Consider the following 288,358-nt stretch of genomic DNA (forward strand, 5'->3'; position numbering starts at 1 on the left):
ATCTAATTGGCTTGATTCAAGGATTCATGAATCAGGCAGCATACCATCTAGCAAATAGAAGGGAGCTCCAAGGAGTTGTACAAAATGGAAGGTTTTTACAGGCAGAGGGAGGGTGGGACAAGGAAGTTAAAAGAGCGGATTATTTCAGGCAAGGTTATCTTCCCTTAGGAGAAGGCAGGGGGTCTTGTCAGGCAGATTACCTCATTAGTGCTGACCAGGAAATTCCAGACTGATTGGCTTAAAATTCCACTCCTGGGAGAGGCTGAAACTGCAATTAGGTTAGGTATTAAGTTTTACTGGGACTTAGCAAAAGTGACTCCATTTTGAGCCTGTTGGGTTTTTTTTTGTAACACAATGATGCTCTAAACTGACAGGCTGGGTTCACCTAGCAAAGCAACACACAGCCTCTATCGCTAAAATATAAAGTTAGGTAAAATAAAATAAATTCTACCTCACCAGGTACCTCAATAGAATTCCTTATGTCCAGAAAATATGTGTGTATGTACTGTCTGTTGGCCAACACCAAGTTCAGGGTTTTTTTTGGGTTTTTTTTGTTTTTTTTTTTAATACAAATGCCTTTAGGAAGGATGTATGCACTCCAATTCTCCACAGGATCCACCTAAACATGGAAGCTCAGCTTTCTGCCTGGCCTCTATAGACATTTGAGTTTGAGCACTCTGCTTTATGAGTCTACATGATTAGCTATACCCCTGAAGGTATAGGGGATAAAGACACACACACACACACACACACACACACACACACACACAAACATGAGACCCCATGAGGTGAGAGAAAGCATAACCTTCCTAATATTTGTATGTTTCTATTGTTGATCCTAGAGCTATTTTCAGCAACTTGTCCTCTGAACAACCACAGGTAAAGGGATGGAAATTGAAGATAATCTAGGTAGGAAGAAAAGACACTACAATCACCCCCAGGAGCGAGGCTTTCCCCAGTCCTGCATGTTACTGTGATGGTCAGATTGTCTATCGAATGGTTAAAAAAAATTTTACTCTACAGGCTTGTTTTGAAGTAAGTCAACCATTGTCCTGTGGGTGTCCACAGGGTCCATCCACAAGAGATGGGGTGTGCTGGGGGGTGAGGAAGAAGGGGAGCCTGACTCCACCACCACCAGGTACCCTCTTCAAGGAAGGAAGGTGTTTTCATCTGTTTGACCTATTGGTGGTCTCACTAGGAGAAAATGAAGCAGTTGAGAAAAGATTGAGAAAATCACTGGGATACGTTAAAATAATTTTTTAAAAAGTCCTCTTTTCAGAGAACTCTACACTTTATTTTTCTTAAGAGAAGTTGAAGAGTAGTGGTTCTCAACCGTGTATGTGCGTTAAGATCATTTGGGGGAGGTTTAAAAATACCGATGCCTGGGTTCAACCTTCAGGGATTCTGATTTAAAATTTGTCTGGGGCGTGACCTGAGCATTGAGTTTTTTGTAAAGCTCCTGGCAGATTCTAGTGTGCAACCAGGGTTGAGAATTCCTGCAAGAGAGAGAGAAGGCTAGATTTTGGTTTCAGGGAGGTAGGATGGACTCCTAATTCATCTCTGTCTGTAATGCAAGCTAATCACATAAAATCCAGATCCTCTGTGTTATGCATCTATACATTTGGAAAAACTTATGAATATGTATGTTGTTGCTCATTTGCACCTTTTTTTTGCCCTCAAAATAGTTTCATGTGCCTTAAAGAAATGCAGGTAGGATAGCAAGGAAATTGTGAAAAAGAAAAAGGAAGTTACAGTAGACTATTCCCCACAGGTTATTAGACCTCTACACTTCCTGGAGCTTCTTGAGGTCATGGCACAATGTGATAAAATCCTCAAAAGCCACAGTAAAAACAGTAAGGATCTCTATAGGACTGGGCTTCAGTTTCCTACACCTATAACATGGGGACCATAACAGACACTGCTAATACTTAGTCCGTAACCGGTCTCACCTTCCTCCTTAACAACAGAACGTTGTTTTTTTGGGGGGCAACAAAGTGCCCAGGTAAGAAGAAAGAGGAGGAAGATGATGAAAGGGTGAAGAAGGAGGAAAAAGAAGAGGAAGAAGAGACAGAAGAGGAAGAAAAAGAGCAAGACGTAGGAGCAGAATGAGCCCTTTCCTCCATTTGCTTGCAAATAGTGGTAGTCAATGGGATGGAAATAGAATGTCTTAAAGACAATTATTTTCAAGGAAATCTCTTTAAATGGGGCTACTCTAGGCAGAAAAAGTGTTCTTGTTCTTGTTACTTTCCCACTTAAAACAAGGATGTGATGGTTAGAGCTGCAGCAGCCACTATGGAGACACAAGGAAAAGCAGACAGACTTGCAGATATCTTGGTCCTGAACAAACAACATCTCAACTATAGCCAGTGACACTGGACTCCAGATTACATGAGGTGCTAAAATTACACCTTATCATTTACAGTCAGATTTCAACAACTTGCAACCAAATTCAGTTCTTAACAAATTCAGGGACAACTATATCTTACATATTCTTGTGAGACTGAAATTAACATAGGCTGTATTTCTGGCATTTCTTAGTGATAATTATATTCTTCCATTCCATCAGAATGTATGAAATGCCTACCCTATGCCCAGCATCATTCTTAGTGCTGAAGAACATGACCCAAACTTCATGGAGATTATTTTACTAAAACATTCCTGCTCTTTGCCCAAATGTTTCCTTTTATCTCCATATACATTTTTGAAAACTTTTTGGCTTGTGCAAAATCAGGATTTATACATCACCACTTTCTACAACCCATTTCTAGCAATAGAGTCACACATCTATCTATTGGTCAAATAGGATTTGAATGTACGTGTGTGTATTTGCTTTGCAGGTACCAAATATATCTAAAAAACAGTTGCTGCTCAGTCAGTTAAGCATCCACTCTTGGCTCAGGGCATGATCTCACAGTTCATGAGTTCGAGCCCATATCAAGCTCTGTGCTGACAGTGCAGACCCTGCTTGGGATTCTCTCTCTCCCTCTGTCTATGCACCCCAGCCCTGTTCTCTCTCTCTCTCTCTCTCTCTCTCTCTCAAAATAAATAAATGAACTTAATTTTGTTTTAAATAAATAAAAATAAAAAACAGTCACTGCTCTCAAGAATCATGAATTTCTTTTTTTTTTTTTTTTAATTAACGTTTATTTATTTTTGAGACAGAGAGAGACAGAGCATGAACGGGGGAGGGTCAGAGAGAGAGGGAGACACAGAATCGGAAGCAGGCTCCAGGCTCTGAGCCATCAGCCCAGAGCCTGACGCGGGGCTCGAACTCACAGACCGCGAGATCGTGACCTGAGCTGAAGTCGGACGCTTAACCGACTGAGCCACCTAGGCACCCCAAGAATCATGAATTTCTACTAGGAGAGATAACAAAAGCCAGTTAGGCCAGACAGACTATATGCTCGTAACTAGCATCTACTGATCTAACTTATGTACCATGCGTTTTCAAGCACATCACAGCACGTATCTCATTTATTCCCCGCATCTCTTAAGAGAGACTAATATTATCTTCCTTTGTACCCTGAGCAAACTGCCCCAAATCACACAACTCCTAAGTGGTAGTTCCAGAATTCAAACCCACCGAGTCCAAAACCACAGCCCACGTACTTCATGACTACTCGAAACCAACCCCCGGTAAGTGACAGATGCCAAGGAACGGCAATGGCAGCCGTCAATGGAGACGTTTGTTTAAAAACTATTCGTGCAGCACCTTCTATATGCCAAACATTGATTGGGACACAACAACTCCATAAGTAAACAAGCAAGGAAAACTGTCCACCAGAGGAGTCATGACTTACATTGTCATGGTATCAGTAATCACTGTGACTGAGGGAAAGGTTCTGAGAGGTCAGGAACAAGGTGAGATACTTTTGGTATTGTTTTAAGCACTTTCAATACCTGCAAAGAAACCAGACTACGTTCCTCAGTAAACCACACCAGTCAGCAGGACATCTCACTGTGAGTGACTCCGTTCCCCTGCTCTCCCCAAGCCACTTGTGGAACAATTAGGCTTCTATTCTCTTTCTCTCTCTCCCTGCCCAGTGATGACTGACATTTTTTAAATCTCCTTTCCCTGCCCCCTTAAAAAAATAGGTGTCAAAATGAGAGTCTGCGAGAGTTTGCCCAAATTTGGTGACATGTGAGAGGCAGTGATTAGCATAACAAACTAAAATGGTATTTCAAGGATGGCCCTGCTGGGAAGGAATTATTTGCAGAGAGTGTGGTCACTAATGAGAGAAGGTCCCACAAACATCCCCAGTAGAAACCCACAGACACAAGCTACGATCATGCTTTTAATCCTGACAGCTCTTTGTTTTCACAAACTGCAGTAAGCCAAGTCAAAACAGGTTCCATTTGTCTTTGAGAGTAGTCTTTTTTTTTAAATCAATTTACTTATTTTTGAGAGAGAGAGAGAGAGAGAGAGAGAGAGAGAGAGCACAAGCAAGGGAAGGGTAGAGAGAGGGAGAGAGAGAAGAGAAAATCCCAAGCAGGCTCCGCACTGTCAGTGCAGAGCTCAATGCAGGGTTTAAACTCATGAACTGGGAGATCACGACCTGAGCCGAAACCAAGACTGGGACTCTTAACCCACTGAGCCACCCAGGTGCCCAAGAGTAAATGAAGTAAGTTTACTTCAGTATCCATTACAAATAACAAGTATCGTTGGGAGGCATTTACTTCTGTTGTGTGCTCAATGTTCCACAAGCATTTTCTCCTTGACTCTCTACAACAATCCTAGGAGGTGGGGTCTTTTGTGTACCCCATTTCATAGATGACAGGAGTGAGACTTATGAGCTGGGAAAGCAGTTTGGTGGTTCATGAAAAAGCTAAACACAGAATTACCTTATAACCCAGGAATTTCACTACTAGATATATACCCCATAGACTTGAACATGGATACGGAAACGAATCTATGCACACAAATGGCTATAGCAGCATTACTCAAAACAGTTTTTGGAAATAACCCAGATTTCCATCAATCAATAAATGGATAAACAAAATGTGGTGTAACCGTATAATGGAATATTATTCAGCCATAAAAATGTACAAAGTACTAACACATGCTCCAAAAACATTATGCTAAACAAACTGGATACAAAACATCACATATTGTATGATTCCATTTGTATAAAATGCCCATAATGAGAAAACCCATAAAGACAGAAAGTACATTAGTCGTTGCCAGGGACTAGGAGGGAGGGGAAATGGGGAGAAACCGTTTAATAGGTACAGGGTCTCCTTTGTGGGGGATGAAAACATTTTGGAATGAGATAGAGGTGATGGTTGCACAACATTGTGAATGTACTAAATACCGCTAAATTATACACTTTAAAATGGTTAATTACATGCTAGGTGAAATTCACCTCAATTTTAAAAGTTTTTAAATTGTAAATGAGACCAGATCTGGGGTGGCCATGGAGGTACGCCACTCAGGCCTCGCTTCAAGAGCGCTGGCTGCAAGGAAGGTGGCCGGCTGACAGCCTCCAGCCGCCAAACTGCTGGCTCCTCTCCCCCAGTCCCCCGAACACGGTATTTATGCCCCAGTGCCCTGCTCTCTGTGATCTCTGTGAGTTGTTCCCAGTCAGTGATGGAGCACTGCAGGGCCCCCAGGGCTGTCTGCCCCTGCCCAGCTCTGGATTCACCCAGCAGGCATCTCTGCTTTCGACTGAACGGCAAACTTCACTCCACTTTCCTTTCTTCTTTCCCACGTCAGCCTTGTATTTCACTCCCCCCTCCACCCACCTTCTTCACCTCCTCGTTACTTTATCGGTCCCAGACATCTGCCTCCAGTAGATCCCCGGCACAGCTAACCGTGTCTGCTTCTTAGGGAACCCAAACTGACACAAAGCCCAATAAATTGCCCATTGTTACACAGACAGTTGGGGGCAAAGCCAGAACTCAGTAGCTCTATTACTAACTTTCTGAACGTAAGTACAAAATCACATTTATTTGATGATGAGAGCTACCTTAATAGGGTTTTCGTGTATTCCTGGTAGAGTGGCTCTGATTAGCTCATTAAATAGCTGTGATTTTGAGCAAACTGCTTACTGTTAGTATTTCTGTTTTCAAAAATGTAAAAATGAAAGTTTGCCAACTTACAACTTGTCAATCCCTTCTCCCTCATGTGTCCACGGCTGACCTCATTGACCTACCCTCAGTCCTTCTTCACCCTAAGAGACCAGGCAGACATTGTAATAGATCAGAGTATATATATATATATATATATATATATATATATATATATATATAAACTGATTTGCTTCCTATCTGTCAGAGTCCACTCTGGCAGCTCAGCCTCACGTGATTAAATTATCACACTTTTTTTTTTGCCTATTTTTTTAATATGAAATTTATTGTCAAATTGGTTTCCATACAACACCCAGTGCTCACCCCAACAGGTGCCCTCCTCCATGCCCATCACCCACCTTCCCCTCTCCCCCACCCCGCATCAACCCTCAGTTTGTTCTCCGTATTTAAGAGTCTTTTATGGTTTTCCTTCCTCCTTCTCTAACTTTGCTTTTCCTTCCCCTCCCCCTTGGTCTTCTTTCTGGTAAGTTTCTCAGGATCCACATAAGAGTGAAAACATATGGTATCTTTCTCTGTATGACTTATTTCACTTAGCAGAACACTCTCCAGTTCCATCACGTTGCTACAAAAAGCCATATTTCATTCTTTCTCATTGCCAAGTAGTATTCCATTGTATCACACTCTTTTTGACCATGGCACCACCCAGAGCACTGAGTTATCCAAGCAAGACACCCACTCCTTCCTGTGCAGCATCCTTACCACCATAATCAGCCTAAACCAGAACATCGGGATGAATTGAATTTATCTGAATTTCATATTTATATCAGTCAACACTAGATGCCCCAACTCCCAGGTCATCCTTCATCACCCTAGAGTTCTTCACACTGTCTTCTCTGACCCCCATCTCCCATTCCTCACCATGAGCCTTCTAGAATGTATGGTCCATTGTCAGTAAAACTCTCCCTTTATCACCATTCCTTTCCGTTTCTCTGACTTCAAAGCTAACTGAAATCTAGCTTTGTGCTGAAGACGCTAGATGGCTTAAGCTCTCTTAACTAATGGTTTCTTTCTTTCCCTTATCCCTTATACCACTGAACCTAGAGGTAGGGTGCCATCCTTGTACATCCTAGTCATTTCTAGATCATTGTCTCTTTCACTGAAACTACCAGCTTGGAACTTAACTCAATTAGACTATACCTACCAGTACGACCCTCCTTCTTAATCTAGCCCTTAGTCACTCCTCATTTCTTACTAAATGTAGCACCTGGCTCATTATTACTCTCTAGTATTAATTCTGTCATGATTCTTGGCGAGCTGTAACATCCATGGGAACTCTTATCACTCTGGCCTCTTGGTGGGAAGCTTCTTGATCTCCTCCCTCCATGATGCTGTCTACTCAACATCAGCCAACCAATCCTCCAGACATTTCCTGAACTTTTTCATCACCATAATCTAATCTCCATTTTAAGTATCTTCACTTCATACCACACCCCCATTTTGTACAGCTCACTCACTCTTGTTTCCTGACTCAACATTAATAAACCCCACAGGGTCTATAAACCTCATTGCCAGCACTCACACTTCTCTTGTTCTCATCTCATTCCATACCCAACTTGGACTCCATGGCTCCTTGCAAATAGGCTAACATCCCTTCCTCTCTCTTCCTTCATCGTGATTCCCTGATTAACTTAATTTTCCACTTTCTCTGTGCCTGCACCAGGGTACTTGAACTTAGATGGAAAAAAAAAAAGCCATACACAAATGGGGGCTCATCCACGTCACTCAAAACCATTACCACGGCTCTCAGGAGGGTCTTTGAACCTGCTGGACAATCTTCCTACCATTCCCAATCTGTTTTCTCTCCCATGATTTGAGGTGAGAATTTCTTATCTTTCCTTTAAAATTCCAGCACCCCCTGCCTCCTCCTCACTCCCCCCAGAGAAGTCACTTCCAAGTGCACTGAAAAAATAGAAATAATGAGAAAAGAACTTCCTTGAGAGGCCACTGTCGTGTTTCCCCCTCCTCATTTATTTTATCCCATGTTTTCTTACTAGCCCTTACCCCACCCCAGACCTACTATTTATGCAATCAATTCTTTATTGGTTTGTCATCCATTTTCCCCTGCAGAATCTAATTTCCAAGATAGTAAAGATTTGTCTTTGTTCATTGCTATATCCCGTGCAGTGCCTGGCATGTAGTAGCATTCGATAAATATTTGCTAATTGTGTATCTATTATGGTGTACAGGCACAACTCACAGTTTGCAATCACAAAGTAATCCTACTCTGTCTCCTTTGTCCCTTTAAAACTGTTCTCATGCTGCTAGTTTTGCCAGGAACTTCTGCCGGATTCTTGGTTTTTCTCGTCATCCTTCAGTATACAAAGAGTTTTTTCTTGTCCTCGTGAGTCACAAAACACTGCTTCAATTCAGTGATTAAAATGTGTAGTTCCATGTAAAATATATTTCAATTGAAATGAAAGCTTCTCTCTCTCCTCCAGCTCACACTGCTCCGAAAGAAAGAAAGAAAGAAAGAAAGAAAGAAAGAAAGAAAGAAAGAAACCGAAACCTTTGGTCAGAAGGTGTTAGACTGACCTCATCCCTTTCCCAACCTTTTTTCCCTCTTCTGCAATTTGCAATTCAAAGCTTCTTTTTTCTTTTAATTTTTTTAATGTTTATTTATTATTTTTGAAGGAGAGAGAGAGAGAGAGAAAGAGAGAGAGCAGGGGAGGGGAGGTGCAGAGAGAGAGAGGGAGACACAGAATCCAAAGCAGGCTCCAGGCTCCAAGTTCCCAGCACAGAGCCCGATGCGGGGCTTGAGCTCACGAACAGTGAGATCATGACCTGAGCTGAAGTCGGACGCTTAACCGACTGAGCCACCCATGCACTCCGCAATTCAAAGTTTCTGATGGCTTCCCCCAAACCCAATGTCAAGGAAAATGAGAGAAGAGAGTAAAGGGAGAAAGACATTTATTAGCTGACACTACCTTGTTGATTTTATCATTGACTTTTTCTGCAGTTGTCAGATGTTCACAAGTGACTCTTCTGTGATGCTTTCAAGGGTTATTTGATGTCCTTCCATCACCATGGGCCTCGCCTGCAATTTCATAGACAAGGTGACTGTGTCTCTGTTTTAGCTGACTCTTACTCCTTTCCTCCAGTCCTGGGAGTCCAGCAGTATCTCCAGCGGCTCTCTGCTTAGATCTGCTCACCTCTTTAGGACATGATCTAAGACCATTCCATGCAGGTCTCTCTTGTGTGTAGCCACATGAATTCCTAGGAACTACTCATTCTTCCTTTACTCTGACAAACTCTTTTTTATTTTATTTTATTTTATTTTATTTCATTTCATTTTATTTGAGAGAGAGAGAGAGTGTGTGTGTGTGTGTGTGCGTGTGTGTGTGTGATGGGGGACAGGGGCAAAGGAAGAGAGAGAGAGAGAGACAGAGAGAGAGAGAGAGAGAGAGAGAGAGAGAATCTTAACCATGCTCCACGCTCAGCGCAGAGCCCCACATGAGGCTTAATACCACCACCCCGGAATCATGAGCTGAGCTGAAATGGAGTCGGAGACTTAACTGACTGAGCCACCCAGGTGCCCCTGCTCTGGCAAACTCTTATGTGCCTATTGCCCAGTGCAGCAAGCTTGACTTTGTTCTAGCAGTTGAGCATTCAGCCAGCCAGCCCATCCCCACTGTAACTTCACAGCAAACCTGAGTCTCCAAAAAGCCACGTCATAATAGGTAACACTTATTTTGGCACTTAATATATGTGCTTAAAATATATTAATTTACTTAATCCTCAAACAGCCTTTAGAAGTATATACTATAATCACTTCCATCTTACAGATGGGGAACTGAGACACCCCCATTATTGCAAGTCCCCAGTGATGGGTTCTAGCCACACACTTTGGGATGTGGTTTCTGTTATCTTTAGCCTCAGCCAAAGCAACTGAAGTCATTAGCTAATAAGTACAGAGTAGATAATTTTTAAGGTCTTTTCCAGTACTTATAATTTTGACATTTAAAATTATATTACTGTCCCATCCATCCATGGCAAAGCATAGGAATGGTGGTGGTGGAGGATGTAGAAGATTGGAAATGGCCTTTTCTGGCCTAAATCCCCAGGGGTTCCCCCCATGTGATTCTAGCTACAACTTTGTAGTTCAGCAGGACACTAGCAAAACTAGTCTAGATGGTATGTACTCATGGAACCGTGAAGTTATAACTCTTCCCTGGTCCTATTAGCAGATGTTTAATTGACCATTCAGACTTGCACCAAATTGCATGCAGCAAATGAAAGCATAGTGCCAGAGAACTGGACATGAAGACCTGTGTTGTTGTTGTTTTCTTTTTTTTTTTTTTAAGTATATATTTAGAAACCAAATTCCCAACTGTTTATCTCTGCTCCCATATAATTCCAACATTCTTTTATTGAAAAGATCTCAGAAGAGTGGGAAGCAAAATTAACTCCATGATAACTAGTTGGAGGTTTTCTGATATGGGGAAAAAAAGGCAACAGACATGAATTTTATGGCGGTATTTTGGTACTCCCTGCTGAGGTATCTCTTGCTCAGAAAGGGAAAGAGCTGGGGACTCATCTATGAGTTCAGAGGATATTTAAAATGGCTTCCTCATCTGGGGTCTGTGATCATCATGGAGTTTTGGTACCATTTGTTAACATCCAGCTGAAGAACACAACCATGATGTAGGAATGAGTACAGCAAGGGAATATTAAGCATTAGAAGGCTCTTCAGCCTCATGTCTTGGATTTTGAAGGCTCTGCAGCACACCTGGAGGGCAGGAGTCCCCTGTCTGCCAGTCTGCCAATGCGACTGGGGAGGCATCTGTGAGCCCAGAATTAAAAGCCAAGGAGAATCCATAAAAGTAAGTATGTAATAATAAGGTGGATATAGAAAGAAAATGATGCCAGGCCCTTGCCTCTCTATCCCTTCTATAGTTATCTTTATTTCATTCCATCATAGTTATCTCTTAACTCTTTTCTTTGCCTTTAGACTTTCCTGCTCCTATCCAAACTCAACTTCACAGCCAGAGTCATATTTCTAAAATGCAAATCTGATCGTGTCACTTCTCTGCTCAAAAGCTGTTGCTCCCCACTGCCTACAGGCTAGAGTCCAAACTCATTAAAATGGAAGTCAATGCCCTTGAAAGGCTGGCACTGACCCACCTTCTGGCCTCATTTCTCAATGTAATATTTCTAAACCCATCATGATCTCTCCTTTCTCTCTGTGAGCCTTTGCACATGCAGCCCTCCTGTCTAGAAGTCCCTGCAGTTAGGAGGGGATCCATGGTAAGTAACAGAAAACTCAGCTTAAATGGGCTTTAACAATGAAGCTGATGTATTGGTTCACAGATTGGAAAGTCAAGAGGTTGACAGGATCCATATTTGATTGAACCAATGGACGCTGGCATTATCAATGGCCTGCTTTCATGCCATCTCTGTTCTCTGTTTTCTGCAGTGTCCATTCCAATATCTGGGAGGCTCATGTTGGGGTAATAGGATGACTGACGATCAGCAGTAAACAGGTCTTCATGGGAGGGAGCATACACACTTTGAGGAAAGAGTGGTTCTCAGGGAAAAATCTGGATGCTAAAAAGTGAAATAGAGGAATAAAGTTATAGGACATATTTCAGTCTAAATGATTTTTAGACATCTTTCCAGTCCAGTTCAGGTGTTCCATGAGCTGTGGAGAACACCCCTTTCCCTCACACTAGGTTAACAGTTTGTTCTTTCAAGCTTATCTTTCACCTTATGCACAGCTCTTCCATTAATACTCTTACAAGTCATGGGGCACCTGGGTGGCTCAGTAGGTTGAGCATCTGACTCTTGATTTTGGCTCAGGTCATGATCTCATGGTTCATGTGTTCAAGCTCCACATTGGGCTCTGCACTGATAGTTTGGAGCCTGCTTGGGATTCTCTCTCTTCCTCTCTTTCTGCCTCTCTCCTGCCCATTCATTCTCTCTCTCTCTCTCTCTCTTTCTCAAAAATAAACACTTATTTTTTTTTTAATTTTTTTTTTCAACGTTTATTTATTTTTTTTGGGACAGAGAGAGACAGAGCATGAACGAGGGAGGGGCAGAGAGAGAGGGAGACACAGAATCGGAAACAGGCTCCAGGCTCTGAGCCATCAGCCCAGAGCCTGACGCGGGGCTCGAACTCACGGACCGCGAGATCGTGACCTGGCTGAAGTCGGACGCTTAACCGACTGCGCCACCCAGGCGCCCTTCAAAAATAAACATTTAAAAAAATACTCCTAAAAGTCCTAAAATTTTTCATATTGGCCTACTATGTGCTGACTATCTGATATACATTAATTTACTTAACACCAACAGTAAAACTTTGAAATAGATATTTGATATCCATGTTTTATTTGTGAGGAAACTGTGATGAGAAGTTAAGTAACTCTCCCATGGTAACACAGTTAGCAAAACTCTCTAACGTATGCATTCATATTGCTTGCTCTGTACTATGTAAATGAAAACACATCACAAAATATCCACTCGATCACAGTCACCAGAAAGATATGTTGGATGGGTCATAGTACTTATCACACGGTCTTGTATTTATGGGTCTCCCTTCCACACCAGCTATAAAACTCTTATAAAAAGGGATTGTATTCTATTTCCATTGAGAGCCCTGGAGTGTCATGATTAGACATTGTAGAGACAAACCTAGCCAGTCTGTCTCTACCTGACATCCTCCACTTCCTGGGAGACTGTGGGCAAATTTTTTAACCTTCCTATATCCAAGTCCCCTCATCGATAAAATGGGGATAATAATAGTACATCACAGAGTCATTATAAGGATTGAATAAGGTACAGAAAAAGCCCAAACACATATGCCTGAAACATTGAAAGCCCTTGACCAATTTTACATAAAAATGATTGTTGTGTACCTTTCATCCCCTTAGGATAGTGCCTGAAACAAGGCAAGATAGTCAATGAAATATGATCAGTCATGGGTAAGATCCTTAATCCTGCAGAATACTTAACTTTTCCTCGAGTTTTCCCCACTGTTTTCTAGTTCTATGGACACAGAAATGTTTTGTGTGCCTGAAAAGCAAGCAGGACCTGGTTAGCACAGAACAGTGACCTTTTGGTGTCCTGGATGGGACACACGGAAGAGGAAAAAAAAAGTCATATGATAGTGAGGGGGAAATTAAAGACGGTCAAGGAATCAGGAGATTTTGGTTTCTAAAGCTGTTCTTAACTGTGTGGGACATTGGAATGATATCAACAGGACTTGATAACATCTAAATGTGTGGATTGAGTAAGAAAGAGAAATTCAGGGATCTATTCTGCTATTGGCCAAACATGTCAGTGCAATAGGCCTTGATCTTCCACCTGTGAAATGGGGAATAGCATCATTAGCCTTTCTCACTGCATTGCTCTAAAGATCAAATGAGCTTCCCATTTAATGACTAACACTCTACGAGAAAGAGCCAACACAACCATTCAAGCTGAAGAAAAAGCAGCAGCTGGTGCAGGTGTCCAAGGAGGTAGTGTCTCATACTTCATTTTAAGGACTTGGGACTTCATCCTAATGAGGGGGGGGAGCGCTGAAGAGCTGGTCAGTAGAGTGGCATTATATTTGCATTTTAGAAACATTTCTCTGATTATAGTTTAGGTAAAAATTGTGGGAAAGCGAAGCTTGCAAAACCAGTAAGGGGTTATTGCAGGAATGTAGACAAGGATTAATGGGAGACTGGGCTGGGGTTGCAGCTATGGGAAAGAAGAAAGTGCAGGAATTAAACATGTTCAGTAGAACTTGGTGATGGACTTAATGTGGACCTTAATGAAGAAAGAGGAATTGAGGATATTTCCCAGATTTTCTGATTTATCCAACAGGGTGAAGGCAGTGTCACTTTTTAAAATGAGAAAAGTAGTAGATCAAAGTTAAAAATAATCATTCTTTTCAGAAATTAAAACAAGACACAGAAGAGATTCTTACCTGTGACCTATTATAATGTAGACTCATGGATTTCATTAGAATGATTTTATACCGATTATTATAGCATCTAGTCTAGAGAATAAATATGTGGAATTAAAGGAAATGACAAGAGAAGAATTTGTCAAGTCCATTTATTCATTCAGCCAGTATGTCAGGTACTATTCTAACAACTTTTTAACAATAGTAAAGAAGAGAGAAGGTCCTTGCCCTTTGGAAGTTGATGTTCTAGTGGGGGCAAAATATATAATAAACAAACAAATAGGAAAAATCATATAGCAATGAGGATTACTCAGAACATTAAGATAACTTGACATGATGGGAAGGCCAGGGGATTTTTTTTAGGGGCAATAGGAAGAGGTCACTCTGACAGAGAAAACACTGAAGCTGACGCTTAAATAATAAGAAGAGGAGTCAGTGACCCTTATAATCAAGGGAAAAGGCCTGCCAAATAGAGGGAACAGCCAGTGCAAAGGCCCTGTGGCAGGGCATGTTGTTCAGGCCAACCACAGAGAGTTATGAAGAGAGTGGCACAAGAAGTTGGAGCCGTGAGCAGTGCATTGTAAACTGGGGCTTAGAGTCACATTTTATTGCACATGTAAAGGGAGGCCATAAAAGAGGTTAAATCATTTTGCATGTTTAAAGGTACCCTCTTTACTGTGTGGAAAATGGGTGTGGGAGCCAGGAGGCAAATTTGGGCCCAAGTAAGAAATGTTTGGTGCTTGGTGATTAAGGATCTGCAATTGTTTTCAGTAATACCATTGACATAGCGAGGGAAGGATCCCTGCGCAGAGAAACTTACAATGACTTACAATGACAAAGGGAAGCATGCACAGCACAGTGAGGGGGAGAAGGTCAGTGGCAGAAAGGCCGCCCACACTGAAGTTAAGAAGGGCCCCATGCCTCCCGGGAAGCAGGGAGAGTGCCAGGTTCCCACTGGGCAAAGAAAATTGGCAACCATTTGGGGGAGGAAAGGGAAAAAAGGGGGAGTCAGAGAATCTACGAAGAGCACATGTTAATTTAAGGATATATTTATATTTGGCTTCATTTTGAAATATATATGAGCCTTGTTAATAAATCTTTTATTTTGAATTATGTGTAATGAGTGCTAGGTACCGGGACGCCATTATCTTTGAGAATGTAGTATAAAGTCTCCGAAGGTCTGAATTTATCTGAGAAGTGAACATGCCAAGTCATCACAAGAGACGAGGGGGAAAATAAAAAGAAGACACATGACAGGCTTTGTTGGGGGTTGGAGCACAAGGGAAGGGAGCTTGAAATAAAGAAGTAGAAGAAGCTCAAGACACAAAAGGAAAAACACGCCGCCTCCTTGACAATGAAGCAAATTTTAGTCTTGGAAAAGTCAATTTGTGCAAAATGCCCAGAAAAAGAAAAGAAAAATTAGGAGGGACACTCAGAATGGTTGGAGGGACGTGTTAATAATGTCAGAAGAAGAAGAAGAAGAAGAAGAAGAAGAAGAAGAAGAAGAAGAAGGAAAAGAAGGGGGGGGAAGGGGAGGGGGAGGGGAAGGGAAGGAGGAGAAAGAAAAGAAAGAAAGAAAGAAAGAAAGAAACTAAAACAAAAATACCCTAAACACAGATGAAGTAATACACTCAGGGAAAAGTGTCCACATACTTGACATAACGGAGAAAGAAAGACAAGAATGAGAGTATTTTCAAGAAAGACACTGAGTCGAGGCATCCTACATTCTAGAGGCAGGTATGAACCCAGATGCTGCTTCTTTTTCACAGTGTCAGACAATGACAAGTTCCTTTAAATTTTCTGAGCCTCATTTCCTTTATCTTACAGATAGGGAAGATGGAAAGAGAAAGTGACAATATGTATATGGGAAGGTTTATAAGCACTAAGAAATGACAGTAGAGAAATAAATTCCGGAGAAGTCTTGAATAACACATGCACACATATATCCACACAGATACATCCACCTGTGCGCGCGCACACACACACACACACACACACACACACACAACACTTTATAGATCACCTCAGCATCTGGGTGGTGAATAATTTGAACAGGATATGAAACTAGAGAGACCTGGTTAAAAAGAGTGTGAAAGCAGAGGCACAGAGTAGAGAGCCCAGAATCAGACCCATTGCATATATGGAAATTTGATGAATGAGTCGATGCTGCAGGTTGATGAGAAAAGGGAGGACTATCCAACAAGAGGTGCCGGGGAAACTGGTTATCTATATGGGAAGAAATAAAAACAATTGTGTACCTTAGACCATATGCAGAAATTTGTATAAAGAACTATTGAAAACTTTAAAAATTACATAGAAAAACATTCTCACTTTTAAGGGAAGATTTTTAAAATAAGACATGAGGTAAACAACCTATAGAAAAAGGAATGATAAATCTGACTATTGAAGTTATAAACTTTAGTTCATCAGAAGAATTCTCAAATAAGAGGAAAGATAAATCACAAACTTGAATAAGATACACACACACACACACACTCACACATGCACACACACACATACATCCTTGACTGCCTCTACCCCCTACCAAGAAAACCACTATTCTGTAATTTGTTAATTATCCCCTTGTTTTTTCTTTATAGTTTTATCACATATGTATGTTTATGCATATATAGTTTTGCTTGGTTTTGAAATTTAAACAAATGGAATCGTAATATTTTCTTTGGGGCCATGAAAACCATAGTATTATGGTTTCTAGCTCTATTCTTGTTGATTTAGGTAGCTACTTCATTATCATAGTTGTATTGTATTTCATGGAACAAATATACCACAGTACAGTTATTTATTTCTCCTATTGTTCACCTTTGAATTGTTTCAAGGGTTTTACTCTTATGAACAAAGTTGTTGTGAACATTCTTGTACGTGCCTCCCGATGCTCACAGGAGAGATCTCTTCACAGCAGGGGTTAGCAAACATTTTCCACAAAGAACCTGATATTAACTATTTTAGGCTTTGCAGACAATATGGTATCACTTGCAATTATTCAATGCCATTTAGCATGAAAGCAGCAATAGATAATATGGCTTTAAATAAAACTTTATTTTAAAAGTTTTAAATAAAACTTTATTTATATAAACAGACAGTAGGCCAGATTTGGAACATGAGCTATAGTTTGCCAACCCTTGGTATAGATAATAATCTTTACAATAATCAAAAATATTAATACTGAGGAACAGAGCAAGCTGCAATAAAACATGTTATAATTCTGTTTGTTTACATTTTGGAACCTAGAAAATTATAACATATCATCATATAATTTGGAGATATTTATATGAGTGGCAAAACTACAGAAAGCAAGAGGTCATTAACAACATGCAGGGTGGTGGTTTTCTCTGGGGATGGGGATGAACGCAATCAAGGACTCTTCACAAATTTTGGTAATATCCTAAGGTTTAAACGGATTAGTGGAGGGGCGCCTGGGTGGCTCAGTCAGTTGGGCGGCCAACTACAGCTCAGGTCATGATCTCACGGTCTGTGAGTTCGAGCCCTGCATCGGGCTCTGTGCTGACAGCTCAGAGCCTGGAGCCTGCTTCCGATTCTGTGTCTCCCTCTCTCTCTGCCCCTTCCCTGCTTGCTCTCTGTCTCTCTCTCTCAAAAATAATAAACATTAAAAAAAATTTTTTTTAACTGATTAGTGGATAAAAGGAAGTCATTTTGTTATTATTTTTTAAAAAACACTTTTAAGTCCTCTAGACTCCTCTATTATATAAAATGAAATATGTGTGCATGTGCCCATGTGTGTATGTATGTGTACATTTTATTTCACAATAAAAACAAAGAATTTTTTTTTTTAATTTTTTTTTCCAACGTTTATTTATTTTTGGGACAGAGAGAGACAGAGCATGAACGGGGGAGGGGCAGAGAGAGAGAGGGAGACACAGAATCGGAAACAGGCTCCAGGCTCTGAGCCATCAGCCCAGAGCCCGACGCGGGGCTCGAACTCACGGACCGCGAGATCGTGACCTGGCTGAAGTCGGACGCTTAACCGACTGCGCCACCCAGGCGCCCCTAAAAACAAAGAATTTTTAAAAAAACTACTATAGTGGTCCAAGTGATGGTGGCTTGCTCCAAGCTAGTGGAGACTAAGACATGGGTTTAGATTTATAATACATTTGGAATCCAAAATGACAGGACTTTGTGACTATTTGCATGTGAGTATCGGCAAGGGGTTGAGAGGGGTACTCAGAGGTGACTCCTGCGTATTTGCATCTGGACTGGGTAGACACGCCATTATTTCTTGACGTGGGCGGACTTGAGTGAGGTGAAACAGAGTTCAGTCTTGAGTGAACTGGTGATCACAGGTGGGATACATGACAGGGGTCAGCCCTAGGCAGCTGAGTGGACAGGTCTTGCTCAGGAGAGGCTGAGACTGAGACTTAGTAGGGAGTAATCAGCCCCAAGATGGCATTTCACGCTGTGGGAGTGGTTGGGATATGCCGGGTACTGAGCACAGAGGAAGAGCGTATGTTTGGTGGTGAACGCTTTTGTCTCAGAGTCAGATCAGTACTTGGCCACCCACCAGCCAAAATGACTTGGGGAAGTTACTAAACCTTCACTGCTTTAGTTTCTTCATTATGTGAAGATGAATGCAATTAAGGTACAAGGTCCTAGCATGTAGTAGGTGCTTGATAAAAGATAGCTCTTAACTAATATCAAGGTCACAGAAAATGTTGACCTGGTGAATGGGCAGAGAGACATGAGAAAGATTATCTATTCAATTTTGCCCTTTTTATTCTTTCTGGGGAGAAATATCCACCCTTCTACCAAAACTGTATCTTTTATTCCCAGCCTGAGGCAAGTGGAAAGCAGTGGGGAGAAACCAAGGAAGGAGGAAGAAGCAAGGGAACACTGGCTTACCAGATTATATTGCATTTTAACACAACATAAATCTCCCCGAACTTGTTTCCTGCCCATTAGCATCACATCCTGCGCTCTCTCTAAGTAGTCTGCCCAAGTCCCTAAATGTATCTGGACCATGCATAAACTTCATTTTCCCTTCCTCTTTTCTCTACTTTTCATTAAGCTCATCCACCCACATCATTTTTCCCTCGATGAAAGCCACCAGGCTCATCTGGAAAAACATTAAGCTCTCAGTTTTGTCTGTCACTGGGAAACATTTTCAGATATTTGGTATGAAGGTTGCTGAAGAAAAACAAATTGTGTTCTCCCCTACCTGCCAGCATTGGCTGCTGCTATACCAAATTTAATGAAAGATTGCCATCAGGTGTCTAAATGCTTAAGCGACCCGAAGGTCAGAGGATGTCTTCTCTGCTGTTGTACAACCCAATGTGAGTCACAGACTCCTACTGCTGATGCAGGGAAGGAAATAACAGATATAATCACGAAACTCTTTTTCCATTGTCTTGTCCAGAATTTTAGGCAAAAAAATATATATTAAAATATTAAATGATTTAAAATATGCTCAATGAGAAAATGTGAAATTGAAAACTCACCTTTTCCATAAATCACTGCTACATGTTGTTACATCCTCTGAAATTCCAATAGTTTTCCCCAAAATTATTAGAAATGATCCCTTTAATTGTGAACTGGTTAACCAAAAATATCAGTCCTTCTCAGTGAAAGTGACATGATATGAAATACTGAGTGGTCTCAACGTTCAGAAAATGGCAAAGCTATACTTCAGTTTCAAGCATAATAATCTATTCATTTATACAGCCACTGTTTAATGAGCACCTACTAAGTGGCAGAGACTGTGCCAGACTCCAGGAAGAAGCAGTAGAAGAAAATAGATGAGGTCCCTACCTAGTTTGCATTACAGTTAGAGGTGTGAATTTGAAACAGATTGACGATAAACAAAGAAAAACAAATCTGATTACAGGGCAGAAGAGCTATGAAGAAACAGGGTGGGGTCCTAAAGGACCCTGAAAGCAGAGTGTTGGGGAAACGGGGCAACCCCTCTAGGGAGGTGATATGGGCACTGATGTCAAAAAGGTAGGAGTCAGCCATTCAGGTGGTGATGGTGGGGAAGCCTGGACATGTGGGAGTCTCCCAGGCAGTGAGATTTGCAAAGGCAAAGGTCCTGGCTGGGAAAGAATTTGGCTTGTTCATGGATCACAAAGGAAGCCGCTGAGGGCTTCATAGAAGGAAGTGAGTGTAAGAGCACATTTGTGAAGTTATGGGCCATAAGAGGATTATATACAGTCTTTGGACTCAGGCATCCTTACCCGCTTGTGCTCAGTCTCAGCGAAAAATGGCTCTGAGTCTGGTAGCTATTTTGATTTCTCTTTCTTTGTTAGCCATGTTCTATCATTGATCAGGTTTGCTTATGCAATGTTTTACAAATCGCCAGTCACAGCTCCTGGCCTATTTTTTAAGCCCTTGATCTATTAAACCTGGCCCATTGAAGAAGCCCCACCCCCACCCCAGGCCCTGGATTCCCACTGCCTCCCTCTCCTCCTTCAGCCTAAAGTTTTTCCACTCTGCTGCACAGTTAGCTTGTTAAAACCTTCAACCAGGCTGCTCCATGTTCGACAACTTCAGAAGCTCTCCACTGCTCAGCCCACTGAACTGCAGAACACAACTGAAGGGCCCTCACCATCTAGCCTCAATTTACACTCCTGATTCACTGTTGTATTGGCTTCCTAGAGCTGCCCGAACGAAGTACCACAGACTGGATGGCTTACACATCAGAAATCTATTTTCTCTCAGTTCTGAAGGCTAGAAGTCCAAAGTCAAGGTGTTGACAAGGTTGGCTCCTTTTGAGGGCCATGAGAGGTGGATCTGTTTCAGAACTCTCCTTGGCTGATAGCTGGCTGCCTTTTTCCTGTGTCTCTTTGTATTATCTTCTATTTGTGTCTGTGTCCATATCTCCTTATAAGGACACAAGTTATAGTTGTCCTTATAGGGCCTGCCCTAATGGCCTCATTTTAACTTGATTATTCTAAGGGTGCCTGGGTGGCTCAGTCAGTTGAGTGTCTGACTCTTGATTCCAACGCAGGTCATGACCCCAGGGTTGTGGGATCAAGCCCCATGTCAAGCTCCACACTGAGTGGGGAGCCTGATAGAGGTTCTCTTTCTCTCTCTCTCTCTCTCTCTCTCTCTCTGTCTCTCTCTCTCCCTCTGCCTGTCTCCCACTCACTCGCATGCATGCACACTCTCTCTCTCTGGTAAAAATAAATAAAATAACCTGAGTACTCTATAAAGACCCCATCTCCAAGTAAGGTCACATTCTGAGATCTGGGAGATTAGGATTTCAGCATAAACATTTTATAAGTGACACAGTTCAACCCAGAGCACCTCCCATACCGCATCCAACACTCATCCTATGCTCTGATGGCATTTAACACTGTGTCCCCCATATCATCCCTGAATCTTTGAGGCCACCAGGTATTCCCTCCTTCTTTTCCAAACTCTGTAGATGGAAGTCCCTTCATGTCTTACTCAATTTGGTAAAATCTTACTCACCAAAAAAGACAATCTCAAAAGTTATGACCTCTGTAAATCCCTCAGCCCCACACTCATACAGTTGGAAGAAATGGCCTCACTCTTGTTTTTTTGTACCAATTTGTTTATAACTGGACAGGTCTTGTGATGCATTCTATTATTTAGTTTGGGGCATGCCCATCTCCACAGGTAGAGGGTGACAAGCTGTTGCATGCCCTGCCTGCAACAGACTCTCAACAAATTATTAGTGGACCATGCTTACATGGCCCTGCTTCCGCTCTCAGTCTGTTGGTTTTTCTTTTTAGAAACATTTTTGTTGGAGACCTTTGACAATGACAAATGGTATTATCAGAATAATGATGGAGACGATGGAATGGATCATGTTGTCAGATTCTGCAGTTTCTTTTCTACATGAAGTATTGACCAGCTACGTGATTGAAGGAAAATAAAAGTATTACCCATTGGATGAGTGGTTGGACTTGACAACCTTTAAGCTGTCTTCCATCTCTCAGGAGTGTAACAGAACTTTCAGCTGCTTCAACTCCCATCCCCCACTTCATAAAGAATCCTTTATTACCCAGATTCTAAAGGTGCATTAGAATGAATAATAATCCAAAGAATAAAGGTGTCCCATGGTCAAATGAGTTTGTCTGAAGCTAACTTCCAAATCTCACTCTTGAAGATGACAATGATGTCAACATATTAAAGATTCTGGGCGTGCCTGGGTGGCTCAGTCGGTTAAGCATCTGACTCTTAATTTCAGCTCAGGTCCTGATCTCATGGTTCATGAGTTGGAGCCTCACACTGGGCTCTGCACTGGGCATGGAGTCTGCTTGGGATTCTCTCTCTCTCTCTCTCTCTCTCTCTCTCTCTCTCTCCTTCTATCCCTGTTCCCTGCTCACTCTTTCTCTCTTAAAATAAATACATATTTTTTTAAAAAAGATTCTGAAAAATCAACCAGCAAAGACTTTTTAAATTTGTTCCAACATTTCTCCCATGCAGTTGATTACAGAAACTTGTATACATATAAATATATATACACACACCTATAATGCATAAATTTATAAAATAGTTATTTGCATATAAAAGTATATACATATATTTACATGTTATTATATATATATATATATATATATATATATAAATGCCGATAGATATATAGATAACAACAGTGCAAATAGGCATTTTATCCTAAGAAACATGCCTCAGTTGGTTGAATGTCTGACTCTTGGTTTCGGCTCAGGTCATGATCTCATAGTTTCATGGGTTCGAGCTCCACATTGGACTCTACACTGGCAGCATGGAGCCTGCTTGGGATCCTCTCTCTCCCCATCTCTCTGCCATTCCCCTGCTCACATACACTCTCTCTCTCTCTCTCAAAAATAAACATCAAAAGAAAATAAAAACAAAGCTAATGTCCTGTATAATCTGTGTTAGGAATGACAAACCCAGTAACATTCACTGGACCTAGTAACAAAGGAGAAGCATTTACATTTCTTATATTTTTTAATATTATATACTTATATTTTTCTCTTACTCTACACACATGGATTGGAGGGAGCAATATAAAACTCATTTCTCCACCTAATTCCTCCCTAAAGACATAATAGCAGTGAGCCCTGAACTTCCGAAGACATGGTAAACCCAGTGATTATCATTTCAAGGTAAAATTGTTAGCACTTTAGGTAACAGATTCTCGAAATATTTGTTCAACAGACGTCTGTGATTTTGGAAAAGCTCTACATTAGGTCTCTGACTCATGAGGATTTTGCAAATGATGATTGTGATGATCGGTTTTATGTGTCAATTTGGCTGATGCTTGCCTGAGGTTATTCAATCCAACACTAATCTAGGTGTTGCTCTGAAAATATTATGTAAATGGGATGAAAGTCCATAATGAGTTGACTTTGAGTAAGAGAATTTGTTTTAGATAATTTGGATGGAGCTGGTTCTGTCCATTGAAAGGCCTGCATTGCTACTGGAACCTCCTTGATGAAAGTGGAAGTTCCACCTGTGCCCAGCAGGCTCGCCTTGAATCCATAAGTTCCAGAGACCCATCCAGATGACCTCCCTACAGATTTTGGTCTTGCCTAAACCGTCTCCACAATTTCATTAGCCAATTCCTTGCAATAAATCTCTTAATATGTATCTCCTACTAGTTCTGTTTCTCTAATTGAACACTGATTGATACCAAGGTGATGTGTTTTCTATGGCCACTTACAGTTTCTTTAGCTTTTTTGATCAGAAGCATTGTAGGGGCAGGAAACAAATCCCATTCATCTGTTGGACTATCTGTTGGACTTGGTAGAGTTGAGCTCAATAAAAGTGAACTGAGTGAAATAATCGATATAGGCCTAATCCATGACAATGGCATATTTAAATAGACTTCTTTGTGCTTCTGTGTGGTTTTTTTTTTTTTTTTAATTTTTTTTTTCAATGTTTATTTATTTTTGGGACAGAGAGAGACAGAGCATGAATGGGGGAGGGGCAGAGAGAGAGGGAGACACAGAATCGGAAACAGGCTCCAGGCTCTGAGCCATCAGCCCAGAGCCCGACGCGGGGCTCGAACTCGCGGACCGCGAGATCGTGACCTGGCTGAAGTCGGACGCTTAACCGACTGCGCCACCCAGGCGCCCCCAAAATGGTCCATTTTAACAAGTGTGGCATATGTAGGCTTATGAGAGATTTTGTTTTGAACTTTGTCCCTTTTGGAAAGTTTTATTTATTTATTTATTTAAAAAAATTTTTTTTCAACGTTTATTTATTTTTGGGGGGACAGAGAGAGACAGAGCATGAACGGGGGAGGGGCAGAGAGAGAGGGAGACACAGAATCGGAAACAGGCTCCAGGCTCGGAGCCATCAGCGCAGAGCCCGAAGCGGGGCTCAAACTCACGGACCGCGAGATCGTGACCTGGCTGAATTCGGTTGCTTAACCGACTGCGCCACCCAGGCGCCCCCTGTGTGGTTTTAAAATAACCCACTGAAGTCATATTTTTTGTGGTTTTGTTGAGGAAGGAAAAGAGCTCCATTTTTCTCCAATCTTCTAGAGAATGAAAGAAAAATATAAAAGCACTATAAACACAAGCCTTGCCTAATTATTAGGGAAATTACATGGAAGAAGTACAGCAAACAAAATAGTTTCAAGGGTAATAACACTGTGGCATTTTTGTATAACTCTAGAATGTTGTAACGGAAATTCCAATTTTATGATACAATCCCATAACTTTACAAACATACACAATACTGGAGGTATTTTTTTAATCATTTTTGTCACATTCTAAAATTCAGGTGCATCATAAGGAAGAGCCCAGGGTTTCAATGGAGATATACTGGTAAGGAAAAAATAAACTAGCATAATTTTCACTGAGTGTATATATGATAGATGTTTGATTCCCAACAAACATGTTCCTCCTTTAACAATAGGTCAAGTGATTATGATGAAGTGAAACAGGCTTTTGAATGTACAAAGGATGTGTATGTATGGGAGTGGAGAGAGGGAAAGACAAATGTTACTTGTTCAAGAGTAGAGAAATGAGGAAAATAACCTAGAGTTCTACTCTATGCCAACTTTGATGGTACAGGGGGATAATGAAGTAGGTTATACATCTTACATCATTTAATCTTTACAATTTTGTAAGATACATTTTGTTATTGATATTTTACAGAGGAGGCTCTGTACAGTTACAGAGGAGGCTCAGATAGGTTTAATAATTGAGTCAATAACTAGTCAGTCAAAGAGTCAGGATTTGAATTCAGGGCTGACTCTGAAGTTGATGCCATTTTTCACTACATAAATGTTCCCCCTGCATTTTTATCACACTTTATAGTAGGTAAACTCTTTAATATATGTTTGGGTTTGGGGTCATAAATAAATAACATCTATTTCTCACATCTATCTCTTTTTTAAAATTTTTTTTTTCAACGTTTATTTATTTTTGGGACAGAGAGAGACAGAGCATGGACGGGGGAGGGGCAGAGAGAGAGGGAGACACAGAATCGGAAACAGGCTCCAGGCTCTGAGCCATCAGCCCAGAGCCTGACGCGGGGCTCGAACTCACGGACCGCGAGATCGTGACCTGGCTGAAGTCGGACGCTTAACCGACTGCGCCACCCAGGCGCCCCTCACATCTACCTCTTAAGAATGGAGTAGAAAAGTTAGATAGATGGAGGACAAGTATCTCATTTATTGTAGGTAAATGTGGAAGGGAGAAGCTGGCTTCAATGTGCAACCACATTAAAACTTCCCAGTATTGGGACACCTAGGTGGCTCAATCGGTTGAGTGCCAGCTCAGCTCAGATCATGATCTCACAGACCGTGAGTTCGAGCCCCGCATCAGGCTCTGTGCTGACAGCTCAGAGCCTGGAGCTGGCTTTGGATGCTGTGTCTCTTTCTCTCTCTCAGCCCCTTCCTCACTCACGTGCACTCGCTTACTCTCTCTCTCAAAAATAAAATAAACATAAAAAAAAATGTTTTAAAAAAGGTTAAAAAAAAAACTTCCCAATACTACTTCCCAAATCTAGACCTGGGAAAAACCCACCTGAGGGAAAGTGTAGATCAGACATCATTACTCAGAAACTTTGAACTATATGCCTGCCTTTTTCCTTATTAGTAGGAGTAGTTACAAATTGAGTCCTTCCTTTAGAAACCAGGCTTATACCCTGATCCACATGTACTAACCGTATGGAAGATCAAAGCAGAAAACACCCACGCTATAGGCAGATAAATTCAAAGGGAGAAACTGGAAATGGATTTAGCTACACACAATCAGTGACCTCTCCTTAATCTCGGTGGTCAGAAAAGTCACACTTCTCCAAAGGAGAGGAACGGGTGAGTGGTGGAGAAAGATCAGAAGCATACATTCTAAAATTTTCCCTCTGGAAAGTGTGGTGAAACCCCACCCACCAGCTCTCCTCACTTTGCTGATCATGGAGATTTAAGAAGAGGGAATTGTAGCCCTTTCTAATATTTTTACAACTATGTCAATCAGAATGTAGCTACCTCTCTGGATGGAAATAGGGGAAGCTTATCATTTAATCTGGAACAATCTTACTCCCACTTTAATGAGGTGGTTCCTCCATACTGCTACCTTTTTGGAAGAGCTGGAGGGTAACTGAGCTTTTCCTTAGAGAAGGCTCTGAAATGATCAACACAATAGATTAATTAAACACCAAGGCCAAGTTCCACTACAGTTACAAATTCATTTCCTAGTTTATTTACCATCCAAAATATTGCCCAGGAAATTAATTATCCTACACAGTTTACCAGTTATGCAAAGTATACTGATTTTCTAGGGCTGCTGTCACAAATTACCACAAACTAGTTGGCCTAAAACAACAGATAGTTATTTTCTCATAGCTCCAGAGGATAGGAGTCTGAAATCAAGGTGTTGGCAATGTTCCCTCTAAACCCACAGAGTATACAGTCCTTCCTTGCTTCTAGCTTCTAGTGTTTGTTGGCAATCCTTTAATTCTTTGGCTTATAGATACCCCAATGTAATCTCTTCCTCCATCATTAAATGGCTGTTTTCTCCCCTTTCCCTTTGTGTGTCTGTATCTTCACATGCTGATCACTTTTCTGTCATCCCTCCCCTTTTTTCTATAAAGACACCAGTCATATAAGATTAAGTGTTCACCCTGCTACAGTATGACCTGTTTTTAATGTAACTAATTACTTCTACAACAACCTATTTCTGAATAAGGTCTCATTCTGAAGTACTGGGTTAGAACTTCAACAAATATTTTGGGAGGACACAATTCATCCCATAACATAAAGTCATAAGGCAACTACATAAAGGTATAAAACAACAATGTCCACAGCTTAAAGGAGCTCCAGATTTTAACAACTAAATCTTCATACTCCTAGAAAAACATTAAGGCCCAAGATTAAGTCCCTTTGCCTCTTAGCGTCCAATGATATTACAGTCCAAAAATTATGAATTTAAGGTCTGGAATATATCTCATTCTGCCTCATTTCACCCAGATACATCTCTCTGATGCATTCCTCCAGGAGCTACACTCCCTGGAAAGGAGGTGATTCCTGCAGGAATTAGTTCAATACAAAGAATTTGTTCAATACAGTCTCCTTCGTGCCCTTTCCTCTGAAAAGCCTGAAGAGTCAATAGGACACACAAGATCATCACAGCAAAACCCCCACATTCACACAATTTGGAGAACAGGCCAATGCCCAACCTCAAGAGCAAAGTCACACACACTCCCCAAACCAGCAGCGGGTACAATCCACGGGAATCAGAAGAAATAATACTGAGATAGTAAGATAGTACTTCTAGATTGTATGCTTTCTGTCACACCCACCATCATGATTGTGGGGTCTGGAGCAATATTACAAATGGAGGTCCTCATACCATTGTCCAGACATTCAGATGTTATAAATCAAGTTAACAAGCTGGAAGAAAGTATATTCTTGTCTTCGTACCTAGACAACAATAATAACTTGGAGGTCAAGTTAGAATTTTGAATTCTCAAACTCTTCTGTGTTTTTTTCTAATGACACTTTTAAGAGCAGTGAGACCCTGGGGGCCTCCTCTACACTGAGACCATGGAGCTCTTCTCAGTCATTCCCACTATGTTTTTTTTTTTGTTTGTTTTTTTCACTTTGTGGTGCTACCTCAGTTTTTGTTCTGCTGTTTCCAGACATAAACCCATTTCCTGAATTACAGTTCTATGTTTACCTACTACATCTTGAATTCTGTTTATCTGCTCTCCCAGGTCTTTGTGCTCTTCCCCCGTTCATCTGATTTCTGAGAGAAGGCATTCTAGATACAAGCCATCTCTTGTAAGTTTGTGGACTTTGAGTTTGTGATGATCTCATACAATTTCTTTTCCTTCTTTGTTCATAGAAACGTTTCCAGTGGATCAAGAGCACCACTGATCTCTATTTATTGAGTAAACACACCAGTCTTCCATGATTGGAGCCAGTGTCCAATCATGTGTTCAGGGAATTTGAAATAAGAAACAATTGTCAGAACTTTCCATAACTGACAAGTCTAGAACCAAAGTACAACAATGGGATGGGAGAAGGGAAAATTAATGACTCTCGGATTCTGTGAATAAGCCACTTGGAACCAAGAAGTTTTTCCTTCCAGAGTTTTACCATTGACCTTCTCCATAGGTAGTTCACAGAAAAGAGAAAAGAGAGGCAAAGAGAATAGAAACACAATGGGGGCTGCAAATATATGGCTTTTTATACCCAGCAGACACAACTTAAAGGCTCAAATCTAAAACACAATTCTTTTGTGTTCCAGTAGAACTTGCTTGCCCCTTTGCATTTTGAAGTCCTGTTCTGAAGTTCTAGGTGAGAACACAACAAAGAAACAATAAAGCTATTTTTACAAATACTGCAAGGTAAAAAGTCACCGAACTGTAGATATGCTCATTCCAAAGGGAGCTTTAACTGGAAATAAAAATAGTCCTTTCCTTATAATCTAATCACTGTCTCAGTTGAGCCTGGAAAGTCAAAATCAGCTTTAGAAACCCATTCATTCAATCTCAAATTGATTAGGATCAGCACAGCCCAGGTGACTTTCAAAGACAAAAATATCAACAAAGTTCCTGATGGGGAGCAGAATATGCCACCCCAAAATATGCTACTTTGACATGTTGATTATTTTGAATTAAAGTCACTTGAGAAACACGCAGTGTAAGAAGGACACTCAGACTCCTTTGTTCCCCTGAAATCAGGAGATAACTCTCTCACCAGGAAGACACTCTCCTTACATGAGAAGGAAGAGACACATCTGTATCATCAGAAATAGGGAATTTAGGGCTGAGCAGGCTGTATAAACAAACCTTGTTACTTCTTCACAAATTTACTACCCCAAGCCCAGACTTCTTTCCATTGTCATTTCTTCACAAATTTATTATTTCTTTGTCTAGAAAGTATAAAAGCTACCTTTGGTCACTTCTGTGAGTCTCATATTTTTAATGAGGCTCCCATATGTCCAAAATTGAATTTGTTTTTCTGTTGTTAATCTGTTTTATGTTAATTAATTATTGGACTAACAAAAGAACCTAGAAGGGAAGAAAGGGAAAGTTTTCTTCCCCAAACTACACAACTTAAAAACTTTGCTTTTTGTTCTTCCTGGTCCTTAACATCACCAAGGTGGATCAATTACTTCCAAAGGAATTAAGGTAAGTTGAAGGAAGAATAAACATTGTCCAATATTGTCTCCATTTTACCAGTGAGAAAACCATAAGCATTTGTATCATACGCCAAACACACACCGACTACACCCAGGATGAGCAAAGATCTGTGCTGTTACTTTGAGCTGAATAAAAATAAATGAAGTATTTTTCTGCCCAAGATTATATTATCTTGTGGGAGGGAGAATATAGTTTTATATGATGGCCTGTTGGATCCTGTTTGATTCTGTTAATCCATGAATCTATAAATTAGTGAGTTTTACGAACCAAGACAATTAAAAGTAGGTTACATTGGAAAGTTCTATATGAGTAGGAGAAAACACCTCAGCAGAGGGAATGGGAAAGATTTCAGAGAGGAAGTGACATTTGAAATAGGACAGGGTGGGTTGAAGTTTACATACTGACTCATATAACTATTGTTCTATGACTCAACTCAATTTGCTCATGAACCCTGATTCCTACCTTTAGTGGGCCAACAGATTCAATCACTCTATTTCAAGGTTGTTCTGTCTGGAAACTTAATTTCTTCTAGTTTAACTCTCTTTTGCTTTAAACATATTTCCAGGGTGTTTCATTGTTTATTGCCTTATTTTGTTTTCAGAAACTCTGCCTACCCTTTTCATTTCTTTCTCTCCCTAGACCTGATCTCAAATCCCAGAGGGTGCTGCCATCATGCTATTACTAGAAGAAGCAGTTGTCAGGTCTGTTTTCCCCCACAGGCCTCACTGGTCTTCACTGCGGTCTAACTGTTCCACTAGAGCACAGGGTATCCTGAACCAGAATCCACTGAGGTATGCCTAGATACACCCGAACCCTTTGCAGATGGCACCAAAGTGCACCACTGTGGCCCATGGTATCTTTTGTGACCTACATGCACGGACTGCCCATACCCACCCCCACCCTCCTGCTCAACCAGTTTCCTCAATGTTTCCCTATAAGCTGGTAGGGCCTGGGAATTCTAAACTGCTATCACCAGACTTCACTGAAATTTGGGGGATTCTATGAGGCTACCTCAAACCCTGCTCCTTAAACATTTTCATGAGCCACAACTCTGGTACTGACCCCCAGAAGGAAAGCCAACACATTCTGAATTTATGCCTGAAGTTCTGTATGGTCTTTTCCCTCCCCTCCCTGCTTCTGCTTCACCTTCTCCTTTATCTCACTATCTCCCTCCCTCTTCTCCTTTTCTCTCCTCCTTTCTTCTCTCCCTCTCTCTTTCTCTCTCTGTTTGGACGACACTAGAATCCAGAGGACCTTGTTTTCCATCCTGTACAACAAAAACTTCTCTGTCTATATGTGATGGTCTGCCTTCTCTACAAGCTACAGCTCTGATGACCTCTGACAGACAGGCTTGCCTCTTCACATGTAAAACCCATCCTTGGAAACAGCCAGCCTCCTGGAAACATCGGCCTTCACTTGTGGCAGGAAGGACCAGGAGAACAAATCAAGCTATCAAACTTGTGTGGCTGTTTGGGGTTATGCAGTGGTTAGGAAGCTTGGAAGTGTGTAGGTCTCTGTGGATGACTGGCTGAACAGGCTCAGCTAAGACAGGGATTTAGTTACAAAAGGCTTCTTCATTCCAGTTAAGCTCACCTCAAAGTGGGCAAAACTGCTATATGTTGACATTTTTTAACACTGTTTACCTTACCAAAAAATGTCGCTTTTATCATGCTCCTTAAACATTACTTGAGCCCAGCACTTGAAAATGCAAAGGGTAAAACATTCCACTGGGGCCACAGACCACCAGCATTTGAGATTTGAGCTTTCAATTGTTAGTTGTAGCTATAAAGCAGTATTGTTAGATTTGCTGTCTAAACTAATGGGACTTTTCATCTCTTTTGAACCACCTGCATACAGGTTCGATGGGAGGGCTGTGGAGGGGCAACCTGCTCTTTCCATGTCACTGATCCACTCCCTCACCCTTGTTCCTAATCACCACATGACTTCAAGTTGGCTCTGACTAGTCCTTCAAAATGTATCAAGCCTCACTATTAAAAGGCTTATTCTGGGCAGAAAGAACAAGAGCAGTAACAATGAATATACAGCACGTGGGATGGGAAGGAAGGATAGCAAGTACTAGAATTTGATTTAAGTTTAGGTTTGGACCATAATTGTGAAGGGCCATGATTGTAGAGTTTATTCAAAAGACAAGGAGGAACCATTAAAACGTTTACGTTTGTGAGTAGTGTAACCGAAGCAAGTCTAGAAATAAACGTAATGGTCTGAAACAGTCCTCTGTAGGAGCTTGGAATAGATGTGACTTTGGCGGGGGGGAGGGGGAGGGATCATAATTTACAGACACAATATATGGACAAAGGGGGCACTGTGTCCTAGAAAAAAAAACTCTCTTTCTCAAAACCAGAACCAATAAATTTTACCCAAAAGACCATAGAACTCTCTCTAGTAAAAATGGTTATTTGTACCATTAGGGTATAGACATAGTCTTGAGAAGTACAAAACACATTGTAACGATTTTTTTAAAGAACATTAAATATAGGTCATTCACAAATCCCCCTGGCTGATCACACCGAATGCATTCAAATTATGCTCCAATGACTTATACTGTGCCAGCCTGGCGTGACTTCCTAGTGGCAGCAGCTGAGATGTGCTTTAAAAATAGGTTTTCTTTAATTGGATTCAAAATCAATTAAAATCCCATTAGAAACATAATTGTAGTGATACAAATCATAAAATGGTATCTTTTAAAATAAACTAAAAAGGGGGGGGGGGGATTCTTGCATAATTAATACTCAGTACACATAGGCTACATTGTACTTTTTAGTCACCACCTGCCCTGATGAGAGTAGATGCTTCAATTACTAGAGAAGGAACAACCGGAAGAGAATGTCAAACGCAGGTGTAGACACCAATGAAGCATGCAGATCCCCACTGGTTCTCTTCCGAGAGAGCCAAAAGTTCTATAGATATCCTAATACGGTTCAGGAACTATTCTCCATCTTTTCTAAACATAATTAATTCACCTATGAGAACATACCAAGCAATACTCCCTTCCACTTACTTTAACTCATTATTCAAGGCCCAACTCAAATGTGATTCTTTTGACAAAGAGACTCCTGATATCCTCAGCTGCAGTCACTAAATGACTCTTCAGAACAATTATGATGGATTCCTTGGCTTTTATCCCTTCAAAATTGCTTTCAGTATAGACTCTGTCCTTGTTCTCAAAGTGTGGTCCTCAAACCCATGACAATCACCTGGGAGCTTATGGGAAATGCAGAACCCCAGGCCCCACCCAGACTAACTGAATCAGAATCCACAGTGTGACAAGATGCTCAGGTGGTTTGTCTAGACATTCAAGAATGAGAAGTGGTGCATTTTGTCTTGTTCTTAAGAGAGTTCCTTGGAAAAAACCAATTCTCAATATATATATTTAAATAAATGGCTTTTAAAATTCTGAGGTATTAACAAAATTACATTAAAAATGTGAGCACATTTTTTTATATTGGGGCTCCCTTTGCTTCTGAGTGGTAAGAATTAAACGAGACAATTACATATCAAGTGCTTATCCAAAGCAATTACATGTAAAGCACTTAGAGTGGCTATCATCTAGTCGGCTTATTAAATGTTAGTTAATACCGTCATTATCAAGATTGTTATGCCACTGATTTCCTTAGTCATGTAGGCATGATTTCCTTGTTTTGGCCAATATATTCAGCATAACTTGGTTGAATTTTGCCACCAGTGTAGAGCAGGAAAGTGACGCAATATTGTCCAGCCATTATTAGAAAACAGTAAGAAAAGCAATGGAAAATATGAATTTTTTTCTCTTGGAGCAGAATGACTGAGAGCCTTAATGTAAGGAATATAATTATTATGGTCATTGTATAGAACACTTCTTAAGTAGCCACTGGGTGTCTGGGAAAATTCAGAGTCCACAGGTGAAATATGTCTTCTTCATCACCACGCTGTAAGGATGAAATTTGGGGAATGGAGGAATTTTCTTTTGGCCAAAGTAAATTCCCACTTCCAGTGATTTCCTCATCAACCTTGCTTTTAAAAATATCTTTAAAAGAAGATACTTTAAAAAAAATCCTTTGTGTTGAACAAAGTAGACATTCCCAGCTTTTGAACTGATACTTGAAGTAGGGGGCAATATAAAAACGAAGTACATAGTTTAATTGTCCTTTTATCAGATTGGGGGTGGGGGCACATGATAAGATTCCCTTCAGCAGCCTATTGACTCTTTCAACCTTGCCTCTTGAAACCTTTCTGAACACAGGAGCTGATACTGCAGGTTTTATATTTATAATGATTAATTAATTCTGCACTAAGCAATGTTCTTGACTGCAAGAACAAAATCCACTTTAGAAAGCCTAAATGACAGCCTGCCTAAAATAATTAACACCCATACTGATAGAATTGAAAAGTTCTTACTCTATGCAGGCAGATTTCAGCAATTTAATTACTAGTATTTCTAATTGTTCTAGAATTATAATAAAAATAAGGAGAGTTTGATAAAGCAGTAAAAAAAAATCAAGCAAAGAATATAAAATGAGGAAATAATATTTATATGTGGATACACCTAAAATTATTACATACAACATGGGCACAAACATGCATTTTTTTGGTCGGCTGAACAGTGAACATAAAAACGGAGCTGATTTCGGTCCGGGTTTGGGGCAGAAGCTCTTTGAACCCCCTTGTGGCTCCCTGGAACGATTAGACACTCCCGTGAAAAATTATATAACTGTAGTTCCTGAATGTTGAACTTTTAGCACTTTCTTGAAGCTCCTTGGCCCTTACTGTCAATTTTAACTATTATCCAGTTCATTGTGGGGCTTAAAAATTTCCAAATTTAAGAGTGCTGACATCTGGTTCATGTGACATTAGTAAATAAAAGAGGCAGAATCATGTGATATTGTCTCTTGCTTTTTCCCTTGAATTTCCAAGTCGAGTTCGTAAAATTACCTTACAAGTGGAAGCTCTCGAGCAAAGCAAACTCAGCATCGTGCCTGTCAGATTACGTGTCTATAAAGTGACAGCTTTGCTGATAAAAGACTTTGATGACATCCTCCTAGTCCCCATTCTCCCATCTCCCTGTTTTGTATTCCCTAAATATCTGCTAAATGAATTCTAACTATTTTCTTCTGTCCCACATGAAATCCTAACTACCTTTTTAAAAATTTGCTTATAAAACCGTAAAAGCATCTGAGTTCCTGCTTTGCTTAAACAAATACTTTTTTTTTTCCTTAAGGGCAAAAGAAGTTAGACCCTTCTTTGTGGATTTAGCAGGTGTAGTCCAAAATTTCATTGGCAGTATTAATTCATAAAATCTTTGATCACATTTTTCCTCCTTTTGATATACTGTGGCAACTTTGCTGTAGCTACCAACCTCAAGGACTTCCATAGCTTGGAGAATCATTTAAATTGAGAGAGTGATTGCCTAAAGTTACACTATCTAATGTGGTAGCCACCACCACTTGTGGATTTCAAGCACCTGAAATGTGACTAGTCCTAACTGAGATGTGTTGTATGTGTAAAATGCATACTAGATTTCAAAGGGGAAACACAAGGGGGAAAAAAAGAATGTAAAATACCTCATTAGTCATTTTTTTAAGTTTACTTATTTTGAGAGAGAGAGAGACAGAGGGCATGAGCAGGAGAGAGAGAATCTCAAGCAGGCTCTGTGCTGTCAGTGCAGAACCCAAGTGGGGCTTGATCCCACGAACCATGAGAACATGACCTGAGCCAAAATCAAGAGTCCAACGCTTAACCAACTGAGCCACCCAGGCGCCCCCCTCATTAATCATTTTTATATTGATTAAACATTTAAGTAAAAGTATTTGGGGTATATTGGGTTCAATAAAATATATTACTAAAATTAATCTCACTACTGCATTTTGCTTTTATTAAAAAAAATATGGCTACTGGGGAATTTTAAATCATATACATGTCTCATATTCTTGCCTGGCATTTTATTTCCATTGGGAAGTGGTGGTTTGCAGAGAGCTACATACATAACAGTTTACAAAATGCTCATCTGTATGTTTTTAGTGTGGAAAAAAAAAGTGGGCTTCAGAATCTGAGAATTCTGTGTCTAGATCCTCTCTCTGGGTTTTTTTAAGAACTGGAGGGTATTATGCTAAGTGAAAGAAGTCAGTCAGAGAAAGACAGATATCATAGGTTTTCACTGACATGTGTAACTTGAGAAACATAACAGAAGACCATGGGGGAAGGGAACAGGGAAAAAATAGTTACAAACAGAGAGGGAGGGAGGCAAACCATAAGAGACTCTTAAATACAGAGAACAAACTAAGGGTTGATGGGCGGGGGCAGGAGAGAGGGGAAAATGGGTGATGGGCATTGAAAAGAGCACCTGTTAGGATAAGCACTGGGTGTTGTACATAAGCGATGAATCACAGGAATCTACCCTCAAAACCAAGAGTACACTATATACCCTGTATGTTAGCCAACTTGACAATAAATTATATTTAAATAAATAAATAAATAAATAAATAAATAAATAAATAAATAGCAGAATACTTACCTCTCAGAGTCACCTACATTTTAGCTAAATAGAATTGTGCCTTTGAATACGGACCCCTTCCCAACTACATAGTTGAGGGCCAGGTAACCGATGAACCTCAGGGTTTTCTTCACCCATGACGTGAAAGGGATGATTTGGCCTGGTGACCATCCCCCCTGCCACCGCCACTAAAGGTCATGGTGGTGACAGAATGGTCCTCAACAAGTAGAGGCCATTAAAACACATTCTCAGATGTGAATCACACTCCTTTTGCTTTCTACTGTTTACTGCTTACCAGATGCCAGGCATTGTTCTAAAGAATTCCAGATACATTTTACCAGTTAATCCTCACCACCACCACCACCACCACAATAATAATAATGATAACCACAATAATAATAATAATAACAGCTAAATCTTGTAGAGATTTGAGCAAGTCCTGAGCCAAGGGCCTCACCTGTGTTATCTCACAACATCATGATGAAGGATGCAAAGAAATCGAGGTGCCAAACATCAAGCTTCATTTTATGGATGAGGAAATTGAGGCTCAGAGAGGCTAGGTAAGCACTCAAAATCACATAATTAGCAGGAGACTGAGCTGAGAGTCAACCCACTGGTTCCAAAGCTGTTCTCTTAGTTATTACATCAGAGTCAATCTGCAAGTCCTTCCCTTCAAGGCTTCATCCCTTCCCATCTTCTTCCCTTTCCTGTATTTCCCTTCCTTTTCCCCTCCTATCCTTCATTCCATTATGTCTCCTTTTATTTCTCATTTCTCTCCAACGACTTGCCACATGCCCGGTTACATACGTGAATAGGAGTTTTCCCTCTCCTAGCAATGTCTAGCTCGCTGCATTAAAGAGCCATATTTTTAAACTTTAAAAAAAAAAGCATCTCTACCAATATTTTCCCTACCTGTGATGTAGTATTTGTACTTCCAGCTGTGAACCAAGGTCTGGTGTGTTCCCCCTTGTGGTTACTGCTCCTCTAATATATTAATCAGTGGATCAGTGCCGCCACAGAGGTTCTTCCTGGGAATTGTAGAATCTGAAGACTGTCAGACATCTAGGCAAAACAGCCAGAATAGCACTGCTGCTTGATTCCAAGCTGACAAGAATATGCATGAAATCCCATTGCAAATCATGGAATTCGGTAGTAACCATCACCTTGGCCATCACCCAGTTCATCTCTCCACATTTGACACGTAAGGAAATTCTATCTCAGAGAGAGTTTACCTTGATTTTGATTTTCACATCACTATTTAGTTAGGAAGGACTAGATTCAACCCACCGTTCTTTGTGTTACAATAGTCTAAACTCCAAACTTGTTTATCTTTAATAAAACTCTACTGTTAAACACAGAGCTCCATTTGAGAAAAGAAAATTCAAAGAAAGCATAGCGATATGAAAATTTTTGTGGTTGAATCCCATGACTACTTTCTTTATCTGTTTATCTATGTCTTGACCCTGTTTTAAACTGTACCCATATCCCCATAATCAAGGCTTAGGGTTTCAGTGTAGCAGAAAGCAAGCTGCATTTCTCCCATGCTTGACCTGCCAACATCCAATGGAAGACCAAATGCTTAGCTTCAGAGCTGCAAATCCAACCCGTCTAATGTTGTACATATTGGAAACAACAAAGATACCATGTCTTTAGTTAGTTTTGGTTCCCCACCACCACCCTGTCCTTCCCCAGATCTAAGCCTGTAGAACAGGTTAGGTCTGTTTTACTTAAAGACCAGAACTTTACGATTTTCAAAATGGATCTGGGAAAGCATGCAAAGCCAGATGAAACCCTCCAACACTTCTGACCCAAGCCCACTAATCATCTCTTCACATACCTCTAATAAAGTTTTTCAAACTTCAAAGCACCCCTTCCTGTTTAGAGCAGTGAGATCTTGTGCAACACCAGGAAAGGGTAACTATTCAAAAATGCCTTCACAAGTAGTCTTCTTGATCTGAGAGAACATTTACAAACTTCTCCTGTGGCAGCTTCCCCCCATCATATTTCATACAATCCCCGCCCACCCCCCAGTGCCATTACTCGTCACATTCCAGAATCAATTATTGCTATTACATCTACTAAAGAAGGTGGTAGAAATGATCGCTTATTGTTCTACATCTTTAATACGCCACTGAGAAATGAACTACAACTTTATTAACCTCCACCGGACTATAATAAATTTGACAGAAATAATGTTAATTTGTAGCAACCACGGCACACACGGACATGCCTCTAATCTCTCAGGCTGGTTACCCGTTCTCCTGGTCCATGTCTCCATCAGGAGAGTCTAAATCTTTCCCATTTCATAGCATCATTTGCTCCAAGGAGAGCTAGATATATTTTCCAATTGTGCTTTCTGGTGACTGAGCAGAAAGAAATCACCAGCGTCGTTTTCTTCAAAGAACATCAATAGAGTATCTGTCTGTACCTTGCAGGGCTCTAGGCATCACATAAAACCAGATAAGCAGATATGGTCCTGCCCTCCAGGACCTTAAATAGACACCTATGCTGTGTGGATGCACATCGGCTTCAAGCATAAACTTCTGCCCCATGTGGTGGACTCTCAGTCAGTTACAGAACATACAAATACTGAGTTTTTACAACGCTTATTTCTACAGTCTCTATTCATGTAGCACATCCTGTGGAAAGGCATTACATACTTTCCTAAGAGAGTATGTTTTTAAAACTTGTGTTGACTACAATTTGGCTTCAAGACTGAGCCATAAATTGAACTTGAATTATAACTTGGTGCCTGTCTATAGCTCCTACCTCTCCCATCAGTCAAACTGTGATTCCGGGATGCAGATTTCTGAGGGACGTGGGGAAGATGTCCTAGGGAATAAATACTGTACAATAACAGGCACATCCTTTTTATAATACAGAGTTTAATGAAAAGGAAATAGATCCTTATGTCTCCTATAACCCCAAACCTAACAGACTGAGTCTGAATGTATCTCCTTTGAGAGAGTAATCCCTCTCAGATGCCTGTTGATCTCACCTGCATCTTAAAGGGATTCTGATCTTTCTCCTCTTAATTCTCCCTCAGTTATTTCTAAAGGTCTCCGGGATGTGTAACATATCCTTATGAAGATCAGACATATTGTTTCACTCCTGCCCATGGGGTGAAATCTTATTCTTCTAGAAGCTTCTCCCACTCTCGTTGCTTCCAGGGCCCTCAGTGGGATAAAACAGGTCCACTTGGGAGTCAGAGGCAGGGTGTGCATCCTTTTTACATCGTGAGCTGAGGGGCTGAGGCGTGCCTAAACAGCACTGTGACCCTCTCAGGGCTCACAAAGTGTAGGTTCCACACCATGTTTCACACAGAAATGAAGAAAAGTTCCACTCCCCTGGGCTGTCCACACAAATAGACTCTGAAATAGTGCTGCTTGGACCCCAGGCCTCCCAGAAGCCTCTCACAAATCAACAAAAAACAGTCCATGCAGCTGATCCTACAGGCACCAGAGTTTTTCCCCTGATGCACTTCACCCGCTCCCTACCTCCTCTCACACAAAATCAGGTTACGAAAATGACATGCCTGGCTCCTGAACCACCATACACAGCCAGACAGGGGCTTCCTAGTAAATAGCAGAATCATAGCTCGCCTTCTCTGAGTGCCTAATTTGAGCTGGGCAATGTTCTAAGTGCCTCGTGGGTAAAAATCCTGACTCTTGCCACATCTGTGTGACTTCAGGCAGGTTTCTAAACCTCTGTGTGCTTCAGTTTCTTCAGCTGTGAAATAGGAATAATCCTAAGAATGACAATAATATCTCTGTCAGAGGGTTGCTGTGAGGGCCAAAGAATTCAGACAGAAAGCCCTCAGAAGAAAGCCCGAACATAAAAGGCACAATATCATTTCTACTTATTAATTCTCATGGTAACACTTCTAGGACTAGTATTATTGTCAACTGCGGATGAGGAAACCAAGGCATAGAGAAATCACGTAACTTGTCTAAGATAGGACAATTCGAAGGTGATAACTCTGGGGGTCAAAGTCAGAGATTCCAGAACCACAGCCCAAGCTTTTTACCACCATCCTCTTGCCCTGTGTATCAAGACTCAAATTTGCAGGTGACCTGTCGAAAGTCTTGTAGAATTCCCATTTGAGGGGTGCCTGGGTGGCCCAGTCGGTTAAGCACTCCACTCTTGATCTCAGCTCAGGTCGTAATTTCACGGTTTGTGAGATCGAGCCCCATGTGGGGCTCTGCACTGACAGCATGTAGCTTGCTTGGGATTCTCTCTATCCTTCTTTCTCTGCCCCTCCCCCTTTCTCTCTCTCTCTCTCTCAAAATAAATAAATATTTAAAGAAAAAACAATAATTCCCATTTGAGCCTTCCACTTGATTATCTCCCGTAGTGGAGGCAACAAGAAACAGTAACCAAAGATCCCTGAGCACCAAAGCCTGTAGCAGAGCCCTGTGCAAAGACATCGTCTCTTCTCAAGAGCTTTCATTATTAAATTGTAAACCAGTGTTGTATCCTCTCAACATCTGTGATCACCAACGACTGTTCCTGTCTGATTTCTTTGTCTTGTGTTGTCTGGTTTTGCTGTCCTCCAGCATTAATATTGCCTTCACTTCTCATTTCATTGCAGCTGGGCATCTGCCCCTAACTTTCTCTTCTGTGCTCGATTCCATCATATAACCTGTAATCAAAGCTCTGAAGCAGAAAACTTGGGCAGTGCAGCTCTCCCCCTAGTGGTGATGCAGAGAATAGCCTAAAATTGCCTGGGTTGCAAATGAATCACTTTTTGTTAAAACTGACCTATTTCTCTGAAAGTTATTACAAAAAGAAGAAGCAGATGAGGGCGGAATGTCAAATGAAGAGGACGAAACAGGTTTCTGACGTCCGCTAAAAGCTTAGGCGCTACAGTCGCCTGGAGAGGATGAGTGGAATTAACAAGAGAGAGTAGGGAGCTGGGCAAGAAAACCCACATCCCACCACCCCCACCCCCACCAGGCCCGTGCATTCAAAAGCCCTGAGACAAAAGGGAGCAATTCTTATTGGGAGGGGAGTGGGACATAAAGGAAGGACAGTGAGGTGGGAATGCAGAGGAGAGAAGAGAATTAGCAGGACCAGCACAGGAAAGTTCTTCTGGGCCAAATTTAGAATTGGGGGAGTTGTGGGGGGAGGTTGGAGTTGTCTAAAAGCAATGGGAAGCAGTTGAAGGTCTTTAACCAAGGAAGTAACATGATAAGACTAGAATTTTTACTAAATCCCTCAAATCATATCTAGGCATGCCAAGTTGGAGGTAGGAGCCATTCCAATCCAGTGGTTTTATTTTACCCATTTTCTTCATTTCACTTTCCTGGATGTAGATGAGGCTAAACCAATAGCAGGAGAGACCTGTTCTTTTTTTTTTTCCCAAGGTTTATTTATTTTTGAGAGAGAGAAACAGAGCATGAGCGGGAGAGGGGCAGAGAGAGAGAGGGAGACACAGAATCTGAAGTAGGCTACAGGCTCTCAGCTGTCAGCACAAAGTCTGATGCGGGGCTCGAACTCATGAACCATGAGATCATGACCCAAGCTGAAGTTGGATGCTTAACCAATTGGTACCCAGGAGCCCCTAGAGAGAGACCTGCTCTCTTAACAGAGACAATAAGAGAGATGTTTTTGTTGAGAAGCAAGAGACATTTCTAAGTCTGCCTTCCCTACTGGTGATATGTCGGCGCCATCTGGAAATGACTAAAGTTACTTATCAGAATAAGTGTAATCATTCCTTTGCCATCTTCCCCTCTGTGAAGGATAAAATGCTTATCCATTTATGTACCCCAATGGCGTGGAAGTGCCAGGGAAGCCTGGAGTTAAATGTTGCCCAAACTCTACCCATTCTTTAGGTCCTTCTCCGTGACAGCCCCCGGCAGTGACCTGCCCCTTTCTCCTTTACGCTCCCACTTGGAATCTGATAGTCAAACCTTGTTTAACATAGTTAAAAGAGAAACTCTGAGCCCCCCTCTCTGCCCTCCAATCTGTTCAGGCCATGTGGAGATAGATGCAGAGATGAGGGTGATATTGCACAAGCCAAGGAATTCAAAGGTCATCAGAAAACTACCAGCAGAAAGGGGAGAGACATGGAAGAGATTCTCCCTCACAGCTCTCAGAAGGAACCTTCCCTACCAGCACACTGGATTTTGGACTTCCAGGCTCTGAAACCATGAGACAATAAATTTCTGTTGTTTAGGGACACCTGGGTGGCTCAGTCGGTTAAGCGGCCAACTTCAGCTTAGGTCATGATCTTGTGGTTACTGGGTTCAAGCCCAGCGTTGGGCTCTGTGCTGACAGCTTGGAGTCCGGAGCCTGCTTCAGATTCTGTGCCTCCCTCTCTCTCTGCCCCTCCTCCACCCACTCTCTGTCTCTTTCTCAAAAATGAATGAACATTAAAAAACCTTTTTTTTTTTTTTTTAGTTAAAAAAATCAATTTTTGTTGTTTAAGCTACCTGGTATATGGTACTTTGTTAAGGCAGCCCTAGCAAACTGAATACAGTTTTAGTCTGTCTTCTATATCTGAAGAAACATCACCACTGAGTCATCCCTGATTTATCAAGTTTCTTCAACACCTACCATCCACGTTCAAATCCTGAGTGAATAGTATGTCAGTGGGTGACACTGCCCCTTTCCCTCTATTTCTACTACTAGTCCCTAATCCAATCCTCCATTACTTCTTGCCTAGACTATTGTGTCATTTTCCTGGTTCCCTATTTAAAACCTTCCGGTGGCTTCTATCACATTTAAAATATAATCCATATTCTCCCCGACGGCCTCCTGGGCCTCACGTGAACTTGCCCTGCCCATCTCTCTGGCTTTCTCTCTTTTCCACCTTACTCCCCATGCGTCAGTACATTCATCTCTTTTCTACCGCTTCAAATCACCAAGCCTGTTCCCACCTCAGGGCCTTTGCACTAGCAGTTCGTTTCCGTCTGAATGCTCTTCGTCCAGATACCTGTTTGTCTGGTTTCTTGTCTTTCAGACCTCAGCTCTTCAGGAAGCCGTCCCCTGACTGCCTCATCCGAATTAATCCCTCAGTCCCTCTCTATCACGTCATCATTTTATCCTCTGCTTGGTACATTCTATTACTTGCTATTTTATTTTTGGTCAATTGCAAATATTGATTGAACTCTGACTCTATGCTGAGGACTCTTCTGGGCTCTGTGGAATGCAGTTGTGAATGACAAAGTCTTTGCTCTTACATTGTTGACATTCCAGTGAGGTAAGACAGATAAATCACTTATCCCTACCTGATATTTTATTCTGATTTATTCGTTTTTTTAATTGCCCAACCTATCCCTCCTCCCACTAGAATATAAACCATAAGACCTCAGGGCACCTCTACCTTTTTCATGTCTGTATCTCTAAGGCCTTACGTAATTTTTTTAAATTTCTTTTTAATTTTATTTTTGGGAGACAGAGAGAGACAGACAGAGTGTGGGTGGGGGAGGGACAGAGAGAGAGGGAGACACAGAATCTGAAGCAGGCTCCAGGCTCCGAGCTGTCAGCACAGGGCCTGACGTGGGGCTCGAATTCCCAGACCGTGAGACCATGACCTGAGCTGAAGTTGGATGCTCAACCGACTGACCCACCCAGGCACCCCTCTAAGGCCTCACATAGATCTGGAACCATTTTATTTCACTAAAAATATAAATAAAAGGGGGAAAAAAAAGAATAAGTGGTATTGTACTGACAACACGACACTGCAAACATAAATCTGTCATTAATGGATAACTAAATCTCAGCAAACTCATCTGTAAATATGGGAGTAATAATAACTACCCTCAGGGTTATTATGTACATAAAAGAAGACTCTGTTAGTAATATTTTGCACAAGTTTCACACACAGAGAGCATAGAGTAAAAACCTAATGAATTAAAACTTATGAAAGTAATTAGGAAGCTTTCTTTGGAACCTAGAAATTATGACTGGGTTCTCAGGTAAAATTTTAGATTTAACTGGTACCTGAATTCTGCAGACACCTTCCCTTCCCCTATACTCCTATACAACCTCTTTCCTATAGGACTTGTGATTTTTCCAGTTTACATCATAGGTATTCAGATGCATGCTTCACTGTAATAGGCAAGATCTACTTGTCTTACAAAGAATTACATACAGGCTGGTATTAATTAACCATTTCTGCTGATTATAGGCCATCTCTTCAACTCCCTTGCAATCTTCTTGGGAAAAGAAAATGGCTCGCACTCATCCTCTGGTGACCACTGAGCCTACTCATCACTGCTACAAAGAATATCTTTATCAGTTCTGGGTACCACGTCGGTCCTCAGTCACCAAATACTTGCTAATCGAGTGGGACTGATTGTGGTAAATAGCCTCTCAGATAGCCCTCAGCACTCCTCATGTTTCTGAATGTTTATAATCTCCTCTCCTTGAGTGTTGGCTGGACCTAGGGTTTCCCTTCTAAAGAACAGAATACCGTGAAAGTGATGGTATCTCACTTCTAACACTAGGTTACAAAAAGACTAAGACTTCCATCTTGTCCTCTCTGTCTGTGTCTCTGTCTCTCTCTTTCTCTCTCAGAGACCTCATTCTGGGGGAAGCAACCTCTCGTTCTGCCATGTTGGGTAGCCCTCAGGAGAAGCCCACATCATATGGAACTGATGTCTCCATTTGACATCCAGGTAGGATCTAAAGCCTTTCCGCAGCCATGTGAGTGAGCTTGGCAGTGGATATTCTCATACCAGTCAATAGCTGTGTTAACGAACATGGCTGTGATCCTACACATGGAGCCTGGTCCATTTGACCCTTGAGATGACTGCAGCCCCAAAAGATACCTTGATCGAAACCTCGTGAGACCGTGAGTCAGGGACATCCAGCAAATCCATTTGTAGATTCCTAACCCACAGAAACTCTGAGCTGATGATTGTGAGTTGTTGTAACCCACTAAGTTTGGGAATAACTTGTTATATAGCACTTGGTCATTGCTCAATAAATATTCTTTGAGTAACCAAATGAATAGCTTTGGCTCTTTACTGATATTGAATTCATGTGAAATCAGAGATTTATAAAAGCAACTTCTTTTGCTTTTGCTTTTGCTTTACTCTGAAATCTGAAACCACAGGCCATAAATATACAATTTGGATCTTTTATTCAGTTAACAAAATTTCTTGATTGCACTTTCATAAAGTAAATATGATACAGTCCCTGACTCCAAAATGGACCTTCCCATCTAGAAGGCACACACAGTCTTCCTATAACTCATGAGTGTCTCCATGTAGTATCTCTCTGAATAGAATTCTGGGTGGAAGAGAACTTAATAAACTGATAATTATTTTTGAAAGAGCCAGACAAGTCTGTATATAACTCCCAGCCCTCCACTAATTAAACATCTGGAAGAAGTAAAAAAATCTCTCCATTTTTTAATTTCTTCAGTAGCAAAACAGGCATCATGATATCTACCTTTGTAAGGATTTATATATTCCAAACCCCAGATTCAGAATTTTAGTCCAAATAAACTAAAAAACATTTATGGTCTCATTAGCCATGCTTCCTAAAATGGGATCATCAAACGGAAAAGAATGTAGATGGTCAACTATGAGGATCTCATAGAAAAGCAAGTGACCCATGGTTCAAAGAGTAGAACCCTATAGTCAGGAATCCCTGACTAAGTATGACTAAAACCAAATCTATAAGATCAACTGGGAGATGGCTTAGATCTCAGGTTTTTTCTCCATATCCCCCAAACACATATGGAAGCAGGAATCACTTACAGTTTGAGAAAAATAAACTTGAAACACAACCCCATAAGATAGGTAAGAAACATAAGAAACTTGTAAACCTGAGAAATGGGATGGAACTAAGTGGAAATTCAGAAACATGGAACTGAAGGGAGGGGTGTGGTTAAAAATCCAGAGTGTATCTGAAAACCATAAAATAAAAGTCTAGTAAAAGGCAAAATCAGTGTTACCAAACTTAGTTATCAAAATGTGTGTCTTTTAGTCTCTAGGTGCTTGATTATCTTTAGTTTACACAAAATTCTAACAAGTGTTGAAATTCAGTACCTCAGCCCTGAAATAGTTGTGTAGTCAGGCAAGCTAGAAATACTGGGAAGCACTAGTTTGACAGAAAGAAGGCAAATGACAACGAATTAGACAAAAGCCTAAGAAAATAATAAGAGTAATCTGAGGCCATTTAATGAAGGGGAAGGAAGTCTTACACATTCCAATAGTATCAATGTATGCATCACTATGTTATAGAAGTGTGAAAGTATTCTGATTAAACTGAGTCTTCCTAAAGATGCTAACGATTATGTTTTACATTTTATCCCCCTAAACTTGGAAGTGTGCCACAACTTAAAAAAAAAAAAAATTATTGTTAGTTGGCATTAAAAATTATACTAAATGTTGGGGCGCCTGGGTGGCGCAGTCGGTTAAGCGTCCGACTTCCGCCAGGTCACGATCTCGCGGTCCGTGAGTTCGAGCCCCGCGTCGGGCTCTGGGCTGATGGCTCAGAGCCTGGAGCCTGTTTCCGATTCTGTGTCTCCCTCTCTCTCTGCCCCTCCCCCGTTCATGCTCTGTCTCTCTCTGTCTCAAAAATAAATAAACGTTAAAAAAAAAATTAAAAAAAATTATACTAAATGTCATATTTCAGTCATCCATCGAATCCAAATATAAATTACTCTGAGTGACAGTAGGCAAATAAAATATTAAACAAGTGCATGTAAAGGGATCACAGACACCTAATGAACCACTGAGGGGCACCAGACTGTGTGAAGGAGACCCTAACATGTGATCTTGACAACCAGAAAGATGGGCATGACTGTGCTCCACATGTCCCTTGGGACTTGCAAACAGACGGTTCTACAGCTGAGTGTATAACTGGGTTTTTCTTTCTACGTGCAGTGGTAGGAAAGAGGCACACCGTGGGTGACTTCTTTACAATCTCACACTGGACTTATCTAGTGTAGTATCGGCAGAATCCTTCCAGCAATTTGCCTGGTATTGTCACTTCCCCCTTTGTAAGTCTTTTAACCAAGAAGTACTTTCCCACCTAACATTTTTCTCCCCGGTGGTTCTCTATTAAACGGCCTCACACCGCGTGGAAACATTCTGTGCTGAAGATTCTCCACATGTTCCTGCAGATCGATCCGTGCTTCACTCTGCTCTGGGCCCCGGGAGGCTGATCTCTAAAGTCTTCTTCAAAAGACCCCCTTGTCCTCCAGCTTCTAAGTAGGGTAACTGTGAGGGGCAGCACCAAGGGACCAGGGAGTGGGAGAAGAGGATGACTGGCATTTTATCCCCCTGGCTTCCTCCCTGCTGGACCAACTGTTAGAAGCAGCTTCTCTCTCTCTCTCTTTCTCTCTCTCTCTCTCTCTCTGTCTCTCTCTGTCTCTGTCTGTCTCTCTGTCTCTCTGTCTCTCTTTCTTCTTACCGATTTCACCTGTATGTCATAGAAACTCCTTTACTTTCACTGTTTCATGAGTTTTTGACAAATGTATATACCCGTGCAACCACTGCCGCAATCAAAAAAGAAAATCCCAGAGAATGTTACCTAGTTTCCCCCATGCATTCAGTACCGCCCCTAGCCCCAGGCAACTACTCATCTGATTTCCATTGTTATAGATTTGTTTTACTTTGATTAGAATTTAATAGAAATGGAATCACAGAGTATAAACTCTTTTGTTCAACATAATTATTTTCAGATTTATCTATGTTGTTGAGTCTATCGATAGTTCATTACAATTAATTGCTTTGTTGTAGTCCATTGTATGCCTGTCACAACAAAGACCAACAGTGGCTACTTTCATACAGGCCTCCCCTACAACTCATTGCTCCCAGGTTCCACCATCCTTGTTGATTTCCCTTAAGTCAGTCACCATCTTTGTAAATAGCCCTTTCATGAAACTTTAGTCAACGATACCTTGTGGACATACCACTGTCTCCTACTGGGCTTTTAACTGATCTGTCATCACTTAGGAAACACAATATTAAAAGAATGTGAAAATGTTTGTTCTCAAAAGTGATAGATTTTTTTAAAGTTTTTATTTATTTATTTTAAGAGAGAGAGCGCAGGTGGGGAAGGGGTAGAGAGGGAGAGAGAATCCCAAGGAGGATCCTCACTGTCCGAGTGGAGTATGACCCAGGGCTTGATCTAACAGTGAGATCATGACTTGAGCCGAAATCAAGAGTCAGACCCTTAAACACCTGAGCCACCCAACTCCCCTAAAGTGATAGATGTTTTTATAGGCATCAATCATTCTATCATCCTTCATTATGTCCCTTTAGGGCAAAGTAGATATCAACATTTTCTAACTTCAGAGAGAGATGTGGATTATCCAGCTCATTGCCTATGGTACATCATGAAATTGGTAGGTAAAAAAAGAATGAGGCAGAAGAGACTGAAGCCTTGAATTTTTAAACCCTCAGAGCCCTTTTAATTACTTAAAAATAGTCTTTTTTCTTCAGATTATAAAAGATACATGTGTTAAATGAATACTTGGAAAGTACAGAAAAATGTAAAAACATGAGATAAAATAATAAACACCCATAAACCCACCTTCCTGAAATAAACATAGCATATTTCTTTCCAGTCTTTTTTTTCTGGTGATCCACATGCAGCTGTTTTAAATAAAAGTAGATTCCTAGGGTAGTTTTGTTTCTTGCCTTTTCATACCTAACTGTATATAGCAGCATTTTTCATTATCATTAAATATTATCTACAGACATTATTTTTAACGGCCACATAAATCTTACTTTGTATAACGCGTGTGTTCAAGTACCTCCCCATTGTTGGTGATCCTCCGTTTCTAACAGGGATCTAAATTTTGCAGAAGGCAAACCAAATTTCAGTTCAACTCATTGCCCATTATGATGGTGTTCTTTGACATTTGGAGCTGGCCTAGCTCCTAAATAGAATTTAAAATCAAGGGATTTAACAATTGAAAGAAAGGTACTTGACAGCTAATCGGAGGCATTTGGGAAATATTCACTGGGCCTAACAAGGAAAATAATGGGGTTCTCAGTCTCCACATCCAGGTAACTTCCAAAGCCTGCCCTGCTAAGGTTCAATTAAGATGAGAAGGATCAGGTAACTTTGCAGGAAGACCATAATTCCTGCAATAACAAATGTCAAATGTTGCCATTTTAGCTGTTCTGAGTGACTGCTTTCTTATTTCTAAGGGTTTTAAAGATAGTATTTGTCAATGGCAGTGTCACTGACTTTTCAAAGTAATTAACTTTGTATCTAAAAATAAACTTAATTGTTTAACCACCGGTGTATTAGGCACCATGGGAGGGATGTACCACTTTCTTTGGAAATAAATCTGATTCCTTCAGTCTCTAGATTTATTTCTCCAGGAACCGTGTTATTGTCTTGTAAAATGGCCCACCCCTCCCATTATCTCCTAAGTAGCAGTTGGGCTGGGGAGAAAACAGTTATATTGATATATGAAGTTGGAGGCAGATGCCAAGCTAATTGATCTGAGTAGGTTAAATGGGAGAAAATACTTCCAAGAATCAATAGAGGTGCTAATTCGGCTAATTGTTGGATAGTGTTTCTTTTTTAAGTGAGTGATTTTCCCAATTACTGTTTATCATGTTGATTTTTTTTTACCCTAAGTGTATCAGTTTTAACTTTACTGAACCTTCTATGATATTGGTTTCCAATGTGTCTTTGTCCCAGAGTTTTTATCGCCAACCTGATGATAGGTAGTTTTCCTGGATATGCTGATCTTACAGCGTAAAAACTAGGCTTGGTCTCTTACCCAGACAAGTCCAGTGGAGACAATTTTCTGCCCGTGGCATCCAAAATAAAAACAAGAGTCCTTGTCTTACCAGAGTTGATGGACCAAGAAATAGAAGTTGAAGCATATTATTTAAATTTACAATGATAACCAACAGACAAACTGAAGATTAATATCTTTCGAATTAAAAAACTGGGAAGAGAAAGGCAGAGTGAGTAGATAATGAACTAATTTCTTACCTGCCCATAGGTGTTGGGAGAAGGTGTGTCAGTACATGTTGCTAAGACTGACAGTTCAAGACATGGTCAATAATGGATACAAGGAGTGGACGTGGGGGGGGGGGGGGAGAAAGAAAATGGCAAGGAGAGAGAATGTTTTCTTTTTTCAAACCCTTATAAGTAATAATTTAAAAATAATCATAAATAGAAACACAAAGGTGTTGGGAGTTTGAAAAGAATAGTGAGTATATAAGAAGGAAAGAGAAATCCTAGAATACTACCCTGTGAGAACTAAAAGAGACCTAAGAGGACTAAATCTTTTCCCATTCCCCCACTTTACAAATGACAGACTAAGAGACAGATGGTTGAATAATAGAGGATATTACAAATATCGAGACTCAAAAAGGACAAAGCAGAGTATATTCTATTGATATGCATGATATTTTCTTGGAATAATACTTGGAGAGTTCTTGCTAACCTCCACCCCCAAGCCTTTTCACTAATGCCTGAAAAGATGGGACTAAGCCTTTCATTCCAAAATGAGGGATACCCTAGGGGAAAATTTACACATTAACTCAGGGCTCTGCTTGAGTAATTTTGACCTAAATTGGAACAAAGGTTTAAATGCCTGATATTAGAAGAGTACAAAACTCTGAATGCAGGGACGGAGCAACTCTGTCAATATGAGCTCAAAAAGGAATGACCAGAGGCATCTGACACAAATATTTTACATCGTAACTGTTTCCTGCTGTGTTTCCTGCTGTCCACTATCTGTCTCTGGCCTCCTTCTTTCTTTCTGCGCAATGGTCCATGATGTTCGAATTGTTTTTATGGCTAAAATCAGCATCGGAATAGGAATTTCAAATAGTTACTGCCAGATTTTGGCTGGAATCTTTGGCAGACTCCCCTGCTGGAGTGTTCACTGCCATATCAGGGTGGTGATGATAAACTTGAACCAACATATCAACTGATGGCTAACCTGGAAGAGAGAACTTTTCAAGGCCTTTCACAGGAAAAGTGGGAGTTCGCTGATGAAAAGAATTCACACAAACATCAGGGCACCAACGAATGTCTCCCTGCAAGTAATAGGTTATCAGAGGACTTACAACAACTTATTTAAGAACAACTTCTTAGATGGTCAGCCTACTCAACTATGAAATGGACATACTGGACCTGGCCCTGCCCCTTTTGCAAAGAGGCCTACATGTGGACAAATAAATGAGACAAAGAGTCATAGAAGCACCATGAGAAAGCACTAAGTAATCAGAAATGATTCCAAGATGTCGAACTCCGAGGTCAAGGACCCACAGAGCATTGCATGGAGTGCTGCACATCATAGATATTCAAACGTTTTTTATGTATGTGTAATGGAGAAAACAAGACAAAAACAGACAAAAATGCAAGTGAAAAGGCAGCATAGGATTAGCAAGGCAAATGGGCAGTCAGTGCCATGATTTCAGAGGACATCAAGTCCTCCAGAGGGACCCTGGAATGAAACTGGAAGAGAAACTTCAGTTGGACTTTGAAGGACAGGTCAGGTTAGCTAGCTGTTGGAGAAAACAGAAGACCAACAGTGGGGCAAAATATAATTGGTAAATTTATCAAATGCCTCCAGTACATCCAGTTATGATTGTCTGGTAGTCTTTTGCATATATTCTTTAGTCTTAGCCAAAACTTTCTGAGGGATAAATGTAAATATTAATATATGTTCCTAATAATTTGTATCTCATAGATAAACCATGATTTGAAGATGCTGAGTTGCCTGAGATCGCACAGCTAAACATGAGGAGGCTTGCATGACTGACCTCAAACCCCGGACTCTTAACTGGAAAGCAGATGTGTACAATGGAAACTGCAGACCACCATGCACTTGACAGTATGATGCCACTGAGCCCTCAAAGGGTGTTCAGTCCTGACATCCCAGAGGAGAGTCTCCTTTGTAGCCTGAACTCTGGGAAGATGTATGCATGTGTATATATATATATATATATATATATATATATATATATATATTATATATTATATATATATAATATATTATAAGATGTAATATGTATATAATATATATAAGATGCAACATATATATAATACATATAGATTCAATCCTTATTATTTACAGACTCTGTATTTGCAAATTTTCCCACTAGCTAAAATTTATTGGCTAAAATCAATACTTATAGATTGATAGATATAGATATAGATATAGATATAGATATAGATATAGATATAGACATAGATTCTGTGGCCATTTGCAGACATACGCAGAGTGACAAAAAATTTGAGTCACCTGACATGACCGCTCCCAGCTGAGGTCCGACAAGGCAACACTCTGCCTTCTTATTTTAGCTGTCATCCTATAAACAAGCATCTTCTTCAGGATCTGTTTAGTGCCGTGCTCTTCACATTTTTGTGATTTTGGTTGGTGATTTTGCTATTGAAAATGGCACCCAAGGGCAGAACTAAAGTTGTGTCTAATGTTTCTAAGTACAAGAAGGCTGTGAAGTGATAAGGGACACGTTAGGTAAGTGTCATTCAGGTAGGAGTTTCAGTACAGTTGGATGAGTTCAGTGTTAATGAACTAACAATATATATTAAATAAGGAGTCTTTAAACAGAAACGCACATAAAACAAGGTTATGGATCCATTGGTTGACAAAAATGTGACCAGAGGCTCACGAGAACCTAATCCTGTATTTCCCCCAGGAGCAATGGTTCAGTGCTCTCCAACTCAAGGTTCACAGCAACTTTATAGACATAACTACCACAAATAACAAGAATCAGCCCCATCCCCTTGAAGAAATCACCTGTTGCATGCCGTATCATTCATTGGTTACATATCACAAATGAATTTACTGGGTTTACTAACTCCTCTTGGGGATAGAGGCAGAAATAGAGGTGGAGAATGGGAAGGATAGGTAGGGTCCTGAGCTAGATGGACAAGCATAGATGGATTACCACCATGGTGAAGAAGATGTCATCAGCCTTACCAGCTGAAGAGAGCTGGGCATTTGAGGTTATGGGTATAAGAGACTTTAAAGGAGGTGAGTTGGGGGCCAGTGAGAACAGGCTTTAGCTACTCATTATTTTGTCTTTACAAGCAGGATTACTGGAGGTGGTGCCTATTGTACTCAATGAGGAATTAATCAGTGGGATTGCCTTCTCTTTAAAACATCTGGTCAACTCTCCAGTCAGAGCCAGCAAACTCTGCAGTTCCCCCTTCAGTGTTTCTTCAGCTATGATTGGCCTATCCCAGTCTATGCTTCTAAACCATTCCATGGGACAGTGCACATCAGGTTGAAGGAGAATGGACTGAGTGTCCAGGGCCTGGGGCCTATTATCACAAGTTCAACACTTCTTTGAGGGTTTATGTTTTACCACAGAAACTCAGGTGAATTTTGCATTACACTGTACAATGTACCTTGCCTACGAGTGCAACAAAAAATAACATAAAATTAGCACTTTAAGAATAATAGGTAATATGTATGGAACAGGGACCATGAACCAAACACTGTTCTGTGCACTTTACTTTCATTGCCTTTGTTAATCCTCACAGCATGAAATAGTATGATCATTACTGTTATTATCTCCATTTTACACGTGGAGATACTAAGGGTTAGAAAGGATAATTACTTTGCCCAAGCTCACTCAGTCAATCAGTGCTGGAGGCAAGATTCAAACCCAAGCCACCTGACCCCAGAGCTTGGCTGGATCCTTGAATGTCCAACCACAGTTCCCCCTTCTCCACACGTCTCTCCATGTACCCTATAGTGAGCTCAGTGTCCTCTGAAGTCATAAAATTCACCATCTGTGTCCCTTCCCTAATTATATACAGTAAAACCTTGGTTTGCGAGCATAATTTGTTCCAGAAACATGCTTGTAATCCAAAGCAATCGTATATCAAAGCAAATTTCCCCATAAGAAATAATGGAAACTCAGATGATTTGTTCCACAACCCAAAAATATTCATATAAAAATGATTATGATACTGTAATATAATACAAAATAATAGAGAAAATACAAAATATAAAGAAAAATAAACAAATTAACCTCTACTTACCTTTGAAAACCTCCGTGGCTGGTGTGAGGGAGACAAGAGAGAGGAGGGTTACTGTGTAGGACGACTTTCACTATCACTAACGGAATCATTGCCATCTATTGGCTCAATGGAATCTTTTTCTTTTCATGCAACTTTAACAAGGAACCTATCCAATGATACTTGCTTTTGCCTCCTTTTGAGGATTTCGCAGAAATGTGACATTGCATTGACGATCCACCCACAATCCTGCAGCAAGAGAAGGAGAGAAGAACCATTGGCTCAGTTGTGATCATGTGACATTTGACATCACATACTACTCATATTGCAAGACATCGCTCATTTATCAAAATTTACTCGAAATGTTTTCTTGTCTTGCAAAACACTTGCAGAACAGGTTACTTGCAATCCAAGGTTTTACTGTACTCCTTATATATTGTCATTCATATGTTTAGTACAATGCACCTACCCTGGAACTTTGGGAATTCTCACTCCTAAGACCCCAACTTTGAGAAGGACAAGTCTATATGAAATTCTTGGCATTCTTTAAGCCAAGCAATCAGCTTTAATATGTGTCACAGACAGCCTTAAGGCCTCAAATGGGAGGAAGAGAAAAAGGAGGACAAAAAAAGTGGTGGTGGTAGGGCACCTGGGTGGCTCATGTGGCTGAGTGTCCAACTTCGGCTCAGGTCATGATCTCACGGTTCATGGGTTTGAATCTCATGTGGGGCTCTGATGTGACAGCTCAGAGCCTAGAACCTACTTCAGATTCTGTGTCTCCCTCTCTCTCTGCCCCTCCCCATTCACACTCGGTCTCTCTCTGTCTCTCAAAAATGAATAAATGCTAAAAAAATTTTTTAAAAAGCAGTGGTGGGGGCGCCTGGGTGGCGCAGTCGGTTAAGCGTCCGACTTCAGCCAGGTCACGATCTCGCGGTCCGGGAGTTCGAGCCCCGCGTCAGGCTCTGGGCTGATGGCTCAGAGCCTGGAGCCTGTTTCCGGTTCTGTGTCTCCCTCTCTCTCTGCCCCTCCCCCGTTCATGCTCTGTCTCTCTCTGTCCCAAAAATAAATAAACGTTGAAAAAAAAAATTTAAAAAAAAGCAGTGGTGAGGGAACAAAATGGAAGAAGGTAAAAATAAATTAATTAATAAAATAAATTAAAATAAAATTAATGGAGGGAGAGGAAGATGGGGTGGAAAGATAAATAAACACTGTATATGAGCCTGGGCATTGTAGACAAATTACAATCATGGCAAAAAGTATCTAATTCCACGTGTCCAATGGATTACCAATCCCACATGGGTTGACCCAAGCTCAAGGCTAGTAATTCGAAAAATAGGAGTTCTGACCTTGTATTCACTACCCATTTGTTAGGCAATCTTAAGCAATTTGACCAACTTCCAATCAACGCACCTCACTCAATCTGTTTCTTCTGCTTATTACCTCCTCTGACTGCTGCATCAGATTACTGAGAGTACAAAATGAGTGCATATTGTGTGAAAATAGGTGTGTGTGTGGGGGGGTGGGGGGAATCACTAAGCAGAATATTCCATTGCATTTCTGGAAAGTATGGCACATCGACCAAGGTCGCATCTCGGTATTAGAGATTCAAAGATACGCAAGACCTAGTCTCCACCTTCAAAGCCTCACAGTCCAGGTATAAACTCAATATGTGTTAACAAATGCTTTTCAAAACAGTATGAGAAGTGTAATAAGAGAGACATAGTCCAGGAGTAGGCAATAGTTAACTCTATCAAGGGAGGTCGGGAAGAATAGCAAAGAAAGCAGGCACAGGAGTCCGTATTTTTATATGGGGGGAAAAAAAGGTGATGAAAGACAAGAAGTAAATAAAAATGTCCAGCTTTAAGCCTATCTATTCAGTATCAAAGTAACAATGTATCTGTTAAAGCCTGACTTCCTTTCTGTGCAATTTTAATCAAGTCCAAAAGGGCACTTGTGAGATTAAATCACCATCCACAAAACCTTGATTTATCTGGGGAAAAATGGACTATTCCAGCCTCCATCCCCTGAGCAGAACAGACAAGCCAATTTTGCCTTTAAAAAATCAACAGGTAGAGACATAACAAAGGTCATATATTATGAGGCTGCAGATGGAAATTCAGCCCCAGCAGTTACATCGACACAGTTATTACTGTTATTACAGCTAAACTTCCTCATTCCGCTGACATTATTAACCAAGACAAACGTGGCCCTGCAGCTTTATTTCATAGGGTAGATCACCTATTAAACCAGGAACAATATCATTGTCTTTTGCAGCACTTCCAAAATTGCTTCCTGCCTCTGAGAGGTGTCCTGGGCTTTTTCCCCCTTACCATCAAAATAGGCACCATCCATCTCGTACATGTTGCTGTATGGCCAGATTCTGTTTTGCATATCCCAGTATAGCCCTCCAATATTCATTCAGGTAAGAGACATGCAATTGTTGTGATCATTTGTGAAATCATCAACATGCTCTCTGGCAATCTCATTTAGGTAGTTACAGAGGGAATCAGCCCCTTCAAAAGCCCAAAATGTGTCAGAGTGGTTTTTTTTCCCTCTAACCAAAAATGCATGTTTCTGGATCCATTAGTAAAACTCATCCCAGAATTTGGGAGTGCTGCTTCAAGCTAGAGGAAGAAACCAAGTCTCAGACAGTTTAGGGAATTTGACTAAAGTTACACAGCTGTAGGTGGCTGAGCAGGAAGTAAAACTGAGGTGAGATATACTTTTCTTCATTTATTTTTTTAGGGAAAAGCGCTACTTTTTGGAAAGAGATTTGCAAGTCATTATTTGCTATGTGAGTGAGAACTAAAATTCAAGCCACCTTCCTTTCGATTGTGGATCAGGCTGATTTTTGCATGGAAATTTTCCTCATCAATTATACCTTTCTTATCTCAATTAATTTAGTGAGTAAATCTTTCCCACACTCCGTGTCCTGTGCCTTGGATTTGACAATGGTCCCTTCATGTCAAAGAGGGGAGAAATTCCCTCTAAGTACTGATGGTTCTGGAACTGGCAAATATTGACTATTTTTGAGGGAGTCCTATGTGACTATGTAATTATAAATAAAATTACAGACAGAAATAATGATGGCAATCACTCAATGGCATCCTCAGTTCTCTTGTGAACAGTAACCTCAAGAGGCAGAGTCCAGCAAGAAGCTTAGGACAATCTAATCCTTAAGAAAAGGGAAATCTCTTTTAGGGTGTGTGAAGCTCCAAACGATCAAAGCCATCCAAGGAGGTTTGCCATATGGCTTGAGCTCTTGCACATCTTTCCTTAAATTTTTTTTTCCCTGACAAAAGAAACCAACATGTCGCTGTTGAACAACAACAAAATAGCAGGACTTGATGTTCCAAAGGCGTCAAGGTCGGGAGTCTGACCTGCACGGGCTTCTGTGGGCTGTCTCTCCCTTGGCCTCCACTCTCCCGGCCAAGCTGGCCGACGGCAGACAAGCATGATGAGGGGAGGCAGAGCCCTGTCGTCTCAGTGGTTCCTCTGGTCTGTGGGCAGCCAGACTGATCCAGGGCCAGACCTGGCTCCCCAGCTCTTTGCCTTTTGGCGACCAGCCACCTGGAGTCTGTTCAAATGAACAAGCTGCCTTTTCTTCCTACATATTGGTTTCTCCTCCATTTGAAAACAAAACTCTTCCCCATCTGCTTGCTTCTGGGATCGCCATAATTGCATGGAGGGTAATTGGCGGCAACTCAATCTGAGGAAAACCCTGTTGATTCGAAGCACAGACTCAATAAACGTTTGTGTTTCATCGTTTTTCTAAATGGAGCCTGTGTCCCAGCCAGCTTTGCTAACGCAGGAGTGGAAATTAATGGGAGGCATATGAGGAGGAGGGACACATCAAACGGTGCTCTACCATGACCCTCTTTCTTTCTAAGAATCCTCCACTGTCAGGAGATCCATTGATTTGTCTGGATCGTGTCTCCCCAATCCATAAAGCACTGAAATAAATGATGTCAGAGTGGTGCCCTAAAGGCTGTGGGACTGCCAAGAATAGAGCCATTTCCCTGACTCTGGATCTGTGAACTGTGGCCCTGGATCTGAGTACTGGACTGGTCAACTCCAATAAAAAAGAAGAAAACCATTGCCTCAATGCCTGGCATTTGCTCTCTGAAATGGTTATTGTCTGCCATGAGAGAAGCAACTCGAGTTTGTACACAGTCTGAGCAGAGCACTCGTATAAGAGAATAAACTTATCATCCACACCCCTGGGTTCCAGTCCTGCCTTTGACACTCACAAGCTGTGTGACCTTCAGCATAGCCTTTAACATCTCACAACCTCCGTGTCTCATCTCTAACCTGGGAGTTAAGAATCATTTCTAACTCATTAGGTTGCATGAATGTGATCATTCATGTAAAGTTCACCTCAGTACCTGATGCGTAGAAAGTTCTGTAAAACATGGGTATTAATGCTAATTACACTTGATGTTCATTCACTTTACTGGGCATTTACTACCTACCCAGCACTCCTTCATGCTCTGGAAATATGTGGAAACAGCATAGCAAAGATAGACATGGTTTTGGCAATCATGGATGTTAGATACTCATAAGGGAGACAGATGACACAGAAATGAGTTAGTAAGCAAGATCGCATGAAATAGTAAGAATTGCTATGATGAAAATAAAATGAAGTAGATGGGGGTAGAGAGAGACAGGAGTGGGGACTACTACTTTAGGCAGGGTATTTGGGGAAGGCCTCTCTGAAGTGGAAATATCTGAGTTGCAACTTGATTGGTGTAGGAAAGACCTGGTGCAAAGGCTGGTCACAGGAACGGTCTTGACATGTTCAAGGGAAGGAAGAGGCCCACGGATGCTGGAAAATAGTGAACAAGGGATAAGAGAGACATGAGATGAATCAGGACTTGGTAAGACCTTGTATTTCAAGTCAGTATGTTTTCGTGCACAATGGAAGGGTCTGTGAGGAACTAGTGCTATGTGATTTGCGAGTTTAAATGTCCATTCTGGGGGCTTTGAAAGCAGTGTCATGGGCAAGAACAGGAGCAGACCAACATGAGGCCAGTGCTGTAGCCTATTGAGAGATGATGGGGACTTGGACTAGGGCGATAGCAGTAGAGATGGAGAGTGGTGGACAGGATTTAAGCCATGTTCTACTTGAGCAATGTCAGCCTGGCACATGTTTACATGGATCTGATTAAGTTCAAGTTCTTTATTTCAGTCCTCAGTTCACCTGTCCAGCAGCATATACACAGGCAATAGTGAGGACTAAAATGAGATATATTCAAGGGACTTCTTTCACAACGCCATGTAATCAGGACAGGGTAGCAGAAGGTGCCTTGGCTCTTAGTCAAAAGAATCTAGAATGAGCTGGACTCCCTCACTGACTAGCTCTATCACTTTGATCAAGCCACTCAATATCCAAACTCATTTACCTCATCTGTAAAATGCAGGGGCTCATATCAAACTCATAGAATTGTAGGGATGGTATATGTAGAAACTGTTCTGTGAACTTTAGTGTGGTATTGAAATATAAGAAAGTATTTCCAAACAGAGAGCCGGAACAGATGGTTTCTGCTTTTCTTGATGTTTAATGCCCAACCACAGGGCCAACTGGGCCACATCTTTTTTGAGTTTCTACATTAGTTTCCTGTGGCTGCTGTAACAAATTACCACAAACTGGGTGGTTTAAGACCACAGAAATTTATTCTCTCACAATTCCAGGGGCTGGAAGTCCAAAATCAAGGTGTTGGAAAGACCATTCTCTCTCTAAAGACCCTAGGGAAGAGGCCTTTCTTGCTTCTTCAACCTTCTGGTAGCCCCAGCTGTTCCTCAGTTTACAGCAATGGTAGTCCAATCTTTGCCTCCAACTTCATGTGGCCTCCTTCTCTCTGTGTCAGTATGTCTCTGTCTGCACATGGCAGTCTCCTCTCGACGTTTCTGTGTTCTCTTCTCATAAGGACACCAAATCATATTAGATTAGGGTCCACCCTGATTGAGTATGACTTCATCTTAACTTGATTACATCTGCAGAGACCCTATTCCTAAAAAAGGGTGCCAGGATCAGGGATTAGGACTTCAACACACCTCCCTGAAGGACACACAAAAAAGGAAAAACTCAGATTTGGACTGTCCTAGTGTCTTCCTAAACAGGAGAGCAAAGGTCAGTTTTGAGTTTGAGGAGATGTCTTGGCAAAAAAGGCAAAATCAAGAATCCAGGGATTAGAGCCACTGGTAGATGGGATAAAATGGGACCCATTTGATGTTAAAACTAAGCATCAAGCTGGAGCCATCTGGTGGCCCCAAAGAGGGTTGTCAGGTTGGAAGGAGGAAGGAAAAGAGGGACCCAGAGAATAAGCCATGGTAGTGAGAAGGAAAGGAAGAGTTAAGCTGGTACAACTAGGGACACTGGGGACAGTTGCCACATACGTTGCATTGGTCAGACAGAGTAGGTTACCCAAAAAGAAACAAAGAAAATTCAAGGAAAGCAGGTTTCAAGTTCTGCAGCTCAGTAATTGAGCACAGGTGGAAACCCTAAAGAAATCAGACTTCAAACCACTCCGAATTGTTATGTGTGTTTGACAGTGGCTCCATCTGGCAGATGGCCATGTTCCCAGGCGGACACGTTGGAGAATTTTTTTCTAAAAAAAATTCTTCCTTTGTTGGTTTCCTTTTTGTTTTTGCTTTAATAAAACTTCCATTTAAATCTTTTGTGAATATACACTTACCTGCACTAAACAGAGATAGTGAGAAATAATCCCAACTTATTAACACTTCTTTCTTTCTTAGCTGGGGAGGGACTCTAATCTAGAATTAACAAGGAGTTAAAGAAATTTCAAATGGAGCTTTATGGGATGTCTTCTGAAAGAAATTAATTCAAGGAATGTAGAACTTTATGTAGAAAGGAAAGAAACAGAATATTCTCTTTCCACCAAGAAATCATAGTGGCTTTCAGGGATCAAAGCAGTAGGCAAATCATTATCCTAGTGCTAGTGAAATGAAATGTGGACTTTGAATCCATAAAGTGGAACTGACGGTGTTTCCTTAACAGCATCAAGTGCTGCCCTGTGAGTTTCACTGTATCTAATTTCACCCAGGTATGTCATCTCAAATCACATTAGCATCAACGTTGTTATCAACCTCTGAGGGATATATCAATGTGTTAGTGTAGTATATGTCTCTGTGTTTATATATTTGCTTACCTGTCTCCCACACTAGACCAAAAACCCCCTAAGAGTAGGGGCGGACTTTCATCTCCATATCCCCAGGCCACTGTGTCAGCAAAACCCAAAGAATGAATGCACCTCACATACAAATATCTCACCTTCTCGGAAATCTGTAAGAGGAAACTCTATGGGGACGATGACATCTGAACTGAGCTTGAAGGAAAAATAAAAAAGAACGTTCTAAGCAGAGAAAATGGAATGAGCAAATGCATGGAGGTGGCAAATAATTAAGTGAAAATTCAGAAATGGCATGTCTGAGGTTGAGGCCAAAAAATGAGCTGGAGCCAAACAGTGGTCCCAAGCACATGATGCTGCCCTGACTTTCCAGACTTCAATATCAGTTGGTGTGCAAAATAGAAACAGAAGCCACCCTAGGTGTTTCAGTCGGGAAGGGATTTAACATAGGGAATTGAAAGCTAACAGGAATCCTGGAGCTGCTGGATATGTGGGTTTAGGCTGGGCCTCCATGAACATCTCTTTGGATCAATCTACAGTGAGCCACCATGAGAGTCACTGTAGCTGAGAACACTGGAGCTATGCCAGGTCAGAAAGCTCCTACTGCCTCTGCAGCTCCGCCATGATTGCCTCCAGGGGCTCAGGAAGCTGATGGTGGAACATGGCTGCAGAAATACCAACTGATCCATGCCCTTGTCCAAGAAGGGCAGGAAGACTGCACAAAGCCACTCGATCTAACTCCAATCCAGAGCCCTATCCACAAAGAACTCCAGGAAATGGGGTTTTAATGGAGTTTTCAGCTTTTTAACCCCTCTAACCAGAAGGAAGTTAGTGGTCTAAGGGATTTAAAGTACAGTATTACAGTGCGGATGATAAAAGGGATGGTTTGAGAAATTTCACCTGGTAGTCAAATGCGGGATGAGTGAAACAGAATCTGAAAACAGAGAAACTAATATAAACAAATGAAAAGACTTATTTTATAACATGAACTAAATATTAATCAGAGATTTTACTGATGACAAAAAAATCTTTTTTAAAAATATATCTTTCCTGCTTTGGAGTGTGGTGTGTGTGTGTGTGTGTGTGTGTGTGTGTGTGTGTGTTTTAAGAAAACTGTTTTATGACTGATAAGGGCATTTGTCAGTAGGGAACAATGAAATACTGATAAGGAAAAAGCGTCCCTCAGCTCGGAAGGACAGCCTACAGTTGTCATCTTACACTGTGGCTTGCGGAATCCTGGAGCCATCCACGGGATTTCTTGAATTCATTCGGCATTTCAAATATCAGCAGCAGTTTTAGGTCAAGCATTGGCGTAAATTTCTATGGGGTTTGTTCAATATGGTGCCTCAGGTTTGGGTATTGGCGAACTGTCATTGTAATTGTGTGTCTAATTTGATGTGACTTCAGTATGTACCTTTCACTAAAACCTCCTGAACAGCTTTTAGAATCCCTGATTAGTTTAGGAAAAGAAAAAAATTTCTCCCTTAATAGAAAGAAATAAAAATGGCTGCATTAGCAGTGAAGCTTTCAAGATTTGTGACAGTGAGTGAAGCAAGTCTCCATCACTTCACAGCTACATCCTAACTGAGCTCCTCCCCAGTATGCCTCTTAGGGGGGCAAGGATATGTGCATTCAACCTGCCCTGAATCTCAATGCTGCTCCTCCCCAGCTCTGTGGTCTTGGGCTAGTTATTTCACTGCTCCAAACCTCAGTTTCATCTTCTGTAAAATGGACGTGACAACGATTTTATAAAATGGTTGAGGGGATTAATAAGATATGTAATTTCTGGCACACAGAATTAGTTTCAATACATGTTAGTGTGTACTGTCTCCTTTTTCCACTGGACCATGTGCTTAAAAAGCATACTGTGCATCTCTTTGTTCCTAGTACCTTTGTGTATACGTGGCACATAGTAGGTTCTCGGTAACTGGTTTTGGATACTAATTAACATTAGGATGGATGGATGGACTGCTCACTACAGCCATGCAGACTCCAAGCCATTGACGGTTGATTGTCGGGGCTGTACCTGTGCGTCTCTAATCCTGGGTGGTGAATTTATACTACAGGCACCGGCCCGTGCTAAAGTGGTAAAGCGACAGTCAGTTTCACTTCTGACTAGAACCAAACGGGACCCTCCCTCTTACTGCCACGGGAGACTTGACTAGCATTTGAGGCTCCAGGAGTAATTGTCCTTTCCAACGGGCTTATTTCACAGTCGATTATGCTGTGGCAGCCCCAGACATCCCATTTTAAACATGTATAGCATGTCCTTGAAGAACCCAATCATTTCAACAAGAAGCAGTCACTCAAAATATTAAATATCGCTCCATCTTCAAAGCAACTTATCATATCAGCCAGCCCCTCCTGAGGCAAGATCTGCTATTGTCAAAAGTAAAATAAAAATTAAAAAAAGACTAGGCTTGGAGGTGCCATCGGTCAATTACTAAGCCACAGTATCCACAGTGCTGGACACCAACCAGGAGACGTCACCTGGTGTAAGGCTCAGACATAGCCTTGGATGGCTATGAACATCCAAACAAGTACTTGAAAACAAATAAATATAGGGCTCCAATTCTGCACAACTTGCAAGGATTTAGATGAGCAGACCCCATCGTCCTGGGGGGACTCCCATGGCTCGCTCTTCTCTCTCGGTGCCTCCCAGTGGTTATTTATCTTGGCTGCCTACGCCACCCCTGGTATCATTAATGACTGCAGAAAGAAATGCCAAGTCCTCTCAGCTGTTTCACCCCACTGTGGACAGCAGAGACAGGGTGGTTTGGATAACTCCTGGGAAGGAGGCTGCTAGAGAAGAGGTTTTTTTTCCCCCTGAGAAGTGAAATTATACAAGCCTTTGATCTTACTTTTATTTTCCTTCTCTAAAGTGAATTTTATGCCTGTGGAAAGTGCCAGACAGGCAGGGCAGGAAAACGGAGGATTGTGCTTGCCAATGAGAAAGGTCAGAGAGAAGGAACAACCTTGCTCACAAAGGTCACTTTTGTCCTGCCTGATCTAGGGGATTGAGGAGAAACCGGTCCAAGAATCAGATTCTTTCTTGTCTCTGCCGCAGTCTAATTTGAAAGCTTGGCCAACTTCCTTGCTCTGCCTCGGTTTTCCTTTCTGTTAAGTGGGCAGAATCGCTTGCGAATAAAAGTGTTTTCACGTTTGAAGTGCTTCTGCTTACCAGAGCACAAGCATGAGAGCCATTCAGTCAAAGACAACTCCATCAGCTTCTGGGCAATGAGGAACGTACACGAGTGAAATCACTCCTCTCCATGTGTTTATCAGTTTCCCACTGTGTCCCAGACTGCGCCCACCTTCGTGCAGTGTGGACAGAGAAATGGAAATAGGATTCTGCCCTCAGTCAAAGATTGTCTAGGAGTTTTCCTGCTCTCTCTAAAAATGCAAGCACAGATCTACCCAGGGAAATGAAACTAAGCCAATGCATAATTGAGAAGGAAAAAAGTTAAACCAAAATGGACGTGGCATAACTTTAACAACTGTAAAGTAGTGTGAAAGTAGACGTTGCACCAAGGGACTCTCCCCCAGGGCTGGGAAAACTCAGGGAAAAGATTAGTGTCATTAAAACAGAACAAAGACTTGGAGAGGCGGAAACTTAGACCTTTGAAGAGGGAGCACTGTTGGGTTAGAGCTGGTATCTCTGAGGGTCTGTGAAGGGGTTGATTCTGTAAGTGTTGGAAAAACTTCCTCATGCATTCAGCTGCTGGCTGGTGAAGTAGCCCCCTGGATGATACAGGAGCGGGAAGTTGAATAAAGCTAACAGGAAATAAACGGGAAGTAGCAGGTATCTTCTCCCCTCCAGCCTTGCTCATAGACTCCCTCAAAGTGCCCCCTCCATCTGGCAGGACTTAACGGGGAGCGGCATGGTGGTTGCCAAGCCCCAGTGTCAGCATCACAAAGAATGGAGTGGAGAGACAATTCCTTAATAATTGGCACAGGGAGATAACAAAGAAGAGAAAGAGATGTGTACCATTGGGGGTTGGTGCTATAAAGATGCAGAACAGAGAATAATACTCTGGAGAAGGAGAATACTGGAATGAGAGAGGTAACCAGTAAAAAGGGGGAAAAAAAGTAAACCCTTGGAATTCATAAGCAAAATTTGAAGAGGAAGTAAACATAATACACAATGGAAGATTAGGGTGAGGCAGTTGGGGCAGGGACAGGTGGTAGTGAGCCAGATAGATCTTCAAGGTTAAAACATCAGGGCCATGGACTTTGATTTCAGCACAAAGTGCCATAACTTATTCAGTGTACAACCTTGGGTAACTCGTTCAAAGTCTTTTGAGTTTCATTGTCCACATCTGCAAAGTGGGAATACGAACGCTGTCTACGGGGAGCCTGGGTGGCTCAGTCAGTCAGTTTTGGCTCAAGGGTCATAGGATTGAGCCCTGGGTCAGGCTCTGCACTAGGCATGCAGCCTGCTTAAGATTCTCTGTCTCTCCCTCTGTCCCTCTCCCCGACTCATGCTATCTTTCTCTCTCTCTCTCTCAAAAAAGAAAAACTATTTAAAAAAAAGAATGCCGTTTATGTTGAAAGTTTAAAGAACATATTTTTTAAGTTTCTTTAAATTTATTTTTAGAGAGAGAGAACAGAGAAGGGGCAGAGAGAGAGTGTGAGAGAGAGAATCCCAGGCAGGCTCCACACCATCGGCACAGAGCCCGACACAGGGTTCAAACCCACGCACTGTGAGATCATGACCTGAGCTGAAACTAAGACACCTATCCCACTGAGCCGCCCAGGCGCCCCTGTATTGAAAGTTAAATGTGAAGAGTCAATGAGATAATTCTGTGGAAGAGATTAGCATTGTGACTGACATAAGCTAAGTACCACTTTTTAAATATATAGTTTTTCAAATCTATTTACACCTATTTTTGTCATCAATGATGCTATGAAAGAAACTTACTTGCTCCCCAGTATCTGCTTTTTCTTTCACATAATTGACTCCTCTTCCCTTCCCCCTTCCTGCTGGCTGGCAGACATGGTGAGGAGTCATCTTTGACTTTATGGATGAGAGTAACACCCCAGGAATGGCAGAGGAGCAAGATCAAAGGAGCCTAGTCGCATGACAACGTCGCATAGTTATGATGACAGCTCAGACTTTGTGTGAGAGAAAAATAAACTTCCATTGTGTTGAAGTCACTGTATTTGGAACAAACTAGAATTTGGCCCTGTCTTTACGGAGCTTGCATTCTAAAAGAAAAGTGTAGCTGTTATAAAATTATGTCAGATAGGATACTTTTGGTTTCAAGAAACAGAAAAAATAGAAACTAAGAGGCTTTGAAATAAAAGGGTTTTTTTTTGTTTTTTGGTTTTTTTGGGGGTTTTTTTTGGCCTCACATAAAAAGGACTCTGGGTAGTTCCAGGATTCATTTGGTGGTTCAGCAATATCAGGGCTTCATTTCAGTTTCTCTGTGATGCCCTTGGCCCTATCCTCATGATCTAAAAAAAGCTGCCATAGCACCAACATCATAGCCTCACACAAACAATATGTAAAGTAATAAAAATGGAGAAAGGTATGTTTCTTCTTCCTCTTTCTCTTCCCTCAGGGTGGAAATTTTTGACAAATATCCTTATCAGGTTTGGTCTCGGGTCCCATTGGTCAGGAGGGGAACACAGGCCAATCCCCTAGCAGCAAGGAGGCCAAGCAATCAAGGAACTGGCATTTATTTTTAACCTCTGTAGGCTTGGGAAGGTGGGCTCTGCAAAAAATGAAAAAGGAGTCTGGCAATGCTGTTAGGCCTCAGTCTTTGCAGGAACCCTCTTCCACTTTCTGTAATTTTCATGTGGGCAAGTCAGTGGTGAAATTCTTCTTTAAATGTGCTTATTTATACTCTGCCTGCTTGTTGAGTTGTCCTCTTGTATTTCAGAGGAAGTAGGTTAGGGTTAATTACTTTTTTGAAAAAGTAGTTGTAACTGCTATTTAATTCAATTGTACCATGTGTCAGGCTCTCCGCTGAGTGCTTGGTACACGTTATATCATTTAATAAAGCATGCTTTCTGAAAATTGCCGGTCATCTGCTTGTTACCTTCCAAAGCACTGCATGTTAGTATGAATAAAAATAAAGCTTGGTAATAGAAGGCACTGTGAATCAATTTTCAATATGTTCAAGAATCAACATTACAGAAAGCAGACATCTTATTATCTTGGGCAAACTACATAAAGTGTTGGCTTAGCTTTTAACTATGGCTTGAAATCGATTCTGATAATGGTGACAGAAAGCACAACGAAAAACTAAAATATATCTGGCATTTTCCTGTCAAATAAACTGACCACTCCCTGGGAAATGAGACATTGGTCAAGAATTTAGATCAATTTACCAGTACCATTCTAAGACTTGATGAAAAGTCTCAATACTCTTCTAATTTGCTTAAATATCTGCTGCAGACATTGTGAACTCTGCCAGTTATTTGCAACTCATAAGTTACTATACATTCTACTTTGGTCTGTGGGCTTGCCTTTAAATCTGTTGCGTCCAGGGAATTAATGTTTGGAGACTTTATTAAAACAGTCACCATCACATCCCATCACCCAAAAGCAAATGGTCAGGTCGCAGATGTGTAGAAGCTGCTATGGCTGCAAAGTTACTGGAAAGTTACTGGAAAGATTGTCCAATAAGACTAGATAAATCCCTCAACATGCAGCATGGCCCAAGGGTGGTATCAGGTCTGTGGCTTAGCCAATTGGGCAAGGTCTCATGTCCTGACTACGTCTACACTTCTAGATGCATAGGCTCGGCACAAACATAGCCTAGAATCATTTACTCTCATACTTGGGTGGTCATGATAATAACATAAGGAACATGTTAAAAATATAGATTCCAATGTCTCATCCTAAAATGTGTATCCAGTAGATCAGGGCTAAAGTAAATGATTCTGTATTTTTAACACATGCCCCACGTGATTCTGATGCAGGTAGACCAGATCACAGACAATAATTTGACAAACACTGATCTAGATGCTGTTCGGTTGGTATCTACTTTCCCAACTTTAAGTTACAAAATTTAGTCTTTTTAAGGAACTGTGAAGTTGGCCTAAAAAAAGGATTCTTTAAACTGAGATCACATAAGCCAAGTAATCCAATGGCTACACACCAGAAAAATCAATGCAACCTTACCATGTGGATTGGTTCGTGGTCTGTACGCACGCACACACACACACACACACACACACACACACTCACACACTCACACCAGCCCAGTGACTCAACAGAGGCAGAGCTGTTAGAGCATTTCATCTCAGTCACTTAGTAAATGAATTATCAAGTATATCAGGGACATAATGTAAAGAAAATGTTAACGGGTAGCTCATTTGGTTAGGTGTCTGACCTCGATTGCAGCTCAGGTCATGATCTCACAGTTTGTGAGATTGGGCCCTGCATCAGGCTCTGTACTGACAGCATGGAGCCTGCTTGGGATTCTCTTTCCTTCTCTCTCTGCCCCTTCCCTGATGGCACTCTCTCTCACTCTCTCTCATTAAAAATAAATAAATGAAACTTAAAAAATAAGAAAATGTTAAACAGTTGAAGGCACCCATGAACTGCTGTAATCAAGTCACCTAATAGTTTTATGCCACTAGTATAACAAAGAAACCTTTGTTATAGGTACCCTTTTCCAGGATAAGCCCTATATTAATATCTGTGAATATGGGCAAATGTTTGGTGGCCATGCACTTCCAAATTCTCAGATCTTACCCTTACAAATATCCTTACTTCCCCATAAGATTTCCAAGAGAGATACATGCAAAATACATAAGCAGGATTTTTAGCATAAAAGAACCACTAAATTACTAGCAGCATGAAATCTTCCTATTACTTCACTATGTTAAATGGCAGAATTAAAGCAAGTTTTCCTTTGATGGAGACCTAGGAGGGGCCTTAAATTCCCTCCCATTTACTGCAAATCTAAATTTTGAGACAACTATACATAGTCAGATATGTGGTGGGATGGGGAGACAAGTAGGGAGAGAACACAGAAGGGAGCATTCAGAGAAGAGAAAATGAATGAGTAAATATGGTGTGTGGACCCTGACCTAGTTACCTACCTAGTCATATGCTAGGAGATACTAAAAATTAAGAAACCTTGGTTCTCAAGAATGAAGGACCCTGCCTGGATCTGCTTATTATAGGAAGGGAAATCACAAGAGATAAGGAAGGATGCTGTTCCACCTATAAGGATGGTAAGCTTACCTGTAACAACAGTATGGCTCTAAGAAGTGCTTTGGTCTGTCATCCTATTAGTATGCTTCCTTGGTGTCAGGTACAAAAGGGATGGGGTAGTGGCAGTGGAAGAGAAATCCAAGTCTGCTGTGGCTATGACTTATCTGATAATTGGATTTCACATTGAAATGGCATGGTCACCCATAGCCTTTCAGACTCCTCTGTTAAGAACCCTGTCATTTCCACCTCCTATTTTGTGCTTTTTTAGGTTTTGAGGAGGCTGTGTTGGAATGCCTGAGCCACCGTCGCCTAGGCAACGATTTGGTTACTTCCCTTGGTCTCAGTGCTTCAGAGTTGGGATTGTGGTGGCGTTTCAGATTGTGGGAGCCTCGGCTCCCAAGTTGTCCCATGATCCCAAGCAGCACCAGGAAAGTAAGCAATGAGATGTTCAGTCTGAGTCGGAAACCCTTTGTATATGGCAGCCTTGCCTTTGTTGTTGCTGAGCTTGGAACTTTCCTTGCGGACCTAACCAAAATGTAACTTCAAGTACAAGATGAAAGTATTGATGTCCACTTTAATGGGGTAAAATTCTGAGGAATCTTTCGTGCTTGGTTCTCAATCTGTAAAGAAGAAGGTGTTTTGGCTCCGTATTCTGAAATAGCTCCTGTTTTACTAAGACCGGCATCATATAGCACCATTAAAACTGGCACTTACTGGAGCTTGAAGAGATTATTTGTAGAATATTTAGAAGATGAAACTCCTCTAATTCATGTGACCGGTGGGATGGTGTCAGGAGTGATATTTTCCACCATATCCAACCCACTGATGTACTAAAGGGTGAGATTTAGCTTTAAGCTTGTGTATTTTGCACAAAAATAAATTGATATTGGATTAAAGACCTAAATGTGAGACCTGAAACCATAAAAATCTTAGAAGAGACCACAGAGAGTAACTTCTCTGACATCACCTTCTTTCTAGAAATGTCTCCTGACGCAAGGGAAACAGAAGCAGTAATAAACAATTGGGACTACATCAAAATAAAAAGCTTCTGCACAGCAAAGGAAAACAATCATAACTATTCAAGGCAACTTACTCAATGAAAGAAGATATTTGCAAATGGCATATCCAATAAAGGATAAGTATCCAAAATCTATAAACAACTTATAAAACTCAACACCCCAAAAACGAATAATCCCATTAAAAAATGGACAGTAGACATGAATAGACATTTCTCCAAAGAAGACATATAGATAGCTAACAGACACATGGAATGATGCTCAACATCAGTTATAGTCAAGGAAATATAAATCGAAACCACAATGAGATATCACCTCACACTAGTCAAAATGGCTAAAATTAACAACACAGGAAACAACAGGTGTTGGTAAGGATGTGGAGAAAGGGGAACCCTCTTGCACTGTTGGTAGAAATGCAAACCAGTGCAGGCACTCTGGAAAACAGCATGGAGGTTTCTCAAAAAGTTAAAAAAACAACTACTCTACCATCCAGCAATTGCAGTACTAATTCAAAGCACTAATTCAAAGGGATATATGCACCCCGATGTTTACAGCAGCATTATCTACAATAGCCAAATGATGGAAACAGCCCAAGTGTCCATCAACTGATGAATGGATAAAGAAGTGTGTGTGTGTGTGTGTGTGTGTGTGTGTGTGTGCGCGCGTATATAATGGAGTATTATATATACAAATATATATATATACATATATATATATAAAGTGGAATATTATATATATAATATATAGTACATTACATTATATATACTATAGTACATATGTGTATATATATATAGTATATATATATATATGTATATATCACATATATACACACATATAATGGAATATTACTCAGCCATAGAAAAGAATGAAATCTTGCCATTTGCAATGACATGGATGGAACTAGAGAGTATTAGGCTAAGCAAACTAAGTCAGTCAGAGAAATACAAGTACCATGATTTCACTTATATTTGGAATATAATAAACGAAACAAAAAGAGAGAGAGAGAGAGAAACCAAGAAACAGACTCTTAGCTACAGAGAGCAAGCTGATAGTTACCATAAGGGAGGTAAGTGGGGGATGGGTTAAATAGGTTATGGGGATTAAGTCGTGCACTTGTGATGAGCACTGGGTGATGTATGGAAGTGTGGAATCATGATATTTACACCTGAAACTAATATTACACTGTAATATTAACTGGAATTTAAATAAAAACTTAAAAACAAAACAAACAAAAGAAATGGCATGGTTAATCCATTTCCTCATCTCTACCCACTTTTTAAATCTTACCCATCTTTTAGGGTTCGCCTCAAACACATTCTTGTGCCTGACCCCGATGTAGGCGGTGCTTCCCCTGTGATCACGTGACACACACGTATACCATTCAGTTTGTCACCTCACCTACTGACAGATTATAAGTGATTATACTCACTAGAAAAAAGCCTAACCCTTATGTGAATTCACAGAATGATCAGAGGGATCTCAGAAATGTGGCTATGCCTGTCTTCCTAACTGGATTTTATGTTCCTTAAAGACTGTGACTTGGTTTTGATTATTTTTGCAATCTTTGTACCACCTATCATGTGTAATGCAAAAATTCCCTCACTTACTAACATTCAATTTACAAACTTTTGTAGTAACAAAGGTTTTCGCTTGGGCAAAAGTGAAGTAATCTCTCAGTCATCAACAGATGGTTGGGTATATGGTTCCCTAAGATGTGGCGATCAAGTCTCTCACTAATTAACTGCATGTCTGAAGCAGCATCATGTTATCAACTTATTTTTTATTAAAAAAAAAGAAAGAAAATGCAAGCCTTTTTGGGAAAAAATGTATGAAGATTAAAAAATCATAATTGGCAAACAGTCACAGCTCTTTAACAAAACTTTACACAAACATGCTGAGACTGCTTGTCAAGTATCCCAGGACATCTGAACAAATAAGCTAATGAACAGCCTTTTGGATCCTGACTTGATCATAAGTTAAAGAAGATTTTCAACTACCTACTCAATGTAGTGAGGATTCAGTAATTTTTTTTTTTTTTTTTTGGCTACACAAAAGATTTTTTTTTTAATTTTATTTAAATCCAAGTTAGTTAACATATAGTGCAATAATGGTTTCAGGAGTAGAATTTAGTGATTCATCACTTACATTATCATCCAATGTTCATCTCAACAAGTGTCCTCCTTAATGCCCATCACCCCACCCAACACCCCTCCAGCAACCTTGTTTGTTCTCTATAGTCAATAAATTTTGATCTGATTTCATTTTAATTTCTTTGACTCCAAACTAAATTTTAAGCCTTTTGAAGGGAAGAGCCACATTAACTGCTTCTTTTACATCCTCTTCAAATGACCAAGCAAGGTGCTAAATAGCACGGTCAGCCATACAAAGAGAACAAGTTAAAAGAATCATTATCAAAATAAGCCTATGGTGGGCACTTGGGTGGCTCAGTCGGAGCGTCTGACTCTTGATATTGGCTCAAGTCATGATCTCAAAGTTGTGAGATCATCTTCATTGGGCTCTGTGCTGAGCATGGGGCCTGCTTAGGATTTCTTTCTCTCCCTCTGCCCCCTCCCCTGTTCACGCTCTCTCTCTCCCTCTCTCTCTAAAATAAAAATTAGAAAAAGAAAAACCCATCGTACATATATGTGTATGAGATTCTGCATGCTAACCTAGACTTTTTCCCTCCAAGAAAGCACCCCAGAAATGAAGGGAAAGGAAAAAATGGGGAGAGTATCTTCAGACACTTGTGTACAGCAGAGTTTGTAGGTTCAGGTCAGACAGCCTGGTTTCTTCAGATGGAGGCACTTATTAAGTATATAATGTTGGGTAAGTCGTAGAGCCATTCTGTGCCTTGGTTTGCACTTCTGTAAAATGAGGGTGACAACAATAGCAGGCCCCATGTCATATAGACACTCTGAGTCTTAAAAGAATGAGGAGTTTGAAAAATAGAGCCCACAGCCCAAATCTGCTCCACCACCTGTTATTTCTAAGATAAATAAAGTTTTATTGCAACACAAAGACACACACACACACACACACACACACACACACACACAAGTTAATGCATGTGAAGTGCTAAGTGTTTTTGCCTGTCCACTAGCAAATGCTCAGTGAGTGTTTGCTATTGTTTTTGTGGTGTTGGCAGACATAGACTGGAGTCCTGGTTCTGCTGTTCTTGAGACTTGCAGTTTTGTGTTTCCTTATCTGAGAAAGGGAAATATTTAAATATTTAAACCATAGGATCTCTAGTACTAATTCTAACTTGGGTTATTCAGTAAAGGACATACATACGGTATTTGAAAGAGAAATTTAGGCAAGGAAAAAGAACAGAGAAAATTATTTGACAGAAAGGATTCTTCCTTCTCTTATTATACCCAAAACCAAAAGCAGCTAAGATAGGGAACAGGATACAAGAAGAGATAGTGATAGCATAAAAAAGAAGAGGAGGCAATATTTCACTCGGGGCTCTATTGCTTTTATTAACTGAGAGACAATTCACTCAGAACTTTTAATTCTTCAAATAACAGGCATCATAAACACCATTATCTGTTTGCTTGTGCCTGTAGCATTTACTGTAATTCCTCAGATTAAAACCACAGCTTCTAATATTACAGGACAGGGATGGAGTGAGAAAGGCTTAATGCAATTCAAGATATTCAAAGGTAAAAAGCTGCAAATGAAAATTATCACAATGAGCAAGAATAAAATTATTATAAAACTGTCACATTTCTAATATTTCATATCACTTCTGACCATAAGCTCTGCAGCTATAAAAGCAATATCTTTTACTCCCCAGTGTGCAGTGGTGATGGTTCGCATTCTTCAAGGCTTATGATGTTAAAATGCCTTTAATTATGTTCCGGATAGCTATTCATAAGGCATCCTTAAACCTCTCCAAGGTCAGCGTCTTCCTTCTCACTGATTCTCAGATCATCACTCTATGATTCTAGCTTCACTGACACAATATTCATTTTATCCTGGGGAAAGACACAATTGCTGAATTGGTCACACTGGCATCCGGGACGGGAGCAAGAATTGTCCCAGAAGGTTCCTTTGCTGGGCACTTGATGTCTGCATTGGTCTCCTCTGCCATTCTTTAGAGGTCAGCCAAACAGAAAATTCAAACTGGTACTTAATGCAATTCAAAAGCCTAAGCACTGCAAACAGCCATCACCTTTTGGGGCCATTTGGAGACCCTGAGAATCAAGCAGATGGTAAGCGGCAGAGCCCCTTACAGATTTGTGTTTCTGGCGACACCTTGTAATGGGGAACATGAAAGTAATGTTGAGTTGCCAATCGCAGTGCTTGGTGGGCACTTGAAAACTGAAAATCTAAGTCTATCGATAGTTTCTCCTGAACATAAGCAATTGCTGGCTGGGCTACATACAGTGATAGACTTTATTCTCAAGCCATTAATTTAAACACTCAGACTCCAAAACCCAAAAAAGAATCAACTTCATGGATCGCTGGCCTTGTTAACAAGTAGCAAATGGGGTAAGTTATATTTCAGGAGCACTGGCTCACCAAGTCCTTGTTAAGGGCACAGCAACTTTGGAAATGTCCTTGTTTTCAGGGATTTTCTTTCCCTCCACACACACACACACATACACACACACACACACACACACACACACACACACACACACACACCTATACATCTGCTTCCTCTATGTGAAATTTCTATAAGCCCATGACAAACAAGTGGGAGCAGGGGAACCCAGAGCCCATAGCCATTCAGAAGAAAGACCAAGTACAGAATGGGATATGAAGTCATTTCCAGGGGCCACCCAGATAATGAGGCATGACTTCATTTTCTTTTAATAATTTGTACAATAATTTTACTGTGGGTTTTCTGCTTACACAGAGAAATCTAGGCCCATTATCATAAATCTGGACAGCAGAGATGCCATGGCATAAGTTCTACTACTCAGAGATGATCACTGATAATATTTTGGTCTTTTCACCTAATCTTATTTTCAAGCATTGTTGTATGGTCAATTTGCTTTATATCTGTTCATTTCTAGCCTACACCTAATCATGATCTTTAATTAATTTTGCTTATTTATCAGTTTATGGTCTGTGACCCGATCCCTGCCCCCAAACCCTCCTCTTGCCCTAGAAAGTATGCTTCCAAAAGGATTAGAGTTTTGTCCTATTCCTTCATTTTGTAGAACCTGGGGACCACTTCAGCACTCAATAGATTATTGAATGCATGAATCAATTGAGATCAAATTGAGCATATAACATTAAGTCTTATATTTCTCTCCCAACATCATAACAGTGTAATGAGCACATCTTGTGTGTCACTACATAATCCCCTCAGTCTTTCCACTCATTCCAAGTAGTACAGGAGTGTCTAGTTCCCTGTAGGCCTTCATGAAGTTCATGCAAGAGCCGTTGGAGAACGCCTTACCCCCACTTGGCCTGGCCATAAAATATGAATTACTGTATCCTGTGTAATAATTTTAGTATTACTGAATGTTTTGGTGGTTTATAGTTTTCAATATTACAAATAAAGTTATGATGATCATCTCCACATGCAAAGATTTTCCTCATTTAAGAAATGGAATTAGTAAATCAAAGATGAAAGGGTTTTTTTTAACAACATATTGACCAATTACCCCCCAAAAGACTGTACCATTTTACACTTTCATAACAATACAGAAGCCGGTTCCTTTCATTGCAAGCTTACCAGTACCAAGTATTATCTGCATTGCTGTTTTGATAATTTGGTAAGTTGAATACAATTTTTTATTTTAATTTACATTTTTCGTATTTCTAGTATCCCCTCTTTTAGTAACTGTCTCTTATGAAAGATCAAGACTTTTCAGAATTTTGTGAGGAGTCAGACATACTCTACAACATGGGCCAAATCACCCTAGGAGATGGCCATTAGACCAAATGAAGGTTGGAGAGGAAATCTAAGGGAAGGTTTGAGTTGGAACAAGAAGGAGAAGGGAGCTGTTCAACTGAATAAACATGGGTGCCTATTCCTGGCCACATGGGAAGATAGTGGAGGTCCAGAGATGAAAAAGACACAAAACTGTCATCTTGGAGCTACTAGTCTAGTGATCATGTTGAAGAGAGAACTGAATGCCTAAACTAAAGTCATCCTACAGAAAAATTATAGAGGAAGCTTTATTAAGGTTTGGCTTCATCGGAAAGGGTAAAAATGAGTTCAAAATCCTCCCACAGCAAATTAGGGAAAGTGGATTGTTTGGAATGCATTTAGATGGGCTATGAAAGAAATTACACAATGCTGGTGGTTTAGAGGTAGATGTACCTGGATTAGGTTCAAGGGATACCACATGGGGTAAATGATAATGCAATATTATAATAAGGAAACCCAGACGTAAGAATTAGCCAATCCTGGTTTCAAGACTAAATTCAATGGCTTCTACGTTATGGCCTTGGACATGTTAATTTCTTTGGTCTTCTATTTTCTTATCTGTGGAATGAAGATGATAATACCTTCTTGACAGGGTTGTGATATAATTTTAAATAAGATAGTGCATGGAAGAGCCTAGCAAATCATAATGGTACAAAGTAGATAACTGATAAAAGTCATGAAGAAAAAAAAAATGTTAAAGTTTTTTGAAGTCAAAGACAAAATTCCTCTGAAGACGAGAACCGTGTTTTGGTTACGTTAAATAGATCAGTGTCCCATTTGACCAGGAAGAGACAGGCCCAAGACCAGCATCTGAAAATGAAGAAAAGGTTGTAAAATATAGAAACTATGAAGAAAGTAAGAAGTAACAACCAAACAGTAACAGTAAGAACCACAACAAAATGCTGATAAAAGAAATTGTCCCAATAACTTTTTTTCAAAAATGAAGGATATGAAATAATAAGTAACCAAAGCTACTTGCTACATGTTAATAATACTGTATGGTATACTTGAAATATTGCTAAGAGAGTCAATCTTACATGTTCTCATTACCAAAAAAAGAAAAAAAAAATCTTAACCTGTATGAGGTGATGGATGTGTTAATTAAATTGACTGCGGTAATCATTTCACTATGTATGCATGGATCAAATCATTACATTGTCCTCCTTAAATACACACAATTTTTATTTGTCAATTACATCTCAATGAAGCTGGGAAAAAACAAAAGTGACTTTTTCCTACCTGCTCACAAAATTGGATGTTGTCACTCTTTATTTTTTTTTATTTTTCTAACCTTTGTTTATTTTTGAGAGACAGAGCACCAGTGGGGAAAGAGCAGAGAGAGAGGGAGACACAGAATCCACAGCAGGCTTCAGGCTCTGAGCTGTCAGCACAGAGCCCGATGCGGGGCTCAAACTCACAGATCCTGAGATCAAGACCTGAGCTGAAGTCGGCACCTAACCAACTGAGCCCCCAGGCACCCCTAATGTTGTCACTCTTTAAATTTTGACAATAAGGTTTGAAAAATGTTGTATTTAATAACTATACATTTGCATATTTTGAAATTAGTGGGGTTGTAGACCTTCTTCACATTGAAATAGTAAAAATTCTCTCTTGAAAAAAAAGGGTGTTTGTTGGAGGAGGCTGAGATGTAACCCCTCCTTTTATATCCAAAACTTCAACAAAATAAACACCCCCATTATGGATGTGTTCATTAACTTGATTGGGGGAATCGTTTCATAATGTATGTGTGCATCACATCATCACATTGTATACTCTAAGCATATCACAATTTTACTTGTCAATTATACCTGCATAAAGTTGGGCAAAAAACAGATTCCTCTAAAACACTTTGCTATCCACATAGTCTAATACCAAACGTATTAACTATTATGTTTATATGGATTTAAGATTACTAGCAGCTCTCTTTTCTTCTGTAGTTATGACTGCTTTCCTGGTGGGGTGGGAGGTAAAGTGCTGTGTGTGTTAGATTGAGAAATTAAAAAGTACATATCTAAAATATCTTATCTACTAATCTTTGCATGTGAATCCAATGCCTTCTCCTCAAGTGAAGTTCTTACAGTTGGCTTCCCTGCCATCTTTCTTACAAAAACTGTACCTGTAATGCCTATAATGCAGCATTAGTTTTCATTTTGGTTTCTCTAAAGTGGAGCAATAAATTAAAGACAAAACAATAAGTAAAGGCAAAATACTCTGAATGTATAATTCTTCTTGGTTCTTACAATTTTTTGGAAAACTTTTACTGTTGTTTTTCCCAGGTTTAATTTAATGCTGTTTTATTAAACACCTCTCCTTTACTGAGACTTGCCATCATTGTTTCATAATAAACAAAAGCTCTCTTACAGAACTATTTAATCAGCTAGGATAATATTTCCATAAATTAAATAGTTATACTAAAAAAAATCCCTGATAAGCAACATATCTAATTTTGGTAAGCATACAACTTCTCTGGTAGAAGTATATGTGCATGACTTAAGTGACCTGAAGTGACTTATTTCTAGCAATATGGCAAACTGGGTAATTCTAAACAACCTTCCTGACTAAAGCAGATAAGTGGTGGGTAAAATATATATTCAATCTTCAAAAGGCATTGCTGAGTTAGCACAAAAGGAAGTAATTCATAGAGGTCAAAGAAAAAATGGAACTGGGAACTTTGATGGATAGGAGGATACCAAAAAACATTATATGTAGAGGTTTCTGGTAAACCCCAGAGTTCATGAGCTTCTGTTTTGATGCTGGAAAAGGTGCAGGGGAATGGAGCTAAAACCTAGGATCTTCCAGGGGTGCCTGGGTAGATCAGTCAGTTAAGACCCCCAACTCCTGATTTTAGCTCAGGTCATGATCTCAAGGTCATAAGATTGAGCCCCGTGTGGCCATGAGATCAAGCCCCATGTTAGGCTCACGGTGGAGCCCAGAGCCTGCTTTGGATTCTCTCTCTCCCCCCGCCCTCTCTCTACCCATTCCCTGCTGGTGCACAATCCTTCTCTCTCAAAATAAACAAATAAACTTAAAAATCTAGGATTTGCCAAAGGATGGAGCTTATAAAGGCAAACTCCATGAGGTGCAGCCCTTAATGGCTATACATTGAAGGAAAAAAGAGACATAAAAATTGTGTTTATCAATTTATTGCATTTATTGATTCTATGCTAAGTGAAGACAAAAAAATCCCATTTGAGAATTTGCCATCATTAAACAATCATTGCAGAGGTATACAATTCAAATTCATGCTTTCATTTTAGTAAAAAAAAAAACAAAATCTACACTGAAGTAAAGTGGTCCTGGGTTACTAAAGCTGCCAAATATCGTGAACACATACAAATGTCTTTTGGAGGAATCCAACTACAACCTAGGCCTCAAGAAATTCTCACAAGGTGCCAATTAAAATGAGTAGCTTGTGGCCTAAAATCACAAAACACAAAAGGAAACACAAAAAGTGACCACCAGCAGGAACAAAGAGATGAATATCAGAAGTGAAAGTCTTCAGTGATTGCAATAATCAGACAGAGTATAAAATATACAAATTCAATATGTTTAAAAAAAATAAAAGAGAAGTTTGAAAATACAGGCAGAGAAGAGAAATTACAAGGAACAACTAAGTATATTTAGAAACACCCAAATTACACTCACATACATTAAAAACAAATTAATTAAAATTAAACATAAAACGAGTAAATAGGAAATTGGAGACAACACTTAAGAGTTTTAGTGAACTGAAAGAAAGATCCAAATAAATGATCTAGAATGCATCTTCGAAAGAAAAGTGACTGAAAACATTGAATAGGGTAAGATACATAGAAGATAGAGGGATAAATATCTGGCATAAACTTTAATTGGTGATCCAGAAAGAGATTGTATTAGTCAGAATAGGCTAATCTATGGCACAACAAAAAGTAAACCCCACATTTTAGTAGCCTAACAAAACAAATGTATTTCTCACTCATATAAAGTTCAGTGTGTATCAGGCAAATTTTCAGGGAAATATCTCCTCCACAGCAGTGGAATCTTGTGCATCTTCCACCTCAATAAGTGGTTTGCTGCCAAAGGAGAAGACAAAGCTGAACATTAACAGAAGAGGCATCAATGATACCGAGAATACATAGCATTATCTCTGTTTCTGTTTGCCCTCGAGTCATAAAATCACTCCATTCTTCTACCCACACACAGAACATACTCAGCCCCAACCCAAAGGCCCATCTGTCATTGCCCTCAGCTCGAAATCCAAGAATTCTGAGTGAGAGTCACTTAGTCTTTCCAAACATGGCTTCTCTTCTCATGAGATCTATGAAGTCACCATTATGCCACACCTCACCTAATCGACTGTGAAACAGGAACAAAATAGTTACGGTAAAGATTCCCATTTGAAAAGGAAATGAATGGGAGACATATAATATAATATACCTTTCACTGAAATCCACTGGACAGACACTGCGCGTGCTCCTTACTCAAGGGAGATTTTCCTTAATTAACCTCTGATTCTCCTCTTCGGAGGAATCTTTGTCCATTGGTTTCATGTCCCATGGTGTCATTCTTTGTCAAGTTATCCTTTTTAATTAGTATCCTTGACCACATCTAACATGAGCTTTGGGAGTCATTCACTGTTGTGGTCTGCACAGGTTTCAAAACTGACTTTCTGTTTATTGAAAGTTGGAACCCAAAGGTTGTTTCAAATCTTAAAAGTCATATGTTTTGTTTTGTTTTTTCAAATCCAGACTCAGAGTTTTTTTGTCATTATAGGTTTCCTAAAAACTTATTAACTTTCTGAACTATTTGCTTCCAGTCAGTTACATGTGCCAGTAATGACACCAGAGGTACTCTTAAAGACATTGTTTTTAGATATTATTTCTTCTTTTATTTTCTTGTCCCTCATACTTCTCTCTGTCTTGATTTAATGGGAGGTATTTTAAGGCTATCTGGAGCAATGAAGGGGGTGGAGGTGGGGGATGGGTCATTTTATCTATTGGTAGGTTTTGCTAGTTGCCATTTTTAGGCCTTTTGACTTTCTCAATTCTATAGGGTTCTGAGTTTCTATTCCCTATTATTGTGCAAACTGACCTTATCTCTCTTGAACAAATCCCTTTTTAAAAAAAATGTTTATTAATTTATTTGGGGGATAGAGAGGAGAGAGAAAGCATGAGCAGGGGAGGGGCAGAGAGAGGGAGAGAGAGAATACAAGGCAGGCTCCATGTTCAGCATAGAGCCCAATGCGGGGCTCAATGCCATGACCATAAGATCAAGACCTGAGTCAAAATCAGGAAACAGGCACTAAACCAACTGAGCCATCCAGGCACCCCTGAACAAATCCCATGTTAATAACATTGTCACAGGTTGGGTTCTCCAGATATTAGATGCCGATGTTGGGGTTAGTGTACAGGATATTTGTTAAGGACCTTGGGATCAGCATCTGTGAAAGAGAAGAAAAGATAGGAGGACTGAGAAATTGAGTTATGGAGGCCCATGACAGCTTCAGCCTACCCCACAGGGAACTTGGGCACTAAAATTGTCCAAGACGATTGTCACAAACTGGGCTAAAACGGCTAGATGTTTATGCATCTGTTCTGATCAGTCATTGGACTGTTGCACCTTTGTGAAAGCTGACTAACTGCAGCCAAGTAATTCTGTGAAGAGGCTGTTATCTGATGGGTCCTGTTAATGGAACTTCCAGAAACAGAGGAGTAAGTCCTTCTATGAAGAGAGATCTAGACAAAATATCTTGTCCATCCCCATCCACTCTTGTGTTTCTCGACTATGCTTCTTAGCATGTTGAGTAGCCGATTTTCAACAATTCTGGTAGGCCTCTCTTCCTGGGGAAAACTTAGTACAAAAAGGTGAGTGGAAAAAACAGACAACTCCCACCATTGCAGATGGTCTCTGGACCACAACTGATATTCAGTGTCTCCATCCTCCACTAGATGATACAATAAATAGATTACATGGTTGTAAACCCACTTACACATTTCCTTGTTGTATATGCACCCCCTGGTCTGACACAATACAACGTGGGATAAACCAGTGAATCAAAGATCTATAAACCCTTCAATAGTGGTGCTGGTTGAGATCCTGAAAGCAAGACAGGAGAATGCACACACAGAATATGTATCTGTTCCTGTGAGAATTAATCACTGTACCTTTAATGATAAGAAAGAGGCCAATATAGTCACTTTGCCCCTAAGGTGACTCATTGGTCTCCTCAAAAAATGGTGCTGCATCTGGAGCCCTTCAATGGCATCTATTATTGATCAGTCGGACATTTAGCAGTGGCAATAGCTACATCAGCTTTGGTAAGTTTACCTTCATGTTGTTAACACCATTCATGGCCTCCATCACTGTTACCATGACCACCTCAATCATGTGTGCCTCATACCAGCACCGAGGAGGTCAATGACAGAAAAGTCATTCGAATACTTGGTTGTGTAGTATCTCTTTCATGAAGGATATTCTCTGATGGGTATTAATATGTCCTAATAAAGATATTTACACTTAGCACCCACCCCCATATGTTCATCCACATGCTGCTATCCCAGATCACCCTGTTCCTGGTCTTTTACTCTTTCTCATTTCAGATGTCTGACCAACTGTCCAGGATATTCACATCTGCACTTAAATCCATATATATTTTAACCTGAGGTAGTCACTCCTCTGAATACAAAAGTTGATGACCAAGTGTGCCACTAATATGTCTGCCAAACCTTCCACCCACATTCTTTTGTCCATAATTCAGTCACATACTCCTAACCTAATTGAAAGAGAGGCTAGACCAGCTACTCTTATTCTGTGCCTGGAGTGTTCAAACATTGTCTGTGCCACAGAGATTAACAGAGAATGGAGAAAAGGTAATGTTCAAGTCAAGAATTGTTGAGAATTTTCCAGAGCTATGTAAAGACACCAATTCTCAAAACTAGGAATTACAACAAATCCCAAGAGTGTTAAATAAAAAGAAACCACACCTCAGTCATCATCATAATACTGAAGAACACCAAAGTAAAAGAGGTCTTAAAAGATAGAGTGCCCACAAAGGAACAGAAATTAGACTGATTGATGACTTATCTCAATAGCGACAATCAAAGCCAGATTATATCGGAATAATGCCACTAATGTTATCAGAAAAAAAGAAAGTTGAACTAGTGTTCAAGAAAGAGGATAAAGACATTTTCAGATAAATAATATGTGAGTAGCTAACCTAGCACAGATCCTGCCTGGATTACAGTCTATAGGGATACACTTTAAACAAAAGGAAAATGATCGCAGAACATCTGAGATAGAATGGTGAGCAAAAAATACATAAGTAAATGAATAAGATTGAGAAATATGTGGGCAAATCTAAGTCAACATCGACAATTCAAAAGAACTACAATAATTTTTAACTGTTGGAAAAAACTAGAAGAGAGTTAAAATACAGAATAACAATAAGACTTAAATTGAGGGGAAAAGGTGATTAAGTATTTAGGGTCCTTGAATGTCTGGGAAGATGATAAAGTGGTGGTGGTGGTCGTGGTAGTTGAACAAGTCTGTTAAAGGCGTTAGAGTAACAAAAAAATACATTGAGCACATAACATCCAAACATATAAAAGGAAAAAAGAAATGCGAAAAAGATGATACATAATCATATTATTTTACCAACATATAGACCGGGAAGCAGCAAAATGAAACAGTATATTTTTAGGTGTACATATCAAACCATAAAGGAAATTTAGACAGTAATTTAGAGAAGATTCAGGATAGTGGTCACCCTGGGAAGAGTATGCAGGGAGGGGGAGCACCAAAAGGAATGCAAAAGGGAGGGTGGGAGAGGATTAGGGGAACCTAGGTTTCTATTCTTAAAGCTAGACAGTGAGTACCCAAGTATTTATTTTATTATAATCTTTTTTTTTTCAACGTTTATTTATTTTTGGGACAGAGAAAGACAGAGCATGAACGGGGGAGGGGCAGAGAGAGAGGGAGACACAACATCGGAAACAGGCTCCAGGCTCTGAGCCATCAGCCCAGAGCCCGACGCGGGGCTCGAACTCACAGACCGCGAGATCGGGACCTGGCTGAAGTCGGACGCTTAACCGACTGCGCCACCCAGGCGCCCCATTTATTATAATCTTTTAAAGGAATCAAAAATGTTTTAAATACTCTTTTCCATGTATATTTCATCAAAAAATAAATCTACTAAAATAAAGGTAAGGATGTGAGTTGAGGGATGTGTTAATTAACTTGATTATTGAAATCATTTCACAATGTATATGAGCATCAAATCATCACGTTGTATGCTTTGAATATATTACAATTTTATTTGTCAATTATACCTCAATAAAAACTGAAAAAAAAAAACCAATAAGTAAATAAGTGAACAAATAAACAATGAAAATGACTTGCCAATTCTGAGTGTGCAAAGTGCCCATGACTATTAATCATTATAGGTTGTCAGCACATATATTTTAGAGAAGGAATGGACAGTGTCAATTAAGGCAATCAATCAATCCAGAAAAACATTAATCCAGCAATTTGAGTAAGTAGAAATCAATTAAGAGTGGTTCCACTCTGGGTATATAAAACTATTTGGATGTACTCTCCCTGGAGAAGAGAGGAGAGAAGAAAAGTACTCCTAGTTTGGTTACTCAGCAACTACTCTTGAGTATTGGGTCTGGGTTTGTCTGACTGCAATGTGTTAGATTCTATATGTGCTAATGGCATAATATGGTATGCATACTGAATTTCACACTTTATGGGCTATATCTCTTTCTATACAGCTTTTGTTCCTCCACGGAAAGTATAGCAACAGGTTATTGGTTAACAACAACAACAAAAATGATAGTTAATAAGGCTTGTATTTCTTCTAAAGTTGCTTGAATAGTGTCTGCTCAGTTCCATGAAGAAACTAGGATAAAATAATGGTATACATTTTAATAAAATATGCAGGGAGTTTGAACATTAAAACTGCCATTATTAGTATTACCATTATCAGTAGAAAAGTTGTATACCTAATTCTCCATACATTATGCTAAAAAATTAAAGCATTATATCTAATGCAATGTCAAACACAATGTTAATATAAAAACTAACTACAGGAAAGTACAAATGTGAAAGAATGGAATTCTAAATGAACAGATTAGAAAGATGGTAGCAAGAAGATATCCTCAGCTTCTAGAATCAGCACAGAGGGTTTTCTAATGCAGCACTCTGAAAAATAATTCATTCATGGAAGTTCTACCTGTCATCATTTACATTTTCATAAATGATACGTAAAATGACTAGTTGTTAAAATGCAATATTGACATCAGGTTGATAATGAATCAACAACCAAGAAATGCCCAGGAGTGTATTCATCCAAACTATCATAATTGGCCAGACCCTGTGATTTGTCAGAGAGAAATGTGAGAATAAAACAATCAGGATCCCTGCCTCTTTGGGCGAGTGAAGCAAACAGGTAAAGTGAGTCCCTTGTTTCCATTTCCCTGTATCTTAGTAGGTGCTTACTCAAATGTTAACTAACTTATGGTTGGGTAGCAGGTTGAGTAAAAGTGCTTTCAGAATACCAAGGAGCAGGAAATATTTGAGCTGAATCTTTAAGGAAGGACACGACATTTCCAAGAAGAGAGATATTCCACTAACAGAGATCAATGGAAAGAAAGATGTTTTTTTTCCCCTCCAAAATGTAAGATAACACAGGGCTAGACGGACATGTAAGCCCTGAAGGATTCCGAGTGCCTGTAACAGAAGCTGAGAGTGGAGATGAGATTGGGAGGTTGATTGGACCATGTATGAACGGCATCTATTCCAAAGTAGTTTGTACTTTCTCCTACAGAAGATACAAGGCCTTCAGAGGTTTGCATGCAGGAAGCAGGCATGCAGGTTTTATTTCTCTAAGGAGGAGAGCTCCTGCAGCATAACAGAATGGCTTGGGTGAAGTGTGCCATGCTGTAGGCCCTGAGTCAGTGACCACTTGTGTGTGATGGAAGGTGTCCAGGTGGTGGAAACCTAGTGGGAAAGGCAGGTAAAATCAGGGGATGGATAACTGCTATATGAAGGTTAAGTGTTGTGATAAAAATATACACAGTGGCGCTTTGGAAGCACACAGGAGGGCTACCTACTTCACGGTGGAGAAGTCAGGGAAGGCTTCTAGGAAAAAGTGAGACTAGGAAATCAGGAAATAAAGGCAAATAATGTACTCTAATAAATTGCTCAGGACACAACCATTATGTTAAGAGATCATAACTGATTCTTATCCAGTGGCATGCATTTTGGGGAACATGGCAAGTATACATATGAAAGTAATTAATGTAATAAATGAATAAAATCATCAGAACAGCATTTAATCTTCTTAAGCACAAGGAATGTTTAACTGATTAATCGTGCACAGTGAACATTTATCAAGGGCTACACATCAGAGAAGCTTCAAGAGAACCTTCAGGAGTGCCAGAATTGTATCCAATGGGATTCCCACCTTGGAAAGGGGTTAGAATGGGTCCTATTTCCCTGAGTCTCTTTCAATACTGAGGTTCCATTTCTGCTACTTTCTAGCTCAAGAAGCTTATAACCTAATTGATGAGGCAGACTTTTCATGCCAGAAAAGAATAAAGCTAAAACAAGGCTTATACAAAAGTAGGAGTAAGTAGTTTGGCGCAAGCCGAAACTTCATGGCGTTTCTGAGAGATGAGTGGAGAAACCTGGACTAACGAATTCCAGACAGAGGGGAATTCCTGGGCAGAGGGCCTAGGAATATGCAGAACCATGGCTTTCTCTTTTCTTTCTTCCCTCCTGCCTCCCATCCTTCTGCCACCCCTTTCGTTCCTTCTGTCAATAGATATTTACTGAACCTAGAATTTCTCTTCTAATCAAAACGTATTTCTTCACTGCAAGTTGTTGGTGGTTCCATGAAGGGACACCAAAATGAGAAAACCTACCCTCCCCTTCTTCCCTCCTAAATCTAATTCCATCTTCTGGAGACAGGAATAGGGCATTGACCAGGGAATATATCCCCAAAAAAGTGGTGCCCAAACTAAATCATGAAGGAGCCCAGAAGATACGCCAGGTGGAAAAATAGCTCACACCAAACCAAACTAACAGAGTGCGGCATGTTTCAGGAACTACTAGGATCCAACTAGGGCAGAAGCTTAGGGTAGTGAAGAGGGGTGAGAGGTAGAATCCAAGGAATCATGCAATAATGACTCTCAGGACAGCAGACAGACCTGGCTCATGGCAGGAACCGTCAGAGATAAGGTTGAATAGGTCATCTAAGGTCCTGCTGACTGGAGAACAGAAACAAACTTGACAGAAACAGGCTCCTGCTAGCCTTCAGAACTGTATTTGCTAAGCAGTTTTGCACACTTGAAAGCAATCTGGGTACATATAGGCCTCCTGACTATAGTTTGTGTTACCTGTAATTATTATTAATTAAGGCAGAGACTCATGTCTATGAAAGTAGTGTGGAAATCTGCAGGGTTCATTTTTGTATTTGTCAACTTTTATTTGAAAACAGCAGGTGAAATTCTGATTTGAGCAACGTTTAGCCTCAAACTATCATGCAGATTGTTTTGGTATCCATGTAATTGCAAAAGACTGCTTTGGTCGAAGCTCCTGAACACTTTTTATTGCTAATTTTGGCAATAAACCTGTTAATTAGTTAATTGTAAAACATTAGTGAATCAAGCAAAAAGAATCCATCTGTTTATAAAATTTCAAAGATCTCTTCTGGGCATAACATTTAAAAACAAGAGCTGGCTTGCACTCTATTGCCTACTAACTACAGACCATCTCTTTGGAATATTTGTACAGTCTCCACTAGGACTAAGAGGTGATATTTTAATGCAACCATTTGCCATATTTGAAGGCAATTTTGTAGGTACATGGTGCTGCATACCATGTGTTTCAGGGACTGTTAGAAAATGAAAAATTAGTGAGGGATACACAACTTTTTCATTGATATCCCAAGCTGAACCTAGAAATAATTAGCCAAGCAGGAAAAGAAAGCAGAAGGACACTGCACACAGGAAAACACAGTTATAAAAGCAAGTCAGAAAAACAACAACAGAGGACTGCAAAAATTCCTAACAAGGAGAACCAGTAGTGCACACAGAAAAGGGCAACAGAGAAGACTGGCGAGTTGGACAGGGTCCAGACTGTTACAAACTTAAATTTCCATAGAGAAGAAACCTCCTGCAACTTTACTAACATAGTGTGGGGAATCCACTGAAAATCTTCCATCTAGTGAGTGTGGTAAAGAATTGGTTTTTAGGAGTATGATGAAAAACGTTGTGAATCTTTCACTTGGAAAACTGGGAGGATCCTAAGGTCTTCCTTGTCCTAGCTCCCAGAGGCAAGTGTAGTGGAAAGCCTGGAAAAAGCCTGGGCACCCAAAAAGGAAGTAAGAGAAAAGGTCACCACACTAAAAGCCAGAGATGTGGGTTCTAGTTTCAGCCCCATACTGACTAGCTGGGTAGCAAAAGCATGGAGTTCATCTTCCCTGAAGTTCTACTTTTCTTTCTAATTGGGAAAGTTGTATGGGGACACATTTAGTCTGGGTTTGGAGGAATAGATTGATATGGTTCCATCCACAGTCCCTTCTGTGTATAGCTCAGTTATTGATAGCCATCAGGATATAGAGATTGCTTTAAGGAATTCCTCCCACCCAAAACAATCTGATTCCCTGACATGAAGGTACAGGGCCGGAGGCCATATCACAATATGGGCAAAGGCACCCAAAACTGGAAGTATGGAGGTTTCAGGGAAGAAACAAGGTTTGGAATATAAAACTACTAGCTGCTAGTCCGTGGTCTAAAATCACACATAGATGATGTGGTTTTGATGGAAACCCAATTATAATGGAAGTTACTACATTTGTTATAATCTGAATTTTTGGTTCTGACTTGTAACTTAATATCCGAATTATTTCCATTGATATTTTTATTGCCGATCTTCATAGTTTTTTTATTCCATTAATTATCTGAATTTGCTCTTGGATCTTTAATAAATAAATTTAACAATAACAAAGGTACTGTGCCAGTATATAGTCATAAAAATCACTTGTTCTCTTTCTTTCTATATCCCCAAACATCTTAAATATCCTTCTAATATGCAATTAAAACGAGTACAGAGTTGGCTTCTGGAGAAGAGCATCAAAGGACCCCAAATTCTCAAACATTCTTTCATTTATGCTTTCCTTTGCTGTGGACTTCCTTATGTCTTGATGCAACTAGCTATTTCAACATTATGAGGGTCCCAGCCACCAATAATTCCAATGCTCATGTTTCTGCCTTATCATAGATTACCTAGTTGTAAGTCGGAATTCCATTTATTTCTTTATATTAAGACCTGGCTTTAATATTCTCACCCTGGGTGGGGGGGGGGGGTCCCAGTGGCTATCTATTATTAAGTACTCTGATTTGCTCATGAAATCCTCACTTAAATATTCAACAAAACTTGAAGAAGTTAAGGTATCAGGATATGATGAAGTAGAAGGAGCACTGAGTTAGGAGTCCAGTACAGTCTTGAGAGCTGGGTGGCCTTGAATAATGCATATAATCTCCTTCAGCCCCAGTTTCCCCAACTATAAAACTAGGGTGGGACCAGTTATCATTTTAGATGTCCTCCTGTTAAAACATTCTGAAATTTGATTTCCCAAGCTGCTTTTGGGAGCATCCATTTGCTTCCATCCTGGCAAGCAGAGGCCAATGCTATTATAACCTGACAGCTGGAGAGATAGACAAAGAATAAAAGCTTCCCTAAGTGTTCCTGATCCTCCTTTTTTGTAAATAAATGAAAAGACTTCATTTTCCAGAGCAAATCCTGAGTTGCAAATGCCATTTTTTTTTTCTTCATGGGAAGGTAAAAAAAAAATTAGCATTTAAAAATATGCCAGCATGTAACATTTCGTTTGTTTCCATAATGTCTGATTTAAGGATAAAGATCTTTTTTTCAACACTGAAAGCAAAACCTCCTAATTCATCTGGCTTACGGGATCATTTACATATCCAATGGAACATTTATTTTATCTGACCAGAATTGAAGATGATACAACATTCTCGGCTGAGATTAAAAATATATAAGGATGGAATATTGATGGCAACACACAATATAGAGGAGAACAGCCCAGATGATGCACCGAGGATGATAAGAATGAAATGGTTCCTAGCTAAAGTGAAATCATAACCTCAAAAGATATAGATTAATGACAGTGGTTTCTAAGATTGAAAAAGGAGAGGCAAGGATAAAAGAGGAATAAATTTAAGCATTTCAACAAAGGATGGGGAAATTTAAAGGATAATGTTAATTGAATTATGTGTTGTAACCAGATAATACTCCATTATACAGAGATGAAAGCCACGGTCATATCAAACCATCTAGCCGAAAGATGTCAACTTGAATCTGCAAGGGTTATTTTTAAAGCGGCAGACTCTAATATGAGTCTGAATTTCAGGAGTACAATTTTAGTTTAAGCTTATTAATTTATAATGGTGATAAACTTAGTTTGATTGCTCAGTAACATATATCCAGATTTATGACAACACTGGGATAACTGAATGCGTTGTTACTTTTCATCTAGAATTCATTGATTTGTTTTGTGTCTATTTACTGAGGTCTCCTATGTGTCCATAATCCCAAGTGGCCCATAGGGCTCGGTTTTTTCAAACTTCATTCATTCAACTAACCTTTCCTAAGTACCTTCTGTGTAGAAAGTATTGTGCTAAAGTTCAGAGCCTAAAGGACATTAACGCACTTTTTGAGGACAGGAGCCGTATCATTTTCACATGCCTAGCAAGAGGGCCGGACCTAATTTTTGTCACTGGTGAATATTAAAACAAACAGAACATTCTAGGGAGGCAAATACAAAATCAAATAATATTTTACATGTCTACAACCATGAACTAAAGAAGTTGGAAGAGATCTTATATGTCATTGGATCTAATGTTTCCTAAGTTTGTTTCATGGAATAAAAGTAATGGATGTTACTAAAACAAAAGGGGGTGGGAGATTCCTTCGTCAAGTAAGTCTGGAAGGCAGCAGTGCCCCACCGCTATGCCACCAATGCTGCTCAGCTCAGGTCAACTAAGTTTGGAAAAAATTGAATCAAGCAAGTTTCTTCTCAAAGACTTTGACATGCCAGAATTTTGTCTTTATCTCAAAATCAGATATAGCACATAACATCTCCAACTGTGTTCATCCAGGGGGCACTTTTGCAGAGCCACATCTCCTGAAGACAACGTTCTAACCTTGGAAAAGGATCAAGTGGTCCATTTTCCTGGTTTCAGCCCTTAATCCCAACCACCTTTCATCTAGCAAGAGAGAACTTTGTCCCTCTGCTTAAATAATTCTGTGAAGAAGTGATTCATCCTATTTTTTGAACAGACTGTTTCTATAGTTGGACAGCCTTAACCCCCCATTAGAGATCTTCTGCAACTTGAGCTGAAATCACCTCACAGTCCACTGAGAACAGGTGTCAGCAAACAATGGTCTGCAGGAAAAATCGGCCTATTGTTTACTTTTGCATGGCCCTCAAGTTCTCAAGATAAGAATGGGCTGTACATTTTTTAAAGACTGTAAAATAAAAAATGAAGAAGAATACACAATAATGATCACATGTGGCCCACCCAGCTTAAAATATTTACAATCTGGACCTTTACCAAAGAGTTTGCAGACTTGTGCCCTAAAGTAGTAGTTTCCAGACTTTGAACATGCACTCTGTAGTGAGCAACCTCAAAAGTAGTCCCAAAGGATCCCTGCATCCTTGTGTTCAAGTCTTTGTACAATCTCTTCCCTTGAGTATGGGCTGGATTTAGCAATTCACATTTATTCTATTCTATTCCATTCCATTCCACTCTATTCAACAGACTTGCTTCTATTTTGTTGTGTTGAATAGAATGTGGCAAAAGTGATGGAATGTCTTTTCTAAGATTAAGTTATAAAAAGACTGGCTTCTGACCTGAGTGCTCTCTTGCCCTCTCGCACTCGTCTACTCTGAGGGAAGCCAGCTGCCATATTGTGAAATACCACCATATTTCCTACTCTATAAAAGGGCAAGGAAAGCAGGAAGTCCTCCAGCCAACAACCAATGAGGAACTATGGCTTCCAGTCCAATAGTCTAGTCTTCAAGGAACTGGATTCTACCTACAAGCAGGTAATTGAACTTAAAATGCATCATCCTCCAGTTGATCCTTCAAACATGATTACAGCACTGGCCAACAGCTTTATTTCAAGTTCATGAGAGACCTTGGGCTAGAAGCAGCCAACTAAATTATACCCATATTCCTGATCCATAAACACTGTAAGATAATAAATGTTTGGTGTTTTAAGATGTCATGTTTTGGGATAATTATTACCTAGCAATAGATAAGTAACATATATTCCCATCAGAAAAAATTTTTTCAGTGTGCCATCCCAATGTATGTATATTTACTTATGAATTATAAACATGCATTCCTATAAAATTGACTTTAATTACTAGGAAAGCTTACATCCTTTAAAATTTTTAGGTAAAAATACAGGAATTTTTAATAACTTTTTTATGGGTATGGACCCTACTGGATTGGTTTGTCCGTCCCCTGATGTGTCCACATCTACTTTGAAGAACAACGTGATAGAATAACATACAATATCGTACTAACACAAGCACTCCCCAAAGTTGTAAACATAACATTTTATTTGTATGATCACTATATGCTTTCAACAGAATCAGATTTTTCTGTCTAAAATATTTTATTTCTTCAGAAATGTTAGTTCTCCATTCATGCTAATCAGTGGACAACTCATCACAGATGTCACCTTGGAAACCTATACTTAGGTCTGTAGAAAATTTCAGATGTCTGAGAGAATTTGTTCCTGTCTTAAGGGTTGCTTGGCCACTGAAGAGGAATGTTAACAGCTGTGGGAGAAGCAATTAGTGTCCATTCTATCCTGATTGACAATTCTGTAAAATGCCCAGTAGCATTTTCTATGGTTTTACAAAATGGCGACCTTCTGTTTCAGAGTGCTGGGTAGCTATTGAGTTCTGGGTACAGTTATCATCTTGCAGATGCCCCATGTGGCTTCCAATTAGAGAACTGGGCCTAATTTCACTCCCCAACCAGACTGAAATATAAAAGAGACAGATAAGACCTTCAGAGTGAGGCATGGACAGAGATTTCAGGCAAGCAGAATACATGAATATCAACTTTTAGGACCATTCAATTAAAAATGCAAAAGCAGAGCTCTCTGAGAAACTGGGAGACTCTGGATGAAAGGAGAGAGATTAGCGAGAACCCTGCAATGAATGCTCTGTTTTCATACAATGCCCTAATCAGGAGGACAAGTGGCAGTTGTTAAGAAGCAGTGAGATTCAGAACAATGCCTTTCCCCGGGAAGTAGTCACTACAAAACAAGAGCTAGAGCTGTAGTAGGACAATACTGACTTGTACACATGAAAAAGAATAATTACTTTAAGACACTATGCTCCACATTTGGGAAGCTTCCCTGGCCCAAAAACAAAAATACTAGAAACTGGAAAGTAGTGGGTTATTTTTCCCTTGGCCTCCGAACTTCCTATTTTTGTCACTATGCATTTCATATTATCCCAATTATCTAAGTTAGTGCATTAATACAGAAATACTATGATCTTCCATTTTCCCTAATTAAGACTATTAGGAAGACATTTTATGCTCTTATTTTTTTAATGAAATTCAATTTAAAGTCACTGTATCAGATCTTATTAGCTGCTACATTATAACATATAATATTTCATTGGGGGCAAAGTGCCTAAATCAAAAATTAGATCCAAACTTCAAAAATACAAACTATGATAGTAACATAGTCATGGTCCTTTGCATATATTTCATCCTGTATAAAATAAAACTTTCCTTGTGTCAAGTTTTAATCAAGAATGTCCCCAGGAAATACTATGCCATGGAAGATCTAGGAAGAAATTGTACCATTCCATCTTTTGAATAATAGAGGGTCCAAATTAAAGATTGTGAATATTTTAAGGACAGTCGAAGAGGTGAGTAAAGGAGTTGAGACACCCTATATCGTTTTTTTAAAAAGAAAAACGGGAAAATTTCATTTAGTTAATACAGCAAGTGTATTGAAGTGTTAACTGCATGCTAAGCATGAAGCTGATCATCTTGGTATAGGATAACGTACTGCAGGAAGATATCTCCAGTATCTAGCACATAGTAATTGCTCAATACAAGACTTTTGAATAAATGGATAAATAACCTTACTGTCTTCCCCTGAAGGAACATACAACCTACTTGGAATTAATAGGCATTACTTCATGTAATTTTCACCCTATATCTATGAGAAAGGAAATATTTTTAAGCTAATTTTTAAAATTTTTAAAGTTTATTTATTTATTTTTGAGAGAGACAGAAACAGCAAGAGTGGGGGAGGGAAGAGAGAGAGAGGGAGAGACAGAATCCCCAGCAGGCTCTGCGCTGTCAGCATATGTAATAGGTCAACTTATAAAATGTCAGAAAGCTTATTGCATATAAGTTCGGCTTAAACTCACCTTTCGTGAATAATTGAGATAAAAGCTTATGTAGTCCCCTATTAGGGTTATCGGAAATTACTAACCACCCTATCTCACTTCTGTAACTTCGCCTGCTTGCTGAATAGGTAACTTAGGTTGCAAAATGCTCCCCCACCCCTTCTACCAAGATCTGGCCTAGGCAAGACCAACATGTAAAAAGTCACAAACTCACTGCCCCTCAGTATCTTAGGTGTCTAACTATGATTGGTCATTTTAAACCCTCTTAGGACAAAGAACTTTAAACTGCTAGGTTCCTGCCAGAACTAACGTCTGTGTGTCACAATATAATTGGCCACCATGAAATGCTATAAATTGTAACTGGCTAACTAAATAATGAGGTACTCTGGCTTGCTAAAATCCATAGAAACTCACTGCTACCTTTGTTCGGGGCCATTCTCTGCACTTTTCTCCTTAAGATCAGGAGATCAGGTTTGGCCCAGCCGTGAATAAAATCTTGCCTCGCTTTCTATTCGGCATCTGGCAGGTTTTCTTTGACAGCACCCTGTTTCACATAGAGCCCGATGCGGGGCTCACACCCACGAAACCGTGAGATCATGACCTGAGCCTAAACCAAAATCAGATGTTAAGCTAATTTTTTCAATGAAGAAACTGAGGTTCTGAATCTCAAGGTCAGAGAACTAGAGAGCAGTGGAACAGACTTCAACCCTGTCTGTCTGACTCTGGAGTCCAGGTAATAACTTGGTATCTTCAGCTACTGATGTTTTGCTCTTCTGAGAGATGAGGACTGCCCTCAGTGATCTCCTGCTAGTCCTTCAGTCCTGGACTCTTGCTAATGTTTTCTTCTCTTGTCTATTATTCTCCCTCAGAAATGATACAAAATAACAATTCAGTTTCCTGCGGGAAATCTTCCAGCCGTAATTATTAAAACACAAGTAAACATGTACCTTTGAAGCTTGAGGGAAAACCATATTTCAAGTCAAACCTTGGGGGCTACCTGGAAAGCCACTTGGCATGTACCCAAAGCTCAGAACAACCACCTCCAGGACAACTGATACTCAGGGATGTTTTCTTTGTCATTGCTGGACAGGAGGGACCTTTCTCAATGATTTTCTGTCACCACATGAAAGTGATAAGTTCTATGAACAGTTTAATGGCCAAATAAAGGATTTCTGGATACCCCATAGAGGGGATTCTCAATTTTGCTGTGCTCCCAGTACATCTCACAGATATGCTTCGAGGACACATCGATGTTCAAATTTCCACCAGGGCTTGGAATTGTCTATTTCTCTTGGAACAGCTCAGCACTGGCAGGGTTCAGCTGAGACTAAGGATAAAGCACCTTAGGAAGTTGACAGTCAATAAAATATGGGGCCTTGTTTTGAGCTGATGGGAGCAAAAAGGTTTTTTATTTAAGGCCTGACTTTTTAAAGCCTTAATAAATTTGAATAAAAGAAACCATAAAATGGGTAAAATATGCCAGAAAGTAAAAATGACCACTGGGATTCCTCAACCAATAGGGACAAGTGGTTTCGCACAGCCACAATAGCTTCTTGCCTGATTTTCATTTTTGTTTTTGTTTTTACAACATTACTTTAATTATACCATTCCTCCTTAATACTCCCTCACTCTTGAAGGAGGTTAAACAACTCTTGGCCAACAGACTTCATTCATTCACCCAAAATCAAATCTGACTGAGAAAAGTGGCAACTCTGAGTCCCAAAACACTGACAGATTGCCAACTGTAAAAAAAGGCAGGAACTTCTGGAAACACCACAGAATTGGTCACACCCACATTTCTGTAATGTCTGATCTGTAGCATATCGTTGGTCTATACTGAATTCTTCCCACAAACATGGCTGTTGGAGGTTAGAGGTTTGCTCTTCGCATGCGCTCCGGACGTCTTACTCAATCTTTGCACCCCTGTTTGTCAGACACACTAGATAGAGGTGAATGATCATCATGAGAATTAAGCAAAAGTTTTAAATCTCAGAAGTTCTTTTAAATCTCATTGGGTTTATGGGGTCCCTGGGTGGCTCAGTCGGTTGAGCCACTGACTTTGGATCAGGTCATGATCTCATGGTTTGTGAGTTTGAGTCCTGTGTTGGGCTCTGTGCTGACAGCATGGAGCCTGGAGACTGCTTCCAGTACTGTGTCTCCCTCTCTCTGCTCATGCTCACTCTCTCTCTCTCTCTCAAAAATAAATAAAACATTTTTTTAAAAATTAAAACAAACAATAAATCTCAAAAGTTTACAAAATGCTTTCAGATATACAATTCAATCCTTGTAACAACTTTGTTATGAGAACATGCATTCTACAATGAGGGAAGAAATTTGGAGATGTTCAATGACAAGATTAAGATGATCAAGGCATTTAAACGGTGGTGCTGGGAATCTACTTAGCTCTTCTGATTCTTAGGCCAATACTCCTTCCAGCTCTCCATCACTAAGGTTAGTTGACTCAATGGCATACACCAAGGGCTCTCAACGTGAGGAGAGTCAGCAGCAGTGTCTGGCAACTCATGAGACATGCAAATTCTCAGGTTTCTCCCCCAGACCCACTGAATCAGAAATTCTGGGACAGGGCCCAGCAATCCATGTTTCTACAACTTCTCCGGGTGATGCTGATGGCTGCTAATGTTTGAGAACCACTGGCATACAGTTCCTACTTATGGTATCATGAAGTCATCTCAGAAACAGACCTTATATCAGTCGTCCTTCTTAAAGCTTCCAGAAGACTTGAAAGCCAGAAGGGAGCAGAATGTTTAAAGCTTAACCATACAATGCAGGTGCTGTGGCCTTTACTGGAAGATTTTCTCCCCCTAATCTCTATCATTTGGAGATAAAGGAAATGGTTTTCATTTCTTGAAGTCAAGATCATCCAACTACTCAATTTTGTTAGAGTAAAAAAAAAAAAAAAAAAAAAAAAAAAAAGATCTTTATTCTATGGAAATCCTTTCTCAAGGATCTTCACTTCCTTCTCAGTCTGCCCAGGACAATGGTTTTATCCAATTCATGGGCAGCCAAAAAGAGTGACTACTTCTCCCCACCACTCACCCACTCCAGGCACACTGTAAGTGCCTACTCTTTCAAGGGCTTTATTCCCGTGTATTTTAAAGTGTGCATGTCTTGGATTTCATCGAGAAAAAAGAAGGGAGGTGAGGCTCCCCTGTCATATGCTCCATAGCATCTGTACTTGTTCACAGTGCTCATCACATTTCTAATTACTTGTTCAATGTCACTGTCTAATTACTTGTTCCCCACATGTTCTCTATTAAGACTTTTAGAGGCCCTAAGCTCTGACACGATAATGGTGTCTCCTCCAACACCATATGGATTTTGAAATTAGGGAAAAAAATCAAAACTTTCAAATAAGTTTAAGGTGTCCAACAGGTTTTCATATTGCCCATGATGACACTTCAATACTTTACATCAAATATCATAGACTGAGCATAAGTTTTTAAATTAGGGAGGAGGGTGACTCTTCCTTTGTGGGTGCCCCAAGCATGGGGGTCTTCATGTTGGGTAAGCCAGCCCCATTTCTATCCAAATTGTACATTTCATGAGGATCAAGCTACATCTATCTTAGTCACAGTGTAGTCCCACTGCTGGCACAATGTCTGAGCCAAGATAGGTTCTTAAGAAAGGTCTGATGAAAGAATAGGAGGGCGAGTGAGTGAGTGAATCAGTGGTTGGATGGAGCAAGAGGAAGGCAGTGAGGTAGAAAAGCTAAGGTGACAGGGAGGGAAGGTGAGGGAAAAGTGGTGGTAGAGACGAGGCAGGAAGGGAGAGAGGGCAGAAAAGCAGATGACAATAAATCCAGTTGGTTACTATCTTAATTCTGCTATAGTTTAAGAGAGAGATGTACTGGTACTAAACTCCCTAGCCTACTGCTAGAGCTCAAAGAATCATCTGTTTCATTACTGCTTAATTCTAGAATAAATGTTGCCATCATCCTCTTATAGAATTATGAACTGTGTCTTTATTTACTTACACGGCACAATTTTCAAATACGTGACAGCCCATTGCTCATGTCTTTGTCATGGAATTAGGGAAATGTAGCATAAGCTTTAAATTTGTAGCCGCTGTCCAATCAATGAGGAGGGCCCACCATGCAGATAGCTCTGTGATACATGAAGTTAGCTATTCAACAGTTGCAGTCTTTGGGACTTTTTGATTTCTGTCACCCCGAAAAATGAACAGCATTTGTGCTGACAGCCTTTTTTCTTTCCCAATTCACCCCTTTCTAATGAATCTATTCTAAAGCATGTTACGCATTTAAATAAATTTTACACGCCATATCAAAACAGCAATATTAACAGTACTTGTCGCCACAATATCCCATGCAAATTACAGAGAACTTACACATGCAATACATTTAGCCAAAATGGGGCTTTTAGATGACAGCAATCTTATAAGGTGTCAACACACAGCAATGATATGCAGACCCTATTTTCTACTTTTTCCTGATGAGAACAAAAGTATGCTTTGGCACAGCATTCAAATTCATCAAATAAGCACCCAAGAACGGATTTATTGCACAGGCTAAAGTTGAGTAAAGAAGGCCCATATGCTGTGTAAAAAAGCTTCTATATCTTTAGGTCCCCAGATCCTAATGTGACAAGGATATTATTATCCACTAGAGTCATAAAGCCTTTTATAGAGATATTTCCCCCCTTAGCCCTGTTATTTTAATTTGTGCACAGATTTTAGCACAGGCAATTTCCCCCTGCAAGGGCTTTTCACTAATAGAATTATACTGTCTTAGCTCAAAATGGCCTTTGGTTCTTAGTCCACTGGGCTCAAAAGATTATTTTCTTGTGTGGAGAGCTCTCCACACCACCCGGGAGCCCACCATTATCTGTACCGAACACCCCAATCCTCCACATCCTCCAACAGGCTACACAGCTGGGCCCAGCATGAAAATGACAACCATTCAAAACTCCACAAGTTTATTTTCCTCTGGCTGGGCATCTCGGCTTCTGGACTCCCGTCAACACCATCACAACACATGCCTTTCAATAAAAAGTGATCCTAACAGGATTAAATGTAATTTAGAGTCAATAAGGAGAAGTTTGCCATCGGGCGGAATTATAATAGACAGTATGATCAGAAGGTAGAAAATCTGGAAGGGTTTCAGGGGTGCATTCTACTGTAAAAAAAAAAATGAAACAGAGCAGAGAAAAAAATTCATTCCCAGCCAAAACCTTTCACTAGTTCTATCTCTCACGCAAATCAATTCACAGTCTATTAAAGTAATAAGAACCATGTACTATCATTTACAGGGAGGAAAAAGAGAGAGGGAGAGAGACATTTACAGGAGAATGGAAAGGTAGTGTGATCTCTCTGCCAGTTCTCTGTTGCTATGTAACTAATATTTTTGGTTCTATACAACATGGAGAGGACAAAGGGTGCATGGCGGCCACCACAGACTTACATTTGCTGCAGGACAGTTCCCAAATCATGACTCCACAGGCAGCAGCCTTGGGAAGGTTGTTACTTTTGGAGAAGGCAACCCTCCACCCCTTTTCAGGGTGGATCTAGAAAAGTCATGGGAGAATTGAACAGTGAAATGGACTCTATTCCAGGGAAGAATAATCCTCCACTGCAAGAAGAATGAGCTGCTTTCTCAGAGCTGCCCGTAGAGATGCCCATCACTGAAGCACTGCTTCAGTACAAATGGAAGAAACCAGGGAGATGGGCATGTTGCAAAAATGCATTGCCTGAAATTATTTCCCTAATTTTGAGTCTTCACATCACTATTAACGGAAAATAAGAGCTACCAACTTATAAGACATCGTACTTACCACTTAATGGAGGAGTTTTTAAGTTATCTTGCCTGTGTCATCTCTCTTAATGCTCACTACAGTCCTAGAAAGCAGCTAGTTTTATTTTAATTCTCACTTCACAGATGAGGACAACCTTTTAGGTCCATCCACCATGTCACAAGTGTCAGGATTTCATTCTTTTTTATGGCTGAGTAATATTCCATTATTTATGCATGCCACACTTCCTTATCCATTCATCTATCAGTGGACACTTGGGTTGCTTCCATATCTTGACTATTGTAAATAATGCTGCAATAAATACAGGGATGCATATATCTTTCCAAACTAGGGGTTTGGTTTTCTTTGGGTAAATACCCAGTACTGGAATTACTGGACCTTAGGGTGTCTTTATTTTTAATTTTTTGAGGAATCTCCATTTTATTTTCCCCAATGGCTGTACCCATTTATATTTCCCACCAACACTGTATGAGGGTTCTCTTTTCTCCACATCATCGCCAACACTTGTTATTTCTTCTCTTTGTTATTTTAGCCATTCTGACAGATGTAAGGTGATACCTCATTGTGGTTTTGATTGTAAACGCAGCCCCTTTATTACAGGAGTAGTCTTGTTCGGGTATATGCCATAGCTGGGAAAAGTAATCAGCTCATTAGAAGACAGGATTCAAAAAGAAAATGGGCTGGATGAGTGCAGAAGCAAAGAAAATGTTTGGCATAGATGCTGGTAGTGTTAGAAAAAGAAGAAACCACACATCTACAACTTTGTGAAATGACTAGCTGTGGAGTATGGAAAATCCACTGAAGTTTTAGAGACACGGGGGATTTCATATTCAAATGTTCCAGCTCGGTTAAATTATGTGTCAGGGTGTCTTATTGAAAATAACCAGGGTGCCAGGACTGATTCTGCCACAACTCTATCAGGAAAGAATATGAAGTAGCTTTTTGATGTTTGGAAACACATGTATGGCTTGCAATTCTGGCTTTACTGCTCTATAGTTGAGACAAGTTATTTACCTTTTCTCCGCCTCAGCTTACTCATCTATAAAACAGGGATAATAACTACAATTGATCTCATTCGGTTCTTGTAAGGACTAAATGAGTCAATCCGTATCTTAGGTTTCCATTGCAAATAAGAATTTGACTACCTAACATCCACTGCATCAATGATTTAATCCACATTTATAAATTGCTTAGAATTGCCAGATATCATGCAAAAGGTACTGGAAATATTAAGATAAATAAAACCTCAAGTTGTTCACCCTCTAGAAGGGCAGAAAAATAAAAACATTATGTGCAGCAGAGATATAATATGTTAGTGATTACAGAAGAGATGTGGCAGTTAATTTTTAAATATCTCAAACCGTAACAAGCACTTAAGACATATTTGTTGCCATGATGAGTTTAAAGTATCACCTAGATGGAGTGATGTGTATGCTTGCCATTTTTCATCAGTTGTACCATTGTTCCTTTACAGAGCCATCAGCGACTTATCTACCTCCATGACTTCAACATGCAATGAATCACTGTGACAGATGAAGTTTGTCTTTAAAAATATTTTCTAAGGGCACCTGGGTGGCTCAGTTAGTTAAGCATCTGATTTCGGCTCAGGTCATGATCTCACACTCCGTGAGTTTGAGCCCCGCATCAGGCTCTGTGCTGACAGCTTGGAGCCTGGAGCCTGCTTCAGATTCCGTGTCTCCCTCTCTCTCTGCCTCTCCCCGACTTGCACTCTGCCTCTCTCTCTCAAAAATGAAATAAAAACATAAGAAAAAAATTTTTTTAATCTAAAAAAAATAAAAATATTTTCTAATAATAAAACAGAAGCTAACTAATGACAACTTAAGAGTAAATTATAAAGAAGAAAAAAGTAGCCTTTAAAGCACAACCCCAAGAGAGATAAAAGGACGTGTCAAGACATTACCAGTGGTTATAAAATACAGCTGTGTTTTAGCTCAGTATATGTAGATTATAATATATGCTTATATCCAATATATTCTCAGAATATATTATTAACTCTTCTATGTACATTTTTAGAAACTTTGGGGGGGGGAATAATTTTAGATTTACAAAAGAGTTGTAAAAAGAGTACTGAGCATTTCATACTTTCTTCACCCAGCTTCCCCTCATGTTAACCTCTTACATGACCATGCTTTATTTATTCAGCAAACCTAAGGAGTTCACACTGGCAAAGCACCATTAATTAAACTGAAGACTTTATTCGGATTTCCCAGTGTTTCCACTAATCTCTTTTTCTGTTCCAGGATCTGATCCAAGAGACCATGTTGCATTTAAGTTCCTGTGTACTTTTCATACATTAATTATAATTATATATTAACTTTTCATATATGCACTTCCTACCTTAAATAGAGCCCTTAACACATCAACTATATTCTGCTTCAAGCAGCTTTCTAACTGGTTCCTACATCTTAGTTTCTTTGCCATCTTTTGACATATTGCTCTTAAATCTTCACCATCCTGCTCAAAAATCTTTGACTTGTTCTACAAGAAAACCAAGACCAAGAACATCAGACTCTCCACATTCCAATCTTCCCGCTCCTTCCCCAAGGTGAACTGGCCTGGGTGCTGCATCCCACACCAAAGTTTCATGCTTTCCACTTCCATCTCATTGCCTATATTACTCATATTATCATACTGTTTTTAATATTATATTATTTCCCTTGCCCATGAAGCCATATTTGCCCACCCCATTTAGCAGAGAGCTCGCCCTACCCCTACTGTCTAGAAAATTCACCCAGCATCATCTGCTATCTTTTCTTTCTGGTTCCCCAACCAGACCATGAACTTCTTTGGAGAAGAAGAACTGTCTTGTGTGCATCGCTGAATCTCCACAATATATTGCGCAATTTAGTTTAATAAATATGTCCTAATTGGGATGCTGGGAACCTTATATTCTAATGATTATAAAAATAACGGCTATTTCCTATTTCTGGCCTGATATGTTAGGAGCTTGGAAGGTATTGCACCCCTCCTAACAAAACAACAACAACAACAACAACAAACCAAAAAATAAAAGCCAAGTTAGTAATTTTTCTTAGGTCAGAGAACTGAGATCACAAGGAAAACCACTAACACAAAAATTGGAGAGAGAAAATCAGAGTGACAGTGAATCACCACTTACCAGAGCAGAAACCTGTGCAGGACATGGAGGTAGAACATAGAACCAGAGTTAGAAACATCTATGCTATAATTGACAAATTGCTGGGGGATCAGTGTGAACAAGTCTGACAGTTACAAACAATGGTGCACACTAACCCTGCCCTTCCCGAGTTCTGGGAACTGTCTAAACAGGTTACATCTGTCAGATTACTTATGTCTTGCAAAAGCCTTATAAGGATGCCATTTTCCAGATAGGAAAACTGAGGCACGGGGAGGTTCAGTAAGTGGCTTGGTTAGTCAATGTCAGAACTAAGATGTAAATCCAGGTGAATGGGCTCCAGAGCCCACATTCTTAATGATTACTCTATATTTGCCTCATACCAGGTACCAATAGCCTCTCAGACAAGGTCACATAAGCCAGTCATGGGTCAGATGACATTTACAGATACCGGGAAAACCTAGGGCAACAGACATTTACTGTCTACAAGAAACACTCATGAACTCTCACCACTGGGGACCGCTCTTCCCTGTGACTCTAGCCCAGTGCTTCTACAACATCTCCCCATCTCACCACTGCCACAATTAATAAGGTTTATTCTCACTTCATGAAGGCCACCATAAAGTGCCTCTATGTCAAATTTTCTTCTAATTTCATTCTTCAAGGCTCATCATGCTTTGTGCTAAGTACTATATCCCTCCCAGGACAACTAGAGCCTAAAATATTGTCATCGGTGATGAATATGTGTTCTCCAGGTAAGGTGTATTGCTAGTAATTAAACAGTATTAATTCCATCAGCTTTGATTTATTCTGCTCTCTCAGTAATGAAGCCCAGTATTCTATTTTCTCTCTGCCTAGCACTGAGCAATAGAATTGGTGTTTAAGGATTATCATATAAATCTACTTTTTGGTCAGTCAGTGTTGGGGAATTTTTTCAATATATTACAAATGTATTCATTATTCCCTCGTTCATAAAAATAATTAAAAGCTACGGCCGAACACAAATTCCCAGAGCACAAAAGCCTGACTGGCATGCTACTGCCAAATACCAAGGTTGGCAGCTTCTTAGTTTACGGGTTTCTTAATGAGAACTCGTACCTTCTCATTCAATAAAGGGCTTAGGTGGACATTTCCTGCTGGTGTTCACAGGAGTTATAAAACTAAAATCCTACACATCAAAATGAAAATGGGCTACTGTTATTTTCTATATGTTTTTAGCAGTTCAGAAATAACTTACCCTAAAATAAAAACTATCCCCCAAAATCTGACAATTCTTGAAAAGTGATCCCCAGGATGTTAATAACATTCTCTTAAAAAAAAAAAAAAGCAAGGAGAAAGAAATACAAGTAGATCCAATCCATCATTGTGATATCCAAGTTTCTCCTTAGATAAAACAGACATAAAACATGTACTTTACAAGCCTCAGATGACCTTCAAGACATCTAAAGTACAGTATCTATGGATTTTTAAGTATAATTAACAACTCCTGTTTTTCCATTTACAGAATCCAAGTTCTGTTTCTGTGACAGGCAAAAGCCAATCAATCTCGTTTTCAAATGCTAATACAAGCAATTAAAAATAACATTAATTAAAATACTGCAGGGGCTGTTAGATTTTTGGTGGTGGAGTTTTTTTTTTTTTTCCTTTACCTAAACTCGTGACAATTCTAATTTACAGGACTAATTGAGGAAGCACCCTTGGTTTGATCCATTTCTGGGACGAAGAGCTGGCCTCTGAAACCCAGCTGAGAGCTGCAGAAAGCCACCGCTCTGTGAGGAAGCCTGGGCACTGCAGCTGAAATGCATATTTCACCTGGTACACCAAATGTGACAGATCGTTTTATTTACATCACGAATATTAATTTTCTGGTTTTGGTAACGAAAATGCAGAGCTCATTTGTATTGTTGTAAAACTTGTAAATATGCCCTGTAGGATAAGTAATATTCAAAACAACATCCTAATTAAAAGGAAAACTCAGTTGTCTTGCAAGATAATATAAGGAGGGCACATAAATTGTAAATAAGATACATGGTAAAAATGAAAAAGACAGTCTGGATAGGAGAGGAATGAAATAAGATTTGGAAATGTGCTTTTTAAATGAACACAAATTGTGAGATAATGTCTCATTGAACAATAAAAATAACAAAACAGTGGCAAAGATGTAATAGAATTTCCTATGTATACATTTTAATCTTAATATAATTTTCCCCAGTGCATCCACGTTTATTGAACTACTACGACCATTTCTTTCTCACTCTGTCCAAAGTTACCGAGACAGTATTCTTTGCTGTAAATAATTCCCTGATTATGAACATGAAAACGATCTAGAAATTGACCACAGTGCTTTTTTAAAAATGACATAGTGTCTGCTCAGGGCCAAAGGCCTTATGGGAATGGCAAAGTATGTATAGCTTTCTCAGGGAAGCAGAATGAGAACACAGAAGAATACATTCCCCACGTCCTCTCCATAAGGCAACTCCACACCTTTGTTTCTTTTTCCCTTTATTCAAAAAAATGCAAAGGAGACTTCTATGACACCTGAGCCTATGGTGTGCTGGACAGAGCACAGAGCTAATGCCAAAGAAGTGCCGGGTCCAGGAAACAAGTACACATGTGACTTGAGGAAAATCTACATCAGTGCATCCTCAGTTTCTCAGTCTGCAAATGGGGGTGATGATACTTGCCTGTTAGCTTCAAGCTTGATCACAAATGAATGTTGAGTAAATACGACTTAAATATGTAGGTGAGAGTCCAAATTCATTAAATATGAAAAGGTTTGCTGGTGTGGACACATGACGTCCAGAGGAAGCCCTACATCTACTACTGACCCCAACTGAGGAAGTTCAGCAAAATGTCCAATTCCAATCCAATGCCATATACATCTCAGATGTGCACACACGTCTTCTACTCATGTAGGTCATTCAGTCTATGTGTGTATTTCATGGATGTCATCGATGTTCTTACAGATCTTAAATTCTTAAGAAATACTCAGAAGTATAGAATATGATCTGCTTATTATTTTGCCCTCCATTTGATGTCACTGTAGAGTAGGAATTCGGTTTCTGCTGAACATCAATTCAAATGCTCTTTCTGCCATTCATTCACAGTCTAATTTGTTTTATTAATTTATTATTTTTCGAAAATAATTCATCAGACAAGAGAAAGATGTACTTGTTCACGCATTAAGAAAACATGTGCCAAACACATCAACAAATCCATTTTATTAAATGTGTTATCAATTAATCCCTTTGTTGAAGAGAATGCATAACTGTATAATGTGACTAACTTTTAATTTTGATTTTTTATACTAGATTAAACAGTAGAAAAATTATGGACCTCATGAAAAAGTACCCACAAAGCAAACAATAACTGACATAACCAGAAAAACTAGGTTCATAAACAAGTATTCTTATAATAAGTGGTCTTGCTGTTAGAGCTGCAAATCATGAACATGCTATCTTTATAAATTTTGCATTATTTTTTTCTAGAAAAATTCTAAGGATTTAAATTGAAGTTTCCTAGTCTATCTGATTTCTTAACATAAAAATCAATTTCAGTGGTTTTCTATTCTATTTTTTTTCAAAGCCTCATTGATCCACATGCAAATAGAGTAAAGGCCATCATTAAATACATCCCCAGGCATTACATATTCAGACTTTATAATCATGGATCAGCTGGTAGGAGATGATTACAAAGGCAACTTGAGATTGTCTGAAGGATCACCAAAGCAGACATCCTTTCCAAAAGCAGAGGCCTCTTCTCCAGCAGACATGGGACAGCCGTCTTTTATAGACTTTCCTTTAATCCATTATTTTGGATGATCTTGGCATACTCCTTGGCTGATGTGTAAGGGACTCGAGGTCTAGCAGGATCCTCAAAATCAACGTGGAAGAGACCAAACCGGCTACTGTACCCTTGGGTCCACTCAAAGTTATCCAGAAGAGACCATGCACAATATAATTTAAGATTGACTTTATCAAGCTGGATAGCTGATTTTTGTTTCAAGAGAGAAAATAAAAGAAAGGAATAAAAAAAGAAAGAAAATTATCATCTCTGGGAAAGTTTTTTGAGAACTTCAAAATCATTGACAACCAGCATGGTATCTTTCTCCTGCAGGAGATCACAGAAAAAACTTCTAAATTCTCTTTTCCAATTTTCTTTTTTTTTTTTTAACCAAGTAGGGGCTCCACTCAAGAAGTTAAATTACATATCATTCTAATTATTTGGTTATTCACTCATTTTGATATGTGTTTTATTCGTCCATTGATTTACTCAATAAATATCTTTTTAATATCTACTACTTTTCAGACACAGAGAAACACACACACACACACACACACACACACACACACACACACATACAGTTTCTCTCTAGTACCTAGAATTATATTTATTCAAGACACTGCTCAGCTTCCAAGTGCAATCTCTAGATGATCCACAAAGTCCACTAGTAAGTTGGAAGAGATGATAAAAATAGGGCTGAAGAAGCCTTAGCCCTTGTGTCTCTATGACCAAACTGAGACATGTCTTATAATTCTGGAAACAGGACCCTAAAACGAAGAGGGTCAACACACCTCCCTGGTTATACATATATCTTAGACTGAGTAGGTACAAAAATGTGATGGCATCTCCTCTGCCCAACATCTAAACTTACAGTGGTGTTTAAACCCCCTAAAAGCCAAAATAATGGGCCATCTCTCCCCCAAATAGACTTGTGCACATATGCAATAGTCTATATAATTTCATTTGTGGGTATCTGAAAGCCCATCCCTGGACTCTGTAGTGAGATACCAAAGTGTGGAGAATTTTCAAAGTAGTTTTACACCGATTCCCATCCTGTTAGGGAATTTAACTCACTTTTTAGTATTTTAAGTATTTCAATAAGTATTATTTTAGCATTAGGATTTAGTAATCAGCATTTTAATTTAATATCTTAAGTTTGGCAAAACTCTGGCATTGTATGAATTGCTGTATTGAATATGTCTTTTTAAACCAGGATAAGTGAACTCTATTTATGGGATGCACTAATATCTATTTCCCAATGCAGAAATTAAATAAAAAGGCAAGTTTCCTTCATAAGATAGACATATTCCTAAATAAGTTGGGTAAAAAGGAACATTCGTATAATATACCAATTTTTAATGATATTAGGGATCGCTCTCAACCAAAATGGCTCTTCTGGCATTGGCAAAGCAAGATCCACTCTATTTTTTCTTTGATGTAAATCTGTGTTTGGGGGTTCTCTCAGAAGCACTATACTCATAAACGACTGCATGTGTGTTGGTCTCCTAATCACCTTGGAATTTTTTTTTACTATGGACACCCCCATAGACAAAAGGTTCCTGAGAAGTTAATTGATGCATAACCCCTCCACCTTTGTGCATGGAGGCGTGCAAAGTGCTGTACTTAGAGAGCGCCTTATGAATGGTCTCAAGGCAGGAATTAAGCCAAGCTAGATTGACTTCTTTTAAATAAAGTATGGTTGGAAAATGAAATACATAGGATGGAAGCACACCAAGTTTTGCAGGCATTAAAACATTTATAGATATCCCTTCTTCTACTTGTCCACATTACCATTCGTGTCTCCTCCCCTCTCTGTCAACCACAACTGCAAAACACCAATATTTTAAAATCATTTTTCTAACTAATTTAAGTTCTGGATGGCATATATGTAAGAATTATAATAACTGAAACCAAATACCAGGCCAGAAAACAAAAATCTCCTGTGACTGCCTGAGAATTCAATCCGGAGACATGTAAGAATCTGCATTATTTTTTTTTTCTTATTTGCAGAACGACTGCCCAACATGAACGCCTGCCAGATATAAAGCCAGACAGTTTCTGAAAACACGCACAGGCCCACTGAACGTGCACAAAGGATTGATTCATGTGCTCAACCAAGGGATAAAGACGATGCCCTGCCTGCTTGAAAGGAAACAAAAAGGAAATGCTGACAATTTCATTGTTACCTGCCAGGAGTTCAGCTGCAGGTACTAAACTGCCCAGTGACGCTGGTGGGCGTAGCTGCATTTTCACTGCAGGAACATTCAAATAGAGAATCACCTGGCTGCTTAGGGCTGAGGAGTTAGCCTGCTGGATTCCTTCTCATTGTGCTACCACAGGGAAAAGTTACGAAACCATGCTAGAGCCTGTATGCCTCTGCTCTTCCAATCTCCTCTGGAACAGAGAGAGACCATCATCACATTTCTCGTCAGTGTGATTTAGGAGGGCCCAAATCTTAGTAGGGAAAAATCACTTCTGTGAGTTCACTTTCTTTCCTTAACCAGAGTTGCAGGCAAAGAAAACAGACTGACAGGGACTACGAATGGGTACAAAACACACGGGATAAAAACAACAAACATACAGAGCCAGAGTTTGGTTTTAGACAAAAGGCCAGAGGAAAAGATCTCACAGTCAGCAAGTTGAACATAAAGATGCAAGGAGAAAAATATCTAAGACTTGCTAATATATTAACGTCTGAGTCAGGCTGTTCTAATTATAAGAACCATGTGCCAGTGTTATCCTACTCACTCACACACACACACACATACACACACACACACACACAGCCCAGTTTTAGTCAAAGTGGGAAGGCTGAGGGGAATGGTTCTTTATCAGACCACCCTAATTCTTTACAAGTTCAAGGGGTCCCCAAACCACCCTCAGTTTCAATAATTTGCTAGAACTCACAGAACTCAGTGAAACCTGTTATACTCACAGCTATGGTTTATTATGGCAAAAGATACAAATTACCATCAGTCAAAGGAAGAGATGTACAGGTCAGAGACTGAGGGGCCCCAAACATGAAGCTTCCATCATCCCCTCCTCTAGGGGTCCTGGTATGGGCATGTGACCATACACACAAAGCACAGTCAATCAGAGAAACTCACTGGAGCTTCAGTGTCCAGAGTTTTTATTGTGACTTCATTACTCTGGCATGATTGATTAACTGACTGTCCATGTGGATGAACTCAGACTCCAGGTCAAGTGACACTGTGTAACCCAAAGCCCCTACCTTCAATCACATGGTTGGTCTTTCTGATGTTACTAGCCCCTATCCTAAACAAGGGCATTCTGTCAGGTATGACATAGATTTCCTCCCAAAAGCTGAAGGCAAAGGCCAACCTGCTATTTGGGCAAAACCAAATTCTTTACTACACACACACATGCACACATATACCTATTTTATAAATTTTTTTTTTCAACGTTTATTTATTTTTGGGACAGAGAGAGACAGCATGAACGGGGGAGGGGCAGAGAGAGAGGGAGACACAGAATCGGAAACAGGCTCCAGGCTCTGAGCCATCAGCCCAGAGCCCGACGCGGTGCTCGAACTCACGGACCGCAAGATCGTGACCTGGCTGAAGTCGGACGCTTAACCGACTGCGCCACCCAGGCGCCCCATATATACCTATTTTAAAAGCTCATTATTTTATGCTCCTGGGCAGAATCTTCTCGAATTACTGGCTTACGAAGTGCAGTGATTATGCCTGTGTCTGTCACATTACAAAAGGCTAATAATTGGGCACTCAGCTTCAGTGGGTTTTATTTCCTCACAGTTTATAAACAGAGATAGCCTTCGTTTTCAAGACTGCCTGGGACTATATAAGACATCCACGAATGTAGCACAACTGTTCAGCTATCACACAAACCACTAATCCACAGGCCCAAACTGCCGTGGTGAGGACCAGTGGAAGGGATCTGGACAGTGTAAAAGGCAGCCACCTCACAGAAGAAAAATGGCAGAGATAAAGCCCCAGGAAAGAGGGAGAAGAAAAAATACAAGCCTCTAGATTTCCGTGTTCCGGTAATGGCAGACTACATTATTGAGCAAGCCCTCCTAATGAAACAAGTAAGCATGCTGGATAGAATTTTAAAACCAAATCTTCAAAACAATGAAAAGCTGAAAATTTCATAGGGAATTACCTGGCCACAGCAGAACGAAGAAATTGAGATTGATGGGCATGGTAGCTACTTTCACCTGATGGAATTGTCTATTCTTAGGAAATCAGAATCTTTTCCTATTACCCAGGGTGAGGATAGGTGTCAAAGCCCAGAGACACATGGAGGGAAATCTGAGACCCCACACATAGAAAACTAAGATCCCAAAGGACAAAACACTAATCCCTCAAGGGCAGGATGAGCCAGAAGCAAACCAGTCACTGGAAAGTTTCAAGTCACCTGGTGGTTCTGAAAACATCAAGTGTGGGTCTTGGATGGAAGTGATTCTGGACTGAAGTAACTCCAAGTGTCTGGAAGATTCATATTCAAATACTTTCTGAAGGGAGAGATCTATATTCTAAGCCTTCAATTATTATCACAAATACTTTTAAGTATAATCATCGGCACATAATCAAATAATCAGAAAGACATGGGAAAATAACAATTAGAAAATCACTAAAATCAACAGACAACAGAAACAGACCCACAAAGAGCTCATTTATTAGCATTGTCACACTATAAAATAACGATGTTCACTATGTTTATACTGAAGAGATAAACTTGAAATATCTTCAAGGTTTATAGGGACCTATAAAAAGTGATGTGGCAGATTTGGAAAAGGAAACAGTAACACTTGGGTTTGAATCCCAGATGCAGCAGTTACTAGCCATGGGACTTCCAGTTTTTCATGCGTACAATATAGACACTAATATCTACTCCTGGGGCTGCTGTAAAGATTAAACTAGACAGCATGGACTCAGCACAACATATTGCCCATGTGGCTTTCTGTTGTTTTCCACTCTGGCCACCCCTCAGAAGAATACAGTATCCAAAGTAAACATATACTTTGGTGTGCCCTCTCCCCACCAATCCAGATATTTTGATGAAGTAGAAACTGGGTTTAAATGAGCATCTGGGACAATGTAAAAGAGGAAGAGGAGTCACAAGAACAAACTTCAGTCTCAAAAACTGTAAGACTTAAGGGAGAGGCACAGACAGACTGTATAAATCTGAGGACAGGGGTCTTTACATCAGTTGACAAACTCCTTTCTTTTCTCCAGGGTGACATCTCCAAGTCACTGCCTGGCTTCCTGCCTCCCTGAGTCTCGAGAAGCAGTCCAGAGACCCCTATAATGCCGACTTTCAGGTGTCCAAGCTCTCAAACTTAAGAGTTGTTAGTTGAGCGGGTGCATCCTGGGATTTACTTCGTGAACAGCAAATCTGATCGGAGGTATGGAAAAAACTAATAGCATGGATCTGAGTCAAAATCCTTAAGTAGTGCATGGCTAAGTCTATGTCAGAAGTCCAAAAGGCAGGATGCAAAACAAGCTCAGATTCAAAGTCATTGAAATAGAATGAGAAGAGATCAAAGACAAGATCTCTTGACAAAGAGATCAAGACAAGAGACAAAGACAAAGACCCCAAAGACAGGGTCTTGGGGAATGTCTGCAAAGGGTCATGGAGTATTTTTTATTTTCATTAACTTGTTGCCAAATATGTGGTATATAGAAGAATCTGGCTGATGTAAAGATATAGAGCCAAAGCAAACATCAAAATGATTACTAATCCAGCAAGACATCGTTTCTCCAAGGGTTGACTCTAACTCCCTCCACTCTAACCAGTTGGAATCACCTAGGGCATAGCTAAAAAAAAAAAAAAGTTTGTTAGCCTCACCCCAGATGTACTAAAATCAGAATCTCTTGGGTTGTTTTATGAGCTAAATTATGTCCCCGCCAAAACCCGTGTTGAAGCCCCAACCCCTGGTACCTCAGCATATGACCTTATTTGGACATAAAGTCTTTAAAGAGGTGACTAAGTTAAAATGAAGTTGTTAGGGTATGCCCTGATCCAGTCTGACTCATGCCCTAAGAAGAAGGAAGTCACCAGAGTTATGTGTGCACAGAAGAAAGGCCAATGAGGACACAGTGAGAAACTGGTTATCTGAAACCCAAAAAGAGAAACCTCAGGAGAAACCAAACTTGCTGACCCCTCAATCATACGCCTCCAGCTTCCAGAACTGCGAGAAAATAAATCACTGTTGTTTAAGCCATCCTGTCTGTGGTGTTTGGTTATGGCAGTTCTTAGCAAACTAGGTACAGATAGATCTGAGAATTTCTGTTATTAATAAACAACCTGAGTGATGTTTATACTTAGTCACGTTTTCGACTCCTAAGCCTAGGATAAGCTCTAACAGTCCACCATAACTTTTTGAACACCAAGGCTTCCCTCCTGAGGTTATAAATGCGGGCAACTCCCTCAGTACCTCTCCTTAGCACTCGGAGCTGGAGGAGCTCTTTGCCAAGAGACACGTGATGTGCAGGCCCGACCACACCACCTTTCAGAAACAGGGGACCACAGAGAGACGAAGGTGGGAATCCTGCAAACTCAGGAGTGCCAAAGGCCTGTCATCTGCTGCTTAATGAAAGCCTTGACTTACCCCAGTGGGTCCTGAGACATCTTCTCAATTCACCACGTGTAATGGGTTTGATGGCTCCTGTATAGATCTGTTCATTCAAAACCTGTGAATGTGACCTTACTTGAAAAAAGGGCCTGTGCAAATGCAGTTAAGGATCTCAAGATGAGAGACCATCCTAGATGATGCTGAGTCGTAAATCCAGTGACCAATGTCCTTAGAAGAGAAGGGGGGGAAGACACACAGGGAAGAAAGCAATGTGAGGCCAGAATCAGAGATTAGAGTGATATGTCTGTAAGCCAAGGGATGCCAAGGCAGCCACAAGAAGCTGGTAGACATGCATGGCCTAAGTTGTCTCTCAGACCCCCAGAAGGAATCGATCCTACTGGCACCTTAATTTCAGATTTCTGGCCTCCAGAACTGTCAGAGAACAAATTTCTGTGGTCTGAAGCCACCAAGTTTGTAGTAATTTGTTACAGCAGTCACAGATCATGCACCATACTCATACAGAGTGGTTGCCAACTGGGCTCCAAGTCCCAAACCACCCACCTGGTTTCGCAGAGGGCTTGTGAGAATCTTTTCTCAAGGCCTGTCAAAGAGAGAGAGAGAAATCCTTCCTGGGACAGTTTGAAGCACATTTTCTGGCAATTGCCCCACACGCTAACCTTGCAAATGTGTTTCTCTGAGCTTGGTTGAATTGCACAGAGCATTACAACGGGAAGACAGCTTTGGCTGGGTAACAGTGCCTGCAAGGGAACCGGCACACTGTCTTTCCCTTTCTTTGGGAAAAAAATAAAATAAAATGGAACAACATCAGGAAGATCTAAACATAGAAAATGCACAATAAGCCCCCCCCCCCCAACTCCAGGTGAGTATCAGTGGCGGGACAGCATCTGTGAAAATGCCCAAATAATCCCAACACGGGACGCCCCACCTGCACATGGTAACTCCTAGTAGCAAAACATATGACTCTCTGAAAAAAGAGTCTGAAAACCAAAGGCTAAGTTTTAAATATTTTATAGGAAAATGCCAATTAACCAGAAATAAGCTGTAAAGATTTCTTAATTGTCTGTATAGTTCCTATTACTTACATTAGATTTGGGAAGGGAAAAAACCCCTGCAAATAGTAAGCAGGTGAAAGGTATAAAAAATTATACTTTTATTTAATTATAAAACTGATCTGAGGCTAGGTACACATTCAATATCACCTTCTATAATTTATCCATCAATATTATTTTCAGAGTTACCTCTGCTGCAATAGAGAAATTCTTATGAAAACCAGTGTTCTGAGCAAGTGAAACTCTCCTCTAGCAGAAAACCTTTCTTCCTTCCTCCTTTCCCTGCTCTTCCCTCTTCCTTCCTTCCCTTTTTCTTTCCTTCTGGGGACTCACTTTTCCCTCTGCAAAATGGGGGCAACAATATCTTTTTCCTAGGATTGTGGTATTAAATAAATTAACTCATATGAAGCTCTATGAAAAATGCCAAGTTTATAGGAAACACTCAACATATGGTACTGTTGTTGTTGTTGTTGTTGTTGTTGTTTCTTTCAGAGTCTGGAAGGGTGATGAATGAAACCTGTTTTCTCTCTTCCTCCCATCTGGCTTCAAACAGCTTTCAGAAGGTATGGAGTCAGCAGAAAATGCTCAGTGCTGAGAACCAGAGAAATCAGGGCATCAAGGGAAAGAGCAGCATCTGGGCTAGGGTTTGTGCTCTGCGGGAAAGGGTCAGTTGTGGGTCACGAAAAATAAGTCACTAAAGACAAGGACCTTGGGGTGAGGCTGCCAGGAAGACCGGGTGCTGCTGAAGCCGGCCTGTTTCAGTGAACTGGGAGGTGAGGACCACATCGCTCAAGGTTCCTGGGATCCTACGACAACATCCATCCTGTACTTACTAAATAAATACATGTCACGCTAGGAATTGGGAATATAATGGAGAGCAAAATAAACAGCCCCTTTTTTTGTAGAGCTTAACAGCGCATGTGGAAGACATATCTTAATCCAATTACCACCCTGTGAGCCTTTAATTACACTCAGTGTAGAGTATTATGGAAGGAAAGACATGGGAACTGTGAGAAAGAACCACACATCAGCTCACATTTATTGAGCTTTTAGGTACTGATTCAAGTGTTTCATGTATGCATTAAATCAGTTCCTCTTTACAGTAAACCTAGGAGTTAGATATTATCATTGTCCCCATTTTGCAGATAAGGGAACTGATGTACAGAGAGGTGAGGTAACCTTTACAAAATTCATATAGAAAGTAAGTGGGAGAGTTGGGGTTGGAACCCAAGCAAGATAACAACAAAGGCAGCATGCCATGTCCTGATGCATGCTCTAATGGAAGAACTAGCTTAGTCAGCAAGAGTGGGAGAACAGGGTGAATGGAGCAGTCTCCTGGAGCAAACTAGAGCTGAGAGTTCAGCATTCATTGGAGTTATCTACTGACATCAGCCGAGGTTCTCTCTTAACTGTGAGTAACAGAAACTGACGTTGATGGATGAAGCATAAAAGGGTCAAGTTGGAGAAGTAGGCTCAAATGAAGCGTCTAGGACCAGGGCCCAAAAGCACAACACAGAACTGGTGGATGGAAGAAACTTCTTTAACCGCTAATGACCCAAGGCACTGAGTCCTGCGGTGCATGTTGCTGCCAAGACCCAACTTTCCTGCAGGCATAGCAGCCACTACTTCTGCACCAGAAGCTAGACCTTATAACCACTGTCATTCTCAGAAGCCAGATGCCTCTGCTGCTACCCTCACCAGCACAATCAGTTCTGCCTTCCGCAAGCTGTTTGCTTTCAGATCGAATTCCCAGATGGGTAAGTCTGATTGGTGGGACTAGGTCACATGTGTGAGCCCTGGCTCCTACAAAATCTGAGGAATGTCATGCTCTACCTTGGTTAGACAAAACGCTTAAATCTGGGTGTCCCTCAAATGTAGCAAGAGTGTTCAACAAGTGCTAGGCACCCCAAAAATGTGACAGATGCCCACTTCACTAGATGAACAAGGACAAGAGCAATCCAAGGAAAATGAACCACATATGTGAAAGATCAGACATGGGAAAAGTTCACACCACATTTAAGGAACTCCAAGAAGGTAGTTCAATGGATCAAAAAGACTTAACAAGAATTTATAGAAACAGAGGGTAGAATGGTGGTTACCAAGGGCTGGGGCAGGGGGATACAGGGAAGGGTTGTTCAAAGGGTACAAATTTTCAGTTATAAGATGAGTAAGTTTTGAGGAAATGTATGGTGTATATAGTTAATAGTTTGATAATTATACTATATTATGGACTTGAAAGTTGCTAAGATTTTAAATGGTCTCACCACAAAAAAGAAATGGTTATGGGAAGTAACGGAGGGTGTTAGCTAATGCTACAGCGGGAATCATTTTACAATATATAAATGTACCAAGTCAACACACTGTATACCTTAAACTTATACAATGTTATATTTTAGTTATATCTCAAAAAATCTGAAGGAAAAAAAAAAGAATTGTGGAGAGATAGCCATAAGGCAGGGGACATGCAGGTCCTTATAAAGATTTTAAGGATTTTGATCTTTATCCCAACCACATTAAAAGTCATTGAGGGAGTTTAAGCAAGGGAGTGACTTTAGCTAATTTGCATTTTTAGAAGATTACCATGACCTCTGTGGAGAATAAATTTGAGTGCAGCAAAAATGGAATCCAAGAGAGTATTTAGGCGTGATTGTAATAAATCATGAGGGAGATGACGGGAGCTTGGTCTGGGGTGGTGTAAGTGAAAAGAAGAGAGAATCAGATGGATTAAATCGATATTCAGATAAAATCAACTGGATTGAACAATTCACTAGAGATCAGTGGTAGAGGAGATAAAGTAGCAAAGATGACACAATTTAATGGATAACATTGAAGTTAGGGAATCCTAGGTATGGACAAGTTCTGGAGGAAAGGCAGAGAAGATAATGAATCACACTTTGGTTATGATGATTCGAGGCTTCTTTTTCTGATCTCCAAATGAAGAGCTGAAAAAGCTCAGGGTAGAGTCCGAGATGAAAATGTAAATTTTGAAGCCATCGTGTAGAGATGGTAATTGAAACCATGGCTGTTGAACACAATTTAGAGAATAAGAAAACAAGACGTTGGTGTAAGCCTTATGGTAGCCCAACACTCAAAAATAAGCTGGCAAGGAAAACTGAGGAGGAGGGCCAGAAATATTCCATGCCCTTTACCTGATACAACCATAGATGACACTTCCTGATAATGTAATTGACCAACATTACACAGCTAAAATGGGAGAATTTGGAAATGAACACTATGGCTATCTTGACTCCAAAGCCTCTAGCCCTTCCATCGTAATAACATGGAAAGATTGTAAATCTAAGACTGTGGGTGATATGCCAGGGTCAAGCCACTATGGGAAGCACATAGCCAGGCTTTCTCAAGGCTTCTCTACCCCTTTCATAATCCCCTTATAGCACTCCAGGAAACATTCAGGGTCAAAACCAAAAAACTTGTTCCCAGTGAGAAAGAGTAGCACTCAATTTAGAGGGCAGTAATGGATCCAGATTTTTCTGGGATGATAGTTTTAAAGGGGATCAGGTTACGAAGTTGTGACCTACATAGGTAGGGGTCTCTCTTTCATGCACTCTTTGTTTTTTGTTTTTTTTTTTTTTGTTTGTTTATTTTTTTTTTTTGAGAGAGAGAGAGACAGGGACAGAGCATGAATGAGGGAGAGCAGAGAGAAGAGAGAGACAGAATCTGAAGCAGGCTCCAGGCTTTGAGCTGTCAGCACAGAACCCAACATGGGGCTTAAACCCATGAACTGTGAGCCTATGACCTGAACCAAAGTCGGACACTTAACCAACTTAGCCACCCAGGAGCCCCATGCACTCTTAAAGTCAGATTGGTAAGATGGCATGGATTCTTTCCCCTTGGAGCACACTTTGCCAAGGTGCATACTTTGTTCAAAGTCTCTCTTTTTCCTATCTGACAACAGACTCAGAGCTTCTTGACTTGCTCAGGCTTAGGACACAGGCAGAGTTGGGAGGGGGCTTTGCGGGTGGAAGGAAAATGCACCCTCTCCTGCTATCTGTTGCTCTGGTCCTATTTCCTAGGGTGTGATATAGTGGTGTTAGTTTTCATCATATTAGAAGGGATAAGTTCAAAGATCCTAAGATGAATTTAGGAAAAACTGTGGCCTTTAAGCTTATTTTAACTCTGGGCTTTAGAAGAACTCCAACTTGTCTCTGGACAAACAACTATGCCATGTGGTTCAGCCTAGCTCACTAAACTTACGAAGAGAATTGGGAACCATGACCCAATGTAGGTCAAATATCATATGATGACTCCAAAATTTATACTTCTGTCTCTGGCATCTCCCTTACCCCCAATCTCTATATAGTTGAATAATTAACCTCTCCCCCTTCAGTCAAAATGACATTTGAAATTAACACATATATTTATATACTAATGTTTAAAGCAGGATTTTCACAAGAGCCAAAAGATGGAAACAACCCAAATGTCCATCACTGGATGAATGGATAAATAAAACATAGTATATACATACAATGGAATATTACTCGGTATTAAAAAAAAGAGAGAATAAAGTTCTGACTCACTTTACAATATGGATGAACCTTGAAGACATTATGCTTAGTGAAGTAAGCCAAAGAAGTCATATATTATATGATTCCATTTGTATGAGGTACCTAGAATGTCAAATTCACAGAGTCAAAGTAGGACAGTAGTTACCAGAAATGGAGGGGCGGAGGCAATGAGGAGTTACTGTTTAATGGGCACAGTTTTGATTTAGGGAAGATGAAAAAGTTCTAGACATGGATGGAGGTGAGTACATGAATGTATTCAATGCCACTAACCTGTACAGCTGAAAACGGTTAAAATGGTAAATTTTGGTTTTATGTGTTTTAATTTTGAAATTTTAAAAGTTAATTTTAAAATTAATTTTTTAATGAAAAAAAAATTAACACGTATAAAATAGAACTCTTGATTTTTAACCCATTCCTCAAACCTGCCCCCCTCTGCCAGCTTTTCTAATCCTAGCAAATGGCACCATCTCTCTAATCCTTCACACCAAGCACCTAGAAGTCATGTTGGATTCTCTCTTGGCTGTCTTCTCTCCCATTGCCAATCTGTAACTGGTTTTGCTTCCATCCATCTCTCTATCCCCTGAAATGGCCACAGAAGCTTCCTCACTGGTCGCCTGCCATAACTCTTGCATACAATGTAGCCAGAAAGTGTAAATCTTTGAAAAACCAATTTAGCTTATGTCCTTCCCTGTTTAACTCCTCCACTCAATGGTTTCCTGTTTTAGTGAAATTCTGACATCTTTTTACGACCTTTAAGGCTCCATATGGTTTGGCCTCTGCCTGGCTTTCCTCTGGCTTCTCCTTGCTGTCTTCCACCTCCATTCTCCAGACACACCGGGCTTCTTTCTCTTCTTGAAATGTGCTGAGCTCTTTTCCATTTTATGACCTTTGCCCCGACTTTCTTCGATGAGGATCACTCCTCTAGGTTCTCACTTTATGGTCTTTATTGCCAACAATTCTTAAATTCATCTCCATAAGCTATCTTTTCTGATGGCCCAATTAAAAGTTTTATTCTCAACTACCCCATTCTCTCTCATATTATCCTGTACTATTTTCTCTGTGGCCTTTATCATTAAATGAAAATGTCTTATTCACGTATTTACTTATTTTTCATTGTCTATCTTCCCTGAAAGACTGAAAATCCCATGAGAAACAGGGACATCTGTCTACTGTCTTCGGTATGCCCAATCCTGAGAACAGTACTTAGCCCATAGTGGATGTTAAATAAATACTTGTTGAAGGAATGAAGAAGAGAGGGAAGAGATATGGAAGGAAAAGAGGAAAGAAGGAAGGAAGAGAGGAAGGAAGGAGGGAGGGAGGGAAGGAAACAAGGAAGGAAGGAAGGAAGGAAGGAAGGAAGGAAGGAAGGAAGAAAAGGGAGGAAGGAAGGAAGAAAAAAAAAGTCATCTTAATATGATCTTAATAAGACTCTGGTCTCACTATTACCATCTGGATATTAGAATCATAGGATATTCAGGCTGAATAACCAAGACTTCACTGGGTATTGATTTCAAATCCACACCCAACACCTGAATCCCTGTTACCACGCTGCTGGCTATCCCTATTCCATGGAAACCAAACTCTGCCTCCAGTCCCAACTTGGCGATTCCAAGTCTCCACCCATTCAGACCTGAGATTCCTAATCACTTTCCATTGGCTTCTTACTCTCCAACATTTCCCCAAAAGCTTGTCCACTATTTCAGCTTCTGCCACCACACTTCCACTCTGATTCCCAATATTTCTCAAAGAACACTTTATTTGGCCCTTGGTTGCACTTCTGGGATAGTCCTCTGGAGTGCTTACCCTTCTTGAGAACTCTGGGAGATCCTCTTGAGCAATGTCATTCCACTCTCCTGGACACAATATAAGCTTGAATGGTGGCTCTCAGTTCCAGAAATCCCATAGGGTACCAGAGTAGAGCCCCAAGAGAAAACATCCCCCATCATACAACCTTATCCATAGGCCTGAGGTGCCCACTTGGGAATAGCCATCATTTTTTCAGTCCATAAGAATATTGATCTACTTGTATTTAGAAACAGCCCATCTCTAATAACTACAGCCACGTAAGAATAGCCCTCAAAGGAAGTGATGCCTCAGCTGGTGCCTCAGAAAGAAATATCAGAGTCCCACCTTCCTATACACAGGTGAAAAGGTAAATTCTAGGTTCTAAGTCTCATTAAGTGTGAAAATAAGCACTATGGGTGAATAAAAGTTGTATAACTGCATATGAGAACAAAACAAACGTGTAGTTTTGCTCTAAAACTGACTTAGGGCTTTAGAACTGTGATTTGTCAAACCAAATTCTGAGCATGTAGATTAATATTAATACTTCCTTCTTAGTTTCTTTCATTCCTCCCTTTTGTCCACAATATACTTTATTAAGCACCTGCTATATGCAAGTTATTGTTTTAGGCAGAGTGATTCTCATAGAGGAAGGGAAAATCTGATGTAGAATTTACCCTCAAGGTAAAGCAGCCAAGCATAAGAGAAAAGCTCCCACATAGTTTCTCTGATTTGTGCATTCACCAAACACCCTTAACTTCCCTTTTGTAACATGAATAAGACATGGAATTAACTATTTGTTCATTTTCTGTCTTCTACTCCCAGGGTCTAAGCTCTGTGAGGGCATTAAGCACATACGTCTTATCCTAGGGAAGGACAGGTGTTTAATGAATATTGCTTAGATGAAAAAAGGACTACAAATGGATATAGAACACTGAATATAATGTTACCAATATAAGCATAGATAAAAGGTAGTTCTCCAGAAGGCAAGATTATTTTCTTGACCACGATAACAAAATTCAACTCCAAATTCATCGTGTCCAAATAAAGAAAAAGAAATAACTTCTTCCAATCTGATCAGCTCCCTGCTCATTTTGTATTCTAGACTATCTTTCTGTGATCACAAGCACCATGCCTCTTGTCAGTTACTGGAATTTCTATACATATATAATAAATGTTGAATAAATTATATTAAATGTCCCTTAAAAAGTCATTTTCAGTGGAGTCAATGCCACCTTTTGCTAATGACAATGGGAGAGGCAGCAAGTGTTAGCATTATCCTCACCACAAACACACTTCAGGTGCTGGCATTCAGTGGCCACTGTAATGGCCTAGAGTGAAGAGATACAGGAAAGTGAATAGTAGAGAGCTGAGAAGAAAGAACACTGGCATCTCTTTAAAATGCTACCATGTAAATTTTCATATTTCTGGCACCAAGTTCAAGCCCAGGTGGGTACACCTTACCCAGACTGCCTGTTCTGGCCTACTGTAGAAGTCTCGCTAGTCTGCTTTTTAAGGACAATGAAGGACACTGCTTGGTGATGTGGCTACAAGCTGTTCAGGGAAGAGACTTTGCTCAGCACATTTCAGCTACTGAGCAAGGTTGGGCTCGTTTCACAGAGCCACATAAAATAAATAATCATGCAAAAGCAGATTCGTTCTGATAGGGCTCTGACAGCTGCTCTGAGAGGTGGATCCTTGCAAGCCCATCTTTCAACAATGAACTGACCCAAAGATCCAGGAAAGCTCCAGACAGGACCATATGGCCTGGAATAAAAACATATTTCAAACTCTGTTTATTATGCATATCTTTCAAAGGTTCACTACTCTGTGATGAAACATTGCACCTGCAAAGCTTTAATAAGCTTCCCAAGCAAGTACAATTATAAAATCGCAGGCACCTGAAGAATTTGTCTTCTCTTACACTTAGCTATGCACTGCCCACGAACGACTGGTCTCATTCTTTTTAATTATATAGGTTTGTGGTATTTTGTAAGCTGCGATCAATACTTATTGAGAAAATAAAACCCCTTATAGACCTCAGCATGAGGTCATGAAATATCTCTCCTCCTAAATTTTAGGGACTCCAACATTATTGCATATAGAACCTTCTAGTCTGCCTGAAAGGAAAAGCAGCAGTTCAATCATGCAGCCCTGCAAAGACAGGAGAGCATTTGACATGAATTTAGGCTGGGCTTCATTCATCAGCAATGGAAGGGGTAGAAGGGGTATGAACAGTTTCTCTCACTAGCGCACTCTGTGACTCCACATCCGGTCCAAATATTTGAGAAGCACAATCTGTTCGTTATTCACTCAACAAATATTCACTGAGTAGCAATTATGTGCCAGACACCAGGCTCAGTGTGGTGATTCAGAGACACATAGCACATAGTTTCTGCCTTCAGGAGTTGACAGTCTCATTGGGAAGACTCAAGAAGAACTGATTTGGAAATACAGAAAGACATTACATGGACAAAACTGGGGAGGCTTAACTCTCCTGGGAAGTTCAGGTATAGCTTTCCAGGGAAATAGGCATTTGAATCAAAACATGAAAGGTAATAATTCACTAGCTAATTAAATAAGAGAAGGTATGAGCCATATCAGTGTTGGAACTCGGCCCATGCCAATTTTAATGGCCTGTCCCAAGGCCACAGCAGTGTGATACAGTTTGAGGCCATGAGTTCTGTTTCTATCCTTGCATCAGCTTATGCACTAACAAGACATGTGTCTCTGAGACTGTTCAGATGATCCAGTGATGGGTTTAGAATAGATGACCTTTACAGGTCTATTGGCATTAGAATCCTTCTAGAGTTCTCTCCAAACTAAGAGTCTACATGAAACTTAGACTTCTTTTATTTCTCTACCCCAAAACAGTGTACAGTGTATATTTTAGGATTTAGAAGTTAATTTTACATAAGTTGGCTTAGCCTAATCGTTATGCAGTGTGATGGAATAGCTGAGTCTTACTGCTAGGCTCCTGTCTTATTCCCCTTGAACCCATAGTCTTGCATCAAAAGAGACTTTGGATTATATCATAGAAGGATTATATCATACTCAGCCTTCAAAATGAAGAATATAGGACCAATAATGGTACATGAAATGTACTATGAGATTATGAGATTACATGTAGACCTAGAGACATGAAAAAAGTAACTGTTTCTTCCTAAAGATACTGATGATGCCATTAATAATATGCAAGATGAGCTTTTATTTTTCACCACAGGTTGTTATTTGACAAGTGTACTGAGGACATTAAAAAGAGAAAGGAAGGGAGGGAGGGAGGAAATAAAGGAGAGACAAGGCAGAGAGGGAGAGAGGAGGTGAGAGAAAAGGAGGGGAAAAGGGAGGGAGGGAGAGAAGAAGGCAGAGAAACACGTACTTCCTACAACCAACACTGCCGCCAAGCTTTTTATCTCCAGGCTCTCAACAATGATTCACAATATGTAGCCAGGGCATTACCTTTCAAGGCTTTTTAGCCTCAAGGAGAACAGCAGAGGATTACCAAAGGTGGCACCTGATACTGCCCAGGCACACAGAAAAAGGGACAGCTATGATTTGTTGCTAAAAATCACATTGTTCACAACAACCCTTAAAGACTGATGCTGTTGGATCACCTGGGTGGCTCAGTCAGTTAAGCATCTGACTCCTGACTTAGGCTCAGGTCATGATCTTGCAGTTTGTGAGATCAAGCCCCGCATGGGGCTCCATGCTAACAGCGCAGAGCCTGCTTGGTATTCTCTCTCCCTCTCTGCCCCTCCCCCACTCATGCTTGCTCACTCTCACTCTCTCTTTCTCTCAAAATAAAATAAACTTAAAAAGACTGATGCTATTATGTCCATTATACGGATAAAGAAAATAAATTTCAGAGAAAGTGTTTTCAAGGTGAGCAAGAGAACAGGTAACAGAGAAAGGATGGAGACCCAGCTCTCTGCTTCCAAAGTCCATGCTCTTTCCAAGACTCTATCTTGAGTCTTGTCTTCTTTTTAATTCATCTTCATGACACCCCTGCTCAGGAGGTGGAGAATAGCCATTTTTGTCTCTGTTTTACCTATGCTTTGAAAGACTGATGATCACAGCCATATATGTGGCCATAGCAGACGAAGTGTCAAAGGAATTCTGGACAGGTACCTGACACTGAGGATGTCACTGACAGGTACAGGTCCAACCAATGTCTCTTTTTATTTGGCCTCACTGTCTGTCATATATCAGTTAATCTTTTCTGGTGTGAGTATTAAAAAGACAAAAATATTCCTAAGAGGTATCAGCAGAAAGGGAGAGAGAGAATTAAAAACCTTTGTTTTACTATGAACTATAGGCAGAGAAAACCATCATTCACAGAGAAAATGGAATCAACAGATTTTTGTTTTCTCTGGCTTATGGTAGAACTCTACATTCTCCAAACTCCATTGTTTTTATTGATAAATATTGGCTTTGTTTGAATTTTAATAAATCTACTTTTTTATGAGATACTTCACTAAGGTCCAAAAAACTACAGACCACCTCTCCCACCCAGCTTTTCACTGACCACCTCCACAAACAACTGTCTTCAGTGACGAATGGGGTGAATTTACTTCTATTTTGAAGCTAATAAGACAGCAGTAATTTAAATTTACTGGGTGTTTACTGGATATCAAGTACTGTTTTAAGAGTTTTATATGCATATTTCATTTGCCCTTTACAGCAACAAGATAGATACTCTTATTATTCTCATCTTAAAGCAGAGAAAAATGAGTCTTGGGGAGGCTGTATCATTTGCCCAAGCTCATGAATGAGATAATACATCTCAAGTATGGTCTCCTTTGTAAGCCTCTTGTAGAGTGGAGTGGATTAACAACTTGAAAATGATTCTGGAAGGACAACTACATCATCTGATTTTTATTTAATATAATATTTATTCTTTAATTCAATCAACATTTTTTTCCCAAGCCACTGAAAATACAGAAACAAGTAGGATGAGATGAAAATCCCAAAGGGTTCCTCTGTCTTACAAAGAAAAAAAATACATAAAGGAGTAGTTACGAAACAATGCAATCAGGACAAATACTGGGTATCATGGGGGCACAGAAGAGAAACTCCTACTCAGTGAGGATATTGGGAAAAGGAGACATCAGACCTTCTTTGGTTTAGATAATGCTAGAATAACCTTGAAGGGCAAGTAGAAGATAATGAGGAACAAAGGGTCAGAAAGCACAAGTAAAAGACAAGGACGTGTTCTGGCAACTACATCTAATTGGATGTGACACAAGGCATTGAGAAAGGCAAAGGGCCAAGAGTAACCCTGGGAAAGTGTGTAAAAAGTGTGTAAATAGTGTGTAAAAAGCCATGCCATTCAAGACCTTGCTTGCCACGCTAATAAATTGGAATTTGATGCTGAAGGCAATGGGCAATGAAAAACCACTAGGGAGGTTTAAGTAGGAGTAAAAGAAGACTGAATTTGCATGTTAGAACAATTGTTCCTCCAGCCGACTAGAGACTGGAGTCAGGGAGGCCAGCTAGGAGGCTGCTATTTAAGGAAATTGCAGTGGGATAAGGAGGAGGAACCAGATACTAGAGATATTAAGAAGAATCAAATCTTACAGCCAACTAATTGGGACGAAGGGTTTAATATGGCTCCCACTTTTATAGCTGTGTCCATTGGGTTAACGAGAAAGAGAGAATTCAATAGAAGGATCAGGTTTGAGGAATTAAGAATGATAATTAACAAGGAACTTTACAAATGAAATGGACAGATACGATTTTATTTTTCCTTTAAACAACCCTCTGAGGTTGGCAATCCTCATCTCAAATGGGAGCCCTGAGCAGAGAGGTCAAGGGACTTGTTCAAGCTCCCACAAGTATTAGAGGGAAGAACTAGAATTCTAACCCTTTCCAAATTCCATTTTGGAGATTTAGAGCCATTTTCCACTATGTAATCTGACACATAACAACAGTAGCAGAGTAATAAGGATGATAGCTAATGTGTGTTGAATAGCCAGGTTCTCTTCTCAGAACTTTGTATTTATCAACCCATTGACTCCTCAGCATAACCATATGCAGTAGGTATTGTTATCTCCACTTTACAGAAGCAAAGGGACACAAAGAGGTGCCAGCTGTAAGCTGCATCAGCCACGATATATACTTGTTGCCATTTCCCCTGTGGGGCGGATCCAAGCACCATGGCAAACTGAACCACACAGCCGCCAGTTCATGGCTTGTGTTCTTCACCAGACATCTTGTTTCTTTCGGAGCCTGTAGTTTAGGGGAAAATCCAGACCCAGGCCCTCATTGTTTTAACCCATATATGAAAGATGAGAACCATTTTCCCCCAACTCCAATTCCTTGAGTTTACCGGCGAGGGTGTCCACGACTTCCTTACTAGGCTGCCAGTGTTGACTTCTGAAAGTGAGAGCCAGGCTCTGTTGATCCAGTTTGAGTTTTCAATAGGGAACCATTTTCTAGCAGCTTATGTGTGCTGGGCTGTGTTGTCCTGGAGCGGGATAAACAACCTCAGGCTTGACTGCCCAATGCATCAGGCTGTGGAAACAGCCCTCCAGAGGACACTACTCACCAAAAGCCCATTAGCCAATTACTCAGAGCCCGTTTAGTAAATGAGCTCTTTCTGTGTACTAATTGGAGCCCTGTAAAAGTAAATTTGCAGGAAGAAGCTAGCTCTCTGTGGCCAGATTCCTTTCTCTGGCACACCCCAGAATCGGGGGTCCGGGAGAGGCAGAATGACTTGGTACGGCCACAGGCTCTAAGCCTGCACTGCCTAGATTCAAACCCCAGTTCTGGTACTTCCCACCTATGTGGCCATCAGCAAATTCTTCTGGCCTCAGTTTCCTCATCAGTGAAGTGAGATTATAGGGCCGATATCATGGGATTTGGGGGGCTCAGATGATGTAATACACCTGTGCCCAGCACATGTGAACTATTCAATAAATGTTATGTGATACTGTTTACTGCTCTTGCTTGTATTACATTCCAAAGAATGTAATATAAAAAAGTGACAGGGGCGCCTGGGTGGCTCAGTAGGTTAAGCGTTCAACTTCGGCTCAGGTCACGATCTCGCGGTTCGTGAGTTTGAGCCCCGCATCGGGCTCTGTGCTGACAGCTTGGAGCCTGGAGCCTGCTTCAGATTCTGTATCCCCCTCTCTTTGTGGCCCTTCCCCTCTCAAGCTCTGTCTCTCTCAAAAATAAACATTAATTTTTTTTTTTAAAGTGACAGTAAGCAGTATAAATTTACTCAGGTTTAATTACTGAAGTTTGGCTAAATATATTTACACAGGCTATCTGTGATGTCTGCTATACTCCTAATTTGGCAATTAAGATATATTTTATTATTAGTTTGCATTACTACATCACTAAGTGACTTTTCATATACCTAAGCATTAATTATCTCCTCAATTCGATTTCATGCTCCTTTAATACAAATTTTTTTTGATGTTTATTTATTTTTGAGAGAGAGAGCACAAGCAGGGAAAGGGCAGAGAGAGAGGGAGACACAGAATCCAAAGCAGGCTCCAGGCTCCAGGTTGTCAGCACAAACCCCGACATGGGGCTCACACCCATGAGCTATGAGATCATGACCTTAGCCAAGCCAAAGTCAGATGCTTAACCAACTGAGCCACCCAAACACCCCTCAGTTTTAGGCTCCTTGAAGAATGGTTCTTTGTAGCCTGACACCCACCAGTACCATCCAAAGATTAGATATTTGTTCATTATTGATGTCACTGAGTAAATTGTCATTCCTGATGAAAACCAGCTGGAATGAATATTGGTGTGTTACTACCCGTAATACTTAATACTTCAGGATTGAAGGTTTCCAATGAATTTATTCAATCTCTATTCATGATTTAGTGTCAAATTAGACATACATACAGTCAAACCCATAGGGCAAAATAGTAATAAAATAAGCTACAGCAAAAACTTACAATACTCATGAATCATAGTTGTTTATTTTATGAGGACTTCATCACAAAGTTAAAGTAGATGAATACTAAAGGCTTCATGGTCTTAACTCCCCTAGACCTGGGCAACAGCTAGCTTAAGAAGTAGAAAAGACTTGGGGTGCCTGGGTAGTTCAGTTGGTTAAGCATCTGACTTTAGATCAGGTCATGATCTCACAGTTGGTGGGTTCGAACCCCACATCAGGCTCTGCAATGATAGCTCAGAGCCTGGAACCAGCTTGGGATTCTGTCTCCCTCTTTCTCTGCCCCTCCCCCACTTGTGTTCTCTCTCTCTCTCTCTCTCAAAAATAAACATTAAAAAAAAAAGTGGAACTGACTCTGAAAATGAAATTGAAGTTCTGCCTAAGCTAACTATAATTGTCACTGAAGTTGTGCAAACTTGATCAAATAATTTTATTGTCTGCAAAACTTTAAGTATATTTTAGTGTACATGAAAATAATGTGCTTGGTATTATTGAAACAACATTAACTCAGCAGCCATTTTATGGCTTGAGTACCTGATAGTGATTTTATTAAAAATTAGTTTTCAAGATAAATATTGGAAATAATAACTTCATAATGTGGTAAAAGCCCATTATTCTATTTAATCTTTTAAAAATTTAATGTTTAAAAGCATAAAAATAATATGTTGATTTGTTTAAAGGAAACATAAGAAAAAACAAATTTAACATCTTTTGTTAAGTGTTGGTAACAGCTGGATGGAAAAGTCAGAACCATACACGTGCAGACCTATCATTCAAACAGACTTAGGTAAAGAGTTAAATTACTCTTCATTATCAGGTTTCTATGGAAATAACTTTGTACTTAAAAAAAAAAGAGAAGAAAACCCTGAAATAGCTTCCTTTCTTTAGCATGGTCATTTTCCTGATTTCACAAGCAGAAGCAAATACAATGTGACTAGCTAATTCCCAGATGCATAAAGATTTAAATCCATGTCTGAACACTGGACAATCAAATTATGTAGTAGTACAGTCACCAGAAATAAACTCAACACATAAATGCAGTTTATTCAGTATTATTAACACAAATAAAATTTACACCTACAGTCCTGTGTATTAAAAATAACTTTTCCCACATCAAATAGCAATATTTTGCTCTGCCAATCAAATTAAACCACCAGAAACATATGGAAAGAAATCAATTCTGTAACAAAACTTTGAAAAGTATGGCATTTATCATGTTCAAGACAGGTTAATTCTAGTTCTAAACAAACTTTCTTTTAAGTAGGGGCTTTTGTTTCTGTTCTTTTCTTTGCTGGAAATATACTTAACACAAACATTCTGTCACTCTAACCACAAAATCCTTTTTCTCCCACCCAACAGGAATTAAAAGGAGAAAAAATACAAACACACACACACACACACACACACACACACACACACACACACACACACAAATAATCTTACCAGACCCAGACAAATTTAACTGTATTGATTTTAGGCAAAAGTGAGACTAAAATCCTATGCCAAGAATGAGAGTCTGAAAATTCTGGTGAGAAATGTTTATAGAAAAAGCCCTGTCCCCTTGTTCCCTGTCAACAGCACTTTGGGGACTAATTGTAAAATCACCTTAGTGAAGTGTACTTAACTAAAGGGAGAGAGGCCGTCTTTAATAGCTTTCAGAGCCCTAAACTCCACAGAGCTCTACAGATGAAAGCTGAGAGCCTCAAGTAGAGCCCTAACCTGACCAAGAACTGCATCATCCACACTACCTGAATCATATTCCCAAATTAGCAGCCTCTGCAGACACCATTAGCTCATGTTTGAAAGACATAGTCAAGACCAGTCTTCCAAATCATGTACCACAATAGCCTCATCTACAAGTTATGAGCAAATGAACAATACAGATGAGACAAAAAGGAACAATGCCTGCTCTAAAGTGCAAACAAAGTGTAATGGAAGGAAAAGAAATGCACAGGGTGCACAGTTTTAGAGCAAAAAGAGACCTTACCAGTTACTTAGTCTGGTCTTGTAGCTTCCATCACATTAGAGTTTGGCAGTGGAAATGTAGAATGCAAAAAGTTTTCCCTCTGGCAAAGAAGAAATGAACACATGGTGCCAAATGCCTGTGGGGCTTCTCAGGGTTTGTGCAGATACCTGGTTGTTCTCCATGAAAATGGAAACAGTCAAAACTATTGTGTCAAAATTAAGAGAGGGGGCTGGCTTTTCAGCTGGGAATCTGAAATTTGCATTTAGTTAAAACCAGTCGACTGAAACATCAACGTGAGTTTCTTTGTTTTGCCTTAATTTTACCATATGCATCCTAATTAATTCATCAGACATTCACTTATTAAGTCAACAAATATTTACTGAGAGCTACCAACTATCAGTATGGCCCTGGCTGGAGGGGTATAGTAATGAACCAAGGAGAGAAAGCGCCTGGGAAGGGATGGTCAATAAACAAGTACAGACCTGTATATATCAGGTAGTGGTGCATGATATAAAGAAAGAGAAGGCAGGGTAAGAGTCCAGACTGTTGGAAGATGCTATTTTATGCAGAATGGTCAAGGCAGGCCTCACTGATAAAGTGACATTTGAGACAAGATTTACAAGAAAAAGGGAGCAAATGTTGAGAATATACAATTGGAGTATTCCAGGCAGAGGAAGCAGCAAGCAGTGAAAGCGTTTTTGACACATACAGGAAGACCAGGCTGGCTTTGAATGAGCAGAAGAAGAGTAGTTCGTGGGATGTGGAGACCAGATCGAGTAGGGTCTTGTGGGCCACAGTGAGGCCTTTGGACCACATTCTGAGTGAGATGGAAAGCCATTAGAGTCTTCTGAGCAAAGAAGTGGCAGAATCTGACCTGGCTGATGGGGAAAGAGTGGAGCACTAGGGAGCAGGCAATGGGCATTTCAGAGAACTGCCACTAACCGGTGGCAACCCCTGCCCCACAGAGCTTGTTGCATTCAAGAACCAAGTTCAGGGCACTTGGGCTGCTCAGTCAGTTAAGCATCTGGCTTTTGTTTCAGCTCAGGTCATGATTCACAGTTCATGGGTTCGAGCCCAGAGTCAGGCTCTGCACTGGTGGCACGGGGACTTTTGGGATTCTCTCTCTCTCCCCCCGCCCCGTTCTCACCCTGCCTCTCCCCCACTCTCTCTCTCTCAAAATAAACTTAAAAAAACCCTCAGTTCATCACGCACCACCATAGCCACTACCAACACCTCCACCCAACCCAGCAGATATGAGCAGAACCAGGAGGGGAGAGATGTCACTTTGAGCGTGTAGAGCAGCAAGCATCCTCTATTAGACCTCTCCATCATCTCTTTCTGTAATATTGAAGGGACCCAAATGTCCTCCCCACCTCTGCTAAGTCAAGAACCGTGACCATTTCTTGCCAGAAGTGCTGAGCAACGGGAACCTCAGATTGCCCAGGGTTGCAACTGTGGAACAAAGGGCAAGGGCAGGATGGCAGAGGTATGACAGGCAGCAGTTGGGGGCAGCCTATACTGACACAGGTTACCAGAGCAAAGATACAGAAAGTCCTCCTGGGTCAACCAGTGCCAGAAGATAGGTGGGTTTAAGAACTTCCAAAAGAGTCACTCAATGAATGAGGGGAGCTTGCAGCAAGAGGCCATAGAGTGAGAGGCTTGCCCATAGCGTGGGCTGAAGCTGGCCTCTGCCCACAGGTCAGGACTGAGCCAGGTCTCCTGGGCCAGTATACTGTATAGGGCAAGTATGAAGAGAGCTCTCCCATGAGCACCCATTAGAGGTAACTCTTGGGGCAGCTGGGTGGTTCAGTCAGTTAAGTGTCCATCTTCGGTCCAGGTCATGATCTCATGGCTCATGAGTTTGAGCCTTGCATCAGGCTCTGTGCTGACAGCTCAGAGCCTGGAGCCTGCTTGGATTGTGTCTCCCTCTCTCTCTCTCTCTCTGCTCCTCCCCTGCTTGTGCTCTGTCTCTCTGTCTTTCAAAGATAAATAAATGTTAAAAAAAAAAAAAAAAGAGGTAACTCTTTGGTGACCTGCCATACAGAAAAGTGACAATCAGCTGATAAAGGAAGGCAGACTAAATAAAGGACTCTGAGAAATCCTGAAAAGCCCCTTACCCTAAAACTATTGCTTTGTATGTAATAATAATATTATTCTAGGGGTATTTCTTCGAGAAGCTTGCAAATACGGTTTTCTACGCATACAGTTTAACTTGTGAAAACACCCCAGTGAAAATTTTCTACATTAAAAAAGTATCATGAGGGGGGCACCTGGGTGGCGCAGTCGGTTAAGCGTCCGACTTCAGCCAGGTCACGATCTCGCGGTCCGTGAGTTCGAGCCCCGCGTCAGGCTCTGGGCTGATGGCTCAGAGCCTGGAGCCTGTTTCCGATTCTGTGTCTCCCTCTCTCTCTGCCCCTCCCCTGTTCATGCTCTGTCTCTCTCTGTCCCAAAAATAAATAAACGTTGAAAAAAAAATTAAAAAAAAAAAGTATCATGAGGGAATGATTACATAAAGCTTATATATATTCACCTTTTGCAGAATTAAATTTAAAAACAGTTCAAAACAGAAAGTTTTAATAGTTCTCTCATAAAGTTGTATTCACTTGCTGTTGGGGGTTTTCCAAACTTTTGAAAAGACAAAAATAACACTTTCAAAAATGGACTATTGTTTAAAAATAAGCTATACGGTTAACCTAAGAAATATCTTCATCTCTAGGAATAGCATTACAATGGTTGTAGGCTGCCTCTGACTTTTTAACCGTGATTCAACGAACAAGTCACTTAATTTTTAGAGATGATGTACTCATGGAGGAGCTAGAATGTAGACCGTGTTCCTAATCTCTGGATTTATAGTCAGTCCTCTGGGGAGGGGTTCCTCCTGATGTCACCTACCTCCCAGGCTTTTGTTACTACGACATGTCCTGGAGTCCACCTGTGGAGTCCTCATGGGCATCTGTTACTTTTGCCTGCCTTGCATTTATTTACCTCCCACCAACCACTGGTAAGAACACCCCCAATTTTTATGGAGAAGTAATGTTGCTCACACTTAATATACCAGCTGTGATGGGACTGGCCACATCCCATGAATCCAGGTGTGGACACAAGAACTATTTCTGGTCAATCAGTATTTTCCAAAACTAAAGTCACAGTGATGGGTTCAAGGATGAACTCCCGATTCAAGTTGTCTAATCAGAGCTAAGCCAAGCATTGGCTCGAGAAGTGGGAGGAAGTTATTCTCTTCTCTCTGATTACAAACCTAGAAGATATACACCTAAATCTGCCAGCAACCACCACAAAGAGAGAGTCTGAGGGTTGAAGAGAATCTACAGAAAAGCAGAGTCAAGATATGGAGAAAAAATAGGTCCCGTTAAACCACTAAGTCCAATGAACTTGAAGAACTGTCCTGGGATCAGTCATTTGAACAAATAACAAATGTTTTTTGTAACTAAAGCCAGTTTCTGTCAAATTTTTTGTGCCTGAAAGAGATATGTCTGATACACATGATCTACAAATTGAATAACTGATTCAGGCTAATACAGAGATATACAAATATTTCTATAATATATGTAAATAATATGCCAAATAAAATTTAAACCAGTGTAAAAGTTTTCTAATTTTTATTAGGATTTTCTCAACGTATAGTAAAGATGCAATTAGAAAATTTCAACAGTCCCTTCAGGTTCTAAAGTCCTATGATGTTTAAGAGACTTTGTATTACATAAATCAAGGTATACTCCTATGAACAAAGTGGTACAGGGACATCTGTCCACACAGATTAATCAGTAAGTGACTGTGTACCTTTGCCTGATATTGTGAAATGCGGTAACTTTGAGACAATAATGTTATATTGTGGGTTTTGCAGATTAGAGACATGGAAATAAGGTTGTGAATTCTGAGTAAGACCAAAAAAAAATTGAAATCCAAAATATGCCTTTTGTTTTGATCCTTCCTTTGGTGCCAGTGGAGATTTCACACTGGGTAATATAAATCACCAACGTGCTAATTAAGCTGTGTTTCTCGCTGTAAGGTCTTTCTGTGCTTCCCTCAAAGTGCTAACAAATAGAACATCATCATTTTCCTTAGATCTGAGATCACAAAATGTCCATGAGCAATATACAGTTGTAGTGATACAATAGCCAGCAAAAAAAAAGGCTTTAAATATCACCCACCACAAAACTTGGAATATAAAATGTGAAATTTGCAGAGGTATGACTAATGGGGTGATTTCTATTTTTCCAGCAACTGAACACCCAGTCCATGAATCGAGCACATATAATACTTAGAAAACAGTCTTAGAGAAAACTGACAGATATATAGGGCATTTTATCTTGCATTATGTGATTTGTAGAAGTAATCTCAACTGGAAGTACTTCAAAGGAAGGCATTAAAGAAGTGTAAAATAACTAATCTACAAGTATTTATTAAGTGTTTGCTATGTAGCCAGCCAAATCCAAGGTGATTGAGGAGGAAATAAGAAAGTGAAATCGAAGGACCCTGTTGAGAGTAACTTGCTAACTATGTCCCCCTCTTTCAACCTCATCCCCTCCACATGGTTCCTAGCCTAATTGATTCAAAGCGCAGTATAATTCACTTAACCATCTAGCTCAAGCATCTTCAGGGGCTCTTTGCTGCCTACTAAATACATTCTAGATCTTTTCTCTTGGCATAAACTAGTTCCAACCTAATCTCATAGCCTTATCTCCCAGTACCCCCATTTGGGTGACGTTGATACAGGTTAGCATTTTTATCTGAGAAGGAATTGGTTCCAGAATGGCTATGCCCATGTTAGCAACAACAACAACAACAACGATGAAGAGTGGAGAAGGAGGAGGACGAGGAGGAGGAAGGAGGAGGAGGAGGAGGAGGAAGAAGAGGAAGGAGGAAGAGGAGGAGGGGGAGGGGGAGGAGAAGAGGAGAAGGAGGAGGAAGAAGGAAGAAGAGGATGGCATTCCTTGACTGGTTGCAATGTGCTAAGTATTAACCACTGTGCTAAGCATTTCATGGCCGTAAGTCTTATTATAACCCTGTGGAGTGTGTACTATTTTTATGCCTACTTTTTTCTGTTGAGGTGAACTTGACATAACATAGACTTGACCATTTTAAAGTGAACGAGCATTTAGTACATTTACAACGCTGTGTAACCACTGCCTCTATCTGGTTTCAAAATATTTTCATCAGCCTAAAAGGAAAACCCATATCCATTATTCAGTTGCTCCTCATTCTCCCCTCCTCCCAGCCCTTGCACCACCAATCTGCATTCTGTCTCTGTAGCATCTACATTTTTAAAATGAGAAATTCGGTCTTAGAAAGGAGAGGCTACTAGTCCAAATTCTCACTGCAAGGAATAATGGAGCTGGAATTCTGTCTTCTTCCTTAAAAAAACTAAGCTATAAGGCTTTTGAAACATGATTACTTGAAGAATAAACTTATCATGAATACAGGGACTAGAAAGAGATTGAATGGTATATGTTGGAGAGTTCATAATTTTAAAACAAACTAGATTCCCCCCAACTACCTAGAAGAAACAGCATACCAGCTCTCATTACCCTGAGGGGCCCCCAAAGCTGTTTTCTAGCCAGTGTTTGCTTCCATCATTTTTGTATTATGTAATATGAATTGAACACCTACTATGAGCTCAGTGTGTAATTCTCAGCTATAAGTACAGTCCACTAAATTTTTTATGCCTTTAAAACTTTCCAAGGGGCGCCTGGGTGGCGTCCGACTTCAGCCAGGTCACGATCTCGCGGTCCGTGAGTTCGAGCCCCGCGTCAGGCTCTGGGCTGATGGCTCAGAGCCTGGAGCCTGTTTCCGATTCTGTGTCTCCCTCTCTCTCTGCCCCTCCCCCGTTCATGCTCTGTCTCTCTCTGTCCCCCAAAAACTAAATAAACGTTGAAAAAAAAATTAAAATAAATAAATAAATAAATAAATAAAACTTTCCAAAAGGGACAAAGTTCAAAACAAAATCTCTTATAAGCCTACATATGCCACGCTTGTTAAAATGGACCATTTTGGGGGTGCCTGGGTGGCGCAGTCGGTTAAGCCTCCGACTTCAGCCAGGTCAGGATCTCGCGGTTCGTGAGTTCGAGCCCCACGTCAGGCTCTGGGCTGATGGCTCAGAGCCTGAAGCCTGTTTCCGATTCTGTGTCTCCCTCTCTCTCTGCCCCTCCCCCGTTCATGCTCTGTCTCTCTCTGTCCCAAAAATAAATAAACGTTGAAAAAAAAATTAAAAAAAAATGGACCATTTTGTTTCTCTCATGTTGGGATCCAAGTTCTTTTGAAGAATATAGTATGAATATCATGTAATATCTTACAGAGAAGATGTAAATAACCCAAGCTACATTATGATATATACACTTCAATATTATAATTCCACAATACTACAAATTATGGTAATGTAATACAAATCCAAGTATATTGTTACACATAGGAAATCATACAAATTAAGTCTAAGAGCATAACGTTCTAAGACATCTCACTTGACCCCTAGATTAACCACTACAATGGCTGTCTGACTTATGCCCCTAATCCCACCCCTTCTACTTCTATTACAGGTGACAAATGAAACAGAGAAATAGAACCAATGGAGGAGGAGGGAGAGAGAGAGAATTCAAGGAATTGGCTTGCATGATTATGGGAACGAGGAAGTACAAAGTCTTCAGGCCAGTCCAGGAACCCAGGAAAGCGTTAAAATTGCAGCTCAAGTCCAAAGAGAGTCTGGAGGCAGAATTTCTTCTTTTTTGAAGGACCTCAGTCTTTTTTGCTTAATGCTTTCAAGTAATTGGGTGATCCCCATCCACATTATAGAAGGCATCCTGCTTTACTCAAGGTCTACTTGTGTTAATCACAACTAAAAGATACTTTCATAGCAATGTCTAGATTGGTGTGTGATCCAATTGCTGACCACCATAGCCTACTAAGTTAACAGATAAAATTAACAATCATACAGTAGTTATGTGCTAGATTTTGTACCCTGACAAATTCTTATGTTGAAGTTCTAACCGCCAATGTGACTGTATTCAGAGATAGAGCCTTCAAGGGGGTAATTAAGGTTACATGAGGTCATAAGGTTGGGACCCTAATCCGATAAGGCTGGTGTCCCTATAAAAGGAGGAAGAGACACAAGAGACCTCTCTCTTTCTCTCTTTTCTGTGCACACAGAGGAAAGGCCACATGAGCACACAGCAAGAAAGCAGCTGTCTACAAGCCCAGGTGAAATGCCACACCAGAAATCAACCCTGTTAGCACCTTGGTCTCGGGCATCAGCCTCCAGAAATGGAAGCAAATAAATTTCTACTGTTGACGTCACCCAGTCTGTGGTGTGGTAGCCCTGACAAACAACACACAACCTAAATCTCTTCCCAGTGGAGTATCCGGTGGTTCACTGAGGACACACACCAGACACTGCCATCCTCTGCATAAAACCTTTCAATGACTCCTACTGCAGTCAAAGTAGAAGCCAGTGTCATTGAAAGCCTGTCCTGCCCTATGGGATCTCTTCATACAGCTTCCCTCTCTTCCTCGATGACTCCTTTTCCCTCACCCATGCCTTTCCAGCCATGCTGCCCCTCCTTGCTATTGCTGGGCCATGCCAGGCCAGATCCCAACTCATAGATTCCATTCTAGCTGTTCCCTCTGCCCGAGAGCTTTCGGCTGAATGTCTGTGCTGTTCCATTCCCATCTCCTCCAAGCCAGTCCTCAAACAACCCCTACTTGATGGGACTTATGTTGCAACCAGCCTTCATCTCCACCCCCACAGTCTGCCCCCAAATGCCTCTGGCCCCCATACACCCCTTCTACCGTATCAATCCTCTCAGGAGTCCCAGGAAGAAAGAAAGTGCTATTATTACCCCCATTTTATAGATGAAGAAACTGAGGAAGGGATGGTGTAAATTACCTTGCCCTTCCCCATTAATCCCAGAAGTGGAGAAACCAGGGTTTGAAGCAAGCCAGTCCTTCTCTAACTCCATACCCTTAATTACTCAACTAGATTCTGTCACTGTTTTGGGAAGAAGGAAATGCCACTTTTCCCCCAGCTTTACTGAGCTATAATGGACATATAACATTGTGTAACTTTAAGATGTAGGTATACACTGGGAAATGTTGTCACGGAAAACACTGCTTTCAGAGTAAGCACAATGCATCAGGCATAGCCCACAACCCCATGCCAGTGCACACTTTTTACACATTGTTTCATTTAATTGCCAAACAATTTTGTGACATTGACATGGTTCCCTTTATACAAATGCAGGGACAACTTTGTAGAAGAGATTAGGTAACACAGCAAATGAGAGAATTCAAATCTTCTTCCCAAATCTGTCTCTACTACTCCATGCTAATCATCTGCTGTGAAACTGTGCCCTGTAGAGCTAATGAGGTTGAAACTCCCAGAAAGTTTAAAGCTTGTTTTTCAGAGAACTGTTTCCCTCTAATCAGTTATTGTGTCGTTTCAGTCCCCACTAACAAATCCACTAGCTATCTCCGCAGAAGCCTGGACTCAAGGTCAACTAATGTGGTTTCAGCAAGGCCCTGCATTCCTTACGAGAGATAAGGAGCCCAAGACCCCATTCAGTTTGTACCAGCTCTCGGAACATGCTGATAGTGCCTTGTCCTTGTCCTAAGATAACCTCCTGATGTCAGGGGCTGAATTTTGCCTCATTCTGATGTTAAGTCTCCACCCCAAGGTGAATATGGGATGCAAGTTATATACATGCCTTGCTTAATGTGCATACTCCTAACTTTACTCATAAATAATCTTAAATTCCCCTACCCTTTTATCAAGATGTATGTAATCTCAACCCCTGTAGTTTAAAAAAAAAAAACTTGTTCTCTCCTCCTTTGGGGAGATTTAAGGCTTGCCCACCCCCCATCTTCTCCTCTGGCTGCCTCTCAGTTTCTTTGCTGCATTTCTGATTTCTCAGTGACTGGCTTTGCCATGTGTCAGACAGACAGACTTGGGTTCAGTTATAGCTGTGGATAATATGGGTATATTACATAAATGTGAACCAAGAATAGGTTTAGAGGCAAGATTCCCAGATGATTTAGGGTCTTCTCAAACAGAGAAATTAATAGTTTGGGTGTTACTTCTATATAGAGGCTGATGGACATATGCTTTATAGAGTTCATTCCTTGTGGTCAAAGCTAGCTTTTTTTAGTTTTATGTAACCTAAATATTATAAGCTGAGGGATCCTATAAAGTCTGTTACAATGCATGTAATTTCATCAGTAAAAAGGAATTCTTTGGGGTTCCTGGGTGGCTCAGTTGGTTCAGCGTCTGACTCATGATTTTAGCTCAGGTCTCACAACTATGAGATCAAGTCCCGCATCAGGCTCTGTGCTGAGTGTGGAGCCTGCTTGGGATTCCCTCTCTCTCTCTCTCTCTCTGCCTTCCCCCCCCCAAATAAACATTTAAAAAAATGTCTAAAATTTTTTTAATGAATTCTTTTGAGTTATGGCTTTACTCTATTCCACTAAACCTTTTAAAATTACAAGAGAGTATTTTCTAAAACTCTTTCTTTTGAGACTAACAAAGATTCAGACCTAAACAATAAAGGGAATTAATAGACCTAGGTAATTAAAAGTTGAGAGATATAATGGCTTAAGGTAAGGTTTGATCCAGCAGCTCAAATGATCTCACCAAGGATCCAGGGTCTCTCCATTTGTCTGTTCTGACTTCTATATCTGCTTCAGCCTCAGGATTCCCTCAGTCCCCCTTGTGAATGTAACACAGTGACCAGAGTCTCAAACTTCCCTTTCCCGCACCACATGAGGAGGACCAAGGGTCCCCTTTCACAGCTATAATGGAAGAGAGGAAAATAATCTTTGTAGAAATGCCAACAAATGTCTTCTTGCCTCTTTTTATCTCTGCTTAGGTTACACCCATCTCTATGCTCCGGTCGAGTGTTGTTCTGATTGATTTGAACTAATTAGAGCTCCTCTTGGAAGCTAAGGGTGGAGCCATGCTTACTGAAATTAGGTGGCTGAAATGGGGACCAAATGAATGGCTCAAAGGACATGTCAGATGATGTTAGAAAAGCTACCATATGTCCACTAGAAAAGAGTAACGTATAAAACCATTTAATACTTTAGCAGGATATTGGTCTGTCCACTGAGTGCCAAGCATGGCAACCAGCCTAATACAAGGCAATGAGAAGAGTGTGCGGAGGATGTTAATGTGGGCAGGTGTCAGGGGGTGGCATTTCATCTCCTGAAGCGAGAATTAGTAGAGCAGGCATATGGAAGAACTGGGACAACCTGAGGGGACTGAGTGCCTTAGGTCACTCTTGAGTATCAGAAGTGATGAGGCGGAGAAAGGGGAGGAAGGCAGAAAGGTGCAGGAAAGAGGAAGAGATTTTGCCTACTTGACAACTTCGCCTTTTCTGTGAGGAAATGAGCTATAGGACGGACAGGCTACAGAATAAGAAGAGATCGACTCTGCAAAAACAAGCATACATTATAGAAATTCTCAGATGGGATGATCCTCCTGAGAATTTTGTTATGTCCTAGCTAATTAGCCAAGGAGATAATTCATTTTACTCTTGAGGATTCGGTTTTCCCTGAGGGGGGTAAATATTCAAGGTCTGCAAAATGAGAGTCCCCGACTACTCTGTGCGTTGCTAAACCAAACATTCATTCTCCAGGGCTGGAACCCAGCAAGGACAAAGCAAAGACAAATGATGTGGCTTTGAGAGTAGCCACTCCCCTCACACTTTGCTCTGCCTCCTTCTCATCCTCCTCTCCCCTCCCCTAGCATTTAGGCCTGGACATAGCTCACACCATGGGAATGCAGATCCTGGAAAGAATCCCTTTTGTTACTGCCAAAATACACAGGAGGGAGAATCATACAGCATGATGTGGGTGGAACACAGGGGAACAAAACGCATGCCCAGTGCTCAATGAGTTAGAGGAGCATTACTGTATAAAAAGGGGTGACAGCAGACAACTGCAGAGACACTCTTAAGCAACACAGTTTCCCCCAGTACAGAACTGGAAGGTGTAGTTACACCTAAAGACAGGATGCAGCAAGGAAACATAAGGATTGGACAGAATTCTGGACACAATGTGCTCAGCAAATCCAGGGACTGGATGTCCCAGACAACTAGTGTAACTTTTTTGTGCCTCCCTTGGAGGAATAGCATTATAATAGAGAGGGGTGCATCAGGCTAAAAGATGATACTCTTAGTCCTAGCCATGCTTTGATCACCTAGCCAGATTTTGAGCTTTTCTTCTGTTTCCCTGACAACTTTCTTCCAGAAAGAGGATGTGTTGATTGATTGCTACAAATATCTTACATCCTGGACAGTTGTATTTCAAGTCATGAATTAATAAATTGACATTTGGGTTTATATATCGGGGTCCTGCAAGTTGCTAGACATGTGCCTATTACGTGAGAAACTGATATGCTCTGGGAATGCTGGCAACATTTCATTTTCTGAACAAGCACAGCTGAAGAGCAGAGCCATCACTGGCCAGGAGAATGCCCTCTGAAGGGCCTTGCCCAGCTGTCTGGTTGGACTCTCTGCATGTCTTCCCTTTTGCTCATGCCTTCAAACTGCAACAGCATTGCAGGGTGGCCGGCAAGGTCAACTTCATTGCAGAGGATTAGCCTCCGCTATAACTAGTAGCATAGGAGAGACCTTTACGTGTTGAAATTTTGGGGCCACTTCATTCAAAGCAGGCAAAAGTCAAAACACCACCCAGAATCTGAGAGCTGTAGTGAGTCTTCATTTCACAAGTGATGCCAAAGAGACTCAAAGAAGTGACTTGTTTATGGTCACATGTTTTTTGGCAAAAACAAGACGCAGGATTCTTGGTTTAAGTCTCAGTTTATTTTCACTGCACCACAGTGGTCCCCAAAGACCATCAAAGTTATCACCATGTTCACAAAAAGCCATCTTTTGCATTCACAGTTATTATTAAGTGAATTAAATTTGAAAATATAGCCTATCCTAGTCTATGTCCTCCACCCACCAAATAGTATAGAAAGTTTTTATTGCATTTCAAAGATAAAACGCTCTAATTTGCAATCACATTATAATTGCCCTGATGCGTCTTCCATTTTCTTATTATAATGATGCTAAGACTTCATATAGAATTTCAATATAGATCAAGGGAAATATTAATTTCAATATGTTGTCAACTCAACATGAGTTCTCATTTTTACATGACACACAGCAAGTTCCTGAAATGTCACAGTCAACTGTTAACTTTGTTTATTTATTTTATTTTAAGGAATGTTCTCTTTTTTTAATGTTTATTTTTATATTTGAGAGGAAGTGTGAGTGAGGCAGGGGGAGAAAGAGAGGAGGACAGAGGATCCAAAGCAGGCTCCGCACTGTCAGCGCAGAGCTGATTCAGGATTCAAACCCACAAACCAACTGTGAGATCTTGACCTGATCTGAAGTCAGATGCTTAACTGACTGAGCCACCCCGGCCCCTCAAGTGTTAATTTTAGTATCAGGAGATTATACTGTTTTGCTTCTTGAAGAACTGGTGTGTATCCTCTTATTGGGTAAAGAAAAGTATACGGCCCATAGTATTTTCCCTTTTTGTCCTAACTAATGGGCGACTTAACAGTAAACCTAATGCTCAATCACAGGAATTGTTCTAGACGCGTTTTGGTATACTCGCATGCTTCGGTCTGAGCCAGCCATACTGGGCTCAAGCTACATTCAGGCAGAGTTGCCTGAGAAGAAACTATGTAGGGATGGTGCAGAGTGGAGAGTCTGGTAATACGTAGTCTATGCTACATCTGGGATGAACTAACTAAAATCTTAAAAGTTAAACAGCCAGAAAAGTAGAATAAATAGTGTATCAGACTAGAGAGAGAAACTACAGACAAAAAAAAATAGGAGTGAAGCACGTGTTAGCTAAGATAATGAAATCTAAAGAAGAAAGGAGCTAACAAGGCCAAAAGTCCTGTGAATTCAGCATAAGCACTCTTACATCTACCTTGTGTCTTGATTGGTTTCCCACCTTAGGTTCCTAAAGAGTCATCTTCCTTTAGTTTGGCATCTTTGTTACTAATCCATCTAATTGGATATGTTAATTTTGCTTGAAGCCACCTCTATTCCTATAGGAAAGCAAGTAGACATATTCTAAAATATGTGGATGGGCTATCAATGACCTTTCTTTAAAAATATGACCGCTCTTCCCTCTAGGTGGTCATGTGCCTGGAGTGTTCAGGAACAGCAAGAAAGCAAGGGTGGCTGGAGTGGAATAAGGCAGAGAGAAAAATAATAGAGATGGTCCAAGACTTTGAATAGAAGTTAAAGGTTTCACTGTTATGCTGTGTGAAATGGAAAGCCATTAAAGAGCTATAGGCAGGATATTTTTATGATCTGACTTACATTTTAAGAGGATAACTTTGGCTGCTATAAGACAGAGAAATGGGAAACCAGTTAAGAGCCTATATCATTAGTCCAGGAAAATATGTGACAGCTCAAACCTAGGTATTTGTAGATGAAAGAGAGAGAGGAGTCAAAAAAAAGAGAAAAGACAAACTAACTCCAAGACTTTGGGCTCAAGGAATTGCAAGTCTGATCCAAGGAGATGCCTTGGAATGAGATGCTGTGCCAAGGGGTAGGGCATAGAGGATAAGCAGGACATGGTAGCTCTGAGAACTCATAGTCTACAAGAGGAGATGGACAAGAAGAAGGATAATGAGGGGCGCCTGGGTGGCTCAGTCGGTTAAGCAACTGACTTCGGCCCAGGTCATGATCTCATGGTTTGTGAGTTCGAGCCCCGCATCAGGCTCTGTGCTGACAGCTCAGAGCCTGGAGCCTGCTTCTGATTCTGTGTCTCCCTCTCTCTCTGCCCCTCCCCCACTCATGCTCTGTCCGTCTCAGAAATGAATAAAATAAACATTAAAAAAATTAAAGAAGAAGGATATTGATAAAAGCAGGTTCCATTTCTTTTACACTCACTGTTTTTCAGACACTGAAGGAAATATTCTACAAACACAACTCAGTTCTCCTAATGACTTGATATGGTTGATACAATTAGCCCTAGTTCACTGAAACTCAGCAAAGTAAAACGATTTGCCCAAGATCTCAGAACTGAAAGATAGGCATGTCTGTCTAACTTCAAATGTCTACACTTAACTAGTATCGTTTAGTCTACCTCTGGCTCAATTTAATCTGAGGAAGCAAGGAGGGCAGGATATATGAAGCGTACCCATGAGTACAGGGAGCGGCTTACCTATGACAGAATGACTGCATGATCGCTTTTAATCCATAAAACAAGAAGGATGGATTCGATGATTTCCATGGTTCCTCTCGGCCCTAAAAGCCTGTAATTTTAAAACATGGTGATGCTTCTTTTCACTAAAGTGAAGTCATTTTTACTCCTTAAGTTTGAAAAGCATAAAACACAAGTGTCTTATTTACACAAAGCTATTCCAAGCCAGGCTGAATTGAGCCCCGTACCTTCCATGTTGCCCATTTTGAAATAGAAAGGGCATTAAGGGTAAAAAAAAAATAGCAGTGAACACAGAAGAGTATATGAAGAAAAGGAAAAGGCACATCAAGGAAGTAAAGGCATTATATAAAATAAGCAAGGAAAATAAAAAGGAGGTTTGGAAAATTGCCATGTTCCAAAAAACTGAAGAATGTTTACATCTTTTATACAGAGACATCTTGATTACTGACTAAAAAATTCAGTGACAACTAAAAAAGTATCCTGCATGTAAACAGAAGCTTTAATTTTCATAGTCTCTCTTGTTCCAAATCCTGGCTTGTAATATCACACCTTCAATTTATCACAATAGCAAAATCATGTGAACATATTTTCACCCAGAGAGGACATAAATCATGTATAGCTGGAAAAAGATAATGCAATACATTTATGTTTGCCTCCAATTTGGGATATGTCTGACAGATTAAAGCAAAATTTGGCCTAGATTTAAGGAATCATAAAAACGACTTGGGGTTTAATAAGGAAGTAACAAGCAGTGTGTTTTTCTTCATCATCGTCACTAAATTGATAACAGGCTTCCATAATGCATGTGTCTTTGTACCAGTAGGCAGCTAAGGGATATGCCACTTGATCTGCTGACACTGGAGGCAAATGAAGTTACAGGGAAATGATAATAAAGTGTCCCATTAGTGTGAAGAGTAAAGGGAAAGCTCTAAACTCTAGTTCTGAGGCCATGCTTCATGGAACCAGAGCGTCACAGTCCAGAAGGAAGTGCTCGCTTCTCATTTTCTCTCTCATTCCATCCTCCTTTAGATGGCTCCATATGATGTCATTACGTAATGCACCTTAAAATTTCATTTTAAGCTTTTTAAAATGTGTAAAACTGTATCTAAGATTATAATGAATCAGTGAAATGTTTAAAGATATAAATAAATGGAAGATTTTACCAAGTATATTAGAATCAGTATTGTTTCTAAATACTTTCTGGGAATTGCTAGGGGAAATGACATTCATTTATTATAATCACTATTATTCTCTTAAACCACATCCTAAATATGAAAACCACAATAGAATGTTCAGAAAACATGAACAGACACCTCACAGAAGAAAGTCAAACAACTGACAATAAAACATTTGGTCTTCTCTGAAATTAAATGGAATACAAATGAAAACAACAAAAACATACATGCAGATACACACACACACACACACACACACACACACACACACACACACCATACCAAATTATCAATGTGTGTATTGCATTTATGTGTGTGTTTTGACAATAACACTCAGTATTGGTGAAGCCACGGCAAAATAGGTATCCTAACAAGAATTAAGAAAAAAGTTAATTTCTAGAAATCAATTTGAAAATATATAGCTATACATGTTAAAGTGCATAATTTTGACCCAGTAATTTTCCATCTAGAGCTGTATCCTAAGGACATAAATGGAAGCTGGATCTAAAAGATACTCTCCAAAAAATAAACAAATAAAATTAAATTAAAAATAAAGATATTCTCCGAAGATTTATCATGATTTCATCTTTTATTTTTTTTTAATATTTACTTATTTTTGAGAGACAGAGACAGAGAGTGAGCAGAGGAGGGGCAGAGAGAGAGATAGAATCCAAAGCAGGCACCAGGCTCCGAGCTGTCAGCACACAAGTCCAAATGCAGGGCTCAAACTCACAAACCACAAAATCATGACCTGAGCCGAAGTCGGACGCTTAACCCACTGAACCACTCAGGCACCCCTATCATGATTTTAGACAAGCTGTCAGTGTCAGCATAAGCATCTAATTCTTCCAATTCTCATATTCCTATAGCATATTTCAAATATACATATCAATGATTCTCAGCATTATTTGTCCATGACAATCTCTTGGGGAACTTGTAAAATCCCTAATGCCAGGGCCATGCTCCACACACTTAAATTAGAATCTCTGTTCTGCATTTTCTTGTCCACTGCATCATTGTTCACAACAGTCAAGGTATGGAAACAACCAAAGTGTTCATCTACAGATGAATGGATAAAGAAGATGTGGTGTACATATACAATGGAATACCATTCAGCTATGAGAAAAAAATGAAATTCTGGGGTGCCTGCATGGTTCAGTCAGTTAAGCATCCTACTCTTGATTTTGGCTCAGGTCATGATCTCATGGTTCATGAGACCACCCTTGGGCTTTGTGCTGACAGTGCGGAGCCTGCTTGGGATTGTCTCTCTCTGTCTCTCTCTGTCCCTTCCCCACACATGTGTGCATACACTTGCTCGCTCACTCTCTCTCAAATAAATTAATTAAAAAAAAAAAAGAAATTGTGCCACTTCCAACAACATGAATGGACTTTGAGGGCATTATGCTAAGTGAGATAAGTCAAACAGAAAAAAAAAAAAATATTGTATGATCTCACTATATGTGGAATCTAAAAAATCCAAACTGATAGAAACAATAGAATGGTGGTTTCCAGGGCCTGTGGGGTGAGGGAAATGGGGAAATATTGGACAGAGGGCCCAAATTTGGAGTTAGTTATGATTATGTTCTAATGCATAGCATGGTGACCACACTAAACAATATTGTATTACATATTTGAAAGTTCCTGGGGCACCTGGGTGGCTCAGTCGGTTAAGCGTCCAACTTCAGCTCAGGTCACGATCTCGCAGTCCGTGAGTTGGAGCCCCACGTCGGGCTCTGTGCTGACTGCTCAGAGCCTGGAGCCTGTTTCACATTCTGTGTCTCCCTCTCTCTGACCCTCCTCTGTTCATGCTCTGTCTCTCTCTGTCTCAAAAATAAATAAACGTTAAAAAAATTAAAAAATAAATAAATAAAGTTCCTTAGAGTAGAACTTAAATGTTCTCATCTCAAAAACAAAAAAAATTACATGAGTTGATGGAGGTGTTAATTAACCCTATTGTGGTAATCACTTACTATATACATATACATCTATTAATCACCTTGTACACCTTACAATTATACACTGTTTGGGGTGCGTGGGTGGCTCAATCGGTTAAGCCTCTGACTTTGGCTCAAGTCACAATCTTACGGTTCGTGAGTTCGAGCCCCCGCCTGGGGCTCTGTGCTGACAGCTCGGAGCCTGGAGCCTGGTTCAGATTCTGTGTTTCCCTCTCTCTCTGCCTCTCCCCTGCTCATGCTCTCGCTCTCTCTTTCTCTCTCTCTCAAAAATTAACATTTAAAAAATAAAAAATACATATATACACTGTTAGTTATATCTCAAAAGAAGTTTGAAAAAATAAATTAGAATCACTATATGAGATGAGGGATGTTAATTAAAAAAAAAATTTTTTTTCCACTGGGGGTGGAATCCAGGTGTCAGTATTTATTTTATTTTATTTTTTATTATTTATTTTTGAGAGAGAGCAGGAGAGGGGCAGAGAGAGAGGGAGGCAGAGGATCCAAAGAGGGCTCTGCGCTGATAGCAGCTAGCCCCACACAGGGCTGGAACTCACCAACCTTGAGATCATGACCTAAGTCCAAGTTGGATGCTTAACTGACTGAGTCACCCAGGTACCCTCGAGTGTCAGTATTTATTAGACCTCCCCAGTGTTGCGGGCAAGATTAAGAAGCAGTTCTCGGGGCGCCTGGGTGGCACAGTCGGTTGAGCGTCCGACTTCAGCCAGGTCACGATCTCACGGTCTGTGAGTTCGAGCCCCGCGTCAGGCTCTGGGCTGATGGCTCAGAGCCTGGAGCCTGTTTCCGATTCTGTGTCTCCCTCTCTCTCTGCACCTCCCCCGTTCATGCTCTGTCTCTCTCTGTCCCAAAAATAAATAAACGTTAAAAAAAAAAAAAAAAAAAAAGAAGCAGTTCTCCAAATCTTTGCTCTAAAGAGTGCAAAAAACAGAGTATTAAAAAGGAGTAATGTAGGAGCAATATTTTTCTCCCTGGTGAGAATATGCAAACCTCCATTTTAACATTTTTAACTTTGCAATTTTCTTTTTTGTTTCTCCAGCTAATATCCTTTAAAAATCTTCACAGAAAATACTAAATGGACACTTCCGGCCCTGCTAGCAAATCATTCTTGGTGACTTCCAAGCAATGGCTTGGGAAAGTTGTCTCCATTGTGCATTCCTTTTGGACTATATCTCTTATTGGAACACATTAATCTGAATTACATTTGGAGAACATAAATTTAAACTAGATTAATTTTAAGGTCAACAAATGAAAAGTAAACACATACAAAGAGACTTTGGCCAATGGAGGGAATAACTAAGTCCCCAGACTCTACAGCAAAGGAATATGTTTAAAGACTGTTCAAGTGTCTTGTATATTTACTAATAGAGTATGAAAGCAAACATTAAATATCTGGGGCTGCACATCTACTCAGGGTCAAGGTGGCCCCCAGTGTTCTGTTAAGTAGCCTAAGGAAACATGTTAATCTCTCAGATCACTGTGATAGCATGTGGATCAGTGACTACAGCAGGTATTACCTACATTAATGAGGTCCCAACACACTTGTTTCTGCAATGTGTGCAAGACAGAGAGGCCGTATCCATGTGATGGCCAACTTCACTGACAACTGTCATTGACAGAGGCCAGAAACTTCAAACCAAAATGTTAGGTTCATAACATGATATCCACATGTAACCCCCAAAACTGTTCCATCCAGACATTTATTTATGAATGTTCTCTCCTGTGCTGAAGGAGGTTTCCAAGTCAAACACTTTGTGATTGATTGGAGCAGATTTGACTTTAAAGAATTAAGTGTGCTTACTTATAATTTCATAAAGTCTCTATAACTCATGTTTTTTTGTCATCGGTGAGAATCACAGTGATCCAGTTCTAATGCAAAAATATTCATCTCAACAGAGTTTGATTAAATAAAGCCAACACATGTCATCCTGAGCTCAGAATTCATATTAACTTTCAAAACCAGAAGAGAAGTGAACAAAAGGCGGAGGAAGAAAACTTTTACATGCTATCATCATTTCTGTTGCAAAAGCAAAGCCAGAGTTTCAACTGGGGGCAAAAGTAGGACTTGGCTAGGACGTGGCAGTCCACACCATCCTCGTATCGCTGGGCGTAAAGTTAAGTGCTACCAGTAGGTTGGCGATGTTTTGGGACTTCATCACTTCAGACTGTTCTAATGTAGAGGATGCGAGAATTACATCAGGGCCTTGGCTAAAACTCCCTGAAATTAACAGAACTTAGGATTGGAAGGTGATCATGTCCAGATAGCAGCTGTGTCTTATATATTTCTGCATCCTCCACGGAAGCAAGTGCAGTGTGTGTACTCAATAAATATCAGGCGGTTGCACACACTTGTGGAATGACCCTCCCACATGGGGCAGACATCCTCTCAACAGCGTCGTTGACAGATGGGCACCTGGCATCTGCTTCCATGCCATCTATTGACAAATATCTAATGATCTCCTGAGGACGCTCATTCCCTTACTCAGCCCCACTAATGGTTAGAAAGCTCTGTCTTATGTCAAACTGAAACTCGCTTTCATGTAATGGGCCCCCACTGGCCGGAGTTCTGCCCTCTCCAACAACACAAAATGAATCTGTTTAGTCTTCTATCTGATAGTTCTTTATCAGCAATCTTAGCAAAAACTAACAGCCCTCTCCCTGTTATGAGATCATCCCAGTCATTACCTTCTGGGCATCATTTAGAATGTTAATATTAATGTGAGTGCTCAGCAGTGCCAAGGATGGAAGATACCATTCCAGACAAAAACTGCGAGTGATGCTATTATACCTTATAATCAGATCCCGCACTGTGAACGCAACCATGGCAAACTTTTAAACACACGTTAGCTTCCGTGAGGCATATGCAACAATGCGTACCGGGCTTCTTGTGTTGACTCCTTCCAAATTTCATTTCTGAATGAGGAATCCGATCATATCACTTCCTTGCCTAATATTCTTCAATGATTCCCATGACTTTCATTCAATCAACAAAAATTTATTAAGTTCCTATTATGTGCCAGGAACTATGCTATGTCCTGGGGTGCCAGAAATGATCAGGGAAGCACGGTCCCTTCTGTCATCAAGCTTGCAGTCTGTGGAGATGTGTCAGAAAACCATTAAACAACTAAGAAATACAATTTCAGATAAAGAAAACAGGTAAAAACTGATTGGAAATGAAGGTCATGTATTAGCTCCTCAGGGAAAGCCTGTATGAGGAGGTGAAATTTAAGCTAAGACCTCTTTGATGAAAATGAACAAACCACCATAAAAGTAGCAGCAAACTTGGTTTTGCTCTGTCCCAGGGAGCTTTTTCTCATCTGCAAATGGGAAATGCATTCCCTCAACTCTTCATCCAAATCACTGATTAATAATGTTGCCCGGGACAGGGTCGAGAAGGGAACTCTAGGCACCTAAGAGAGTTTCCTGCTAGGCTGTCTCTTGCAACATCTAATTTCAAGGACTTCGCAAAAGCAAATAATACGGCTTTCAAGATTTCGAAAGCAGGGCAGAGTTTGCTCCCTACCACACTCCCACAAACAATAGAGAGGATGGTGCTGCCTGTTCTGGGGTTGTTTTCCTCTCCAGCAAAGCCACCTAGTGAGTAGCAAAGGAACTTTCCAGGAACGCATTTCAATGTATTGGCACTTGTAGCACCAGCCCCAGCGGGAGGCTCACAGCATGACACCTCAGCCCAATACAATTCAAACTTTCTTTCCCAGAGCAAAGACATAGCCATCCCTGGACAGCTTGCCTTCCTGGAGAAGGCAATACTGTTGAGTTAGTAGATGAAGCCTGTAGAAGCCTGTGTCGTACTGTATACATGTCTACAAGAAGGGGCTTGAGGGCAGAGTTCTGGAAAGGGGCAACTGAAAAATAAAACCTCTATACAATATCATGTTACCTGTCCCTGGTCCTCTGTGACCAGAAAACAAACAAACAAAAAAAGCCTTATACATCTTCCCTGTGTTCCTCATTTGCAACATATCTCTGAAGAAGATACAATTTTTCCCAGCCCTTACCTTTAGCTAGAAAGACCTCATGTGAATACTCAGCACAAATCCCACATTTTAGATTACAGTTGCTAACCTGTTAAACACACTCATTCACCCAAACTCTTTATAATCTGCAGGTTTTCATGCTGTGCATCCCCAATATACAGGGTGACTGTTATGATTATGAGGGTTTTACTATGCACAAGTATAGAGAACACCCTTGAAATAAAGTGATTTTAGATTTGCTTAGTCTTTGTGACCATTTCCCAGAAAATGTAAAGTGTTTTGAGGATAAGGAGCCTCATTCTAAATGGTACAAAGACACCAGGTGGGTTAGCTGAAGGCCTGCTTCATAATCTCCCATATAAGAAAAGCCTTTCAAACATGAGCTACTCAACGATATTCAGAGCAGCACTGTTTCTAAAAGTGAAAGAAAAAATGTCCATCATCTGGACTATGAATGTCTGTCGGCAGGAAAATGAATAAATAAATGTGGTGTGTTCACATATCCGAATACCACAGATCCATTAAAAAGAATGAATTAAACCTAAAAGTATCAACATGGGTAAGTCTGCAAGAATGTATCGTTGAAAACGGGTTATGTATAGAGGGACACCATTTATGTGAATGCTGTAACGCACAAAACCACATATACAAATAGGTTATGGATCCATATATTTGTAGCAAGACGCATATCTAATACACAAGTGGACACACATCAACTTCAGGTTCAGGATCACCCCAGGTCAGGGAGGGGGCCTTGGACAGGAGATTCGGACAGGAAGAGTACAAAGGAATTCCACCATGGTCACTTTCACTTATTTATTTACCTATTTATTTATTTTTTAATGTAAAATATATGTGGCAAAATACGAACATTTGTTAAATCTGGGTCACAGTTATGCGGGAACCTGTATCTTTCTGTATGTTTGAAATAACATAAGTGAAAGAGCAAGGCGGTTAAGCTTCATTTCCCCAGAGGAGCTGTTCTGTTGCTTCCCCTCTGACGAGATCCTTATCATTCAGTGGCTTTCCAATTTTTTCTTTTTTTAGCAACAGTCTTCCTTTCAAATGAAAATTTTTACGGGTTCCTAATACATACGACCAATAAAAGCTGAGGTGCCCTGGAGCCCCACTTCCTCACCTTACCTCCATGCAAACTAACAGTCCCCAAAGAGATCTCTGTGCAACCCGGGGCTCCACACAGCTCGATTTCAAACCACAGATGTAACTAATGGGGAATCCCTTTGGACCTGGTCTCCTGGACCCTACAAGCCAGTTTCCAAGCTTTGTGTCAACGATCCATGGTCAGCATGTTTGCATTCTCCCTTTGCCCTCCTTCTTCGGCCTCACTAGCTGGTAACCATGTCTTTTTTATCTAAAGCCTGAAATCTTCAATAATCGACAAAAATTAATACTTCTCAACAAGTTGAAACTGGCATTTCTTAACCGTCCTTCCTACCATTATTCTCAATAACAGATTTAACAGTGCTTGTGTTAAAGTAAATATATATGTGTGTGTGTGTATATATATTTTAAATAGTAACACAAAAAAGAAGATAATTTCTTTTCAAGAAGCAAATCTCCCTTAAATAAAAGGAAAGCAAGAAATGACTTGGGGTGAAGGCAATTACACATGTTTAAAAGAGAATACAGTATTAGGAACGTCAAAAGTCAGAAAAATAAGATACATCAAATAAACACCCTTGAACCACTGACCAACACAAATATTTACTATGCCATTTCTGTGACTAATGTTGCATCAGTACAGAAAACTAGTAAACATATCTAAACTTCAGGTTTGTGAATGTTCTTATGCTTTAGCATTCTATTTGTATTTTAGTATGTGTGCTGGTGAAGCAAGCACAGCATTATATTTATGTTAACATGTATCCATTTGTTCTGCCAGATGGTCTTATACTACTCCGCTTAGGGAAATGTCACATTTTGTTAAAGAAGCCTATTCAACAAAACATTCCAACTGACCATTCTGAGATACCAAAGTTCAAACTCACGGTTCCCAAAAGATTCAAAATAGCCCTATAATGCAAATATGGTTTGTCAAACACGAAAACGTTTGTGGTAGCTAAACAGATACACGTTTGGTATAGATAAGAAACAGTGATGGTGATAGCATTGAGTTGCTGGCTTTTAAAAAATGTCTATGTAATGAGAATAGAAACTACTTTGGGAAGAAACAGTAGTAACATGGAGCTTACCTTATGGACTGAAAGACAGCTACCTAGTGAGCTGAGTCTCAGAGAGATCCCAGGATTAGAGTACCATGCTAATTGTTGCTGTCTGGCAATGCACCCGGGCTTCCTCTCCTCAGCTAGCGCCCACCAGGGCATCACATGGCAGACTTCTACATTGCGACGGGAGCACCCTCGCCAAGGCACCCTGCCTTCGCACCAGGACCGAGCACTGTGTGGTCCTGGAGAGCAAAATGAAATCTTCACCAGCTTGTTTCCCCTTGGCCTTGCTCTCCCTTTGAAGGAAACAATCCCCCTCCATCTACTGTCACTGCCGCCCTTGTGGAGTAAGTACTGAGGACGGCAGCTGGGATGTGAAGGGCGTTGTGGAAGAGAGACTGTCATGTAGAAGAGGGGTTTCAGGGCAAGGCAGGGATTTAAAGGCAGGCAGAATAGGGCCAGAGGAAAACCAATGTATACTACTATGTCCTATGGTGATCAATTAAATGACCAAAATCAATCTGCTTGCCTGAGAATGAATACCTTGTTAACTGAGATCACAAAGGGACAAGAATAGTGATAATTTTTTGAAGAGACTACTTTTAACACAAGCCAGCTGTCAAGCCATCTTTTAAAGCAGCATACGATCTTATGTGGGGTGGGGGGGGGGGTGAGGAGATGAGAGGAGGAGAACGTGAGAAGTTCAAAGGACCACAGAAATGATAAAATGCATGGTGAAGTTTTCATCAGGAAGGTTATATAGCCTAAGAAGCCCAATGAAAATAAGTCTAAAACATGATTGGATAAGAGTAAAGGTTGATGAAACACCAAGATAGATTGATTACTGATGTCAGCTGTGATGTCCATCTCTAGCAATCCATAGGAAAAGAACAGACAACCCTCAGGGCTAGATTTAGTTACTCATCTGCACAAAATCAGATGGGATGACCACCATTATGACCTTGTGATAAAAAAGCATGCAAGCAGGGCCTTGTATACAGTATCATTTCAGGATATTTAAGGATTAGGTCTAGAATTTCCAACAGGTAATAAGTCAACACATTGGGCCTGAGAATGGATAGAAGACCAGTGTGAAGTGAATCCATCCAGCAAATGCCCAGTTTATCTGTAGGGCAGAATTTGAGTTCCAACAATGTACAATCCACTCTTTATTAGCCTGACAGTCAGGAAGTGGAGTGCTTCAGCTAATCAAATATTTTTTGTTAATTGTTACCACATGCAGAAGGATTACAAATTTTTAAAGAATGAGAATAAATTAAAATACACTTAACACTGAAACTAAACTGATTATAATTTAATCTTTCTCTAATTATTCAGAATGCATTTCAGGGTCATCAGAGAAGCATAAATTATCAATGCTTGATGACTGATCAGGAAGTCACAGTTTTTTGGAAATCCTGGTTAATAGATGCTGGGTAACAAAGAATTCACTGCAACAGTTATCATTTGGGGGATTTATGTGCTAGGCATTTTGCTAGGATATGAAGTATGCCATTAATCCTCACCAAAAATAAAATTTCACAAATGATGAACTGATATTCAGAGTCCAGAATAACTTGTCCAAGGCCACACAACACAAACAGGTGTCAGAGCCAGGCTTTGAATGCAGAACTATCTGTCTTTAAAGAATATGTTCGTTCACTACATCAAGCAAATCCTTGTTGTGTAAAACTATTCATAGAATGTGCTGTCTGTACAAAACTTACACACAATGGGTCATGCTGTTTATTCTTCCAGGAATGCTGAAGGATTTTTCTTACCCAGTCTTGAGATTCCTATCATGTATTCATGAGGGCAGGAAACTGTGGCCATGAAATATTTTTGAAGTTTCTTTTTAAATGAATGGCCAACTGCTCCTTCATAGGATCCACAACATAGACTGAACATCTTTGGAAGAAACATGTTTTAAGACACTAAACCAGTGTGGCCTCAAGCACAAAACAAAATGATTTACCAATAAAGGTGTATACACTTAATATATACACTCATATACTCAAATTTTATACAGCGATTTAATTTTTGTGCTATTTTGCTTATTTTTTTAATGTTCATTTATTTATTTTGAGAGAGAGAGTGCGTGAGCAGGAGAACAGCCAAGAGAGAAGGAGGAAGAGAGAGAGGAAGAATCTCAAGCAGGCTCTGCACTGTCAGCACAGAGCCCGATGTGGGGCTCGAACTCACAAACGGTGAGATCATGACCTGTGTCGAAATGAAGCACTGGACACTTCACTGACTAAGCCACCCAGACACCCCTTATTATGCTTATTTTTAACTATAAAACATATTAGACTTGAAATTACTCATGAAACAATGTGGCTCTTTAAAATTATTTGACTTTAGGCTGGGCTTAAATCCATTAAAGAAATGAGTTCTACCTGTTAAGGGAGGAAAAAAGTTATTTCATCAACAGATATGATACATCCTTCTTCCCATTATCTATGTTTAGTCCCAAACTCATTCATGTTTTCACTTGAAACATTTGTGGCTTCCTGTTCACCTTCCCTCACCAGCGCCAATTAAAATTCTTCAAGGTTCAAATGGCTTTTCTTCCTCCACCCATAATGGTTTCACTTATCTCTAAAGCAGGCAGTGATTCCTATAATGGAATTTCACAAACAAGGGGGGACATGTGGTTGAACTTTAGAATGGTACAAAATAATCTCAGGCCATGATACTGTTTCATTAGCTAATCTCACTCGCACACAGGAGACTTTGCTGTTGCTGAGATGACCCTATTCAAGGAGACAAGCCTCCCTCCCTCTCCTCTGCACATAGCATTTCCAGATAAGCCCTAAGAATTTCTGTCTATTCCAAAATGAACTATTTTCATCTCCAGCAGCAAGCTGATATTTTCATTGTATTAAAGAAAAAGCCACCTTAACAGTAACTTGGGGTAAAAGGAACCCTGACTGTGCTCAAACGCTCCAATCAGAGAAAGAGACTTCCAGATATGAAGCTTCTCCACAGAAATATGGTGGGAAGGTAATTCTGAAAAGGCTGCAACTTGATTCCTCTTTCTAACTCAGGATCTTGCCCAGACAGAAAAGTTTCACACTCAAGTCAAATCTAAGGAAAGTGAAAATCACTGCACTTCGTAACTGAATTAAACTTCATTTAAGGTGGAGCTTGGAAAACGTATTCAACTGTCTTAAAACTTCATCGATTAGGTGGGGCTTGCCATGATCATATTTTGAAAGGTGATTCTAGGGGCGCCTGGATGGCGCAGTCGGTTAAGCGTCCGACTTCAGCCAGGTCACGATCTCGCGGTCCGTGAGTTCGAGCCCCGCGTCAGGCTCTGGGTCAGGCTTTGGGCTGATGGCTCAGAGCCTGGAGCCTGCTTCTGATTCTGTGTCTCCCTCTCTCTCTGCCCCTCCCCCGTTCATGCTCTGTCTCTCTCTGTCCCCCAAAAAATAAATAAACGTTGAAAAAAAAATTAAAAAAAAAAAAAAGAAAGGTGATTCTACTACTCATGATTGTAACTTCCGTGGACTTGTTCAGCTAGGGATTTTACTCTTAGTCTTTGGACTGTTTGTTCGTTCTATTTCCTCCCTGAGATTCTATGTTCTCCACAGTAATTCTGTTAAACTTGAATCTGAGGTGACCCTTCTGACTCTGAACTCCAAGGGATTACTTTCTCAGGGGAAGAAAAGTGAGGCTCATTTTTGATATGAGTAAATAGAAGAGGAAACACCCAGATTGAAGGTCAAGAAAATGTTACCTGGAACCTGAGTCAATATCAATAGGAACAGTTCATTGAAAACCAAAGTGTTATTTTATGCCCAGCTAAGAAAGGTGTTCACATCGCAAATTAAGTAGCTGAATGAGAAGAATGAAGAAAGCTTAAAAAAAAGATATCAATTATAATTCCTTAGACTTTATTTTATAACCTAAGAAATTATCAAGAGTTCTAATAAAATATGATCCTTGACATACCTGCCTAGAAAGGATATTTATAGGGTCGCAAAATTCTTAAACTGGAAGGATCCCAAAAGAACAGCTAGTTCAATACTTTTTCTTTTTTTTTTTAATTTAAAAAAAATGTTTACTGTTTCTGAGAAAGAGACAGAGCATGAGCAGGGTAGGGGCAGAGAGAGAGGGAGACACAGAATCCAAAGCGGGCTCCAGGCTCTGAGCTGTCAGCACAGAGCCCGACGTGGGGCTCAAACTCACGAACCATGAGATCATGACCTGAGCTGAGGTCGGAGGCTTAACCAACTGTGCCTCCCAGGCACCCCAACACTTTTCTTTTTCTAATGAAGAAACTGAAGCACAGAGGGGTTAAGTGTATTTAAATATGTTAAAAACTGTCAACATATATTTCAATTATTGTCACAGCAAAACCAAGTTTAATATCAGAAGAGTATAAATAAATAACACCTATGCATATACCAAAGCATGAAAACTATTTTCATAACAGCAAAAACAACCTACTATCTCTTTAAAAGAGCAAAATGGTGGCATAAATCTAATATTTTCTTAAAATTCGCAGGAAGAATTCAGTTTTCTTGCTAATCTAGACTCAATTTCCTAATCAACCATTATGCTTTTACTGACCAGCTACTGAATGCTAAGTATGTAACTCAAAACTCCAAAATTTAATTCTGGTAAGAATTTTGACATTAAAAAATGGTAAATAAAATCTTTGTACACACTGTTCCTGCCTATGAGTGCTTGTACCTTTTAATAACTTTCATTTCTTCTGAAGATGGTTTTCTTCCTTACTTCCAAGGATTATAATGGTATTGTCTTTAAGAATCAAAGTGTCTCTCAACTCCCATCTATTCAACTGTCTTATTCAACAAGTGCTTAATTGAAAGAAGGGCTGTGGTTATGTAAGGAGCCCATGAACCAGTTATGGCACCAATTTTTAATGTTTTTGTTCATAATATTGCTGATTTTCTTCTACACAGCTATTTTTCTTCTTGCTATTGAAAAAATAATATAGGATGTAGTTAACCAGTTATTCACCCAACCTGGGAAAGCGGGCAGAAACAATATTTATCATACTATACAGCAATTGACCATTATACCATGTCAAAGTTATAAGTAGGTAAGATAAGACCACTGAGAGGAAGGCTATAAAACTGGTGAGCTTAGCACTGCTTAAGGTGTAATTACCAACACTGCAAATCCAGACACTCGTTTCTTTAGTGCACCCAGAGTCAGTCCCCACTGAAGACCTTCATCTACATAACATAATGTCCATGTATTAATTTATGATGGGGACTATTTTTTTTCCAAGCACTGGGAAACTCATGTAAAGTTTCCTGAGTGGCAAGGGCTAATACCTGGCCATCCGCTTCTCCCTACTCTTTTCATGAGCCCACAGGTGTCCAATAGAATCTGTATTAACACCATTATCCAGGCAACCCCTGCCAATCCCACCAAGATAAATTTTACAAGCCTTGTTCCACAGCAGTGCCTTTTCATTCTCTAGATAACTAAGCGGCCAGGTAGTAATCAAGTTATTTTGGAGATCAGGAAATAAGAGCTAATATAAGCAGCTGCTTGAGGACCACTTCACCATGGCCCAGTGGAAAACTTGAGGAGTTCACCTTCTCTCAATTCCAAAAGCTCTCTCATCAACTGAATATTCTAGCATCGCTCTCTCCTGAAACAGGTTTTAAAAAAAATCATTACCTCTTCAAACCCATGTTTTAATTTCTTTTGGATAATAAAAGGAAAGTAGAAATAGAATTGCTTTATCATATGGTAGCTCTATTTGTAATTTTTGGAGGTACCTCCTTACTGTTTTCCGTAATAGCTGAACCAACTTATGTTCCTGTTAACAGTGTACAAGAGTTCCCTTATTTCCACATCCTTGCCAACACTTATCTCTTGTCTTCTTGATGATAGCCAAGAGATATATGCACTCCTATGTTTATTGCAGCATTATTCCCAATAACCAAAGATATGGACACAATCTAAGTGCCCACCAACAGATGAATGCATAAAGAGGTTGTGGTGTGTGTGTGTGTGTGTGAGTGTGCATACACAATGAAATATTATTCTGCCATGAGAAAAAGGCAAAACTTGCCATCTGTGACAACAGGGATGGAACCTGAGGGCCGTATGCTAAGTGAAATCAATCAGACAGAGAAAGATAACTACTCATAAAAAAAACAATGGAATGGTGGTCACCATTGGCGGGGGGGGGGGAGGTGAGGGAATTGGGGATAAGTTGTTTAAAGGTACAAACTGGAAACTAATAATGAATAAATTCTGGAGAGCTAATAAGGCACATCATAGTGATTGTGGTTAACTATATTGTATTATAAACTTCAAAGCTGCTAAGAAACTAGATCTTAATCGTCCCCACCACAAAAAAAGAAATAGTAATTATGTAACATAATAGCTAACACTATGGTGGTTATCTTATTGCAAAATTTAAATATATCCAATTAGTGTGTTGTACACTTTAAACTTACAAAATGTTATGTGTCAAATATATTTCATTTAAAAATCATTATCAAATCCTTCCTCTTTTTTTTCTCACCTTTTTCAAGATTCCATTGAGTCTACTCTTCATATTGGAAAAATTGATTTTCTCCAGGTAAATTTTTCTTCAATTATTTTACAGGTCTCCTTTATAGTCATAAAAATAAAACTGGGCTTCTGTTTGCTGCTACCTTGCACAAAAACTAGTGGACAGATTGACATAAAAAAATGGAGAGGGTAAGTTTGAAATCATCTTAAATGTTTTTTTTTAAGTCTTTATAGAAGTCTTAAAATTCACCTGGCCTTAAGTAGTGGGGATCCTTAAATAATCATACCCCCAGAGCAGTTGGAACTGAATTAAAAAGGAGTGCAGGGGCGCCTGGGTAGCTCAGTCAATTAAGCGTCTGACTTTAACTCAGGTCAAGATCTCACAGCTAGTGAGTTCGAACCACGTGTGGGGCTCTGTGCTGACACCTTGGAGCCTGAAGCCTGCTTCGGATTCTGTTTCTCCATCTCTCTCTGTCTCTCCCCCGTTCATGTTCTGTCTCTCTTTCTCTCTCTAGGGAAAAAAAAAAAAGGAGCACAAAGGAATATCCATCTGTAGGGGCACAGCATACGTACAGAATGCAACTGAAGGGGACGGTGAAGAAGAACTTTGCACATTCTTTGCACGAGGGCAGATTCTCTGATGTGTAATTGAGCTGCTTTCACATGGGCGACTCCAAGAAACCTACTGCCGTGGAGCAGATGTACCAGGTTCTATGTGTCTACGAGAGTGTGTGCTACATGGTGTAGATCTCTAATCCTATCAATATGTGCGGCACCCAGATAAGCCTGGCGAAGTAGTCTAACAACCACCTATGTGTGTGTGTGTGTGTGTGTGTGTGTGTGCGAGTATGTGTGGGTGACTGTGAGCATCACCAAGCTCTACACCAGTCCTGCGGTCACAGCACACATTCTCGAAAACCCCTAAACTGATCACACTATCATAGCAGTTGAGAAATGTGCAGGAAAATAAAACTGCAGAACCTGGGAATTGCAGATGAAAGCAAGTGGATAAGAAACACCAATCCCGTTTCTTTGCAATGGAGAATACTGGGGTCCAGATTATGGATTTGGGGCCAGAGTGACAGATGTCCTTAAAAGTAAGGTAAATATTTCAATATGAGAAAATATCTAATATTTTAAGGTGTTCAAAGCATGCAGAGAGACATTTTATTGCACAGCTGACTTTGGGTTGGCAGAATAGTAATTAGCATTAGTTCCATTTAACAGGTGAGAAAGATGACATTCAGAGTCCTGCTGACATTCAGAGCTGAGCTGCAGGCACACCACAAGAACACAGGACTTAGTCTGTCTTTACTCTCCGAGACCCGCACAGACTTTTCACTCTCTTATGCTTTCTGTGGAGAATAGAAGGCAAAGGGAAGTATGCCACTACAGAGAAGTAGGGGAGAAGGTAACAGGGAAAGGTCATTTGGCATGTCTCTGTTTCAGGTAAACTCTGGCTGTCTGAGTTTGTATGTGGTCTGAGTATGAAGGCTGACGGAACACAAACGTACTGGAAATTGTTTTCTTCGTAACTTTTCATATTCCACAAGTCTGCACCCTAGCATACGCTAACAATTCTTGTGCACAGCCTTCAGCCCCTGTTCTTTCTTCTCTATTCTGACCTTGACTAGCTGTCATCCAGTTCAGCCAGGAGCAACGGTACCAAGCGAATCTGATATCCGACCACACATGTTTCCAAAATTGTGAGCTCTCTGTGAGCGACGGGAGGAACTGCTTCATCGGGACTAATTGCCAAAGGTTTACTTTGAGAAGCAATAAAGCAGTAGATAGGGAGTGGAAATCTATATGCAGGTACTTGGGTTTCTATTCTGAGCTTGCAATGGATTTTTAATTGGTTAGTTTTGCTAAAAGGTCAATGTATTAACCTTTGAGATCTTTCCTTAATTCTTAAGATTTCTTAAATGCACATTTAGAAACACACAGGTGCTTAACACATTTTGTCCAGTTAAACGGGCCTCTGTGATCTGAAATTGACATAGGCAGGTGGCTGCCAGATCTGCACTACTTCGGGAAATGGATGTATTTCTCCTTTACTGGCTCTCCGTGGGAAGGAGAGGAGGAGAGGGGAGGGAGTATGCTGACAGACAACAGCGGGGTGATTCTGTGCTCAGCATCTTGTCTTGGTGGTATACCCAAGCTGCAAGATTTATAACCTTCTTGTTACAATGCATCAGCTTCAACACTTTCAGTGAAGTCTTCAATAACTTCGATGACATCTTGCTGAGGGGTTTTGTCATTAAAAGCCTAAAGCTGGTCATTAACAAACCTTCTCTGCAATCATCTACTGCTGTGCTAACTCAGGCATGGATCCGACTGGAAAGTTGGGCTGGCTCAGAAACTTTCCAGAAGTCTGCTTTTTTTTTTTTTTTTTTTTCCTCTCTATGGGGTATATTTCTTTAGGGAAAGAAAATACAGTTCTCAATTATTTAATCATTTATTTCTCATTACCCATTGGCTAACTCTTCTCTGACAGACACAACCAAATTCAACAAAGTATACAACACCTACTACATGACAGAAATGGCAGTCAGGGCTGAAGATATAACCACGAAAAAGACACGGCTCCAGTCTCAGGGAGTTCACGGCCCCCTTCAAAAATTAGCCATCATTTACAGAATCCTTTGTAATGGGCCAGACTCTGCATTTAGGCTTTAAAGGCACTACCCTGTTCATTTTGCAGATGTGCTTATTAGCCCCGTGTTAAAGATTAGATAGCTGAGGTGTTGTCTGCTTATGAATTTTCCCCAAATTATTGATTGAGCATGTGAGTGGCAGAACCAGGCTTCGAACCCATGTCTTGCCTGAGTCCCAACAAGTTCATGGACTCCAAACAACAGGATCTGGGCCAAGAAGAAGGCAAAGGCAATGGCATTCCAGGCTGAAGGAAAGATCATGGGCCACGCAAGAGGCAGGCAGGCACATTCTGGGCACATGCTCAGGCACGTGATGAACAGGCAGAACACAGACTCAAATCCCCTTTCAGGAGAACTGAGGTCATGGCTGGAGTATTACTTACTGGGGTCAACCTCCCCTACTTCACACTCTCGCTCACCTCAGCGGCTTTCAGATTATTGAGGCATCCATTTGTGTGTGTTTACACAGGAACTTAAACTCGCCTGCTGTCCGCTCCAGAACAGCAAGGACTGGTGTATGTTTTACGAATATAACTGACATTCATATGATGTGAGAAAAGCTTAACTCCTTGAAGATGACTGCTTTCCAAACTTACACAAACATCAAGCAACCCAGTTGCTTGATGGTCGTTTCTGCTGCCAATGATTTAAGTTTTCCCCTAATCTGGCAACCTCTCTAATGGAAATAATGAATAGGGCGAGGCTGTTTCTGCTTTCTACTCCACAGGAGTCAACTGTAAATAGCCAGAGGCCCAAAGCTACAAGACCGACTCAGAGGTTCCCTCCCCAAAATGACGGAGAAACCTGTAGACATGGGGGAATATTCTGCTATAACTTAATTACTCGGAGGGAAATTTGAAAAAAAGCCTTGGGATGACATTTTTAAAATAAAAAGTTAAAAAAACTTGGGGTGATAAATATATTCTTAAGAGTACATATTTCGGGGCTCCTGGGTGGCTCAGTGGGTTGAACATCTGACTTCAGCTCAGGTCATGATCTCTCAGTTCATGAGTTTGAGCCTGGGGTCAGGCTCTGTGCTGACAGCTCAGGGCTTAGAGCCTGGAGCCTGCTTCAGATTGTGTGTTTCCCCCTCTCTCTGCCCCTCTCCCACTGGTGCTCTGTCTCTTTCTCAAAAATAAATAAACATTTAAAAAAAATTAAAAAGAGTACACATTTTCTAATAATAATAATAATTATTACCATTGATTGAGAGCCTACTGTGCACCAGCAGCTGGTGGTTGGGGGTGATTACACAATAGCTCATTAAATGGAATCTTTACAACAACCCCGGTCAAGGAAAGTGTTAATCCATTTGTATAGGTGAACAAACTGAGGATTTGGGAGGCTGAACAATTTGCCAAGGGCCCCTCACTGAATAATTTGCAGAACTGAAATGTAAGCCTAGTTATAGGTTATTGCCAAGTTTTTTGTGTCTCTACTCCGTTGCTTTTATCTATATCTATGTTAATGGAAAACAATCTATTTAAAGGCATTTAAATAATGCAATGATTAAAAAAGCATTAGCTGATTTCCCTCTCTTTTTTTCTCTTGAAATGACATCCCCCGCCCGCCCCGCCCCCTGCCCCCTTTCCCAAAAGGAAACAGAAACATTAGCTTACTTTTTACTGCTCAATTAATTGCTGTGGGATTTTACCTGAAGAGATCAGAAAGACCTCCAGGCAGATATCATTGATCCAACTATAGTGTCATTATGTGCCTGTCCGTATGTGTGATGTTAGAGAGAAGGCTTTGTTTGTGGGGATCGCAAAGCCATCATCCATCCGACTCTGCGGGTTCTGGCGGGTCCTCACCTGCAGCACTTCCCACGAATGTCTTCCTTGGCCTGTTATTAGTTTTAATTGCTCACAGGGCGTTCTTACTAGTAAAGTTCTTGCCAGTCAAGATCATCAGCACCACCTCAAAGGAGTCTCAGGAAATCAATTAGTAAATTAGGCTCTAGTCCCCTGAGGAGAGGCAGGATAGGGAGTGTCGAAGCTTTGTCCAAGGTCACAGGACCAATTGGCCCCTGCAGACGCAGCAGGAAGCAAATTTATTCAAGTCCAGAGTACCAAAGTAAGGAAAAGGTTCTGTGTGGTAGGACAAGTAATCACTCTGAGTCAGAAAACCCTGGACTCACAGATCTTATCAAACACCAAAATAGTAGTAGTGGTAATAATAATGCACACATTCTGCTTGGTTCTAGGAGATATGACTTAGTAACTGTGATCTTGAGCAAATGACTTAGCCTCTTTGAATCTCACTTTTCTCATCTGTAAAACAGGAGCAATGACCTCATCTCACTGTTTTGAAAATGAAGTAATATGATGGTATCAGCGAAGATTCTTTTTGTTCCAAGTGATGGAAACCAGTCAGATTCAGATGAAGCAGAAAGAGCACTTAATTATAAGGAAAAGTAATGTCTCTCAAGAACATGCACGCAGCTGGGTCTGAGGAAAAACTGGAATTAGAGGCTCCATTTCTAAGTGCCACCCTGAAGCCCTCCCTATTTCTTGTCTCCACGTCCCTGCAGCCCCCCTTTATACTACTGCTTAGCGTCCATGGCAGGACATAGCCAACAGCCCACAAAGGTACCTCCCCCTGCCAAGTTAGGCTAAGAGACAAGGTGACTGGCCCAAATTCTAAACCTCAGGGAAGAACTGGGATTGGCCCAGCTCATGCCATGTACCTGCATTCAGACCAATCAATTATATATTAACAAGGAGCAGGATTGTACTCTACTTACATGGCTATCCCTGGGGTAAGCCTGAAGATGAGAGGAGATGGGTATTTCATAGAAGAAAAGGGATTAATTACTAGAAAAGAGAGTTTCTCCACAGATTACATAAACGGTGTCCACTACAACAATATATAAGAAATAGCTATCACTATACTCACTCCAGAATAAATACGCTTGTCTTTTTTTTTTGTTGGTAAGTAGATTTCTGCATATTTGAAAGACCACATTTTTTTAAAGCAAAAAATTATAATATGTATTAATGACAATGAATATAGATCATCTAATGTTAAAAAATCAGAAAAGAACATAATACTGTGAACAGTTAATGTTTTAAGTGTATAATATTTTTTTCCATAGGCTTAAAGACACAATTGAAATTCTACAAGTAGAAAAACAGAATTTTGTTTCTAGTCCTATTCTCCTCTCTTGCCCCTGAGAAATCCAAATCTCTTCACATTTTCCACTCTCACCTTCAGTTACTTTTCTGTCTTTAAGTTGTCTTTGTTTGTGGGTCTACCAGCGAATTTTTAGTGTTAAGGATCTAACTGTATTAAAGTACTTGAAACTATTTCAAAGAGCAATGAAATGTCCTTATATGTTAGCACTAAACAGAGCACCAAGCTGAAAATGAAGAAAGCCAATTTCTATTTTTCTCTCTTTTCCCAGGAAACACAGAACAATTTTGGACAAGGCATTTGTGGTCCTTATATCATCCATAAATCTGCCTGCCGGTAACCAGCTTACTTTCCTCCTAGGATGAAGCTGGGAACATCAATGGATTAACTATGAATAGGGTCATTTACAGGGAGAAAGAGAGTGGAATCTCAGAAAACTGGACATTTCCTTTTTATTTTATCAGGAAGTGAATTCCTACCTAGAGAAAGAATCTGTTTTGCATGTAATACAAAAGAATTATTTCACTTGGATCAAACTGTAGGAATCCAATTGCCCTCTGCCAATAAATTCCAAGCCAGAGTGAGGGATTGAGTACCATATATTTTAGGTTTTGGAAAGAGACCATTTTGTGTCACTTTCCAGAATTCCTTCTGGCTGATTTCAGTATATTACTGATTAATTTGGAAAGAATAATTTTAGGACCTTTCAAATAGAATGATGAGAGAGAAGTGTATCTATCATGGTAAAAAAGGAAATTGAAAGTCTCGTTTTACATTGGATTTTGTTTCTGTGATATGATTCCTTTATAGGGAGGAGAAATTAAATTTACAAAGCAACAGTGCTCCAAGTAGAAGCTGAAATGGGGAAATTAACTGGTGTAGAAATGTGTGTTACCAGTTAAAGATGATTCCTTCACATTTGTTTTCAAATGCGAAAAGAATGCCATGGGGGGGGAAGAGCATTTGCCAGAATAATAGTATTGTCTTGAAATAAAAGTCACAGATTCTATATGACAAAAACCTGTTCCTAAATGGAGCTGTTTGGTTACAAATGAAACACACAGTGCTGGAAGACTCATTTTAGACCAAGACTCATCGAAGGCCATTCTAAAGTTTATTGCATAAATGCTTAATTTTGGTCCTTTACAAATCCTGTCAGTTCATTTCTTGGTAGTTAGGATGTTGAAATATGCACATAGGCATGCTGTAGTTGGCCAGTACTAATCTTTTTGTAATAACTAATGTTCTCTTCGAACAGACACCACCCCCTCTGTTCATATCACCTTCACCCAGGAGTCACAAAATGCTGAAGACAGTCGCTTTTACTTGATTAAATTTTGAAAGGTTGAAGCTAGGCCAAAATTCTCACCTTCCTCTTTCCTAAATACTTTTTCTCCTCTCTCTTAATTACGTGGCTTTACACTGATTTACATGAATTTCGGCTTTCAAAATCATTGGTCTTTGCTGAATGCAAATAGGCACGTGGGAAAATTATATTAAGTTTGCACAATTGATCTTTCATCATTTCAAATGGTACCTTTGAACAGTTCCTGAAATGTCTGTCTGAAATACTCCCAGCGCTGAGTGTCATCAAGAGATGCAGGGTCATCCTGGGGAAACCCATTCTCAGTGATGTAAATTACAGGGTTATTATACGTATCCTGGAACAAGAGAGCGGAAGTTTTATTCCAAACAGATGTAAAAAAAAAAAAAGACTCATAAAATCAGGTGCATTACCCTCTATCTTCTCTAAGCTACAACCCAAAACTAGTTTTCATCAAATTGCACTGACCCTATTAACTTAATTTTCCACGCACTGACCTTTTATGACTAACAATGGGAAAGCAAAACTGTGCAAATGTCCATGAAGACAGTCAAATGACTCTTATCGTAATGAGAAGACAGAAATATCTTTCTTCCATCAGCATCTGCTGATTGTCACTACTCCTTAACCCCTTGGTCCCACCAACAGTTACACTCTCTATCTCCCCACAGCAAGGGTCCTAAAAATCATTAACTTAAATTTTTAATTTCAGCTACCTGGACACTATCCAGCATAATGGAGACCAAAAAAGGATCCAGTTATTTCAGCCTTTAATGTGCCTTTTGATAATCACAGTTGTGACATCAGCCTGAAAAATATTTCCAAGCAACTTCTTTGACCCCAACTGACTTTAACAAAGAATCCCAACTTTGACCTTGTTTTGAAGCCCCTTATCAGCCAGTTATCCCTCACCAACTTAAATCCTAATCTCTCTTTCCAAGCCAATATATAAGCTACTGTCTAAAATCATTCTTTTTCCAAGTTCTTATATATACACGTATGTCTGTCTTTCCGTTTCCACATATTTGGGTGTACATGAACACAAACGTGTTTTACCTTAATATATTTCAGTAGTTTACGTATTCCCCATGGCACCACATAGACCCAATCCAACCTTTTCCAAGATGGGTCTGGAAAAACTTGAAGCTCCACATCCTGAAGAAAACCCACTTCTTCTTTCTTGTTCTCCTGGTACTTGACTAAACGACTTGTATAATATTGCACAGCAAAGAAATCAGCTGTGCCTTTAATCATTCTCTTCTCTTCTTCTGTAAACTCTGGAAGCCTTGATGATGGATAGCCTTGCTTTTTACTCATGAAGGCAATCTGGGACTTGACAACTTCTGGATAATCACCGTCAATAAATATGGGTTTAGCAAAGAAATCCAAGCAGAAAGCAATGGCTCTTTTAGCAGCTTCCTGGTCAGACACTGAGTTGGTATCTGCTGGTTCCGCCCAGCCAGCAAAAATTGCCAGGGACACCATGCCCTTCTGCTCTTTTCGGAATAAAGAATCGTAGCTGTGCCAGGATCTGGCGTGAGCTTTGATCAAATTATGAGCTGCCTGATAACCTCCAGTTCCAAAGTGAGGTACACCAGGAGGAAATACACCGAGATCATATGCCATGATGGCAAGAATATTAGGCTCATTTATGGTGATCCACTGCTTGACTCGATCTCCAAACGTACTGAAGCAAAACCGGGCGTATTTGTCAAAGGATTCGATGATTGCCTCTGACAACCAACCTCCTTTGTCTTCTAAGGCCTGAGGCAAGTCAAAGTGGTAGAGCGTCACTATGGGTATCACCCCATTAGTTAACAAATCATCAATGATCTTGTTGTAATAGTCTATTCCTAGGAAAGAAAAAAGAACAGAACTTATGAGAAGTAAAGTTATTTTTAGAACATTGACCATAAGTAGCGATCCGGAGAGGATTGGGAATAATTTCCTTAAGTAACTTTTATTCCAAATAAGGTTTGTTACTTCCTGCATATAATCAAGTAAAGGCTGGGAGGAAGAAACATGAAGAATTCCAAGGAAGAATGGCTGAGCAGAGGGTTGGGGATGTGACGGAAGATGTGGAAGATGTATGTTCTGACAGGAATACATTTGGGCAAGTTGCTACCAAATAACTTTGTGTTATTATCACATGTATTGAAATTATTTTATTTGCATGCTTGATTTCTAACCCCACTAGAATACAAGCCTCATAATAGCTGGGGTCTTATCTAAGTCACCTCTGGATCCCCCAAATCCTGGAACAATACCAGAAAGTCAGTAGACAGATGCTCAATAAATAGTTGTTGAATGAATGAATGGTTCTCAATGGTATTAAATATAAAGTAAAGGAACTGATCTAGATGACTGTCTCAGTTCTTCTCCAGATACAGCGGTCTTATCAATCTAAAAAGCAGACCCACTGAACATGAAAAAGAGGTCCCAGAATGTGGGTTACAAGGGCAGTTAGCCAGAGCCTTGGCATATTAAGGAATATGGTTGGGAACTTTGCTCTAGGATTCTGACATAGTCCATGAGATACCTAGCCACCTCTGGCTCTTAGCTAATTCTCCAGCATTGCATGTGGTGGAGGGGGGAGAGCTTTTAGTATTGTGGCAGAGTTCAGAAGAATGTTATTAAGTTGGAGATGCTCTGTCTCAGAAACCAATGCCAAGAAGATGTTGCGTCCAACCTAATAAGGACTCTTAACTGGAAGAGACTTTCTTAGGACAGATTGATATTAGTGCTTCGTGTTATTTTATGTCTAAGATTGTGGAAGAAACCTAAGCTCAGAAGAGAGAAGCTGTCCTGCTTTTCTGGATAATAACTAAATTCCTATGTAGAATTGTATTGCACTCAAAGTTTGTTCAGAAGTAGGGTCCTTTTTTCTCTGTTTTCTTTTTAACTTCATATCCTCTGATTAAAAAATAATTTAGGCTTTTCAGGGTGCCTGGGTGGCTCAGTTGGTTAAACAAATGACTTCAGCTCAGGTCAGGATCTCACAGTTCATGGGTTTGAGCCCCATGTCGGACTCCATGCTGACAGCTCAGAGCCTGGAGTCTGCTTTGGATTCTGTTTCTCCCTCTCTCTCTCTCAAAAATAAATAAACATTAAAAAATAATTTAGGCTTCATACACAGAAATAAACTCAAAATGGATGAAAGATCTAAACGTAAGACAGAAAGCCATCAAAATCCTGGAGGAGAAAGCAGGCAAAAACCTCTTTGATCTTGGCCGCAGCAACTTCTTACTCAACACGTCTCCAGAGGCAAGTGAAACAAAAGCAAAAATGAACTACTGGGACCTCATCAAAATAAAAAGCTTGTGCACAGCGAAGGAAACAATCAGCAAAACTAAAAGGCAACTGACAGAATGAGAGAAGATATTAGCAAATGACATATCAGATAAAGGGTTAGTATCCAAAATCTATAAAGAACTTATCAAACTCGACACCCGAAAAACAAATAATCCAGTGAAGAAATGGGCAAAAGACATGAATAGACACTTCTCCAAAGAAGACATCCAGATAGCCAACCGACACATGAAAAAATGCTCAACATCACTCATCATCAGGGAAATACAAATCAAAACCACAAAGAGATACCACCTCACACCTGTCAGAATGGCTAACGTTAACAACTCAGGCAACAACAGATGTTGGCAAGGATGCAGAGAAAGAGGATCTCTTTTGTATTGTTGGTGGCAATGCAAGCTGGTGCAGCCACTCTGGAGGTTCTTCAAAAAACTAAAAACAGAACTACCCTACAACCCAGCAATTACACTACTAGGCATTTACCCAAGGGATACAGGTGTGCTACTTCAAAGGGACACATGCACCCCTATGTTTATAGCAGCACTGTCAACAATAGCCAAAGTATGGAAAGAGCCCAAATGTCCATCGATGGATGAATGGATAAAGAAGATGTGGTATATATGTACAATGGAGTATTATTCGGCAATCAAAAAGAATGAAATCTTGCCATTTGCAACTACGTGGATGAAACTGGAGGGTATCATGCTAAGTGAAATTAGTCAGCCAGAGAAGGATAAATATCATATGACTTCACTCATATGAGGACTTTAAGAGACAAAACAGATGAACATAAGGGAAGGGAAACAAAAATAATATAAAAATAGGGAGGGGGACAAAACAGAAAAGACTCATAAATATGGAGAACAAGCTGAGGTTTACTGGAGGGATTGTGGGAGGGGGAATGGGCTAAATGGGTAAGGGGCACTAAGGAATCTACTCCTGAAATCATTATTGCACTATACGCTAACTAATTTGGATGTAAATTTAAAAAAAATAAAATTAAAACAACTTTGTGGGCATCATAAAAAAATAATAATTTAGGCTTTTGAAGGAAGGAGTACCCATTCCTAACTAAGGACATTTGAAAATCTATTTTGAAAGCAATATAACATCATGATTCCAAAAGTGAACTATGGCAACCAGCTACCTAAATTCTACCCCATTCCTTCACCTACTTCAGTGACCTTAGGCAAGTTACTTTATCTCTCTGAATTATCTTTCCCTGTCTGTAAAATGTGGATGATAATAGAAACCTACTTCAATAATTTACTGCCAAGAGTTTAATGAGTTGATAAATTGAACATCATTAGAAAGTTCTTGGCATAAGGTAAGGGGCTCAGTACAAGTTAGCCATCATTTTAATAATTATTATTGTTGTTATTGTTGTCACTAGTGACATCTAAGTTGATACTCAAATGATGAATATAAATCACTCATATAAGGCAAGGAAGAATGAGTGATCCAAGAAGAGAAAAAAGGGAAACAAATATGTGAAAGAGTAAGGGAGGTGTGGAAATAAACAAAGACCACCAAATATGAACAAAAAGTTTATTTATTCAGAGCTTGCTGTAGCGAGGGAATCAGCCATCATCACTTGCATTTGACAGATACTCAAAGTCTGTCAGGGAAGAGAGGAAGCTTTATAGTGAGAAAAAGGAGGGGAAGGAGAAGACTTCAGTTACAAGCTGATTGGAGATTGTTGGCACAGGGAGGCTGGAGGTGGGCTAAATAGAAGCAGGGCATCCTAAGCAATTGGTCTGGGACACATATGTGACTTTCTCTGGCTGGTCCTAAGTTGGAAGCAGGGGGAAGGGGAACAAACATACATAACGAAAAAAAAAAAAAAAAAAAAAACCAGAGAAGTTGGCAGATGTTGATCTAGTTCTGACTATTCTGGGCCAATTGCTACAGAGGTTGTGTTTGGCTTCCTGGGTTTCTTTTGTAGATCAGAGTTTTAGTATCATATATGGACTAGCCAGTCTTCATTTGTAAACTGTATTTTAACCTAGTGTGGCTCTTTCTGGGAACTGTAAGTCCAGGATAATGATAATGTATAGCTGAGCAGAGAAAGCACAAGAATGGTGAGAGGTAAGCAAGCCAAATAATGCAAGATCATGTGTTGTCTGTCTGTAAGAGTGGATATTTTTAACAACAGCTCTCTTGTTTTGCAAACCAGAACATAATGTGAATCATGCATAACAACTCCATACTTGGAAGACCCTTACATATGCCATTACTCACTTGGCAGATAGGATACCTCAACCTATGCCCTAATCCATGCCCTATGTCCATGCCCTAATCCATGAAACATGTGAATAAGTTATTTTACATAGAAAAAAGATTTTGCTGATGTCATTAAGGTTAAAAATCTTGAGATGGGGACAGTTGTCTAGATGGTTCAGGTGGGCCCAATCTAACCACATGAGTCCTTAGAAGTGAAAGAGTAGAGCAGAGGAGTGGGTCGGAACGATGAACAACAGAAGAGGCCAGAGAGGTGGCAGCATAAGAAGCACTGAACCCACTATTGTCAGCTTTGAATGTGGAAGAAGGGAGTCACCTGCCAAGGAATGCAGGTTGCTTCTAGAAACGGAAAATGGCCCTCAGTTGATAATCATCAAGGAAATGAGGCCTTCAGTCCTACTACCATAAGAAACTGAAACAAGCCAAGAAACAGACTTTGGAAAGAAATGCAACCCTGTAGGCACCTTGGTTTTAACCTACAGAGACCCATGTCAGACTTCTGACCTCCATAACTCTAAAGTAATAAATCTGTGCTTTTTAATTGAAATATACTTGATATACAATTTTATATTACTTTCAAGTGTAAAACTTATGCTATTTTTAAGCAGCTAAGCTTGTGATAATTTGTTGCAGCAGCAATAGAAAACTAATACATTCACCAAACGTTATAAAGTTTTTCTTTTCTCTCACAATGAAAGATCATTCCGCCGTCCCATCTCAGGGCCTCTGCAAGCCCACATGTCCTCATTTGTAAAATGCAATATCCAACATTGGTATAATGGAATCAGTTTGGAATTGATATGTGTGAAGGTTTTCATAGACAATTCCTTCCATTGGCTCTGAATATAAAAATAACATCAGTTTTCATTTATTGCATTCATACTATATGTGCCATTTCATTTAATCCTAGCCCTAAGCCCAAGAGGTGGGCTTTTTTTTTTTTTAAGTTTATTTATTTATTCTGAGAGAGAAAGAAAGCATGAGCACGGAAGGGGCAGAAGAAGGGGTGGGTAGAGGAGGAGGGGGAGGAGGAGAGACAGAGGATCCCAAGCAGGCTCCACGTTATCAGTGTGGATTCCAATGTGGGGCTCGAACCCATGAACCATGAGATCATGACCTGAGCCAAAGTCAGACGTTTAATCAACGAGCCACCCAGGTGCACCAAGAGGTAGATATTTTTTATCCTCATTAAGCATCTAAGGAAACCTCTTCTCTTCCGAGACAGCAAGTCCCAGACTTAAGTAATAATGTCATATGGCACAGCCGACATTTAAACCCAGTCTGCCTCACTACAAAGACTGAACCAGTTCTACCATGACATTCCGTTTCTCACGTTTACTGTTTCAGAGCCAGAAACATGGTGACAATGTTTGACTGGTCTTCACAATCACCTATTTTGGAGTTGATTCATAATATTAGATCCTTTTTTTTTCATTTTTGGAGGAATCAATGATTTATCCCTTGTAAGCATCATTAGATGTGGTACAATCATTAATGATGGCAATCAACGTAGTTCAAACAACATGATAATCTTCGGTTTAATTGAAGATTTAAAAAAATTTTAAATAAGATTTTTTTCTCACTCATCAGCCTGACAGAGCAACAAAGCATTTCATAATTAATATTTATCCCAGAATTGAGTACTTTTGGTTTATACAGAGCACTTTTGGTTTGGTGCTGTAATGCAATTTTCCCATGGGGCAGTGAAGTGACGTCTGTAAGAGCAGAACTCCAGAGTCAAACAGTTGAGCTGAAGAATCATGGACAAATCACTTGGCCTATGTACATCCAAGTTTCCTCATCTGTAAAAATATTACAGTATATTATAAGTGCCACCTCATGACTGTTTTGAGTATCAAACGAGACCAAATCATGAAAGGATTCTTTAGCTTTTATAAGAAATTCAGTCATTGGACAAATGTGTATTTTTAAATGATCATCTGTTACCAATAAAGGGACCTTGAAACTTTGAGAGGCTATTTGAAATCTATTCTCCTGGATATTTAGGACATAATTTTTTTAAATATATAATTCTTTTCTACTGTTTATTTTTTAGAGAGACAGGGTGCAAGTGGGGGAGGGGCAGAGAGAGAAGGAGAGAATTCAAAGCAAGATCCAGGCTCCGAGCTGTCAGCACAGAGCCCAACGAGGGGCTCGAACCCATGAACCAAACTGTGAAATCATGACCTGAACCAAAGTCGATCGCTTAACCAACTGAGCCACCCAGGCACCCCAGGACATAACTGATTATTTTAAGTATTTAAACTTCCATAGCCTTCTTTCATACTTAACTACCATTTTCTCTGATATAATTAAGCCCATTTCTTCTTATTTGATCTTTGGAAATATAAAGCAAATTTGAGTTAAATGTCTTTTGGATACAGGGGAAAGCAACCCACTTCAGATTAACTCAAATATAAAGGTAGCATGAGGGGCAGGTGGCTGTTTGGTGTAGGAAGCCTGGGCATTATTTGATATGATAGAGAGCTATCAGATTCCCAGTCACACAAAATTACAACTGAAACTCAAGGGAATTGAAGCTGGGAGCTGAGAACGTCTTTGCCTCTCAAGAAAGACTGGTCTCACCCATCCAGTTTCACTCAACACATGTTTTCTTTATGCACCAAATTTGCTATGGTCTCAAAATGGCCATCCCATCTGCCAAAGCTATCTTACAGTCCTGGTTCCAGCACCAACCAACTCATATTCTCAACTTCTCAACTCCAAACATCTCTGAGAGGGGAAGACAACTGGGCAAGATTCTCTTTTTCCATGAGGTTATACCATATTATGTCACAGGGGAAAAAGGTCTTTCCCTTGTCCAGTCAGCTATGGCCAGGAGTGGAGCAGGTCTATGTAGAACAAAGAAATGGGGAAATTCTCTCAGAAGAGGATGTGGCTAGGACTTGCAAAGATGATGTGTCAATGCAGAAAATAACTGACCTGGAATCCCCCTAGTCAAACTATAAATATCTTAATGTAGAATTAATTTTGTTCAAGTGCCTAACATGCATCACACATGAAAACTAGGTTCATTCCCTTCTAGACTCACACCACAAATTAAATTCTTTGCTTGCCCTATGTTCTCTTATCACAGTGCCTGTATTTGCTTCCTATTGCTGTTGTAAAAAATTACCATAAACTTAGTGGCTTAAGCCAACACAAATTTATTATCTTACAGTTCTGGGCATCAGATACTCAAAAAGATTCTCACTGAACTAAAATCAAAATGTCAGCAAGGCTAAGTTCTTTCTGGAGGCTCTCAAGGAGAACCCATTTCTTTGCCTCTTCTGGCTTCCAGAGGCAGCCTGCATTCCTTGGCTCGTGGCCCCTCTAATATTCTCAAAGCCAACAGTATAACCATCTTCCCTCCTCTCTGACCTCTGTTTCAGTTCCTGTATTTTCTCTCTCTGACTCTGATCCTCTTGTTTCCCTCTTATAAGGGCTCATTGATTACACTGGGACCATCCAGATAATCCAGGATAATCTCCTCATCTCAAGATTTTTAATGTAATGACAACTGTAAAGTCCCTTTAACCATGTAAGATAATATAGTCACAGTTTCTATGAATTAGGATGTGAGCATCTTTGGGGGCCATTATTCAGCCTAACATATTGCCTGATATGGAGTAGCAGATTAATAAATGTTTCTTTAGTTATTTACTTTACCATTCCTGCTAACTGTGCTCATATTTTAAATACTAAACTGAATAAGGAATTCTGCATAGACATTCCTTTTTTTTATTTCCAATACCTGGGTCCCCTACTAATCATCTGAAACTTACATTTGTGGCAGAAATGAAAATGAACTTGAACAGCTGAGAACTACAGAAATATGTGATTTCGTTTGCCAGCTCAATCTCTTCTTGTTAAACCTCGAAGACTTGACATTTGAAAGAGAAAGGCTGTGTAACAATTCCACTTTGTAAAATATTCTTACAGTTTGGGAACATAGGTTTTACACGTTTCCAAATGTCCTCTAATCAAGCTTTAAAATAGGAGTTAGAACACAAAAAACGGGGTGCCTTGTAAAGGATAGTGACAAGCGTTTTTCCAATTCTTTACATGCTCTTTGAGAAAATGTTTAAACAGAAAAAAACAAATGATGGCCTTTCTGAGTTAAAACAGTTCCAGTTGCTTCAACAGATCACTGCACAACAGTGAACAACCGCTTATTGAAATTCTGCCGACTGGAAGCACCTCCTGTGCCCTCTTGTTCATGGAAAAGTCTGTAATATTAATCAGCTATGACTTTACAAAAGCTGGGGGCAAACATAAAGAGCTCAGTGCTGGGGCATGTGATCCTCACATGAGATGTGCATGAGTTATCTTCCCACATTGTGCAAGTGGCCCCAGTATCTCCAGTCTCATCACCACCCCCCTCCAGCTTTTCTGCTGCCCTGTTCCTGGATAGTTGATCTATAGTGTGCTCCATGGACTTCTGTATATATCTCATATTTGTTTTAAATAGCTTGATATGTTGACATAGTGGTACAGTAATCCTCTATCTGAAAATCTTGGAGGGAAATGCGTTCCGAATTTTTGGATTTTTAGAAAGGAAATACAGAGCAAATACCATATACTAAGTTAATACCCTCAGTGGGTCTGGATCAGTCTCACTTAATATTTCTGTGTCATAGACTCTAAGTCTAAAGTTCTCTTTTGGCCAGCAAAAGAGCAGACGCAGGATTAGAGCGGGAGATGGCTAATGTCCGGGAAAAGACAAGAGCCCCAAATAAGGGTCTTTGCTGGGTATTTATTAAGATCAGAAGGCTTACAAACGTGATGGGCATGTACAAAGAAACAAAGAAACTGTCAACATTAACTTGGGGATGTGAGGGAAAAGGGGGAATTTGAAAATATACAGTATTTGGGGTTTGGGTCAATATAAAACAAAATCCTGGCGCTGGGTAGACAGGCAGGTGGTTGTTAATGGCAGACAGGAGGTGCCGTGCTTGTTTATCTTAGCTAGCCTAGGGGATGAGACAGACAGGGGAAATAACCTCAGGGTTAATAAGCCACCTTTTCTTTTGTTAACCATCTCTGCTCTGAGCTGCATCGCCTGCAGCGCAGTGGTCCATAGTCCAATTCACCAGTTTACCTAACTGGGCCCTATCCTCCTGTGAAAGCAGCTTTTCTGCTATAGTACTAAATTGGGGGTGCTTCCACCCTGAATATCTAATCTTGTTTATTTCATATACCTATGTATTGGGCACCTTTGCGCCTGTTCCTATTTTGGGCCTTTGCCCCTCCCTCTCTATTCTCGGGGCTCTGCACCCCCTCTCTATTTTGGGGTGCCTGTGCACCTCTTTTACGCCTCCCTATTCTTGGGTGCCTTTGCACCCCCTATTTTTGAGGTGCCAATCTGGTTTACTCATACTTGAGTATGAGCATTCTATAGCTTTGTATTTCTTTATGCCTTGTTAACCCATTGGTGTAAGCCTGGGGGATTCCTAAGCATATTCCCCACATTTCTGCAATAAACCATATAAATATTCTTACCAAGTGAAATCACCTAACATTGTAAAAAAACTTTCACAAGGGTTGGACGTCCAAAATATATAAGGAACCCGTAAAACTGAGTATCAAAAAACAACCTGATTGGGGTGCCTGGGTGGTTCAGTTGGTTGAGCATCCAACTCTTGATTTCAGCTCAGATCATGATCTCACGGTTCATGAGTTCAAGCCCCACATCAGGTTCTGCACTGACAGCAGGGAACCTGCTTGGGATTCTCTGTCTCCCTCTCCCTCTGCCTCTTCCTCTTTCTCTCAAAAATAAATAAATAAATATTTTTAAAAAATAACCTGATTAAAAAATAGGCAGGGAACCTGAATAGATACTTTTCCAAAAAAGCCATACAGATGGCCAAAAGGCACATGAAAATAATGCTCAATGTCACTAACCATCAGGAGATGCAAATCAAAACCAGGATGAGATAACACCTTACACCTGTCAGAATGGCTAGTATCAAGAAGTAGCAAGTGCTAGTGAGGATGTGGAGAAACAGAAACTCTCATGCAGTATTAATAAGAATGTAAATTGGTGTGGCCACTATGGAAAATAGTATGGAGGTTCCTTAAAAAATTAAAAATAGAACTACCACATGATCCAGCAATTCTACTTCTAGATATTTACCTGAAGAAAACAAAAACACTAATTTGAAAAGACATATGACCTGCTGTGTTCATTGCTGCATTACTTACGATAGCCAAGATATAAAAGCAACCTAAATATCCATCGATGGGTGAATGGATAAAGATGTGGTGTCTGTGTATGTGTGTCTGTGTGCGTGTGTGTGTGTGATGGAATATTACTCAACCATAAAAGGGAATGAAATCTTGCCATTTGTAGTGAAATGGATGGATCTAGAGGGTATTATGCCTAGTGAAATTAGTCAAATTCCACATGACTTCACTTATACATGGATTCTAAAAAACAAATGAACAGGGGCGCCTGGGTGGCACAGTCGGTTAAGCGTCCGACTTCAGCCAGGTCACGATCTCGCGGTCCGTGAGTTCGAGCCCCGCGTCAGGCTCTGGGCTGATGGCTCAGAGCCTGGAGCCTGTTTCCGATTCTGTGTCTCCCTCTCTCTCTGCCCCTCCCCCGTTCATGCTCTGTCTCTCTCTGTCCCCAAAATAAATAAACGTTGAAAAAAAAATTAAAAAAAAACAAAAACAAATGAACAAAGAAAACAAACCAGAATCAAACTCAGATATTGAGAACAAACTGATTGTTGCTACAGGGGAGAGAGGAAGGAGGATGAGCAAAATAGGTGAAGGGGATTAAGAGGCATAATCTTCCAAGTATAAAATAAGTAAGTCATGGAGCCATAGTGTGCAGCATAGGGAATATGGTCAATAATATCATAACAACTTTGTATGATTACACCTGGTAACCAGACTTATTGTGGTGATCATTTAGTAATATATATATATATGTTAAATCACTATGTTCTATACCTGAAACTAATACAATATTGTATATCAATTATTCTTCAATTAAAAAAAGCATCGATTCAGGTTAGCTTTTGTTGCCAAATTATTTTTAAAATTAAACTTGCTAAAAAGGATTCAGTATTCAGAACTTTTTGGATTTTAGAATTTCAGATAAGGGGTTATGGATCTGTATTACAATTTGGCCCCGGGGAGGTGTTGTTTTGGGGTGTGTGTGTGTGTGTGTGTGTGTGCGTGTGTGTGTGTGTTTTCAAGTTTTTCCATTGTTTACCATCCAAATGGAAATTCAGTGAAAACTCCAAACACCCAGTGGACTTTGGACTAGAGCAGTGGAAAGAGTTCTGGTGATGTGGTGCCTTTGCTTCATTTCACCAACAGAGAAATTGTAGCACAGGGAGTAGAAATGGTCTAGTGAGGCTAAAGAAGGTTCTAGAGTAGATACTACATGTTTGACATTAGGCAGACCTAGGTTGAATTCAGCACTAAATTGCCACCTTGGCAAATTTATACCCAGCCTTCCATCCCAGATCACCATTATTCCCTGTTTAGAGAAGCACCTCACCCATAAGGGTATTAGGAGCATTAAATCAGCAAAAGCAGGATGCAATGTTCGGCACACTGAGCTATACATACTGTGTGCTCAAGAAAACACAACCATTACTAGCTTTAGGGTTATTTTTAAGATTATTATTGACTTAATTAGCTTAAACTCAGTAAATGTTTACTGAATTCCTCCTTGTAAGACACCATACTGTTATGCGGGTGAATGAGGCAGAATTATCTGCCTATACACTATAGGCAATTCAATACAAGTACCTAGCACAGTCCCTGACGCACAGTAGATACTTAAGACACATTTGTTGAATTGAATTAAACTCAAGGTGCTTATAATCTAACAGGGGATATAATAATGCTAAGAGTAAAAAATGTGAGAAATTCTCAAAGAGGTTTATGACGTGCTGTGGGAATAGAAAAACAAAGACGTATTCTGTCTTCGAAGAGGGGAGAGTGTAAAGAAGAAGAAACATCCATGCTGGCCTTACCAAGAGGGTTGATATTCAGTGGGTATAGCCATTCCAGGCAGGAGAAAAGAGTTTAAGAAAATTCCTACAGAGGTGGAAAATTGCATAGTACGTTTAATAAGTAGTGGGTTATGTGCTTAGGGAATTACATAGAACAATTGCATGGGTGGTATGCATGAGGGAATTTCAGCCTGCAATGCAACAGAGGTGAGTTAAGACTAAGTCAAATGAAACCTGAAACGGTGTATGAAGGAGTGTGCACGAGGCTTGGGATTTTGTACAAAGAATTAAAGGGCAGAGAAAGTGTGAAAGTAGTTAGACCCAGCATGGGTATATCAAAAAGTCCTTGATGGGAATGATAAAGAGCTAAACCAGGGCGGAGGCAGAGAAGAGGGCCAGGAGGGAGAAGTTAAAGAGACATAAGTGGAATGGATCATACTTAGCAACCAATTAGATGTAGAAAGAAAAATAAGAGGAGATTCAGAGATTACTCTTAGTTTTTAGACTTTTGGGGGTATAATGGTGCCAGAGAAGAGAGAAGGTTATAGATGATGGATGAGGAAGGCAGAAAATTATTAGTTCACTTTTAAACTGAACAACAAGTTAATGTGTGTTCAAGGCAGGAAAAAAAAAAAAGTGCTCTGTGATGTCAAGAAACTAGACATTCAACCAACAGGAGTTAGTCAGGGGAGCTAATGTCTTTAGATTGGGCAATGGACTTGCTAATCTTGTGTTGTCCCTTATCTGAAGTTGCAGCTGCATTTCACAACCTACAGATTCCCCCACCTTACATAAAAATCAACATTTGCAAGTACATATGCCCACCTAGCAATTGTTGTCACAGGTGGTTCTTACTATGTGGGAAATCAGATAACTTACCCAAAAAAGAGCCCCTGAGGATCAGTGAAGGCACTGCAGGCTGGAGGCGGGATGAGGCAAGCAGGGGCCTTCATTCGGGTTTCTGCAAGTGCCCACCTTGCACTTGCAAGACCCTGAGAGTCAACGTTTCCTTGGATTTTGCACCTTGGGCACATCACTTGCCTCACCTAGTCCCAACCCTAGGAGTAGTGTGAAGTATTTCCCAGGACAAAGTAGCAATAAAGATTCTTTATTAAGAAGACTTTATGTTGTAGTACAGGGGTCACAAAACTTTTCTTGTAAAGTACCAGGTAGTAAATATTTCAGGCTTTGCAGGCCATATGGTCTCTGCACCAACTACTCAATTCTACCAAGGTAATGGGAAAACAACCACAGACTATATGTAACGAATGGGCATGGCTGTGCTGCAATAAAACTTTATTTACAAAAATGGGAGTCAGGCCAAATTTGGCCCTCAGGTTATAGTTTGCCAGCACTGTTGTGTGGAAGGAGCTAGCTAGACCTTAGGTTTAAATTCCAAACCCACCATTTACAAAATATCTGGATTTGGACGTGTACCACTGTAAAAAATGTGATTAATTATACCTTCTCATTGATTGTGGGGATTTGAGAAAATGTATTTAAAATGTCTCATAAATAACAGGCATTCAAATAGGGCAGTAGTCTTTTTTTTTGTAAAGTTTTTATTTACTTATTTTGAGAGACAGAGAGAGAGAGACAGAGAGAGACAGAGAGAGACAGCATGAGTCAGGGAGGGGCAGAGAGAGAGAGAGAGGAAGAGAGAGAATCCCAAGCAGGCTCTGTGCTGTCAGTGCAGAACCCAATGCGGGGCTCGAATTCACAAACAGTGAAATCATGACCCAAGCCAAAATCAAGAGTCAGACACTTAACTGACTGAGCCCCCCAAGCACCCCAGGACAGTAGTCTTTTTAATTACAAAGCTCAATAAGAATAATAGCTAACACTATTTGAATGCTTTTATGATATACAAGCTACTATGTAAATAATGCACTTTACAGAGTTAATTTCACTTAAATTTCCCACAACTCTTGGAAGTAGGAACTATTATAGTATTCCTTTCTACTTGTGGGGAAACTGAGTTATGAAAAAATGCCCAAGAGATGCTTACATAGATAGTAAGTGATATAGCTGGCACTTAATCCCTAATTAAGTGAACTTCACATGCCTTGGTGCTAATCTCTTTGCTAGTTAATTAGCTCCACCAATTCAGCTCCAACTGAAATGCTCCAAATCTCCTCAAGTTCTGCAGGGCTTTTCATAACTCATCACAGCCTAACACAACTGAAAACAGTTTCATACATAACTTTTGGAAAATTCACCTTCAGGTAAACACTCCATATCTTACATCGATGAAATACTTATTCCCACCCCCTGCCTGCCCATCTATTTCGCCCCTCCCAACAAATATCTCCAGTTAAAGGAAAACAGAATATTATTAAGAAAGCTAATGCAAACCTATTTCAAAAAATTTATCCTATAATCACCCTAAAAGCTTGCAATTTCAAAGCTAGGCTGCAGAACAGCACACTGGATTAATTATGCCAGACTGCAGCAATAACCTTGAATTAAAGCTGCAACCTTCTATTTTTAAGAAACACTTGCCTTTCTGGTTGATGAAACCTGTCGTCCCATCAGGTAACAGACGTGACCAGGAAAGAGAGAAGCGGTAATGAGTCAATCCAAGCTGTTTGATACATTTCAAATCTTCCTCCCACAGAGTGTAGCTGCCACAAGCTACATCGCCAGTCTGGTTCTGGAAAACTCTCTCTCCTCCCTGATGGGTGAATGTGTCCCAGACACTAGGGCCTTTTCCATCTGCATCCCAGCCTCCTGAGAAAAAGAAGAAAATGAAACGGTTACACTCTTGACATCAAGAGGCATATGTGGAATGTAAATATTTGTCGCCAAAAGAACATACCTCATTAACTCAATGTACCATATTTATAACTTTAAAATATGCCTTTAAAATAACATGCATGAGCGAGTTATGTGTTTAGCTGTCCTTGATCCCTGAAGCTGACTGGTAGCAAATGAAAAATGATTGCATACTGCTGCTGCATCACAGGCTTTCATGGTTCATTTTCTGAAGATTTCCCAGCTGGTAAACAGAGGCAGGCCCCAGCTTATGAATGTCTGAGTTGAAAATATCTCCTCCTGGCCATGACTGACACGTCTTGTCCTTGCTGTGCCTGATGGAGTCTCAGGACCTTGTCTTTGGCCCTCTACACTTGAACCCTATTTTCTGTTAGTTACCACTGGAGCCCACGATGGTCCAGTCAATTATTGTGGGGAGGGCACTAGTTTCTGCCGCTGTTGACATGATATTAGCAACCTACATTCATTCATTCATACCTCCATTAATTCCACAAATGTTATGTGTCAGGCTCTATGCTGAGCACAGGAGATACCAGGGCGAACTCTGCTGTGCTTCCTGTCCTTGGAGAAGTTAGCTATGGGCAACTGCAAAACAGCTGAGGTAAGAGCCTTGCCAGAAAACCAAGGAGGGGCATTTATCCAGATGTGGACTAGAGTCGGGGGTCTCTTAGAAAAATGACTTTTAGACAGACACCTAAAGGAAAAGTTGGGTCATCAAGATGAATTGCTGGGAAGTGGGGGTGGATACAAAATAGAAAAAAGGGCAGCTAAGATCCAAAACCTCACAGGAAAGAGAGAGTGTTGCATATTAGAAGAACAGAAAGTAAAAATTGCATTAGATTTGGAATATCTGTACACATAGAAATGTTGTTTAAAATGGTAGTTAAAATGCATTCTATGGTATAAAGGAGTAATTTTAAAAATCTCGTGACTCCCTAATTCCACTTCTAGGTACATACCCTGGAGAAATGCTCATGTATTTTCACAAAGAGATTATATGAGACCATTGAGGCAGAGACGTCTGTACTAACAAAATCCTGGAAACAACCTACATTCTACCAACAGTAGAACAGATCATTAATTTGAGGTATAAGCATACAGAGGAAACACTAATCAGCAGTTAAGGGAAATGAATCAGAGAGTAACCCTGTGCTACACTCCGAATGTTTGTATCCCCCAAAACTTACGTTGAAATCCTAATGGCCAATGTGAAGGTATTAGGAGGTGGGATCTTTGGGAGGTGCTTCAGACATGAGGGTGGAGCCCTCATGAATGAGTTGGTGCCCTTGTAAGAGACCCCAGAGTTCCCTAGTCCTCTGTGCCATGTGAAAACATAGATATCTGTGATGCAGAAGAGGGCCCTTGCCCAGCCACTCTCACCTCAGACTTGCAGCCTCTGGAATTGTGAGAAATAAGCCTTCCAGTTTATGGTGTTTTGTTATTAGACTCCAAATGGATTCAGCCTCAAAACTATGAAGTTATACAAACAAAAAAACTGAGATTCAAAAGAATGTATCCAGGGATAAAGAGACGGAATTCAGAATTTTAGGGCAGTAAGACTATGCTACATGATAATGTAATTGTGGATATATTTATCAAAACCCATAAACTATGAACTTTATTTAATGATACTGCATCGATATTCATTCATCAGTCGTAATAATTGCTCCACAGTAATGCAAGATGTTACTAGTAAGGCAACTAGGGGAATGGGGTATATGGAAACTCTCAGGATTTTCTGCCCAATTTTCCTGTAAACTTAAAATTATTCTAAAATACGAAGCCGACTGATTTTTTTAAAGAATATATACAATATGAAAAAAAGAACATATACATTTATCATGTTTTGTATATTTTTAAATATGTAAAAACAATCCATGTATTTTCTGAACATATAGATACAAGGTAAACGTATAACATGCCTGGGAATGGTCAATTCAGGCTAGTGGTTACCGTTGGGGAGAAAAAGAGGGTAATGGAACCTGGGAGGAGTGTGACTGCAATTCTTATGTTTCCTTCCTTAAACTGGGTTAGGAGCATACGGGTAGGTATTTATTACATTATTCCCAACCCTTTTAATGTGTCTAAAATATCTCATAATTATTTTATTTTAAAGTGTATTTATTTACTATTTTGCAAGAGAGTGTGTGCATGTGTGTGTGCGCGCATGTGTGAGCGGGTAAGGAGCAGGGAAAGAAGGAGAGAGAGAATCTCAACCAGGCTCCACGCTATAAGCATTGAGACTGATGCAGGGCTCGAACTCACGAATTGTGAGATCATGACCTGAGCCAAAATGAAGAGTATGATGCTTTAACAGACTGAGCCACCCAGGTGCCCCTCATAATAATTTTTATACAAGAAAGGAGGTCACAGATAGAATAGAGTAGACCAAAGCAATTACCGGAAGGTCTTTCAGGTCTCACTTAGCATCTACTTACTCATATTGTGCATACAATTCAAACAGGATTGGGTATTAGGTTTTGGACCCACACAAGGACAGCATAGGCTGTAAGTTATGGGAGAGGACCACGGGGAGACAGGAGAGGCTAGTAAAAGGAGGAGCTCTGACAAGAGCAAAAATGACAGTTGAAATCAAGTAGGATACTAAGTATCTATACAAAGAAATCGTGAATATTAAAAATTACTATACTCTGGAGTCATAATATAGAGGCAAAAAGCTATATACATTCCAATGGTTCTCAATTTATGTCTATATATGAGGTTTAGAGGGATGGGGGAAAATACTGATATCCAATCTTAGAAGGAAACAGGTATGAATACTAAAATACAATTTAGTCAAGTACGGTGCTCATAGTTTTGGATAAGTGATTTAACAGATGAAGAACTTAATCTCAGAGAGTTTAAGCAATAGCGTTCTAGTAAATATTAACAACTGGCTATACGTTTAAAACTGTGGGGGCACCTGGCTGGCTCAACTGGTAGAGCATGCTACTCTTGATCCTAGGGTTGTGAGTCCAAGCCCCACATTAGGGAGAGAGCTTACTTAAAAAAAATAAAAATAAAAATAAAGTATGTGTACATATGTTAATTAGAAATTTTGACACAAAAGCCATGTAATACACAATTTCCAAATAATATGTAATGCTCTTTCTATAAATTCCATATGGCCAACTGATTCTCATAGAACGCTCACTTAGGTTTTTGCCAAATTTTTATATTGGTAGCCAAGCTATGGCTGCGACCTAACAAATGTGTGTAGTTCTCATGTGAATGTTAACTGATATGTTTGCTTAAATTAACAGGCAAGATAAAAGGAAAACAACAGAATTTCACTTGTTCATCAGTGATATGAGCTACGTCTTCACTGAATTGGATAATGTTTTCAAACACTGGAAGAAAATTTCCTCAAACATCAGTCCTACTTACAATGTAATGCTACAGATGTGACACACTTTTAACTTTACTCTGAATTATTAAGATTGTCTCTATCACTTTCTTAGGTCTTGACAATCAACAAAATGATACATTAAATACTGACTTGGCAGCACTTGGCCAATTCCTACAGTGTTAATACTTCCACCATGGCCAAGTTCAAGCAACCAAGGGGATAGCACTGAAGGTGGGTGGGGAAGAGATGAATGGTAGCACAGCATTATATAGGATTTCTTCTATACAGATACAAGAATAAGCTAAGTAACCTTGGGTTATTTACAGGGGCATGGGGAATAATAAAATTTAGTAAATTTCTATAATTTAATTTTGAATCATGAATATGTTAAGAATCAGCTCACAAAATTGCTGAAAGCTTAACAGTAGGTACCGGTGAACCAGTACAAGCTGGCTTCCCCAGTCACTGGTAAGTGGCTTGTCTAAGAGCACACTGGTAGTAAGTAGCAAAGCCAAGTTGTATTTCCAGATCTGCCTGATTTTGAAGTCTAAGTCCTTCCAATGAAATATGCTACTTTTAGTAATAATTACTCTGAGTGATGAAGGAAGAGTCAATTGATGCCTGTGCTAGTCAATTTATAGAGCCTAAGAAGTGCATAACATGATTTATTATACCTTTTGGAAAATACTCCATTGAAAGTGCATAAAACAAATTCTGGCAATTTTGAAAGGTAAATGTCAGTTAGTAGGAAAACGTGGAGCAGCTCATCCTACACGTACACTAGTTAGAGCATATCTAGGCAATATTGTTTCCACGAGAAACTAAAATTTGAATTTTAATTAACCATTATAATTGATATTTTGATAAAAAAAACATATAGTGGGTGGGACTCATCAGTACATTAATGTAAATTTTGCTGAATTAGTGGTATCAATAACTCACTTGTTCACTACGGATTTTCTCTAGATGCAATTATGTCCATATTCTAAAAGTGTGACTGTCCTTTATAAGGAATGAGACTACCATTTTCACATGGACTACATACCCTGAGACATCCTTCAGACAACTACAGTTTCTGGATGAAATATAGGAACTACATTTTTAAATGTGTCATTGATCTGGTGGGATGGTAGGTAACTCAAAAATAAAGTGAGTGAGGCAATTCAGAAGCACAAATGAATAACGAGGCAGGCTTTTGTCCTGAGAGCATCTGCCAATCCCAGATGATGTGAGCTGCCATTTTAATGGCCTTCTGGGACCAGGCGGAAAGGAGCAAAGTCTAAATCTTATCAAAGATGGGAAGCCACATGAAGATGTTTACATAAGGCTGGCAATGGAAGGACCCCACACTCTAAATAAGAAACAAACCCTACCTGAGAAAGAGGCAACAAAGCAACTAGCTTGACACAAAGTTGGGTGGAAGGGGGAAATGACTCCTCAATATCTGCACCAAAAATCCAACCCTCCAACCATTAATCAAGTGTGATAATGAAAAAAGATACTATCAGACATATGAGCTCTCATTGGATATTGAAAAAAAATTTCCTCTCACTGGGTATTACAGGAGGATAAATTTCACCAGAATAATCATGCATACCAAGAGAGAAAATTCTAGGATCCAGGAAACAAGGAATTCAGCAGAAAAAGATCAAGAAAGGATATGTCTGGGCTAATGGTAAAAAGAGACCTCCAAGGATACAGCTGTGCAGCAAACCCAGGGACTAACCAGCCCATGTAAGCATGTCATAGGCTATAAGAAAAAGTTCTCCAAGAAAATTAAACTCATAGAATATCTAGTATGATTTTTTCAAGTATAAATTTTTATTATGGAATTGTCAACATGCACGAAAGTAGACAGAATAATACCGCGAAGCCCCATGAACCCGTGGCTCAGCTTTAACATTTTCAACATGGTGCCAATCTTGTTTCATCTGTATCCATTCAAACTCCTCCATTCAATCTGTAAACATTACAGTATATGCTCTGATAAGAATATTTTTTAATTGTGGTAAAATACACATAAAACCACTTACCACCTTAACATTTTTTAGCATAAAGTTCTGTTGGATAGTTCTGTGGCATTAAGAACATTCATACCATTGTGGGACCATTACCACATCCATCTCCAGAACTCTTTTCATCTTGTAAAACAGAAACTCTATAACAAGTTAGCAGTAACTCCCCGCTTTTTATGCTATTAGAATTGTGTGTAGGGTCAGTGAAAAGCAGGGGGCTAAGGGAGAGAAAGTGGACAAGTGGGTAAATCCTCACCTTTCACATTGAGAAGTCAATAGATTATGCCTACAACAGGACTAAAATCAAGAACTTGTAATATAAGAATGTTTAAAATATAGTGGTCAGGGTGCCTGGGTGGGTCAGTTCATTGAGCATCTAACTTCAGCTCAGGTCATGATCTCATGGTTCGTGAGTTCCAGCCCCACACCCAGCTTGCTGCTGTCAGCACAGAGCCCGCTTTGGATCTTCTGTACCCCCTTCTCTCTAACCCCCTCCCCCTCAACTTGCACTCTCTCTCTCAAAAATAAACATAAATAAATAAATAAATAAATAAATAAATAAATAAAAGTCAATACCAAAAGGATTACCTGAAAGAGTTAAAGGGGCTTCCTCTAGAGAGAGGAACATGGAAAGGGACCAGGCATTGATGGTTTCTCAGTCTTATTTTACTCTTTAAATTATTTTATTTAATTTTTTTAATGTTTTTATTTATTTTTGAGACAGAGAGAGACACAGCATGAGCAGGGGAGGGGCAGAGAGAAAGGGAGACACAGAATCTGAAGCAGGCTCCAGGCTCTGAGCTGTCAGCACACAGCCTGACGCGGGCTCGAACTCACAAACCCAAGATCACGACCTGAGCCGAAGTCAGACGCTCAACCGACGGATATAACTGAATTTCACGATATAAAAACTACAATGGCTGAGATGAAAAATACACCAGATAGGAGTAATAGCAGATGAAACACTGTAGAAGAAAAGATCAGTGTACTTGAAGACATAGCAGTGGACACCCTCTAAAATGAAACATGACGGGGAGAAAAAAAGACTCGAATGTAAACAAAGGATCACCGACCCCTAGGACAACTTCATTTAGCTTAATATACGTGTAATCAGAATCTCCAAAGGGGAAAAAGAGGAAGGGGCAAAAAAATTTTTTTGAAGAAATAATGACTGAATTTTTTAAAATTTGACGAAAACTATAAACCTACAGATCCCAGATCAGTGAATCCCAAGCACAAGACAAACGAAGAGAGCTATGCCAAAGCATAATCACGTTGCTCAGAACCAGTCTGAAGAGAAAAATCTTAAAAGCTACCAGAGGAAAAAGATGTGTAATGTCTAGAGGAACAAATATAAGAATACAGTAGTTTGTTGTCACAAGCCATGCAAGCAAGAAGACAATGGAGTGACATCTTTAAAATAATGAAAGGGAAAAAAAAATTTAACTAGAATTTTATTCCAGTAAAAATATGTTCCAAAAATGAAGGCTAAATACTTTTCCAGACATACAAAAGCTCAAAGGATTCATCACCAGCAAACCCTCAATGCATTAAAGCAAGTCCTTCAGGCAGACGGCAATGGATACCAGATGGAGGTACGGATCTACACGATGGAATGAAGAGCACCAGAAATGGTAATTACACGGGCGAATACATAAGATTCTTCTACTATTCGAGTCTCTTTAATACATAATTTATTGGGTAAAGAAAAATAATCACACTGTAATATAGAGTTTATAACATATGTAGGCATAAAACGTATGGCAACAGTACACAAAGGCCAGGGAGGGAAAAATAGAAGGATGTTGTTGTAAAAGTCTTTAGTTATGCATGAAGTGGTATAATACCACTTGAAGGTAGACTGTAGCAAGTTAAAGATGTATACTATAAATCCTACAGGAAACACTAAAATAATAAAACACGGAGTTAGAGCTAGTAAGCCAAGAAATAATATATAATAGAGTCATTAAAAATAAGTTATCTGAGAAAGGCAGGAAAAGAGGGAAATGAGAATAAAAGACAGATGGAAGAAATAGAAAACAAATAGCAAGATGGTAGATTTAAACCCAACCACATCAATAATATCATTAAATGTAAATGAGTCTAAACAATTGAAAGAGATTATCAGATTGGATAAAAATGCCAGACTCAGCTACATACTGCCTACAAGAAACCCACTTTAAATATAAAGACAAAAGAAGGTTAAAAGTGTCAGGGCGAAAAAAGACATACCATGCTAATTCTAACCAAAGAAAACTAGAGTCGTTATAATGATAACAGGGTAGATTTCAGAGCAAGAATATTACTAGGGATAACAAAAGTCATTTCATAAAATTAAAGGGGTCAATTTATCAAGAGGACTCACAATCCTAAATGTTTATGCACCTACTGACAGAGATCCAAAACTCATGAAGCAGAACCTAACAGAACTGCAAAATATAGACAAATCCACAATTGCATTTGGATATTTCAATTAAAAAGACCAACAAGACTATAGAAAAATGGACAAAAGATGTAAACAGTTCCTTCACAGAAGGAGAAACACATGGCTAGTAAACATTTAAAAAAATGTAAGAGATCATTAAAAATCTGGAAAATGCAAATGAAAACCGCAATGAGATACCATTCTACACCCACACAGTTGGCACAAATTTAAAAATTGGGCAATATCCAGCATTAGAGAGATTGTTGCATGGCAGCAATGTTTATACACTGCTGGTAAGAGAGCAATACGGAAATATTTAGTAAAGTTGAAGAAGCACATAAACCAAAACCTAATAATTCGCATACCACCATATATCCTGTTACTACAAATGCAAACCGGGAGACATATATATCCATGACTGCAACAAAACAACAACAAAAACCCACACTGGATACAGCTGAAATTTCCTTTTCAGGACAATTAATCAATAAATGAATAAATAAACTATAGAACAGTCATATGATGAAGATTATACTGGAGTAAGGAGTGAATGAACTACATGTATACAGATCAACATGCATAAATCTCCCAGATATGATATTGAGAGGGAAAAATCAAATTACAAAAAACATACAATGATACATTTCCATTTGTATGATATCCAAAACATCTCAAACTCACAATCTACCTGATATCAGACAACTAAATTCTTAGACTACATCAAGATAAAAGTTGTATTGGGGCGCCTGGGTGGCGCAGTCGGTTAAGCGTCCGACTTCAGCCAGGTCATGATCTCGCGGTCCGTGAGTTCGAGCCCCGCGTCGGGCTCTGGGCTGATGGCTCAGAGCCTGGAGCCTGTTTCCGATTCTGTGTCTCCCTCTCTCTCTGACCCTCCCCCATTCATGTTCTGTCTCTCTCTGTCCCAAAAATAAATAAACGTTGAAAAAAAAATTAAAAAAAAAAAAAAGATAAAAGTTGTATTAAGATATTATAAAAACACTATGAGAGAATCAAGAAGAAAGGACTGAAGAGTTACTTTTGTCATTGGGAGTCAGATAGACTTGCCCAGGAGAAATACTTAAGGCAAGTGTTGAAAAATGAGTTAAGAGTTCTCACAGTGGACCTGATAAGGGAAAAAGCAAATGCATAATTCAGTAGCAATGCTGAGGGTGAACTGCAGAAAGAACTCAGTAGAGACACAAAGACCCCCCAGTTAGCAGGTCATTGCAATATTTTTTGGTAAGAAATTATAAGCTTCTTTAATTTATTTTTCTTTTAAACTTTTTAAACAGTTTTATTTATTTTTGAGAGACAGACAGAGACAGAGCACAAGCGGGCAAGAGGCAGAGAGCAAGAGGGAGACACAGAATCCAAAGCAGGGTTCAGACTCTTATCTGTCAGCACAGAGCTGACACAGGTCTCAAACCCACGACTGTGAGATCATGACCTGAGCCGAAGTCAGATGCTTAACCAACTGAGCCACCCAGGCGCCCCTATTTTTTTTTTATTTACTTGGAAGAAAATAAATTGTCTCTAAAGTCCTCACCATGTTAGGACATAGAAGGGATTCCCACAAAAATGTAAAATATTGATATCACCCACAAACCTAAAATCAAAGATTTCCAAGGCTTCCAAGTATTATGAAAACAGCACTCTAGAGTCAGGCATAGGTGAGTTTAAATCCTGTCTCTACCCTTTACTTCACTGCTCTGTACATACAAAGTGGGAAGATAGTACCGACTTCATGGGGTTCTAGTAAGATCAACTCAGCGAAAGCAAAAGCACTACTAGCAAGGTACGTGGCAGAAGGTACGGGCTCAACAGATGTTCTTTTTCTTCTCTTCTAGATGCAACGCAACGAACACTAACTACATTTACACAAAAAGTGACCAGTTGCTCTTTTTTTCTTCTCTCCATGGCCTACTCTTGATACCAGAGGACATACGAAGGAATTACTCTAACTAAAAATATTTGCAAACTTGCCTGCAATTAAGATTGGTGTCCATACTTGCATGACTAGGTCTACAGGACCCTTGGCTTCCTGATTTGGAAGACATCATTACAAGTGGGGCCGTGTCACTTTCACTTTTGCCATGACAATACCCTCTGACAGGACATAGATCTATTTGGACTTCAGTCCTCTGCATAAAAAGAAACCATGTCAGATAAAAATAAGTAAGTGTATGAGCATGTGTGTGTGTGTGTGTGTGTGTGTGTGTGTACTCTTGCTTCAACACCCAAAACTGACATTGCCACATCACCTCTTTTTAGAAGTATTCCCTGACTCCACATTAGACCAACGCCCTCCTCAGTGCACACTCTGTACAATTAACACATTATGTTGAGTCATCTTTAAAAATACCTTTGTCAGGGGCGCCTGGGTGGCGCAGTCGGTTAAGCGTCCGACTTCAGCCAGGTCACGATCTCGCGGTCCGTGAGTTCGAGCCCCGCGTCGGGCTCTGGGCTGATGGCTCAGAGCCTGGAGCCTGTTTCCGATTCTGTGTCTCCCTCTCTCTCTGCCCCTCCCCCGTTCATGCTCTGTCTCTCTCTGTCCCAAAATAAATAAAACGTTGAAAAAAAAAAATTAAAAAAAAAAATAAAATAAATAAATAAATAAATAAAAATACCTTTGTCTCCTTTCCACTCTGAGCTCTGTCAAGGCAGGGCCCAGGTTTCACTCATTTATCTATGTCTCTCGTGTGCCACAAATGACATATGGAAATACAGGTTCCCAGCTATCTGAACGTAGAGCGTTCCTAGGAAACCTTTCGTAACCTGAAATGGCATAAAGTGAAGAGTATTCCCTGTTGGCATATACCACGTTCCACTTTTGCGAAAAAAAACCATGACACCACTACCATACTAATGCAGAGCAGTGGCATAACACAAACTTTCAGAAAGCAGGGGCCACCTGTAGTATGTGCTAAGTAAAATGGCTTCTGTGAGGTGTGTTTAGCATTAAAAATAAATATTGATATTTGCTATCTCATCACTTCACAGAAATATGCAGAAGTTATTTTAATGCTCATAAGTTATTGCAAATTATTTGAGAAATGAAATGTGATTAAAAATTCAAGTAATTGCCATTTATAAGTTAGGACCTGGTGTACTTTCAGACAAAAATATGTTTATTTTGGCAATTAACATTCAAATGTATTAAACATAACTATTCTATGTGGAACTTTGAAGTTGTGGTGAGCAAAGGTTCCCTGAACTACTCGCAGCATTCGGTGTCCAAAGCTATTTCAGAAGGGACAGGGCTCCCAAAGTGACAAAAAAAAACATTATACTCTATGGAAATACATTTCAATATCATGTCACAGGAGGGTGGAGGGTTCCAGAAAAGTTGTCTCCAAGAAAAAAAAAAAGGAAAAAAAAAAGAGAGAAATGAGAAACTGATAAAGCATCCGATGTGTTTGGCCAACAGTGTGGGGATGAATTAGTGAAAGAACCCCAGAACAGGAAGCCATCAACAACAGCCAATCATTAACTCTCAGGCAAAACAAAACCATACACGAAAAGAAATTCAACCAGAGGACGTTAAGTGGCTCACTTGTGCACAATTTTTATGTAAAACAGTGATGTAAAAACTGAATGAAGATTTAAACAAAATGTGTTATATAACAAAATGGGAAAAAAATGGGAGATGAAAAAGTTTGCTTTGTGAGTATGGTGCTACAGCAAGCTTAAAAGAAAAAATAACTCATCTTACAAAATGGGAAGTCACAGGGCACCTGGGTGGCTCAGTCGGTTAAGCATCGACTTCATCTCAGGTGATGATCTCAGAGTTCGTGGATTCAAGCCCTGTGTCAGGCTCTGTGCTGACAGCTCAGAATCTGGAGCCTGTTTCGGATTCTGTGTCTCCTCTCTGCCCCTCCCCTACTTATGTTCTGTCTCTCTTTGTTTCTCAAAAATAAACAAATATTAAAAAGAATTTTTTTAAATAGGAAGTCACTGTTATATTTTCAACTACAATATGAAATAATGACCCTCTATGTATGCTATTTAGAAACACAAAAGTAAATACTAGAACAAGATGATAGGACTCTCGGCTTTAGGGAAACTAAGTAAGAAGTTGAGAGTAGTGACATAAAAGATCTTTCTTGGTTGTTGGGTGTTATAATTCTCACAGCACTATCTGAGTTTTTAATCTAAGTACATGTTATGAAGACAAAATTAAACATTAAATTTGGAATTACAAGAGAAGAGAGATTGGAGGCCTATGTCTACCCTGTTTCCAGGTTAGGAGTGGTAGAACACCCAGAGGCATGTGATAATGTCCAAGTGTGCTGTCCATCGTCCCAGGGACTGGGCTGCTACTGATACTTAGTGGCAGGGCCAATAATGAAGGCCTGCCCAGTGCAGAGAAGCCACACACAAAACCAAGAAACGCCAACAGCACCTCCACTGGGATACACCGCACTCAATGGGGAAAAGTAAAGAAAAAATAAATGGGTGGGGGTAGAAGGAGGAGGGGGAAAGCAAATGGAAACCATTACATAGAAAATATAAAATAATAATATGGCAGAAAAAAGTTGAAACCATGGTAACCATAAATCCATTAAATAGTCCTATTTGAACAAAATAAAGGTGAAGAGGAAAAATATGTACCATGTAAATACTGATAAAAATAAAGTGGATTTTGCAATATTAATATTATATTAATTATATTTATTGATTTTATAATTATTAATGTTATTATATAATTAATAATACATTAATTCTGACTGGCTCATCAGAAAATCATACAGCTCTTAGTCCCAGAGTCATGGGTTCAAGCTTCAAGTGAGACGAAGAGATTACTTAAATAAATAAAACTTAGAACAATGTAAAAAAATGAATATAAAGAAAAAATCATATGTGGTAAAGAGTAATATTCTCATATTAATAAAAGTTATAGCCCACCAAAATTATATAGTAATCACGAACTTTTGTGCATCTATCAATACAGTTTTGAAGTATACAAGAAAAAACCTGTGATAAAAACAGGGATATACTGAAAACTCCACTAACAGGAGAAATGCTCTCAGAAAATGACAGAGAAAGAGAGAATTTGATTAACATAGTATATAAGCTTATTCTCTTATGGACAGATGTCTCTGTATGACTTTATATACATAGGTGTATACGTATGCATGTGTATATAACATAAGATACAGACAGACATGTGGGAGAAAAGATTGTTACTCAACAAACAGAAAATTATTTTTCAAATACCTTGAAGTATTAACAAACATTAGAATTCATGCAGGCTACATTCTCTGACAATTAAACATAAAAGGAAGAAAGGAAAAAATGAAGAGAAAAGGAAGGGAGGGAGGGAGAGGAAGATTAACAAGAAAAAAATAAGTCAATGTATTTTTTTTTAATTCTAACTAAATCTTGCAATAAACAGAAAATAAAGGCAGAATGATCGTTAAGGGGAAAAAATGTGTTATTAACATTATCTTAAGAAAAGGCAGAAACCTGAAAACAAACATCTTTAATGCAGCTAAATGCTTCAGAACAGACTTTCCCTCAACAGATGGAAGCTAAGGCAAATGGCTGGAGAGCAAGTGATGAACCAGAGCAGATAGCTTCACCTGTACCCAGGACGCTAGGCACTCCACAGCAATGGGCAGGACCCTGAGGAAGCCACAGGCATGTCTAGGAGAAAAAGACTTCGTTCTAAATATCTGCCATAATCAGATGTCATGAAACTGCCTTAAGCATTTTCCTTTTTAGGGGTGCCTGGCTGGCTCAGTCAGTTGAGCTTGCGACTCTTGATTTCAGCTCAGGTCATGATCCCAGGGTTGTGGGATCCAGCCCTGCATCCGGCTCCATGCTGAGCGTGGAGCCTAGTTAAGACTCTCTCTCTCTCTCTCTCTCTCTCTCTCTCTCTCTCTCTCTCTTTCTCTCTGTCTCTCTCTCTCTCTCTGCCCCTCCCCTGCTTGTGCTCTCTCAAAAATAAATAAATGTTAAAAACAAATTTTTTTAAGTAAAGACAGAAAATATCCAGCATACAATAAGCCTTAATATCACTAAGCCCACCTGTGTTTATTTCTAAAGAGAAGACAAGAGCTACCCCCACCAAGTGTGAAGAGACAGTGGGAAAAAAAAACAACAACATATATATATATTATTTTTAATATTTTTTAATTTTATTTTTGAGAGAGAGGGAGAGAGACAGAGTGCAAGGAAGGTAAGGGCAGAGAGAGAGGGAAACACAGAATCTGAAGCAGGCTCCAGGCTCTGAGCTGTCAGCACAGAGCCCGATGTGGGGCTCAAACCCATGAACCAAACCGTGAGATCATGACCTGAGATGAAGTTGGATGCTTAACCGACTAAGCCACTCAGGAGCCCAAAAAAACAAAATTATTTTTAAGAGTGTGCCCTGAGGGGCGCCTGGCTGACTCAAGTCAGTAGAGCATGTGACTCTTGACCTCAGTCAGAGTCATGAGTTCAAGCCCCACATTGGGCATGGAGCCTACTTGAAAAAGAAAAGGAAAAAAGAAGAAGAAGAATGTGCCCTGAGTGTGCTACATGTGGACTGCACTGTGTAATGTATAATAGAACGTGGATATAACTTAAGTACTGATTTAGTAATTCAGGGAAGTGATAAATTCTTCTAGAAATAAATGGTGAGAGGAAATATTTCAGTCCTCCTTGTGGGACTTGACCCTTGAACTCCAACTCTGCACTTGTCGTGTTGTTGTTTTCTGATGATCCTAATGTCTTTAGCTACAAAGGCTTCTCACACTCCCCTTTCATTTACTTTAGTCCTGTTTAACATATGCAGCTTTTTGTCTTAACTGCTTTTGCCTCTGCTATTCTGCTATAATTATTCTTATCTTTCAATTAAGTCTCTTTGCATTCAGCCATTGATGCATCGAAACATGCTATCTAGTGAAAGACACTTTTCTCTGTCTTTGAAGAAAAACCCCCACGCTTCTCTTCATCCATCAAAGCACTGCGGTAATCTGAACCGTCTTCAGCTTCTGATTGCCTCTATGCTAATCTGAGCCCCACTTGGAAGGATGGAACAGTATACTGGAAAAAGCATCATGATAATAATAATAGCTATCATTCATTAAGCCTTACAATGGCACAGGCACTTTGGCAAGCACTCTACATCTGTAGAGAAGGAAAAAAAGTTTTCCTCGACCCTCTTAGGGTCCCTGGCTGGGTCTGAAAATTAAACTGACAAAGACAGAGGGGCACCTGGGTAGCTCCATCGGTTATGTGTCCAACTTTGACTCAGGTCATGATCTCACGGTTCATGGGTTTGAGCCCTGTGTCCAGCTCAGTGCTGACAGCTCGGAGCCTGGAGCCTGCTTCGGATTCTCTCTCTCTCTCTCTCTCTGCCCCTCCACCACTTATGTTCTGTCTCTCTCAAAAATGAATATTTAAAAAATTTTTTTAAAAAATAAACTGACAAAGACAGATTAATAGGCAAAAAGCATGTATTTAAGTTTTACATGCCCTGGGAGCCTTCAGAGGAAATGAAGACCTGAAGAAATGGTTAAACCTGAGTATTTTTATGCTAGGTTTGATGAAGAGTGGACAGTTGTGGAGGAATATGATAGGTCACGGAGCATGAGGTAAGGGGAGGAAATTGGGGGAAAGTCGGCAAGGTCTATTTATTCTGATTCTTCTCAGTGTCCCTCTGTCTTCAAAGATAAGGATGCTCCTTCCCTGTAGGTATAGGGAAGGCGCCTCTCACACGAGCATTTTATGACCTCTGTCAGGGGAGAAGTGGCAGGAGACCACAGTGACCTTCCCACTTCTGCTGTTTTGGTGCCGTAGCATGTCCTGAACTCCATCCCACAACTTTCTACCACTGATATCAACCCCCACTTAAACTGGAGGAATCTGAGTTTTCCTTAATTTTAAGGATTTAGAGGAAAGCTTAGGTAACTGACGAAAGTGAAATCGTAAGCCAGGTGTCACTGAACAGAGACTGCGTTCTTCTTCACATTTTCTATAAGCACACGAAATTTATCTCTATGCCTTACGATCTCTGTGACCTCAAGCAATTCACCCCACCTTTCTGTGCCTCTGTTTCCTTATCTTCAAAATGAGAGTGATAGTAACACCTGGGTCATCCTACTTCATAGCATTGCTGAGAAAATTTATCGGATGTATTGTTGGAGTTGATGCATTTAGAACTGGCTCCCTGGGAGGTAGCGTATAATTGTTGGTAATAAACGGTTTTTGTACCCACTACTCTAGCCTATACTGTCTCTCCTAAGAGGAGATCTCAAAGTAGCTAGTCTTTTTAGGAGCCCACCTTGTCTTGCTGGCCTCCTCAAGGTTCTCTTATCAGGACTAGCGGACTGTGTTGCTGCCCTGGCTCTTCGGGCTAGGGACCACCAAGCCTGTTGGGCGTGCAGTGTATCCTGTCTCCACAGTGTTGCAATTCCCCTGTTTCCTGCACTCAGTTGTCACTCAGGATTCTCAGCACCCTAAGAAGGGCATTCGTCCTGTTCTAGAACTTTGGGGGCAGGAGGAGATGACTCCTGGACAGCATGCACTGTAAAAGCTATCCCCCAGGGGCAAGTATTTTTCTCAGTAGTCTTTTTTTCTGTTTCCCTTTAAAAATAATAATAAAGTTCTTTTATTACATAACTGTGGGACAAGGGATCAACCATAAGTGCTTAAAATGCAAAAGGTGCCCTACATTTAAACCTCTCCTGCTCAGAAGAAATACCCCTTGCAACATTTAAATCCTTTAACTTTTTCCTCCCTCTTCCACATGAAAATTATAAACAGCACCATGCTGTTAATCTGTAACTTCCTAGTGGCATCATGGCAGATATAAAATACCCCCAAAAAGCTTCAGCCTCTAGGAATTTGCCTGGCCTGGTTCCAGTAGCAAATCAACTCAAAGATTTTATAAGCAGTAATTTGTTTTTCATTATTTTCCTATCACCAATCAGATTTTCATTTTACAACACAACTAAACAAAGAAAGGAGGGTTGGGGGGAGGGACTTCCTAAATCTACCCTATGAACTGCACCAGGTAAAGGACTCTGTTTGCCAGTTAAATACAATGGCTTTATTTTAAATAATTCCATGTTAATATATGTTTTCTAGAATACCTTTATAAATCTGGCATTTGTGCAAAGGGGCTAATGGCATCCTTTTTTTGACTAATAGAAATCACAGTCTTCAGAGTCAGCTGAATCTTTTTATCATACCAACAAATATTTATGGATCACACAATGCTGCAGATATGGAAGCATGACTCCAGACTTTAAATCCTGGTTCCCATTTCCCAAGAGAAGTGAGAAGAGCTGGGAGTGAGTAAACGTGGAGACACTGACTTGAGGAGGGATAGGTCATGTCCAGATATTTGCACCCTAAAGAATTGTGAGCCCACGAACTAATGGGGCAGGAACTCCTGACAACCTGCCTCAATAGGAATTTGAGGGTTTTTTTCTGTAATTAAAATTTTTTTCCAGAACTCCCACATACTATTTCACCCCAGATAACTTCACTTCTTTGAGTCTCTGTCTTCATCTGTGAAAAGGGAATAATTACACAGGAAGTGTGTAAAATGTCCGGCATGGTGCAAATAATAGTTGTTAAAAGGGGGGGGGCAGCCCTTATTGTTATTATTCCTGTCACTCCTGTGTTAGCAAGCTTTTTCTATATGTGGCTTTCATGTTTTCAAACATCTCATTAGACTTGCTAAGGCGTATTTAGACACATGCAATATACCCAAATGCATTTAATGACAGGGTATGTCGGAAAGCAGCTCTGCTATAGCTTTTGTCTTTTAGAAAGATGCTCTTCAGAACCAATGTATCATAGAAATTAAAAGCCCAACTTGAGGTACTATAGAGTCATAGTCCATTGCCTGGGGAGAGCAGAACCATACATCCCCTCCAGACAGGTCTACCCTCGGTACCGGCGGGTCTTACTAAATCTCTATGTGATCTAGGTTTTGTTATATACTTGAAATGGTTAATTAGAAGAGGTAGGGGAATCTGAAATGTCACAGCAAGTGCCTCCTGGCCCACTGTCACGTTTCATGAATTCTCATGCGGAAGCCATTTGGATTAAGCAGTGACCCAATCCAAACAAATTGCTTCTGTGCCTCTTATCTCCTATCACCTATTTATGTCCCAATACATCTGCATTGTGTGGCTCGGGAAGATCCATTAAGTCCTTGGGCAGTGTTTACGGCTAGTTTTTTTTTTATTATTATTTCTTTGAGGCTCAGATTTCTCACATAAAGTGATAGAAAACTACTGTACAGACAGTACATGTTAACATTTTTTAAAAGAAAGGGGAAAAAAAGAAGTATGTATAAGATTCGCAATTTCAGTCTGGGAATTCTCAGAGCAACCCTGTGGGTGAGAGACAATAATTTCTTGTAGGTTTTAGGTAAAGATATAATTTACCTTTATTTGCAGACACAAAACTCTAAGAAAACATTATGTGCCATCAATGCCTCTGGCTTTAAAAATATTTATGAGATTGAAATAGTTACCTGGAGGCAGACATTTCCTTTCAATGTCATAGGTCAGGCACGTTGGCTAACACCCCAGATGATATTGATGTACCTTCAAAACTTAAAATAATGTTTATACCATTTATTTATTCATTCATATATAGAGCACCCATCCTGAAGTATCTGGGACACTGAACAAGGTTTACATAAATCTGACTGTTTTTTCCTCTGGGCCATTTGGCTCAGTCTGATAGACCATAAATATTCAATAATACTTTACAATGACAAAGCATCTTTTATGCAAACATCTCTAAGCACATTATTCACCAATATTACAATCTCCTTTTTAACCTACTGGTAAAGTCACAGAAACTAATTGACTTTCTTCAAGGTCCCACTGCAAATTGTTTATTTTGTAGATCAGAGTCCAGGTGTCCTGATCCTAGCCACAACTAAAGGGAGAGAAAACAAACAAACACATTTTTTAGGTGCTTAGGCTGATGACCTACACTAAATATTTCTAAATTGAATCTATTAGGCAAAACGTCCTCCTTAAAGATGTTAAATGTTGTGATGCATCCAACTGAATTTTACAACTTTTGTTCCAATTTGCCCATGGCCAGTTACCATTTTCAGAGCCCCAACAATGACCTATTTTAATTGAATCCTGCTACAAACACTTAAACTTTCACTCTTTAATCAAATCAGGTTTCTAAATAGAAATTAAAGTTGGAGCAGAACAGCGAAACTTTTCGTGGAAAGGTCCAGTTGAAGTAACGGTGCGGCTGTAACACAAAATACCGAAGCAAAGTGTGAAAAGCTGGGAATTACTCCGAGATTGGGCCAGTCTCAAACACTTCAGGTAATGCAAGTGAAAGAAAATACTTTAAATTCATTATTTTACATCTTCTTTATGTTAAAGTAAGGCAGCTTTAGTATAGAGGATTAATAAAATGGCAAAAAAAAAATTGAAAGATTTTTAAAATCACTCGCAACCATGACTGTCATTAATAACACATTTACAGACTCCTAACCTCAGGAAGAGTAGTTGACCAAGGGCCCCAGGTCTGAGCCCTGAAATCCTCTGTCCCAAGTGCTGGCCTTTGCACTGAGGCCACACTTTCCTGGGCTGACCTCAGCCAGTGCTGAGTGTGGTGAGGCTACCATGACAAGCCTGTACCTGGGAGATGGGGGACCTCCTGACAGGTGACTTTGGCTCAAGGATTCCCTGAAGACCTGGCTGGGCTTTCCCTTGAGCTGTCATGCAGTCTAAATGCTTCATTCAAAATTCCTTCTTCCTTCCCTCTCTCCTACACTTGTCAGACCTGCATCCCAGCCTCTTCCCACTCCAGTTTCTCTCATGGAGAATAAACTTCTTGCATGGTCAACACCATCCTGGCCTCTGCTTCCTGGAGGACCCAGTGTGACATGCCAGTGTGACATGGCAAAGACAATGGTGAGGACGATGGTGTTGATGATGGTGGTGGTCATGACGGTAGTCTAAATAATAATAAGGATTAACATCTACTGAGTTTGTTTGTTTTTTTTTAATGCCAGGCTGCATGCTAAGAGATTACTTGAGTTATTTCATGCACTATTCCCAATAACCTCCAAAAGGTAGATATTACCCACCTGAGAGAAGTAAGTCTTAAAGAAATTATGAAACAAAAACAAGACCACATTGCTTATGAAAGTCAATAAGCTAACTTATTCAAATATTTTTCATGTTTGTATCACATATATGAAGAGCCACTGCATCAACTCTGGGTAGTTGGGAAAGTTTTTCCAAGCCCTTAAAACAAACAAAGGTCAAGAAAACGAGTCAAGGCCAAGTAATTTAAACAACTGGGACCATTAAAACATCCAAAATAACAATACCCAGTCTCCAATTTTAGAATTTATTAACACTATTAAACAGACCACTTAATAACAAACTAATGGGCTTTTTCTAAACGAAACAATTGGTACAATAAAATGCACTTAAAAAGATTTATACCCCATAAGCATCTTTCTGAGAAAGAACACCAGCTTGGAACTTGTAGCAGCTTGCTAATTCAAGAACAGAACTTTCTGATGGCAGCAAATGCCATTTAGAATAATTTGAGGTTTCTTTGACTCATAAATGAATTGACTTTGCTCAAGGTCTCCCAGGAATCACTGGGTCAGTCTTCATTCTTAGGAGATGTCTGCTGATGTCTCAAAACAACTCCCTGAATACAGAGTTTTCTGGACTTTTCATGTTAAAGTCTGATTGTGGCAGCTACAAAGTTTCCACAGTATGTCAATTGGCAGTACAAAGGGGTATGCCATTGGTAAACCTCTAAAACTCCTAATTTAATTATTAACTCATGTCAGGGAACAAGGTCCTCCAGTACATCATGGAAACATACCTTTTGTGACTCTTCTGGCACAATTTCTCTCCAAAGTCATCATCCAACATCAAGCCAACCATATCACAGTTTTAGTGTGGTTGCATTTTGTCTTTAGTGAGGCCACAGAGAGTACACTGGGGTGACCCTGGCAGATGCTTGTCTCAGCTGTCTAATATCTATGCTGAGAAGGCCTCAGTTCTCCCTTCACTAAATCAGTTGGACAACAAGATTTATTGTATACCAACATTTGCCAAGTTCTCAGCATTGTGGGGAAGCAAAGGATACATTAGAGTCTCCATCACCTCCATCCCCATATCTTGTTCTTCATGCAAACAAAGTAGGCAATGGTCAAAGCCCTTTGTAATATTTCCTCCCGTGAAAGACCCCTAGTCTCCCACAGTGTGTTACAGAGTGGTAGATGCACATCTCTAATCCGTGCCTGCAATCTAGACCTGGATAATAATTTGTAAGATATATGAAGTAATGGACCATCAAGAGAAAATGTTGCTCTTTCAAAGATCCCCAAGTATGCATCTGTATGATAGACTACAATGACTCCAAAGGAAGATTATTGTCTTTAGAGTAAATAATGCACTTTTTCCCCCAAGTCTCAAAGCCTGTATTTAAATGATTATTCATGGGTGTTGTGGGAGACTTTAAGCCTTAGCTTGGCAATTCCCAACATAAAAATGTGTAATGTTTCAAAAACCTTGTTTATGAGTCACCTGCCCAGAAACTCACCATTGCCTCTCACATTATATTGAAATTCCCAAGCCAACCACCAAAATCTATTTATCTCATTACACACCTGAAGGGTATTCAGTGACACCTACCCCTATTTACAACGTTGTTCCTTTGAGAAAATGTCCTCTAAATTCCTATTCAAGTGACACGTAAATACATTTCTCCCTGTACTCAGGGGTACATAGGGAGAGACAAGAGGATGAAAATGAGAAGTGAATGAGCTCAGACATTCAGACAGCGATCAGAACCCTGTTAATCTTATACATACATTCAAAAAATGCCCTTCTCTACATGATTATTGCTCATTAGGGTTGAAGAATTATAGCCTCCACTATCAAGACAGATATTTTCAGAATCTGAAGTGACTACCACCCTCCCCTTGGTACCTAAATGAAACATAAACCTAGGTATAGGAAGATTTGACATTGACTCTGAAACTGTCCAACCTCTTGTCTATATTTTCAATATTTCCCCTAACTCCTTTAAGTGCCTATTATAATTAGTATACATTTTAAATAGGTTTTTAAATGGGTGCATCACAAAAATATTTTTCTGTCTTGAATCAAGGTAAACCCTAATAAATTTACAGCTTCAAAATATCAAATAGGCCCTTTTAGATTAAAAAAAGAAGAAGAAGAAGAAAAGAAAACCTACCTTGGTTTTTTTTCTATTATTAAAATGTAAAGGATTTTTAAAATCTCATTTATTTTGTCAATTGGTTCTGCTTAACATTCTTCAGCCCAGTCCACTCTCAATTATCCATGCTAAGGAAGGGGGATCAGTGGCCTGGATAATCTAAAACAGCAGACAATTTTAAAAGCCCTTGTATTTGGCCAGGGCATACTTTACAATCAAACTCTGATTATCCACACTAATGAAAGGAAGATCAGGCACCTTGAGAAAGATCCAAAGCCAATATAGATGTGCTCAGCTGGTTTAGGGCACCTCGAGGCAGAGGCCCATGTAGCACAGTAGAAGGAAAAAACAGGGCTCCAGCTATTACCAATGGTGACCACCCATGCCATCCAAAATACCAACACACAGCTACAATATCCGTATCAACACCACTTATGATGGTAGTCTTCTTTACATGCATGGAGTCATGTCCAAATGCCACCATGTAAAAAAGCATGTTGTTTCAAATATTTAATACAAGAGCAGATTGTTCATGTATACTCAAAACCTCTTTTAGGGGTTCCCTTTGCCCCTCTCCATCCCCTGCCCCTTACTACCTTTACTCAGAAAAGTCACATACTCAGAAGAAGAGTGTAAAGGATAGAGATGAAAGAGGCAGTATGTTGGAGTAAGAAAAGTTCCAACTTGGAAGGTGGAAAGACTGGACCTCTGTCCCGTTGGTCTCTGCTCATGCCAATAGTCAGGTGTGCACCCAAGCGGAGGGAATAATGTGTGCAGCAGTACATGAAGGTCATGGCACATTTAAAGAATGGCATGTGCTTCATCTTGGTCAAGGAAGAAGATACAAATGAAGAAAAGCAAGAGGTGAAGCTGGCGATGTAGTGAGAGGTGAAATTACAAAGTTTTTTTTTTATGCCATGCCAGAAGTTCAGAAATTATTCTGTAGAAGGTAGAAGACAGTAATAATGTTTTTAATCATTGTTAAAATTTATTAAACGCACACAGGTTGCCCAAGACTGCTCTAAGAATTTGATGTTAATAAACACATTTAATGTTTACAACAACCCCAAGATAGGCACTATTATTGTTCCCATTTTACACATCAGGAAACTGAGGCCTGCAAAGCTCAGGTATCTCCCAAGATCCCTGACTGGTGGAGTCAAGATTCAAACCTAGCCAGTTTAATTTCGGAGCTCTTGTTATCTCTCACAAAATGGAATGATGTGGTCAGAATTTGAACAGACCACACTATAAGCACTGTGCTGGAGAGACTGCAGGAGTGTAGAGGAGCGAAGGGTATTTCAAGAAGATAAGTGCCAGTGAGTTCCAGAACTAAAGAAAAGGCAGTAGTAATGGAGGAGAGGATGTAACCAAGAGGTTAAGAAGAGATAGAATAAAAAATAATTGGTTAAATAAAGAAGAGAGTAAGAGGAAAAGTCTAACATGAGTCCCAAAGTGCTGGCGTGGGCACTTTGTGATGGCCTAATAATTTTTAAAGAACCACTTGACCTTGTGCACCAGTGAACTTACCTGGAAAGCAACCCCTACCAGATGGGCAGGCCCAGGAAGGAACAGCACAAGTAATGCTTTTTATTTTCCAGTACAATGCTGACACATACTCATCCAAATAAACAAATGTCCCATCTTAACTGATGAATTTGGTGGTGACAAAAACAACAACAACAACAACAACAACAACAACAACAAAACTCATGCACAATTATGTAGGCTAATATATAGAACCCATACTCCAAACAAATGATTGAGGTACAGCAATTTTTTCTTGTTCTTACTGGTTAAATATATTGAATCACATTTAGTTTTTCATGTAACATCCATGAGCACTATAGAAAGATAAGAAAGAAAAAGCACAGGCTGATGAGAAAAGATGCAGACATGTTATAGCTTATCAAGATAGTTGTTAAGTGTCATAAAAAAAGCCAAAACCATTTATAGAACACTCGTATTCAGGTGAAAAATATAAAACGGTATGTGTGCATAAAAGTCTATGGATGGGGGCATCTGGTTAGCTCAGTTGGTTAAGCTTCTGACTCTTGACTTCAGTTCAGGTAATGATCTCCACAGTCCGTGAGATTGAGCCCCAAGTTGGGCTCTGTGCTGGCAGCACAGAGCCTATTTGGGATTCTCAATCTCTCTGCCCCACCCCCACTCACACGCATCCTCTCTCTCAAAAATAAATGAATAAACAAATGTATACAAAAAGACTAGAAGTATATTAACCATGAACTTGAAGAGAAGTGGGGGCAGGAAGCATGAAAGTAATAAACAACAATCAGACAGAGAAAGATAAATACTGTATGATCTCACTTATGTGAAATCTTAAAACAAACAAACAAACAAAACTCATAGAAAAAGAGATCAGGTTTGTGGTTACCAGAGGCAGGAGGTGGGGCTTTGGGGATGGAAGAAAGTGGTCAAGAGGCACAAACTTCCAGTTATGACATAAAATAAGTACTGGGGACACAATGGACTACACGATGACTACAGCTAAAACCCTGCTACATTTGCCAGTTGCTAAGAGAGTAGATCCTAAAAGTTCTCATCACAAGGAAAAAAATACGTTTTTGGTGAGGGCGATATCTATACGAGATGATGGATGCTAACTAGACTTATTGTCATGATCATTTCCCAGTATGTCTAAGCCAAATCATTATACTATACACCTGAAATTTATACTGTGTGTCAATTACATTTCAATAAAATTGAAAAAAAATTGACTTCATAAAAATACAAAATCCTAAAAAAAAAAAAAAGCAAACAAAAATATTCTTTAAAATCCTCATTATCTGGAAGTTATTGAGATCTAAATCTTGTCTCTTTCTCTTCATATATAGTCCTTTATGAAAAGACTGACTGTCAATAGTTCCCACCCACTTACACAGAACCCTACTTCTTATAAAACCAGTCCTGTTTTAGTTAAATAGAACTATTTGACTTTTAAAAACAACCTAACTCAGACACTGATATCAACATAATCTTTCATTCATGAACATGAACAGGCTCTCAAGGATCACCAGACATTTGACAAAAACAAATAGCATGAAATATATGCAAAAAAATCTCAAAATCTTAAAGTGATACAGAGGGAAGGAAGGAAGGAAGGAAGGAAGGAAGGAGGAAGGAAGGAAGGAAGGAAGGAAGGAAGGAAGGAAGGAAGGAAGGAAGGAAGGAAGGAACTTAATTTTTTAAACAAGCATTCTTAAAAAGATCTGAGGTGTGATTACATCCAGAAAACAAAATACAGCTTCTTAAAACTGAAGCAATCAAAGAATAAATTTGAAAACGTAAAACTATGATTGCCACAATTAAATATTCAAGAGGAATTGAAAAACAGAATGAATGAAGATAAAGTCCAAATTAGTAATCTGGAAGAAAAGGTTGAGGAATCAACCCAGATCCAGAGAAGTACAAAATGTAAGAAAAAATGTCTCCCATATTCACCCCATGAAGTTTCAATAAAAAGAGATCAGCATTGGGAATTCTACAGGTGAGAAATCTGAGGCTTAGAGAAGTTAACTCATTTAACTCTCCAGCAGTATACAAATAGAATCAGGCATATTCCAGATGTGTCTTACTCATAAGCCCAAGACTGAAATTTAATCAGTACCTGTAAGAGTGGCCCCACTCTGATTGGTTCATGTAGGTGCCAGCCTGATCAATATCAGTAGTTTACAGCTGGCCTCCACTCTTAATGGTCAATGAAGATGATAGTCTGCCCCATACCAGTTGTTTATGGCTGGCATCCACTCTCACTAATCAATGCAAGTGCCAGTCTAGTCTATACCCATTCTTTATAGTCATTATCTTCTTGGGTAGTGAATCAGTTGATGAATATTTGAACATCATCCCTGCCCCAGCCCATACTCTTTCAATGATGCCTACATACTTCCATGGTACAATCAAAAAAAGGGATGGATTAAATATGTGAGGGGGATTAAGGAGTGCACTTGTTGTGATGAGCACAGGGTGTTGTATAGAAGTGTTGAATCACTATATTTCACACCTGAAACTAATATTGCGCTGTATGTTAACTAATCAGAATTTAAAGGAAAACTTAAACAAAGGGAGGCGATCACTGAGATTTTTGTGGGTCACAAATTTGAACCTGCGGGGAAGAAATAAAGGTGGTTTCTGTCATATCACCCTTTAAGCTATGAGAAATTTCATGAATAAATGCTTCCCTCTCTTCTTCCTTAAGCAGCCATGCTTTAAGTCTTTTTTCTCTCCTTTCCCAGGTGGTCCAGACAAAGAGTAGATCTATCTGGTAAACTCTATCTGGTAAACTCTGTCCTAGAAGACTACCACAGGCAGTCATCCTAAACTGGAATGTTTAAGGGGTTTAGCAGAAAACAGGAATCAAGATAAACAGGAAGTGGTCTAAAGAAATATAGGGCCTGTGCTGACATCTAAAACGTGTAGGTGTCATATGCCTCTGGCTCAGGTTTGTGTAGACTAGATGAGTTTTTAAAAAGGACTAGAGAGGAAATAGCCTGAATAGAAATCACCACAAATGGGATCTAAAACCAACTTGAAAATTCAGCTGCCCTGTTTATTCTCCCACTTTTAAAATGCAAACATAACTCCAATTTCTTAACTATAGCATTCCATCTTTGACATACCAAGGCACACAGAAGGCCAAAATTTGAGCTCAGCCCCAAGTTCTGCCAACACAAAGCCAAAGTTAAAGCTAAATCAACATCCAAACATTATATTGGTATCCAGTGCAGCATCAAAGGTTGATAATGACATTCATAAAACTGAGGCCTTTTCCTCCCTAAGAACCACAAACTCAGATCCCACCAGGAGGTGTTGACGGAGTAGTTTAGACTTTGCTTAGGATTTGTGGGATTCTGCAGATCTTGTTCACCCCTTAAGAGCCTTCCCTGAAATCACTGGGAGTTATAAGCTCATAAGAGCTGTAGAACTGGGTCCTAAATGTTATTTTCATAGCTCCTCTGTGGCCTACCGAGGGAGTAAACAAAATGCCACTAAGCTACCTGCTGTTTTGTGTCTCTCATTCCCTCCAGCCAAAACAGAGGCAGAGGTGACTTCACAAAGGGTTAAAACTCATGAGAAATGTTTTTTTGTAATTAAAATACTGCAGGAGACTCACTTCTGTACCAACAATGATTATCTGCCTTTTTTTCCTGCCTCTTCGTCTAACAAACACATTTTACAGGTTTTACAACGTTCTTTACAACTCACCTAAAACACATAATTTTCCTCCTGCTTATATCACTCATTTATTATTTATTTATTAGATTTATATTGTGCTTTCCTCCAAAAGGCTCAAAGCACCACACAGCCAACTCTTATATAATAAACATTTCGTTAAACTCTTCTTAAAAGCTATAAACAGGGAAGTAGCCAGAGTGGGGGCATGAAGGACAGTAAGAAGGAAGAATCAAGGGTCAAGTGAAATAAGCAACCAAGTAATCAATATATTAGCAGGCCCGATGATCAGAAAGTCCTGTCCTGACCCACCTACAAAGACCCTGACAGTGCCTTCTATTCTGAGTAACAGAGCCAAAATACCCTATTTCTGTGTGGGGGTGAGGCATGGGTATGCCGGGCAGTGGGGAGGCAGGGGAGTATGCTCATTATCTCTCAGGGCTAGCAAGAGGGTATGTGAAAACAAAGATACCTACACAGACAGCTGTGTTTTGAAAGCCAGTGGAAAGACATACATGGTAATGCTTTATCACACATAGCCAAAACGTCAGCTTTTTGTTGTTTTTTTTAACAAATACAATTTGCGTTTCATCCTCAGTTCTGTTGAGGGTATGTGACTTCTTCCAACGGTTCTGTAGACTTTTGGAACCAGGGCAACCTAAAAGTTCGAGGATTCTCAAAATCAAAAAGTGACAAGGCAACTTCAGCTTTTAAATCCCAGGTCACATTGATTTGACAATGCCGTATGACAAAGCCACTGACATCCCGCAGGTGTGATCTGCACCACAGTGGAAGGGGAGCTACACTCTCCCAGCAACTGCTGGTGGAACTAGTCCGGAATGAGCAAAGAGGGAATGTATTCTAACATGCAGAAAAAGGGGAAATCACCATTCCCCTTAGGTGGAGCAGACAATGTAACTCTCCCGTCAGTAAAGGAGTGGAAGAGACCACAGCCAGGAGAAAGAATCACCATGATAGGATTAGTGTTGCTGCTCTTATGCTCCAGGCTCTCTTGTGCTCCCCTTACACATGCTAAACTCTATAATCCTCAGAACAAACCTACAAAGTGGGAATGACCACTTTCCTAATTTTATAAATAAGGAAACTGAGGCTTAAGTTATTTGCCCAAGGTCACTCAGTTAGTAAGTGCCTGAGCTAGGATTCAAACCTAGCATAGAAGCATAGGTGGAAAACCACAAACATAAAAAAATCATTCTGTGAGTTGACAAGGAGAGAAGTCATGTAGGATCAAGTCTCCCCACTTCAACGCTGCTAGAGAGTTAACAGCACAGTGGGAGGTTAGGGGCCACAAATAAAAATCCCAAAACAAGGCTGCAGCAAGCTCAGTACAGAAGGGCATGAACAAACTGCCTCCAAAAGACAGAAGAGCTATGGCAACCCTGAGGCCCTGTGAAGACAGGAGCTCAGAATGAACCGGTAAGGTTATCCCTAGGTTCTACATGAAAAGGACCTGGAAACTGGCAGCTGAAATCTATGATATCGTCTTGTATAACTGATTGCAGATTTATGCCAAGTTAACTTGTAAGTTCTACAGAGTCATCCCCAGAAATCCTTTTGTAACCCCCTCAATATAAAGACCATGCATTGAGCACTTACTAGGTACCAAGCATTTGACATACGTCATCTTATTTTTGTTGTTGTTGTTGTTGTTTGTTTTTAATATGAGAGAAAAAGAGTTGGGGAGAGGGGCAGAGGGAGAGAGAGGAGAGAGAATCCCAAGCAGGCTCCACGCTCACTGCCAAGCCCCCCACAAATGCAAGATCATGACCTGAGCTGAAATCAAGAGTCAGATGATCAACCAACTGAGCCACTCAGGCAATTCCACATCATCTTATTTAAACCTCACAGCAATGATATAACATAGATACCCTAATTTTCCCCATCTTACAGATTGGAAGCACAGAGAGATTGAGTAACTTGTACAAAGTCACACAGAGCTAGTAAAAAGTAGAGTTTGAGGAGTCACGTGGCTTGTTCTGGCCCCCAGAACTGTGAGAAAATAAACCCCCCAATTTATGGTAATTTGCTACAGGAGTTCTATGAAACTACTACAAGAAACTCTTTTAGCTTTGTTTAGCCCAGAGTTTCCCACATGGAAAAGATATGTATATATGGAGCACAGGCTCATCAGTAGTAGGACAGAGACCAGGGCTCCAACTCCATTAGACCTCCAGTTCCATCCAGGGTGCTTTCTCACACCCTGCGGTTGTCCCCTGCACTTATCAGCTGCCCCAGAGATGGGATGGCACACTAGACTAGTCTCTGCTTTTTAGCACTAAAAGTAGAACCAGACACCTCTTCCAACGGATGAACATCCTCTAATAAAGTCTCTTGTATTCCTTGAAGAAATTTACTGAGTATTTTTCCAGCCAACAGTGGAAATTAACTTTTTGTTGTTGTTGGGGGAATTTTGGCAAGAGTGTTCAAGAAATCAATGACAAAAGCAGCTAGTCCAAGGTAAATTGATGTCTCAGATAAACTTGAACTTACTGAAATTACAGGTGCAGCTCAGTCGTCAACCCCTCACTACCACCAACCTTGCCGAAAGAAAGGGACAAAGGAATGTGAGCCTCTTCTGTGTGAAAAGTGACAGTTTCACTTCTACGATTACAGACTCACTAATCCCTTTCCTTCTTTTCCTTTTGCCTCCTCAGCCTCACCCTCTTCCCTAGGCACACAGACCCCACCAGAAGTAATTCCATTCCAGCCCTAGTGAAGGGGAAGGAGCTTCTCCTACCTTCCACTTGATAAGCTGCAGTGGACGCCCCCCATCCAAATCCTGCAGGGAAAGCCATATTTTCAGAAGACGGCCAGCTAGACACTCAGCCAAATGGGAGTTCTGTGCCCTTTAGTCAGAGGAGCCCAAGAAATTGTGCAAACAGTATGGGGACTCACCCTGACCAAAGTCTCAGAATGCAGATGTGTATGCAAACAAGAAGGGAGCCAGATTAAATGATCACACTTGACTGGCCTTGGCCTTGATACAAATCCAAGACACTTTGTAAAGGCAAGCATTTCCACTTTCTTCTCTGGGCACACCCTGATTTTAACAGAGTTAGACCAGCCTGGATGCTTTGGCAGGGCACCCATTCATCCAATCTTATCCGTTTTATTAAAAAACATGGACATTGTTTTTAAAAGTCACATTATCCTACTAGAATTCTCCCTTAGCCAATTCCTCCCAATTCCTAAGCCCCACTCCCTACAAGTAACAGTTTGCAACTGTCTCTTCTGGAATTTTCTCCCATATTATTTAAACAATAAACTGAGATTACTGCTTCTTTGTTTTCAATTTTAGATAATAACGATCGAATTCTGGATATAGAGGTAGAAGATCAAGCTCACTCTGTCTCCCTCCCTCTGGCTCTCTCTCCTCCTCCTCCAACATGCTAAATAAACACTTGATATTGGGGCTCCTGGGTGGTTCAGTCAGCTGAGTGTCCAACTTCAGTTCAGGTCATGATTATCACTGTTTGTGGGTTTGAGCCCCACATCCAGTTCTGAGCTGACTGCAAGGAGCCCACTTCAGATTCTGTCTACCTCTCTCTCTGCCCCTCCCCTCCCTTGCTCGCTCTCTCTCTCTCTCTCCCCCTGCATCTCTCAAAAATAAATAAATAAACTTCCAAAAAGTTAAATAAATACTCGATACTTACATTACTATGACCATGTATGGTTCAAAGCGGAGCCGTGAAATAATGGACCATGCTTACGTGCAACCTTTTATTTTCTCTGGGGTTAATCAACTGCCTGGTTTTTATATTGAATTTTCTGTATACCTATCACTAATTCATCCCCAAACACTCTGAGAGAATGATAAATCTCTGATGTTCAAACACTTCTATTTTCCTGCTCATTCTGCACGGTTGTCGTTCAGGCCACCACAGAGCTACGTAATCTGCAACCCCATCACCTCTTCTCTGTGCTTTCTTCCTCTTTGTCTTTTCTCCGTGAATAACTTTCTGATAAAGGAGGCATGAGAAGTAACTTTTTGGAAACTCTGTAGTTCTGGAATTATCTTTATTCTAATGTCACGCTTGATATGTAGTTTGACCACTATGGGATTCTATGATGGAAATAATTTTCACTCAAATCTTTGCAAGCATTGGTTCCTGGCCTTCTAGCTTCTGGTGTGGCTATTGAGAAGTCTGATGACAACCCAAGTCCTAATCTTTTATATATAACCTGTTTTGTAACCCAACCCCCCTTCCCTGCCTCCCAGGCGTCTATTTCTGAAATCTCACAGTCATGTGCCTCGATGTGGGACTTTTCCTCCACTGTCCCAAGCATGCAGCATATGTATCACAGTAACTCAGAATGTGGACAAGAGGGGAAACTGAGGGGTGCATGAGAAGGCTCTGTACTATCTTTGCAACTTAGCTGTACATCTAAAATGGATCCTGAAACTGATATAACACTGTATGTTAAGTAACTAAAAATAAAATTAAAACTTAAAGAAATAAAAAATTCTTTTTAAAGGCAAAATAAAAAGTTCATTTTTTTTTTAACTGCCTGTGGAGAGAGGAGTTAGGCAAAATCAAAGTGAGGCTAGTTACTTATTCAGTTCCCCTACATCAGCTTTTAAATCATCCTACACTGTGTAATGAGAGGAACACAAGATTGGAACGGGGTATAACTCATTTCAAATCCCACCCTGTCCAGTTATCCTAACCCTAAGAAGAAAGAAGAGGTTAAATATAGAAAGAAATAAGAGAAGACATTTAAAATATTTAAAGGTACATGTTTGGTGAAATAAACACAAAAAATACAGGGCATACTATTAAAATTAGGCCCTATAGTCATTCAGTTCTGAAGCAATCATCATAAACTGAATGAAAAAAAAATGAAATATTTTCATTATGAAACACTAGATGGCAGTATTGCAATTATTTTAGGTTTACACATTGCCCTTCGAAGTGTTACTAAAATTTAGTTATCCCACCAAAGACCACCTTCCCCTGCAGCCCCTAGCTAATTGCTACTGTCCTTCTAATGATTTTTCTCCAGAAAGAACAATCTCCCTTCTTAGCACTCCACAGCCTCTGAGGTTACTTGACCACAAATGGCAGAATATAATTTCTTTCGCCTCTGATCTGATTCTCTACTATGGCATTCTCAAGCAATTTGGCATCAGGACCTCGTACACTCTTAAAAATAATTGAGGCCATTAAAGAACTTTTTAAAATGTGAATTATACTTATCAATATTTACCATTTTAGAAATTAAAACTGAGACTTAAAATTACCGATGATTTCATTTAACATATAGCAATAAAAAGCAGGCAACAGAAATAACATATTTTATGAAAAGTAATCATATGATCCAAAACAAAAACATTTAGTGGGAAGAGTGTTTTACATTTTTGCAAATTCCTTTATACGTGGTTTAGGAGAAAACAGCTGGGTGCCCATAGCTGCTTCTTACTCTATTTGTTGCCTGTGTAAAACTCTACTGCACACTCAAACAGCTGAGAATAAAAAAGGAAAATCATGTCTTCATATTTATGAAAATAGTTTTGACCTTGTGTATCTCCAAAAAAAAAGTCTCAGAGACTCCAAGGGATCCGTAGACCACACTTTAAGGACCTGAGCTTTCCTGGTAGACCACACTTTAAGGACCTGAGCTTTCCTGGTAGTCTCTTCCTTCCTCTCTTCCAGTACCTTCCTTTGCTATCCACAATCCTTTTGTATTCTTCTGCCCTTACAGAAAATTCACACTACTAACAGTCCCTGCACTGAAGTCCTAATGGATATACGACATATAAATATGCAGCCACAATACTGAGTAAAAATTATCTTATTTGGGGCTCCTGGGTGACTCAGTCGGTTGAGCACCAGACTTCAGCTCTGATCATGATCTCACAGCTCGTGGGTCCAAGCCCCACGTCAGGCTCTGTGCTGACAGCTCAGAGCCTGAAGCCTGCTTCAGATTCTGTGTCTCCCTCTTTCTCTTCCCCTTTCCTGCTCACGCTCTGTCTCTTTCTCTCAAAAATAAATAAATGCTGGGGGAAAAAAAAGAATTACCTTATTTGTTTACTTTCTTTATACAAAAAGAATTCTGATTTTATGGCCTATCTAACAAAACTGGCTATAATTTGTCATTATGTAGGTCCCCTCCACTTCATTTTAGGGCCATTCAAGAAAATTTAGATCTTATGAAGACCAAATTTTAAAGATGCTTAGTGTCCTCATTCTCCCATCTCCTAGTTTGGGCCCATCTTGCTCAATACCAAAATGTCCACTTTGCAAGCCTGCCATGGGTCCTTCAAGCCCACTTACTCTCTGCTCGTGAGGCACAGAAATCCCTCTCAATGGGTATAAATCTGAGACCTTAGGTTCAATTCCCACCTCAAAACCACACAGTAATTCCTTTGAGATCCTGCCACCTTCCCAGGGTACGGGCTCAGAATAGCACTCCAGACCCTGCTATTCATGAGAGTCACCAACCTGTGTCCACCTTCCAACTGGAGGGAAATAAGGTACTTGCATTATGGTTACTTGCACAATGGCTATCAGAATGTATGCTCTCACTAGACGTCCTAGGAATCCCAACAGACTATATATCCAGTGACCTCTAGGTAAAAATATGTCTTGCAGAAACTCTTCTCTTTGTTAACTGCAAAACAAGCCATTCTTCAAGGATTCAGCTCAGTAGCTATGACTTTCACTCTCCCAACTTACAATGCTGACAGTCAAAAGCCCTGGCTTTCAAAATGTTCCTGTGTACCTGTGTCAGGAGAAAAGCAAGGTTCTAAATAAGCATTTTTCAGTCTGCAACAAAGACTCCTCTGCATTAGCCAAAACCTTGTCCAGCTGGGCACACAATCAAACCACATTTGTCAGCTCCCTTATAGTTAGACGAGGTCACAAGACTGTCTTGACCAGCGGAATGTGGGCAGAAATAGTGTGCACCACTTCCGGGCCAGGTTGCTGAGATCTGTCTGCCCACATCATCACCTGTGTTTCATGCATAATACCATCATTCTCCTTTCGTCTACTGACTGGATACACAGGCTACAGGCTCCACTGAAATCTCTGAGGCCCTAGGCAATCCTGAGATGGAAGGAGCCTGGTTCCCTATATCACCGCATGGAGCAGGGCAAATGCTCACTCCATAAGCAACCCACTTTGGTTGAATGAGAAATAAATGTTTACTTTGCTAAGCCACTGAGATTGGGGAGTTGCCAATAAACACGCGTTCTGAACAATGACTATGATTTTTAAAAAAGAAGCCTAAGAAAAAAGTTTAATTACTTCAAAGTATTTTTCCCCCCTAGCAGGGAGACTCTTTGGTCATATCACATCACTGGAGAAAAAAGACAGTGACAGGGAAAGAGAAGGGGGTGGGGCTAGTATGAGGTAAACCAAAGGGCAAATCTACCCCAGGTTGTTTGTGCATTGGATTATTCATCTTGACTTTCTGCACTTGTCAGGAAAGATCTAGTCAAAACTTGACGTTGAAGAGGCACATTTTACAAAAGTGCTTCCCAAACAGAGCCCTTGATTCCTGAGAGCCATCAAGCTATTTTTAATATTTCAATAATTATAATTGCAATTGTACATTCGCTTCCTTTCAGGTCTCCTAAGCTTTCTAAAACTCCAATTTTATTACTTTAGGCTGGAATTATATGAACTCATTGTGGTAATACCAGTTTTTTTCATGCATGAAAATACAAAAATGAATTCTTTATAACAATGCCCTCAGTTTCTTAGTAGATAGAATCTGTTAAAACATGAAGTCCAGAAAGTAAATCCATTATAAATGGAATCTTTGATTGTGAAATTCCTGACAACCATGATGTGTGTGCTCACGTGTGTGGGAGACAAGGGGTAGGGGCATTTATTAATCCAGACCACCTAGGATTCAATCAACTCAAGCTTCTGTTGGTAACAGAATCTGACTTTCCTTTGGCTCTCTGCCTTTCCCCTGTGCAGACCACATAATTCCAGAAAAGCTGACACCGCACCACACCCAATAATCCACCAGCTCTGGGGATTAATTTTAGGCCATCTTCACACCTCTCATTGGTTAAGGGATTGGATTAAAGGTGGGCTTGAAACCCAATCAAACAATAAGATATGAGAAAATGTACTTTTAGGGGTTCTGAGTAAGAAGTTTTTTCACTCGGGGAGCCTGAGTGGCTCAGTCGCTTGAGCGTCTGACTTCCGCTCAGGTCACGATCTCACAGTTCGGGAGTTCGAGCCCCGCGTCGGGCTCTGTGCTGTCAGCTCGGAGTCTGGAGTCTGCTTTGGATTCTGTGTCTCCCTCTCTCTCTGCCCCTCCCCTGCTCTGTTGGGCTCTGTCTCTCTCTCCAAAATAAATAAACATTAAAAAAAAATTTTTTTAAGTTTTTTCACTCTTCTATAGAAGTTACCTAAACAGACATCCTCTTCCTGCTACACATGAATATGGAAGTTTTTGGCAGCCATTTCATAAACATAAAGAGGACTACCTTTGGGATATGGAAGAAAGACGGAAGGAACTCTAATTGCCTTTACGGTTTAGACCTACTTGGATTGGGTTTCCTATTAGTTGCAACCAAAAGATTCATATACAGTATATATATGTTGTGTGTCTATATCTGTATCTGTCTCTGCATATACATACATATATATGTACATGTGTATATGTGTGCAATATGTATGTGCATGTGTTCATATTTAGCCATGCATATGGTCTGATGTAGACATAGACGTATATAAGTGAGTATGGACTTAGATATATGAAAGTGGATGTGTGTACATATACATAATTTATATGTGTGTCTATACATCATAAATCCCCTCCAAATAAAGAAATTTACTGGATATTTTTTCTAGCTGTCTTGAATGCTGGCTCATGTCACCAGGCAGGCAATGAAGATATATGTGAGATAATTAATGGCACACTGAAGTGGGATTCAATTACATTATTTGCATTTATTTATTGAAGGCCATACGCCCCATAAGATTTAGCATGGGTGCAATATAAAACAACAGCAGTGCATCAATCAACATTTCAAAAAGTCATACTGTTATATAATTAAAGATTACTGTTGAGTAATTTCCAAAACAAACAAAAAGATGCTCTGTCCTTTAAGGTGTTGACAGGCTGGTACTAACAAAGGCATACAAGTAATCACAAAAACCTCTCAATACCACTCAAAGTTCAACTGTTGAGCTTAGCAGCTCTAAGAATAAAAGGCAGTCCGAAGAGACAGAGAGAACTCATAATACTTTTGGGAGTCTTCCAGCAAATACCCACAGCTATATTATCAGATTCTACTAATAAGGCATTTTAGGACATTATCCATAGTGCAGTGACTCTGTCCACCTCATTAACAATTCAGATTCACCAGAATTATTATTCCACATACCCAAGATTTAGCTACTCAGATCATCCTCCTAAAAAAACTTCCACCAATGTAATTTAACCTCCATTTGTATATCTATGGACTATTTGGCGAAGTGCTAAACTGAGCTGGAATTAGGGTTACAAGTGAGGTGTCTAGGAGGAAAATTTAAGGAGGTACACTCTCAGTCCTGGTCTTCATGTTAAATACCAGAAACAGAGTCCTCAGGCTCAAAGGCCTTGCTACAGACCAGGAACTGGTTTTCCTTCTGAACTGTTCATGGCCATGCACAGGTGTGCCATGTGCCTCAGGACTAGACTGTAGCTAATCCACCTAAATCCCATGAGCATTTGCACATTTGAAAGTATTTTTGATTGTTAATCTTGCTTCAGGGATTGGGTTTGGAACTTCAAAAGCATTTTCTTCCCATAGTGAATAAAGCAAAGCATTGGAGGCCCACAATCTGAAAAGGAAGTGTAAAAGACTAGAATGAAGCCAAACACGATGTAAAACCAGAGTGAAAAGGAACAATTTCAGTGATCATAAAATTAATTTAGGGGTGCCTGGGTGGCTGAGTCGGTTGAATGTCTGACATTGACTCAGGTCATGATCTCATGGTTCCTGGGCTCGAGCCCCACTTGGGGCTCTGTGCTGACAGCTTGGAGCCTGGAGCCTGGAGCCTGCTTTGGATTCTGTGCCTTCCTTTCTCTCTGTCCCTCCCCCACTCGTGTTCTGTCTCTCTCTCAAAAATAAATAAACATTAAAAAAATTAATTTAGATGAATTGTGTGGAAAGAGCAAGCAATGACATACAGCATGTGATGGCCTAGGAGAACCTGCCCAGACCTGTGTCTCTTGGGTCCTTAGTCAAAGAGCACCAGATGGTCTAGACAACATTCTGCACCTTTCGCTTGTCCTCTTCCTACTTTCTACCACATGCAGCCCACCTCCAAATACCATTGACTCCAATTCCTTGACCTGTCTTATATATGTCCATTCACCTTCATCTCTGTGACCTCTTTTTTTTTTTTTTTCAATGTTTGTTTATTTTTGGGACAGAGAGAGACAGAGCATGAACAGGGGAGGGGCAGAGAGAGAGGGAGACACAGAATCGGAAACAGGCTCCAGGCTCTGAGCCATCAGCCCAGAGCCTGACGCGGGGCTCGAACTCCCGGACCGCGAGATCATGACCTGGCTGAAGTCGGACGCTTAACCGACTGCGCCACCCAGGCGCCCCTGTGACCTCTTAATGCAAAGTCCACAGAAATCCTCTCAAGACTACAAAGTTCCAAAGGTGCTAACTCCCAACTTCCAGTTGTGTTCCCATCCAAGAGCCTCTAGAGCAGCCTGAGCCATCTTTCTAAAACACAAATTGTTCAGATTGTCACTTGCCCCTGAAGTTCAAACTTCTTGACCTGCATAAAGCCTGCAATGATCTGGTTCCTGCCTCCCTTCCATTGACATCCACACCAGTGTTCCTCTCACAAGCTCTCCTTTTTTCAGAGTTTCAAATCGACCATGCTCCATCTCTTCTTCAACACAATTCTTAACAAACACTGCTTCTTCTGCCTGGAATATTGTTCTCCCTTTATTGTGGCTAACTCTCGCCACTCTTCCATTAGCCAGCTGAAGGTTTCCTTTTAATGTTTATTTATTTTTGACAGAGAGAGACAGAGCATGAGCAGGGGAGGGGCAGAGAGAGAGGCAGCCACAGAACCCGAAGCAGGCTGCAGGCTCTGAGCTGTCAGCACAGAGCTCCGACGTGGGCTCAAACTCACAGACCACGAGATCATGACCTGAGCCAAAGTTGCATGCTCAACTTACTGAACCACCTAGGCGCCCCTGAAGGTTTCCTTTTTAAGGACATATTCTCCAGAAAGAGTTAGGTGTCCCACTGCCCCAAGCTCCCATTGGACCTTGTGCACCCCTTATCATAACACTCATGCCATTTTATTTTAAAATGTGTTTAGTGGTCTGACTTCCCTATCGGTTTATAACTCTTCTAAAGTAGAGATTACCTTACTCAGGCGAGCTAAAAATGAAAGACTCATTTGGTATATGGTTTCCCAGAATTCATCAATTTAATCACCAAATGGGTAATGATCATTTGTTATGAGCCAGGCACCATACTAAACCCTAGGAAAAAGTGGTGAACCGATCCAACCAAGTCAATCCCTGAACATAGTGTTAGGGCTTGAATTATCTTCCAATTTACTAATTAAAGGTCCTCAACTTTGTTTAATAGCATCCCATTTTTATCCCAAGTTACTCAGGGAGGAATCAAAGAATAAGAGTTACCAATAATTTTCCTAAGCATATTATGGCCACTCCTCCTCCCAACAAATTTACGGATTCAGAGTAGAAAAAGGAGACAGGTAGGGAAGAGGGAAAGTGTACCAAAAACTACAGGATGCTATTGTACATTTGATGTCATCAACAGAGAAAGCAAACCCTCTGGGACCATGGCCTGAAGTGGATTTAGGATTTAGGCTCAAGGAACAGATGATAAGGATTCTTCTCCGAGCACTCCACCAGAAAAGCTATCTGTGATGCTTCTGGGTGTTAGGGAGGCTGGTTTAAAAATCCATCTGCCCAATTTGGTGTGCTGATGGTATGGGGCATCTCTCTGCCTCTGCACCAAGCAGGGAGTCCCCCCTCACTGTCCTTCATAGGCAGCTCTGTCCTGTACTCACATTCCCTTTATTTGGGAATCCCTGCTTTGAACAATGGTGCATGATACAACACCAGACCTCAACTTCTGCTTTGGTTCATAACATTTAGAGCTAAAAAATGGTCTGCTCATTTTCAATAATTATATAAGATTATTACATTCTCATTTCATGTGTGAGTTCTATGTGGTTGTATTCTAATGATTTTTTGCATTATAATCTTTACATGCAACAATCAAAATGTATAAAGCATGAGCAATACATTGATACTATTCCTGAAATAAAGGGGAGGTCATTAAAATATGCCAAAACAGTTAAGGTCAGCATGAAGAAGCTTGTGACAAATGAGAATTTTTCCTGAAAACCTCTTTTTAGAACATTCACTTCATGTGCTTAGAGTTCCATTGAAGAGACAGATATTAATACACACAAGCAAAAAAAAAACAAAAACCCACAAAAATCTAATTACAAATGTGATTAAAAACAAAAGTTTTAGCTTCTGATAATGGCAGAGTAGCTTGTATCAGAATTACCAATTCCAACTGTAAACTCTAAATATAACACCAAAGACAACTGAAGATAAAGTAAATGTGGATAGCTACAGGGGAAGAGACAAACCATAAAAGAAGGGAAGTGAAGCAGAGTGTGATCCATTTTTAAAGGTTTTTACCCTGAGGACACCCCTCATGGAATTCAAGCAGGAAACCTCGGTCCTCTGGCTTGAGGGGAAACAGGGAAAGAAGTCTGAAGGAGGAGAGGGGGCTGGAAACTGAGGGGTAAAATCCCAAAACAGAGGAAGCTAAAATTTAGTAAAATTGCCATGTTCTCATTATATTTATGGGTTACCTTTTACTTACAACAAGTGATTCTAGTTTTCTATATGCTACCATGATATAAATATATTTATAAGCCCATTTTTAGGCTAAAAAAAAAAAGGTTGAGTCAATGTAAAGTAAGTAGTAATGAAGGTATGACAAAGCCAATTGCACAAATTTTAAAAGTGCACCCAAATGTTTGAAACTGGGGCCAAATGGCCAAATGTCTTAGGCCATTATTTTCACCCACTTTAAATCCACGCACAACCACTCATTTCCCCTCTGTCTTATGTACATTTTAACAGTAAGGAAGATGTTGATTAGCTTTGCCTTTGCCACTTTTTATTGGGAAGAAAATTTGAATATGCAGTATTTTTTAACCTCAGATGACACTTCTTTTCTAGAATAATGACTGGACAAGGTCTATGGGCTTGGGTGTCACATGACAGGCCCCACGAAAGGGATAACTTTGCTGTTTCTTACTTATGTAAAACTTGGATGCGTTTTTTATTATTTATTTATTTTTATTTTTTAAGTAATCTCTGTACCCAGCGTGGGGCTCGAACCCACAACCTCAAGATTAAGAGTTGCATGCTCCACCAACTGAGCCATCCAGGCACCCCTTTGGATACATTTCTTGACCTCTCTGAACCACAGTTTTCCCTGCCAAGGAGGGATCATCCTTCTTAGCTCATGGGCTTGTTGTGCAGATCCAATGAGATGATACATGTGAAGCTCTGTGAAAAGTGCCAGGCCCACCACTGATAAGCTTCATCAAAAACAGTCATGGGTAAGACATGCTATTTGTTCAAAGTAGCAGTCTCAGAGGGCCATAAGGACAGCAGTGAGGTTGGGCAGGGATTCTTTTTCACAGCAGAGAACATCTAAAAGAAGCCAATTCCCTAAGTCAGTTTAATTTGGCAGTGGAAGGGAGACAGGTGGAAGGCAGAGGACGTGTGAAAGCAGACAATTATGGGGTGTATGGGAGCAATATTTCTCCAAGGCTCACACTTGTGAATGGCTTCTCTCCTTAGACACAGCTCCTCTGACATGGATTCTCCCACTTTTACAATTGCTGTACCTGCTCTTGTCTAGACAAATCCAGCAAAGGAATGGAGCCAGAACAGAAGTCACATGTGTGCATGGAAAAATGTACCCTGCTAATTCTTTCCAATGTCCAGTGTGATGCATTAGGTGCCCTCTCTTTTGCTGGACTTGTGGCCTTTTGCCATTTGTTATTGCAATCGAATGTAGTCCAATAAACACTGTGAAAATAAATCTCTCAGCTATCCAAAAAAAAAAAAAAAAAATACAGTCTTCCATATTCTCACACTCACATCTTTCCTTTCCTTTTTTTTTTTTTTTTAAAGTAAGCTCTATGCCCAACGTGGAACTTAAACTCACGACCCTGAGATCAAGAGTTGCATGCTCTACTGACTGGGCCAGCCAGGCACCTCTTGCACTCACAACACTTCTGAGGCCAGCCATGTGGGTTTTTTCCCACACCGACCAACTCCAACACCAACAGGGGTCCTACAATTCAGTAGGACAATTCCACCTAGAGTTTGCATCAGATCCCGTAAGTTATGTGCTCAGTCCCAGGGAGTGCCACCACCTCAGAGGCCAGTTGCAAGTCCCAGTTTGTCACCTATACTTCTGACAAACCAGCTAGAAGTTGAGGTTCCCACACTCCTTCTAACAATTCAGAACTCAGGGAAACACTCACTCATGTTTATCAGTTTGCTATGTAATAAAAAATGTGATAAAGCACACAGAGGCACAGCCAGATGAAGAGATACACAGGGAAAGGTCTAATAGAATCCCTGGTGCGGACCTGTTGTCCCCATGAAGTTGGGGTGCTACATGTCCCAGCTTGAATGTGTTCACCAACCTAGAAGCTCTTTGAGCCTCCCATAATTAGGATTTTTATGGAGGCTTCATCATGGAAGTATGATCAATTATTAACCCCACTTCTAGCCCCTCTACCCTCTCTGGAGATTGCGGGTGAGGTTGAAAGTTCCAAGCCTCTTCATGGCTTGGCCTTTCTTGTGACTGGCCCCATCCAGAAGCCCACCAAGAGTCCCCTCATTAAAGCAAAAGATGTTCCTGTAATCTAGTAAGTTACAAGGATTTTAGGAGCTCTGAGTCAGGAAGAGGGGCCAAAGACCAATATAGATATGTCTTATAACTTCACATCAGTGCAATCTTATAAAAATACTGAATCCTTGGGGTCACTCATTTCCATATTCTAAGCAATATTTGCTGCACTTGCTATAATTAAATTTCAATCTAATAAGACAGTTTAAGAAGTTCTTTTTTTTTTTTTTTTTTTTTTTTTTAGAAGTTCCTTATGTAGTTTTCTCCTGGGGTTGGCCTTATATCCTTTAAAGAGGCAATCAGAACTGTAAAAATGAGAGAACAAATAGGGAATATTGAGGATGAGATTTGGCCCCTTCTATTTTAGTGCATTTGGATATTACTTTTGTTAGGACAAAATGCCAGCGTGTGTCAACACATCCATTTCTGGATCACTTTCCCCAGCTTTTGTTTTATTTCTGCCTCTGTTATTCAGAAGCCTGGAGGCGTCAGCTAAAAATAAGGACTTTATTTGATGGCATAATGGCTAATACATGAAGCAAACACTTAGTTTGGGTTGGGTTTTTTCCCAAACCAATCGACCCCTAAATCAATAACTTAAAAAAAAAAAAATTGGATTGTCAATGATTGAACGGCAAACATTGTTAAATTCCTTCCCAAAAGCCTTTATTTCCCTACAATGTTAATTTATTTCATTTTGCCTCTGGTCTATTGAGCTATATCTATGTTAATTATTTTTTTCTCATTCTCTCTTGTGCTGTTCTTTTCTCTTCCTCTCATATATATGGATAGAAGCTTCCAAAAACTCTAGTGACTGGAATTTTTTGGCAGTAGAAAGCAGGACACTCACCAAAGTCCTTTTTCCTTCATGGCAATCACTCATATACGTCCTTACTAAGAATAAAAAGCTTCACCCACTTAAAAGAACTGTGATTCTATATTTTACGGAGTTTTTTGGTGCCTTAACCAGAGCTGTCACTTTTGCCAGGCTAAGGGAAAAAAACATTTTTATTTGCAACATTCTTCATAAATATGCTCTGTTTGGCTTTTATAGTTAAAAACGCATCATTTCATCCAAGTGTAAATATTTTCTTGGGATGAGAACTCCAATAAAACCACAGGGCCCTGGCCTTTGTGGTGGGTATAAAAAAGCTCTGCTTTTAGAGCTTTCAGTCTCCAAATGTGACAGCCGCAATTTTACTTTAAAGGTTATACTTTGCATTTTTTTAAAAGTGTTTGCAAGATTTATTCATATGTGGTTAAATGTTTCCACATCTCTGAAGTCACCTGCTAGGTTCAGCCCCACTTTACATATGGGAAATCATTTATGGGAAGGGAACAATATTTCCTTTATATCTAGCCACAAGCTGGATCAGCCTCACCTTCACAATTAACTGAGCTTCCAAAATCATTATCCTGGTGTGCACTGTGATTCTTTTCTTCCTTCAGAAACAGAACAAAATTGCCTTATTCCAAGACCTTACTTTAGCTTTTGAATATCAACAATGCTTTCACTCTTCTGAAATGTTTAGCTGAGCCTGAGGAAGGGTGGTGTAGTACAAAGAATCTGCACATGTTGCAAGGTTCCTTAGCTTCTCCAGGCCTATTTCCATATGTGCACGTCTGGATTTCCTCCCTCCCATGCTTCTCTGGCTTCTTCTTGATGTACAAAAAGACACATCTGCATATGTCTTAGTGGTGAGGTTATGGTATGTTCTACAATAAGTATACATTATATATTAGAAAAGCAAAAGCATTTTTCTTAAAATGAGACCACATGAGGAGTAGACAAATTCTACTGACCATCAACAGACCCTGATTCTAACCACCAACAGTCTTCAAAGCCAGCTGTGTGAACATTCCACTCCACCCCCTCTAGAAAAGAGGGAAAACAGAACTACACAGGCCTACTGTTCTCTCTGGAGCACTTGCAACAACTGTTTTGAATGGCAGCCTAGGCACATTGAGTAATAATGTCACAACTGACTGCCAGTCATCTGGGGCTAAATAAAGCTAACATTCCAGCAGCTCTTACCCTTTCACTACTTGGTCTTTTTTTGTCCACTTTAGAACATCTTATTTTTTTAGGAAGCAGACTTGCTTGTAGTACAGCTGTTCTTTGTGCCACATGGTAGAGCAGTGAACTACACAGAGCTCCCTTCCAAACCTCTCTCCTCTTTTTCCACAGTGGTCAAATGGAAGTAAGACCTTCATTCAGAATCATAAAACCTAGAACTGAAAAGGCCCTATTCATGGAGCTTGGAGAGGAATCCTTGGTTAGGGTCATAGAGTCTTTTGAGCTACAAATAATATTAAAGGTCATTTGGTAAAGCACCAGCATTTATAAATGAAGAAGAGGGCCAGAGCATTGCCTGGAAAAGCATTGTGACAAGTCAGCAAAGCCAGAACTCAAGTCCAGGCTTTTCCATTCCAAGTCTTGTCTCTCTCTAGCATTTTCATCCCCTTGGAAGACTCAGTCAATTCTTCTTATAGAAGGCAGAACACATTTCTACCGTAGAGTCCATGTACTAGAGGAGCCTTTCCCAAAATTGCTTTGATTTTTCTTAGCTTTTTATAAGCACTTATATCTTTACTTGGTAGTTCCACTTTTCAACAGGCATATATCTAACAATAACCAAAAGATCATGAAAATTCCACTTGAGGCCAATGTGTCTTCACTCTATGTTTTTTGTTTTGTTTTTTTTTTGTTTTTTTGTTTTTTTTAAATAATCCCCTCTACTCTTTCCTTCTCTCTCTCCTATGTATAAAAGTAAAAACTGCAAAGGGAGAGACAAACCTAGAAATACGTGTTGACATATACACCTGGTACTAGGTTTCACACAGTAGAATAAAAGAAAGTCATGACATTGTGGGACACCCAAATGAATTGGTAGCACATTGACTAGAAAACATTGAATCGGGTCTCCAAACCAGGAAGGTTATTTCAAGTAATCACCATATCTTGCACAAATATCTCTTGCTACGTCAACATACTACCAGAATTCTGGCACTCCATTTTGTTGGATCAACACTATGCTTTAAAGGGAAAAAAAAAAAAGCCCACCAAAATGCTTTTTAAAAAACTTTCCTGCAATTTAAATCATTCTATAAAAAGTGTCAAAGAACTTACTTGAGTTAAATTATGTAGATAAGAATAATACTTTTTGAAGCAAGGTAACTTGCTTTTGACAGGAAGGAAAAAAGTCATGCTTCCCTAAATCAGAACAATCAGCTCTAACACTTGAGCTTTCTACCTCAGTCTAGATTTCACATTCCAGAGCACAGCCTGATTCTAGAAACCCATACTACAAGGTCCAGTTTGGGTAACAGAATGCAGTGGGTTTTCCAAGGCAAGGATTGACGATTTATCTCTCTTCTCCTGTCTCTCTTCACAGACACCTAACATAAATGAGAATAGTTCATAGATAAACTACAGATGTTTGAGGGAAGAGAGAAACGTCAAAAAAGCATACACATAATGTTATTCTTTCAATGACTGTTGGCAGTATGTGTGGGACTGTGTTCACAACGCTCAGACCTACAACAACTTTAACCATTTCACTTTGTCTTAAAGCTCTTCCATTTTTCATGATGAAACTAGGTATTTGGAGGGAGTGGTGTTGAAAGAGAGAGGGTTGAAAGGAATCAACAACTGTAGCCCAGGCATTATCCTATCCACTTTTCCAAGCTGACTTAATTCCTCTCCACAACAATCTTGGAGGCTAAGAAGTCTTACTCTCGTTTTAAAGACTTAGAAATGGATGGTTATCAAGATTTAGAAACTTGCTCAATTCAAAGCTGGGGAAGAGCAGCATGGGGATTTATTTGACAATAAAACTATTGGCTTTAACCTGAATCTCCAATGTGTGATTTTAGCTCTTCACTCCTGGGCAAGAGGACAAATGAGGAGGACACACCCATTCTTTCTGTGAAACTGAATTCCTAAAATATCACCATTTTCCACTTAGGCAAAATCTAGACTCTTCCAGACAAATGATGGCTAGAAAGGAGGAGGCTTAGCCCCTGAGGTGGAATTGTGTACTCATGTTTATAAATGAAAGAAAAGCCATGTGGAGTGTGGGAATTGTTCTGATTTACAGTTCAGGAGTCACTAGAGACAAAAGCCCCAGAAGGCCATCCTCCCTTTTTTTATGGGGCACCAGCTGTTGCAAAGATCATCTTTGTTTGGAGCTCTCGATTCTGACTTCCTGGGCCATTAACACCTTCCTTTAAAAAGCCCTACCTCCCAGAGACCACTTCCCTTGTGGAACAGAGGCTTGCAGTCTCTCTTCTCAGGTAGATTTTAAGCTTCTTGAGTACAAACTGGCCTGTGGTAACTATTTTGATATCTACAAAGTGTCTCAACTTGCATTCTGGTGGTTTTCTTGAATAAAGCTGGCGAGCAGAGGGGAAAGGATTAGAGGAAAGGGGTAAGGTTTGGCTAATGTAAAACAAACAGGGAAAACCACAAACAAATAAACAAACAAAAACTGCTGCTTTCCCCAGCTTTCCAAGCTCTGACACATTTTTTCAAATCCATTTCCATAAACCATCTTGGCCACTTGCCTCACTTTATCTTTTTAAAATCATAAATTAGACAGACAGTCATTTAGGCATGGCTCAAATATATTCCATCAGCAAAATGTAATTTTCTGTTGGTGGGCAAGACCAGACCGTAAGACCTCATGATTTGTGATCTGTTCATGGTGTACATAAGTCACTCTAGGAAAACGGCTCAACAAGCTGGATCTGATGCCTCTGGCAAGTATCGCATCAGTGGGTGGATGTACCTATTGATGTAATGATGTAAGGAGAAAGCAAAGAAAGGGAGAATCCTTGTTCTTATTTATGATCAGAAAGTTTCCTGGAGATTATTTCTGTTTGCCTTATTTTATAAATGAGGAATTCAAGACACTGGCTGACAGCTGCTAAAACCAATGCAAGTCGGTCTCATAACTCATTGCCTTCCACTTGCTATCACCATGTACACCTACTTCTAGGTCAACTATAGATGTTCATAAAAGGATCAGCATGCCACAGAGATCACTTTAACAGCTACTGGGAAACCTGTAAATCCAAATTGCTACTTTCAAATAAGTTGCATACAGATTTATATTGTGATTGCTTTTACAAATCATTATTACAGATATCTGGTCAAGCTCAGAAGTAATTCTGCTGTCTTGATAAGGCTGCTTATTCTGCATCTACATTAACCAAACTCTAAAACAGCTCTTGCTCCTGGGAAAATAGTGACGTGTGGTAGTTACACGGTTGCATGTTCATGCCATAGTCCATGAGTTCAGATCCTCCTTTCTAGCCATCAAGTGCTCTGTCACTTACAGCTGCAAGAACTTGAAGCAAACTAGTCCCCGATTTCCTTATTTGTGAAATGTAACAGTACCCACTTTGGATAATTGTTACTATTAATTTATTTTATTCACAGGGAACATTTAGAACTGTGCCTGATATATATAATCATTAATGTGAGCTTTACATTCATGCCAAAACAGACATCTGTTTCACTGTGGGAAGAAGAACAAGATGGTCTAAAGAAGAAAACAAAGTGGGGCGCCTGGGTGGCTCAGTCGGTTAGGCGGCCGACTTCGGCTCAGGTCATGATCTCACAGTCCGTGAGTTTGAGCCCCGTGTCGGGCTCTGTGCTGACAGCTCAGAGCCTGGAGCCTGTTTCAGATTCTGTCTCCTTCTCTCTGACCCTCCCCTGCTCATGCTCTGTCTCTCCCTGTCTCAAAAATAAATAAAAATGTTAAAAAAATTAAAAAAAAAAAAAGAAGAAAACAAAGTAATGTAAAATTCCAGGGCCCACCATGAGGATACTCAGAAAATATTGAGCCTGAAGTCAGAAGATCTCAATGCACTCTGTAAGGACAGGGCATACTTGGGGAAGTCTCCTTAAATCTCTGTTTCTCAAGGTACCTCATCTGCCTGCCTTGAATTGGTTGAAGGATCAAATGAACCCTTAGCTGAAACCTGTTGTAAAGTGAAAAACATGATACAAAAGTCAATTTGGTTATTTGTCTTGGTGTTGATTTTTACTAAAATTAATCTGACAGGAGTTTTTATTGAAGTCTTAGAAATTAATTCTGTATCAATCTGCAACTTTTTAAACACAGTTTTGATCATGTCTTTCCATCAGCGGTTCCTACAAGTAAAATAAAATTCCTTCACCTGGAAGTCAAGGCTTTCCCAGATTTGGCAAAGCATCTTTTTCCAATCTTATTTCCCTGAGTCTCGTCAAAGTGAATGATTATTCATGATTCCTGTCCACAGACTGGATATGTATTTATTCCTTCTCTAATGCTATTCCTGCCATTTGGAATGCTTTTCCCTCTCCATCTTCATCCGTCCAATTTTCATTCGTCCTTCAAGATTCAAGTGTCATTCCTATGAGATCTTATCTAATTTCCCTGGAGTCAACATTATATTTTCTTCCTTCTCTGAACTATGCCAGTGCTTCATTTATAATGTCGTGGGAAATCAGGGCTCATCTGACATGCCATTGCACGTCAACAGCCATAGCAAATGACTTGCGCTTCCCGGACCCACTCTGCTCTTCTCTCCCAGGAGTGCTTGCTCCTGCTGGCTCTATAATCTGTCATGCTGGCTCTATAATCTGAGATGCCCTCCCTCATCTTGTTCACTTAGTAGACTTCCAGTCTTGCAAATCATAGTCCAAGTGTTACCTTGAGTTAAGTAATGGCAGAGTTAAATAAGTGCTTCCCAACATCTCATAGCATCTAACAGACTCTGAGCACATCAAGAGTCAGTAGAAGGTGTAGTTTTTGACACTTGACAACCCTGTGTTTGAATTCTAGCTCAGTCACTTATCATTATCATTCTGATCATTTTTATTAAGCTAGTTACACCTACTCTAAACTCCAGTTCCTTCACAATAAATAGAAAGAGTTTGAGAGACAGAGAGAATATTAAGGAGAAACTACTATAACAGCTTACAAAGTCTTGAGACTCTGCAGCATTGTGAACAAAACACTTTCATATTTAAAGAATAAATATAAGAAATATTTTCACATAACTCTCTGTTGGCTTCTATCATAATATATCACAATTGCATGGGTATTGACGTTCCCTTTGTTCCATGCACCACTGAAAAGCAACCACCATGGAACATGAGAATCCCAAAGCCTGACAAACACCTGGGTTTGACTATCAGCTCTGTTGCTTGAAAGTGGTGGGTCATTAAGCAAGACCTTTCAGCTCTATGCCTCAATTTAACTGCCTGTAATATGCAGGTAATATTAGCTATGTGGGAGGGCTGTTGTAAGGATCCAGTATGTATAAACAGGAAGTTCAGAAGAAAATACAAGACACAGGAACTTGTCAACATATGAAAATTATTATTTATTTGTAACACCAGTAGCTAAATACAGAGCATAACAGATGCTAAAATAAATGTGTTTTGAAGAATCGTGTAAACTTTTATAAAGTATTAAATAGATAGTAGTAATTATTATGACTATTGACCTGATGAGATTATTCCAGCTCTGAGATCCCATTCCCAGCTGTGTCGGGCAGAAAACTTAATTTCATCATTTACCTGAGTCCCTGTGAATTGGGCTCCAGGATACAGATAAAAGACATTCCATATTTTTTTCTTTTTAAACATGCTAGGGGCACTTGGGTAGCTCAGTTAGTTAAGTGTCCAACTCTTGATTTCAGCTCAGGTCATGATCTCATGGTTGTGAGATCAAGCCCCACATCAGGTTCTGCACTGACAGTGTGGAGCCTACTTTGGAATTCTCTCTCTCCCCCTCTCTCTCTGCCCCTCCCCTGCTTGTGTGCACTCTCTGTCTCAAAATAAATAAATAAATAAACTTCAAAAAAAATAAAAGTAAATAAAATAGGCTAGAAAATACACCTGAACCGATTATCAAAACCAATTGCCTTATCTTTAGGCACAGAGTTAATTTCTCACATTATCTATCGGCAGATTCTCTACAGGTCAAAACAAAGAACGCTGCATCTTAAATTCTTCTGGAGATTTTTTCCCCTAGGTTTTTTGGACTAACCTGGATTTGTTTGCACTAAGGTTATTCTCTAAGGTTAGTCCTAGTAGCTAAGGGGCTCAGAATCTTGTTGGATTCTATGGAGAGATGACAAAACAAGAGACATGTTCCCTTCCTTCCAAGAGCACATGGTATTCTGAGCTAATATATTTAAATTAAATAAGGAATCAAGAGAAGCTGCTGATTAGAATCAGAACCCATTGGTTCTTGGTTTAAGGCTGAAAACTTGCCATATTCTTACTCTAGGCCTTTGTTTTTCACTATGAACAGAATCTTCTGATTCTGATTCCAGTATTCTACACACTGCAATATCACATCTACAATTTCAACACCAAGTTTTACAAGAAAGACATCTCCTGATTGCTTCTTGCTTACCACATGGGTGTCCGTTTCTGATATGCTTCAGATTTTTTGCAGATTCTAATGTCTTTGGCAGCATGCGTGCTGTCTTGGACACTTGTCCATTCACTCACTTCAAACAGGGCAACATTGAAGGGGACAGTGAGTTTTAGTGTGAACAATAGAGAAACGAAGCACCATATTATAATTTTGACTCTCATTGGAAGAGCTTTTGGGACAGTTGGCTTAGTTTTGAATTGTTGAACTCTAAGAGTTACCAATTTCATAGAATTTATGCTAATATGTGCCTTGTATCATGTTAACTTTATGTTTAGCTATTTAAATGATTTGTATCTTTATCTTATCTCCTCTAAAAACAGCCAATATTTTTAAGTGCTTAATATGTGTCAGACCCTCTTCGGTGTCATTGAGTCCCTACACAACAATCATGTAGGAAAGGTATTATTAACTCCATCTCACAGCTGAGAAAACATAGTAAGGATTTAAAATTTGCCCAAGGACCTATAGCCAAAACAGAAAAGCAAGATTGGAACTCAGTTCTTCTGATTTCAAATCCTGAATCTTTAATTACTATGTCTTAGCAGCTCCCCAACCAGATTGAGTATTTCTCTACAACAGAAACAATATCTTGCTCTGATATCTGCATCTCTTCCTAAAGCCTAGCATAGGACCTCTTGCCTAGTAGCTTCTTAATATATATTTGGGATGAAGAAGAAAAAGAAGGAAGGAGTAAGAGGAGATAGATCCTAAGAATGGTATAGCCACTGTACAAATGTTTCTCGTTTCTTGAAGGAATCCCCCTTGCTTTTCTCAAAAGCCTTGGGCTCCAGCCAACAGTGCCCACTTGCTGCATGGGGGATGAAAATGAGAGGTGGGCGGGTAATGCATTTCTAATTTTCTGCATGGATGCCTTAGTTACTATTAAGATATTGTCAAAGGGAAGTAATTTCAAAGAAGAGAAGCTAGCCTGATTAAGAAGTTCGATTAAGATTGACTTTTGAGAATATTAAAAGCTCAGAGGAAAAAGAAAAGATTAAGATTAGGAGCCTTTAAAGGAACCCTCAGATATCGGAATACCAGAGGACAGCTGCTCACTGGTGTAACACAGAGCCTTAATATTGACACCTCTTACGTTAGCAATCACAGCACAAGCATGCATTGTCATTCCACTCAATGCCACGCACAGCCATGTTAGCTGTGATTCTAATAAGCTTGGGGTCTCCGCTCAGAGCCTCCCCGCTTACCTTTTCTCTTGCTGGACCACTCAGGACTTAGACCTTAATCATAGCACATGGAGCTTAACTTAGTTCCCCTCCTTAGATGTTGTGAATTGATTTTTTCTCTCCTTAGGGATCTGCTGAGACAAAAACAATCACCCCAACTACCTCTCATTTAAACAAAAGATACACTTACTTTTAACCAAGCATATTACCATATGTCAAGCTCCTAATTCGTGGAACCATTTGGCAAACTGTCCAATTCCTCTAAACATCCTCCCCCTCCAACCAGTGCTGCCCAGGAGTGGATGTTCTGGCATTCGGCATCAGGAGTGAAGTCAAGAAAGGATGTCAACAACTCGTCTCCTGGAGAGATCTCAGAAGGAGAACCTGTAGGAATCCTTTAGGGACAGCTGACATATAGATCCATACTCTCTAACCTCGGCAAAGCCTACCTATTTCTCTGTCTGGATTTTATATATTTGGCAGCATTTGGAAGCTGCTATTCAAATGGACTCTAGCCACCCACTCTATGGTCAGTTCAAGTGTACTCCAAGTGCTCTAACACTAGCAAGTAAGGAGAAAGCTGTCAGGCTGGTTATTCACAGAACCAGAGCTGGGAGGAATGCCTAGGAAACTTTATTTCAATTAAAGCATTGGGCATCCCTGGGAGGGACAGGAGCTAGGAAACTGGAATCACCAGGAAACTTCAAGGTCCTTTTCATTTTTTTTTCTTCCTCATTTTACTTCAGGGAAAGAAACAAGGTCCTGAGTTTCAAAGTCCCACACTTTTACAGAAAAAGGGAAAATGGCATTGTCACCCTAGGAGTTTATAGTGACAAATGGAAAGCTTTTGTGTTACTGTACACATGTGTGTGCTCACTTGGTGCAGCACAGCAATAATGTCTTCCTCAATTTACTCAGAGAAATGTGAACCCGAGAGTGACAACAGTTTGCAACCCGCCACATACTGGCCCCATTCATGTAATCGCCTTCTGCTTTTAGAAACCCCAAAGAGGGGGCACCTTGGTGGCTCAGTCAGTTAAGCATCCGACTTCAGCTCAGGTCATGATCTCAGGGTTCGTGGGTTCGAACCCTGCGTTGGGGTCCGTGCTGACAGCTCAGAGCCTGGAGCTTGCTTCTGATTCTGTGTGTGTATCTCTCTCTCTGCCCTTCCACGCACCCCCCCCCAAAAAATAAATAAACATTAAGAAAAAAGAAACCCTAAAGAGTGCACATGTTTGGCAAGTGAGGATATGCACCAGAAATATATAATATGCCTTAGAATTAGACAGTAGAATCTTCAAATGTTACATCTACTGTTCTGAACACAGTAACCCCCCCAATAATTCTAAGTTAACAGTTTTTGTTTCCTCTGGATGCATGTATGTGTGGTGTGATGTGGTGTGTGTGTTTTAGTCAACTTTAAATAACTTTTACTTTTTCATTTCTTTGTTTTAAGATTTTATTTTTAAGTAATCTCTACTCCCAGGAAGGGGGTCAAACCCACAATCCCAAGATCAAGAGCCACGTGCTCCACTGACTGAGCCAGACAGGCACCCCCACCTGTCTCTCATTTCTAAGAAAATGAAGAATTATTGTATATACGTTAGAAAGAATAGAAAAGCAAAAAGAAAAAAGAAAAACCCCACTCACAGAGGTAGTTAAGATTTAACATCTTGGAGTACATCTTGTCAGTGTGTTACATTTTGTTGTTTTAAGTATAAGAAGCCCATTTCATTACATCTTTCTTCACAGTGTTCTTCACTAAAACATGAAATGACTGTTTTTTTAGCCCATTTTTAATATATCCAGAGTAGATCTGAAGGAGCAAAAAGACGGGACAAGTGGTCCACACATATTTGCATGTGCACAGAGAGCCAAAGAGAACATTCTGGTTTAAAATGGCTTAAAAAGGAGACTTAAAACTAAATATGGTGACTTGAATACTTGTTTCCTTCGCACTCAATTCATGCTTCTGTTAAATATTCTATTAATCTGGGTGCCTGGGTGCCTCAGTCGGTTAAGTGTCCGACTTCAGTTCAGGTCATGATCTTGCGGTTTGTGAGTTCGAGCCCCACGATGGGCTCTGTGCTAATAGCTCAGAGCCTGGAGCCTGCTCTGGATTCTGGGTCTCCTCCTCTCTCTGCCCCTCCCATGCTCATGCTCTGTCTCTCATTAATAAATAAACGTTAAAAAAATTTAATATTCTATAAAAATTAAAATGTAGGGATAAAGTCACAAGGCCAAAGAGAATGGGAAAAGGGCAAGACATTTTGAGAAATTAGAAACCAAATGGTCAAGTGGTAACAGACTTAGCAGAACAGAGAAAAACATGAAAGCGCAGAAGCAAGCTGAATTGGTCCTTGGACTTCCAAAATCTAAAAATGAGGTGGTAAATGGGGCTAAAAACAGGAGAGTTTATTGAAAATCTGTCTAATAAGCAGCAGGAACCAACAGAATGATAGTCTCCAGCTCCCTACCTGCCCCATCACAAAAAGCCCCCTTTGCCAATTTCCGTGGTATAAATACCCCCACCATGACTAGGAACATAACGATACTGAACACAGAATTGAGATAAGATAAGCACACTCAACTATAGAGAACTGGTTCAAGCTGGCTCCATCACACCTCTGGTTTGACCCTATTAAGAAGTAGAAAAATGATCCTTCTCCTTCTGCAGCTAAGGAATGCCTACCTATTCTCTGAAGACATCCAGAGAGAGACATAGGACTCAGGGACCCAAGGCTCAATTAAAGAAAAGGTGCATCACTGAAAAAGGAAGCTACATGGAAATGCATTCATGGTGCAGTCCCTTTCTCTTCTTGGTTTCCAGAACTCCCCACAGGTTGGAGCTTGGAGAATCCCTTTCTAGGGAAACAGGAAAAGAAGAAGGAAGATCCATAGATAAGGCTTTTGAAGGGTTCTTCAGTGAAACAGCCTAGCCACATCACACCAAAGTGAAACTGTAACTGAGATGCCCCACCCTCCTCCAGAGCTTCCAGTCAGCTTTTCGGTGCATCACTTTCCAAATAGATAGAAAACCATACTGGTGTTGGTAGTATTAGTATTGCTATTCTGAAACAGTATACTGTGTATAAAGTGGAACAAAATACAGGCATGATTGCGGGATATTCTGCTATCCTCTGTCTTTGAGAATCAGAATTCTTGACGTAAGAGAAAGATTAAATGTAACAAAGAAGGAGTTAAACCCTCACAATGATGGTCAATTGATTTGTGGCAAAGATTTCAAGGCAAATCAACAGAAAAAGGAAAGTGCCAAGAAAATTGGATATTCATATGCCAAGAATATAAACTTCGATTCACACTTCACCCCACATGTAAAAGGTAACTCAAAATAGAAGACAGACCTCAATGTCAGAGCTAAAAGTATACAACTTCTAGAACAAAACACCTAAGGTAATCTTTGTGACTCTGAATTAAACAAGCATCACTTAGATAATGACACCAAAAACAAAATCTGTAAAATAAAAATTTGATAAATTGGATATTTTTAATACATTTTATCAAAATTACAATCACTCTTCAAAGCATACAGTTAAATAATAAAAAGCTAACACAAGTTGGGATAAAATATTTGTAAACCATATCTGATACAGTTTGTATCCAGGATATAAAAGGAATTCTTGAACTCAATAAAAAGTCAATCCGATTTTTAAAATGGACCAAAAATGTGACTAGAAAGTTAAATATACCCATGTTTGATAAGCCCATAAAAGATGTTCAACATCAGTAATCATCAGGGAAAAGGCAAACTGAAACCACGATGAGATACTACTATGCAGCAACTAGAAATCGCTAAATTCAAAAACACTGCATCAACTATTAGCTAGGATATAGAAAAACTGGATCTCCTATATCTTGCTGGTGGGAGAATAGTCTGGAAACTTTGGGAACCAATGTGGCAGTTTCTTAAAAAGTTAAATACAAACTTACTATACAAACCAGCAATCACATCCTTAGGTATTTACTTATGAAATGAAGAGAAATGAAAACTTCTGTCCACTCAAAGATGAGAATGACCACAGCAGCATTATTCATACTTGCCCAAAACTGGAAACAATCCAAATATCCATCAACTGGTAAATAAACAAAATGTGGTAATATCCATACAATGGAATGTTAGTCAGCAATAAAAAGAAATGGATTCGTTTTACATACTACGAGATGAATGAGCCTCAAATCAAGCCTAAGAGCCTCCAATCAAGGCACACCCAGAACCTACCCTTTTCTCTCCTATAAAGCTTTCCCACTCCTCTGTGTGCCTTTGAGTCCCTGCCAAACACAAGTGAGGATGGCTGATTCCCTTCTAATGCAAGTTCAGAATAAGTGTACTTTGCTCTTCTCGTTTGGTTGATCTCCACTTATTTCTGCAACACACACTGGCCACCCAGGCCACAGGCAGGACTGACCTGGAGGAGAGAGCCACCAAGCCCTGGAAACAGAAGCCAACAACGCTGAGGCCCTAGGTGTCTGGAACATTTACAGAAAGGAAGAATATGGGGTTCAGGTGGGGGAATCTCCTCAGCCCATGACTGCTTGTCTTCTGAGCAGGGAAACAGCAAAGAAGAGCCATAGCCAGTCTCTCCAAAGCACAAGGCCCAGGGCAGGAGCCCTCCCCCCAGGTCTATGCAAAGTTCTCTTTCTATACTACTCTGAAGCAGATTTGGGGGAGATTGGCTTTTTTATGAGATCACAGGGATAGGAGCTTGATGTCAAAATTAGGTTGACTTAAAGAAAATAAATCATCTTTTAACTAGGCATCCAAGAGTGCTTCGGAATCCATCTGAATTTTTGTGACAGTCTCAGAATTCTCAATGACTGCTCCTGAGCCTGGGCAACGCCTTCTGCAGACAGTCGTCCCCATGCTTGTGTGAGGCAGGTCCAGCTAACCCTATGAGCAGAACCAGGGTGCCTCGCATTGCCTGACACTGCCTGCCGGGGGCCACCTACGACTCTGCACACATGGGGCTGTCTCCCTATTTCAGATTCCCACTTTGGTTGTTGCCTTCACATCTCCACTCCACCCCTCCAAATGTTCATTTGAACCCTTTTCTCAACACTGAACATGCCAAGGCTTTCCTCATAAAACCACAGCATTAGCCCATTTTGGTGCAGTTGGGGTTTCAGTCACCAAAGTCCTGCGGGACCACAAGTGCATTAAAGAAAAAATTATTCAGACGCTCATTAAAGACACCAAGGTGAACTATTCAAGAGAAACTATGCAACTGGGGTTTAGCAGTAGGGGAGAGAAACTGGACTCAAATCCAAACAGAAAAAGGACAAGTGGAGATTTATAGCCAAGGAGCAGAAAGGAAGTCAGTGGATGGAAAATTACCAAGACAAAAACATCAAGGCTAGGGGGATTCTTGCTAGATCAACTAGACAGGATTCCTGTTGAAGGCAAGCTACGATGATAAGATATTGAGAGTGGGGATAAGGAATTTGATCAGCTATCAAGGATGAAAGATTTTTGTTAAACTAATCCAGGAGAATTCTTGGTAAAACTGGACTAAGCAGGCCAAGGACAGATCCCAAGGTCAGAGCCTAGTCAAAAGGAGGACACAAAGGAACCTGACTCAGGTGTTGTCAAGGAATGAATCTTTGTCAAGTGGACTTCACTATCCTTTTTACTTTTGACCAAGTTTGTATGTATGTATGTATGTATGCATATATATACACAGTGTAAAACGTGATATTTTGGTATATGTACCCATTGTAAAATAATTACCACAAACTAATTAACATATTCCTCACCTTCTATAGTTACCATTTTGTATGTGTGTGTGATGTGGATACTTGAGATCTACTCTCAGCAATTTTAAGTACACAGTGCATTATTATTCACCCTTCAGTCATTATGCTGTACATTAGGTCTCCAGAATGTATTCACCTTATGACTGAAAGTTTGTACCCTCTGATCAACATCTCCCCCATTTCCTCAACCCCAGCCTCTGGGAACCACCATTCTACTCTCTGTTACCACAAATGTGACTTTAATTCCATATATAAGTGAAATCATGCAATATTTGTCTTTATGTATCTGGTGTATTTCCTTTACCATAATATCTTCAAGTTTATTCATGTTGATGGTAAGGATTCTTTCTTTTCTTAAGACTGAATAATATGCCATTTATATATATACTCCACATTGTCTTTATCCATTTATCTGTTTGCAGACATCGGTTGTTTCCATTATCTTGTCTACTGTGATCAATGCTTCAACGAACATGAGTGTAGCTATCTCTTCATGATTTTATTTCCTTTGGCTCTATACCGAGAAATGGGACTATACAGTAGTTCTATTTTTAATTTTTTGAGGAACCTCATTCCTATTTTCTTTTTGAGTTTATTTATTTATTTTGAAAGAGAGAGAGTGCATGCATGAGTGGGGGAGGGGCAGAGGGAGAGAGAATCCCAAGCAGGCTCCATGTGCAGTGTGGAGCCTGAAAGAGGACTTGATCCCACGAACTGTAGGATCATGACTTCAGCCAAAATCTAGAGTTGGACGCTTAAGTGACTGAGCCACCCAGGTGCCCTATATACTATATATTCTACAGTGGCAACATCTATACTATTTTCCATAGTGACTGCATCAATTTATATTTCCACCAACAAAGCACAAAGATTCCCTTTTCTCTAAATCCCCACCAACACTTGTTCTCTTTTTTTCTTTTTGATAGCAGCTATCCTAATAAGTATGAAATGATAACTCATTGTGCTTCTGATTTGCATTTCCCTGATGATTGGTGATGTTGAGCATCTTTTCATATACCTATTGGCAATTTTTAAGTTTTCTTTGGAAAAATGTCTATTCAGGTCCTTCGCTCATTTTTACATCACATGGTTTTTTGGGGTTTTTTGTTTTGTTTTGTTTTGTTTTGTTTTGTTTTGCTATCGAGTTGTACTAGTTCCTTATATATGTTGGATATTAATCCCTTTATCAGCTCTATGACTTACAAATATTTTCTCCCATTCCACAGAATGACTTTTCACTTTGTGGATTATTTCTCTTGCTGTGCAGAAACTTTTTGGTTTGATGTAGCCCCACTTGTTTATTTTTGCTTTTGTCACCCGTACTTTTGGTATTGCAAAAAGTTGTTGCCAAGACCAATGTCCAGGAGCTTTTCTTTTATGTTTTCTTCTCATAGTTGCACAGTTCCAGGTCTTATATGTAAGTATTTAATCCATTTTGAGATGACTTTTTCATGTGGCATAAGGTAAGGGTCCAATATCATTCTTTTGCATGTAGATATCTATTTCTCTGAACATCATAAATTGAAAAGACAACACTTTCCTCATTATATATTGGTGACTTTACCAAAAATTAGCTCATTGAATATGTATGGGTTTATTTCTGGGCTCTCTATTCTGTTCCATCATCTGTTTTTATGTGAATACCAGATTGTTTTAGGTCACTATAGCTTAATAGTATAATTTGAAATCAGAAAGTGTGATATCTCCAGGCTTATTCTTCTTTCTCAGGATTGTTTTAGCTATTCAGGGTCTTTTTTGGTCCCATACAAATTTTAGGATTTTTCTTTCTGTTAAAAATGCTGTAATTTTCATAGAGAATGCACTAAATCTATGGATCACTTTGGATAGAATGGATAACTTTTTTAAAAATTTTAAAAATTTTGGGGCACCTGGGTGACTTGGTCGGTTAAGCGTCTGACTTCAGCTCAGGTCATGATCTCATGGTCCGTGAGTTCGAGCCCTGCGTCGGGCTCTGTGCTGACAGCTCAGAGCCTGGAGCCTGTTTCAGATTCTGTGTCTCCCTCTCTCTCTGCCCCTCCCCTGTTCATGCTCTGTCTCTCTCTGTCTCAAAAATAAATAAACGTTAAAAATTTTAAAAATTTTAAGTCTTCCAATCCATGAACACAGGATATCTTTCCATTTATTTGCATCTTTTAGAATTTCTTTCATCATTGTTTTATAGTTTTCACTGTACAGATCTTTCACCTCATTGGTTAAATTTATTTCTAAGTATTTTATTCTTTCATTATTATTGTAAATGGGATTGTTTTCTTACTGTCTTTCCAGATAGTTTGTTAGTGTCTAGAAACACAACTGATTTTTGCATATTGATTTTATATCCTGCAACTTTACTCAATTCATCCATTAGTTTTAAGAGTTTATTGGTAGAGTCTTTGGGAATTTCCATATAGAAGATTGTCATCTACAAACAGAAATGGTTTTATTGGCAGCACAGGCTAGTGACAGAAAGCAGGGCCAGATCTGGGCTCCAGAACACCCGCAAGGGCCTGGGCTGTCAGAGTGTGCAAGGATCTGGCTGCAGTCACTAGCTGTAAGTGAGCAGCAGTGAAGCCTATATCAGGAGTTTGGCCCAGCTTCTGGTGCACAAGTAGCTATGGGGACCTGAACTGTTTGTGTGCATTTGTGTGGCTGTAAGGGTTGGCCCCAGGAACACACATGGTGTTGGGGGGTTGGATGTGGGGGCCTGGACTGGCGTCGTGAACATGCACAGCCACAGAGGCTGAGGCTGGCTGCTGCAACACAGTGGATAACAGAGCTCAGAACCCAGGGTGTTTGTGGGAATTCTAGCAGGGGGTGGGGATGGAAAGGGACTCAGGCAGCTGGAATACGGAAATGCAAAAATTTGCAGAGCATTCAGTGCTGAAATCGCAGGGGGTCCATGTGGCTTTGCTGGCCATTGGTTTCTTCAGGAGCAAAAACTGCTGGAGGCTTCTGTGGAGCCGTCCCCTGAGGTTCACAGTGGAGTCCACAGTGATGAAATCTACTGAGGGACCACAGCATCCACAAGGGCTCTCGAAGAGTTCAGTATCGAAAGCTGCTGAAGTCCCGTAAGGCTGCTGAGAACTAAAATCGTGCCCACCCCGTGATTGATACTGCTGATAGCTACAACCGTCTTCCTTGCTCCTGTCTGTATATGCCTCAGCTACACCACTCTCTGAGTCAGATGAAACCAAGTGCATCCGTTATCCTGTCCAAAAGGCTAGGGAAGCTGGGTGCTCACTCCAGAGAGGGGAAATCCCTCTCACCAGGGAATGCCTCTTGGCACTGACCAGTGCCAGTCTGGAGGCCGGGATGATGCATGCAAAATGAAACTGCTCTTCCTACATATTTTGCAGTCATTCCAAGTTTTTTTGCTCAATTGTGTTGCTGAAGCTTCTTAAGTATACTCCTGAGCTACCCCACTAAGCTATTTTCATTAATGAACAACTGTTTAACTGTTACTCTTTGTGGAGAGATAGAGGCTGGTGTCACCTACCATCTTGGTGACATCACCAGACATGACTCTCTTTTCTCACTCTCTGTTCTGCATTAGATCACGGGCCTACCCAGAAGCTATTGCTGCCAAAGTCATCGCCTTCCCCTCACTTCCACTGTGCAGGGAAAGCCCAGGACTTGGAGGCAAGAAGACCAGAGTTTGAATCTGGGCTCCACTACTTATGGTTGTAGGATCTTTTGTAAATCATCTGTCCATGTTTAAATCATTTATCCTTATTTGTGCCATGTCCTCGTGTGCAAAATGGGAATGGATAATATCTTATTGGAACAACTGATGTTTATATTGGAGATGGCTACGTTATAGTGACTGGCATGTATGTAGTTGGTGATCTAAATACTTACTCCTGCTGCTATTACTACTGTAGTTATTGTGTATCCTTTTGCTGGACGTTCTGTTAGTGCTATCTGATACAGTTTGATTCCTAATTCCTGTCAAAATGTTGCTAAACAAGTGTATCAAATTGTGTATTTATGCAGCTAAGAGAGAATTCTGCCCCCCCCCGCCCCTCCCCCCCCCCACACACTGCATGTCAGGAAACAATCTTTCATTGACAGAAAGAAGGATAATGATACCCAATGGGTCATTTTCATGTCTAATTTCAGTCACTCTATGGTTCTGCAATTGCTATAGCCAACTAATCAACTAAACATAATTATGCACTATTCCAAACATATTATGAAGTAATAAGGCCTTTATTTTTCATTGTGCCCTGAATGCTTGTATCATTAAAGATGTAAAAACAGAATTTAATTTGGAGCCGCAGAATGGAAAATCAAAGGAATGAAAGAGAAGATTAAGAGGGCCTAGATTATTTTTCCTTTTTAGTTCTGAAGGATATAAACACCTGCACCTGTACAAATTTTAAAAGCATGTAAATAGCCTCACAGCTCCAAGATCATACAGGGGACTCGCCTTATTCAAGTCATTATTGTAGGAATTTTATCTTCAATCTTTTGGGAACACCTGTAAGAAAGTATCGCAAGTCTCTGATGAAATGTAAATGATCAAAAGTGTCCTGGAAAAACTAAACACATCTGTATAAAGATCATCGGAACACGTCTCGATTATCCTGCAGCCTGGCAAACATGTCTAATTCCACAGTTGTCAAAGTTCAGACTGTGTGTATATACTGGCAAATTAGTTCCAGAAGCATATTAATGAAAAGCAAGAAAGAGAATAGGCTTTTACAAAGTGGTTATGATATAACTCCTGTAGCATATCATTAAATGAAACAATGAATGCCACCTTGTTCCGTAATCTATAATATAGTAGAATAGGTACAGTCATTATTTTCTCTAATGATGAAACCCACTAAAATTCTCATGATGAGAACAGAACAAAGTTATGCATCTTATCCAACATCTTCAATATACAGCCAAGTGCAATAGCTACAAGAGTTGGTATATGCTTTGTACAGAAAACCAAACAAAATAATGCATGTGCTTGCAAAATGAAAAGAACAAAAGCTATCACAAGTGATTTAGAAATTATCTTAATAGTTCTTTTCTGAATTAGAAGCTGAAATATGGTAATACTAGGCTCTATCTTTGCAAATTAATAAAATCGTAAGTTAGTTTAAATTCTAGATTTATTATATCCCACTGTTTCCCCTGCAACCTGCTCTAATTTTTAATCAGCGCAACACAAAACTGTATGCAGTGCCCTCTCACGCCTCGTTTTGTATTTGTTATTTAAATTTTCTTGGAGGACACTCAGCATAGCTAAATGTCCATCACTTTCTAGGCAAAACCATGCATGAATGTGGATTCCAAATTTTGCCCCCTCTGTTTTACCCTATATGGGAATGCATTAAAATTCTGACTGGCTTTATGAGGTACCATCATGAATAAAACAGAAAAAATTAGAAGTGTTTAAATCCAACGAGTTGGAGCTGATATTTCAGGATCCAGGGAGGTAACACATTGTATTTTTCTTCCCAGCTTTTTACTCTTCTACATCTTCTAGTCTCTCAGAAGTTAAAAGAAGAATGTTGAGCTTAACATCAAAGATAGATTACTCTCGAAAAGGAACATTTATCAGAGAAAATATTAATTGGTTGCTGGAAAGCAGAGCTATGAGAATTAAAGAATCTGCAGTGAAATGGGAGATAAAAGTTAGAAAACATCACTAATGAAGAATGGAATTCCTTTTATGCATGTGGGAGCCTGCATGCGCGTGTTCACTTCTCCCAAATATCTAAGATGTTTAGATGAGCAAAAACACGCCATTAGTTTTGGCAGGCGAGTTTTACCTTTGCCTCTTCTGGTTTGTGATATGAGACTTTTCGCCCCTTAGCCTCCTGACAAAGTGTTATAATTCTGCTCAGTGTTGCAGAATGCCCACGCTGCTGCTGTTCGTGCTCTGTCAACTGCCAAGTTGGGGATATAGGGAAAGTACACCCCTACTTGTAACCCGGGCTAATCTGGGCAGCGCATGGGAGCAAAATGCAAGAAGACCACCTAGTGTCCTGGCAGAACATGCAGGTATGTAAGCAGGGTTTACAAGGCCCCTAGAGTCTAACACATGGTAATTCTCAGCATAATAGCACCCAAGAAAGGGGGTGGGGGGGTGCAGGCAGAGGCAATGCCTGTTGGAAGTTCTAGGGAAAGTGGAGCAGGAAGATGAGTGTCAGCAACCTTTCCTTCTTGTTAATTTCTGAATCTTTGCCTTAAAAAGCCCAAGAAAGGGATCAGAGGTCGAAGAACCAGACATGTGAAGTAAGTGACTCTCTTTGCTGTGCCCCCTCCTTCCCCAAAGTTCAGATCATCTTTTTCCCTCTTGCCCTTTTCACCTTCCCCCAAAACATAAACGCATACTGATTGGGTTGGGGGGACATAAAATTACTCAAGAGAATTTTACTTGGCCAACTTATCTTTCCACTTTCTTGCATTCCTTTCTCCCAAATTCTGGAGCTTTCATGCCCCAAGGTCTCAGCCTCAGTATCAATGATAATAATGATAGTTGATGTTTATGGGACGTTTACTAAGTGTCAGGCACAATTCTCAGTGTACTTTGCCCTTTTAAATCACATGGGACATAGCAATCCTGTTCTGCACATCTATTATCATTCCCATCATATAGATGAGAAAATTCAGGCTTAGTGTTGCCTAAACATAAGTAGCTTGTCTAGGCTCGTACAGCTCATGTATGGGGCAAAGATTTGAAGCTGGATCTTCTGACATCAGAGTGCATGCTTTTTTTTTTAATTTTTTTTTAACATTTATTCATTTTTGAAAGGCAGAGAGAGACAGAGCGCGAATGGGGGAGGGGCAGAGAGAGAGGGAGACACAGAAACAGAAGCAGGCTCAAGGCTCCGAGCTATCGGCACAGAGCCCCACGCGGGGCTCGAACTCACGGACCGCGAGATCATGACCTGAGCTGAAGTCAGCCATTTAACCAACTGAGCGACCCCGGCGCCCCCAGAGTGCATGCTTTTCATCACTACTTATATTATCACCGTTGCTACCTCTTTCCTCCTCGTCAACATTTAATGTCCTATCAGCATTACCGTGAATGAAACTGAAGTTATGTTCCGCTCCTAGACAATGGCTAGCGATACTAGAGGCACTATTAGTATCAATTGTCTCTTCCCCTATTCTCATTAATAAATTCTAATACGGACCGGCCCAGACATCTTGTTCAACGACAAACTCTCCCCTCCCCTTCCGAATAACATTGCCTCGGATGTTTAAGGAATGGAAAAAGTATTGAGATTCTCAGGTTTCCTGGAAGTGGCAGGAAGAGAGCTCTTTTAGGGCCTCAGTCTAGTCCTCGTTATAGGCTTCGGTGGAGGGGTGAACATTACAGCCAAGTGGATGATACGAAATGGTGCGGAGTTTTTTGTTTTTTTTTTTTCTCCCCGCTGCCCAGAGTTTTTTTTGTTTTCTTTGGGTTTTTTTGTTTGTCTTTTGTTTTGTTTTGTTTTCCTGCTGCCCATTAAGAAGGACTTGCATTGTCATCATGGAAGTTCAGTTCCGGACCTTTATTCAATCACAACACAGGGCTGGCTCCTGACATTTATTAATTAACACTGTGTCCGAGCTCAAGTGATTTCTCAGGATTGCTAGACAAGTAAAGAGGCAATTACTGGGCCGTAAGATGAAGTCCAAGAAAATGCCAGTCTTCATAAACTACATTACAGTCATCCCCCCTTATCTGCAGGGGATACGTTCCAAGACACCCAGGATTGCCTGAAGTCACCAACAGCACTGAACCTGTATACACTCTGTGTTTCTCTTGCACGTACACACCCACGACAAAGTTTTACTTGTAAATCAGCCATAGCAAGACATTAACAACAATAACTCATAATAAAATAGGACAATTAGGACAATATACTGTAACAAGCGTCACGTGAACGTGGTCTTTCTCTTACAAAATACCTTATAGTACGGTACTCACCCTTCTCGTGGTGATGGCAGGTGATAAAACACCTACTCGATGAGGTGAAGCGAGTGAGAGACGCGGGCACTGTGACGTAGAGTCAGCCTACTATTGACCACCTGATGATTCGTCAGAAGGAGGATCCTCTGTCTTGGACCGCGGTTGACCACGAAACTGCGGATCGGGAAACCGCAGATAAGGCTAACTGCAGGCCTGCCTCATATTATTGCGCTTCGCAGATACTGCGTTTTTTACGAGGCGAAGGCTTGTAGCAGCCCCTTGACCCCCAAGTCTGTCCGCATCCAGCAGTCTGCTCACTTCAAGCCTGTGTCACATTTTGCTAATTCTCACCATATTGCGAACGTTTTTATTCTTCTTATACTTGGTGCCCGTACAGCCCGGCGAATTTAAGGGATGAATGTGTGTATTCTGACTGCTACAGCGACAGGCTGTTCCTCCGTCTCTCTCCCTCTCCTCTGGCCTGTCTGTGCCCTGAGACACAACAGCACTGAAATTACGCCAATTAATAACCCAGCAATGGGCTCTAAGTGTTTGAGACAAAGGAAGAGTCAATCGATGCAGCAACCTTTATCCTTGTCTTATTTTAAGAAATTGCTACAGCCACCCTAGCCTTCAGCAACTACCACCCTGATCAGTCAGCAGCCATGGACGCTGAGGCAACACCCTCCACCAGCAAAAAGATTACAACTCGCTGAAAGCTCAGATGATGGTAAGCATTTTTTAGCTATAAAGTATTTTTTAATTGAAATGTAGGGGTACCTGGGTAGCTCAGTCATTTGAGCCTCTGACTCTTTGATTTCCGCTCAGGTCATGATCCCAGGGTCTTGGGATCAAGCCCGCATCTGGCTCCGTGCTGAGTTTGGAGCCTGCTTAAGGTTCTCTCTCTCTCCCTCTGCCCCTCCCTCACTCATGCTCTTTCTCTCTCTCTCTAAAAAAAGAAAAATTTTAATTAAAGTATATACATTGTTTTTTAGATATAATGCTGTCACACACTCAATAGACTACAATATAGTGTAAAGTTAACTTTTATATGCATTGTGAAAGTTAAATTTACACTTGCATTGGTAACCAAAAACTTCACATGACTCACTCACTTCATTGCGATATTCCCTTCATTGTGGTCTGTCTGGAACTGATATGCCTGTACTACACTGTTTCAACACTGATGTCAATTTTACATGAATTAAAATAAAGATCAAAGTAATTATTAGAAATAGCCAAGTAAAGAGAAGGGGGAGGAAAAAATACTCAAATGGCTTGAGGTGGGATGAAGGATGGCATGTCTAGAAATAGGGAACAAAGCCAATGAGATTAGCATGTAAGGCAGGTGGAAGGACGTTTCATGGATTTTGTTGTTTTCATTGTTTTAATCCTTATCTCTTTATTTTCACAACTCATATGTACTGATCTTAGATACAAAAGTGGCCCCAACTTTGGATCTCACATTTGTCTGGGCCTAAAGAACTTAGGCCAAATGTCTCTAGGAGACAATTCACATGAAATTTTTTGATGAAAATTAAAAAAACATGCTAGAGGATTTGACCCATGTGATCAGAATAAAAGGTACTAGAGAGGATGGTGCAGAATTTGCCTCTCATTACTCTTGGCCTGTCCTTTAGACTTATGCCTATACCTCATGGAGACAGCTCCAGAAGAAGCTGAGAAACTATTACAAGGATTCAGGTATGTGTGCCCAAGACATACTGCAGGTCTTAAAGAAATGATACTCCAGATGCAAGAGCTTCCCCACATGGGATACCCATGAGAGGACATCAGAACATATTCTGTGCAAGTCAAATAATATGTGCCCCTTTATTAAGGTGAAAAGCAGATATCAGCAAGAATGAGGGTTTGGAGAAGTTCTCTTCAGCATGAGTCTCCTTTGAGAATTGTCTATAATTAAGGAGCCAGTACAGGCTTAGATCAGAGCAAAGGGGGTCTCTATCCAGGGCCCAGTGCTTTCAAGGAGGCCCTTACACATAAATCCACCCTCACAACAGTGTCTAAAACAACACATGGGTCACCAAAATAAAAAGTTCTCTCATAAGATGTTAAGAAAATGAAAAAAATCAGACTGAGAGTGAATATGCACAAGACATATATCAGATAAAGGACTTTTATACAAGATACATAAAGAGTTCCTACAGATCAATAATAAAACACAAGGGGCACCTGGATGGCTCAGTCAGTTGAGTGTCCAACTCTTGATTTTGGCTCAGGTCATGTCTTGCATTTTGTGGGTTCCAGCCCTGCACTGGGCTCTGTGCTGACATCGTGGAGCCTGCTTGGGATTCTCTCTCTCCCTCTCTCTGCCCCTCCCTAGCTTATGCACATGATTTCTCTCTCTCTCTGTCTCTCTCTCTCTCTCTCTCAAATAAATAAATAAACACTAAAAAAATTTTAAATAATAAAAGACAACTCACTTATTTTTACATATGCAAAAGACATGAACAAATACTTCACAAAAGAAGATATAAAAATGGCCAATAAGCACATAATAAGGTGCTCAATGTCATTTATCATTAAGGAAATGAACATTAAAACCAAAATTGACAGTGACCAAATTTTTAAAAGATTTAAATTCCAAGTGTTGACAAAGATGTGGAGAAATTGGAACTTTCATACCAAATGATACAACCACTTTTGGAAACTGGAAGTTTCTATAAAATTAAACATAACTGCAACCTATGACCCAACAATTCTACTACTCGATATTTACCAAAGGCAAATGAAAACATATGTCTGTACAAAGAATTGTATAAGGATGCTTGTAAGCAACTTTATTCACAATAGCCCACAACTGGAAACAACCAAATATTCATCAACAAGAGAAAGCATAAATAAGTATATGTATTATAACAAATATTTTGAAACATAAATATGTATATTCAGCAATAAAAACAACTATAAACACAAAATATAATGGATTAATATAAAAAACATTACATTGAGTTAGGGTGCCAGGGTGGCTCAGTCGGTTGAATGTCCAACTTCAGCTCAGGTCATGATCTTGCAGTTCATGAGTTCAAGCCCCACCCTGGGCTCTCTACTGTCAGCATGGAGTCTGCTTGGGATCTTCTGCTTCCCCCACATTTCTGCCTCCCTCTCTGTCTCTCTCTCTCTCTCTTTCTGTCAAAAATAAATAAGCATTAAAAAAATTATATTGAGCTAAAGAAGTCAGGCATAAAATAGTGTGCATCATACAATTTCATTTATATGAACTCCTAAAATGGGCAAAATGAACCTATGGCAATAGAAATTGGAGTAGTGGGGGGTGTCTGGGTGGCTCAGTCAGGTGAGTGGCTGACTTCAGCTTGGGTCATGGTCTCACAGCTCGTGAGTTCAAGCCCTGCGTCGGGCTCTGTGCTGACAGCTCAGAGCCTGGATCCTGCTTTGGATCTTTGTCTCCCTCTCTCTCTGCCCCTAACCCACTAGCATTCCGTCTCTGTCTCTCTCAAAGGTAAATAAACATTAAAAAAAATTATTAAAAAAAGAAATTGGAGTAGCGGTTGCCTTTGGTTTGTGTAAGAATTTACTGGAAAAGGACAAAAATGACATTCCACAAGTATGGGATGGGATGTTCAGTATCTTGAACGTGGTGGTCTTTGAAGGAGTGTATACATTTGTCAAAAATTATCTATTTTTATACCTAAAATCTGTATATTTTATTGCAATAAATTATGCTGCAATTTAAAATATGAGTTTGGGATTTTAAAAAATATTATCTATAAGAAAAAGTTATCCAAATCCACGTTTCACCTCATTAAAAACATTTCTCTCCTAAAACACTGAGTGCCTCTGTCAGTCAGGAACTAGTGTTTAACACTGATAATGCAATGCATTATCTCTGTAGGGAAGGAAAAACTTTTCCTCTACCCTCTTAGGTTTTGAGAGTGAGATCTGCAAATTAACGACAAGAGGTTAATAGGAGATAAAGGTTTGTGTACATACAGAAGCCAACGGAGAAGTAACTGGCTTATCTAACGGTTAAAACTGAAGGCATATATATAGCTAACATAGTAAGAGAAAGTTACTTTAGATCACTGCTGTCAAGAGAGTGCAAATTACGTATAATTTTGATTTCAAAAATACATGATTTGCTGAAATGCAGACAAGAAAAATAAATTTTATAAAATAAATATGTCTTCATTATCTATTCATAAATCTTTGCTTCATCAACAAAACCTCCAGCCATGTGCAAAAATAATAAAATCAGTCATGCGTAACACATTTTGCCAACTTGCAGTCATCTGAAATTCATAGCCTCACACATATTTTTCCATTTTGTCATCGTGAAGGCACATTTTTTCAAGGTAGAAAATACTACATATGTTATTTAATGATTTGTTATTTGATTTATACCTTTCAAATAACTAGACAATGGTATTTGGGTCTCAGTTTTTACTTATGCCTGGGGCTCTGTTCATGTAAGGAGAGAAGAGATAAGCACTCCCATATGTCTGTAACCCTGAGACCTGCTCCTCTACTGCCAAGAATTACTTGGTTGGGACTTTGTAGGACAATCTCGTGTTTGCTTTGACGGGATAAGTCTTGCTCTCTTTGATGTCTCTAAACTACTATGGGGTGAGAAAATGGTCTTCATTCTTCCTATGGTCTTTTTGTTTCCTGTGGGTAACTATTGGCCAATACAAATACATGCTGAGTGGGGAAGGAAATGGGGCTACAGAGAAGGAAACTTCCCCCCCCCCCACTTAATGGCTTTCTGTACTCCAGAAGCACAAGTAAACAAATCATTATATATGAAGAGAATTACTTACAGAGCAAGTGAACCTCCAAAGGTTTCCCAGCCACAATGGAGATAATGTTTTCCATCATTATGCACAGAATTTCAGTTCCCATTTCTTCCTCTTCTTTCTCTGACCTGAACATGGGTTATTTTCTATGCCTAAGAAATTGGAGCCTTGACAATGACTTCCAGTCTCCCCTTGCTCACCATTCTTATTTCTAGAAAGCCTCAACAGAAAGTTGAAAATTTGTTTTTTCTTCTATCTTGGCCTATATCAAATTCTTAGGCAGGGTTTCTACCTACCAATATTCTGTGTAACCCTGAAAAAAAAAAAACAGTACAAGATTTATTTTCTCAATTTTAAGTGTAAATCATTATGAATTTTCTCCACTTTTCCAGAATAGTGTCATCTGATCGAGAATAAGGAACAGTTTATCTCTCTTGCTGTCTATATCCCTACCCCTATGTATTATATATCCTGTGCCCATATATTCATGCTGCTGGCCTAATATTGTTTTGTACTAGCAAATTCACCATTTCTTAGTGGGCAGTACATCGCATAGAAAAGAGAGGGAGCCATAAGATGCTGGATCTACTGAGAAGCTAAAGAAGCTTACTTTAGGACTCCTCACTTGCACACATCCATTCAGAGCCTTAGAAAAGGCCCTACCCATGTGGTCTCATGGTCATGCATTGTGAAATTTGCAAAAGTGAGGCCACTACCTCTCTATAATTTGACTTCTCCATTTGCATGTACACTTCTTTTAAGGTGATGTTGAAATGACTGTGGGCACTTTTTTTTTTTTAAACAAGCTAAGGGAGACTTGAATTGGGATCCTTCTAGTTTATGTTTAGTGGGATATAGTTATGTGGTTTGCAATCACCTCCATCTACAATTAAGTCATTGCCAACTTTCCAGTGAACGAGCCTTTCTTTTGTTCACTGTGCAAACTCAGCCAGCATGATAATCTGAAGGTCAGGGCTGGAGATTGCACCATGGCATGACGGTGTCATAATTTTTTTCCTCATTCATAATTAGTAGTTAGTTACATATCTAATTTTAAATGTATGAATGTGTATGCTTTATCCTAAAGAAGATCTCCAAATTATATAAAGTCCTGGCCCCGTAAAACTCAGATATTTCTCTAATAGATGGATGTTCAGTAAATGTTTGGTGCAGGAATGAATGACCTTCCATGATCAGATAAATTTCAATTCATCTGATACAGCACCTTAATTTTATTAAAAAATTAAAAATTTAAGATAGCAAATTAAATGCCTGAATCTTTAAATACCACTTCAGTATATCAGGAAAAGGTTAGAAAAAGCATACACTTCAGAGTCAGAAATGAATTTATATCCTTCCTTCTAGCAGCTTAAACCTGGTCAAGTTACTTAATGTCCTTGTGGCTCATTTTCCCCATCTGTAAACTGAGGAGGATAATACTTACTTTGCAGAATCATTGTGAAGATGAAATGAGATGATATATGTGTAGCACCCAGTCAGGGTGCTGGATTTAGGAAAGTGTCGGAGGCAGGGTGGTAAGGGCCAAGAGCACAGACTCTGAAATCAGATCACCCCGTTTAAATCCTGGCTTGGCAGCTAGTTACCTGTAACAATACAGGACAAATTGTTTCCATGCTTCCGTGTCCTCATCCTTAAAATGGGAATAAAAATGATACCTGTGTTATAAGGTGGTTATGAAGATTAACTGAGTTAATATTTCTAAAGCACTGAGAATGGTGCCTTTGGCATAAGGTATGCTATATAAGTATATATTAAATTGTCAGCTATTTATTTATTGAAAATCTTTATTCCACTAGACCAGAACTGTTCTATTAGGTGCATGTTATAGAAGAATAACCATAACATTATCTCTGATAATGTAGGAAGTTTATTCTAATTAAATCCACACTTCATTGTTGGGGGTTTCTTGTAGCTGCAGATTTATAGACAACTTTTTAAAGAGCTAAAGTTTTGAATCTACAGCAACATGTTCTACCTTGTTATTATACATAAGGACCCCAATTATACTACTCGGTTATAGCCTTCAAAAGTATTTTTGGTAACAGTTAAAGAGTTCCAACACACACACACACACACACACACACACACACACACACACACAAACACACAATTGTTTTCTCTGGGATCCAAGAAAGTTTAATTAAAATGCCAACATGATCAAGGAAGCTAAGAATGTTTTCTCATTATTCCAATTAAGAGTCAGTAGGATTTGATTAATATTATTCTGACTGCTTTGGGCTCTGGCAGATCTGTATATTTTCATTCAGTTATTCAACTCTAGCATATCCTATTAATTATCTTTCTCTCTGCCTTACTGTTCTTCAATATAATCCTTTTTTCCCCCCAAAATGGCCTCAGGAGCTTTTTCTTTAAAATAGTAAGAATTATTTTAAGTGCTACAGTTAATTTTAGTCAAAACCTTAAATACCCTTTTGAGTTAATTCATATCTCAGATTCTTCCTATAAAAAGAATATGTGAGTTTTAAAAAATGGAACTTTCCCAGGCTTGATATAATTTACTATGTAATTCAGTGTCTACCAGAGAATTAAAATGATTATTTATGTTCCCCAGACTCAGAGAATTAGGGAAACATTGAACTGTGCTGATTTTTTAAAACACAGTTGGAATTGTTTTGTAATGCTTCATTTGTATGCAGAAAGCCCAACACATATTAAAATAGGTACACGTCTGTGTTGGTTTCAAAGAAATGAAGGTGAACCAGTTTATCATCAAAGCTAATATATTCAATACCCACCCCAAAATTACACAAATTGGTACCATGTCTGAAATATTAAATGGACGGAAGTCTAAAATCCAAAGTTATGACTCCCAAAGAAATGATAACTCATTCTTTTATGTATTTGCAATATTAAATTCTTGGCTTTAATATACAATTCTGAGTAGGTGTATGAAATGGTTTTCTATGGGGAAAATGCTTAGTTAGTGCTCTCTTTCAGTCTGGTAATTTTGCTGGTATTTTTAAATATGTTATGATACCCAGAGGTTTTGGAAATGGTCATATGTTTTATAAAAATATGAATAAATGTGAGATAGAATTATGCTGCAATTTCTGTGAAAACCATAATTCTGAATTGAATACCTTTTGTGTTTTTAAACCCCACCTGCATAAACATGAAAATTAAATGTGGGTATTAAAAAGAAGGGCGTCTATAGTTATATTCTAGTTCTTTTGTGTAATCAGTTTCACAGTAATGTATGTTTGTATACACACACAAGTTTTTGGTTCCTGTTCCAGGGGGAAAAAAATCGCCCCCAAATTACAGTGATATTAAGACATGATATACCAACATGATTTCATAAACAGTTCTTGCTTTTTAAACTTGGGTTAGTTGGTTTTTAATTTTTTGTTTCTTTTGTTTTTGTTTTTAATTTTTTGATTTAAGAATCAGAAAGAAAAAATAAAATATACTCACTCTTCCCCATCTGCCCATTACCACTGCAGGTGGAAGCCTGGTGCAGCTGGTTCATTCCATCCTGTGATATGGATTTATGTCCTAGGAAGGTAGCATTCCTGACAGCGATTTTATACACAAAACAATGCTTTTCAGCTTCATTTACCCAGGCTGCATTAAGTAAAAGATGGAAAGGATTATTCTGATTTTAATTATTATCATTTCACATGATTAAAAAGCCTTAATTTATGCAGCTCTTTATTGATGACACAAAGAAAGGAATTCTAAGTGATGAAGTATATCTTATTTAAGAAATGAAAAATTAAAACTCCTGAATGACGTTAGTGGCAAGGAAAATTCTTCCATGAAGAGAATTAAATGTAGCTTCTTGATCCGCTCTTTGATGGCAGAAGAATAAATAAATACGATGTGCTATGGTAACGGTCTGATCATTTTATTGCAAAATGGCCAAGAGCCAGTCACTGACCGTGTTGTTTCCTGATTCTTTACTGCGCTCTGCATTCTTTAACTTGTGTTTCAGGTTTAAAGTAGCATGAAAAAATATATATACTCCTTTCTGTGTTGATGGCAAACATCAATGAAATAATTCATATAAACTGATGGATGCTTGATGTATAGTGGGTGCTTAGCAAATGATAGTTGCTGTTTCAAGACCAGATTTCAGGGGCGCCTGGGTGGCGCAGTCGGTTAAGCGTCCGACTTCAGCCAGGTCACGATCTCGCGGTCCGTGAGTTCGAGCCCCGTGTCGGGCTCTGGGCTGATGGCTCAGAGCCTGGAGCCTGTTTCCGATTCTGTGTCTCCCTCTCTCTCTGTCCCTCCCCTGTTCATGCTCTGTCTCTTTCTGTCCCAAAAATAAATAAACGTTGAAAAAAAAATTAAAAAAAAAATAATAATAAATAAATAAATAAATAAATAAAAGACCAGATTTCAAAAACTTACTTTTTTTCACCATCCCTAACTATAGATGTCTTTTCTTTGTAAAACTCATAGTCTACTCCTTTTGCTTACAATAAATAGCAGTGTTATCTTCATAAAATGTTCACCATCACCTTTCAATAATTCCTGTTTACTTTTGAGAGAGAGAGTGTGTGTACGATGGGGAGGAGCAGAGAGAGAGGGGACAGAGGATCTGAAGCATGTTCTGTGCCGACAGCAGATAGCCCAGTGCGGGGCTCGAACTCACAAACTATGAGATCATGATCGGAGCTGAAGTCAAACACTTAACCAACTGAGCCACCCAGGTGCCCCTGTTCCAAATGTTTTTTTCAAATCAAGTTTCTCTCCTTTAAATAGGAAATATTTTCATCACTTGCATGATTGTTTTCTTAAGGAATTTCCTTGTATTGCATTATATCAGCAGCTGCTGTATCTACAAACGGCAACAGCATGTAAAACACTATTTTTCCTTAGCTTTGATTTGAAAACGTAAGATTGATTTTATTTTCTTTACAAATCTTCAATTTTGTTTCCAAGAAATAAACAACACCCACTACCCTAACCTCCCAAACACTCAACAATTAAGTTAAAACTCAGGGTTGAACATTTTGGAAAGAAAATGAAATTGTGTTTAAACTTCCAAGTTACTTAGGATTAAGAAAGTGAGAAGGGAAATTTTAAACTAGCAATTTGTACACTACCCAACTACATGTTTTCTACAAAAAACCCACTTTTAAATATAAAAACACACACAGCTTAAAAATAAAAGGATGGAGAAAAATATACCAAGACAGTAACAATTTGTTACAGTTGAACTTAAATGTGTCCCTTTTTGATGGTGCTTAATTTTAACTCCACAAATTGCGCTCAGGATGCACGAGTCCCTTTATCTAATCATGGGCTGCCAAAAATCTGTTTAGACATTTCACCTGGGTTAATACGCATGTTATTGTTCCTCAGTTTGGGAAATGAAGCTTCAGACAGAATCCATTATCTATGTGCATTGGTTTGCTTGAGCAATTGTTTCCCAGATGCGTATTAATTTTATTTTTCTTATTTTTAGCTTTGATCCATCTGAGTTCTATTCACCTTTGTTTAACCCAGAGCTTCATAAATGTATTTGAGCATGGAACCCTTTAAACAAAACAGCCATAGAAGACTTTTTTTCCCTTTTTCCTTTGATCTGTTTTCTGAATTTTCTGCAGTAAACAACCATTACTAGAAAAGAAAGCAACAAAGGAATGGGAAATGAAACAATGAAAGCTGCCAGACTATCGGACTAGAATACCTGTGTGCATCTGTGAGATCCTGACTTTCCTCACCATGTTTTCCCCATATGTCCAGCACAACCAAAATCACATTCTCTGATCAAGTTAACCATCCATTCCCAGAGATGTTAGTGAATGCGCCACAAAAAAGTTTCAAGGTCAAAAAAATTGGAATTGACAACGTAGTGATTGGGCTTCTCAGAACTTTTAATATTCAGACCTACTTTGTGCATTCCCAAGAGGCAGGACATTGCCGTGTTTCACCAAATTTATTTGTCCATAGGTCGGCTTTTTGTTAACAATACCTCAAGGGGCTTTTCCTACCAAATACACTTTGGAGAACACTGGTTTAAAATTTCAGCTGAGGAAGTGTGTGAAGACAGAAAAGGCAGGGATTAAAATGGTTTTCAGCGGTTGACCTAAGACCCTGCCTAAGCTCTGAGGTTTTGTCAACAGAAAAAAAATGCAGAGAATTTTGCCTAACAATTGTTATGGGCAGCTTGGAAATCTAGGGACTTTGTGTTTATGTGTCAAGGGAAGAGAGATGGTATTTTCATGAAGACGATAAGGAAATATATTTCCTTAACTGAATGTGTGTGTGTGTGTGTGTTTCTCTTTTCACTTGGCCAATCAATTCAGTGCCAATTTGATTCCTAAAACAGGTGTAACACGATACAAAGGCACTTAGAGGAGTGCATGACCTCTGAGAGTCTGCAGTCTCATTGGTGAGAGAGCCATGCACACAGCCCGATACTGTGATAACTGTAGGGGAAAAGCTGTGTCTACACAGCCACAGGAGCAGAGAAGAAGGACCCAGAGCTTGCAAAGCTTTGGGAAAGACACTCTAGAAGACTATATGCCTGGGCTGATATTCCCATTGCAGCCACTTCCACCACTGTCCCCACTGGAAGATCTTGTAAAGCGTGAAATTGCATCCTGTAAGTTTATCTTTTTTTTTTTTTTTTGTACTTCTGACAACAGTGGCAATTTCTTCAAACTTTGAATTGAAAGCCATGTTTACCCAGTGGTAATAAAATCGTGTCATTAAGATAGTAAATGTGACCCTCCTGTGCTTTATATAGAACAAGAAATTATCTCTAATGAAGACAGAAAAAGCCTCCAAAAATGAGATGAGACTATCATTCAGATCATCTATGTTGAAGAAATACTGAAAATCCTCTCTTTTAGCTGACTGCAATCTGCTGCTGAATTGAACCTTTGAACCATTGAATCATTAATTTTAAAAAATCGCATTTTGCCATCCAATTACTCAGCATTCTGTGACATGATCAATGATGTTAAAGGTTTTCAGCTCATTGTATTAATCAATTAAGCACAGAATATAAACAAAAAAACAACTGTCAGCTGATCTGGGTCCACTGCTGATGAACTGCTGTTTAAAACAATTAATAATGAAGTAATCCCGCAAAACTAAGGGCAAAGGCCTAATTGATTTTTCAAAAGTAAGAACACTCTAAATGCTCAATTAGTTAATAATTTGCCTACTCATTGATTTCTTCAAGGTGTCTGACTGGCAAAATTGAGAAAGATTCTATCATCGCTGTCCTTCTACAAAAAGCTCATTTCTAGGCATCTAGGAAGGTTAGAAGATCAATTTACACTCCCATTAATAGTGTAGGAAACTTTCTCCAAGGATGAAAAAGCAACTATCAAAAACAGAAATCATCAACTAATAAAACTCTGGGGAGCACTCTATGAAATGAACCAATTTCAGGAAGAATATTAATAAATTAAATAGGGGGAAATCATGAAATGATGCAAATATCTATTAGAAATAACAGACATTTACCAAATGCAAAAGGACAAGTTTGAGACTGAGAGACTTGTGATTAAAATGCTTTTAATTGCAGGTAATGAACTCAATAAAGAGAAATGAACTTATGAGGACACTGGGACTTCCTCTAATTATTTTTTTTTTATTCCCTAATTCTGTCTTTTCACTCCACAGGGCAGGTTTTGGTAATGGAACCTGATGCATGGTATGTAGATGGCGTAATAGAGATTATTGGTGTTAAAAAAGAATCCAAAAGCATCCTGAGGATAGATCACAATGCTAACAGTATGAGTAGGAGTAGCTGACATTTATTGAACATCTGCTATGGGCCAGCCCATTTTTCTAAGTACTTTACACAAATTAATGCACTTAATCCTCACAAATTCCTATGAGAGGTTGTCTTCCCAGAGAGTAAGTTGTATTTCCAGAATTTGAATACAACCTGGTTGCAGAGTCCAAACTCTTACCTCCCCACTTCTTTATAAAACCATGCACTCTTTTAGCACTTGACATAGGCTTTCTTGCTTAATCTCACAACAACTCTATGTATTAGTTGCTGTTTTATCTAGATTTTACCAACTAAGAAATTCTGATCAAGTAATTTGCTCAAGGGCCACAGAATGTCTTAGGAAATTACAGGACTAATATCAGAACAGATGGTCTTTGGGCACAGTGTAGACACACAGGCCAAGTTTCTACCACTAAGTACCTAGTGACCTTAGATTCTTAATGGAGGAATTTTATTCCAACTCCTTACTGTTTCTTCTTCTCCTCTCTCCTCTCACAATGTTTTTAAAGATTTTTTTAAGTAATCTCTACACCTACCATGGGGCTTGAACTCACAACCCCGAGATCAAGAGTCACATGTTCCAGCGATTCAGCCAGCCAGGTGCCTCATCTCCTCCCACAATTTTAAATCAACCATCTGACAATACTTGTTTTTCGGGGGTACATGAAAATATAAGCACAAACTGCATGTAAAAATTATAAAATAGAAAGACATTTGCACAAGTAAGAATATACAGTTTTATGTGTATAAATATTCCAAGTTCATTACTGTAAATTGTCTTATAGGATGGCCAAAAAAACAATGTTAGCTAAAAATATTAAGCATATATTAGTTGCTGAGCTAACGGCCAGAAGATCATTTCAACCTTAAGAACCATCTGTGTCAAAGCAGGGATCCAGAGGACCAAGAAACTGGAGGAAGGAGGAAGATGGGAGTCCATCCTGAGCACAGGGGCAGGAGCTGGGACCCAGAGCCCAGGCTTTGGGCTCTAATATTAAGTCACCCATGGTGAGCAGCAGCTTCACCAATTAACACCAAGTGGTCACCAGGTAGTCCCAAAGAAAGGTTGCAAGTCTTCTTCTCCAGCCCCTCCCATCTCTTGGTTAATCCTCTGGGGAAATACAGATGCAAAGAGGGAAGCAAGAAACACATTTTAAAGAATTAGGAGCATCCACCTTTCCTCTTGGTTCATTTCTTAATAACCTTGCATTAAAACTGTCTTCAATGAATAAAAGGTGAGGATCCTTGATTAGGGCTTTAAGATTCTAACACTAAGATATGTTTTTTTATTATTTATTTATTTATTTATTTATTTATTTAGGTCAGAAAGAAATTTTTTAGAACTGTGAGAATGACTTCCTGCAGGACAGGAGGAGAAAAAGCAAACAACCATGTGCAGTGTGAAGGGAAGAATCTCCTTTTTTCTGATTTTGAAATCGAATAGGAGCTCGTGTACTATTTGCCATGGTTGGGAAGATTAATTGAATAACTTACCCAGTGTGCCTGGACATAGTCGGTGTTTGTTGTATATTAGTCAACCACCTCCCGCACCCCACACACAAAACCCCACTAGCTCTCCTTCCCACTTACTTCCTCATTGCATTGAAGAGATCATTGCTATGTGTGAGTATTGAATTAGTCACCCAGATCAACTCTTTCTCACCATCTCCCTTCCTCCCCCTTCTGTGGCTCTTTGTAGGTCTTCCTCTCCTGTAGGACCCTCTCCAAGGGTCCTTTCCTTTTTCCCTTTAACCTTGCCCCTATGCAGTCAGCCATATGCACTCTCTGAGGGGGCGGGGCAGAGTTACATGTAATATAGAGAACGAAGAGTTATCCTGGCTTTTTGGAGTTCCAAAATTTACTCCTGAATTTCATAGTCTATACAATCACCTTGAAATTAAGTTGTTTCAATTTATGAATATCAGGATTTTTCCCCCTCTATCTCTGTCTCAAAAAAAAAAAAAAACTGCACACAAAAATTTAGTTTTATGTATGGAAAGCCAAACCTCAGGAATGAAGTCACAAATTGAATGTCTAACACTAGAATGGAAAACAGGTATTTGAGGAATCAGAATACTACAAGTTGGATAGCTAGCTTCTGAGAGAAGAAAATAGCATCAATTCCTAGTACATGTTTCTAAGAAGGTGTGGCACATGATAGTAGGAAGGTAGAAGGGAGGCATGACAGAAACCACAGGTGGATTTAGAGGGAATTCCAAGGTAGAGGGACCGCAACCAATGAAGCTCACTTGGTGGGCAGTCCTCCAAAGACTTCACCATGACAACCAGTAATAGCACCAGTGTGGTGAGGCAGCATTAGAAATAGTGGCTGTGTGGGACACCTGAGTGGCTCCGTTGGTAAGGCATCCGACCAGCTCAGGTCATGAGTTCGAGCCCCACATCAAGCTCTGTGCTGACAGCTCAGAGCCTGGGGCCTGCTTCAGATTCTATGTCTCCCCCTCTCTCTGCCCCTCCCTGTTCGCGCGCTCTCTCTCTCTCTCTTTCTCTTTCTCTCTCTCTCTCTCAAAAGTAAGTAAACATTAAAAAATAAAATTTAAAAAAAAAAAGAAAGAAAGAGATAATGACAGGGTGTGTCCAGGCAGAGAGAACCTGAGTCCACTCACGGGGATTTCTTCAGCTCCAGGGAGCATGAAAAAGAATCCAGAAGTGTCTCCATATCTTGAGAGGATCAGAGACATGCATGAGAGAGCACTTCAAACCAGAAGGGACCTTTAATCAGGAAAGGGCAGATCTTGAGTGAGTGTACTAAACTGTTAGTAGCAACAATGATGGGAAAGTACATGAAGTTTTCTTCCTCAAGGATGACAGTTAAGGATAGTGTTCACACGTAGTTTTTACACCCTTTAAAAATGAAAAGGTTTAGGGGCGCCTGGGTGGCGCAGTCGGTTAAGCGTCCGACTTCAGCCAGGTCACGATCTCGCGGTCCGTGAGTTCGAGCCCCGCGTCAGGCTCTGGGCTGATGGCTCAGAGCCTGGAGCCTGTTTCGGATTCTGTGTCTCCCTCTCTCTCTGCCCCTCCCCCGTTCATGCTCTGTCTCTCTCTGTCCCAAAAATAAAAAAAAATAAACGTTGAAAAAAAAAATTTATAAAAAATGAAAAGGTTTATACCTGAGTTTGTGATCTATAAAGTGTTATACCCCCCTCAATAGAATTTATTTCAAGAGATATCTAAGCCCCATTTTAGATTTACTAAAATGAATTAGAAGTTTTGTCACAATGAATTGAAAAATGGGTACGTTGAGTAAGAGTAATGTCAGCGTATTAACTTTTAATATGCCACAGATAAAAATATTTTGTGGAGTGCATCCATGTTCATTGCAGCAGAAGGTGGAAATAACCTAAGGTCCATGAATGAATAAACAAAATGTGGTGTATGTACACACAATGGAATATTATTTAGCCTTAAAAAGGAAGGAAATTCCGGCACATGCTACAACATAGATAAACCCTGAGGAGATTCTGTGAAGTGGAATAAGCCAGTCAGAAAGGGCAAATACTGTATGATTCCATTTGTTTGTGATGCGTAGAGTAGTCAGATTTACAGAAAAAGGAAGTAGGATGGGGGTTGCCAGGGCTGGGAGGAGAGGAAATGGGGAGGACAGGGAATGTGGATACAGAGTTTCAGTTCTGCAAGAGGAAAGGGTTTTGGGAATGCATGGTGGGAATGGTTGCACAACAATGTGAAGGCACTTAATGTCATTGTATAGTACACCTAAAAATAGTTCCAGTGATAAATTTGTGTTGTGTGTATTTTATAATGAAAAAAAAAACAAACTATTTTTAAAAGATTAAGGCAAAAAAAAATCTGCGGGGAAAAAGAAGGAACTTCTGTTTGTCAGTATCCACATACCCCTTCATGGAAATCTTTAAAACACAGCGCTCTTCCATATGAGGAATTTACGAGACTACCCAATGCTATATAACTGCCAAATTCACATCAAAGTCTCTTGACTCCAAATCCACTGTTTTCTCCATTAACTCTAATAAATATACATTTTAATATATGTGAGCAAACACCATATACACGGTCATACAAATACAAGTATAGTTAGCGTGTGTTGTGCTCATAGGAAACAAAGCAATCAATGCATTTTACCAAACATTGTAATGTTACCAGTGATTTGTGAATTTAAGACCCATGTCTTTTTTTTAATTTTTTTATTTATTTTTTTTTTTTTTGAGAAAGAGAGCTTGCAAGCAGGGGAGGGGCAGAGAGAGAGACACACACAGAATCTAAAGCAAGCTCCAGGTTCTGACCTGTCAGCAAAGAGCCTAACGCAGGGCTGGAACTCAAGGACTGCGAGATCATGACCTGAGTTGAAGTCAGAAGCTTAACTGAGCCACTCAGGCATCCCCAGATTCATTTGTTTCTAAATAAAACATATTTTCAGGGTACCTTTGATGCCCCATAATTCTAAGTCGGCTTACAGACTTTGTTCTTTGAAATAGTAAATCAGGGTTACTACGTACTTAAATACTAAATGGTTGATTTTCATTGTCTCTAAATCTACAAAAATTTATTCTTGCCTGCTCCTTTAAAAATGTATCTGAATTTCACATGCTTCTTATTTTTACAGAAGTCCAATAAAAAATCTATTGTATACACACTTGAAATTGAAAATAGGTGGCTGTCATTAAAATTAGGGGCTATTTTTATGCTATACAATATTTAGACATCATTAAAAAGAACTCACAGGTTCCAACAGACTGATAGCTTACGTTTAAAGTAGTACAAAGAGCAAACATATATTTATGATTGTATGCTTAAAAGCTTATTTTGCTACATTTTGTATTCATCTCAAATTTTACTTTGCCATAGATTTAAAAAGAAATAGGATTTTTTCGCCCTCAAAGTCATGCTGGGAAGGGAAGCGACATTTTATGGTGGAAGAGTATTGGCATCGGAACAGTCGTCCAAGCCCTTCTGCTGTGTAATCTTGAACAAGTAATTTTACCTCCCTTAAGCTCATTTTTCTCCCCAGTAAAGTAAGAGAGTGAGAGTAGTTGGACTGAAATATTTTTCCATCTTCCATGTTCCAAGACCTCATGCTTCTGAGACTCTGACGGGCATGCACATCAGAAGCATGGGCTACATCCAACACTATACAGTAAACCCATGCTCGTTTCCTTCAACTAAATTGGACTGAACCAGTCAGCTCAACCTGTAATTACTTAGGGCCTTCGGTGATGATGATGATAATGACAGGTAAGATTTATTGAGCACTCACTACGTGCCAGGCACTGACTATGGTAGGTTGCTTGTAAAAAACAGCCCCCATTTTCCAATCCAATCCCATATCTATGCTCTTTGTAATGTACCCTTGCAGCCCCTTCCTATCATGATGTGGAGTCTCTCTCCTTATTCTCTGAATCTGTGTTTGCCTTGTGTCAAATCTTGGCCAATAGAATCCTACAGGCAAAAAGATGTGCCAGCTCTGAGCCTAGTCCTCCATGCTTGTTCTCGGAACTCTGCTGCCCCCGAAGAACAAGCTCAGGATATCCTGCCAGAAGATAAAAGAACATGTGAAACAGTTCTCCTGGTCGTGACTCCAGAAATGTGAGAGAGCCCAGCCAAGATTAGCAAAGCTTGTGCATTGACCCACAGCTAGCCACAGACACACGAGTGAGGCCCCTGGAGTCCAGCTCAGACAGCAGAACCACCAAGCTGAAATAATTCAGGGTTATTATAAGCCACTAAGTATTGGTTAAATGTTACACAACATTTTTGTGGCAATAGAGAACTGTTGCTCTGCTCTAAATATGTCATATGATTTTCTCATTTACTCCTCACAATAGTCTTATATGAGAGGTATTATACTTACCCTACTTTAGAGATAAGGAAAGTGAGGCACAGAGAAATAAATTAATTTGTCTAAGATCACAAAACTACTATATTTTACTTATTAAATTATCAGTTATAAGATGCACCATTGTGTTATATACCACTGAGAAAGACAGAGTACAACTTATTATAAGATGCATCCTAATTTCAGAGATATCAAAATATGAAAAACAGGGGTGCCTGGCTGGCTCAGTAGGTAGAGCAGGTGACTCTTGGTCTCAAGTTTGTGAGTTCAAGCCCCATATTAGGTGTGGAGCCTACCTAAAAAAAGAGAAAAGAAAAGAGAAGAAAAAAGAAAAAAACAGAAACAAAATGCATGTTTTGTGTTTTGGTGGTTCCCAGGGGTAGGAGGGAGAGAGGGATACATAGGTGGAGCACAGAGGATTTTAAGGGCAATGAAATTATTCTATAAAATATGTAATACCAGGAATAAACCCTAAAATGTAAATTATGGACTTTGGGTGATAATGATGTGTCAGCGTAGGCCCATCAGTTGTAACACATATATCATTCGAGTGGGATGTTGATAATGGGGGAGGCTATGCATGCTGGGGGCACAGAATATACAGGAAATCTCTGTACCTTCCCTTCAATTTTTCTGTGAACCTAAAACTACTCTAGAAAAAGAGTTCTTTTTTTTTTTTTAGTAAGCTCTGTGCCCAACGTGGGGCTTGAATTCAGAGACCCCGAAATCAAGAGTTGCATGCTCTACAACTGAGCCAGCTAGGCGCCCCTCAGTTCTACTTTTTAGAAATGAAGAAGAAGAAATGCATCTTAGAATTGATGCAATAAGAAATAAGTGGCACCAGCCAGGCCTTTGGGTTGGGCATTTTTACTTATTTAAATAATTTAAGGAACTTGAGTATTTAGCTGGTAGTTTGAGAATTGTAACTACCTTTTATAGTTCTCTGGAACAGATGATGTATAAGGGATCTGCTCCTCTTAAAAATCCTTTGTTAGTACTCTGAGATTTAAAAATTTTCTCTGCCCAGTGTGAACTGTGCTATATCCCTATGCTCTAATCAGGACTTCTCTTCTTTGTTGTATACTTCATTGCCTGTATTATTTCATTAACATTTCCTCTTTCTAAATCCCTCTTTGGTTGGTTGGTCTTCTAAAAATTCCTCCAATTTATCTATGTCTCTTAAAAGAAATTAGATGCTCACTTGCTAAATATAGTATTAACGAGACCTAATCACTTGTGCTGAATTAGATTAATTACCTTGCTTGTTTGGAATGTGACACTCATCAATCAATTAATATTCCGCATAAGTGTGGTTCCCTCATTGGATTCCCTAAGACAGATTAGTCTGATGATGCTTTTGGGGGGTAGATAGACTAAGATCAAATATTGCTTCTTTCTGCCACTTGCTCTTTGTATAACCTTGGACAAAATACTTAACATCTGGGAGATCCAGAATCCTCATGTAAAAATGTATATAAACACATTTCAGCCTGAATCAGTCAAGGTTTGTTCAAAGAAGCAGAATTACTGGAGGAAGATAGATAGAGATACAAATATAGATATAGATGTGACTTATTCCAGAGATTGGATCTTGCACAGTTGTGGGTTGATTGGACCATCTAGATGAGGCTGTTGCTGTGGTGTCTGCTGCTGTAACCCAAAGTCAGCAGGGCCAGCAGTCTAGAAGAAATGAACATGAAGTAGGGATTAAGCACAAATAGGAAACTTCGACGCTCAGGAGAATCCACAAGAATGTTCTGGATCTCCTGTTGGTCTCTCATAGTCTCCAAGCCTCCAACATCAATGATGGGGGTATCCTGCTGGGGAAGCTGCTCCCTACATCACTTTTTTAAAGGCTATGTAATATTTTACCATGTGAATATAGTACATTTTCTTTATCCGTTCATCCATCGATGAACATTTAAGCTAAACACACACCTGACCAAGGAATCAGTGAAACTGGAGGAGGAGACACAGCAATTGCTTGGAGTTGCTACAGATCTGGCCACTTTCTTACGCCAAAGGGTGAACCCACATATCTTCAGCAATGCGCACAAGCCACAACAGTGCTGGGTGTCTTGCATTTAGTGTTGTCAGATTTAGCAAATCAAAATGCCAAGGGCCTAGCTAAATTTAACTTTCAGATAAGTATTTTTTAGGTATAAATGTGTGCCTAATATTACATATAAATACTTTTTTAATGTAAATATGTTTCATGCAGGATTGGGGCATACTTATACTAAAAATTATTTTTGTTTATCTGAAATTCAAAATTAATTGGGCATCATATATTTTATTGATAACCCTACCTCTTCTGGCCCTCAGAATCTAAAAAGATTATGCATGTTACTTTACTTTTACCTTCCAATTCATACAAAAGTCTCTTGTGGGCAAATCAAAACCACAATGAGATATTACCTCAAACCCATTAATCAAAAGAAAAGAAAACAAGCATTGCTTAAAGAAGCCTTGTGCACTATTGGTGGAAAAGTAAAATGGTGCAGCTGCTATGGAAACACTATAGCTGTTCCTCAAAATATAAAAACAGAATTACCATGTGATCCAGCAATCCCCCCATATGGGTATATATTCAAAGGAATCAAAAGCAGGATCTCAAAGAGATATCTGCCTACCCATGTTCATTTCAGTGCTACTCCCAATAGCCAAGAGATGGAAGAAATGCATGTATCCACTGATGATGAATGGATAAACAAAATGTGGCTTATATGTACAGTAAAATATTATTCAGCCTTAGAGAAGGAGTGTCATAGACTCAGGGTCTGGAGTTCTCTCTTGTCCAGCAAGAAAGGGGATGCAGGATTACAAATGCAAGCAAGGCTAATGTCCGGGAGGAGACAAGAGTCCCAAATAAGGGTCCTTGATCCATTTTTATTAAGATCAGAAGGCTTACCAACATCGTGATGGGCATGCACAAAAAGACATGAACATTAACTCATGGGCATGAGGGAAAAGGGGGTTTGAAGATATGTGGTGTTAGGGGTTAGGGTTAATACAAAACAAAGTCCTGGCAACTGGGAGCCCAGCGGAAGGTTGTTTACAGCAGATGTGAGACACCACCTCTGTTTACCTAAATAGACCTAGGGAACAAGAAAGACTGAGCAAGCTACCTCAGGGTCAAAAAGACACCTTTCTTTTGCTAATTAGCCCTGCTCTGGGCAACTTTGCCCCCTCAGTGGTCTATAGCCCTATTTACCTGTTTTCCTAATTTGGTCCTTCCTTCCTGTGAAAGCAGCTTTCTGCTATTGTGCTAAGTTGTGGTGGGGGGGGGGGAGCGTTTCCACCCTGAATACCTAATCTTGTTTACCTCATCTTGGATGTTTTCGTCCTGAGATTCCCTACTGCTATACCTTTGTTCTACACTGGGACCTTTTTTTTTTTTTTTTTTTTAACATTTATTTATTTTTGAGACAGAGAGAGAGACAGAGCATGAACAGGGGAGGGGCAGAAAGAGAGGGAGACACAGAATCTGAAACAGGCTCCAGGCTCTGAGCTGTCAGCACAGAGCCCGTCGCGGGGCTTGAACTCACGGACTGCGAGATCATGACCTGAGCCGAAGTCAGACGCTTAACCGACCAAGCCACCCAGGCGCCCCTCTACACTGGGACCTTTGCTCCGCTTTACCTATCCTAGGGGCTTTTGCCCCACTTACCTATACTGGGGGCCTTTGCCCCACTAGTCCTATACTGGGGCCTGTGCCCCATTTACCTAATCTTACTTACCTAATCTTGTTTACCCAAACTTGGGTGTGTACATCCTATGGCTTTCTAATTCTTTATGCCTTGTTAACCTATCCGTGCAGGCTAAGGAAATTCCTAAGCTTATTCCCCACAAAGGAGTTTCTGGCACATGCTACAACTTGGATGAACCTCAAGAACATTATACCAAGTAAAGTAGATCAGTCCCAAAAGGATGAATACTATATGATGCCATTTGTGTGAAGTATCTAAAGTAATCAAACTGATAGAAATAGAAAGTCGAAAAGTAGTTTCTGAGGACTGAGGGAGGTGAGAGGGGGAATTAACGTTTAATATGCACAGTATCAATTTTGCAAGCTGACAAAGTTCTAGAGCTCTGTTGCACAACAGTGTGAATATACTTACCACCACTGAATAGTACACTTAAAAATGCTTAAGATGCTAAATTTAATGTATATATATAACCACAATTAAAAATAAAATAATTTTTTAAAAGTCCCTTATGGCTTGCATGGATCAGAAGGAAATGCTGATCAGAGACAGAAATTCTAGAAGTATAGCAAGATTAACATTATACCAATCGTCCACGCAACACAACTCATATGTTTGGAGGATTTAATTAGATAATGTACTTGAAACCACTTTGTAGGTAAATACACTTAGTATCTAATCTTTACTATAAAGTTACTCTACTTATACAGCATAATTTTCTGGCCTCATATGTCACATATTCTTATGGGAAAACCCCTCATCAGTCCTTTCCAATGGCACAATTTTAACCTCACCTTCCTCCAGGAGGGCTGAGTGCTATCCACAGCCAATGACCAATTTAAAAAAAAAAAAAGTGCAAGCACACTTATGTGGTTCTAGAACACACTGGTCTGTGATTCAGAGTTGAGGTCATTATAAGACCATGATTGGAATGGGATGCTCTGTCCTTCAAGAATAGGAAAATTGAATTTCCCAGTGTCTCTCAGTGAAGAAAAACTTTAGATGTCAAAGGAGCCCAAGATGCCAAATAAACCAAAATGTTTGTACCAGAAGTAGAATGCAAGAGAACCTATCAGAGAAGGCAACAGACCCTTTACAATATGTCTGCAGTGTAAGCCATCAGTAGAATCCATGAGCCCAGGAGAGAGGAAAGAGGTTGACTTAGGGGTACCATAGCCTGGGGATGAAGGCACAGCCTCAGGCATAAAGGGCCAGATAAGAGAGGGAGAACTGCATTATGGGAAGCAGCATACTATGGAATGGAAAGAGCCCTTTCACTTTTGAGTTTCTTAATTATCTTTCTCTTCTCCATTATCTCTATCACATTCTCTTAGTCTATTACTTCTCCTAAAACTTCTTCCTTTTTTAATTCTCCTATACTTCGTTCTACTATCTTCCACCCACAAGACATAAAGAAAAATCCATTCTATTGACATCACAGTGCCCTCCCAATTATGGGCAAATGGGCTGTAACATTTCAAAATAAAGGGGAAATAATTATGGATGACTAGCACCACAAAAATGATAAAACAGTCATTATCAGTCCTCACTCTTCCCTTAGCAGCAAGTATGTACCCATATGGGATATAGTCCATGGCAAACTAGCCAGAAATAATATAATTCAGACAGTATAAATATTAAAAGATCCCCCAAATAAAGGAATATTTGTCTTCTTGCTTCTCTCCCTCAAACAGATGTTATTTCTGTTACCTGGGTGTGGTTCTGTTATCCAAGACAAAGTCTTGTATTTCCAAAAAGGTATATTCTTCTCCAGCAGAGTACCACATGCTCTGAGGTGCAAGGTGATAATATTGACAAAGCTCTAGAGAGAGCTTATCCTCAGGGTTCACAAAGACCTGTAGAAGAACTACACTCAACAGATTGGAGGTGCTCAATACAGATTTGATGAACAAAGGTTTGAATGAATAAGTGGTTTAAATGAGTAAGGACTGGCTCAGGGTTGTGCTATCTGGAATTCCATATGATATTTTTACTTATCTGCTATATATACCCCTTTGTTTTCTTCTACTCTCTCTGTTACAACCAATCCACCTACACCAGTCACAGCCTTCAATTTTGCCTGTTGTACTCTCAAATGGTGTGAGTAGATTATTGTGGTGGTGGTAGTGTTTGCTGTTGTTTTGGAAGAAGCCAGGTTTTACCTCGGGTTGACTGAACAAAACAAAGAGAGTACCGATTTGGAGAAAAGTAGCGATGAGAACATAAGCCATCTAGAAATTCAAAGAAATCTGGAATAAGGTATTAGAGTTTTCTACATGGATTTGAAGGCAAGTGTAAGTTAGGTTCATCTAATCCTCAAGGAACTGAGAGAATCCAGCTGATATATGAATTATGCTTGGCTGGTTGGTTGCTTGGCTGATTGGTTGGTTTTAAAATTACCTTTCTTCATGAAATGGTATGATAGCCATTCCTTTTAAAACAGCTTCTGAATGCAATCTTCTGATTTAAAAAATGATAATACTTTCCAGGAAAATGTGCACACACACACACACACACACACACACATGCACACATCTAAAAATCATTGTGGAAGAGTTGTACACTAAACTGTTAATGATTATGTGGATATACAGGGGATATTCATTCTCAGTCTTTTTTTTCTGTATTGTTTGAAGTTATTTTTTTAACTACTATGTATTACTATTGTAACTGGAAAAAAAATAAGGATTTATAAAATCTCATAAAAGAAGATTTACACCTGCCTTACAAACTTGACAAGAACATGATCACAGTAAACAATTTTAAGACACTTCTCTCAACAATTGATGGTGAAGGGGATCAGGATTTGCCACCCCAAAATATGACATTTTGACATAGGAATTATTTTGTGTTGATGGCATTGGAGTTCTTTAAATCCCTTACCTGCTTAAAAGCAGAGCTTCCCAAAGGACCTCAATTACCATAAATCCCCTCCCCAAAGTCTAATCTTCTCTTCTTGGAAAGAGAAGTTGGCATCCACACCCTGACAGACATGTCACACATGATCACATCTCCTATCTTTTTTCCCAAGGACCCATTTCTCTTTCCAAAAAGTCATTTGCTTTCCCATAAGTACCCTTTCTCCCCTTCCCTTACTCCTAGTACTTAGGTATGTAGACCTCGAATTCTAACCACTCTTTGAGTTATTCATCTCTGAATGCTTCCAGGGTATATGTGTAAGGCACATACTATTAATCTTCTGCTCATTTTTCTCTTCTTAATCTGTCTTTTGTCAGTCTAACTTATAGAGCCCCAGCCAATGAACCTAAAATGGGTAGAGGAAAAAGACTGTTCTTCCCCTATAATATTTAAAGTAGGAAAACAAACAAACAAGCAAACAAAAACTTTGCTAATTATGTTATTAGCAAACTTGACCTAATGAATATATGTAAAACATTGCACTCAGCAACTGAAGAAGACATGGAATGTTTATAAAATTTCACATGTACTGAATCATAAAGAAAACATCAAGTATCAATACATTTTTTTAATAATCACTATTATACAGACCACATTAGTTGACCAGAAGATAATTAATATTAAAATCAATGACAACAAATTTTAAGTAGCCTATAAGAACAAAAAGAAATCATAATCAAAATGAATAAACACAAATATTATATAACAAAAGTTGAAGGATACAGCTAAAGTGGTATTTAGAGGGGAATTTATAGGCCCAAATGTATATACAATTAGAAAAACAGAGACCTTTTTTAAAAAGTTATTTATTTATTTTAGGTACACCTAAAGTGTGGCTTGAACTCACGACCCCCAGATCAAGAGTCCCACACTCCTCTGACTGAGCCAACCAGGTGCCCCGAGAAACAGAACTTAAAGCCCTAAACATCCAAAGTAAAAAGATAAGGAAAGGAATGCAATAAACCCAAAAGGATAGAAAAAATAACATAGCAAACATAGGAAAAAAATTAATGAAATAGGAAACAAATACGTAGTAGTGGCATTCAAATCAGCCAAAAGTATGTTACAGGAAAAAATTAATAAAAATGACAAGCCGCTAGAAAGATCGATCACAAAAAGAGAAAGCAAAAATAAACAATATGAGGAATTTTAAAAGAGATAAAATTACAGATGCATTAGGGATGAAAATATCACAAGGTTTTAGAAACTTTTGACAAATAAATTTTAAAACTTAAGCGAGATGACAAACTCTTAAAAAATACTGCATTACCAGAGCTGCCTCAAAAAGAAATAGAAAACCTAAATGATCCTAAAACCAATTTTAAAAATCACTCATTTTTAGCCTTTCCACAAAGAAGTTCTGTGTCAGTTTTACAGTCATGATCTATCAAATTTTCATTTCACTCTTACACAAATTCTATGAAAGAATAGAAAAAGTAGAAAAATTTATCATGACCCATGTGGGTTTCTTATAGGAGACACATCTGGTTCAACTTTAGAAAATCTTGTAATGAACAGTTTCTGGCAACATGGCAGACTGGTTTATATACTGACACTTGCCCTGAAAACAACTGAAAATTCTAGATAATGGATTTTTAAAAATCATCTTCCAAGCAACAAAGGGCTAGACAGAAAGCAAGTAATGCTCTGACCAGAGACTGAAGGTATGTGGACACACTCAGAGAGCAATAGAACATTGAAGCTAGCCTTCAACATGAGGGCATCCACTGAATCCTACAAGATTAATCTTTGGTTTGCCATAGCCTTACAGGTATAGGAAACTAGGCCCAGGGCCACCCAAAATAAGAAAAATAATAGGAAACACTTTCTCCCAAAGCTGAGACTCCAAAGGGCCTCATCTTCAAAATAAGGTTGAACTAGAAATAAAACTTCTATTTCACACCCTCAGGTCTACAAGGAAAAGTGCCTGCCTTAAATCGGTTCCTTTTGCAAAGAGGAAAAACACTTCTAAGAAGTTTACACCGTAACCAGTTCTTACACAGGTCTGCAGCCTATGTAGGTTGAAACTGGGTGGTCCAAAAAACCTTAAGCAGATAATTTTGTTTCAAACCAACCTAGGAATGGGCATAAAGGACTGAAATGGTGTTAGATGCAGGGAAACAACTTAATGGTGATTTATATAACCAAAGGCTAGGACAGATTCTGGCAGGAGAAGGAAAAGTCCTGTGAGTCATAGATAAAGAAGGAGTTGCAGAGGGGAGAATCTGAGAGACATAATCTACAAGTAGAGGGGCTATGATAACAATAGATGGGAGATGGAAAAAAGAGGATATTAATTATTGTTGGGGACAAAAGCTATTTAAAAAGACCCCGCAGACTCAGAATTTTATATATACAAGATGTGGCTATTTATAAGAATTCCATTGTTGGAAGGAAGAAGAAGAAGTCTCACCACCCTGTGGCTGGAGACCACCTCATGCCAGTGGGTCAACACATTAAAAAAAAAATGGCTTTCACTGATACCTAAATATAGATACATGTAAGATACCCTCCCCTTCAAGGCTGCCCTGTGGCAGCAGGGAAGGAAAGGGCCTCTTGCCAATCAGACATAGAAGATGAGACACTTTGGCGTTTAACAGGGGAGAGAAACATGGACTTTGAAAGGTCTTAGAAAAGGCTACTTGAAAGTGGTATTAATAATGTACGTATTATTTATCTGGTAAAACATTTAGGCTCTCTAAGGGATTATAGCATTTGTGCAGAGATGTTTAACATTGAGGATTTCTTTGATAATTGAGATTTAGTTTTTAACCTTTGGAACATGTGGCAAGAATTTCTGTTGGTTGTGGAGGGGGCAAGTTCCACATAATGAACCCCTCTCTATCTGTCTTCATAAACAAACCCATCATTTTTTCCTTGGATATTTATCAGGCACAGAGCCCAATGCGAGGCTCAATCTCATGACCATAAGATCATGACGTGAGCCGAAATCAAGAGTCAGGTGCCTAACTGACTGAGCCACCCAGGCGCCCCTCCCTGCTTTATAAGTATTATAAATGGCAAAAATGGAGCAGAGCACAAAATGAAGTCCTGCTTTTTGAGAAAATCAGTCTGTTGTTATTATTGTTGTTCTGTTATCCCCCAAGTGTGTCACTTAGTGGAAAGCCTGGACTAGAACAAGGAGCAGAGGATGAGACCATGGGAAACTAATCTGCATACAACCAAAGCCTGTGAACAGGGTGCACTAAGTAACCTATGTGTGTAGGTAGACTTTTAAGAATTAAGGATCCAATTTGTAGGTTAAGCAGTTAGATGTCAGGGGACAAAATGTGAGTGACATTGTGGTGGTATGATATTCTGGAATGGAAGAACATTTGCAGCTGTATCACCTCAAGCATTTCCCTTTTAAATACTACAATTGGCTAATTCAAGAAATAAAGGGGCTTGTGGGTGGCTCAGTCGGCTAAGCGTCTGATTTCGGCTCAGGTCATGATCTCACAGTTCACGGGTTCATGATCTCACAGTTCATGGGTTCAAGCCCCACCTTGGACTCTGTGCTGGCAACTCAGAGCCTGGAGCCTGTTTTGGATTCTGTCTCCCTCTCTCTCTGCCCCTACCCCACTCATGCTCTCTCTCTCTCTCTCTCTCTCTCTCAAAAATAAACATTAAAAAAAGACATAAAGCTTTCTTGAGTATTAAATAATTCTTATAAATTAAATAAACAAAGCTTATAAATAATGTAAGCCTAATATCTTAGATGAGATATAACTAAGATATATAAGTTATTATTTTTTAAAGATTTTTGTTCTTAAGTAATCTCTACACTCAGTGTGGGGCTCAAACTCACAACTCTAAGATCAAGAGTCATATGCTCTATCAACTGAGCCAGCCAGGTACCCTGATAAATATATTATTTAAATAGTTAAAAGACTGTCATTCCATTAGACCAAATTCTCCCATTTATTCTTGGCATATACAGTATCAGGTAGGCACAGCTTCTGTCATAACATGAAAACACTAATTCTAAAGGTGTAGCTTTCTTAAACTTTTCTGTACGTAATACTAAACCTTCTCAAGTTGAAAAAACATTAATTCGCTAAGGAAAACAGTTATCATACCCATTTCTTGATATTATTAAAAGAGATTTGTGCCAGAAGAACATTGTTACTCTTCTGTGACTTATTGGACCCAATTTTTGTTCGCTACATCAATGATTTCATAATCTAAGAGGATCAGCTAATTGCTTTTATGGATTCAACTTATCTACGTGATCTAATTCTTTAATCTGCTAACAATTCTGTCACTCAAGTTGGTGTCTTTCTCTTTCTAACTGTAGAAAACTTCACACTTGATGGGATCCTGAGAAGTAAAACACTAAATTCTTTGGATCTGATGACTTTTGCATGTTTTTCATTCTTGGAACCATAAATTCCTTAAAATACTAATACATGTACAGTATTATAAATGTATTTATTCATCCTTATAATTTTCTTAATAACGTTTTCTTTTCTCTAGCTGACTTTATTGTAAGAATGCAGTACATGAGGCATATAAACATGCAAAATATGTGTTAATTTACCTTTTATGTCATTGGTATGCTTCTGGTCAGCAGTAGGCTATCAGAAGTTAAGATTTGGGGAGTCAAAAGTTATATGCAGATTTTCAACAGTGTGTGGGGGGAGTCAGTGCCCCTAACCCTTGTGTTGTTCCAAGGGTCAACTGTATATTGTATCATTATATATTTTATATTACTAATATATGCTAATATATGTATATATATAATTTAACTTGAATATTTCATATCTGATTTAAATTTACAACGTATGGTATCATTCTACTCATATTCCCTTTAATCAGAAAATACATTTCCCTGAAGTATCTATGTTTTTTGTTCTATACCCTTTAACAGTACAATAAATTAGTCACAAACACCAACATGACTGCATAGTAAGAGTCAACGCCTTAAGTTAGCTTTTCTCTTTTGCACAAAATTATATACTAACAGGTTTCCAGCCTTAAAGTGTGTCAGTTGACCAGAGCCATTATCCTCCTTTTGGTGCTTAAATTGTTTCAAGTACCCTTTAAATGGGTTCCTGTGGTCTTTTGACACAACACCATTAATCTTCGGAAGCTCCCAAGCTTTCTGGCACAACTAGATGCTCAGTCTCACATCGAATCTTCCACCACAGATGTAAAAACCAACTATTTCTCCAAGGGGTGCTTTGCTTCTGGCACTAGTGTGCATCACAGAATGACCTTGCTCCTGGGCCATGTCACTAAACAGGGCTAAAAATCATGTATTTCCCCCAATGAATGGCATGGATTCTTTTTTTTTTTTCCAGCTTTATTGAAGTGAAATTGATAAATAGAAATTGTATATAATTAAGGTGTACAACACTGTGAAATAAGCACAACAATCAAGCAGATTAACAAATCTATTACTTAACAGTTACTATTTTCTTTCTCTTTCTTTCTTTCTTTCTTTCCTTCTTTCTTTCCTTTCTTTTCTTTCTGTCTTTTGTGTGATAAATAGAGTATACATAAGATCTACCCTCTTAGTAAATTTCAAGTATACTATATAGTATTGTTAACTGGATTGTATAACTCTAGTCACCATGCTGTGCATTAGATCTCCAGAACTTTTATCTTGCATAACTAAACTTTGTAACCTTTGACCTCATTTCCACCCCACCCCTGGTCACCACCATTCAACTCTCACTTTCTATGAAACTATTTTAGATGCATATATAAGTGGGATCATGCAGTAATTGTCTATGTTTGTCATACTCACTTAGCATAACCTCCAGATTCATCCACGTTGACACAAATCTCAGGATTTCCTTCTTTTTTAAGGCTGAATAATATTCCATTGTATACATATGATATAGATATATGTACTCCTATGTTAATCGCTGCATTGCTCACAATAGCTAAAATAAGAAAAAAATCTAAGTGTCTGCTGAATGAAGAAAGAAAAGTAATAAATAGTTTAAATAGGACCTCTATATTATTAGAAAGATTAACATGAATTCATGCCATAATGAAGAGAAGGACAGATTTTTGTGGACAGCTAGCAGTCTCTGTCATGGTCTGATGCCTCAAAACAGTTACGAGTAAAATCAAAATTGCTATGTTACTTTTCTTAAATTTTAATATAAATGATTCTTTAAGTGTAGAAACATATATCCAAATATTGTTCTAATAATAGGAAAATAAAGACAAGTTAAAATTTCTGACATATATTAGTTTATATTTCTTTAATTAAAGCATAATATATCTTTTCTGAAATGTTTCTTAGAATGTTTCTTAACTAATATTCAAAATTTTTTCAACTTAGTGAAAATTCAAAATCAACTGCAGTCATCTGTCACAAAATGGTCTCCTTTCATACCTATTGAAACCAACAAAACTGAAAACTATTTTAAAACTTTGTGGGATAAAAACAATAATTTATTTTAATTGGCTTTCTGTGGGTAGTATAATGTCAATTGTTTAGAAAACCTTTATGGCCTATCATTTTCATGTAAATTAGGTGAACCATTTAACAAACTGAATATATTATCCAAGTAAAAGTGATATGCAGTGAATGCAGTGATATGACAATAGAAATTGGTGATTGAGCACATCAATTCCCTGAGAGCCCTAAACATGTCAGTTTAATCAAATTTCTGTTTCTGCAGCAACATAAATAAGTAGAATCAGTAGAATAAATAAAGAAGGCTTAAAGATTTAATGCAGTAATGTGGTTTGATTAAATCAGGCCACTAATTCTTTGACATCCCCTCCACAGACAATAGGGCCTCCTCCTCTTGAGTCTGGATGGACTAAAGGGCTGTTTGACCAATAGAATATGATATTAGTGATAATGGGCTAATTCTCAGACCAAAAGATTGACATTTGCTACTCCCTGGCCTCTTGGACCAGTGGATCCCTGAGTTACCCCATCAGAAGTCTGATGACTGCTGGAAAAATACTGAAAATAGACCCTGAGACTACGTGGAAAGAGAAAACAAGTAAACTGAGCCCAGACTTGCAGCTGCCTTCACTAGGGCACCAGATATGTAAGTGAAACCCTCATTGGACCCTCCAGACCAGACTAGCCTCCCACCAAAAACCACTAGGTGAACCCAGTTGGTACCATAAAGAGTAGAAGACTGACTCAGCAAAGTGCTGCCCAAGCTCCTGACCCCACAGATCATGAGCGCAATAAATTGATTGTTTTTACAAACAACTAAGTTTGGAATATTTGTTACACAGAAATAGATAACCGGAAAAAGTAGATCGAGTTCTGGGTATTTAAAATTTGAACTGTACTTCCAGTAACATTATAGGCTACATATCCTGAAAAAACCACCCACTGCAAGACACTTTAAAATACTGGATAAAACGTTTTTTGAAAAATTATTTTAAATGCATAGCTAAGCTCACTAGGGATAAAAAAGTATTCAGAAGTGAAGGAGCCCAGGATGAATCTGGACTAGTAAGCAGGACTAACGCTGGCAGCTGTCCAAGGACATTGGCTCCAAAAAGCGAGAGCCTTGGGTTTTAGTGGCTGAGAGTCTTGGGCCTTCACAAAATAGACAATTGGAATGGAGGTGCTGAGTAAGTCAAGAGCCTACACGGTTATACTCTGAATGAGAGACTGAATAGAAAAATATAAGCTCTGCAAAGGGATATAACTGGGAAACTATTTTTGGCCTTCAGTGAAGGAAAAGACAAAGAGATTTCTTCTGAGAATCTGTTAATAGAAGCAGTCCTCAAATGGATTTGAGGCTGCAATTCAAAATTACCTGCACGCTCCCAAAAAAGCTAAGAAATTAACTTAAAGTGGTCTGAAATTGGGAACAATTTCAGGTATCTAACAAAAATCAAGGCAGTTCGCCTCTGAGGAATAGATGCTTGATCATGATCTAGTTCACATTTTTACGAATAAGGGAAGTAGCAGGCTGGAGCGGACTTGTACCAACTTGCAAGAACCATTGTCCACACGTCTTCCTAACTCCACATTCAGCAACACCACACAGGTAGTTCGAAACTGGCTGTGATAGAAGTAGTTACCCCCTCAGAAACCGACAAACACCACCAATTGGATCCTATTTCTGTGACTTCATTAGCACAACACTAGATAAAGGCCCATGTCCACGAGCTACCAGAAACCCCACAACAAACCACAAACAGCACAGTAGAAAACAGCACAGTTAGGCTCCTAAAGGGTATCACAAGATAGAGTATATAAAATAAGAATATTTCATATGCTTACAGAAAGGAAAGAATCACAAACAGGTGCAAAGAACAAGAGATTATGAAAAGTGATTCATGGATTTTTGAAAAAGAATTTAAGATTTTGAAACAAAAACTGTACAGTACTTTCACCAGCTACAATTCTTGTTGGAGGAATTATGCTTCTGACATCTTTTACTGACAGGTCAAATGAAATTATCGCCACATTTGATGAATTAAAACAATTCTTGCTAGGGGCACCAGGGTTGCTCAGTTGCTTAAGCGTCTGGCTCTTGATTTTGGCTCAGGCCATGATTTTCAGGCCTGTGAGTTCAAGTCCCGTGTCGGGCTCCACAGTGGTAGTGTGGCGCCTGCTTGGGATTCTCTCTCTCACCCTCTCTCTCTACAATCTCTCTTTCTCTCCTTCTCTCAAAATAAATATAAGTAAACTTAAAAAAGAACAATTCTTGCTAATCTTTTTGGTATTTCTGTATTTTTTAAAGAAATAAATCATCTTTCCAAATATTATAGAAATAGTATATGTGTTTGGTATTTATCCCCAGGTTCTGAAAGAGTGAAAGAAGGGATAGAAATGATTTGTTCTAATGAGACAACTCTTGGTGGATCCCTAGATAGCATTAGGATAGGAGGCTAGGCTGCAGAAAGAACAAATCTTGATTCAAAGCTTAGAACATTCAGCCACACATGTCAGGAGTAAAATTGCTGGGTCCTACAGTAAATATATACATCATTTTTAAGAGGTTGGCAGTTTCTCAGAGTGCATCATTTTATATCCTGTCTAGCAGTGTGTGAGAATTACTGTTGTTCCACAATCTTGCTTATATTTGCTATTGTTGGTATACTTAATTTTAGCCGTCCTGGTGCATGTAGAGTGACTTGTCCTTCATTGTGGTTTTACTTAGCATTTCCCTGACAACTAACAATGTCGAAGACCTTTTCATAGACTTGTTGACTTTGGCCTAACTTCTTTTGCAAAATGTTTGTTCCAATCTTTGCCCATTCTTTGTTGGGCATCTTTAATTGTTCACGTTCTTATTATTGAATTACTGTTCTTTATACATTTGTATATTTTGGATATACATCCTACATATATCAGATATATGTATTGGAAATATTTTCTCCCAGTTCAGGGTTTGCCTTTTTATTTTCTTAATAGTGTCTTTCAAAGAGCAAAAGTTTGGGGTGCCTGGGTGGCTTATCGATTAAGCATCCAACTCTTGATATCGGCTCAGATCATGATCTCATAATCATGAAATTGAGCCCCACGTGGATCCCCTCATGGAACACCCCATGGGGCTCAGTGTTAGGCTCTGTATCAGGTTCCATGCCCAGCATGGAGCCTGCTTGAGATTCGCTCTCTGCCTCTGCCGCACACATACACATGCACTCTCTCAGATAGATAGATAGATAGATAGATAGATAGATAGATAGATAGCACAAGGTTTAAATTCTTATGAAGTCAAATTTATCCCATATTTTTCCTTCTATATTTCATGATTTTTGTGACCTAACTCAATATTTTATCTATCCCACTACTGTGGGATCATCGACTGTGATTTTAGCTTTAGAACTTTGTATTTAATGTCTCATTTCAAGTAAATTTTTGTGTATGGTGTGTGATAAAAGTTGGGTTTTATTTATTCCATTATACATATCCAGTTATTCTAGCACCATTGAGAAGATCGTTCTTTCCCCTTGATTCCTTGGCACTTAATTGAAAATTATTTGACCATATGACTGTGTGGACCTATTTCTGAACTCTCCATTCTATTCCATTAGTCTATTTTTACATCTTAATGTCAACACCCCTATCTTGATTACTGTAGAATTATAGTAAATCTTCACATCAGAAATGTAAGTCTTGTGACATTGTTGTCTTTCCAAGGCTTTTTGTTTTCGCTATTCCAACTCCTTTTCTTTTCCATCTTCTTTAGTATCAACTTGCCCATTTCTACAAAGAGGTCTGGAATTGCACTGAAACTCAAGGTCAAATTGAGAGAATTGTCATCTTAACAGTACTCACTCTTCCAACTCCTGAATGTAGTATCTCTCTCAAATTACTTGAGTCTTCCTTATTTTTCCCCAGTAATGCTTTTCGATTGCAGAAATCTGGCAGAAGTTTACTAAAGTTATGTTCAAGTTTCATGTTTTGGGATCCTATTCAAACTAGTAATTTAAAAATTTATATTTCCAAATGATCATTGCTAGTATTTGAAAATACAAGTGAATTTTTTTTGTCTCATGACCTTATATCCTCCCAATTTGCTAAACTCCCTTGTTAAATGCATGCCCAAGTCTTATATGATTTTAGATACATTTGCAAATGATATTTATATCTCTACTTCCAATTGTCCTCTATTAATATAAATGTAACATTGTTTTTTATAAATAACCTTGTATCCTGAGAACTTGCTAAATTCGCTTACTAGTTCTAGAAGTTTTGGGTAGATTCCTTAGGAATTTGTACCTACAACCTACCCGCTTTATGATCATGACATGAAGATTATAGTTCTTTTCTGATTTATATATACTTTGTTTATTTTTCTTGCCTTGTTTCACAGACTAATTCTTACAGTTCAAAACTGAATTGAAATATTAAGGGTGGATATTCTTATCTTATTCCTAATCTTTTAAAAAAATTTTTTTGTTTATTTTTGAGAGACAGAGAGAGACAGAGCACAACCAGGGGAGGGGCAGAGAGAGAGGGAGACACAGAATCCGAAGCAGGCTCCAGGCTCTGAGCTGTCAGCACAGAGCCCCATGTGAGGCTCAAACCCATGAGCCCTGAGATCATGACCTGAGATGAAGTCAGATGCTCAACTGACTGAGCCACCCAGGCACCCCCTTATTCCCAATCTTTAAGATTTTTATAAATGTGTTTCCTTTCACCATTAAAAATGTCAGTAGGTTTTGTTATAGATGCCTTCCATCAGGCTAAGGAACTTCATTTCTATTCCAAATTAGCTGAGATATTTTTCTTACATGATGATATGAATTTTGTCAAAAAAATCTATTTTAATTTTTTTTAATGTTTATTTTTGAGAGAGAAAGAAACAAAATGCAAGTAGGGGAGGGGAAGAGAGTGAGGGAGACAGAATCCAAAGCAGGTTCCTGGCTCTGAGCTGTCAGCACAGAGCCCAAAATGGGACTCAAACTCACAAATCAGGAGATCATGACCTGAGCCAAAGTCAGATGCTTAACCAACTGAGCCACCAGGCACCCCTCAAAATTTTTTTTCTACATCTAAAAACACTTTAGTTTTTCTCTTTTATTTTGTTAATATAACTAATTAAATTGATTGATTTTTAGATGTTAATATTAAATCAACCATACATTCTTGGCTCACACTATATTATACTTTCATATATTGCTAGACTTAATTTGCTAATATCTTGTTGAGGATTTTCTTGTCTTTGCTCATATTGGATGTTGGCATGTAGTTTTATTTTATTACTATTTTTTGTACATAAATATATATATATACATGTATATATTTATTTATTTATTTATTTTTATTTTATTTATTTTTTTTTTTTTTTAGGGAGGCCTAGGTGGCTCAGTCAATTAAGTGTTCAACTCTTGGTTTCGACTCAGGTCATGATCTCGCAGTTTCATGAGTTCGAGCCCTACGTTGGGCTCTGTGCTGGCAGAGTGGAGCCTGTTTGGGATTCTCTCTCTCTGTCTCTCTTGCTTCCACTCATTCTCTCTTGAAATTGTGAGATCATGAACTGAGCCAAAACCAAGAGTCAGATGCTTAACTGACTGAGCCACCCAGGCATCCCAGTTTTCTTTCTTGTAATCATTTTGTGTGGTTTTGGTATCATGGTAATGCTGATTTCATGAAATAAGTTAGGAAGTATTCTCTTTTCCTCCTCCCTAAAAGGTTTTCTATAAGATTGGAATTATTTATTTCCTAAATGTTTGATGGCATTGTGTGAAGGAATCTGTCTCTGTAGATTATTTTGTGGAAAGGTATTAATGATAAATTTAGTTTATTTAATTGATATGGGGCCATCCTATGTTCTATTTCTTCTTAAATCAGTTTTGGTAACATGTATTCAAGGAATTTATCCATTTGTTTTGGTTGCTCAATTTATTGGCATGAGATTATTCATAATACTGCTTTATTTTCATTTCAATGTCTATTTTCTTTTTTTTTTTTTCAACGTTTATTTATTTTTGGGACAGAGAGAGACAGAGCATGAACAGGGGAGGGGCAGAGAGAGAGGGAGACACAGAATCGGAAACAGGCTCCAGGCTCTGAGCCATCAGCCCAGAGCCCGACGCGGGGCTCGAACTCACGGACCGCGAGATCGTGACCTGGCTGAAGTCGGACGCTTAACCGACTGCGCCACCCAGGCGCCCCTCAATGTCTATATTCTTATATTACTGTTTTGTGTTATCTTTTTTTTTCTTGATTTAGCCAGAGGTCTTCTTATATAGCCAGAGATTTATCAATTTATTAGGTTTTTATCCCTAAATAACTAAGCTTGGTTTCATTGGGTTTTTAATTTGTTTTAATTATTTTTTTACTTATTTTATATATGTGTTTTCTTCTCCTTAGTTTTGGTTTAATTTGTTCTTCTTTTCCTAGGCTATTATGGTAGATATTTAAATTATTGATTTTTAAGGTTTTCCTACTTTACTAATAGTTATACATGTTATTGTGAGAACTATATTAACTATATCCCACACAAAAAAAAATAAGTTTATTTATTTATTTTGAGAGATAGAAAGCCAGAGAGAGAGACAGAATCCCAAGCAGGTTCTGTGCCATCAACACAGAACTCGACATGGAGGTTGAACTCACAAACCATGGGACCATGACCCAAGCTGAGATGAAGAGTCAGATGCCCAACTGACTGAGCCGCCCAGGTGTCCCATCCCACAAATTTTGATATGCTTTTTTTTTTCTTTTTCATTCCATTCTAATTTCTTTTGTGATTTATTCTTTGACCCATTGGTTGAATTTCCATATATTTGGGGGTTTTATAGATCTCTTCTATTTTTGTCCTTTAATTGAATTTTATTGAAGTTAGAGAAGATATTATGTATAAACTATTTTTACTCACAGTTCTGACACCAAATGCATGTGGGGGTTTTCCCACACCAACCAATTCTCCAACTGACACCAATAGGATATCCTACAATTCAATTCAATTGTGATGCTAACTACCCAGAATTA

At 39.7% G+C, this 288,358-nt stretch overlaps 1 protein-coding gene across 3 annotated transcripts; it reads right to left on the reverse strand.

The window, feature by feature from the left end:
• Positions 1-81,503: 81,503 nt before the first annotated feature.
• Positions 81,504-214,716, reverse strand: LOC123596119 (cytosolic beta-glucosidase). 3 transcript variants are annotated; one of them, XM_045474387.1, is made up of 5 exons: positions 214,532-214,715; positions 184,329-184,556; positions 169,357-170,153; positions 168,514-168,637; positions 81,504-81,621 (listed from the first exon to the last, which is right to left on the reverse strand). In XM_045474387.1, exons 1-5 carry the CDS (start codon positions 214,587-214,589, stop codon positions 81,581-81,583), a joined length of 1,248 nt encoding a protein of 415 aa, XP_045330343.1. In that variant the 5' UTR covers positions 214,590-214,715; the 3' UTR covers positions 81,504-81,580. The 3 variants fall into 3 exon arrangements, with proteins under 3 accessions (XP_045330343.1, XP_045330341.1, XP_045330342.1); XM_045474385.1 differs by lacking the exon at positions 81,504-81,621 and adding an exon at positions 106,756-107,549; XM_045474386.1 differs by lacking the exon at positions 81,504-81,621 and adding an exon at positions 161,212-161,342 and having other exon boundaries at positions 214,532-214,716.
• Positions 214,717-288,358: the final 73,642 nt, after the last annotated feature.

This window comes from Leopardus geoffroyi, chromosome B1 (genome assembly GCF_018350155.1).
Source record: "Leopardus geoffroyi isolate Oge1 chromosome B1, O.geoffroyi_Oge1_pat1.0, whole genome shotgun sequence".
Classification (NCBI taxonomy): Eukaryota; Metazoa; Chordata; class Mammalia; order Carnivora; family Felidae; genus Leopardus; species Leopardus geoffroyi.

What these genes read in the sequence shown, in the direction of transcription:
- LOC123596119 (XM_045474385.1), bottom strand. Translation starts at nt 214,589, where the DNA reads ATGGCTTTCCCTGCAGGATTTGGATGGGGGGCGTCCACTGCAGCTTAT. An exon ending in TGCAGCTTATCAAGTGGAAG is followed by an intron (nt 184,557 to 214,531) that starts GTAGGAGAAGCT and finishes TCTTTTTCTCAG; the next exon opens with GAGGCTGGGATGCAGATGGA. An exon ending in AGGTTTCATCAACCAGAAAG is followed by an intron (nt 170,154 to 184,328) that starts GCAAGTGTTTCT and finishes TTTCTTTCCTAG; the next exon opens with GAATAGACTATTACAACAAG.